This window comes from Rutidosis leptorrhynchoides, chromosome 1 (genome assembly GCF_046630445.1).
Source record: "Rutidosis leptorrhynchoides isolate AG116_Rl617_1_P2 chromosome 1, CSIRO_AGI_Rlap_v1, whole genome shotgun sequence".
Taxonomy (NCBI): Eukaryota; Viridiplantae; Streptophyta; class Magnoliopsida; order Asterales; family Asteraceae; genus Rutidosis; species Rutidosis leptorrhynchoides.
The window spans coordinates 76,155,752-76,444,109 of NC_092333.1; the positions used below are offsets into that span (position 1 = coordinate 76,155,752).

Genomic DNA, 288,358 nt, shown 5'->3' on the forward strand with positions numbered 1-288,358 from the left:
CTTATGAAGTGATAAAGATTATGAGTCATATTAGTACATGTTTGTTAAAAATGAGATAAGTACATCCAAGATAGAATTATGTTTGACATGAGAGTTTGTGTAATACGTACGATATAACGTGTTCTACATGGTTTTGGCTTGTGCAATATGAAAGATGTTTTGAATTTCTTTAACGCTAATCAACTTGGTTTATTGTTTTGTTTGTTTAGTTTTGTTGTGTTTTTGTAGACTAGAGCTTCATCATCAAACCCAAAATCAAAGAAGCAAAAAGCCCCGGCAATTATAGATTAGGAAACAAGTGAAGAAGAACATGCTGTTGAAGAGGAAGAAAAGGATATTGACAACCGGCAGTTAAATATCCGTGGATTAACCACTCCGGATCCATGGATCAATGCAGTTTTGAGGCATCCGGAATATCATGAACGGATGAAGGCACTTCTACACAAAGACGTATATCCGGGGAAATATATCGATTGGACACCATTAGAAGAAACCGGCGAATATCAAAATTTTCGCAACCTTTTCCAAGTAACGTATCAAGGCCATCGAATATATGCATGGGAAAACCTGTTCAGAATGCAAGAAAGAGTGTACCCACTTTTAGTCAAAGAATTTGTTGGTTCACTTAGGGTTGATTACATGTCACCAACATCTGGTACCTTTATGAGATTTCGTCTTGAAGGACAAGACCGAACATTAACACGGCTACAATTTGTAAAGGCATTGGATATCTATGAAGGGTTGCCACATCAATTGATGCAAAATTACTTTAATCAATGTATATACTATGTTTCATCTTTTAATCATTCAGAAGCATGGGTAGACATGAGCAATAGCGCATATAGTGCAAGCAAGCAAACTTGTAGAAAGCTACGTACCTACGAGCATCGATGCGTCTAAAGATTCATTTCAAGTACCATAAACTGTCGAAAGGACAGTAGCGAAAAAGTTACCAACTTGGATATCTGGTACATTCACGCGATAATGGATCACTCCCATGTTCATATTCCATGAATGATTCTCACTTTCCTTCTCGAAGAAAGGAAAAAGATTACACCAATCATGGGAGGCCATTTTGTAACCAGGATTGCACAACATTTTCGTATCAATACAAGTGGATTAGAGGAGAAACATATGATTGCCTTTGATAGAGTAAGCTATACAAGGGCAAACATTTTAACTAGGGGGTTGAGCAGCCTTCTAACTAGGTATGTGGATCCCGTGAACAGGCAACCAGAACAACCACAACCGCAGCCAGATCCACAACCGAATGTTGGAAGTAGTTCGGGTCCAGCAAATGATTGGGAGGCTTACATGGCACGACAGTTTTCAGATTTGCGACTCCATAATGATCGAAACACCCAAAAGGTAATTGATCACTACGATACAGGTAACAGGGAGATGCAACATTACATTGATGTAGGGAATGATCGAACGTGGTACACTCAAGCGGGGCAGCAAAATCAGCTTAACTGGATACATGAACAGACTGTGTCATATGCTGCAGATCCCGCTAACTATACCCCCTCTCCTTGGCCTGCATACGAACCATGGGTTCGAATGGGTGATCAATATCTTGCACCTTATCCTCCTCCTCCTAACCCGCCTACTGAAGACACTGCTGTCGTCCCTGCTCAAGCAACTTATCAGGGGTACAACCCCTCAATATTTCAGGACGACGACGCGGGAAACCAAATTGAAAGCGGAGCTGGCCCAAGTAACTCTTTTTGGGGATTCTTCTGAAGTTGACATGATTATTGGTGAAGTGTGTGAACGGTTTGATTGATGTTGGTTTGTCTCAAAAACATTTTATCTTTATGTTTGGTGTGTAATAACTTGATAGTATTTTAGATGATTGTAATTTGAATAATTTAGATAATTATAAGTGGGGTTTTTAGTACATGGAGTACACCCCCATTTATTTGTGTGAATCGTATGTTTGCTTTGTTTGAATTGATACAGGTGAGCATTGTGCTATATGCTGCATTTTTTACAAAGACTGGCAGTAAGTTCAGCACCTACTTGATTGGTGATTGTTTTGTGGTTACATGTGACGATCGCTCCAAATCCATATGGACGAACACGTCATTCATTGATTTCATTGCGAGGTATTTGACCTCTATATGATACGTTTTGTAAACATTGCATTCTTTTGAAAAGGCACACCATAAATGAATATTTAAATCAAAGGTTTTCGACATCTGATGATTTCTATATATAGACAATCACCATAAATAATAGTTTACAATAGTACTTCCGTTGACAATGCAATCAAAATAAGATACATGGTGATGATTTGGTGAATGCAACGTTTCCTTGAAAAAATATGCCATGTAAGACTCCATGCACATAGCTTGTGTAACATATAATCAAACAGCGAAAGACTTCTAGGGAACATGAGAATAAACATGCTAACAAGTGTCAACACAAAGGTTGGTGAGTTCATAGTTTTAATGTTTCGTATAATCTGTATATAAAGGTGGATCACAAGATTTCAGTTGTTTCATCCAGAAACGTTTATCAAAATATTCTACGAAATTGAGCACCCTGGTAACTAAACTTTAACGTATATATAATTTGTACCCTTTGTATAATCATCTTAATAATACACGCAAACCAACGTGTACGCTTCTCAAATAGCATACATCCGTTAAAAGGCTAGTGCTTTAGCTCGGACGGGGATATCAAGCCCTATGGATCCATATACTACTACTCGCGCCCACCAGTTCTTATAACTGGCAGTTAACAGTTACCAAAGCTAAGGGATTTTCGGTTCAAACTCAGTGTAGAATTTAGTATGTACTTGTATCCATTGCGTTTAAAATAAAGTGCATGTATTCTCAGCCCAAAAATATATATTGCAAAAGCAATTAAAAAGGGATCAATGAAACTCACCTTAGCAGCATATAAAGTCGTTCACCAAAATGTGATCGAAACTCGAATTACCAAATAATCGTAGATCTCAACCTAGAGAACATATGTTGGTCAATAAACGTCTATCAAGCTAGGTCAGGTCATAGTGTATCACAATCCTAATGCTCGAGATCGACATACAAAAGTTATCCAATGTTGTTTCAAAAAGTCAATTTTGACAGTTGTTTAACAAAACGAGACTTACCTTATATAAGGATTCATTTACTCGGTTGGTAATATTCAAAAATCCAAATTATCAATCTCGTAAATGAGTTGTTTAAATCTTAATTGTAGATTCAAAAGCAATTTCAATTAACGTCAATCATAATTCAGTTGATCATATCTTTTAATCCGTTCATCAAAATTATTCGATATCTAAATGAAAAGTTATTGATTTTTCGCCAGCTTTCCAAAAACATGTATATCATATACTTTTTACCAGTAATATATGTATTTAATTTGTGATTCATTATAACTATTTAACGACAAAATTTAGCATACAAGCATATATAAATATATATATATATATATACTCGAGCACTAGACATGGATACACAATTAATATATAAAAGATAAAATATGAGTGCTTACGTATAAATTTTGAGATTCAATATTGTAGGAAATTACGTAGACGTAACAGAGATGATAAACACTAGATTTGATTCACAAATATAACCCTGAACATTACCCATAACCTCCTTGGCAATAACCCATAATTTCCTTAGCTCTATCCCGCTCAAAAACCCATTTTGAAGGTGACACGCTCATAACCTCGTCGTAGTATTTTAGGTATATATACTACTAATAATAATATTATAATAAGATTAATAATAATGATATTAATCTTAATAATAATAATAATAATAATAATATAAAAAATAATAATTCGGAGGAATGAACCGAGCTTTTATAGTATGTGGCATGCTACAGTACCTCATGCGATCGCATGAGTTTTCAGTGTTTTTGCCATGCGATCGCATGGCCGCCTTATCCGTTTTTGTTTGCTAGTTCTTCGACATCAAATAGTGGTACTGTAGCAAATAGTGTACTGTAGCAATAGTGTTTACTATAGCAAATCACTGTAGCAAGTCGTTTTTCATTGTAGCACTGTAGCAAAATACGGTTTAACTGTAGCAAATAGTGTTTACTGTAGCAAATAGTGTTTTACTGTAGCAAAGTCATTTTACTGTAGCAAATAGTGTTTTACTGTAGGAAAGTCATTTTTACTTGTACATATATATATATACATACATATAATTGTTCATGAATCGTCGAGAGCAGTCAAATGTAATGAAACAGTTCTAAAATTTTGAGATTCAACTTCATAGACTTTGCTTATCGTGTCAGAAATGTTAAATCATTTAAAGATAAAGTTTAAATTTGGTCAAAAATTTCCGGGTTGTCACAGTACCTACCCGTTAAAGAAATTTCGTCCCGAAATTTGAGTGAGGTCGTCATGGCTGACAATAAAAATGTTTTCATGACAGATATGAGTTGATAAGTAGAATTTTATCACCGTTGAATTATATGGATAAAACAATCCGATTTCTAGAAGCGTATGAGTGAAGTTATCGTAAAAGAGTGAAATAAAAGAATAGAGATTCGTCTTAACTTTTGACGTAGTTACGATTGATTTCCAGAATTTAAGGAATAGAAAATCTTCATAATCTAAATAAAATTTGATTCTTCGGAATTTGCGGAAATTAGGATTTTCTTTGACTAAATGCGTAATCTGCGTCGATTGCTATGTCTGATATTTCGCTATAAATTGACCTCTTCCGTTTCATTTATTTTCACCACTCCTATAATCTTCTTTCTTATTTCATACATCCCAATAGATTGTGAAAATGCTTAATCCAGTTCTGATTCTTGATATTTTCCTGGCTATCGTATCCTTCATTCTTCTTTTTCATCTGCCACCAGAGGAAGTTATTTTCTTCTACTATTACCTTGGGGTTATAGTGTTTTTCATTCTCCCGTGTCTTTATATTGCTATACGCATTGATATACATGGTTTGTAATTTTGGGGTTGTTATCGGGCTTTATATTCTCCATTATATTTCGGAGCTTCATGCTTTCGTTTTCTCTTCCCGACCTTAAGTCAAGCGGATAATGGTCCAGAATTCGTAGGTATGAAGTTTCAGATGAACATAAATAATGTTCTAAGAAAGAAATGGTAATAGTACAATCTGACTTGTCAAATTACCAGAATACCTCGAAAAAGACCGAATCATCAAGAAATATATTTTCTTGTTATATTTAGAGATTATATAGAATGAAAGAGTTATGTAACATGGTTCATGATGAGGGTGGGATCTGTGAACCTTTATCACGTTCCATTAGAAACTCAGCATGACTTACTATAATATAATCACGTTGATCAAGTATCATTATATTATACTAATTCATGCTTCAGTTCCCAACATTACTTCAAAACATCCATTTTTCGAATTTTTCAGATTTTAGAAACTAAAATAGTTTCTTTTATGATGTAACAAAGATAGCGTGAAGAGATAAATGATTTCAGATAAGAATAGTTATGAAAATATCTTCAGAAATATGGAGGATATTTATAATGGAAGATACGATGATATCTTAGAATTTCTAATATCAGAGGATGATGCGGAAAATCTGTCTGTGAAGGTTTAGAATAAGAAGTAAGGTTCTTACTAATGGTTTCAGCAGACACTGAATCATTTGGATTTTTTGAAGGTAGATTTCGTCTTTGTGATTTGTCCACAGCCTCCTTCATGGTCTGCTCAATCCGTTTTCCAGTTCCAAACCTTCTCTTTTTCTCAGCTTTACCACCATACTATTCTTTATCATCAAACTTTTGACTGTTAAGGTCGTTTACAGTTTTTTGCTGCTTCATCAACATTTTTCCAAAATTCGGAGAAATAGTTTCGTAGTTTGGGGTGTTTTTCGGAAACTTCACATTCGAAGTATGTAAGTCCAGGAGGTAGACGTTATATGTACACATATAACTGTTGGCGTAGACGTGCTACAAGATTTCAAAATACTGATTGCTAATTCTCGATAGTTGGTATGCCAATTGCCGTTACAAGATGTGGATGAGTACATGATACGGTTTCAATGAGTATAAGGATTTTTCGGAAGGTGAAAGATCAATGAAGTTGTTGGTAAATTTACTGCTAATGTGGTGGAACATGAAAGGTTCCCCAGTAACAAAAACGTATATATCAAGGTTATAATAAGGCTAATCTGAAAAGTCGAAGTTGACTGGTTGGAAGTGTGGTAAAACTGGATACTTTGAACATGGATTGCAAGATTATTTTAGGTAATAACAATGCTAAAGGATCTTTCACAGTTTTAAAGTTAAAGTATACCTTTGAAAGATGTAGAGATCTAAGAATGATGTCACCGGTTCAGAGTTATGGCTTGGATTCTGATACATCGATATCAGAATATGTGATTGAATTTGTATGAAATGATTGTGTATCATTGTGAAGATAGTGAGTATAGTTAATGATTTTTGAATCAAAATTGAAGAATGTATAATATAACATATTAATTGTGAACTTATATATTTCCCGGGAATTACCTACCCATTAAAGATTTCACAAGTAATATTTTGTACAAAAGAATTTTTATTACAGTCTTTATGAAAATATATGTATGTATATTTCTTCAGATGTAATACGGATTTAATGAGTTAATATCATATTAAGCTCATTTGATTTTCGACTTGACTTAAAAATGATTAATCTCTAAAACATTAAAGATTACATAGTCTTTGAGGAGTATTTCACTAATGAAATCAACACTTCATTATTTATTCTTATTGATATTCCTCAGTGAAGGATGTTGGTGCTCGTGGAATTTTTTGTGAACCTTACAAGACACAGATGATGTTTTCTGAAAAGTTTCGAGTACATCGAAAATAAAAATGTAAAATCAATTATGTAATTGAATAATACACTTGGTTTATTATGAAATGAAATTCATTAAGTTGAAACAGAGATTGTAGTTAACAATGGTTAAGTTGTTAAGGAAGGATGTATATCATTGCATATTAGTAATATGAACTAACCGAGTAGTACCTGCCAGTTAAGATTCACACGTAATATCTTAGTACAAAAAGATTTATTTTGATTTCAAAATTCATATATATTAAATATACATAAAATTTCTTCAGGGGAAATGAGTTAATACTTCATCGGTTATTGTTGCTGGTATTTCTTGGTAACTACGATGCGTATGACGTTGATGTTCAAGGTACATATTGTGATGTTGAGGCTTGCGGTGCGGATGTTGTTGGTGGTGGTAATGGTACTGTTGGTGTTGTTGTCGGTGGTACTGTTGATGCCGGTGATTCTGCTGGTGCTTGTAACCTTTACACCATATTCTCCAAAGCCACTACCCGAGCGCGAAGCTCGTTGACTTCTTCTATTACACTGGGATGATTGGCGGTTCGGACGAGCGGATGAATAAGATCCAGAATTTGAGAGAGTATATGATCATGACGAGGTATTCTGGAGATGAGAGAGAAAACGGTATTACGAACAGGTTCGCCGGTAAGTGCTTCAGGTTCTTCGCCAAGAGGGCAATGTGGTGGATGGAAGGGATCGCCTTCTTCTTGTCTCCAATAATTAAGTAGGCTACGAACCCATCCCCAATTCATCCAGAATAGATGATGGCTGATTGGTTGATCCATTCCGGTTACACAGTCTTCGGAATTCAGGTGAATATCCATATCGGAATAGCTGTCGGAGTTTAAGAAATTTGAACTAGATACGGGATCCATCTTGTATAATTAGAGAGATGATTTTTGATATGAAATAGATTATAGAATTTAGATTGGTACTCTTCAATACATAATTTATATATGTATATATAATACCAAAATTCCATAAATCACGGAGGAATTTTCGGAAGATGTCAGGAAAAGTTTACAGTAACAGATACGCTAAGATATGAATTTTTGTCTATACACTATTTATGCAATAAATGCAGGAAAACGTGTCTAGACTTAAGAATGATAAACATGTAATTTCTGACAAGAAATGATAAGCAAAACTTTTAACATGCAGACACGGTCGAAGTCCAGACTTACTAATGCATCCTAATAACTATCAGTTAGACACACTCATGCAAGACCTGGTTCGCTAGGACCAACGCTCTGATACCAACTGTGACGATCGCTCCAAATCCATATGGACGAACACGTCATCCATCGATTTCCTTGCGAGGTATTTGACCTCTATATGTTACGTTTTGTAAACATTGCATTCTTTTGAAAAGGCACACCATAAATGAATATTTAAATCAAAGGTTTTCGACATCTGATAATTTCTATATATAGACAATCACCATAAATAATAGTTTACAATAGTACTTCTGTTGACAATGCAGTCAAAATAAGATACATGGTGATGATTTGGTGAATGCAACGTTTTCTTGAAAAAATATGCCATTTAAGACTCCATACACATAACTTGTGTAACATATAATCAAACAGCAGAAGACTTCTAGGGAACCTGAGAATAAACATGCTAACAAGTGTCAACACAAAGGTTGGTGAGTTCATAGTTTTAATATTTCGTATAATCTGTATATAAAGGTGGATCACAAGATTTCAGTTGTTTCATCCAGAAACGTTTATCAAAATATTCTACGAAATTGAGCACCCTGATAACTAAACTTTAACGTATATATAATTTGTACCCTTTGTATAATCATCTTAATAATACACGCAAACCAACGTGTAAGCTTCTCAAATAGCATACATCCATTAAAAGGCTAGTGCTCTAGCTCGGACGGGGATATCAAGCCCTATGGATCCATATACTACTACTCGTGCCCACCAGTTCTTATAACTGGCAGTTAACAGTTACCAAAGCTAAGGGATTTTCGGTTCAAACTCAGTGTAGAATTTAGTATGTACTTGTATCCATTGCGTTTAAAATAAAGTGCATGTATTCTCAGCCCAAAAATATATATTGCAAAAGCAATTAAAAAGGGATCAATGAAACTCACCTTAGCAGCATATAAAGTCGTTCACCAAAATGTGATCGAAACTCGGATTACCAAATAATCGTAGATCTAAACCTAGAGAACATATTGATAATGCTAAAAACGAACATATATTTCATAGCATTATTCCTCAAGAAAGACAAGCTTTTAGTTGCAATTGTTCTATTTAAAAGTGATATTCGTTTAAATAATAAAAGGTGAAGACAAAAGACAGATTCGACGAATTGAAGACGCAAACAACCAAAAAGCTCAAAAGTACAAAATGCAATCAAAGAGGTTCCAATTATTGATAAGAAACGTCTCAAAATTGCAAGAGTACAAGATTCAAAGCGCAAAGTACAAGATATTAAATTGTACGCAGGGACGTTCGAAAATCCGGAACCGGGACCAGAGTCAACTCTCAACACTCGACGCAACGGACTAAAAATTACAAGTTAACTATGTATATAAATATAATATAATATATAATTAATTCTTAAAATTAATATATATATTATAATATATTTATAAATCGTCGGCAAACAAAGAGCCAAAGCTGGGTGAGCTGTAATTTCAAACTCCGCGAGTTGCGGAGTTTGAAGGCAAAAAATTACGCGACTCGCGGAGTTCACCTGGACTCAAATTCCTATAAAAGCCAACGCAGTTCGACGAAAAATATATCCAAAAATCTCTCTTTCTCTATATGTAAACGTAATATATATATATATATTTTAATTTTAATTTTAATTTTAATTATAATTCTAATAATAAGGGTATGTTAGCGAATGTTGTAAGGGTGTAAGTCGAAATTCTGTCCGTGTAACGCTACGCTATTTTTAATCATTGTAAGTTATGTTCAACCTTTTTACATTAATGTCTCGTAGCTAAGTTATTATTATGCTTATTTAATCCGAAGTAATCATGATGTTGGGCTAATTACTAAAATTGGGTAATTAGGCTTTGTACCATAATTGGGGTTTGGACAAAAGAACGACACTTGTGGAAATTAGACTATGGGCTATTAATGGGCTTTATATTTGTTTAACTAAATGATAGTTTGTTAATTTTAATATAAAGATTTACAATTGGACGTCCCTATAAATAACCATATACACTCAATCGGACACGATGGGCGGGGTATTTATAAGTACGAGTAATCGTTCATTTAACCGAACGAGGGATGGATTAATAGCCACTAGAATTATTAAAACAGGGGTGAAATTATGTACAAGGACACTTGGCATAATTGTTAACAAAGTATTAAAACCTTGGGTTACACGCAGTCGATAACCTGGTGTAATTATTAAACAAAGTATTAAAATCTTGTTACAGTTTAAGTCCCAAATTAGTTGGAATATTTAACTTCGGGTATAAGGATATTTTGACGAGGACACTCGCACTTTATATTTATGACTGATGGACTGTTATGGACAAAAACCAGACGGACATATTAAATAATCCAGGACAAAGGACAATTAACCCATGGGCATAAAACTAAAATCAACACGTCAAACATCATGATTACGGAAGTTTAAATAAGCATAATTCTTTTATTTCATATTTAATTTCCTTTATTTTATATTTAATTGCACTTCTAATTATAGCACTTTTATTTATTGTTATTGTATTTAATTGCACTTTTAATTATCGTACTTTTTAATTATCGCAAGTTTATTTTATCGCACTTTTATTTATCGCAATTTTATTATCGTTATTTACTTTACGCTTTAAATTAAGTCTTTTATTTATTTAATATTTTACATTTTATTTTAACTGCGACTAAAGTTTTAAAATCGACAAACCGGTCATTAAACGGTAAAAACCCCCCTTTATAATAATAATATTACTTATATATATATTTGTATTTTTATAAAATAAAACTAATATAGCGTTAAGCTTTGTTTAAAAGATTTTCCCTGTGGACCGAACCGGACTTACTAAAAACTACACTACTATACGATTAGGTACACTGCCTATAAGTGTTGTAGCAAGGTTTAAGTATATCCATTCAATAAATAAATAAATATCTTGAGTAAAATTGTATCGTATTTAATAGTATTTCCTTGTAAAATATAAGCTATTTTATATACCCCTAGCGAAAACATCAAGTATTTTTGATAATATTTGATTGATTAAAGTGGGATAAAAGCCAAAAAGATTTTTAATTTTATTTTTACCATGTTTTTAAAATTAATATATAAATCTTAAATTAATATTGTGAACTTTGTAAGATCAATATATTTAAGTTTGTCAATATTTGAAAAATTTTAATATTTTTAATATAAGTTTGTATGTATAACAACAAAATTAAATATAAGTTTGGTGTGAATTTATAATATGAATTTTTAATTAAGTTTGGTGTGAATTTTTAATTTTATGCATTTTAAATTTAAGTTTGGTGTGAATTTAAAAACAAAAATTTACTTTATTTCGTTAAGTTAAAAATATGATTTTTAAAATTCGTCGTAAGTTGAAAACTAGGTCTTTGAACCGAAATTGCTTTACCCGAGGGAGGGATGAGAACTTTTATTATCATTATTTTTAATCTTATTAAACTAAAGAATGCCAAAAACATTAAAAAAAAAAACTCAAAAATCTTTACTTTTAAAACCGCGCTTTGAATTGACAAATTTTAAAATTTTGTCGAGGGACGGACTAGGACATCGATCCGAAACACCCTCGCTCCTAAAGGAAAAACAAATTTTTAAAATTTAATTAATTATAAGTTTTATAAAGTATAAGGTTTTATATAAAATAAAATAAAAAACTAAACTCTGCGAGTTGCGGAGTTTGCAATGGCCAAATGCCGCGACTCGCGGAGGACCAAAAACCCAGAAAAAAAATAAAACGCAAAGAAACAGATCAGTCCACCCACAACCACACTCCAAACTGCGAAAATACACCCGAAAATACCGAAAAACACACACTAAATTCACAATTTTTGACCGTTTTTCATCAAATCTTTTACTAAAATCATGTTGAGAAGGATGCTATCAAGGAATTACTCAAGAAAAACGGTAAATTTCTACACCTAAACACCATTTAATCCGAAAATTGGTGTTCTTGAGAAATTTTTTCCCCAATTCGATTTGCATACTTTTTAGTGTAATTATGCTTAAATTGCTTATGTATTATGCTTGTATAACCTAGATTGATGCTATTTAACATGATTAGAAGCCTTAAACTTCAAATTTTGAGTAATCTAGGGTTTGTGTTCTTGAGCAATTTGGGGCTTTTTGATATAAACAGGTTATGGTCGATTTTTGTCATGAATTATTGCTAAATTAAGTAGTGTAACATGTTTAGGTAGTTAAATGATCCAAACTTTGAGCCTAAACATGATTTTGAGAATTAAAGTGGACTTTTTCAAGTCTAAAATTCATGAACTTGATTTTTAAGAGATAATGCCATTTGAAACTTGTTTAATTGCTAGTAATGATTATTTTGACATGTTATTTGAGTTGAATGCTTATAAACTTGGCGAACATTTTCGTATATGCTTATTTGAAAAAGTGTAGATTTGATAAAAATATGAAAATGAGCTTAAGTTTGATATAAATTGAACATGTCATTGTAATTATTTTGATTGATGATTTTGCTGACACTAATGCATATTTGGATGCACAAAAATTGTGTTTGATGTGTTTTGCAGACTGAAAGGGGTGAATCTTCATCCCAAGCTCGCAATGCTCCTGCTGAGAATGCGGAACAACAGGGGGTTGATAACTACTACAAACAAGATATACCTCATCCAGTCATGACATTTTCAGATATGCACTTGGAAGAGTTGCACCCGAACTTGAGATTTGACAGACGTTGGATAGATTATCCAAAATACCAAAGGGGCTTGCATACTCTTCATTCTAAAGCTGTTGAAGTACTTAGGGTAATAGAATGGGCACCGTTAGAAGCGGTAGAATTAGTCGGGCCAATTAGGGAATTACTTACACAGAGGTATGGTAATTCTACTTTTAACGATTGGGTACGTTTATTCAACATGCGTAGACCTGTATATAAAGTATGGTGTGAAGAATTATTGTGTAGTATAGAAATAAATGATCGGGTAGCTAGTTTAACCGATCGATCTTTTATTAGATTTTTGTTAGGAGGTTCGATGCGCCACATGTCTCTACTAGACATGGCTCAGGCCTTACGTATATATACGCCTGAGGAGTTAGCATCTGCCGATTGTAGAGGGTCGATATTGAACGGTAGGAAAATTGATGAAAATTTTGATACGCATGGTGTATGGAGTCAAATGACTAGCCATCACCGATTTAAAGGGGGAAATTACTCTTATTTGGATATAGATAGAGCAGAGTTAAGAGTAATTCATAGGTTTTTAGCCAATTCGATTACACAACGAGGTAAGAATAAGGAAAAGGTAAATGAACAGGATTTTTTTTACCACATGTGTATTCGAGACCCACAAAGTGCTGTAAGTATACCTTATTGTGTGGGTTATTATTTATCAGCTATGGTTAGGGGGATGAGACCGCATAGCATAATAGGAGGTGGTATATTTATTACTTTGATTGCTGAATATCTCGGTGTGGATATAAGTCGGGGGGATTATTAGTCGAAGAACCAGAACCCCGCGATACAATAGGTTTAAATGTATACCATGGTGCGAAGGTTTTGAAGAGGCGAAATAACGCCGCAGTACAATACCATGGTAGACATCCACAGGTTGAGAGAAACCAACAGCCAGGTAATGTGGGAGGAGGAAATGAAATGACAGAAATGCAAAGGTTTATAGCTTCACAAGAGTATGAAAATGCTAGACATCGAGCATTTGAAGATTGGCAAGTTCATCAAAACCAAATCATAGCTCATTGCCAACATGTAGGTAGAAACTATATTCCTACTCCATCGCCCGTATTTCCTCCCTGGTCTATAGAGATCCAACCACCGTATCCTACGTATAACCCAGTCGAAGCATTTTATAACACATATGGTTATGAATGGAATCCCTACTGGTATCAGTATCATCCCTAGTCTATTTAGTTTTATTTATTTTATAATTTGTAATGTTGATACATTTAATACTTATGTTGGAATTGTATTAGTTTTTATAATTTACAAATTTTTATTTTTAGATTTTAATAATGTTTGAATGTGGGGTAATATACCAAACTTCAAAAATATGTATATATGTTTGCAGTTTATCTTATGTACACAACAGGGTAAAACAACGCATTTTCAAAGACTGGCATTAAGTTCAGCAAAAGCCACTAATTTTGACGACAAGATGCAAAATAAATGTGATATAACAACAAGACGGAATGAACAAATGATATGCACCATTTATCATTCAGCAAACAAACGCCAATATGTTTGGAAACTTTGGTAAAATTTAATCATTTTCACACTAATCACCCTCAATAATTTAAATTGTTACTGATTTCTTGCAAATGAGGGCATTGCAAGATCTTAAGTGTGGGAAGGGGTTAAATTTTTTCGGATTTTAAAATTTTTACTTTATACACTTGGTTACCATTAGAAATACTAGTAAAGTAGTAGTTGTATTAGAATCTAGTGCTCTCTGATAATAAAGAACAGCCCTAGTCTTATATACTGACTACCCAATTCTAGTAAAAATTTTCAAAATTTTCAATTAAATGAACTCAAAATCATGTTTATACATATTTATGAACGATAAAACTAGGTTTTAACACCGAAATTATTGTTACCTCGGAAAGGACATAAATTGAGAAACAAACCAAAATGTTAAAATTCATTTAAAATGGAATAGAGGACAATAAAAAGGAAAATAAAAGCCAAGTGTGGGAAAATTTACCAAGATATTTTAAACATATGTCACATATTTCTGTAACAAATAACTGAAAATACTTTTGCTTTGGACTAAACTAAACTGTTTTACCCGATGAAAGAAAAGAAGAGATGGATCTACACGATGAATCAATTTCATCATTAAAAGGAAGTAAAGTCTTCCGAAAAAGAAACGCGCTTCTTGATTTAGGTCAGGAAGTTGTCGTCCAGACCAGCTGTAGGTTGACGAAAAATCTAGAAAAGTCATCACTAAAATCAGCAGAAAATCCACGGACCTCAGCATAAAACAGGGTCGCCAAGTGGTCAGATTTATCCTAACCATGAGAAGGATTTATCTCGTACAATGGGGGGGGCACCGTGAAAATTAGCTTGATAAGACTAATGAATCAGATCCCCAGAAAGGATAATCTCCTTAAAAATTAAAAATCAACTTTTAAGACTGATATTACTCAATCCTTGAGATTGACCTTAAAGATTGAGAATTTAAACTCATGGAATTCAATGATATCTAAACTCGAGCTTGAACGAGAAAATATTTTGATAAAATTACAAACCGATTTGTTTTCTGAAAACCCTATTTTCAATGCGTTCATTACCATTGAACGTAAAATCCTAGGAATTCACCTGGAATTCATTAGGCCATCTGAACCAAATCGGGTGTCAACCGTAAGAACGGTGGTTGCATAGCATGGTCAAACACAAGACCTTGTGCCAGACCAAAAAAATTATAAGGGTGAGCTTTACTATTACTCCTACCAAGGATAGTAATTGCATCCGACACGTTATAGACCATAATTAAAAGCATGTCAGGGGACATTGCCTTAACAGTTGCTTGTTCAACGCTTTCCTTTACAACCGGACGGTAGTTTATCGAAAGGTAATATACGGGACAAGTGAACTGGACGTGTTGCTTTCCTAATACAAGGTTAGCAAGTGGATAACACAAAACCACAAGTGTTGAGCTAAAATTTTCAAATCTGAAACCCACACAACCCATAAAAATATTTTACAAACACCGGTGAAGGGTTATTCCGGAAAACTTATCTAGGGTAAAAAACTAGATTTAATTTTCAAAAGATCAAATATTTTCATAAAGATCCAATTTCCTTAATGGATCTAAATTTTATAGTCATGTGGGACTGTAAACCATATCGCTACTACCATTGTTTATACCGCCGTATAGAAATCACTGATGTACAAAGTGTGAAGAATAAAGAAGTGATTCTAGTATTTCAAGACTATATTGCTTGAGGACAAGCAACGCTCAAGTGTGGGAATATTTGATAATGCTAAAAACGAACATATATTTCATAGCATTATTCCTCAAGAAAGACAAGCTTTTAGTTGCAATTGTTCTATTTAAAAGTGATATTCGTTTAAATAATAAAAGGTGAAGACAAAAGACAGATTCGACGAATTGAAGACGCAAACGACCAAAAAGCTCAAAAGTACAAAATACAATCAAAGAGGTTCCAATTATTGATAAGAAACGTCTCAAAATTGCAAGAGTACAAGATTCAAAACGCAAAGTACAAGATATTAAATTGTACGCAAGGACGTTCGAAAATCCGGAACCGGGACCAGAGTCAACTCTCAACACTCGACGCAACGGACTAAAAATTACAAGTTAACTATGTATATAAATATAATATAATATATAATTAATTCTTAAAATTAATATATATATTATAATATCTTTATAAATCGTCGGCAAACAAAGAGCCAAAGCTGGGTGAGCTGTAATTTCAAACTCCGCGAGTTGCGGAGTTTGAAGGCAAAAAATTACGCGACTCGCGGAGTTCACCTGGACTCAAATTCCTATAAAAGCCAACGCAGTTCGACGAAAAATATATCCAAAAATCTCTCTTTCTCTATATGTAAACGCAATATATATATATATATATATATATATTTTAATTTTAATTATAATTCTGATAATAAGGGTATGTTAGCGAATGTTGTAAGGGTGTAAGTCGAAATTCTGTCCGTGTAACGCTACGCTATTTTTAATCATTGTAAGTTATGTTCAACCTTTTTACATTAATGTCTCGTAGCTAAGTTATTATTATGCTTATTTAATCCGAAGTAATCATGATGTTGGGCTAATTACTAAAATTGGGTAATTAGGCTTTGTACCATAATTGGGGTTTGGACAAAAGAACGACACTTGTGGAAATTAGACTATGGGCTATTAATGGGCTTTATATTTGTTTAACTAAATGATAGTTTGTTAATTTTAATATAAAGATTTACAATTGGACGTCCCTATAAATAACCATATACACTCAATCGGACACGATGGGCGGGGTATTTATAAGTATGAGTAATCGTTCATTTAACTGGACACGGGAATGGATTAATAGCCACTAGAATTATTAAAACAGGGGTGAAATTATGTACAAGGACACTTGGCATAATTGTTAACAAAGTATTAAAACCTTGGGTTACACGCAGTCGATAACCTGGTGTAATTATTAAACAAAGTATTAAAATCTTGTTACAGTTTAAGTCCCCAATTAGTTGGAATATTTAACTTCGGGTATAAGGATAATTTGACGAGGACACTCGCACTTTATATTTATGACTGATGGACTGTTATGGACAAAAACTAGACGGACATATTAAATAATTCAGGACAAAGGACAATTAACCCATGGGCATAAAACTAAAATCAACACGTCAAACATCATGATTACGGAAGTTTAAATAAGCATAATTCTTTTATTTCATATTTAATTTCCTTTATTTTATATTTAATTGCACTTCTAATTATAGCACTTTTATTTATTGTTATTGTATTTAATTGCACTTTTAATTATCGTACTTTTTAATTATCGCAAGTTTATTTTATCGCACTTTTATTTATCGCAATTTCATTATCGTTATTTACTTTACGCTTTAAATTAAGTCTTTTATTTATTTAATATTTTACATTTTGTTTTAACTGCGACTAAAGTTTTAAAATCGACAAACCGGTCATTGAACGGTAAAAACCCCCCTTTATAATAATAATATTACTTATATATATATTTGTATTTTTATAAAATAAAACTAATATAGCGTTAAGCTTTGTTTAAAAGATTTTCCCTGTGGACCGAACCGGACTTACTAAAAACTACACTACTGTACGATTAGGTACACTGCCTATAAGTGTTGTAGCAAGGTTTAAGTATATCCATTCAATAAATAAATTAATATCTTGAGTAAAATTGTATCGTATTTAATAGCATTTCCTTGTAAAATATAAGCTATTTTATATACCCCTAGCGAAAACATCACATATGTTGGTCAATAAACGTCTATCAAGCTAGGTCAGGTCATAGTGTATCACAATCCTAATGCTTGAGATCGACATACAAAAGTTATCCAATGTCGTTTCAAAAAGTCAATTTTGACAGTTGTTTAACAAAACGAGACGTATCTTATATAAGGATTCATTTACTCGGTTGGTAATATTCAAAAATCCAAATTATCAATCTCGTAAACGAGTTATTTAAATCTTGATTGTAGATTCAAAAGCAATTTCAATTAACGTCAATCATAATTCAGTTGATCATATCTTTTAATCCGTTCATCGAAATTATTCGATATCTAAATGAAAAGTTATTGATTTTTCGCCAGCTTTCCAAAAACATGTGTATCATATACTTTTTACCAGTAATATATGTATTTAATTCGTGATTCATTATAACTGTTTAACGATGAAATTTAGCATACAAGCATATATAAATATATATATACTCGAGCACTAGACATGGATACACAATTAATATATAAAAGATAAAATATGAGTGCTTACGTATAAATATTGAGATTCAATATTGTAGAAAAGTACGTAGACGTAACGGAGATGATAAACACTAGATTTGATTCACAAATATACCCCTGAACATTACCCATAACCTCCTTGGCAATAACCCATAATTTCCTTAGCTCTATCCCGCTCAAAACCCATTTTGAAGGTGACACGCTCATAACCTCGTCGTAGTATTTTAGGTATATATACTACTAATAATAATATTATAATAAGATTAATAATAATAATATTAATCTTAATAATAATAATAATAATAATAATAATAATAATAATAATATAAAAAATAATAATTCGGAGGAATGAACCGAGCTTTTATAGTATGTGGCCTGCTACAGTACCTCATGCGATCGCATGAGTTTTCAGTGTTTTTTCCATGCGATCGCATGGCCGCCTTACCCGTTTTTGTTTGCTAGTTCGTCGACATCAAATAGTGGTACTGTAGCAAATAGTGTACTATAGCAAATAGTGTTTACTGTAGCAAATAGTGTTTACTGTAGCAAATAGTGTTACTGTAGCAGATCACTGTAGCAAGTCATTTTCACTGTAGCACTGTAGCAAATACGGTTTCACTGTAGCAAATAGTGTTTTACTGTAGCAAAGTCATTTTACTGTAGCAAATAGTGTTTTACTGTAGGAAAGTCGTTTTTACTTGTACATATATATATACATACATATAATTGTTCATAAATCGTCGAGAGCAGTCAAATGTAATGAAACAGTTCTAAAATTTTGAGATTCAACTTCATAGACTTTTCTTATCGTGTCGGAAACATTAAATCATTTAAAGATAAAGTTTAAATTTGGTCAAAAATTTCCGGGTTGTCACATTACAAGAAGCGGATGACGTTCTTATGCTGGCATTCAGTTCAACGCCATCATCCCGTGAACTTCGGTTTTAGACCTTGAACGTAATAAACTCTCTTACACTCTTTAACCCTCTTGAATTTAAATTTTTTCTGATTTCATGTAACGAGGGCGATACATGAACTCAAGTGTGGGGAGGAAGTTATAAATTCTTTCGGGTTTTTGATTTTATTTTTGATTTTAGTTAAAAAGGCTTAAAATGGTGAAAATTTTTAAACTTTTATCTTCATAAATTCAAATTTTGTTTAAAATTTGTAGATTTTAAAACTAGGTGTATACACCAAAATTATTATCACAAAACAAATTAAGAAACAAACAAATGATTGAGTTTATTTTGTTAAAAAATCATAAAAACTAGTAGTCATATAAAAGATATAATCATCAGGCTATACCACATTCTGAATGAAAAAGAATCATCAAGTAATTTGTTGTTCTAACAATCTAATCCAATGATCATCTATGTAATGATTGTGAAGGAAGTCAAGTCTTTCAATATGACACACTTGCTAACTTATGTTAGAAGATGTAGTCCAGAACAGCTGTAGATTGATGAAAAATCTTGAAAAGTCATCTCTATCATCGGCTGGAAATCCACCTCACCTCACCATCAAACAGGGTTTTTGGTGGTCAGACTTATCCTAACCATGAGATGGATCTGTCTCGTACAATGGGGGGCACATTGCAAATTAGCTTTTAAGGCTAATGAAGCTAATCCCCAGATGGATGATCTCCGTAAAGATCAACCGCATCTATGTTGACTGCGGCCAACATACATATGCCATAACAAATTGAGGTGTGCAAACTCATGGTTCACCGATGATATTTGGACATGATATAGTTTCTTCTAAAAACTTATGCTATTTTATGAACTATATTGTGTAAAACCATTTTTAGGACATCCGGTTTCAAGTTCCATGATACTTCAATCATGGGGGCGAGTTGAAATGTCCCGTTCTTATTGATTAAAAACGTTCCATATTAATTGATTTCGTTGCGAGGTTTTGACCTCTATATGAGACGTTTTTCAAAGACTGCATTCATTTTTAAAACAAACCATAACCTTTATTTCATAAATAAAGGTTTAAAAAGCTTTACGTAGATTATCATATAATGATAATCTAAAATATCCTGTTTACACACGACCATTACATAATGGTTTACAATACAAATATGTTACAACAAAATAAGTTTCTTGAATGCAGTTTTTACACAATATCATACAAGCATGGACTCCAAATCTCGTCCTTATTTAAGTATGCGACAGCGGAAGCTCTTAATAATCACCTGAGAATAAACATGCTTAAAACGTCAACAAAAATGTTGGTGAGTTATAGGTTTAACCTATATATATATCAAATCATAATAATAGACCACAAGATTTCATATTTCAATACACATCCCATACATAGAGATAAAAATCATTCATATGGTGAACACCTGGTAACCGACATTAACAAGATGCATATATAAGAATATCCCCATCATTTCGGGACACCCTTCGGATATGATATAAATTTCAGAGTACTAAAACATCTGGTACTTTGGATGGGGTTTGTTAGGCCCAATAGATCTATCTTTAGGATTCGCGTCAATTAGGGTGTCTGTTCCCTAATTCTTAGATTACCAGACTTTATAAAAAGGGGCATATTCGATTTCGATAATTCAATCATAGAATGTAGTTTCACGTACTTGTGTCTATTTTGTAAATCATTTATAAAACCTGCATGTATTCTCATCCCAAAAATATTAGATTTTAAAAGTGGGACTATAACTCACTTTCACAGATTTTTACTTCGTCGGGAAGTAAGACTTGGCCACTGGTTGATTCACGAACCTATAACAATATATACATATATATCAAAGTATGTTCAAAATATATTTACAACACTTTTAATATATTTTGATGTTTTAAGTTTATTAAGTCAGCTGTCCTCGTTAGTAACCTACAACTAGTTGTCCACAGTTAGATATACAGAAATAAATCGATAAATATTATCTTGAATCAATCCACGACCCAGTGTATACGTATCTCAGTATTGATCACAACTCAAACTATACATATTTTGGAATCAACCTCAACCCTGTATAGCTAACTCCAACATTCACATATAGAGTGTCTATGGTTGTTCCGAAATATATATAGATGTGTCGACATGATAGGTCGAAACATTGTATACGTGTCTATGGTATCTCAAGATTACATAATATACAATACAAGTTGATTAAGTTATGGTTGGAATATATTTGTTACCAATTTTCACGTAGCTAAAATGAGAAAAATTATCCAATCTTGTTTTACCCATAACTTCTTCATTTTAAATCCGTTTTGGGTGAATCAAATTGCTATGGTTTCATATTGAACTCTATTTTATGAATCTAAACAGAAAAAGTATAGGTTTATAGTCGGAACAATAAGTTACAAGTCGTTTTTGTAAAGGTAGTCATTTCAGTCGAAAGAACGACGTCTAGATGACCATTTTAGAAAACATACTTCCACTTTGAGTTTAACCATAATTTTTGGATATAGTTTCATGTTCATAATAAAAATAATTTTCTCAGAATAACAACTTTTAAATCAAAGTTTATCGTAGTTTTTAATTAACTAACCCAAAACAGCCCGCGGTGTTACTACGACGGCGTAAATCCGGTTTTATGGTGTTTTTCGTGTTTTCAGGTTTTAAATCATTAAGTTAGCATATCATATAGATATAGAACATGTATTTAGTTGATTTTAAAAGTCAAGTTAGAAGGATTAACTTTTGTTTGCGAACAAGTTTAGAATTAACTAAACTATGTTCTAGTGATTACAAGTTTAAACCTTCGAATAAGATAGCTTTATATGTATGAATCGAATGATGTTATGAACATCATTACTACCTTAAGTTCCTTGGATAAACCTACTGGAAAAGAGAAAAATGGATCTAGCTTCAACGGATCCTTGGATGGCTCGAAGTTCTTGAAGCAGAATCATGACACGAAAACAAGTTCAAGTAAGATCATCACTTGAAATAAGATTGTTATAGTTATAGAAATTGAACCAAAGTTTGAATATGATTATTACCTTGTATTAGAATGATAACCTACTGTAAGAAACAAATATTTCTTGAGGTTGTATGATCACCTTACAAGATTGGAAGTGAGCTAGCAAACTTGAAAGTATTCTTGATTTTATGAAACTAGAACTTTTGGAATTTATGAAGAACACTTAGAACTTGAAGATAGAACTTGAGAGATATCAATTAGATGAAGAAAATTGAAGAATTAAAGTGTTTGTAGGTTTTTTGGTCGTTGGTGTATGGATTAGATATAAAGGATATGTAATTTTGTTTTCATGTAAATAAGTCATGAATGATTACTCATATTTTTGTAATTTTATGAGATATTTCATGCTAGTTGCCAAATGATGGTTCCCACATGTGTTAGGTGACTCACATGGGCTGCTAAGAGCTGATCATTGGAGTGTATATACCAATAGTACATACATCTAAAAGCTGTGTATTGTACGAGTACGAATACGGGTGCATACGAGTAGAATTGTTGATGAAACTGAACGAGGATGTAATTGTAAGCATTTTTGTTAAGTAGAAGTATTTTGATAAGTGTATTGAAGTCTTTCAAAAGTGTATAAATACATATTAAAACACTACATGTATATACATTTTAACTGAGTCGTTAAGTCATCGTTAGTCGTTACATGTAAGTGTTGTTTTGAAACCTTTAGGTTAACGATCTTGTTAAATGTTGTTAATCCAATGTTTATAATATCAAATGAGATTTTAAATTATTATATTATCATGATATTATCATGTATGAATATCTCTTAATATGATATATATACATTAAATGTCTTTACAACGATAATCGTTACATATATGTCTCGTTTAAATATCATTAAGTTAGTAGTCTTGTTTTTACATATGTAGTTCATTGTTAATATACTTAATGATATGTTTACTTATAATAGTATCATGTTAACTATATATATATCCATATATATGTCATCATATAGTTTTTACAAGTTTTAACGTTCGTGAATCACCGGTCAACTTGGGTGGTCAATTGTCTATATGAAACATATTTCAATTAATCAAGTCTTAACAAGTTTGATTGCTTAACATGTTGGAAACATTTAATCATGTAAATATCAATCTCAATTAATATATATAAACATGGAAAAGTTCGGGTCACTACAGTACCTACCCGTTAAATAAATTTCGTCCCGAAATTTTAAGCTGTTGAAGGTGTTGACGAATCATCTGGAAATAGATGCGGGTATTTCTTCTTCATCTGATCTTCATGCTCCCAGGTAAACTCGGGTCCTCTACGAGCATTCCATCGAACCTTAACAATTGGTATCTTATTTTGCTTAAGTCTTTTAACCTTACGATCCATTATTTCGACGGGTTCTTCGATGAATTGAAGTTTTTCGTTGATTTGGATTTCATCTAACGGAATAGTGAGATCTTCTTTAGCAAAACATTTCTTCAAATTCGAGACGTGGAAAGTGTTATGTACAGCCGCGAGTTGTTGAGGTAACTCAAGTCGGTAAGCTACTGGTCCGACACGATCAATAATCTTGAATGGTCCAATATACCTTGTATTTAATTTGCCTCGTTTACCAAATCGAACAACGCCTTTCCAAGGTGCAACTTTAAGCATGACCATCTCTCCAATTTCAAATTCTATCTCTTTTCTTTTAATGTCAGCGTAACTCTTTTGTCGACTTTGGGCGGTTTTCAACCGTTGTTGAATTTGGATGATCTTCTCGGTAGTTTCTTGTATAATCTCCGGACCCGTAATCTGTCTATCCCCCACTTCACTCCAACAAATCGGAGACCTGCACTTTCTACCATAAAGTGCTTCAAACGGCGCCATCTCAATGCTTGAATGGTAGCTGTTGTTGTAGGAAAATTCTGCTAACGGTAGATGTCGATCCCAACTGTTTCTGAAATCAATAACACATGCTCGTAGCATGTCTTCAAGTGTTTGTATTGTCCTTTCACTCTGCCCATCAGTTTGTGGATGATAGGCAGTACTCATGTCTAGACGAGTTCCTAATGCTTGCTGTAATGTCTGCCAGAATCTTGAAATAAATCTGCCATCCCTATCAGAGATAATAGAGATTGGTATTCCATGTCTGGAGACGACTTCCTTCAAATACAGTCGTGCTAACTTCTCCATCTTGTCATCTTCTCTTATTGGTAGGAAGTGTGCGGATTTGGTGAGACTATCAACTATTACCCAAATAGTATCAAAACCACTTGCAGTCCTTGGCAATTTAGTGATGAAATCCATGGTAATGTTTTCCCATTTCCATTCCAGTATTTCGGGTTGTTGAAGTAGACCTGATGGTTTCTGATGCTCAGCTTTGACCTTAGAACACGTCAAACATTCTCCTACGTATTTAGCAACATCGGCTTTCATACCCGGCCACCAAAAATGTTTCTTGAGATCCTTGTACATCTTCCCCGTTCCAGAATGTATTGAGTATCTGGTTTTATGAGCTTCTCTAAGTACCATTTCTCTCATATCTCCAAATTTTGGTACCCAAATCCTTTCAGCCCTATACCGGGTTCCGTCTTCCCGAATATTAAGATGCTTCTCCGATCCTTTGGGTATTTCATCCTTTAAATTTTCCTCTTTTAAAACTCCTTGTTGTGCCTCCTTTATTTGAGTAGTAATGTTTTTATGAATCATTATATTCATAGATTTTACTCGAATGGGTTCTCTGTCCTTCCTGCTCAAGGCATCGGCTACCACATTTGTCTTCCCCGGGTGGTAACGAATCTCAAAGTCGTAATCATTCAATAATTCAATCCACCTACGCTACCTCATATTCAGTTGTTTCTGATTAAATATGTGTTGAAGACTTTTGTGGTCGGTATATATAATACTTTTGACCTCATATAAGTAGTGCCTCCAAGTCTTTAATGCAAAAACAACCGCGCCTAATTCCAAATCATGCGTCGTATAATTTTGTTCGTGAATCTTCAATTGTCTAGACGCATAAGCAATCACCTTCGTTCGTTGCATTAATACACAACCGAGACCTTGCTTTGATGCATCACAATAAATCACAAAATCATCATTCCCTTCAGGCAATGACAATATAGGTGCCGTAGTTAGCTTTTTCTTCAATAACTGAAACGCTTTCTCTTGTTCATCATTCCATTCAAATTTCTTCCCTTTATGCGTTAATGCAGTCAAGGGTTTTACTATTCTGGAAAAGTCTTGGATGAACCTTCTGTAGTAACCAGCTAGTCCTAAAAACTGGCGTATGTGTTTCGGAGTTTTCGGGGTTTCCCACTTTTCAACAGTTTCTATCTTTGCCGGATCCACCTTAATACCTTTTTTGTTCACTATGTGACCGAGGAATTGAACTTCTTCCAACCAAAATGCACACTTTGAAAACTTAGCGTACAATTCTTCCTTCCTCAATACTTCTAACACCTTTCTCAAATGTTCACCGTGTTCTTGGTCATTCTTTGAGTAAATAAGTATGTCATCAATGAAAACAATGACAAACTTGTCAAGGTATGGTCCATACACTCGGTTCATAAGGTCCATGAACACAGCTGGTGCATTAGTTAAACCAAACGGCATGACCATAAACTCGTAATGACCGTAACGTGTTCTGAAAGCAGTCTTTGGAATATCATCTTCTTTCACCCGCATTTGATGATACCCGGAACGTAAGTCAATCTTTGAATAAACAGACGAGCCTTGTAGTTGATCAAATAAGTCATCGATTCTCGGTAGTGGGTAGCGGTTCTTGATGGTAAGTTTGTTCAACTCTCGGTAGTCGATACACAACCTGAATGTACCATCTTTCTTCTTGATAAACAAAACAGGAGCTCCCCACGGTGATGTGCTTGGTCGAATGAAACCACGCTCTAAAAGTTCTTGTAATTGGCTTTGCAGTTCTTTCATCTCGCTGGGTGCGAGTCTGTAAGGAGCACGAGCTATTGGTGCAGCTCCTGGTACAAGATCTATTTGAAATTCAACGGATCGATGTGGGGGTAATCCCGGTAATTCTTTCGGAAATACCTCGGGAAATTCTTTTGCGACGGGAACATCATTGATGCTCTTTTCTTCAGTTTGTACTTTCTCGACGTGTGCTAGAACAGCATAGCAACCTTTTCTTATTAGTTTTTGTGCCTTCAAATTACTAATAAGATGTAGCTTCGTGTTGCCCTTTTCTCCGTACACCATTAAGGGTTTTCCTTTTTCTCGTATAATGCGAATTGCATTTTTGTAACAAACGATCTCTGCTTTCACTTCTTTCAACCAGTCCATACCGATTATCACATCAAAAACTCCCTAACTCTACTGGTATCAAATCAATCTTAAATGTTTCGCTAACCAGTTTAATTTCTCGATTCCGACATATATTATCTGCTGAAATTAATTTACCATTTGCTAATTCGAGTAAAAATTTACTATCCAAAGGCGTCAATGGGCAACTTAATTTAGCACAAAAATCTCTACTCATATAGCTTTTATCCGCACCCGAATCAAATAAAACGTAAGCAGATTTATTATCAATAAGAAACGTACCCGTAACAAGCTCCGGGTCTTCCTGTGCCTCTGCCGCATTAATATTGAAAACTCTTCCACGGCCTTGTCCATTCGTGTTCTCCTGGTTCGGGCAATTTCTAATAATGTGGCACAGTTTTCCACATTTATAACAAACTACATTGGCATAGCTTGCTCCGACACTACTTGCTCCGCCATTACTCGTTCCGACACCATTTGTTCCTTTCGTTCTATTAACCCCTAGTCCGTAGACCTCACACTTCGCCGCGCTATGACCATTTCTTTTACACTTGTTGCAAAATTTGGTGCAGAATCCCGAGTGATACTTTTCACACCTTTGGCATAGCTGCTTCTGATTGTTGTTGTTGTTGCGGTTATTATTGTTGTTGGGATGATTGTTGTAGTTGCTGTTGTTGTTGTTGTTATTGTTGTTGTTGTTGTTGTTGTTGGGCCGTTTGTTGTAGTTGCGATTGATGTTGCGATTGTTGGGATAATTGTTGCGATTGCTGTTGTTGTTGTATTGGTGATTCTTATCACCATTTTCCTCCCACTTTCTTTTAACTTGCTTCACATTGGCCTCTTCAGCAGTCTGTTCTTTAATTCTTTCTTCAATCTGGTTCACTAGTTTGTGAGCCATTCTACATGCCTGTTGTATGGAGGCGGGCTCGTGTGAACTTATATCTTCTTGGATTCTTTCCGGTAATCCTTTCACAAACGCGTCGATCTTCTCTTCCTCATCTTCGAATGCTCCCGGACACAATAAGCACAATTCTGTGAATCGTCTTTCGTACGTGGTAATATCAAATCCTTGGGTTCGTAACCCTCTAAGTTCTGTCTTGAGCTTATTGACCTCGGTTCTGGGACGGTACTTCTCGTTCATCAAGTGCTTGAATGCTGACCACGGTAGTGCGTACGCATCGTCTTGTCCCACTTGCTCTAGATAGGTATTCCACCATGTTAACGCAGAACCTGTGAAGGTATGCGTAGCGTACTTCACTTTGTCCTCTTCAGTACAATTAATTATGGCAAACACCGATTCGACCTTCTCGGTCCACCGTTTCAATCCGATCGGTCCTTCGGTTCCATCAAATTCCAAAGGTTTGCAGGCAGTGAATTCTTTGTAGGTGCATCCTACACGATTTCCTGTACTGCTAGATCCAAGGTTATTGTTGGTATGTAGCGCAGCCTGTACTGCGGCTATGTTTGAAGCTAGAAAAGTACGGAATTCCTCTTCATTCATATTCACTGTGTGTCGAGTAGTCGGTGTCATTTCCTTCAAAATAGTCAAATGGAACAAGTTAATCATACAGAATATTAAGAGTAGTTAATAGTATTTCGTAGCATAATATGAACTCATTTATAAAAGCTTTTTCTTCATATTAGCGTTTTATAAGTTTAAATTCGGGTAGTACCTACCCGTTAAGTTCATACTTAGTAGCTAATATACAATTCAACTACTACAATTCTATATGAAAAACTGATTATAATAATATTTCGCGTTCAAACTTTTACACAATATTTTACAAACTTACAATACCGCTTATTTTACATATAGCATGAAATATAGCACACAATAAATTTGATACAAGATGGTTGTGAAGATAATTCTAGCTAGTACACAAGTCGTTCAGCAAAGGCAATAAAGACACGTAATTCATACGTCCAGAAACAAGTCATGCATTCTGGTTTTACTAGGATTACTTCCCATCCTTGGTCTTGTGGAACATAACCGTTATGGCCGTTGATACGACAGCGTGTTGTAACGTCGTCAAAGGGACGAGGGTTACGTAATGTCCAACAGTCCCGTAACAATCTAAAAACTTCATTTCTTACCCCAATTACCGACTCCGTCACTTGTGGGAACATTTTGTTTAATAGTTGTAGCCCGATGTTCTTGTTCTCACTTTGGTGAGAAGCGAACATTACTAATCCGTAAGCATAACATACTTCTTTATGTTGCATGTTAGCCGCTTTTTCTAAATCACGAAGTCCAATATTCGGATATATTGAGTCAAAATAATTTCTTAACCCATTGCGTAAAATAGCATTTGGGTTCCCCGCAATATATGCATCAAAGTAAACACATCGTAACTTATGGATTTCCCAATGTGATATCCCCCATCTTTCGAACGAAAGCCTTTTATAAACCAAGGCATTCTTGGAACGTTCTTCGAATGTCTTACAAACTGATCTCGCCTTAAATAGTTGTGCCGAAGAATTCTGACCGACTCTAGACAAGATTTCATCAATCATGTCTCCGGGTAGGTCTCTTAAAATATTGGGTTGTCTATCCATTTTGTGTTTTTATACTGTAAAATAGACAAGAGTTAGATTCATAAAAAAAAATACTTATTAATACAAGCAATTTTTACATATATCATAAAGCATAAGCACACTATATTACATATATTACACCACACGAATACAACTATCTTATTCTGACTCGCTTGTTTCTTCTTCTTCGATTTTGGTTCGTTTTGCCAAGTTTCTAGGGATATATGATGTTCCCCTAATACTAGCCGTCGTTTTCCACATTGGTTTAGAAAAACCTGGTGGTTTAGAGGTTCCCGGGTCATTGTTACAACTTAAGGACTTCGGGGGTTGACGATACATATAAAGTTCATCGGGGTTGGAATTAGATTTCTCTATTTTTATGCCCTTTCCCTTATTATTTTCTTTTGCCTTTTTAAATTCAGTTGGGGTAATTTCTATAACATCATCGGAATTCTCATCGGAATCCGATTCATCGGAGAATTGGTAATCCTCCCAATATTTTGCTTCCTTGGCGGAAATACCATTGACCATAATTAACCTTGGCCGATTGGTTGAGGATTTTCTTTTACTTAACCGTTTTATTATTTCCCCCACCGGTTCTATTTCTTCATCCGGTTCCGATTCTTCTTCCGGTTCCGATTCTTCTTCCGGTTCCGACTCTTCTTCCGGTTCCTCTTCGGGAACTTGTGAATCAGTCCACGAATCATTCCAATTTACATTTGACTCTTCATTATTATTAGGTGAGTCAATGGGACTTGTTCTAGAGGTAGACATCTATCACATAATATCAAACGCGTTAAGAGATTAATATATCACATAATATTCACATGTTAAAAATATATAGTTTCCAACAAAATTTGTTAAGCAATCATTTTCAAGTAATCACGGTCGAAGTCCAGACTCACTAATGCATCCTAACAAACTCGATAAGACACACTAATGCAAAATTCTGGTTCTCTAAGACCAACGCTCGGATACCAACTGAAATGTCCCGTTCTTATTGATTAAAAACGTTCCATATTAATTGATTTCGTTGCGAGGTTTTGACCTCTATATGAGACATTTTTCAAAGACTGCATTCATTTTTAAAACAAACCATAACCTTTATTTCATAAATAAAGGTTTAAAAAGCTTTACGTAGATTATCATATAATGATAATCTAAAATATCCTGTTTACACACGACCATTACATAATGGTTTACAATACAAATATGTTACAACAAAATAAGTTTCTTGAATGCAGTTTTTACACAATATCATACAAGCATGGACTCCAAATCTCGTCCTTATTTAAGTATGCGACAGCGGAAGCTCTTAATAATCACCTGAGAATAAACATGCTTAAAACGTCAACAAAAATGTTGGTGAGTTATAGGTTTAACCTATATATATATCAAATCATAATAATAGACCACAAGATTTCATATTTCAATACACATCCCATACATAGAGATAAAAATCATTCATATGGTGAACACCTGGTAACCGACATTAACAAGATGCATATATAAGAATATCCCCATCATTCCGGGACACCCTTCGGATATGATATAAATTTCGAAGTACTAAAACATCCGGTACTTTGGATGGGGTTTGTTAGGCCCAATAGATCTATCTTTAGGATTCGCGTCAATTAGGGTGTCTGTTCCCTAATTCTTAGATTACCAGACTTTATAAAAAGGGGCATATTCGATTTCGATAATTCAACCATAGAATGTAGTTTCACGTACTTGTGTCTATTTTGTAAATCATTTATAAAACCTGCATGTATTCTCATCCCAAAAATATTAGATTTTAAAAGTGGGACTATAACTCACTTTCACAGATTTTTACTTCGTCGGGAAGTAAGACTTGACCACTGGTTGATTCACGAACCTATAACAATATATACATATATATCAAAGTATGTTCAAAATATATTTACAACACTTTTAATATATTTTGATGTTTTAAGTTTATTAAGTCAGCTGTCCTCGTTAGTAACCTACAACTAGTTGTCCACAGTTAGATATACAGAAATAAATCGATAAATATTATCTTGAATCAATCCACGACCCAGTGTATACGTATCTCAGTATTGATCACAACTCAAACTATACATATTTTGGAATCAACCTCAACCCTGTATAGCTAACTCCAACATTCACATATAGAGTGTCTATGGTTGTTCCGAAATATATATAGATGTGTCGACATGATAGGTCGAAACATTGTATACGTGTCTATGGTATCTCAAGATTACATAATATACAATACAAGTTGATTAAGTTATGGTTGGAATATATTTGTTACCAATTTTCACGTAGCTAAAATGAGAAAAATTATCCAATCTTGTTTTACCCATAACTTCTTCATTTTAAATCCGTTTTGGGTGAATCAAATTGCTATGGTTTCATATTGAACTCTATTTTATGAATCTAAACATAAAAAGTATAGGTTTATAGTCGGAACAATAAGTTACAAGTCATTTTTGTAAAGGTAATCATTTCAGTCGAAAGAACGACGTCTAGATGACCATTTTAGAAAACATACTTCCACTTTGAGTTTAATCATAATTTTTGGATATAGTTTCATGTTCATAATAAAAATCATTTTCTCAGAATAACAACTTTTAAATCAAAGTTTATCATAGTTTTTAATTAACTAACCCAAAACAGCCCGCGGTGTTACTACGACGGCGTAAATCCGGTTTTACGGTGTTTTTCGTGTTTCCAGGTTTTAAATCATTAAGTTAGCATATCATATAGATATAGAACATGTGTTTAGTTGATTTTAAAAGTCAAGTTAGAAGGATTAACTTTTGTTTGCGAACAAGTTTAGAATTAACTAAACTATGTTCTAGTGATTACAAGTTTAAACCTTCGAATAAGATAGCTTTATATGTATGAATCGACTGATGTTATGAACATCATTACTACCTTAAGTTCCTTGGATAAACCTACTGGAAAAGAGAAAAATGGATCTAGCTTCAACGGATCCTTGGATGGCTCGAAGTTCTTGAAGCAGAATCATGACACGAAAACAAGTTCAAGTAAGATCATCACTTGAAATAAGATTGTTATAGTTATAGAAATTGAACCAAAGTTTGAATATGATTATTACCTTGTATTAGAATGATAACCTACTATAAGAAACAAATATTTCTTGAGGTTGGATGATCACCTTACAAGATTGAAAGTGAGCTAGCAAACTTGAAAGTATTCTTGATTTTATGAAACTAGAACTTTTAGAATTTATGAAGAACACTTAGAACTTGAAGATAGAACTTGAGAGAGATCAATTAGATGAAGAAAATTGAAGAATGAAAGTGTTTGTAGGTGTTTTTGGTCGTTGGTGTATGGATTAGATATAAAGGATATGTAATTTTGTTTTCATGTAAATAAGTCATGAATGATTACTCATATTTTTGTAATTTTATGAGATATTTCATGCTAGTTGCCAAATGATGGTTCCCACATGTGTTAGGTGACTCACATGGGCTGCTAAGAGCTGATCATTGGAGTGTATATACCAATAGTACATACATCTAAAAGCTGTGTATTGTACGAGTACGAATACGGGTGCATACGAGTAGAATTGTTGATGAAACTGAACGAGGATGTAATTGTAAGCATTTTTGTTAAGTAGAAGTATTTTGATAAGTGTATTGAAGTCTTTCAAAAGTGTATAAATACATATTAAAACACTACATGTATATACATTTTAACTGAGTCGTTAAGTCATCGTTAGTCGTTACATGTAAGTGTTGTTTTGAAACCTTTAGGTTAACGATCTTGTTAAATGTTGTTAACCCAATGTTTATAATATCAAATGAGATTTTAAATTATTATATTATCATGATATTATCATGTATGAATATCTCTTAATATGATATATATATACATTAAATGTCTTTACAACGATAATCGTTACATATATGTCTCGTTTAAAAATCATTAAGTTAGTAGTCTTGTTTTTGCATATGTAGTTCATTGTTAATATACTTAATGATATGTTTAATTATAATAGTATCATGTTAACTATATATATATCCATATATATGTCATCATATAGTTTTTACAAGTTTTAACGTTCGTGAATCACCGGTCAACTTGGGTGGTCAATTGTCTATATGAAACATATTTCAATTAATCAAGTCTTAACAAGTTTGATTGCTTAACATGTTGGAAACATTTAATCATGTAAATATCAATCTCAATTAATATATATAAACATGGAAAAGTTCGGGTCACTACACGAGTAGCTTGCTAAGCGCCGACTGAGGCTTCGGTTTTCAGTTACCCTCAACCGGACTTTGAGGTTAAAACCGAAAAACTTGTTAGTGTAAAAACTAACATGTCTAATTTTCAAAATATAAAAGGTTTTTCGAAAAGGTCCCAATTTCCCTAAGGATCTAAATTTTTAAGAAATGTAGACTTTAAAACCCGCCTTTCGACTTTGGTATGATTTCATTTTGTATGTGTACTAAAATTGTGTGTATTACATTGTGAAATAAATAAAAGCGTGTGTGCTCCAAAGGTGTGTGTATACTCAAAACGCATGAGTTTGATTCGTGTGTGAAATAAAAAGTGTGAGTGTATATATTGTGACCCGAGTGTGTGTTCCATATAGCGTGAGTTATTGTGTTACTAAATAACTTGTGTATCTTGTGTACTATATCAAGTGAGTGTGATTCCCATTTTTGTGTTCTCAATTAAATAAGTGTGTTCACTATAGTAAATTTCGATTTCTTGTGAGTCTTGCTTGAGGACAAGCAAGGTTTAAGTGTGGGGATTTTGATAACGCCAAAATTATACATGTTTATTGCCGTTATTTCGATCCAAAGTTGTTCCATTTGTATGTAATTGTTGTACGTATGTATTGTAATTCGTGTATATTTGTAAAAGTCCATTGTGAATGAATAAATGAAGACCAATAGCGAAAACAGAGTTAAAACGAAGATTGAACGCGTAAAACAGCCCGAAACCACTGAAACAGGTCTAAATGCGGCGCATCTCTCTTAGATGCGGCGCATCTATGCACCAAATAACTCCCGACAGTTTCAGATGCGGAGCATAAAGACTTCTGGACCAAAACAGCCTCAGATGCGGCGCATCTGAGATGGATGCAGCGCATCCAAGCCAGATGCGGCCCATCTGTCCCATATGAGGTGCATCTGGTCCCCTGCCGATAGTTCTGAGTGCAGAATCGAGCTGGAATCTACTGAGCGTAAAGAGATGCGGCGCATCCCAAAGAGATGCGGCGCATCTGGTCAATTTCTGGCCATTTTACCTAACTTTTTAGCCTATTTAAGAGAGCCTTTGGTTACATACTTCAGATACCTTCACTACTACGTTCTCCCTCAGTTCTAATATGATTTTCAAGGTTCAAGGAAGGCTGCAAGACAATCTCCACTCTTTCAACATCAAGATTAAGCTATGATCATTTATCGCAATTGGTACTATTGTTCTATATCTTTTTAAACATGAATTCAACTTGCATTTACTGTTTCATTAGTTCTACTATGATTATGTTAGGCTAAAAGCCTTGTGTGTTTGCTTCAATGTAAGATTTATGGCTTGGGATTGTTCTATACTTTGATGTTATGCTAGTTATACATATGTTTGATTGATTAAATTATCTAGTTCAACCGTAAGAACCATTGTTATGCTTGTTTAGTTCATTACTTCAATTATATAGATTGCAAACCTATTAATGTGAGTTAACTAGGAAAACAATCTATACTTCAATACACATAGTAATCTAGACGATTAGATGCATAAATTTAAGTGATTTTGTTATGTGTTTAATTCGGTAATTGAATAAGTTCCAAAGCAACATAGTTATGAAATTACCTCAAGTGATTGTTGTAATTTAGGTTTCACGTGAGTTTAACCGGGTTGAATCTAGTTAGTTAATCAATCTAAATCACCATGTTCTTTCAAAAGATCCATAGTTGTAATCATCCTTGTATCCTAGTTCAATTATGTAAGTTATGACTTGATTTATGTGAATTTATCAAAGACCATAGCTTATACTTCAACACCTAGTGATCTAGCCACCTATATGTGAGTATAGGATGTTAATTGAACGATATTTAGGATATACAATCATGTAGTTTACTTAGAGTGATCTTAGTAAACTAGATTTTATGTGAATTCAACCACGAAAGAATCTTGTTGATTAAACATAACTCTTAAGTTTATAGAAATTGTGAAATTGATATAAACTACTCTATTGTAACTATTACATAACGGTTTTAATTATAGAAGAACAATCCCTGTCATTTATCAAGCATAGAAGTAAACATCGCATTCTCATTCTTGTTAATTACTATATTTATTTACTGTTTCGTTAAACGAAAATACAACTTCAAACACAAAACCCCCCTTTTAGAATAATTAATCGTGGTAAAATCTTAAAAACAAACTTCTCCCTGTGGATCGAACTGGTCAATTTACTTGCTAGTTACTGCATGATCGGGTTTTAGTTGCCTGTATTATGTGTTAATTATTAAGCATATTATCTTCATTTTAAAGGTTACGTTTTGACACATCAGTCACCAATACAACAACAACTATCCCAACAATCGCAACATCAATAGCAACTACAACAAATGGCACAACAACAACAACAACAACAACAACAACAACAACAACAACAACAACAACAACAACAACAACAACAACAACAACAACAACAACAACAACAACAACAACAACAACAACAACAACAACAACAACAACAACAACAACAACAACAACAACAACAACAACAACAACAACAACAACAACAACAACAACAACAACAACAACAACAACAACAACAACAACAACAACAACAACAACAACAACAACAACAACAACAACAACAACAACAACAACAACAACAACAACAACAACAACAACAACAACAACAACAACAACAACAACAACAACAACAACAACAACAACAACAACAACAACAACAACAACAACAACAACAACAACAACAACAACAACAACAACAACAACAACAACAACAACAACAACAACAATCATCTCAACAACAATAACAACCGCAATAACAACAACAATCAGAAGCAGCTATGCCAAAGGTGTGAAAAGTATCACTCAGGGTTCTGCACCAAATTTTGCAACAAGTGTAAAAGAAATGGTCATAGCGCGGTGAAGTGTGAGGTCTACAGACCAGGGGTTAACAGAACGAAAGGAACAAATGGTGTCGGAACGAGTAATGGCGGAGCAAGTAGTGTCGGAGCAAGTTATGCCAATGTAGTTTGTTATAAATGTGAAAAACCGGGCCACATTATTAGAAATTGCCCGAACCAGGAGAACACGAATGGACAAGGCCGCGGAAGAGTTTTCAATATTAATACGGCAGAGGCACAGGAAGACCCGGAACTTGTTACGGGTACGTTTCTTATTGACAATAAATCAGCTTACGTTTTATTTGATTCGGGTACGGATAGAAGCTATATGAGTAGAGATTTTTGTGCTAAATTAAATTGTCCGTTGACGCCGTTGGATAGTAAATTTTTACTCGAATTAGCAAACGGTAAATTAATTGCAGCAGATAATATATGTCGGAATCGAGAAATTAAACTGGGTAGCGAAACGTTTAAGTTTGATTTGATACCAGTAGAGTTAGGGAGTTTTGATGTAATAGTTGGCATGGACTGGCTGAAGGAGATGAAAGCAGAGATCGTATGTTACAAAAATGCAATTCGCATTGTACGAGAAGAAGGAGAACCCTTAATGGTGTACGGAGAAAAGGGCAACACGAAGCTACATCTTATTAGTAATTTGAAGGCACAAAAACTAATAAGAAAAGGTTGCTATGCTGTTCTAGCACACGTCGAGAAAGTACAAACTGAAGAAAAGAGCATCAATGATGTTCCCGTCGCAAAAGAATTTCCCGATGTATTTCTGAAAGAATTACCGGGACTACCTCCACATCGATCTGTTGAATTTCAAATAGATCTTGTACCAGGAGCTGCACCAATAGCTCGTGCTCCTTACATACTCGCACCCAGCGAGATGAAAGAACTGCAAAGCCAACTGCAAGAACTATTAGAACGTGGTTTCATTCAACCAAGCACATCACCATGGGGAGCTCCTGTTTTGTTTGTCAAGAAGAAGGATGGTACATTTAGGTTGTGTATTGACTACAGAGAGTTGAATAAACTTACCATCAAAAATCGTTATCCACTGCCGAGAATTGATGACTTATTTGATCAACTACAAGGCTCATCGGTTTATTCGAAAATCGATTTACGTTCTGGATATCATCAAATGCGAGTAAAGGAGGATGATATTCCAAAAACTGCTTTTAGGACGCGTTATGGTCATTACGAGTTTATGGTTATGCCGTTTGGATTGACTAACGCACCAGCTGTGTTCATGGACCTTATGAACCGAGTGTGGGCCATATCTTGACAAGTTTGTCATTGTTTTCATCGATGACATACTTATTTACTCAAAGAATGATTAAAAGCACGAAGAACATTTGAGAAAAGTGCTAGAAGTATTGAGGAAAGAAAAACTGTACGCTAAGTTTTCAAAGTGTGCATTTTAGTTGGAAGAAGTTCAATTCCTCAGTCACATAGTGAACAAAGAAGGTATCCAAGTGGACCCGGCAAAGATCAAAACCGTTAAAAAGTGGGAAACCCCAAAAACTCCGAAGCATATACGAAAATTTTTAGGATTGGCTGGTTACTACAGAAGATTCATCCAAGATTTCTCCAAAATAGCAAAACCCTTGACTGCATTAATGCATAAAGGGAAGAAATTTGAATGGAAGGATGAACAAGAGAAGGCGTTTCAGTTATTGAAGAAAAAGCTAACTAGGACACCTATATTGTCATTGCCTGAAGGGAATGATGATTTTGTGATTTATTGTGACGAATCAAAGCAAGGTCTCGGTTGTGTATTAATGCAACGAACGAAGGTGATTGCTTATGCGTCTAGACAATTGAAGATTTACGAGCAAAATTATACGACTCACGATTTGGAATTGGGTGCTGTTGTTTTTGCATTAAAGACTTGGAGGCATTATTTATATGGGGTCAAAAGTATTATATATACCGACCACAAAAGTCTCCTACATATATTTAATCAGAAGCAACTGAATATGAGACAACGCAGGTGGATTGAACTGTTGAATGATTATGATTTTGAGATTCGATACCACCCGGGGAAGGCGAATGTGGTAGCTGATGCTTTGAGTAGAAAGGACAGAGAACCTATACGAGTAAAAACTATGAATATAATTATTCGTACTAACCTTACTACTCAAATAAAGGAGGCGCAACATGGGGTTGTAAAAGAAGGAAAGTTGAAGAATGAGATACCCAAAGGATCAGAGAAACATCTTAATATTCGGGAAGACGGAACCCGATATAGGGCTGATAGAATTTGGGTACCAAGGTTTGGAGATGTGAGAAAAATGGTACTTAAGGAAGCACATAAAACCAGATATTCAATACATCCCGGAGCGGGGAAGATGTATAAAGATCTCAAGAAACACTTTTGGTGGCCGGATATGAAAGCCGATATTGCTAAATATGTAGGAGAATGTTTGACGTGTTCTAAGGTCAAAGCTGAACATCAGAAACCATCAGGTCTACTACAACAACCTGAAATCCCGGAATGGAAATGGGAAAACATTATCATGGATTTCATTACTAAATTGCCAAGGACTACAAGTGGTTATGATACTATTTGGGTAATAGTTGATCGTCTGACCAAGTCAGCACACTTCCTGCCAATGAGAGAAGTTGACAAAATGGAGAAGTTGGCGCGATTGTATTTAAAGGAGGTTGTCTCCAGACATAGAATACCCGTCTCTATTATCTCTGATAGGGATGGTAGATTTGTTTCAAGGTTCTGGCAGACGTTGCAACAAGCATTGGGGACTCGTCTAGACATGAGTACTGCCTATCATCCATAAACTGATGGGCTGAGCGAAAGGACAATACAAACGCTTGAAGACATGCTACGAGCATGTGTTATTGATTTTGGAAATAGTTGGGATCGACACCTACCGTTAGCAGAATTTTCCTACAACAACAGTTATCATTCTAGTATTGAGATGGCGCCATTTGAGGCACTTTATGGTAGAAAGTGCAGGTCTCTGATTTGTTAGAATGAAGTGGGGGATAGACAGATTACGGGTCCGGAGATAATACAAGAAACTACCGAGAAAATCATCCAAATTCAACAACGATTGAAAACCGCCCAGAGTCGACAAAAGAGCTACGCGGACAGTAAAAGAAAAGATATAGAGTTTGAAATTGGAGAAATGGTCATGCTTAAGGTTTCACCTTGGAAAGGCGTTGTTTGATTTGGTAAACGGGGGAAACTAAATCCAAGGTACATTGGACCATTCAAGATTATAGATCGTGTCGGACCAGTAGCTTACCAACTGGAGCTACCTCAACAACTCGCGGCTGTACATAACACTTTCCACGTCTCGAATTTGAAGAAATATTTTGCTAAAGAAGATCTCACTATTCCGTTGGACGAAATCCAAATCAATGAAAAACTTCAATTCATTGAAGAACCCGTCGAAATAATGGATCGTGAGGTTAAGAGACTTAAGCAAAACAAGATACCGATTGTTAAGGTTCGATGGAATGATCGTAGAGGACCCGAGTTTACCTGGGAGCGTGAAGATCAGATGAAGAAGAAATACCCGCATCTATTTCCAGAAGATTCGTCAACACCTTCAACAGCTTAAAATTTCGGGACGAAATTTATTTAACGGGCAGGTACTGTAGTGACCCAAACTTTTCCATGTTTATATATATTAAATGAAATTGATATTTACATGACTAAATGTTTCCAACATGTTAAGCAATCAAACTTGTTAAGACTTGATTAAATGAAATAAGTTTCATATAGACAATTGATCACCCAAGTTGACCGGCGATTCACGAACGTTACAAATTTGTAAAAACTATATGTTGTGGTATATATAGACATATATATATGGTTGACATGAGATTATGATGAGTAAGTATCTCACTAAGTATATTAACAATGTGTGATATACATAAGAAATGAGATTACTAAGTTAAGAAACTCGAAATGATATATATAACGATTATCGTTATGATAACGTCTATTAAATACATATGTAACATATTAAGATATTGATACACTATATCTAACATGATAAAATGATATTTAAATATATCATTAAGTGTGTTAACAATGAACTACATATGTAAAAACAAGACTACTAACTCAAGAATTACGAAACGAGACTTATATGTAACGATTATCGTTGTAATGATATTTTAATGTATATATCATATTAAGAGATATTCATACATCATAATATCATAATAACATAATAATTTAACATCTCATTTGATATAATAAACATTTGGTTAACAACATTAATTGAGATCGTTAACTTAAAGGTTTCAAAACAACACTTACATGTAACGACTAACGAAGACTTAACGACTCCATTAGAATGTATATACATGTTGTGTTTTGATATGTATTCTTACACTTTTGAAAGACTTCAAGACACATATCAAAGTACTTCTACTTAACAAAAATGCTTACAATTACATCCTCGTTCAGTTTCATCAACAATTCTACTCGTATGCACCCGTATTCGTACTCTTACAATACACAGCTTTTAGATGTATGTACTATTGGTATATACACTCCAATGATCAGCTCTTAGCAGCCCATGTGAGTCACCTAACACATGTGGGAACCATAATTTGGCAACTAGCATGAAATATCTCATAAAATTACAAAAATATTAGTAATCATTCATGACTTATTTACATGAAAACAAAATTACATATCCTTTATATCTAATCCATATACAACAACCAAAAACACCTACAAACACTTTCATTCTTCAATATTCTTCATCTAATTGATCTCTCTCAAGTTCCATCTTCAAGTTCTAAGTGTTCTTCATAAATTCCATAAGTATAGTTTCATAAAAATCAAGAATACTTCCAAGTTTGCAAGTCTACTTCCAAGCTTTCTAATCCATTCCAAGTAATCATCTAAGATCAAGGAACCTTTGTTATTTACAGTAGGTTATCTTTCTAATTCAAGGTAATATTCATATTCAAACTTTGATTCAATTTCTACAACTATAACAATCTTATTTCGAGTGAAAATCTTACTTGAACTGTTTTCGTGTCATGATTCTGCTTCAAGAACTTTCAAGCCATCCAAGGATCCTTTGAAGCTAGATCCATTTTTCTCATTTCTAGTAGTTTTATCCATAAAACTTGAGGTAGTAATGATGTTCATAACATCATTCGATTCATACATATAAAGCTATCTTATTAGAAGGTTTAAACTTGTAATCACTAGAACATAGTCTAGTTAATTCTAAACTTGTTCGCAAACAAAAGTTAATCCTTCTAACTTGACTTTTAAAATCAACTAAACACATGTTCTATATCTATATGATATGCTAACTTAATGATTTAAAACCTGGAAACACGATGAACACCATAAAATCGGATATACGCCGTCGTAGTGAAACCGAGGGATGTTTTGGTTTAGATAATTAAAAACTATGATAAACTTTGATTTAAAAGTTGTTCTTCTGGGAAAATGATTTTTCATATGAACATGAAACTATATCCAAAAATCTTGGTTAAACTCAAAGTGAAAGTATGTTTTTCAAAATGGTCATCAAGATGTAGTTCTTTCGGCGGAAATGACTACCTCTTTAGTAATTGACATGTAACTTAAATTTCTGACTATAAACCTATACTTTTTCTGTTTGAATTCTTAAATTAGAGTTCAATATGAAACCATAACAGTTTGACTCACTCAAAACGGATTTAAAATGAAGAAGTTATGGGTAAAACAAGATTGGATATTTTTGATCTTTTTAGCTACGGGAAATGTTTAAAAAATCTATTCAAATCATATCCTAGCTAACTTATATTGTATTATACATGTATTCTAATATATTATGTAATCTTGGGATACCATAGACACGTATGCAAATGTTTTGACATATCATATCGACCCATGTATATATATTATTTGGAACAACCATATACACTCTATATGCAGTAATGTTGGAGTTAGCTATACATGGTTGAGGTTGATTCCAAAAATATATATACTTTGAGTTGTGATCTAGCCTGAGACGTGTATACACTGGGTCGTGGATTGATTCAAGATAATATATATCGATTTATTTCTGTACATCTAACTGTGGACAACTAGTTGTAGGTTATTAACGAGGACAGCTGACTTAATACACTCAAATCTTTAAAACATATAAAAATGGTTGTAATTATATTTTGATCATACTTTGATATATATGTACATATTTGTATAGGTTCGTGAATCGATCCGTGGCCAAGTCTTATTTCCGAGGAAGGAAATATCTGTGAAAGTGAGTTATAGTCCCACTTTTAAAATCTAATATTTTTGGGATGAGAATACATGCAGGTTTTATAAATGATTTACAAAATAGACACAAGTACGTGAAACTACATTCTATGGTTGAATTATCGAAATCGAATATGCCCCTTTTTATTAAGTCTGGTAATCTAAGAATTAGGGAACAGACACCCTAATTGACGTGAATCCTAAAGATAGATCTATTGGGCCTAACAAATCCCATCCAAAGTACCGGATGTTTTAGTACTTCGAAATTTATATCATATCCGAAGGGTGTCCCGGAATGATGGGGATATTCTTATATATGCATCTTGTTAATGTCGGTTACCAGGTGTTCACCATATGAATGATTTTTATATCTATGTATGGGATGTGTATTGAAATATGAAATCTTGTGGTCTATTCTTACGATTTGATATATATAGGCTAAACCTATAACTCACCAACATTTTTGTTGACGTTTAAAACATGTTTATTCTCAGGTGAATACTAAGAGCTTCCACTGTTGCATACTAAAATAAGGACAAGATTTGGAGTCCATGTTTGTATGATATTGTGTAAAAACTGCATTCAAGAAACATATGTCGATGTAATATATTTCTATTGTAAACCATTATGTAATGGTCATGTGTAAACAGTATATTTTAGATTATCATTATTTGATAATCTACGTAATGCTTTTAAAACCTTTATTGATAAAATAAAGGTTATGGTTGTTTTAAAAATGAATCAAGTCTTTGAAAAACGTCTCATATAGAGGTCAAAACCTCGCAACGAAATCAATTAATATGGAACGTTTATAATCAATATGAACGGGACATTTCACTAAACTATAAATCGGGCTAAATTTTACTTCACAAAACATGGAAAAAAAAAACGTTAACATTCTTCGCGAACAATATTATCTTGAATGTTATTTTTGTAGATCGTTTTCCCTCCAAAATAATAACATTCATCACGAAGTGTCTTTTCTAAATGTTCTTATTTTCATCCAATCTATAATGTTCGTGAACAAAGTTTTTTCAAAAAACGAAAAAAAAAATTGTTTCCCCCCGATTGATTACTTCCCCATTGATCCTGCCCATATATATATATTAATTTAAAAATAATAATAAATGTAGCCTTAAGAGCTCGATTAAGCATACTAAATATAGTATAATTTTATATTTATAACTCAAACTGAAATGAATAATGTTAATATCAAAATTATATAAAAAAAAGTCGATATTAAAAAAAGAATTTCTTTAATTAATTAAAAAAGTTTTGAAATTTAAATATGGTAATCATTGTCCTTATTTTAATTTTAATAATAACATAAATGACTCGTCATAATAGGCCTATCAAACTTTTTATGTAATTATTTAATTAAAATTAATTTCTTTAGTCTTTGTCAAAGGTGTTTAGTCCAATCAATTGGATCTATTTTTAATCATATCTATCTATTTACTATCTATAGCTAGACTAGATGTTTCTGCCAATCAAATGTTGTTTATAAGTTTGGTCGGTGTTCTTAATTAACCTTAATCTTGTACGGAGTAAATAATATTGGACCATATATAATTAAGATATATTCATCATCTCACTTATTTGATCATCTTATCTTATGTACCATAATAATTAAACTAATGTCATGTTGGAATATATTATGTTCATACTAACTAACTAACATGCAAATCAGCTAAAGAATAATGGTTTCTGCAAATCAAAATCATCCATCAAACACTATTTAATTGTCAATGGTTCATCATCTAAGCAATCTGAAGTTGTCTATGAAAGCGAAATCTTGGACCTTCGAGTTGCTTTTTTGTCGTTATTCCAAGATTTTATAATTTCTTTGTAATTACGTAAAGACTAAGTGTTAGTAGTGAGGTCCAAATTTGATTCTTTCTTTGCAAATTGAGTTTTGTGAGCTTCTATTTGTTGCATTATGGTCATGGACCACTCTTGATGTATATATAAATTGTTAAATAAACTTGAAGTTTAAGAGTCTCTTCACAAAGTTTGCATTTTTATTTATTTATATATATTCTTTTGGGCACTAGTATATTCATTGGAACAATGAAAGTTCGAAGAGGGAAACGATCCGAGGTACATTTTGATTCAAGATTTAAGATCTTTCATGATAGCTTTTTGTTTTTTTATTGTTGTAAAATGCAACGTGTTTGTGTTTTCGTAGGCGTTTTGGCCTTCCATTGTGATGAAAAAGTGGTTGAATATTCAGCCGAAGAATAATGATTTTAGTGAAGATGAAATCGATACAGAAACTGAAAGCGAGGATGATGGTATGCATTATGTATCACGAAAAAGCTTCAGTTTAGATTGATATAAACTCTTTGTTTCATGGTTTCATGTTTCTTGAATATAAAAACATTATCCGTTTATCATTCATGTTTGTTTTAAACTTTTGCGCGCAGTTTGTTCTCTTAAAGATGAACGAATGGATTTTAACGAGGTTTGTGGTCGTAGAACACAGAGAGACATGTCTACATGCTCTAGTCAAACCTCAAATAGTAAGTACCGTTTTTTGTTTAGTGGTGTACGACTAAAAACTATGGTGTACGGACTCATCTTTCAATGATTGTATATTCAAATTTGTAGGGAAACCTACAAAAGCATTGATAAAACACAAGAGAGGAAAATCAGAGACGATGCGTGTTCATTATATTAAATCGAAAGATGTGAGGTTTGGCTTAAAAAATTAGTTAACACGTTATTACATGCTCCCTGCCTAGTGAATACAAAAAATGTTAACTGATCAATTTTGATCTGTATATTATGATCGTGATTGGGTCATTTAGGGTAACGGTTGGGACTTGGAACGTTGCTGGCAGGCTTCCGGATGAAGACCTAGATATCGACGAATGGCTTTGTATGAACGAACCGTCTGATGTTTATATACTCGGGTAAAGATTCTTAATTCTTGCATGTTTCTTAATTTGCCCTTGTTGTTTAATAATGACTTTTTAGACATCTTCAAAAAGGTTGCAACTAGCTAGTTTTCCAGTTTATCTTAAACAAAATTGTAGAATATTTTGATTTTGATGGGTTTGAAATGTTTTTATCCCCACTTTCATTTATAGTTTTCATTTTCATTTGAAATTTGGAAGTTCTTTTTTGTATATAATCTAATCTAATACCTTTTGTCATTTTAATTTTTAACATGGTATTTCAAGCTTTTCACTTTAGTAAAATGATTTGTTATATAATTTTTGAACAATTTTCTGAACTACAACAACAATAAACAATTCCACTAACATGAATTGTTGGTTATAGGGTTTGAATGTCTGGATAAACCGTTAAATCGTGTAATCATTTTCGTGATAAAGTATTTCGACTCTATACATGTATTGACCTAGGGTTACACGAAATCTTTATTCAGGATAAGATAAAGGCACAACTCCAATATAGACAATTAAAATTGAAAGTCAAGAACATAGATAATTTGTATATATTGTGAATGTTCATCTTTTCATCATCTTGAAAATGAGACAAATAATCTCTATTTATAGAGCATGAAAAGTTACCATGAAACGATGCATCTTTTGGTATAAAAGTATCCATGGAAAGTCCTACCTTTTGATTAAAAGGTAGGACACCAACTAATAAACATAATCTTTCAATTAAATGACTCTAGTTAGCTTAAATAAGTTTGCACTACACACTCTCCTAACTTGTTATAAAGCTTAACTAGAAATTCATTTGTCTCAAGTAATTAACTTATCACAAAAATGACCGATGACACTAAAATCATCAACATGAATTAACTTTCCAAAATATATTAATTGAACTTATTTGAATTCTATAACGTACGTTTTTTTTTTTTTTTTTTTTTTTTTGTTTTGTTATGGTGAATATTTGGTTTGATCATCAGTTTCCAGGAAGTCGTCCCGTTGAATGCTGGAAATGTCCTCGGAGCTGAGACTCGAACGCCAATACAAAAATGGGAAACCATTATTCGAAAATCGTTAAACAAGTCGTTAGAACCCGAACCCATACCTAAAAGCCACAGTGCCCCAACCTCCCCCGTTTCCGAAATCGTTAGCAAAACAGAATTAGCATCATCAACAACACTCAACCCCGAAAAAAGATTCTACAGCCTAGATTGGCCCGAATATGCATTAGATATAAATCAAGATACTTGCAACATTTCTGGAAAAACGTTACGTAGAGTTTTAAGTAGTTCGGATCGCGTACGTAATGAATGGTTTACAAATTCCACTGATTTTGGTCCTAAAGGCAATGTGGTTAATCTTGGAAGTTTTAGAAGATTGCGTCGTAGCTCGGGAGACTTAACATTGTTATGGAGTGATCAACAAAAGAAGGCTGATTTCGTTGACTCGCTTTATGATGTTTGCGAACGAGTGTCAGAAGGAGAAGATGATGATGACAAAAATGATGAAGATGATTCTTTTGTTGACCAAATAGAAAACGAGAATGCATTTATTCGAAGTGGTGCAAAATTCGGCAGGTATGAAATTTGCAACACTATAGCCAATTTTCGATTATGGTTACGTTTGGATGCAGGTTTTTTAGAACTTTTAGGAACTTCTAGCTTTTATGAAAAAACGCGTATTTAATAAAAATCTTTGATTGATTAAAAGAGCTTAAAGCTTTAAGACAGAGTGAAAAAACTAAAAGCCACTAGAACTAGTAGTTGAGAAAAAACTCCTAGCTTTTTGTCATTTTAATCTTTATTTTAACAGTTTCAGCTACAGTGCTAAACACTTTAAAAACATTAAAAATACTAACAGCTACCGGCTATAAGCTACCAGCTAGCATCTACAAGCTATCAGCTACAAACTATCAGCTAGTTTCGCCAAATATACTCTATGTTGCAATGATCATTTTGAATTTTGAAAACTCAAAACTTAATGGAAATGGTTTATAATGTATTAGGTACGTGCGAATAATGAGCAAGCAGATGGTGGGTATCTACATTTCGATTTGGGTTCGTAAAAGGTTGAGACGACATATAAACAATGTTAAAGTATCACCAATTGGAGTCGGGCTTATGGGCTACATGGGTAATAAGGTACAGTTGTTTTCTTACATCAATCTATAATTACGAATTTACAAGTGTAAATCTGGACAAAACAGTGAACACATTTTGTTTCAGGGATCGATCTCGGTTAGCATGTCTCTTTATCAAACTCGATTATGTTTCGTTTGTTCCCATCTGACCTCGGGACATAAAGATGGTGATGATGAAAGGCGTAACTCTGATGTTGTTGAGATCTTGAGACGTACTCGATATTCGTCGGTTTTAGACCCAGATCAACCTCAAACCATTCCTTCTCATGAGTAAGTTATCTATTTACCTCATTTGTGGGTAAAATAGAGGTGGTAATCTCTACCCATTTACTTAAAGACTATTTATCAAAGTGGTCAAACATGCTGAAAGTTGACCAAAATGTATTATTCCTGCTCTGTAATAATACCAAAAGAGCGTTTCAGGTCAACCAAACCTGATATACTACAAGAAATACCCAAACTTAGTTTTGACCCATTGACCCACCCAGTGATATTCCAACCTGTAGTGTATATTCATGTTGTCATGTGCATAATTCATATTTTGTTTTTTTTTTTTTTTTTTGGGCAAACAGTAGGATATTCTGGTTTGGCGATTTAAATTATCGTATTAATATGGGAGATGCAGATGTTAGAAAACTCATTGCAATGAAACAATGGGACAAACTGCTCCATAATGATCAGGTACATAAGATCCATAACTATTAAGTTCAACTTATGACATCTTTTGAGATAAATTAAGAATCACCAGCAATAGTAAAGTCATCAACGCAATATCCTGACAAAATAGTGATACATTGCACATACACGACCTTATAACATTGTTTTTCTTCAAACTGCAGTTATGCAAAGAAATTGGAAACGGGGGTGTCTTTCAGGGTTGGAAGGAAGGCGTTATCGACTTCCCACCTACTTACAAGTATGAACTTAATTCGGATCGACACTACGGTGAAAATCTAAAGGAGGGGGAGAAAAGAAGAACGCCAGCATGGTAAGTGTTTCTTTTGACTTTTAAAGTCAAACAAACAAGTATTTACACAAAATTGGCTCATCTATGGGATAACTAAAAGCTTTAAACCAACACTTTCAAACTTTCTCAAAGATTTTAGAATGATATTTTTGTTTTAGTTTATATAAAGATAAAGATAAGGATACTTCAAGATATTTGAAGTTTAAAGTCATTGGTTTGACCATGAAAGTACAATAGTAACATTGTATGCTGATTTATGTGAAAACATGATGAATTTTCTCTGGTAAAAATGCAGGTGTGATCGCATATTATGGCTGGGAAAAGGCATAAAACAACTTTGTTACAACAGAGTGGACTCGAGAATGTCTGATCATAGGCCAGTGAGTTCTGTTTTTATGGTCAAAGTAGAAGTTTTTGACCCTAGAAAGCTTCGTCGAGCTCTCAATTTGCCAAGTGCTGCGGTGCATCCAGAGTTAATCATGGATGATGAACAAGATTTGGATATATAGCAAATAATTTCAAAGTCCAAACCGTTAATCTGTTTTTTTTGTTTTTTTTCTTTCTAGGATTCGTGTATAGTAGAAGTGAAAACATGCAATGTTGAGTTCGAGTTTACTAATGACGATGTTCATGTTGAAGATACGTGGTTGCCTAAAAGTTTCTCCTTTTGTGTATTTGTTTGCGTGGTTGACAAATAACTAATTTCTTAAATAAAGAACTCACAGTTTTAATTGCCTTTGCCGTCCCTTGTGACTTTTTGCACTTTGCTTTTACTTTCAATTCTGACTTTTGTATTTGAGCTATCCTGTGGAATAACAGATAAATAAATAAAACTTCACTAAATATCAAATGAAGTTACAACTCAGTTTCATTAAAATTGTAGAGTTAAAGAACTCACCAAACGTGTTATTTGAGTATTGAATATTTGAATGTAACGGAGAAAAAGGTGAACAAAGCCCCCAGCCATTGGCATCGACCTAAGAACAGCATATACATGTGACACTCATTGAAGCTGTGATCAAATTAAAATCATACCCTCCCATGCCCTTACCCTTCTTCCCCTTGGGCCCGGCCCAATACCTCACCACAGGGTCTGCTCAGAAATTATCATGACTTCTTGGAGCTAAACTAGCCCAACAGGCCAGCAAAGCCTATGCTATCTTGTAGGGCAAGTATTTCTACCAAATAAGGAACACAAGTTTGAAGCCATTTATGCTTGTATCAAATCAGGACAAAACCTATACCAAAAAATTGAAAAAAGATACAAATATCCAAATAATAATATCAATATCAATGATAATGATGATAAACCGTGAAATACAAATGTTCATCCTTACATAAATTTAAAGGAAAAAGTCATTAGGCCTAAATCAATAGATGTATGTATCTGATAACTCACATAAAAGAACTCACAAACACTATATTTTTGAAAGATAGAGATTTTTCTGTTTAAGTTAGAATATTATTAACAAATTAAAATTAATAATACTAAAATTTTAAAATGGAAAATGTTCAAGTTGTCCATGAAAGGTGAATACTTTAACTATGATGTAGGGTTAGATCATAGTTAGATCAGGAAGTGTCCGTGTCCATTTTTCGTTGTCAATCGAAAATGAACCTTGAAACTGAATAAAGTGGAGTGTCGTTCGGTATCTATTTCAAGGTCGAATATAACGTAAAGTCGTAAACCATAAAATAGAATAATTTAAAAAGAAAAAACAATCAACCATCCGGGCATAGCTTGGATTGCCACTGAGTTGCCCTAGCTGGCAGCCCACCCAGGTTCGAATCTGAGTTCCGCCTCGTTCGTTCAAAAAGGGAGGTTGACCATGAGGGCTGCCTTAACAGGCAATTCACCCGGTAGCGGGTCTGGCGCTCAGCGGGCTCGTTCCCCCAGGTTTACCCTCTGCGGGGGAGTCCAAAGGATTCGTTCGTAGGGGGGTTCCTGAGGGGTTCCTGAGTCACCAAAAAAAAAAAAAAAAGAAAAAAAAAAAAAAAACCAATCAAACCCACCGTCGGTTAACCGAGGGGGACGTTGAAATCGAAGCTCGGGCAGGCGGTGTTTTTGCCTGTCAATTTGATCGACGGTGAAAGGGACTAGGGACACCCAATGCTCTTATCCCCTGTTTGTTTTCAGCCAAAACTATTGCAAATAATATAACGAATAATATGAAGTATGTGTACGTATTATACATATACATACATACATATATACATATATAGTATTATAAAATTAAATGTTTAACCAATATGATCAGTTTAAACAAGTAGAAGTTACCAACTAATTTCATAGAAGTTTTCATGACTTTACTATTCAGAAAACAGTAGCTTCTAAATACACAAGAGAGGAAATATATGGCTAAGAATTGAAAGAGTCCCAGTAATGTACAGTACTTCATTCATATCATGGACGACTTTTCGGTCGTTTACTTATTGACTATTGCATTAATTATGTTTCAGTTTATATAAGATCAAATCAATATTCATCTATCTATTTGAGTATTCAATCTATTTGCATTTCCTTTTTAAAATCAACCTTCATCTTTCTATTGGAGTTTTGAAACGTAATGGAGAGACTTGGTGAAGAAGCCCCTGCCATCGGCATCGACCTAGGGACAACATATTCATGTGCTGCTGTCTGGAACCATGATCGAGTCGAAATCATAACAAATGATCAAGGCAACAGAATCACACCTTCTGCTGTTGCTTTACGTGATGGAGAGCGGTTCCTCGGTGAAGCTGCAACGAACCAAGGAGCTACAAACCTTGCAAACACCATATTTGGTCAGTCTTCTAATATTTCATGATTTACATTTCACTCTTTATTTAGGCAACTCAGCTATCATTCTGCAAGTCCTTTGATCTACAAAATGATAACAACTAAAGCCCCGCCACTCAAACAAGTCAAGTTAGAATCACTACATTAACAGGCTAAGATTGAAAACTATTCAAATCTTTTTAATCACACCCCACAATCTTAGCTTGTGGACACATCCATCAAATTTAATTGTATGCAAATCTCAAGTTATATAGTTATATCTGTTGAGAAAAGTGACACCGAATTATAGCAAACCGCTAGTAATACTTGAAAAAATGACAAAAAGGGAACACCGAGATTTAACGTGGAAAACCCCAATAGGGTAAAAACCACGGGCAAGGAAAGAAACGCTTCACTAATAAGAATAATAGGAATTACACTTCTCTCTAATTACAAGGATAAGTACTAATCTTTATATCTCTTGTAGTTAAGAGACTAAACACTCAAACTCTCTATTAACTCTTTTAGTACATAAGATGAAGAAGTATTTTGGGATGGATTGAATGTGCTTCATGGTGTGTGTATTTATAGTGTTAGAATTGTGGTTGGTGAGAGTTAGGTACGTACATATCTTCATAATAATGTGGCCTCAATATTTGACCACACCTACCATCATTCACCAACCATTCACCAACCTCCACTTATTATTTTAACAACAATCTCCCACTTGAAGATTCGATTGAAGCTCAATCAATCTTCACATGATAATCCTTCCTTGCCAATGATGTTGCTTACGTCCCTGCTAGGCCGCATGAGGAACGACACCAAATAAACTTGTCACGGTTGATTGACTTTGTTAGAAAATCAGCTACATTGTCGTCAGTATGAATTTTCTGCATATCCACGGTTCCTTCTTCCACTTTCTCACGAACGAAGTGATACTGAACTCGCATATGCTTTGTCTTTGAATGAAATGCCGGATTCCTTGCCAGATGCAAGGCACTCTGGTTGTCACAAAATAGAGTGATATTCTTTTATTTGTGCCCGAGTTCCTCCAACAACATCTTCAACCATACTGCCTCTTTAGTAGCTTGAGTAGCTGCTACATATTCTGCTTCTGTTGTTGACGTCGCCACAACTGACTGCAGTTTTGAAATCCAGCTTACTATTCCACCACAAAGTGCGAAAACATATGCAGTGGTAGATTTACTTTTATCGATATCACCTGCATAATCTGAATCAACATACCCTTTGACAATAAATTTCGGTTCCCCATAACATAATGCAACATCTAAGGTTCCTTTGATGTATTTAAGGATCCTCTTTACCGCATTCCAATGCTCTTTACCAGGATTCGCCATGTACCGACTAACTACTCCCACTGCTTGTGCAATGTCTGGTCTTGTACATATCATTGCGAACATTAAACTTCCCACTGCTGATGCATACGGTACTCGAGACATCTCCTTCCTCTCGTCTTCACTGCTACGACACATAACGGAGGATAACTTGAGATTAATAGGAAGCGGGGTTGAGATTGGCTTACTATCTTGCATATTGAAACGCTCCAAGATTTTCCTCAAATAATTCTTTTGAGAAAGCCAAATCTTCCTATTATCTCTGTCTCGGTGAATTTGCATCCCTAGAATCTTGTTTGTGGCACCCAAGTCTTTCATTTCAAACTCCATAGCCAATTGAGCCTTCAGCTTATTAATACGATCTTTGTTGGGGCCTGCAACCAACATGTCGTCTACATAACAGCAAAATGACAAAATCATTGTCCCCAAACCTCTTGAAATATGCACAAGGTTCTGCATAAAGTCTGTTATATTCAAGGCTCATTATGAAAGAATCAAATCTCTTGTACCAACATCTCGGCGCCTGTTTGAGACCATACAGAGATTTCTTTAACCTGCAAACCAAGTTCTTTTTTTCTTGTAGTTCAAAACCTTCTGGTTGAAGCATATAAATTTCTTCTTCAAGATTTCCATGAAGAAATGCAGTTTTCACATCTAGCTGCTCTAGATGCAAATTAAATGTAGCACACATCGCTAGAACTACTCGAATTATTGTAAGTCGAACCACAGGAGAAAATATTTCATTAAAGTCTTTACCTTCTTTCTGAGCATATCCTTTAACCACCAGTCTTGCACGATACCGCTCCACTTGATCATCGTCATTTCGCTTGATCTTATACACCCATTTATTTCCAATAGGTTTTCTACCTTTCGGCAATGGCACAAGTTCCCATGTTTGATTTTTATGAAGAGCTTCAATTTCTTCCTGCACAGCTGTCATCCACTGAGATGCATCTGAATGATTTAGTGCCTCGCGAAGAGTTGTTGGCTCTCCTTCCTCTGTTAGAAGACAATATGCAACATTGCTTTCCATAATATAATCTGAGTGCCACCCTGGACGTTTCCTTTCCCGATTAGAAATACGAGTCGCTGGAGCTTCATCAACTATTACTTGATTTTCATCGTGCTCTGGTACTGCTTCAGAAGAATCTTTATGAAATTCATTACCCACCTGTATCGGTATAGTTTCTTTTGAAGTGCTAACATCTTCAAGATCTTTGTCTTCTGTAAATACAACATCTCTGCTGATGACTACTTTGTGGGCAGTGGGGTCTCACAAGCGATACCCCTTAACTCCATCAGCATACCCCAAGAACAAACACTTTCTGGACTTCGGATCCAACTTTGTCGTTTCTTGAGAATTGTACATTACGTACACAGGACTTCCAAATACACGAAGGTCAGAATAATCAATTGGTTTTCCAGTCCACATTTCCATCGGCGATTTCAACTCAATTGCAGTTGATGGTGACCGATTTATCACGTAACAGGCAGTACTTACTGCTTCTGCCCAGAATGATTTTCTCAAGCTTGTAGTTGCCAACATCGCCCTTGTTCTATCTAACAAGGTTCTGTTCATCCGCTCTGCCACTCCGTTTTGTTAAGGAGTGTATGCTGTTGTGAACTGCCTTTTGATACCTTCTTGTTTGCAAAACTTATCAAATTCATCACCAGTGTATTCTCCTCCATTATCTGTCCTCAAACACTTGATCTTTTTACCAGATTCAAGTTCAACCCGCGCTTTGTAAACTTTGAAAACTTCAAACACATCTGCTTTCCTCTTGATTGGGTACACCCAACATCTCCTAGTGTAATCATCAATAAATGATACAAAATACTTTGCTCCTCCTAGGGATTGAACTGGTGTGAAATGTCCCGTTCTTATTGATTAAAAACGTTCCATATTAATTGATTTCGTTGCGAGGTTTTGACCTCTATATGGGATGTTTTTAAAGACTGCATTCATTTTAAAACAAACCATAACCTTTATTTCATCAATAAAGGTTTAAAAAGCTTTACGTAGATTATCAAATAATGATAATCTAAAATATCCTGTTTACACACGACCATTACATAATGGTTTACAATACAAATATGTTACAACAAAATAAGTTTCTTGAATGCAGTTTTTACACAATATCATACAAGCATGGACTCCAAATCTCGTCCTTATTTAAGTATGCGATAGCGGAAGCTCTTAATAATCACCTGAGAATAAACATGCTTAAAACTTCAACAAAAATGTTAGTGGGTTATAGGTTTAACCTATATATATCAAATCATAATAATAGACCACAAGATTTCATATTTCAATACACATCCCATACATAGAGATAAAAATCATTCATATGGTGAACACCTGGTAACCGACATTAACAAGATACATATATAAGAATATCCCCATCATTCCGGGACACCCTTCGGATATGATATAAATTTCGAAGTACTAAAGCATCCGATACTTTGGATGGGGTTTGTTAGGCCCAATAGATTTATCTTTAGGATTCGCGTCAATTAGGGTGTCTGTTCCCTAATTCTTAGATTACCAGACTTAATAAAAAGGGGCATATTCGATTTCGATAATTCAACCATAGAATGTAGTTTCACGTACTTGTGTCTATTTTGTAAATCATTTATAAAACCTACATGTATTCTCATCCCAAAAATATTAGATTTTAAAAGTGGGACTATAACTCACTTTCACAGATTTTTACTTCGTCGGGAAGTAAGACTTGGCCACTAGTTGATTCACGAACCTATAACAATATATACATATATATCAAAGTATGTTCAAAATATATTTACAACACTTTTAATATATTTTGATGTTTTAAGTTTATTAAGTCAGCTGTCCTCGTTAGTAACCTACAACTAGTTGTCCACAGTTAGATGTACAGAAATAAATCGAGAAATATTATCTTGAATCAATCCACGACCCAGTTTATACGTATCTCAGTATTGATCACAACTCAAACTATATATATTTTGGAATCAACCTCAACCCTGTATAGCTAACTCCAACATTCACATATAGAGTGTGTATGGTTGTTCCGAAATATATATAGATGTGTCGACATGATAGGTCGAAACATTGTATACGTGTCTATAGTATCTCAATATTACATAATATACAATACAAGTTGATTAAGTTATGGTTGGAATAGATTTGTTACCAATTTTCACGTAGCTAATATGAGAAAAATTATCCAATCTTGTTTTACCCATAACTTCTTCATTTTAAATCCGTTTTGAGTGAATCAAATTGCTATGGTTTCATATTGAACTCTATTTTATGAATCTAAACAGAAAAAGTATAGGTTTATAGTCATAAAAATAAGTTACAAGTCGTTTTTGTAAAGGTAGTCATTTCAGTCGAAAGAACGACGTCTAGATGACCATTTTAGAAAACATACTTTCACTTTGATTTTTGGATATAGTTTCATGTTCATAATAAAAATCATTTTCTCAGAATAACAACTTTTAAATCAAAGTTTATCATAGTTTTTAATTAACTAACCCAAAACAGCCAGCGGTGTTACTACGACGGCGTAAATCCGGTTTTACGTTATTTTTCGTGTTTCCAGGTTTTAAATCATTAAGTTAGCATATCATATAGATATAGAAAATGTGTTTAGTTGAAGTTAGAAGGATTAACTTTTGTTTGCGAACAAGTTTAGAATTAACTAAACTATGTTCTAGTGATTACAAGTTTAAACCTTCGAATAAGATAGCTTTATATGTATGAATCGAATGATGTTATGAACATCATTACTACCTTAAGTTCCTTGGATAAACCTACTAGAAAAGAGAAAAATGGATCTAGTTTCAACGAATCCTTGGATGGCTCGAAGTTCTTGAAGCAGAATCATGACACGAAAACAAGTTCAAGTAAGATCATCACTTGAAATAAGATTGTTATAGTTATAGAAATTGAACTAAAGTTTGAATATGATTATTACCTTGTATTAGAATGATAACCTACTGTAAGAAACAAAGATTTCTTGAGGTTGGATGATCACCTTACAAGATTGGAAGTGAGCTAGCAAACTTGAAAGTATTCTTGATTTTATGTAACTAGAACTTGTAGAATATATGAAGAACACTTAGAACTTGAAGATAGAACTTGAGAGAGATCAATTAGATGAAGAAAATTGAAGAATGAAAGTGTTTGTAGGTGTTTTTGGTCGTTGGTGTATGGATTAGATATAAAGGATATGTAATTTTGTTTTCATGTAAATAAGTCATGAATGATTACTCATATTTTTGTAATTTTATGAGATATTTCATGCTAGTTGCCAAATGATGGTTCCCACATGTGTTAGGTGACTCACATGGGCTGCTAAGAGCTGATCATTGGAGTGTATATACCAATAATACATACATCTAAAAGCTGTGTATTGTACGAGTACGAATACGGGTGCATACGAGTAGAATTGTTGATGAAACTGAACGAGGATGTAATTGTAAGCATTTTTATTAAGTAGAAGTATTTTGATAAGTGTATTGAAGTCTTTCAAAAGTGTATAAATACATATTAAAACACTACATGTATATACATTTTAACTGAGTCGTTAAGTCATCGTTAGTCGTTACATGTAAGTGTTGTTTTGAAACCTTTAGGTTAACGATCTTGTTAAATGTTGTTAACCCAATGTTTATAATATCAAATGAGATTTTAAATTATTATATTATCATGATATTATCATGTATGAATATCTCTTAATATGATATATATACATTAAATGTCTTTACAACGATAATCGTTACATATATGTCTCGTTTAAAAATCATTAAGTTAGTAGTCTTGTTTTTACATATGTAGTTCATTGTTAATATACTTAATGATATGTTTACTTATCATAGTATCATGTTAACTATATATATATATATCCATATATATGTCATCATATAGTTTTTACAAGTTTTAACGTTCGTGAATCACCGGTCAACTTGGGTGGTCAATTGTCTATATGAAACATATTTCAATTAATCAAGTCTTAACAAGTTTGATTGCTTAACATGTTGGAAACATTTAATCATGTAAATATCAATCTCAATTAATATATATAAACATGGAAAAGTTCGGGTCACTACAGTACCTACCCGTTAAATAAATTTCGTCTCGAAATTTTAAGCTGTTGAAGGTGTTGACGAATCTTCTGGAAATAGATGCGGGTATTTCTTCTTCATCTGATCTTCACGCTCCCAGGTGAACTCGGGTCCTCTACGAGCATTCCATCGAACCTTAACAATTGGTATCTTGTTTTGCTTAAGTCTTTTAACCTCACGATCCATTATTTCGACGGGTTCTTCGATGAATTGAAGTTTTTCGTTGATTTGGATTTCATCTAACGGAATAGTGAGATCTTCTTTAGCAAAACATTTCTTCAAATTCGAGACGTGGAAAGTGTTATGTACAGCCGCGAGTTGTTGAGGTAACTCAAGTCGGTAAGCTACTGGTCCGACACGATCAATAATCTTGAATGGTCCAATATACCTTGGATTTAATTTCCCTCGTTTACCAAATCGAACAACGCCTTTCCAAGGTGCAACTTTAAGCATGACCATCTCTCCAATTTTAAATTCTATATCTTTTCTTTTAATGTCAGCGTAGCTCTTTTGTCGACTTTGGGCGGTTTTCAACCGTTGTTGAATTTGGATGATCTTCTCGGTAGTTTCTTGTATAATCTCCGAACCCGTAATCTGTCTATCCCCCACTTCACTCCAACAAATCGGAGACCTGCACTTTCTACCATAAAGTGCTTCAAACGGCGCCATCTCAATGCTTGAATGGTAGCTGTTGTTGTAGGAAAATTCTGCTAATGGTAGATGTCGATCCCAACTGTTTCCGAAATCAATAACACATGCTCGTAGCATGTCTTCAAGCGTTTGTATCGTCCTTTCGCTCTACCTATCAGTTTGTAGATGATAGGCAGCACTCATGTCTAGATTAGTTCCTAATGCTTGCTGTAATGTCTGCCAGAATCTTGAAATAAATCTGCCATCCCTATCAGAGATAATAGAGATTGGTATTCCATGTCTGGAGACGACTTCCTTCAAATACAGTCGTGCTAACTTCTCCATCTTGTCATCTTCTCTTATTGACAGGAAGTGTGCTGATTTGGTGAGACGATCAACTATTACCCAAATAGTATCAAAACCACTTGCAGTCCTTGGCAATTTAGTGATGAAATCCATGGTAATGTTTTCTCATTTCCATTCCGGGATTTCAGGTTGTTGAAGTAGACCTGATGGTTTCTGATGCTCATCTTTGACCTTAGAACACGTCAAACATTCTCCTACGTATTTAGCAACATCGACTTTCATACCCGGCCACCAAAAATGTTTCTTGAGATCCTTGTACATCTTCCCCGTTCCAGGATGTATTGAGTATCTGGTTTTATGAGCTTCTCTAAGTACCATTTCTCTCATATCTCCAAATTTTGGTACCCAAATCCTTTCAGCCCTATACCGGGTTCCGTCTTCCCGAATATTAAGATGCTTCTCCGATCCTTTGGGTATTTCATCCTTTAAATTTCCCTCTTTTAAAACTCCTTGTTGCGCCTCCTTTATTTGAGTAGTAAGGTTATTATGAATTATTATATTCATAGATTTTACTCGAATGGGTTCTCTGTCCTTCCTGCTCAAGGTATCGGGTACCACATTTGCCTTCCCCGGGTGGTAACGAATCTCAAAGTCATAATCATTCAATAATTCAATCCACCTACGCTGCCTCATATTCAGTTGTTTCTGATTAAATATGTGTTGAAGACTTTTGTGGTCGGTATATATAATACTTTTGACCCCATATAAGTAGTGCCTCCAAGTCTTTAATGCAAAAACAACCGCATCTAATTCAAAATCATGCGTCGTATAATTTTGTTCGTGAATCTTCAATTGTCTAGACGCATAAGCAATCACCTTCGTTCGTTGCATTAATACACAACCGAGACCTTGCTTTGATGCGTCACAATAAATCATAAAATCATCATTCCCTTCAGGCAATGACAATATAGGTGCCATAGTTAGCTTTTTCTTCAATAACTGAAACGCTTTCTCTTGTTCATCATTCCATTCAAATTTCTTCCCTTTATGCGTTAATGCAGTCAAGGGTTTTGCTATTCTGGAAAAGTCTTGGATGAACCTTCTGTAGTAACCAGCTAGTCCTAAAAACTGGCGTATGTGTTTCGGAGTTTTCGGGGTTTCCCACTTTTCAACAGTTTCTATCTTTGCCTGATCCACCTTAATACCTTCTTTGTTCACTATGTGACCGAGGAATTGAACTTCTTCCAACCAAAATGCACACTTTAAAAACTTAGCGTACAATTCTTCCTTCCTCAATACTTCTAACACCTTTCTCAAATGTTCACCGTGTTCTTAGTCATTCTTTGAGTAAATAAGTATGTCATCAATGAAAACAATGACAAACTTGTCAAGGTATGGTCCACACACTCGGTTCATAAGGTCCATGAACACAGCTGGTGCATTAGTTAAACCAAACGGCATGACCATAAACTCGTAATGACCGTAACGTGTTCTGAAAGCAGTCTTTGGAATATCATCTTCTTTCACCCGCATTTGATGATACCCGGAACGTAAGTCAATCTTTGAATAAACAGACGAGCCTTGTAGTTGATCAAATAAGTCGTCGATTCTCGGTAGTGGGTAGCGGTTCTTGATGGTAAGTTTGTTCAACTCTCGGTAGTCGATACACAACCTGAATGTACCATCTTTCTTCTTGACAAACAAAACAGGAGCTCCCCACGGTGATGTGCCTGGTCGAATGAAACCACGCTCTAAAAGTTCTTGTAATTGGCTTTGCAGTTCTTTCGTCTCACTGGGTGCGAGTCTGTAAGGAGCACGAGCTATTGGTGCAGCTCCTGGTACAAGATCTATTTGAAATTCAACGGATCGATGTGGGGGTAATCCCGTTAATTCTTTCAGAAATACATCGGGAAATTCTTTTGCGACGGGAACATCATTGATGCTCTTTTCTTCAGTTTGTACTTTCTCGACGTGTGCTAGAACAGCATAGCAACCTTTTCTTATTAGTTTTTGTGCCTTCAAATTACTAATAAGATGTAGCTTCGTGTTGCCCTTTTCTCCGTACACCATTAAGGGTTCTCCTTCTTCTCGTACAATGAGAATTGCATTTTTGTAACATACGATCTCTGCTTTCATCTCCTTCAGCCAGTCCATGCCAACTATTACATCAAAACTCCCTAACTCTACTGGTATCAAATCAATCTTAAACGTTTCGCTACCCAGTTTAATTTCTCGATTCCGACATATATTATCTGCTGAAATTAATTTACCATTTGCTAATTCGAGTAAAAATTTATTATCCAAAGGCGTCAATGGACAACTTAATTTAGCACAAAAATCTCTACTCATATAGCTTCTATCCTCACCCGAATCAAATAAAACGTAAGCAGATTTATTGTCAATAAGTAACGTACCCGTAACAAGCTCCGGGTCTTCCCGTGCCTCTGCCGAATTAATATTGAAAACTCTTCCGCGGCCTTGTCCATCCGTGTTCTCCTGGTTCGGGCAATTTCTAATAATGTGGCCCGGTTTTCCACATTTATAACAAACTACATTGGCATAACTTGCTCCGACACTACTTGCTCCGCCATTACTCGTTCCGACACCATTTGTTCCTTTCGTTCTATTAACCCCTGGTCCGTAGACCTCACACTTCGCCGCGCTATGACCATTTCTTTTACACTTGTTGCAAAATTTGGTGCTGAACCCCGAGTGATACTTTTCACACCTTTGGCATAGCTGCTTCTGATTGTTATTGTTGTTGCGGTTATTATTGTTGTTGGGATGATTGTTGTAGTTGCTGTTGTTGTTGTTGTTGTTGTTGTTGTTGTTGTTGTTGTTGTTGTTGTTGTTGTTGTTGTTGGGCCGTTTGTTGTAGTTGCGATTGATGTTGCGATTGTTGGAATAATTGTTGCGATTATTGTTGTCATTTCTGTTGTTGTTGTATTGGTGATTCTTATCACCGTTTTCCTCCCACTTTCTTTTGACTTGCTTCACATTGGCCTCTTCAGCAGTCTGTTCTTTAATTCTTTCTTCAATCTGGTTCACTAGTTTGTGAGCCATTCTACATGCCTGTTGTATGGAGGCGGGCTCGTGTGAACTTATATCTTCTTGGATTCTTTCCGGTAATCCTTTCACAAACGCGTCGATCTTCTCTTCCTCATCTTCGAATGCTCCCGGACACAATAGGCACAATTCTGTGAATCGTATTTCGTACGTGGTAATATCAAATCCTTGGGTTCGTAACCCTCTAAGTTCTGTCTTGAGCTTATTGACCTCGGTTCTGGGACGGTACTTCTCGTTCATCAAGTGCTTGAATGCTGACCATGGTAGTATGTACGCATCGTCTTGTCCCACTTGCTCTAGATAGGTATTCCACCATGTTAACGCAGAACCTGTGAAGGTATACGTAGCGTACTTCACTTTGTCCTCTTCGGTACACTTACTTATGGCAAACACCGATTCGACCTTCTCGGTCCACCGTTTCAATCCGATCGGTCCTTCGGTTCCATCAAATTCCAAAGGTTTGCAGGCAGTGAATTCTTTGTAGGTGCATCCTACACGATTTTCTGTATTGCTAGATCCAAGGTTATTGTTGGTATGTAGCGCAGCCTGTACTGCGGCTATGTTTGAAGCTAGAAAAGTACGGAATTCCTCTTCATTCATATTCACGGTGTGTCAAGTAGTCGGTGCCATTTCCTTTAAAATAGTCAAATGGAACAAGTTAATCATACAGAATATTATGAGTAGTTAATAGTATTTCGTAGCATAATATGAACTCATTTATAAAAGCTTTTTCTTCATATTAGCGTTTTATAAGTTTAAATTCGGGTAGTACCTACCCGTTAAGTTCATACTTAGTAGCTAATATACAATTCAACTACTACAATTCTATATGAAAAACTGATTATAATAATATTTCGCGTTCAAACTTTTACAAAATATTTTACAAACTTACAATACCGCTTATTTTACATATAGCATGAAATATAGCACACAATAAATTTGATATAAGATGGTTGTGAAGATAATTCTAGCTAGTACACAAGTCGTTCAGCAAAGGCAATAAAGACACGTAATTCATACGTCCAGAAACAAGTCATGCATTCTGGTTTTACTAGGATTACTTCTCATCCTTGGTCTTGTGGAACATAACCGTTATGGCCGTTGATAAGACAGCGTGTTGTAACGTCGTCAAAGGGACGAGGGTTACGTAATGTCCAACAGTCCCGTAACAATCTAAAAACCTCATTTCTTACCCCAATTACCGACTCCATCACTTGTGGGAACGTTTTGTTTAATAGTTGTAGCCCGATGTTCTTGTTCTCACTTTGGTGAGAATCGAACATTACTAATCCGTAAGCATAACATGCTTCTTTATGTTGCATGTTAGCCGCTTTTTCTAAATCACGAAGTCCAATATTCGGATATATTGAGTCAAAATAATTTCTTAACCCATTGCGTAAAATAGCATTTGGGTTCCCCGCAATATATGCGTCAAAGTAAACACATCGTAACTTATGGATTTCCCAATGTGATATCCCCCATCTTTCGAACGAAAGCCTTTTATAAACCAAGGCATTCTTGGAACGTTCTTCGAATGTCTTACAAACTGATCTAGCCTTAAATAGTTGTGCCGAAGAATTATGACCGACTCTAGACAAGATTTCATCAATCATGTCTTCGGGTAGGTCTCTTAAAATATTGGGTTGTCTATCCATTTTGTGTTTTTATACTGTAAAATAGACAAGAGTTAGATTCATAAAAAAAAATACTTATTAATACAAGCAATTTTTACATATATCATAAAGCATAAGCACACTATATTACATATATTACACCACACGAATACAACTATCTTACTTCGACTCGCTTGTTTCTTCTTCTTCGGTTTTGGTTCGTTTTGCCAAGTTTCTAGGGATATATGATGTTCCCCTAATACGAGCCGTCGTTTTCCACATTGGTTTAGAAAAACCTGGTGGTTTAGAGGTTCCCGGGTCATTGTTACAACTTAAGGACTTCGGGGGTTGACGATACATATAAAGTTCATCGGGGTTAGAATTAGATTTCTCTATTTTTATGCCCTTTCCCTTATTATTTTCTTTTGCCTTTTTAAATTCAGTTGGGGTAATTTCTATAACATCATCGGAATTCTCGTCGGAATCCGATTCATCGTAGAATTGGTAATCCTCCCAATATTTTGCTTCCTTGGCGGAAACACTATTGACCATAATTAACCTTGGTCGGTTGGTTGAGGATTTTCTTTTACTTAACCGTTTTATTATTTCCCCCACCGGTTCTATTTCTTCGTCCGGTTCCGATTCTTCTTCCGGTTCCGATTCTTCTTCCGGTTCCGACTCTTCTTCCGGTTCCTCTTCGGGAACTTGTGAATCAGTCCACGACTCATTCCAATTTACATTTGACTCTTCATTATTATTAGGTGAGTCAATGGGACTTGTTCTAGAGGTAGACATCTATCACATAATATTAAACGCGTTAAGAGATTAATATATCACATAATATTCACATGTTAAAAATATATAGTTTCAAACAAAATTTGCTAAGCAATCATTTTTCAAGTAAACACGGTCGAAGTCCAGACTCACTAATGCATCCTAACAAACTCGATAAGACACACTAATGCAAAATTCTGGTTCTCTAAGACCAACGCTCTGATACCAACTGAAATGTCCCGTTCTTATTGATTAAAAACGTTCCATATTAATTGATTTCGTTGCGAGGGTTTGACCTTTATATGGGACGTTTTTCAAAGACTGCATTCATTTTAAAACAAACCATAACCTTTATTTCATCAATAAAGGTTTAAAAAGCTTTATGTAGATTATCAAATAATGATAATCTAAAATATCCTGTTTACACACGACCATTACATAATGGTTTACAATACAAATATGTTACATCGAAATCAGTTTCTTGAATGCAGTTTTTACACAATATCATACAAGCATGGACTCCAAATCTCGTCCTTATTTAAGTATGCGACATCGGAAGCTCTTAATAATCACCTGAGAATAAACATGCTTAAAACGTCAACAAAAATGTTAGTGAGTTATAGGTTTAACATATATATATCAAATCATAATAATAGACCACAAGATTTCATATTTCAATACACATCCCATACATAGAGATAAAAATCATTCATATGGTGAACACCTGGTAACCGACATTAACAAGATGCATATATAAGAATATCCCCATCATTCCGGGACACCCTTCGAATATGATATAAATTTCGAAGTACTAAAGCATCCGATACTTTGGATGGGGTTTGTTAGGCCCAATAGATCTATCTTTAGGATTCGCGTCAATTAGGGTGTCTGTTCCCTAATTCTTAGATTACCAGACTTAATAAAAAGGGGCATATTCGATTTCGATAATTCAACCATAGAATGTAGTTTCACGTACTTGTGTCTATTTTGTAAATCATTTATAAAACCTGCATGTATTCTCATCCCAAAAATATTAGATTTTAAAAGTGGGACTATAACTCACTTTCACAGATTTTTACTTCGTCGGGAAGTAAGACTTGGCCACTGGTTGATTCACGAACCTATAACAATATATACATATATATCAAAGTATGTTCAAAATATATTTACAACACTTTTAATATATTTTGATGTTTTAAGTTTATTAAGTCAGCTGTCCTCGTTAGTAACCTACAACTAGTTGTCCACAGTTAGATGTACAGAAATAAATCGATAAATATTATCTTGAATCAATCCACGACCCAGTTTATATGTATCTCAGTATTGATCACAACTCAAACTATATATATTTTGGAATCAACCTCAACCCTGTATAGCTAACTCCAACATTCACATATAGAGTGTCTATGGTTGTTCCGAAATATATATAGATGTGTCGACATGATAGGTCGAAACATTGTATACGTGTCTATGGTATCTCAAGATTACATAATATACAATACAAGTTGATTAAGTTATGGTTGGAATAGATTTGTTACCAATTTTCACGTAGCTAAAATGAGAAAAATTATCCAATCTTGTTTTACCCATAACTTCTTCATTTTAAATCCGTTTTGAGTGAATCAAATTGCTATGGTTTCATATTGAACTCTATTTTATGAATCTAAACAGAAAAAGTATAGGTTTATAGTCATAAAAATAAGTTACAAGTCGTTTTTGTAAAGGTAGTCATTTCAGTCGAAAGAACGACGTCTAGATGACCATTTTAGAAAACATACTTCCACTTTGAGTTTAACCATAATTTTTGGATATAGTTTCATGTTCATAATAAAAATCATTTTCTCAAAATAACAACTTTTAAATCAAAGTTTATCATAGTTTTTAATTAACTAACCCAAAACAGCCCGCGGTGTTACTACGACGGCGTAAATCCGGTTTTACGGTGTTTTTCGGGTTTCTAGGTTTTAAATCATTAAGTTAGCATATCATATAGATATAGAACATGTGTTTAGTTGATTTTAAAACTCAAGTTAGAAGGATTAACTTTTTTTTGCGAACAAGTTTAGAATTAACTAAACTGTGTTCTAGTGATTACAAGTTTAAACCTTCGAATAAGATAGCTTTATATGTATGAATCGAATGATGTTATGAACATCATTACTACCTTAAGTTCCTTGGATAAACCTACTGGAAAAGAGAAAAATGGATCTAGCTTCAATGAATCCTTGGATGGCTCGAAGTTCTTGAAGCAGAATCATGACACGAAAACAAGTTCAAGTAAGATCATCACTTGAAATAAGATTGTTATAGTTATAGAAATTGAACCGAAGTTTGAATATGATTATTACCTTGTATTAGAATAATAACCTACTGTAAGAAACAAAGATTTCTTGAGGTTGGATGATCACCTTACAAGATTGGAAGTGAGCTAGCAAACTTGAAAGTATTCTTGATTTTATGTAACTAGAACTTGTAGAATATATGAAGAACACTTAGAACTTGAAGATAGAACTTGAGAGAGATCAATTAGATGAAGAAAATTGAAGAATGAAAGTGTTTGTAGGTGTTTTTGGTCGTTGGTGTATGGATTAGATATAAAGGATATGTAATTTTATTTTCATGTAAATAAGTCATGAATGATTACTCATATTTTTGTAATTTTATGAGATATTTCATGCTAGTTACCAAATGATGGTTTCCACATGTGTTAGGTGACTCTCATGGGCTGCTAAGAGCTGACCATTGGAGTGTATATACCAATAGTACATACATCTAAAAGCTGTGTATTGTACGAGTACGAATACGGGTGCATACGAGTAGAATTGTTGATGAAACTGAACGAGGATGTAATTGTAAGCATTTTTGTTAAGTAGAAGTATTTTGATAAGTGTATTGAAGTCTTTCAAAAGTGTATAAATAGATATTAAAACACTACATGTATATACATTTTAACTGAGTCGTTAAGTCATCGTTAGTCGTTACATGTAAGTGTTGTTTTGAAACCTTTAGGTTAACGATCTTGTTAAATGTTGTTAACCCAATGTTTATAATATCAAATGAGATTTTAAATTATTATATTATCATGATATTATCATGTATGAATATCTCTTAATATGATATATATACATTAAATGTCTTTACAACGATAATCGTTACATATATGTCTCGTTTAAAAATCATTAAGTTAGTAGTCTTGTTTTTACATATGTAGTTCATTGTTAATATACTTAATGATATGTTTACTTATCATAGTATCATGTTAACTATATATATATATCCATATATATGTCATCATATAGTTTTTACAAGTTTTAACGTTCGTGAATCACCGGTCAACTTGGGTGGTCAATTGTCTATATGAAACATATTTCAATTAATCAAGTCTTAACAAGTTTGATTGCTTAACATGTTGGAAACATTTAATCATGTAAATATCAATCTCAATTAATATATATAAACATGAAAAAGTTCGGGTCACTACATGGTGCTTGCCACACATCAGAGTGAACTAATTCTAGAATCAATTTACTTCTAGAATTTGATGTGTTAAACTTCAGGCGATGCTGCTTACAGATTACACAATGATCACAGAAAGGTAGCGATACCTTTGTAAGACCAGGAATGAGATTTCTTTCAACAATAATCTTCATACCTTGTTCAGACATGTGTCCAAGCTTTTGATGCCATGTCATAGGAACTTTATCACTTGAACTATTTGAAGCAACAGATGCTTCTGATTCCTGTACCGTCTCGCCTTTCAGAATGTATAAATTAGCACCCACCTTTTCTCCTTTCATAAGTACAACCGCGCCTTTCCTGATTATCATGATCTTCTCATGTATCACCATCTTACAACCAAGATCATCCAATTGTCCTAAAGACAATAAGTTCTTCTTCAAACCCTCCACGTGTCGCACACCTTGAATAGTATGAACTGTACCATCATGCATCTTCAAAACGATATCTCCAATTCCAATGATCTTTAGTTCATGATCATTGCAACTGTATACAGATCCTCCTGAGATACATTTATATTGTTTGAACCATTCTCTTCTAGGGGTCATGTGAAAAGTAGCTCCCGAGTCAAATAACCAGACATCAATAAATGTCTTTCTGCCTTCATTTGCTACCACTGCCTCACTAATCAAAGCAGTCCCATCATCTGAAGTGCTTGCAATATTTCCTTGAGGATTTGATTTATTTAAACTCTGACAATCCTTTTTCAGGTGACCTTTCTTGCCACAATTGTAGCATGTATAGGTCTTCTTCTTTTTAGACTTCGGTTTACCATGATTGTGACTCCCACCTGGGCCACCACCAAGGCCTCTACTTGTCGTGAACCGGCCTGTTTGTCCTCCTTGTTATTGCGCCGATTTTCTTCTTCTAGAATAGCAGCCGCTACTTCTGTAGTGACCCGAACTTTTCCATGTTTATATATATATTAAATGAAATTGTTATTTACATGATTAAGTGTTTCCAACATGTTAAGCGATCAAACTTGTTAAGACTTGATTAATTGAAATATGTTTCATATAGACAATTGACCACCCAAGTTGACCGGTGATTCACGAACGTTAAAACTTGTAAAAACTATACGATGACATATATATGGTTATATATATAGTTAACATGATTTTATTATAAGTATGTATCTCATTAGGTATTTTAACAATGAGTTATATACATAAAAATGAGAATATTAATTTAAGAAACTCGAAAACGATATATATAACGATTATCGTTATAACAACGTCTTACTAGGTACATATGAATCATATTAAGATATTGATACACTTGGTTAATTATGTTAAATGATAAGTAAATATATTATTAAGTGTATTAACAATGAAATACATATGTAAAAATAAGACTACTAACTTAATGATTTCGAAACGAGACATATATGTAACGATTATCGTTGTAACGACATTTAACTGTATATATATCATACTAAGATATATTATATATCATAATATCATGATAATATAACAATTTAACATCTCATTTGTTATAATAAACAATGGGTTAACAACATTCACCAAGATCGTTAACCTAAAGGTTTCAAAACAACATTTACATGTAACGACTAACGATGACTTAACGACTCAGTTAAAATGTATATACATGTAGTGTTTTAATATGTATTCATACACTTTTGAAAGACTTCAAGACACTTATCAAAATACTTCTACTTAACAAAAATGCTTACAATTACATCCTCGTTCAGTTTCATCAACAATTCTACTCGTATGCACCCGTATTCGTACTCGTACAATACACGGCTTTTAGATGTATGTACTATTGGTATATACACTCCAATGATAAGCTCTTAGCAGCCCATGTGAGTCACCTAACACATGTGGGAACCATCATTTGGAAACTAGCATGAAATATCTCATAAAATTACAAAAATATGAGTAATCATTCATGACTTATTTACATGAAAATAAAATTACATATCCTTTATATCTAATCCATACACCAACGACCAAAAACACCTACAAACACTTTCATTCTTCAATTTTTTTCATCTAATTGATCTCTCTCAAGTTCTATCTTCAAGTTCTAAGTGTTCTTCATAAATTCCAAAAGTTCTAGTTTCATAAAATCAAGAATACTTCCAAGATTGCAAGTTTACTTCCAAGTTTTCTAAATCCATTCCAAGTAATCATCCAAGATCAAGAAACCTTTGTTACTTACAGTAGGTTATCTTTCTAATACAAGGTAATAATCATATTCAAACTGTAACATCCCGCGTTTTTCCGTTAAATTTATTTTTAACACCGTCTTTTTTTTTAATAATAATCTTTCGTATTTAAATTCGTAGTTTCCGTTGACTAACGTTCATAATAATTCCGTCATTTAATTATAACATCTCTCGTTAACTTGCGTTTTAAAAATATTCGTTTGGTTAATTCCCGCACCCGCTCTGAAACTTGAGGGACTAGTTCCGCCACTTGACCAAAGAGGTGGCTAGTAGTTGACTAGTCAACCACTCACCACCTCCACCCCTCATTCATCCATTTCTTCTTCTTTCTTTCTTTCTTTTTTTCTCTCAAGAACACAAACATAAATCATCATCTAAATTCGGATCGGGAAGCAAACTTCAAAACAAATTACATATTTGGAATCCTCTCTTCATCCTCTACAATTTGATACCAACTTCATCTCGTTTGGGTAACATTTCTAAAACTCTAGATTTCTCTAAATTCGTGTTTTTGATTTGAAATGGTGTTAGTTAGTGTCTATGGCTCGTGTCTAGCATGAATATATGATTTACTTGCTCGATTTGTTGTTTTGAGTAACTAGTTTGAACATTTGAAATGGGTTTGCTTAATCCTTGATTTTGGATGAGTTAATGTTGTTAGATTGTTAAAGTGCGTGTTTTAATTGTGTTACTAGTATCATTAGCCACATTTGGATGTGTAGGTTGATTAAGAAAACTTCAAAACCCGATTAATGATTTTGTGATGTTTGACTAGGGTTTGATAGTTCTTGACATGAACTTTTGATGCTTGAATGCCATGGAATGTTAATTGTTAGTGATTAGTTGTAATGTATGCTTAATTACCTTCGAAACGGCATATCATATGTGTGAATTGGATTCCCGAAACTTAAAATGCAATTGATGAACTTGAAACTTTGAAAATGGACTTTTAAATGATCACTTGACGAGAAATCGGTTATGGAAAATGATGTTTTTGTTTGATGAAACATGTTTAGTTGTGTTCCTTGTCAAAAGAGCTTTCCAACGGTATAAGATACGTCTTCTAATTGTTTGCGGTTTGCGTTTTGCGTTTGTTTGAAAATTTCCAAGTCTTGAACAAGTGAAACAGGCCAGGGACCAGGCCACGGCTTTTGTCGCGGCGCGACAGGCCTGGCCGCGGCGCGGCGTATAACGTGTCCAGCTTCTGTCCCATTTGTCCCTTTTTACCAAAAATGTTTGCTATGCTACGCACCTCCGATTAACATGTAACTTGGCCAACATGCTCATATATGACTTCTAAGCTTAGAAAAATAGTTTGGGACCCGACCCGAACGTGTTGACTTTTTCGTTGACTTTGACCAAGTTTGACTTTTAGTCAAACTTAACCAAACTTTTATACAAACATTCTAACATGCTTTTATACTTGTTTCTTGTATGAAACTTGACAACGTGATTCACATGCTATACTTAATAGAGTCGTAACGAGCCATAGGACTAATTGAACACATTTCACCCGACCTTGTGTCGTAACCGGTTAATTGATACAACTTACTTGTTTAGGTCAAGGCTAAGCAACTTTCATGCACACGTTACTTTGTGAAGTACTTTTATACTCGTGCACTCGAGGTGAGATCATAGTCCCACCTTTTCAACAACTTTTATACTTTTAAATTGTGGGCTGAGAAACATATACTTTGTTACATTTTGTACTACTTACTTTTATACTTTGAACACAAGTACAAGGAAAACAAACATTCTACAGCGAGTTTAGAACAAAAATCCTCAATTCGATTATCATTAGTTACACTTGCCGGGTGTAAGCGAGAACTTATGTTATATGGCCATATGGGTTGACAACCCTCATCTTTGACGGTTCGCTACCGTCTACGGATGAAATATATTTTCGAGAATCAGTGTTTGTTCTAGCACTAAGTGATGGGGTATACAATGGAAGGAATGTTAAGCTTTGATAATTGGGTGCTCGCGAACCAACTTTTGGAATGCAACTTTTGGATGATCAATTTATGGAAATACTAAATCTTGTGGTTCAAAATATAACATTTACTAATACACCTATGATTTCACCAACGTTTTTCGTTGACAGTTTTCTATATGTTTCTCAGGTTCATACATGGCTATTTGATACATGCTTCCGCGTACATTCATACTTGCTTGGGGTCAAGCATACATGCATACACTCTGATTTCTTGCTTGGAGTCAAGCATACATACATGCATACGCTAGTGATAGCACCTTTGGATTCAAACATATTGTTTACATACTTACGCTATTTATAGCAACTGTGATTTTAAACTAATTATGTCGCAAGATATTTCATTTGTACTTTACTACTTTTGTAAACTTAAACTTGTTGTCGATCCGTTTGGTGAACTAAACTTTGCAAGTCATGCACGTTTCAAATGAATGCGACATAATTTTGGTCAAACGCGTCTCATATAGGGACTATGAACACGCAACGGGACCTAAGTAGCGGCGCCGTCAATGACGATTTGGTCGGGTCGTTACAGATGGTATCAGAGCGTTGGTTGTAGGGAACTAGGACGTGCATTAGTGTGTCTAACAGAGTCGTTAGGACGCATTAGTGAGTCTAGACTACAACCGGATAGTTAGCATTTGCATTCTGACATACATTTGCTATAGATAGCACTTACTTGACTACTTGTGCATTATACTTGAATCATTCTTAGGAAAACTTTTTTTAATGGTACCCAACCTTCGTCATACGAACTCGTATTCCGCCACTTTTTGGTAACACACGTAAATTCATGATTCATACACGTATGGATGACGACGACTTCGTTAGTCACACTCGTTCGGGAACTCTGTCTCCCGGATTGTTATTTGCCACCGTTTCAACTTACTATCGGTTTCCCACTGGTGTTTCTTACTATCTACTTTTTAGTGTTACTACCATCACTACTCTAGATGAGTATCGTCATCACTATTTATCGCTACGGTTGCGTACTACTTGTTATCATGACTCGTTACTCTTTTCATACCTAAATACATTATTGTTTGAATCGAACCGATTTGACGTTAACAATCATTTATACTCTTCCCGCGGGGAAACGCTTCTTTAGAGTTGTAGAAACTATTTCGATTTAATACGAGTCACGTTTGAGACGTCGTTACATTTTGTTCATTTTAGATTTTCACGATGACACGAACTTGAATCTATGGAGTGATGTGGGAATGGAGGTATGAGTTAGCATAATATAACTACACTCGATCAACGTAGTTATATTACGGTAAGACATACCAAAGTTCTAGTGACGCGTGATGGTGGTTAGACTCGATCAACCTAAACACCACCATGTGCCATGTACATGACTTCATCCTTTCATGTTTGGACATCCGAAAACTCCGAGAATATTGATAACAACCATACCGGGGACACCCCTTCGACTTTTGTCGAACTATACTTATGCTTCCGAATGAATTACCGATTCCTCTCGACTTCAACCGTATGTTACACGTGTATACTATCTCGTCCTCGCACAGTCTTATTGACTAATTACGATTTACTCGTTATGCTCGCACCGAGGCGGAAACTTCTTTTGCATCACCCTCGTACTTCCGGTTCAGGAGGTCCTTATTCTAAATTCCCAATGGAGAGAGACTCTCCACGTTATACTAGTATTCACCTCGAGGGTGAATAGTTCCGACGAACGTTTTTCTTTCAGAAACCGATGAGGACTTGCCCCGACGAACGTTTTTGGAAACTGATAAATCTTTCGCGACGCGAATTTTCTTGAGAAACTTGTCCTAACAAACTTGTCTAAATATACCTTACGGAATGTACTCCGTTTTGGACCGAGATCCTCGTTTCATTTCTAGACTTCGGAGTGCCTCACAAAAAGCCTCGGGACCACGTTTAGACATGAGTACCGCGTACCATCCGCAACCCGACGGACCGAACAAACATACGATTTAAACCTTGGAATCCATAATATGAGTTGTATTACTAACTTCAAATTTACTTGAGAAAAGTATTTTCCCTTAACCGAATCCTCGTACTACAATGATTTTCACTCGAGTTTTAACGTCACTCCTTTTGAAACCACATGTGACCGGAAACGTCATTCTCTTTTGTCGAACAAAGTAAACAATGATCAATTCACCGGGGCCGAGGTTATTCATGAACAACCGAGAAAATTTATTCATATTCAGGTAAAACCCTACGCGACTCGTAATCACCAAGAGTTACGCCGATGTTAGACGTAAACATTTCAAATTCCACGTGGGAAACCGCGTCACGTTAAGAGTCGCACCTTGGAAAGGTGCAATCCGTTTCGGGAAACGTAGGAAGCTAAATCCGCGATATTTTGATCCTTTAAATTCTTGGGGTGTTTTGGACCCGTCGCTAGCCGTTTAGACTTTTCCGACTCATTTTGGGTCTCCGTTTATCCTACATTCGATGTATCAACTCAAAGACGTGTTTTGCGAAACAAGAACTTGTTATCTCCTTTGATGAACTCACTATCGACGATAACCCTCACTTCCTAGGAGGACCGGTTGAAACCATGAATCATTGAAGCCAAACCTTAAAACAACATATGATCCCGACCGTCAAAATTCGTGGAAATACTCAAGGACGTACCTTCACTTATTCGTAGAATTTACAACGCAAGATCTCGAGTAAGATTCAACAACTACTACTTCCAACTAAATTTCGGGACGAAATTTCTTTTGAGGTGTGGATAATGTAACATCCCGCGTTTTTCCGTTAAATTTATTTTTAACACCGTCTTTTTTTTTAATAATAATCTTTCGTATTTAAATTCGTAGTTTCCGTTGACTAACGTTCATAATAATTCCGTCATTTAATTATAACATCTCTCGTTAACTTGCGTTTTAAAAATATTCGTTTGGTTAATTCCCGCACCCGCTCTGAAACTTGAGGGACTAGTTCCGCCACTTGACCAAAGAGGTGGCTAGTAGTTGACTAGTCAACCACTCACCACCTCCACCCCTCATTCATCCATTTCTTCTTTCTTTCTTTCTTTCTTTTTTTCTCTCAAGAACACAAACATAAATCATCATCTAAATTCGGATCGGGAAGCAAACTTCAAAACAAATTACATATTTGGAATCCTCTCTTCATCCTCTACAATTTGATACCAACTTCATCTCGTTTGGGTAACATTTCTAAAACTCTAGATTTCTCTAAATTCGTGTTTTTGATTTGAAATGGTGTTAGTTAGTGTCTATGGCTCGTGTCTAGCATGAATATATGATTTACTTGCTCGATTTGTTGTTTTGAGTAACTAGTTTGAACATTTGAAATGGGTTTGCTTAATCCTTGATTTTGGATGAGTTAATGTTGTTAGATTGTTAAAGTGCGTGTTTTAATTGTGTTACTAGTATCATTAGCCACATTTGGATGTGTAGGTTGATTAAGAAAACTTCAAAACCCGATTAATGATTTTGTGATGTTTGACTAGGGTTTGATAGTTCTTGACATGAACTTTTGATGCTTGAATGCCATGGAATGTTAATTGTTAGTGATTAGTTGTAATGTATGCTTAATTACCTTCGAAACGGCATATCATATGTGTGAATTGGATTCCCGAAACTTAAAATGCAATTGATGAACTTGAAACTTTGAAAATGGACTTTTAAATGATCACTTGACGAGAAATCGGTTATGGAAAATGATGTTTTTGTTTGATGAAACATGTTTAGTTGTGTTCCTTGTCAAAAGAGCTTTCCAACGGTATAAGATACGTCTTCTAATTGTTTGCGGTTTGCGTTTTGCGTTTGTTTGAAAATTTCCAAGTCTTGAACAAGTGAAACAGGCCAGGGACCAGGCCACGGCTTTTGTCGCGGCGCGACAGGCCTGGCCGCGGCGCGGCGTATAACGTGTCCAGCTTCTGTCCCATTTGTCCCTTTTTACCAAAAATGTTTGCTATGCTACGCACCTCCGATTAACATGTAACTTGGCCAACATGCTCATATATGACTTCTAAGCTTAGAAAAATAGTTTGGGACCCGACCCGAACGTGTTGACTTTTTCGTTGACTTTGACCAAGTTTGACTTTTAGTCAAACTTAACCAAACTTTTATACAAACATTCTAACATGCTTTTATACTTGTTTCTTGTATGAAACTTGACAACGTGATTCACATGCTATACTTAATAGAGTCGTAACGAGCCATAGGACTAATTGAACACATTTCACCCGACCTTGTGTCGTAACCGGTTAATTGATACAACTTACTTGTTTAGGTCAAGGCTAAGCAACTTTCATGCACACGTTACTTTGTGAAGTACTTTTATACTCGTGCACTCGAGGTGAGATCATAGTCCCACCTTTTCAACAACTTTTATACTTTTAAATTGTGGGCTGAGAAACATATACTTTGTTACATTTTGTACTACTTACTTTTATACTTTGAACACAAGTACAAGGAAAACAAACATTCTACAGCGAGTTTAGAACAAAAATCCTCAATTCGATTATCATTAGTTACACTTGCCGGGTGTAAGCGAGAACTTATGTTATATGGCCATATGGGTTGACAACCCTCATCTTTGACGGTTCGCTACCGTCTACGGATGAAATATATTTTCGAGAATCAGTGTTTGTTCTAGCACTAAGTGATGGGGTATACAATGGAAGGAATGTTAAGCTTTGATAATTGGGTGCTCGCGAACCAACTTTTGGAATGCAACTTTTGGATGATCAATTTATGGAAATACTAAATCTTGTGGTTCAAAATATAACATTTACTAATACACCTATGATTTCACCAACGTTTTTCGTTGACAGTTTTCTATATGTTTCTCAGGTTCATACATGGCTATTTGATACATGCTTCCGCGTACATTCATACTTGCTTGGGGTCAAGCATACATGCATACACTCTGATTTCTTGCTTGGAGTCAAGCATACATACATGCATACGCTAGTGATAGCACCTTTGGATTCAAACATATTGTTTACATACTTACGCTATTTATAGCAACTGTGATTTTAAACTAATTATGTCGCAAGATATTTCATTTGTACTTTACTACTTTTGTAAACTTAAACTTGTTGTCGATCCGTTTGGTGAACTAAACTTTGCAAGTCATGCACGTTTCAAATGAATGCGACATAATTTTGGTCAAACGCGTCTCATATAGGGACTATGAACACGCAACGGGACCTAAGTAGCGGCGCCGTCAATGACGATTTGGTCGGGTCGTTACACAAACTTTAATTCAATTTCTATAACTATAATAATCTTATTTCGAGTGGAAATCTTACTTGAAATTGTTTTCGTGTCATGATTCTGCTTCAAGAACTTTCAAGCCATCCAAGGATCCTTTGAAGCTAGATCTATTTTTCTCATTTCCAGTAGATTTATCCAAGGAACTTGAGGTAGTAATGATGTTCATAACATCATTCGATTCATACATATAAAGCTATCTTATTCGAAGGTTTAAACTTGTAATTACTAGAACATAGTTTAGTTAATTCTAAACTTGTTCGCAAATAAAAGTTAATCCTTCTAACTTAACTTTTAAAATCAACTAAATACATGTTCTATATCTATATGATAGGCTAACTTAATGATTTAAAACCTGGAAACACGAAAAACACCGTAAAACCGGATTTACGCCGTCGTAGTAACACCGCGGGCTGTTTTGGGTTAGTTAATTAAAAACTATGATAAACTTTGATTTAAAAGTTTTTATTCTGGGAAAATGATTTTTATTATGAACATGAAACTATATCCAAAAATTATGGTTAAACTCAAAGTGGAAGTATGTTTTCTAAAATGGTCATCTAGACGTCGTTCTTTCGACTGAAATGACTACCTTTACAAAAATGACTTGTAACTTATTTTTCCGACTATATACCTATACTTTTTCTATTTAGATTCATAAAATAGAGTTCAATATGAAACCATAGCAATTTGATTCACTCAAAACGGATTTAAAATGAAGAAGTTATGAGTAAAACAAGATTGGATAATTTTTCTCATTTTAGCTACGTGAAAATTGGTAACAAATCTATTCCAACCATAACTTAATCAACTTGTATTGTATATTATGTAATCTTGAGATACCAAAGACACGTATACAATGTTTCGACCTATCATGTCGACACATCTATATATATTTCGGAACAACCATAGACACTCTATATGTGAATGTTGGAGTTAGCTATACAGGGTTGAGGTTGATTCCAAAATATATATAGTATGAGTTGTGATCAATACTGAGATACGTATACACTGGGTCGTGGATTGATTCAAGATAATATTTATCAATTTATTTCTGTACATCTAACTGTTGACAACTAGTTGTAGGTTACTAACGAGGACAGCTGACTTAATAAACTTAAAACATCAAAAAATATTAAAAGTGTTGTAAATATATTTTGAACATACTTTGATATATATGTATATATTGTTATAGGTTCGTGAATCAACCAGTGGCCAAGTCTTACTTCCCGACGAAGTAAAAATCTGTAAAAGTGAGTTATAGTCCCACTTTTAAAATCTAATATTTTTGGGATGAGAATACATGCAGGTTTTATAAATGATTTACAAAATAGACACAAGTACGTGAAACTACATTCTATGGTTGAATTATCGAAATCGAATATGCCCCTTTTTATTAAGTCTTGTAATCTAAGAATTAGGGAACAGACACCCTAATTGACGCGAATCCTAAAGATAGATCTATTGGGCCTAACAAACCCCATCCAAAGTACCGGATGCTTTAGTACTTTGAAATTTATATCATATCCGAAGGGTGTCCCGAAATAATGGGGATATTCTTATATATATGCATCTTGTTAATGTCGGTTACCAGGTGTTCACCATATGAATGATTTTTATCTCTATGTATGGGATGTGTATTGAAATATGAAATCTTGTGGTCTATTGTTACGATTTGATATATATAGGTTAAACCTATAACTCACCAACATTTTTGTTGACGTTTAAAGCATGTTTATTCTCAGGTGAATACTAAGAGCTTCCGCTGTTGCATACTAAAATAAGGACAAGATTTGGAGTCCATGTTTGTATGATATTGTGTAAAAACTGCATTCAAGAAACTGATTTCGATGTAACATATTTGTATTGTAAACCATTATGTAATGGTCATGTGTAAACAGGATATTTTAGATTATCATTATTTGATAATCTAAGTAAAGCTTTTTAAACCTTTATTTATGAAATAAAGGTTATGGTTTGTTTTAAAAATGAATGCAGTCTTTGAAAAACGTCTCATATAGAGGTCAAAACCTCGCAACGAAATCAATTAATATGGAACGTTTTTAATCAATAAGAACGGGACATTTCAGTTGGTATCCGAGCGTTGGTCTTAGAGAACCAGAATTTTGCATTAGTGTATCTTATCGAGTTTGTTAGGATGCATTAGTGAGTCTGGACTTCGACCGTGTTTACTTGAAAAATGATTGCTTAACAAATTTTGTTGGAAACTATATATTTTTAACATGTGAATATTATGTGATATATTAATCTCTTAACGCGTTTAATATTATGTGATAGATGTCTACCTCTAAAACAAGTCCCATTGACTCACCTAATAATAATGAAGAGTCAAATGTAAATTGGAATAATTCATAGACTGATTCACAAGTTCCCGAAGAGGAACCGGAAGAAGAGTCGGAACCGGAAGAAGAATCAGAACCGGAAGAGGAGGAACCGGAGGAGGAAATAGAACCGGTGGGGGAAATAATAAAACGGTTAAGTAAAAGAAAATCCTCAACCAACCGACCAAGGTTAATTATGGTCAATGATGTTTCCGCCAAGGAAGCAAAATATTGGGAGGATTACCAATTCTCCGATGAATCGGATTCCGACGAGAATTCCGATGATGTTATAGAAATTACCCCAACTGAATTTAAAAAGGCAAAAGAAAATAATAAGGGAAAGGGCATAAAAATAGAGAAATCTAATTCCAACCCCGATGAACTTTATATGTATCGTCAACCCCCGAAGCCCTTAAGTTGTAACAATGACCCGGGAACCTCTAAACCACCAGGTTTTTCTAAACCAATGTGGAAAACGACGGATCGTATTAGGGGAACATCATATATCCCTAGAAACTTGGCAAAATGAACCAAAACCGAAGAAGAAGAAACGAGCAAGTCGGAATAAGATAGTTGTATTCGTGTGGTGTAATATATGTAATATAGTGTGCTTATGCTTTATGATATATGTAAAAATTGCTTGTATTAATAAGTAATTTTTTTTTTATGAATCTAACTCTTGTCTATTTTACAGTTTAAAAACACAAAATGGATAGACAACCCAATATTTTAAGAGACCTACCCGGAGACATGATTGATGAAATCTTGTCTAGAGTCGGTCAGAATTCCTCGGCACAACTATTTAAGGCGAAATCAGTTTGTAAGACATTCGAAGAACGTTCCAAGAATGTCTTGGTTTATAAGAGACTTTCGTTTGAAAGATGGGGGATATCACATTGGGAAACCCATAAGTTACGATGTGTTTACTTTGACGCATATATTGCGGGGAACCCAAATGCTATTTTACGCAACGGGTTAAGAAATTATTTTGACTCAATGTATCCGAATATAGGACTTCATGATTTAGAAAAAGCGGCTAACATGCAACATAAATAAGCATGCTATGCTTACGGGTTAGTAATGTTCGCTTCTCACCAAAGTGAGAACAAGAACATCGGGCTACAACTATTAAACAAAACGTTCCCACAAGTAACGGAGTCGGTAATTGGGGTAAGAAATGAGGTTTTTAGATTGTTACGGGACTGTTGGACATTACGTAACCCTCGTCCCTTTGACGACGTTACAACACGCTGTCTTATCAACGGCCATAACGGTTATGTTCCACAAGACCAAGGATGGGAAGTAGTCCTAGTAAAACCAGAATGCATGACTTGTTTCTGGACGTATGAATTACGTGTCTTTATTGCCTTTGCTGAACGACTTGTGTACTAGCTAGAATTATCTTCACAACTATCTTGTATCAAAGTTATTGTGTGCTATATTTCATGCTTTATGTAAAATAAGCTGTATTGTAAGTTTGTAAAATATTGTATAAAAGTTTGAACGCGAAATATTATTATAATCAGTTTTTCATATAGAATTGTAGTAGTTGAATTGTATATTAGCTACTAAGTATGAACTTAACGGGTAGGTACTACCCGAATTTAAACTTATAAAACGCTAATATGAAGAAAAAAATTTTATAAATGAGTTCATATTATGCTAAGAAATACTATTAACTACTCTTAATATTCTGTATGATTAACTTGTTCCATTTGACTATTTTGAAGGAAATGGCACCGACTACTCGACACACCGTGAATATGAATGAAGAGGAATTCCGTACTTTTCTAGCTTCAAATATAGCCGCAGTACAGGCTGCGCTACATACCAACAATAACCTTGGATCTAGCAGTACAGGAAATCGTGTAGGATGCACTTACAAAGAATTCACTGCCTGCAAACCTTTGGAATTTGATGGAACCGAAGGACCGATCGGATTGAAATGGTGGACCGAGAAGGTCGAATCGGTGTTTGCCATAAGTAAGTGTACTGAAGAGGACAAAGTGAAGTACGCTACGCATACCTTCATAGGTTCTGCGTTAACATGGTGGAATACCTATCTAGAGCAAGTGGGATAAGATGATGCGTACGCACTACCGTGGTCAGCATTCAAGCACTTGAGGAACGAGAAGTACCGTCCCAGAACCGAGGTCAATAAGCTCAAGACAGAACTTAGAGGGTTACGAACCCAAGGATTTGATATTACCACGTACGAAAGATGATTCACAGAATTGTGCCTATTGTGTCCGGGAGCGTTCGAAGATGAAGAAGAGAAGATCGACGCGTTTGTGAAAGGATTACCGGAAAGAATCCAAGAAGATATAAGTTCACACGAGCCCGCCTCCATACAACAGGCATGTAGAATGGCTCACAAACTAGTGAACCAAATTGAGGAAAGAATTAAAGAACATACGGCTGAAGAGGCCAATGTGAAGCAAGTCAAAAGAAAGTGGGAGGAAAACGGTGATAAGAATCACCAATACAACAACAACAGCAATTACAATAATAATCGCAACAATTATCCCAACAATCGCAACATCAATCGCAACTACAACAAACGGCCCAACAACAACAACAACAACAACAACAACAACAACAACAACAACAACAACAACAACAACAGCAACTACAACAATCATCCCAACAACAATAACAACCGCAACAACAACAACAATCAGAAGCAGCTATGCCAAAGGTGTGAAAAGTATCACTCGGGGTTCTGCACCAAATTTTGCAACAAGTGTAAAATAAATGGTCATAGCGCGGCGAAGTGTGAGGTCTACGGACCAGGGGTTAACCGAACGAAAGGAACAAATGGTGTCGGAACGAGTAATGGCGGAGCAAGTAGTGTCGGAGCAAGTTATGCCAATGTAGTTTGTTATAAATGTGGAAAACCGGGCCACATTATTAGAAATTTCCTGAACCAGGAGAACACAAATGGACAAGGCCGCGGAAGAGTTTTCAATATTAATGCGGCAGAGGCACAGGAAGACCCGGAGCTTGTTACGGGTACGTTTCTTATTGACAATAAATCTGCTTATGTTTTATTTGATTCGGGTGCGGATAGAAGCTATATGAGTAGAGATTTTTGTGATAAATTAAGTTGTCCATTGACGCCGTTGGATAGTAAATTTTTACTCGAATTAGCAAACGGTAAATTAATTTCAGCAGATAATATATGCCGGAATCGAGAAATTAAACTGGGTAGCAAAATATTTAAGATTGATTTGATACCAGTAGAGTTAGGGAGTTTTGATGTAATAGTTGGCATGGACTGGCTGAAGAAGGTGAAAGCAGAGATCGTATGTTATAAAAATGCAATTCGCATTGTACGAGAAGAAGGAGAACACTTAATGGTGTACGGAGAAAAGGGTAACATGAAGCTACATCTTATTAGTAATTTGAAGGCACAAAAACTAATAAGAAAAGGTTGCTATGCTGTTCTAGCACACGTCGAGAAAGTACAAACTGAAGAAAAGAGCATCAATGATGTTCCCGTTACAAAAGAATTTCCCGATGTATTTCCGAAAGAATTACCGGGACTACCTCCACATCGATCTGTTGAATTTCAAATAGATCTTGTACCAAGAGCTGCACCAATAGCTCGTGCTCCTTATAGACTCGCACCCAGTGAGATGAACGAACTGCAAAGCTAACTGTAAGAACTATTAGAACGTGGTTTCATTCGACCAAGTACATCACCATGGGGAGCTCCTGTTTTGTTTGTCAAGAAGAAGGATGGTACATTTAGGTTGTGTATTGACTACAGAGAGTTGAACAAACTTACCATCAAAAACCGTTATCCACTGCCAAGAATTGACGACTTATTTGATCAACTACAAGGCTCGTCGGTTTATTCGAAGATCGATTTACGTTCTGGATATCATCAAATGCGAGTAAAGGAGGATGATATTCCAAAAACTGCTTTTAGGACGCGTTATGGTCATTACGAGTTTATGGTTATGCCGTTTGGATTGACTAACGCACCAGCTGTGTTCATGGACCTTATGAACCGAGTGTGTGGGCCATATCTTGACAAGTTTGTCATTGTTTTCATCGATGACATACTTATTTACTCAAAGAATGATCAAGAGCACGAAGAACATTTGAGAAAAGTGCTAGAAGTATTGAGGAAAGAAAAACTGTACGCTAAGTTTTCAAAGTGTGCATTTTGGTTGGAAGAAGTTCAATTCCTCGGTCACATAGTGAACAAAGAAGGTATCCAGGTGGACCCGGCAAAGATCGAAACCGTTGAAAAGTGGGAAACCCCAAAAACTCCGAAGCATATACGTCAATTTTTAGGATTGGCTGGTTACTATAGAAGATTCTTCCAAGATTTCTCCAAAATAGCAAAACCCTTTACTGCATTAACGCATAAAGGGAAGAAATTTGAATGGAAGGATGAACAAGAAAAGGCGTTTCAATTATTGAAGAAAAAGCTAACTACGGCACCTATATTGTCATTGCCTGAAGGGAATGATGATTTTGTGATTTATTGTGACGCATCAAAGTAAGGTCTCGGTTGTGTATTAATGCAACGGACGAAGGTGATTGCTTATGCGTCTAGACAATTGAAGATTCACGAGCAAAATTATACGACGCATGATTTGGAATTAGGCGCGGTTGTTTTTGCATTAAAGACTTGGAGGCACTACTTATATGGGGTCAAAAGTATTATATATACCGACCACAAAAGTCTTCAACACATATTTAATCAGAAACAACTGAATATGAGGCAGCGTAGGTGGATTGAATTGTTGAATGATTACGACTTTGAGATTCGTTACCACCCGGGGAAGGCAAATGTGGTAGCCGACGCCTTGAGCAGAAAGGACAGAGAACCCATTCGAGTAAAATCTATGAATATAATGATTCACTAACCTTACTACTCAAATAAAGGAGGCGCAACAAGGAGTTTTAAAAGAGGGAAATTTAAAGGATGAAATACCCAAAGGATAGGAGAAGCATCTTAATATTTGGGAAGACGGAACCCGGTATAGGGCTGAAAGAATTTGGGTACCAAAATTTGGAGATATGAGAGAAATGGTACTTAGAGAAACTCATAAAACCAGATACTCAATACATCCTGGAACGGGGAAGATGTACAAGGATCTCAAGAAACATTTTTGGTGGCCGGGTATGAAAGCCGATGTTGCTAAATACGTAGGAGAATGTTTGACGTGTTCTAAGGTCAAAGCTGAGCATCAGAAACCATCAGGTCTACTTCAACAACCCGAAATCCCGGAATGGAAATGGGAAAATATTACCATGGATTTCATCACTAAATTGCCAAGGACTGCAAGTGGTTTTGATACTATTTGGGTAATAGTTGATCGTCTCACCAAATCAGCACACTTCCTGCCAATAAGAGAAGATGACAAGATGGAGAAGTTAGCACGACTGTATTTGAAGGAAGTCGTCTCCAGACATGGAATACCAATCTCTATTATCTCTGATAGGGATGGCAGATTTATTTCAAGATTCTGGCAGACATTACAGCAAGCGTTAGGAACTCGTCTAGACATGAGTACTGCCTATCATCCACAAACTGATGGACAGAGCGAAAGGACGATACAAACGCTTGAAGACATGCTACGAGCATGTGTTATTGATTTCGAAAACAGTTGGGATCGACATCTACCGTTAGCAGAATTTTCCTACAACAACAGCTACCATTCAAGCATTGAGATGACGCCGTTTGAAGCACTTTATGGTAGAAAGTGCAGGTCTCTGATTTGTTGGAGTGAAGTGGGGGATAGACAGATTACGGGTCCAGAGATAATACAAGAAACTACCGAGAAAATCATCCAAATTCAACAAAGATTGAAAACCGCCCAGAGTCGACAAAAGAGCTACGCGGACAGTAAAAGAAAAGATATAGAGTTTGAAATTGGAGAAATGGTCATGCTTAAGGTTTCACCTTGGAAAGGCGTTGTTCGATTTGGTAAACGGGGGAAACTAAATCCAAGGTACATTGGACCATTCAAGATTATAGATCGTGTCGGACCAGTAGCTTACCAACTGGAGCTACCTCAACAACTCGCGGCTGTACATAACACTTTCCACGTCTCAAATTTGAAGAAATGTTTTGCTAAAGAAGATCTCACTATTCCGTTGTACGAAATCCAAATCAACGAAAAACTTCAATTCATTGAAGAACCCGTCGAAATAATGGATCGTGAGGTTAAGAGACTTAAACAAAACAAGATACCGATTGTTAAGGTTCGATTGAATGCTCGTAGAGGACCCGAGTTCACCTGGGAGCATGAAGATCAGATGAAGAAGAAATACCCGCATTTATTTCCAGAAGATACGTCAACACCTCCAACTGCTTAAAATTTCGGGACGAAATTTATTTAACGGGTAGGTACTGTAGTGACCTGAACTTTTCCATGTTTATATATATATTAAATGAAATTGTTATTTACATGATTAAGTATTTCCAACATGTTAAGCAATCAAACTTGTTAAGACTTGATTAATTGAAATAGGTTTCATATAGACAATTGACCACCCAAGTTGACCGGTGATTCACGAACGTTAAAACTTGTAAAAACTATACGATGACATATATATGGTTATATATATAGTTAACATGATTTTATTATAAGTATGTATCTCATTAGGTATTTTAACAATGAGTTATATACATAAAAATGAGAATATTAATTTAAGAAACTCGAAAACGATATATATAACGATTATCGTTATAACAACGTCTTACTAGGTACATATGAATCATATTAAGATATTGATACACTTGGTTAATTATGTTAAATGATAAGTAAATATATTATTAAGTGTATTAACAATGAAATACATATGTAAAAATAAGACTACTAACTTAATGATTTCGAAACGAGACATATATGTAACGATTATCGTTGTAACGACATTTAACTGTATATATATCATACTAAGATATATTATATATCATAATATCATGATAATATAACAATTTAACATCTCATTTGTTATAATAAACAATGGGTTAACAACATTCAACAAGATCGTTAACCTAAAGGTTTCAAAACAACATTTACATGTAATGACTAACGATGACTTAACGACTCAGTTAAAATGTATATACATGTAGTGTTTTAATATGTATTCATACACTTTTGAAAGACTTCAAGACACTTATCAAAATACTTCTACTTAACAAAAATGCTTACAATTACATCCTCGTTCAGTTTCATCAACAATTCTACTCGTATGCACCCGTATTCGTACTCGTACAATACACAGCTTTTAGATGTATGTACTATTGGTATATACACTCCAATGATCAGCTCTTAGCAGCCCATGTGAGTCACCTAACACATATGGGAACCATCATTTGGCAACTAGCATGAAATATCTCATAAAATTACAAAAATATGAGTAATCATTCATGACTTATTAACATGAAAACAAAATTACATATCCTTTATATCTAATCCATACACCAACGACCAAAAACACCTACAAACACTTTCATTCTTCAATTTTTTTCATCTAATTGATCTCTCTCAAGTTCTATCTTCAAGTTCTAAGTGTTCTTCATAAATTCCAAAAGTTCTAGTTTCATAAAATCAAGAATACTTCCAAGATTGCAAGTTTACTTCCAAGTTTTCTAAATCCATTCCAAGTAATCATCCAAGATCAAGAAACCTTTGTTACTTACAGTAGGTTATCTTTCTAATACAAGGTAATAATCATATTCAAACTTTAATTCAATTTCTATAACTATAATAATCTTATTTCGAGTGGAAATCTTACTTGAAATTGTTTTCGTGTCATGATTCTGCTTCAAGAACTTTCAAGCCATCCAAGGATCCTTTGAAGCTAGATCTATTTTTCTCATTTCCAGGTTTATACAAGGAACTTGAGGTAGTAATGATGTTCATAACATCATTCGATTCATACATATAAAGCTATCTTATTCGAAGGTTTAAACTTGTAATCACTAGAACATAGTTTAGTTAATTCTAAACTTGTTCGCAAATAAAAGTTAATCCTTCTAAATTAACTTTTAAAATCAACTAAATACATGTTCTATATCTATATGATATTCTAAATTAATGATTTAAAACCTGGAAACACGAAAAACACCGTAAAACCGGATTTACGCCGTCGTAGTAACACCGCGGGCTGTTTTGGGTTAGTTAATTAAAAACTATGATAAACTTTGATTTAAAAGTTGTTATTCTAGGAAAATGATTTTTATTATGAACATGAAACTATATCCAAAAATTATGGTTAAACTCAAAGTGGAAGTATGTTTTCTAAAATGGTCATCTAGACGTCGTTTTTTCGACTGAAATGACTACCTTTATAAAAACGACTTGTAACTTATTTTTCCGACTATAAACCTATACTTTTTCTGTTTAGATTCATAAAATAGAGTTCAATATGAAACCACAGCAATTTGATTCACTCAAAACGGATTTAAAATGAAGAAGTTATGGGTAAAAAAAGATTGGATAATTTTTCTCATTTTAGCTACGTGAAAATTGGTAACAAATCTATTCCAACCATAACTTAATCAACTTGTATTGTATATTATGTAATCTTGAGATACCATAGACACGTATACAATGTTTCGACTTATCATGTCGACACATCTATATATATTTCGGAACAACCATAGACACTCTATATGTGAATGTTGGAGTTAGCTATACAGGGTTGAGGTTGATTCCAAAATATATATAGTTTGAGTTGTGATCAATACTGAGATACGTATACACTGGGTCGTGGATTGATTCAAGATAATATTTATCGATTTATTTCTGTACATCTAACTGTGGACAACTAGTTGTAGGTTACTAACGAGGACAGCTGACTTAATAAACTTAAAACATCAAAATATATTAAAAGTGTTGTAAATATATTTTGAACATACTTTGATATATATGTATATATTGTTATAGGTTCGTGAATCAACCAGTGGTCAAGTCTTACTTCCCGACGAAGTAAAAATCTGTGAAAGTGAGTTATAGTCCCACTTTTAAAATCTAATATTTTTGGGATGAGAATACATGCAGGTTTTATAAATGATTTACAAAATAGACACAAGTACGTGAAACTACATTCTATGGTTGAATTATCGAAATCGAATATGCTCATTTTTATTAAGTCTGGTAATCTAAGAATTAGGGAACAGACACCCTAATTGACGCGAATCCTAAAGATAGATCTATTGGGCCTAACAAACCCCATCCAAAGTACCGGATGCTTTAGTACTTCAAAATTTATATCATATCCGAAGGGTGTCCCGGAATGATGGGGATATTCTTATATATATGCATCTTGTTAATGTCGGTTACCAGGTGTTCACCATATGAATGATTTTTATCTCTATGTATGGGATGTGTATTGAAATATGAAATCTTGTGGTCTATTGTTACGATTTGATATATATAGGTTAAACCTATAACTCACCAACATTTTTGTTGACGTTTAAAGCATGTTTATTCTCAGGTGAATACTAAGAGCTTCCGCTGTTGCATACTAAAATAAGGACAAGATTTGGAGTCCATGTTTGTATGATATTGTGTAAAAACTGCATTCAAGAAACTGATTTCGATGTAACATATTTGTATTGTAAACCATTATGTAATGGTCGTGTGTAAACAGGATATTTTAGATTATCATTATTTGATAATCTACATAAAGCTTTTTAAACCTTTATTTATGAAATAAAAGTTATGGTTTGTTTTAAAAATGAATGCAGTCTTTGAAAAACGTCTCATATAGAGGTCAAAACCTCGCAACGAAATCAATTAATATGGAACGTTTTTAATCAATAAGAACGGGACATTTCAACTTCATCATAGACTAGATACTCCGAGAGAACATTATTGGTTAAGTTAATAATGAGTTGATCATACGAGTCAGGTAGACTCTGAAGTAAAAGTTCAGCACGTTCTTTTGGCTCTATATTGCAACTTAATGAAGCGAGTTGAGAAAATAGAGTATTCAAAGAATTAATGTGCTCATTAACTGAAGTAGATTCATTCATGCGTAGCGCATAAAGTTTTCTCTTAAGGAATATCTTGTTGTGGAGTGATTTAGTCTCGTACAATTTTACGATGTGATCCCAAATCTCTTTCGTCGTCTTCTTTTCTTCTATGCTAGACAAAACGCCATCTGCTAGTGCCAGATGAAGATTTGCGATAGCCTGGCCGTCCATCTCTTCCCATTTTTCATCAGTGACTTTGGCGGAACGTCCACTGATGGCCGCCAAACACTTATCCTTTCTCATGATAGCTTTCATCTTTAGTTTCCATGACGAGAAGTTACTCCCGTTGAACTTTTCAATTTCAAATTTCGTAGACATTGCTATAATCACAATCTTCTTTTCGACAATACTATTTTTCTGAGAAATAGTACCCGGGAACTTTTATCGAGTGAAATTAATCTTACTTATTTTCTGATGTGGACGATCCACTCCCGTGGCAACCACAGAGCATACGATAAGTAGATTAATACACACTAGATATAAGACCTTAGCTCTGATACCACTTGTTGAGAAAAGTGACACCGAATTATAGCAAACCGCTAGTAATACTTGAAATAATGACAAAAAGGGAACACCGAGATTTAACGTGGAAAACCCCAATAGGGTAAAAACGATAGGCAAGGAAAGAAACGCTTCACTAATAAGAATAATAGGAATTACACTTCTCTCTAATTACAAGGATAAGTACTAATCTTTATATATCTTGTAGTTAGGAGACTAAACACTCAAACTCTCTATTAACTCTTTTAGTACATAAGATTGAAGAAGTATTTTGGGATGGATTGAATGTGCTTCATGGTGTGTGATGTTATGCGAGGCGTATATGAAATAGTGTATATTTTACTAGGAAAAACTATTAAATACGATACAATTTTACACAAGATATTTATTTATTTATAGAATGGATATACTTAAACCTTGCTACAACACTTATAGGAAGTGTACCTAATCGTACAGTAGTGTAGTTTTTAGTAAGTCCGGTTCGTTCCACAGGGAAATCTTTTAAACAAAGCTTAACGCTATATTAGTTTTAATTTATAAAAATACAAATATATATAAGTAATATTATTATTATAAAAAGGGGGTTTTTACCGTTTAATGACCGGTTTGTCGATTTTTAAAACTTTTAGTCGCAGTTAAAACCTAATGTAAAATATTAAATAAATAAAAAACTTAATTTAAAGCGTAAAGTAAATAACGATAATGAAATTGCGATAAATAAAAGTGCGATAAAATAAACTTGCGATAATTAAAAAGTATGATAATTAAAAGTGCAATTAAATACAATGACAATAAATAAAAGTGCGATAATTAGAAGTGCAATTAAATATGAAAATAAAGGAATTATGCTTATTTAAACTTCCGTAATCATGATGTTTAACGTGTTGATTTTAGTTTATTCCCATGAGTTAATTATCCTTTGTCCTGGATTATTTAATATGTCCGTCTAGTTTTTGTCCATAACAGTCCATCAGTCATAAATATAAAGTGCGAGTGTCCTCGTCAAATTATCCTTATACCCGAAGTCAAATATTCCAACTAATTGGGGACTTAAACTGTAACAAGGTCTTAATACTTTGTTTAATAATTACACCAGGATATCGACTGCGTGTAACCCAAGGTTTTAATACTTTGTTATCAATTATGCCAAGTGTCCTTGTACATAATTTCACCCCTGTTTTAATAATTCCATAGACTATTAATCCATTCCCGTGTCCGCTTAAATGAACGATTATTCGTACATATAAATATCCCGCCCATCGTGTCCGATCGAGTGTATATGGTTATTTATAGGGACGTCCAATTGTAAATCTTTATATTAAAATTAACAAACTATCATTTAGTTAAACAAATATAAAGCCCATTAATAGCCCATAGTCTAATTTCCACAAGTGTCTTTCTTTTGTCCAAACCCCAATTATGGTACAAAGCCCAATTACCCAATTTTAATATTTAGCCCAACATCATGATTACTTCAGTATTAAATAAGCATAATAATAACTTAGCTACGAGACATTAAATTAAAAAGGTTGAACATAACTTACAATGATTAAAAATAGCGTAGCGTTACACGGACAGAATTTCGACTTATACCCTTACAATATTCGCTAACATACCCTTATTATTGGAAATTAAAATTAAAAATAAAATTATAATATATATATATATATATATATATATATATATATATATATATATATATATATATATATATATATATATATATATATATATATATACGTTGAGAGAGTTGGATGGATGGATATGTTTTTGAGTCCAAAACTCGCGAACTTTATAGGACAGGCCTGGAAAAAGGGCTCATGCGATCGCATGAATTTTTCTCCTTTAGCTTATGCGATCGCATGGCCAGCTGGGGAGGCTCACATGTCTTTGTTTTTTAGTTTGCCGACGGTTTATAAATAATAATATAATATATAAATAATTATAAGAATTATTTAAATATTATATTTTATTTATGTGCATAGTTGACTTGTAATTTTTAGTCCGTTGCGTCGAACGTTGAGAGTTGACTCTGGTCCCGGTTCCGGATTTTCGAACGTCCTTACGTATAATTTAATATCTTGTACTTTGTGTTTTGCGTCTTGTACTCTTGTAATTTTGAGACGTTTCTTATCAATAATTGGAACCTCTTTGATTGTATTTTGTACTTTTGAGCTTTTTGGTCGTTTGCGTCTTCAATTCGTCGAATCTGTCTTTTGTCTTCACCTTTTATTATTTAAACGAATATCACTTGTAAATAGAACAGTTGCAACTAAAAGATTGTCTTTCTTGAGGGATAATGCTATGAAATATATGTTCGTTTTTAGCATTATCAAATATTCCCACACTTGAGCGTTGCTTGTCCTCAAGCAATATAGTCTTGAAATATACTAGAATCACTTCTTTATTCTTCACACTTTGTACATCAGTGATTTCATTACGGCGGTATGAACAATGGTAGTAACGTTATGGTTTACAGTCCCACATAACTATAAAAATTTAGATCCTTTAAAGAAATTGGATCTTTATGAAAACATTTGATCTTTTTGAAAATTCAATCTAGTTTTTACCCTAGATAAGTTTTCCGGAATAACCCTTCACCGGTGTTTGCAAATTCTTTTTGTGGGTTTGGTGGGTTTCAGATATGAAAATTTTAGCTCAAAACTTGTGGTTTTGTGTCACCCACTTGCTAACCTTGTATTGAGAAAGCAACACGTCCAGTATACTTGCTCCGTATATTACCTTTCGATAAACTACCGTCCGGTTGTAAAGGAAAGCGTTGAACAAGCAACTGTTAAGGCAACGTCCCCTGACATGCTTTTAATTATGGTCTATAACGTATCGGATGCAATTACTATCCTTTGTAGGAGCAATAGTAAAGCTCACCCTTATAATTTTCCGGTCTGGCACAAGGTCTTGTCTTTGACCATGCTATGCAACCACCGTTCTTACGGTTGACACCCGATTTGGTTCAGGTGACCTAATGAATTCCAGGTGAATTCCTAGGATTTTACGTTCAATGGTAATGAACGCATTGAAAATGGGTTTTCAGAAAATAAATCGGTTTGTAATTTTGATCAAAATATTTTCTCGTTCAAGCTCGAGTTTAGATATCATTGAATTCCATGAGTTTGTAATTCTCAATCTTTAAGGTCAATCTCTAGGATTGAGTAATATCAGTCTTAAAAGCTAATTTTTGATCTTTAAGGAGATTATCCTTTCTAGGGATCTGAGTCATTAGTTTTATCCAGCTAATTTGCACGGTGTCCTCCCCATTTTACAAGACAGATCCTCTCATGGTTAGGATAAGTCTGACCACTTGGCGACCCTGTTTGATGCCGAGGTCCATGGATTTCCTGCTGATTTTAGAGATGACTTTTCTAGATTTTTCGTCAACCTACAGCTGGTCTGGACGACAACTTCATGACCTAAATCAAGAAGCGCGTTTCTTTTTCGGAAGACTTTACTTCCTTTTAATGATGGAATTGATTCATCGTGTAGATCCATCTTTCTTTCAAATATATTACAGTAAATCGGGTAAAACTGATTAAATCGTCCAAAACAAAAGTATCTTCAGTTATTTGTTACAAAAATATGTGACTTATGTTTTAAATAACTTGGTAAATTTTTCCACACTTGGCTTTTATTTTCTTTTATTTACCTTTTTATTGTCCTCTATTCCATTTTAAATGAATTCTAACATTTTGGTTTGTTTCTCAATTTATGTCCTTTCCGAGGTAACAATAATTTCGGTGTTAACACCTAGTTTTATCGTTCATAAATATGTATAAACATGATTTTGAGTTCATTTAATTGAAAATTTTGAAAAATTTTACTAGAATTGGGTAGTCAGTATATAAGACTAGGGCTGTTCTTTATTATCAGAGAGCACTAGATTCTAATACAACTACTGCGTTACTAGTATTTTTAATGGTAACCAAGTGTTTAAGTTAAAAATTTTAAAATTCGAAAGAATTTAACCCCTTCCCACACTTGAGATCTTGCAATGCCCTCATTTGCAAGAAATCAGTAACAATTTAAATTATTGAGGGTGATTAGCGTAGAAAAATGATTAAATTTTACCAAAGTTTCCAAACATATTGGCGTTTGTTTGCTGAATGATAAATGATGCACATCATTTGTTCATTCCGTCTTGTTGTTACATCACATTTATTTTTCATCTTGTCGTCAAAATTACTAGCTTTTGCTGAACTTAATGCCAGTCTTTGAAAATTGTGCTGTTTTATCCTGTTTTGTACAATTGACAATATACATACAATACAAATATAAACATGTATGATAATTTGAAATGGGACTTAATATCCCACTTTCAAATCCTAAATGTGAAATATTAGTACACAATAATAATAAAAATGATAAAAATTACATAAATATATCCAATAACATAAGTTTAAACATGAATAAGTAAAAAGATAAAAACATAAAAATCATAAAAATAACCAATGGAACCAAATCAGTCTGGATAGGGGTTCCAGTTCATCTCGTCGGGTGGGTTCCATTGTTGGTTATAGGTGTTCTGATAGGCTTGGTTATAGTCATACCGGTTAAAGGGTGGTCGGATGTCGGGGTTGTGTGGCGGAAAATGAGCAGGTCGAGTAGGCACGTAATTATTTGGTACTTGATATGATAGCTGGCTCATGATTTGGTGCTGATGAACTAACCAGCTATCGTGTTGGCGTCACCTATAATCCTCGTATACTCGCTCGGAGTTCCACTGCTCGTACATACTATGTCTGGCCGCGCTCATCATTGTTTCCTCATCTATACGAACGTGGACGTCAAGAATAGCATCTCGAAAGACATCCCTAATGTCTTCCGCTTCCTCCATTTCCTCGTCTGAGCCTCTCTCTAACTGAGGATGATTACCTTCATAGGGAATTGCCTGGTTGCTTCTACTCTTCAATACCTTAGCACCCGTATAAACCCGCAATCCTATGGTCTCATCCTGTTCTCTACAAACCTGTAATGGACCTCCTTGGTTCCTATCAATACCTAAATACTCTCCAATGTGAGTAACAAAAATACCTCCTCCTATTATACTCCCGTCCTGCACTCCTTCTACCATTTTAGATAAATAAAAACCAACTTAGTAAGGGATATTAACAAAGCTTCTCGGGTCTCGAATACACTTTAGGTAAAATAAATCATGTAAGGTCATTTTCTCCTTATTGTGACCTCTCTGTGTAATTGAGTTAGCCAAAAATCTATGAATTACACGAAGCTCGGCTTTGTTAATATGTAAGTAGGAGTGTTTTCCTCCCAGTGTAAAAACATTATAGTTTGACATACGCCTCCAAACGACGTTCGTGTCAAAGTTCCTATCTACCCTTTCACCACGATAAATCAAACTCATACAATCGGGTAGTAGTAATTCACTAGGAGTGTAAATCTGTAATGCCCTGGCCATGTCCATCATGGACATTCTGTACATCCTACCGCGAAGGATAAATCTAAGAAAACTTCTATCATCTAACCTATCTACATCTACATTTAACGCTATAGTACTCATCAACTCAACACACCATTCCTTATAAACAGGTCTACGAATGGTGAAAAGACGTTCCCAATCTGTAAAAGAAGAACTGCCATAACTTTGAATCAAATGCTGTCTAACACGGTCAGCTAGATGGACCGTTTCCAAAGGATTCCAATCAATTACTCTCGGCACCTCTACCTCTTTTGTTACCAATTTAAATTTATTACTTTGATATGCCGGGTAATCTCTCCATCGTCTATCGAATCTCAGATTAGGATGCAACGTGTGTTCCGGAATTGTTGGGTATTCTACAGGTGGATGTGGCGGAAATACTATGAATTCATTAGGTAACTGTAGCGGGTCATAATAAGGTACGTGCTGATCAGGCTGTTGTTGTGGTTCCTGTTGTGGTACTTGTTCAGGTTCATATTGCATTTCTGGTTCTGGTTCTGGAGCTGGAGCATGTAGTGACCCGAACTTTTCCATGTTTATATATATTAATTGAGATTGATATTTACATGATTAAATGTTTCCAACATGTTAAGCAATCAAACTTGTTAAGACTTGATTAATTGAAATATGTTTCATATAGACAATTGACCACCCAAGTTGACCGGTTATTCACGAACGTTAAAACTTGTAAAAACTATATGATGACATATATATATATGGATATATATATAGTTAACATGATACTATGATAAGTAAACATATCATTAAGTATATTAACAATGAACTACATATGTAAAAACAAGACTACTAACTTAATGATTTTTAAACGAGACATATATGTAACGATTATCGTTGTAAAGACATTTAATGTATATATATATCATATTAAGAGATATTCATACATGATAATATCATGATAATATAATAATTTAAAATATCATTTGATATTATAAACATTGGGTTAACAACATTTAACAAGATCGTTAACCTAAAGGTTTCAAAACAACACTTACATGTAACGACTAACGATGACTTAACGACTCAGTTAAAATGTATATACATGTAGTGTTTTAATATGTATTTATACACTTTTGAAAGACTTCAATACACTTATCAAAATACTTCTACTTAACAAAAATGCTTACAATTACATCCTCGTTCAGTTTCATCAACAATTCTACTCGTATGCACCCGTATTCGTACTCGTACAATACACAGCTTTTAGATGTATGTACTATTGGTATATACACTCCAATGATCAGCTCTTAGCAGCCCATGTGAGTCACCTAACACATGTGGGAACCATCATTTGGCAACTAGCATGAAATATCTCATAAAATTACAAAAATATGAGTAATCATTCATGACTTATTTACATGAAAACAAAATTACATATCCTTTATATCTAATCCATACACCAACGACCAAAAACACCTACAAATACTTTCATTCTTCAATTTTCTTCATCTAATTGATCTCTCTCAAGTTCTATCTTCAAGTTCTAAGTGTTCTTCATATATTCTGCAAGTTCTAGTTACATAAAATCAAGAATACTTTCAAGTTTGCTAGCTCACTTCCAATCTTGTAAGGTGATCATCCAACCTCAAGAAATCTTTGTTTCTTACAGTAGGTTATCATTCTAATACAAGGTAATAATCATATTCAAACTTTGGTTCAATTTCTATAACTATAACAATCTTATTTCAAGTGATGATCTTACTTGAACTTGTTTTCGTGTCATGATTCTGCTTCAAGAACTTCGAGCCATCCAAGGATCCGTTGAAGCTAGATCCATTTTTCTCTTTTCTAGTAGGTTTATCCAAGGAACTTAAGGTAGTAATGATGTTCATAACATCATTCGATTCATACATATAAAGCTATCTTATTCGAAGGTTTAAACTTGTAATCACTAGAACAAAGTTTAGTTAATTCTAAACTTGTTCGCAAACAAAAGTTAATCCTTCTAACTTGACTTTTAAAATCAACTAAACACATTTTATATATCTATATGATATGCTAACTTAATGATTTAAAACCTGGAAACACGAAAAATACCGTAAAACCGGATTTACGCCGTCGTAGTAACACCGCGGGCTGTTTTGGGTTAGTTAATTAAAAACTATGATAAACTTTGATTTAAAAGTTGTTATTCTGAGAAAATGATTTTTATTATGAACATGAAACTATATCCAAAAATTATGGTTAAACTCAAAGTGGAAGTATGTTTTCTAAAATGGTCATCTAGACGTCGTTCTTTCGACTGAAATGACTACCTTTACAAAAACGACTTGTAACTTATTTTTCCGACAATAAACCTATACTTTTTCTGTTTAGATTCATAAAATAGAGTTCAATATGAAACCATAGCAATTTGATTCACTCAAAACGGATTTAAAATGAAGAAGTTATGGGTAAAACAAGATTGGATAATTTTTCTCATTTTAGCTACGTGAAAATTGGTAACAAATCTATTCCAACCATAACTTAATCAACTTGTATTGTATATTATGTAATCTTGAGATACCATAGACACGTATACAATGTTTCGACCTATCATGTCGACACATCTATATATATTTCGGAACAACCATAGACACTCTATATGTGAATGTTGGAGTTAGCTATACAGGGTTGAGGTTGATTCCAAAATATATATAGTTTGAGTTGTGATCAATACTGAGATACGTATACACTGGGTCGTGGATTGATTCAAGATAATATTTATCGATTTATTTCTGTACATCTAACTGTGGACAACTAGTTGTAGGTTACTAACGAGGACAGCTGACTTAATAAACTTAAAACATCAAAATATATTAAAAGTGTTGTAAATATATTTTGAACATACTTTGATATATATGTATATATTGTTATAGGTTCGTGAATCAACCAGTGGCCAAGTCTTACTTCCCGACGAAGTAAAAAATCTGTGAAAGTGAGTTATAGTCCCACTTTTAAAATCTAATATTTTTGGGATGAGAATACATGCAGGTTTTATAAATGATTTACAAAATAGACACAAGTACGTGAAACTACATTCTATGGTTGAATTATCGAAATCGAATATGGCCCTTTTTATTAAGTCTGGTAATCTAAGAATTAGGGAACAGACACCCTAATTGACGCGAATCCTAAAGATAGATCTATTGGGCTTAACAAACCCCATCCAAAGTACCGGATGCTTTAGTACTTCGAAATTTATATCATATCCGAAGGGTGTCCCGGAATGATGGGGATATTCTTATATATGCATCTTGTTAATATCGGTTACCAGGTGTTCACCATATGAATGATTTTTATCTCTATGTATGGGATGTGTATTGAAATATGAAATCTTGTGGTCTATTATTATGATTTGATATATATAGGTTAAACTATAACTCACCAACATTTTTGTTGACGTTTTAAGCATGTTTATTCTCAGGTGATTATTAAGAGCTTCCGCTGTTGCATACTTAAATAAGGACGAGATTTGGAGTCCATGCTTGTATTGTAAACCATTATGTAATGGTTGTGTGTAAACAGGATATTTTAGATTATCATTATTTGATAATCTACGTAAAGCTTTTTAAACCTTTATTGATGAAATAAAGGTTATGGTTTGTTTTAAAATGAATGCAGTCTTTGAAAAATGTCTCATATAGAGGTCAAAACCTCGCAACGAAATCAATTAATATGGAACGTTTTTAATCAATAAGAACGGGACATTTCAGTTGGTATCAGAGCGTTGGTCTTAGAGAACCAGAATTTTGCATTAGTGTATCTTATCGAGTTTGTTAGGATGCATTAGTGAGTCTGGACTTCGACCGTGTTTACTTGAAAAATGATTGCTTAACAAATTTTGTTGGAAACTATATATTTTTAACATGTGAATATTATGTGATATATTAATCTCTTAACGCGTTTGATATTATGTGATAGATGTCTACCTCTAGAACAAGTCCCATTGACTCACCTAATAATAATGAAGAGTCAAATGTAAATTGGAATGATTCGTGGACTGATTCACAAGTTCCCGAAGAGGAACCGGAAGAAGAGTCGGAACCGGAAGAAGAATCGGAACCGGAAGAAGAATCGGAACCGGAAGAAGAATCGGAACCGGATGAAGAAATAGAACCGGTGGGGAAAATAATAAAACGGTTAAGTAAAAGAAAATCCTCAACCAACCGGCCAAGGTTAATTATGGTCAATGGTGTTTCCGCCAAGGAAGCAAAATATTGGGAGGATTACCAATTCTCCGATGAATCAGATTCTGACGAGAATTCCGATGATGTTATAGAAATTACCCTAACTGAATTTAAAAAGGCAAAAGAAAATAATAAGGGAAAGGGCATAAAAATAGAGAAATCTAATTCCAACCCCGATGAACTTTATATGTATCGTCAACCCCCGAAGTCCTTAAGTTGTAACAATGACCCGGGAACCTCTAAACCACCAGGTTTTTCTAAACCAATGTGAAAAATTACGGCTCGTATTAGGGGAACATCATATATCCCTAGAAACTTGGCAAAACGAACCAAAACCGAAGAAGAAGAAACAAGCGAGTCGGAATAAGATAGTTGTATTCGTGTGGTGTAATATATGTAATATAGTGTGCTTATGCTTTATGATATATGTAAAAATTGCTTGTATTAATAAGTATTTTTTTTTTATGAATCTAACTCTTGTCTATTTTACAGTATAAAAACACAAAATGGATAGACAACCCAATATTTTAAGAGACCTACCCGGAGACATGATTGATGAAATCTTGTCTAGAGTCGGTCAAAATTCTTCGGCACAACTATTTAAGGCGAGATCAGTTTGTAAGACATTCGAAGAACGTTCCAAGAATGCCTTGGTTTATAAAAGGCTTTCGTTCGAAATATGGGAGATATCACATTGGGAAATCCATAAGTTACGATGTGTTTACTTTGACGCATATATTGCGGGGAACCCAAATGCTATTTTACGCAATGGGTTAAGAAATTATTTTGACTCAATATATCCGAATATTGGACTTCGTGATTTAGAAAAAGCGACTAACATGCAACATAAAGAAGCATGTTATGCTTACGGATTAGTAATGTTCGCTTCTCACCAAAGTGAGAACAAGAACATCGGGCTACAACTATTAAACAAAACGTTCCCACAAGTGACGAAGTCGGTAATTGGGGTAAGAAATGAGGTTTTTAGATTGTTACGGGACTGTTGGACATTACGTAACCCTCGTCCCTTTGACGACGTTACAACACGCTGTCTTATCAACGGCCATAACGGTTATGTTCCACAAGACCAAGGATGGGAAGTAATCCTAGTAAAACCAGAATGCATGACTTGTTTCTGGACGTATGAATTACGTGTCTTTATTGCCTTTGCTGAACGACTTGTGTACTAGCTAGAATTATCTTCACAACCATCTTGTATCAAATTTATTGTGTGCTATATTTCATGCTATATGTAAAATAAGCGGTATTGTAAATTTGTAAAATATTGTGTAAAAGTTTGAACGCGAAATATTATTATAATCAGTTTTTCATATAGAATTGTAGTAGTTGAATTGTATATTAGCTACTAAGTATGAACTTAACGGGTAGGTACTACCCGAATTTAAACTTATAAAACGCTAATATGAAGAAAAAGCTTTTATAAATGAGTTCATATTATGCTACGAAATACTATTAACTACTCTTAATATTCTGTATGATTAACTTGTTCCATTTGACTATTTTGAAGGAAATGGCACCGACTACTCGACACACCGTGAATATGAATGAAGAGGAATTCCGTACTTTTCTAGCTTCAAACATAGCCGCAGTACAGGTTGCGCTACATACCAACAATAACCTTGGATCTAGCAATACAGGAAATCGTGTAGGATGCACCTACAAAGAATTCACTGCCTGCAAACCTTTGGAATTTGATGGAACCGAAGGACCGATCGGATTGAAACGGTGGACCGAGAAGGTCGAATCGGTGTTTGCCATAAGTAAGTGTACTGAAGAGGACAAAGTGAAGTACGCTACGCATACCTTCACAGGTTCTGCGTTAACATGGTGGAATACCTATCTAGAGCAAGTGGGACAAGACGATGCGTACGCACTACCGTGGTCAGCATTCAAGCACTTGATGAACGAGAAGTACCGTCCCAGAACCGAGGTCAATAAACTCAAGAAAGAACTTAGAGGGTTACGAACCCAAGGATTTGATATTACCACGTACGAAAGACGATTCACAGAATTGTGCCTATTGTGTCCGGGAGCATTCGAAGATGAGGAAGAGAAGATCGACGCGTTTGTGAAAGGATTACCGGAAAGAATCCAAGAAGATATAAGTTCACACGAGCCCGCCTCCATACAACAGGCATGTAGAATGGCTCACAAACTAGTGAACCAGATTGAAGAAAGAATTAAAGAACAGACTGTTGAAGAGACCAATGTGAAGCAAGTCAAAAGAAAGTGGGAGGAAAACGGTGATAAGAATCACCAATACAACAACAACAGCAATTACAACAATAATCGCAACAATTATCCCAGCAATCGCAACATCAATCGTAACTACAACAAATGGCCCAACAACAACAACAACAACAACAACAACAGTAACTACAACAATCATCCCAACAGCAATAATAACCGCAACAACAACAACAATCAGAAGCAGCTATGCCAAAGGTGTGAAAAGTATCACTCGGGGTTCTGCACCAAATTTTGCAACAAGTGTAAAAGAAATGGTCATAGCGCGGCGAAGTGTGAGGTCTACGGACCAGGGGTTAATAGAACGAAAGGAACAAATGGTGTCGGAACGAGTAATGGCGGAGCAAGTAGTATCTGAGCAAGTTATGCCAATGTAGTTTGTTATAAATGTGGAAAACCGGGCCACATCATTAGAAATTGCCCGAACCAGGAGAACACGAATGGACAAGGCCGCGGAAGAGTTTTCAATATTAATGCGGCAGAGGCACAGGAAGACCCGGAGCTTGTTACGGGTACGTTTCTTATTGACAATAAATCTGCTTACGTTTTATTTGATTCGGGTGCGGATAAAAGCTATATGAGTAGAGATTTTTGTGCTAAATTAAGTTGTCCATTGACACCTTTGGATAGTAAATTTTTACTCGAATTAGCAAATGGTAAATTAATTTCAGCAGATAATATATGTCGGAATCGAGAAATTAAACTGGTTAGCGAAACATTTAAGATTGATTTGATACTAGTAGAGTTAGGGAGTTTTGATGTGATAATCGGTATGGACTGGTTGAAAGAAGTAAAAGCAGAGATCGTTTGTTACAAAAATGCAATTCGCATTATACGAGAAAAAGGAAAACCCTTAATGGTGTACGGAGAAAAGGGCAACACGAAGCTACATCTTATTAGTAATTTGAAGGCACAAAAACTAATAAGAAAAGGTTGCTATGCTGTTCTAGCACACGTCGAGAAAGTACAAACTGAAGAAAAGAGCATCAATGATGTTCCCATTGCAAAAGAATTTCCCGATGTATTTCCGAAAGAATTACCGGGATTACCCCCACATCGATCCGTTGAATTTCAAATAGATCTTGTACCAGGAGCTGCACCAATAGCTTCTGCTCCTTACAGACTCGCACCCAGTGAGATGAAAGAACTGCAAAGCCAATTACAAGAACTTTTAGAGCGTGGTTTCATTCAACCAAGCACATCACCGTGGGGAGCTCCTGTTTTGTTTGTCAAGAAGAAAGATGGTACATTCAGGTTGTGTATCGACTACCAAGAGTTGAACAAACTTACCATCAAGAACCGCTACCTACTACCGAGAATCGATGACTTATTTGATCAACTACAAGGCTCGTCTGTTTATTCAAAGATTGACTTACGTTCCGGGTATCATCAAATGCGGGTGAAAGAAGATGATATTCCAAAGACTGCTTTCAGAACACGTTACGGTCATTACGAGTTTATGGTCATGCCGTTTGGTTTAACTAATGCACCAGCTGTGTTCATGGACCTTATGAACCGAGTGTGTGGACCATACCTTGACAAGTTTGTCATTGTTTTCATTGATGACATACTTATTTACTCAAAGAATGACCAAGAACACGGTGAACATTTGAGAAAGGTGTTAGAAGTATTGAGGAAGGAAGAATTGTATGCTAAGTTTTCAAAGTGTGCATTTTGGTTGGAAGAAGTTCAATTCCTCGGTCACATAGTGAACAAAGAAGGTATTAAGGTGGATCCGGCAAAGATAGAAACTGTTGAAAAGTGGGAAACCCCGAAAACTCCAAAACACATACGCCAGTTTTTAGGACTAGCCGGTTACTACAGAAGGTTCATCCAAGACTTTTCCAGAATAGCAAAACCCTTGACTGCATTAACGCATAAAGGGAAGAAATTTGAATGGAATGATGAACAAGAGAAAGCGTTTCAGTTATTGAAGAAACAGCTAACTACAGCACCTATATTATCATTGCCTGAAGGGAATGATGATTTTGTGATTTATTGTGACGCATCAAAGCAAGGTCTCGGTTGTGTATTAATGCAACGAACGAAGGTGATTGCTTATGCGTCTAGACAATTGAAGATTCACGAACAAAATTATACGACGCATGATTTGGAATTAGGTGCGGTTGTTTTTGCATTAAAGACTTGGAGGCACTACTTATATGGGGTCAAAAGTATTATATATACCGACCACAAAAGTCTTCAACACATATTTAATCAGAAACAACTGAATATGAGGCAGCGTAGGTGGATTGAATTGTTGAATGATTACGACTTTGAGATTCGTTACCACCCGAGGAAGGCAAATGTGGTAGCCGATGCCTTGAGCAGGAAGGACAGAGAACCCATTCGAGTAAAATCTATGAATATAATGATTCATAATAACCTTACTACTCAAATAAAGGAGGCTCAACAAGGAGTTTTAAAAGAGGGAAATTTAAAGCATGAAATACCCAAAGGATCGGAGAAGCATCTTAATATTCATGAAGACGGAACCCGGTATAGGGCTGAAAGGATTTGGGTACCAAAATTTGGAGATATGAGAGAAATGGTACTTAGAGAAGCTCATAAAACCAGATACTCAATACATCCTGGAACGGGGAAGATGTACAAGGATCTCAAGAAACATTTTTGGTGGCCAGGTATGAAAGCCGATGTTGCTAAATACGTAGGAGAATGTTTGACGTGTTCTAAGGTCAAAGCTGAGCATCAGAAACCATCAGGTCTACTTCAACAACCCGAAATCCGGGAATGGAAATGGGAAAACATTACCATGGATTTCATCACTAAATTGCCAAGGACTACAAGTGGTTTTGATACTATTTGGGTAATAGTTGATCGTCTCACCAAATCAGCACACTTCCTGCCAATAAGAGAAGATGACAAGATGGAGAAGTTAGCACGACTGTATTTGAAGGAAGTCGTCTCCAGACATGGAATACCAATCTCTATTATCTCTAATAGGGATGGCAGATTTATTTCAAGATTCTGGCAGACATTACAACAAGCATTAGGAACTCGACTAGACATGAGTACCACCTATCATCCACAAACTGATGGGCAGAGCGAAAGGACGATACAAACGCTTGAAGACATGCTACGAGCATGTGTTATTGATTTCGGAAACAGTTGGGATCGACATCTACCGTTAGCAGAATTTTCCTACAACAACAGCTACCATTCAAGCATTGAGATGGCGCCGTTTGAAGCACTTTATGGTAGAAAGTGCAGGTCTCCAATTTGTTGGAGTGAAGTGGGGGATAGACAGATTACGGGTCCGGAGATTATACAAGAAACTACCGAGAAGATCATCCAAATTCAACAACGGTTGAAAACCGCCCAAAGTCGACAAAAGAGCTACGCTGACATTAAAAGAAAAGATATAGAATTTGAAATTGGAGAGATGGTCATGCTTAAAGTTACACCTTGGAAAGGCGTCGTTCGATTTGGTAAACGAGGGAAATTATATCCAAGGTATATTGGACCATTCAAGATTATTGATCGTGTCGGACCAGTAGCTTACCGACTTGAGTTACCTCAACAACTCGCGGCTGTACATAACACTTTCCACGTCTCGAATTTGAAGAAATGTTTTGCTAAAGAAGATCTCACTATTCCATTAGATGAAATCCAAATCAACGAAAACTCCAATTCATCGAAGAACCCGTCGAAATAATGGATCGTGAGGTTAAAAGACTTAAGCAAAACAAGATACCAATTGTTAAGGTTCGATGGAATGCTTGTAGAGGACCCGAGTTCACCTGGGAGTGTGAAGATCAGATGAAGAAGAAATACCCACATCTATTTCCAGAAGATTCGTCAACACCTTCAACAGCTTAAAATTTCGGGACGAAATTTATTTAACGGGTAGGTACTGTAGTGACCCGAAATTTTCCATGTTTATATATATTAATTGAGATTGATATTTACATGATTAAATGTTTCCAACATGTTAAGCAATCAAACTTGTTAAGACTTGATTAATTGAAATATGTTTCATATAGACAATTGACCACCCAAGTTGACCGGTTATTCACGAACGTTAAAACTTGTAAAAACTATATGATGACATATATATATGGATATATATATAGTTAACATGATACTATGATAAGTAAACATATCATTAAGTATATTAACAATGAACTACATATGTAAAAACAAGACTACTAACTTAATGATTTTTAAACGAGACATATATGTAACGATTATCGTTGTAAAGACATTTAATGTATATATATATCATATTAAGAGATATTCATACATGATAATATCATGATAATATAATAATTTAAAATATCATTTGATATTATAAACATTGGGTTAACAACATTTAACAAGATCGTTAACCTAAAGGTTTCAAAACAACACTTACATGTAACGACTAACGATGACTTAACGACTCAGTTAAAATGTATATACATGTAGTGTTTTAATATGTATTTATACACTTTTGAAAGACTTCAATACACTTATCAAAATACTTCTACTTAACAAAAATGCTTACAATTACATCCTCGTTCAGTTTCATCAACAATTCTACTCGTATGCACCCGTATTCGTACTCGTACAATACACAGCTTTTAGATGTATGTACTATTGGTATATACACTCCAATGATCAGCTCTTAGCAGCCCATGTGAGTCACCTAACACATGTGGGAACCATCATTTGGCAACTAGCATGAAATATCTCATAAAATTACAAAAATATGAGTAATCATTCATGACTTATTTACATGAAAACAAAATTACATATCCTTTATATCTAATCCATACACCAACGACCAAAAACACCTACAAACACTTTCATTCTTCAATTTTCTTCATCTAATTGATCTCTCTCAAGTTCTATCTTCAAGTTCTAAGTGTTCTTCATATATTCTGCAAGTTCTAGTTACATAAAATCAAGAATACTTTCAAGTTTGCTAGCTCACTTCCAATCTTGTAAGGTGATCATCCAACCTCAAGAAATCTTTGTTTCTTACAGTAGGTTATCATTCTAATACAAGGTAATAATCATATTCAAACTTTGGTTCAATTTCTATAACTATAACAATCTTATTTCAAGTGATGATCTTACTTGAACTTGTTTTCGTGTCATGATTCTGCTTCAAGAACTTCGAGCCATCCAAGGATCCGTTGAAGCTAGATCCATTTTTCTCTTTTCCAGTAGGTTTATCCAAGGAACTTAAGGTAGTAATGATGTTCATAACATCATTCGATTCATACATATAAAGCTATCTTATTCGAAGGTTTAAACTTGTAATCACTAGAACAAAGTTTAGTTAATTCTAAACTTGTTCGCAAACAAAAGTTAATCCTTCTAAATTGACTTTTAAAATCAACTAAACACATGTTCTATATCTATATGATATGCTAACTTAATGATTTAAAACCTGGAAACACGAAAAACACCGTAAAATCGGATTTACGCCGTCGTAGTAACACCGCGGGCTGTTTTGGGTTAGTTAATTAAAAACTATGATAAACTTTGATTTAAAAGTTGTTATTCTGAGAAAATGATTTTTATTATGAACATGAAACTATATCCAAAAATTATGGTTAAACTCAAAGTGGAAGTATGTTTTCTAAAATGGTCATCTAGACGTCGTTCTTTCAACTGAAATGACTACCTTTACAAAAACGACTTGTAACTTATTTTTTCGACTATAAACCTACACTTTTTCTGTTTAGATTCATAAAATAGAGTTCAATATGAAACCATAGCAATTTGATTCACTCAAAACGGATTTAAAATGAAGAAGTTATGGGTAAAACAAGATTGGATAATTTTTCTCATTTTAGCTACGTGAAAATTGGTAACAAATCTATTCCAACCATAACTTAATCAACTTGTATTGTATATTATGTAATCTTGAGATACCATAGACACGTATACAATGTTTCGACCTATCATGTCGACACATCTATATATATTTCGGAACAACCATAGACACTCTATATGTGAATGTTGGAGTTAGCTATACAGGGTTGAGGTTGATTCCAAAATATATATAGTTTGAGTTGTGATCAATACTGAGATACGTATACACTGGGTCGTGGATTGATTCAAGATAATATTTATCGATTTATTTCTGTACATCTAACTGTGGACAACTAGTTGTAGGTTACTAACGAGGACAGCTGACTTAATAAACTTAAAACATCAAAATATATTAAAAGTGTTGTAAATATATTTTGAACATACTTTGATATATATATGTATATATTGTTATAGGTTCGTGAATCAACCAGTGGCCAAGTCTTACTTCCCGACGAAGTAAAAAATCTGTGAAAGTGAGTTATAGTCCCACTTTTAAAATCTAATATTTTTGGGATGAGAATACATGCAGGTTTTATAAATGATTTACAAAATAGACACAAGTACGTGAAACTGCATTCTATGGTTGAATTATCGAAATCGAATATGCCCCTTTTTATTAAGTCTGGTAATCTAAGAATTAGGGAACAGACACCCTAATTGACGCGAATCCTAAAGATAGATCTATTGGGCTTAACAAACCCCATCCAAAGTACCGGATGCTTTAGTACTTCGAAATTTATATCATATCCGAAGGGTGTCCCAGAATGATGGGGGATATTCTTATATATGCATCTTGTTAATGTCGGTTACCAGGTGTTCACCATATGAATGATTTTTATCTCTATGTATGGGATGTGTATTGAAATATGAAATCTTGTGGTCTATTATTATGATTTGATATATATAGGTTAAACCTATAACTCACCAACATTTTTGTTGACGTTTTAAGCATGTTTATTCTCAGGTGATTATTAAGAGCTTCCGATGTCGCATACTTAAATAAGGACGAGATTTGGAGTCCATGCTTGTATGATATTGTATAAAAACTGCATTCAAGAAACTTATTTTGATGTAACATATTTGTATTGTAAACCATTATGTAATGGTTGTGTGTAAACAGGATATTTTAGATTATCATTATTTGATAATCTACGTAAAGCTTTTTAAACCTTTATTGATGAAATAAAGGTTATGGTTTGTTTTAAAATGAATGCAGTCTTTGAAAAATGTCTCATATAGAGGTCAAAACCTCGCAACGAAATCAATTAATATGGAACGTTTTTAATCAATAAGAACGGGACATTTCAGAGCAGGTCGTCTAGATGATGATGATCCTGAACCTCCAGTATCGGCTTTCTACAAAACACATTAAATACAAAGTTTGTGCATCCAAATATGCATTAGTGTTAGCAAAATAACAACTTAAAACAATCACAATAACATGTTAAATCAAAATTAAACTTATACACATTTTCACAATTTTTACAATTCTACACTTTTTCAAATAAGCACATATGAAAATGTAGACAAAGTTCATAAGCATTTAACTCAGATATCATGTCAAAATAGTCATTACTAGCAATTAAACAAGTCTCAAATGGCAAATATATCAAATTAATCAAGTTCATGAATTTTCGCCTAAAAAGTCCACTTTAATCTTTAAAAATCATGTTTAGGATCAATGTTTGGATCATTTAACTACCTAAACATGTTACACTACTCAATTAAGCAATAATTCATGACAAAAATCGGCCATAACCTGTTTATATCAAAAAGCCCCAAATTGCTCAAGAACACAAACCCTATATTTCTAAAAATTTTGAAGTTTTTGGCTTCAAATCATGTTAAATAGCATCAATCTAGGTTATACATGCATAAAATACTAACAATTTATCACTAATTACACTAGAAATTAACAAAATTGTATTAGGTAAAATATTGGTAATTATCACAAAAACTAGGAATTTATAGAGTTTAGGGGTGTAATTTTTACCTTTTTGCTGAAGAATGCGAATCTAGGCATGATTAGAGCAAGAAATTTGACTAATTACGGTGAAAATTTTCGAATTTTATAGAGTATTTTGAGGTATTTTCGTATGTATGTGTGAGTTTTGTGTGAAGAACAGCTCGCTGAGCTATTTATTTCTGGCCTGGAATTTCTCCCCATGCGATCGCATGGCACCAAAGGCCAAACTCCATGCGATCGCATGGAGTCCCGGGTACAGTGTTTTTGGCTTTTTTTTTTTTTTAAAACCTTATAACTTTTTTAAAACATTTAATTAATTAAATTCTAAAAATTTTGTTTTCCTTTAGGAGCGAGGGTGTTTCGGATCGTTGTCCTAGTCCGTCCCTCGACAAAATTTTAAAATTTGTCAATTCAAAGCGCGGTTTTAAAAGTAAAGATTTTTGGGTTTTTTTTTTAATATTTTTGGCATACTTTAATTCAATAAGATTAAAAATAATGATAATAAAAGTTCTCGTCCCTCCCTCGGGTAAAGCAATTTCGGTTCAACGACCTAGTCTTCCACTCACGACGAATTTTAAAAATCATATTTTTAACTTAACGAAATAAAGTAAATTTTTGTTTTTATAATCACACCAAACTTAAATTTAAGATGCATAAAATTAAAAATTCATATTAAAAATTCACACCAACTTAAATTATATTTTTGTTTTTATACATACAAACTTATATTAAAAATATTAATTTTTCAAATATTTACAATTTTAAATATATTGATTTAAAAAGTTTACAATATTATTTTAATATTAATTTTAAAAACAAAGTAAAAATAGAATTAAAAATCGTTTTGGTCTTTCATCCCACTTTAACCAATCAAATATTATCAAAATTATACACCCCTCTTTTCGGTAAAGTAATTTTGGTTCAACGACCTAATTTAACTCATGACGAATTTTTGAAATATTTTGGTTGAATGATTAAAGATATTTATACCTTAAGAATAAACGGTAAATTTTGCATTGATGTAATAAATTTTTGTATGATATCAATAATTTCGGTCGCAAGACCTAATTTTATTGAATACCAATTTAATACTTTATAGCGAACAATTTAGCGTTTATTATCAAAAGGTTAAAAATAAAAATAAAAATAAAAATTGTACATACTTACCTGTGAAATAGATTTCTTAGTGATATGCTCTAGCCCACTCATAAGATAGTCGGACTAATTGATTTTCCATGGCTACATAGGCGTAATCTTACTCCGTCCAATTTACCTCAGATTAATGATACTATTTCACTTGGAAGGGTGTCATTATTACGTTTAGTGATCAAAGCGTGTAGCATTAGATCATGGTTTAATTCACAGGAAGTCTTCATTTCGTAAAACCTAAAAAAATAAAAATTCAGAATGGGGGAAGAAGACTAGTTCTTTAAGGTCTGCTAGGGAAAGACCATTCGGGTTCCATTTTCGAGAACTACACGAAAACAGAAAATCTAACTCTAACAGAAATACATATTATCCTTTAAAGACTTGATTCTCCCCACACTTAGTTAGCTGTGGTGTCGAAATTGTGATTAACTTCATTGTCAACTTCCATCGAACTATCTATGTAATGTTTAACTCTGTGACCATTAACCTTAAATTCAATCCCATTTGAATTTATCAATTCTACTGTTCCGTATGGAAAAACTCTTTTGACTATGAATGGTCCAGACCATCTTGATTTCAATTTTCCAGGAAATAGCTTGAATCGTGAATTGAAAAGAAGAACTCTGTCTCCTTCTTTAAATTCTTTTGAACTTCTGATTCTTTTATCATGCTATTTCTGCGTTCGTTCTTTATAGATTAACGAATTTTCGTATGCTTCATGTCTCAATTCTTCTAATTCATTTAATTGACTTAACCGTAGACGTCCAGCTTCATGTAAATCAAGATTACATGTCTTCAAAGCCCAAAATGCTTTGTGTTCAATTTCTACTGGAAGATGACATGCTTTTTCGTAAACAAGTTTAAAAGGTGTGGTTCCAATTGGAGTTTTGTAGGCTGTTCTAAAAGCCCAGAGTGCATCCTCCAATTTCATGGACCATTCCTTCGGATTTGATCCTACGGTTTTCTCTAGAATACGTTTTAAAGCTCGGTTGGTATTTTCAACTTGTCCACTTGTCTGTGGATGATATGCGGTTGAGATTTTATGAGTTACTCCATATCTTTTAAGAACTTTCTCAAGTTGATTATTACAAAAATGAGTTCCCCGATCACTTATTAAAGCTGTCGATGTTCCAAACCTTGCTAAAAGATGTTTTAAAAAGTTGACTACAACTCGTGCATCGTTAGTTGGGAGAGCTTGTGCTTCCACCCATTTAGATACATAATCAATGTCAACGAGAATGTAGAGATTATTATGAGATTTTGGAAATGGACCCATAAAGTCAATACCCCAAATGTCAAATACTTCACATACTTGAATTGTAGCGACCCGACAAAATCGTCATTGACGGCGCCGACTACTTAGGTCCCGTTGCGTGGTCATAGTCCCTATATGAGACTCGTTTGACCAAAATTATGTCGCATTCATTTGAAACGTACAAGACTTGCAAAGTTTAGTTTACAAAACGGTTCGACAACAAGTTTAAGATTACAAAAAATTGTAAAGTATAAATGAAATAACTTGCGACATAATATAAGTTGAAAATCACAGTTGCTATAAATAGCGTAAGTATGTATGCTTTAAGGTTTAATCCAAAAGTGCTATCACTAGCGTATGCATGTATGCTTGACCTCAAGCAAGTAATCAAAGTGTGCGGAAGCATGTATCAAGTAGCCGAGTATGAACCTGAGAAACATATAGAAAACTGTCAACGAAAAACGTTGGTGAAATCATAGGTGTATTTGTAAACGTTGTTTTTGAACCACAAGATTTAGTATTCCCATAGTTGATTATCAAAATCGCTTGCATTCCAAAAGTATTGTTCGCGAGCACCCAATTATCAAGACTTAACGTTTCCTTCCATAGAACCCCATCACAATAGTGTTAGAACATACACTGTTTCTCGAAAATATATTTCATCCGTAGACGGTAGCGAACCGTCCGTAATGAGGGTTTGTCAATCCCGTATGGCCACACAATATAAGTTCTCGCTTACACCCTGCAAGTGTAACTAATGATAATCGAATTGAGGATTTTTGTTCTAACTCGCTGTGGAATGTTTGTTTTCCTTGTACTTGTGTTCAAAGTATAAAAGTAAGTAGTATAAAATGTAACAAAGTATATGTTTCTCAGCCCACAATTTAAAAGTATAAAAAGTTGTTGAAAAGGTGAGACTATGATCTCACCTCGAGTGCACGAGTATAAATGTACTTAATAAAGTAAACGTGTGCATGAAAGTTGCTTAGCCTTGACCTAAACAAGTAAGTTATATCAATTGACCGGTTACGACACAAGGTCGGGCGAAATGTGTTCAATTAGTCCTATGGCTCGTTACGACTCGATTAAATATAGCATGTGAATCAATTTGTCAAGTTTCATGCAAGAATCAAGTATAAAATAAGATTAGAACGATTGCATAAGTGTTTTGTTAAGTTTGACTAAAAGTCAAACTTGGTCAAAGTCAACGAAAAAGTCAACGGGGTCGGGTCGGGTTCCGAACTATTTTCCTGAGCTTAGAAATCATATATGAGCATGTTGGTAAAGTTTCATGTTAATCGGAGGTGCGTAGCATAGTTAGAATTAAACGAAAAATGACAATTTTGGACAGCCCCTGATAGTTCATCTGGACGGCGTCCAAAATGGCTGGACGGCATCCAGTATTGAAGGCCTGGAAGGCGTCCAAAAGGCTGGACGGCGTCTAAGAATCTGGACGGCGTCCAGATCTGTATCCAGACCCTGTTTTGCTGCAACAAAGAAATGCACGAACCAAAACTCAAACAATCCCAATTTATGACCCGCAAATAATCAAAACATGTATCCTATATCATCGGGAAGGTATTTTGACAAAGGATACAACTAACCACATATCATCAATCGAGTTTATCATTTACAACAACAAAACCTCGTCAAGAGATCGTTAAATGTTCATAATCAAAGTCTCAAGTTCGCAAAATGCATTTCATGATTCGGGAATCCAATTTATACATATGATATGCTGTTTTGAAGGTAACGAAACATACAATACAACTAAACACTTACTAACAATGTTTCATGGCATTCAAATCATCAAAAGTCCATTTTAAGAGCTATCAAACCCTAGCCAAGAATCACAAAATCAATAATCATGTTAGTGATGTTTTTCCAAATCCACCTACACACCAAATTGAAGCTAGTGATACTAGTAACACAATTTAAAACATGAACTTTAACAATTTAACAACATTAACTCATCCAAAATCAAAGATTAAGTACACCCATTTCAATTGTTCATACTAGTTACTCAAAACAACAAATCGAGCAAGTAAATCATATATTCTTGCTAGACACGAGCCATAGACACTAACTAACACCATTTCAAATCAAAAATACGAATTTAGAGAAACTAGAGTTTTAGAAATGTTACCCAAATGAGATGAAGTTGGTATCAAATTGTAGAGGATGAAGAGAGGATTCCAAATACGTAATTTGTTTTGACGTTGGCCTCCTAGATCGAATTTAGATGATGAATGATTGAATTGGGTAAATGTGTGTGTGTTCTTGCTAGAGAGAAAGAGAGAGAGATGGAGATGATTGAATGGTGGTGATTGGGGTGGACTAGTTGACCTAGTCAACTAGTTTGCCCCGTGTCAATTTTAGTCCCTCGAGTTTAGAAGCGGGTGCGGGATTTTACCGAACGAACATTTTGAAAACGCTCGAGTAAACGAGTGATGATATAATTAAGTAACGGAAATATTATGAACGTTAGTCAACGGAAACTACGAATTTAGATAACGGAAGATATTATCTATAAAAAAAAAGACGGTCGTTAAAATAATTTAACGAAAAAATGCGGGATGTTACATTACCTACACCTTAAATGAAATTTCGTCCCGAAATTTAGTTGAAAGTAGTAGTCGTTGTTCCTTCATCGAGATCGTGCGTTGCCCATTCTACGGATAAGTGAAAATACTTCATCGGGCATTTCAACGAACTTTGACAGTCGGGGTTTTACGTTGTTTCAGAGTTTGGTTTCATGATTCAAAATTTCAACCGGTTCTCCTAGGAAGGAAAGTTTGTCATCGATAGTAGGTTCGTCGAAGAGGGTAACAAGTCCTGGTTTCGCAAGGCACATCTTTAAGTTTGATACGTAGAATGTGGGATGTACGGAGACTCGAATGAGTTGAAAAGTCTAAACGGCTGGTAACGAGTCTGAAACGCGCCAGGATTTTAAAAGGTTTTGTGTATCGCGGATTTAGCTTCCTACGTTTCCCGAAACGGATTGCACCTTCCTAAGGTGCGACTTTTAATGTTACGCGGTTACCCACTTGGAATTCGAGAGGTCCACGTCTAACATCGGCATAGCTCTTTTGGCGACTACGGTCCGCCTTGAGCCTTTCTTGGATTTGAACGATCATAACGGTTATCTCATGAATGAGTCCGGGTCCGGTGGTTTGCACGTCAACTACTTCGGTTCAACAATTTAGAAAATGACAATTGTGGCTATACGAGTTCTCGAAAGGTGTGGCGTTAATACTCGAATGAAAATTATTATAGTACTAGAATTCGGCTAAAGGCAATTACTTTTCTCAAGTGAATTTGAAGTTGATAACGCAAATTCGTATTACGGTTTTCAAGGTTGAATTGTACATGTGCTTTGTTCGTCGGTTTGTGGATGATACGCGGTACTCATGTCTAAACGTGGTCCCGAGACTTTTGTAAGGCACTCCTAAATCTAGAAGTGAAACGAGGATCTCGATCCAAAACAAGGTACATTTCCTTAAGATAAATTTGAATAAGTTTGTTAGGACTTGAAAACTTTAGTTAGAACAAGTTTCTGTTTCTCAAGAATTTCACGCCGCGAAAGATTTATCGGTTTCCGAAAACGTTTGTCGGAGCAAGTTCTCATCGGTCTCTGAAAACGTTCGTCGGGGCTATTCACGCTCGAGGCGAGTACTAGTATAACATGAAGAGTCTATCTCTCCATTGAAAATTTAGAATCAAAGATTTCCTTATACGGAAGTACGAGTGTAATACGAGAGAAGTTTCTGCCTCGATGTGAGCATAACAAACATATTGAAGTTCGCCAATAAAACTGTGCGAAAATGAGATAGTATACACGTGTAACATATGTTTGATGTTGAAAGAATTTGTCATTCATTCGGAAGCATAAATATGGTTCGACAATATTCGAAGGTGTGTCCCCGGTATGGTTGTTGTCAGTACTTTCGGAGTTTTCAGATGTCCAAACATGAATAGATGAAGTCATGTACATGGCACATGGTGGTGATTAGGTTGATCGAGTCTAACCACCATCACGTGTCATTAGAACTTTGGTATGTCTTACCGTAATATAACCACGTTGATCGAGTGTCGTTATATTACGCTAACTCATACCTCCATTCCCACATCACTCCATAACATCAAGTTCGTGTAACTGTGAAGATCTAATATGAACAAAATGTAACGATGTCTCAAACGTGACTCGTATTAAATCGAAAGAATTTCTGCAACTCTAAGGAAGCATTCCCCGAGGGAAGTGTATAAATGATTGTTCACGTCAATGCGGTTCGAGTCAGACAATAATGTATTTAGGTATGAAAAGAGTAACGAGTCATGATAACGAGTAGTACGCAACCGTAGTGATAAATAGTGATGACGATACTTATCTAGAGTGGTGGTGGAAACTTTACAACACTTGTGGATAGTAAGCTGAGACGGGGTGGATAACAACCAAGGAGTCAGAATTCCCGAACTGGAGTGACTAACGAAGTCGTGGTCATCCGTACGCGTATAAACCTTGAATTCATGTGTGTTACCAAAAAGTGGCGGAATACGAGTTCGTATGATGAAGGTTGGGTACCATTAAAAAGTTTGCCTAAGAATGATTCAAGTATAATGCACAAGTAGTCAAGTAAGTGCTATCTATAGCAAATGTATGTCAGAATGCAATGGCTAACTATCCGGTTGTAGTCTAGATTCACTAATGCGTCCCAACGACTCTGTCAGACACACTAATGCACATCCTAGTTCCTTACAACCAACGCTCTGATACCATTTGTAGCGACCCGACAAAATTGTCATTGACGGCGCCGACTACTTAGGTCCCGTTGCGTGGTCATAGTCCCTATATGAGACTCGTTTGACCAAAATTATGTCGCATTCATTTGAAACGTACAAGACTTGCAAAGTTTAGTTTACAAAACGGTTCGACAACAAGTTTAAGATTACAAAAAATTGTAAAGTATAAATGAAATAACTTGCGACATAATATAAGTTGAAAATCAAAGTTGCTATAAATAGCGTAAGTATGTATGCTTTAAGGTTTAATCTAAAAGTGCTATCACTAGCGTATGCATGTATGCTTGACCTCAAGCAAGTAATCAAAGTGTGCGGAAGCATGTATCAAGTAGCCGAGTATGAACCTGAGAAACATATAGAAAACTGTCAACGAAAAACGTTGGTGAAATCATAGGTGTATTTGTAAACGTTGTTTTTGAACCACAAGATTTAGTATTCCCATAGTTGATTATCAAAATCGTTTGCATTCCAAAAGTATTGTTCGCGAGCACCCAATTATCAAGACTTAATGTTTCCTTCCATAGAACCCCATCACAATAGTGTTAGAACATACACTGTTTCTCGAAAATATATTTCATCCGTAGACGGTAGCGAACCGTCCGTAATGAGGGTTTGTCAAACCCGTATGGCCACACAATATAAGTTCTCGCTTACACCCTGCAAGTGTAACTAATGATAATCGAATTGAGGATTTTTGTTCTAACTCGCTGTGGAATGTTTGTTTTCCTTGTACTTGTGTTCAAAGTATAAAAGTAAGTAGTACAAAATGTAACAAAGTATATGTTTCTCAGCCCACAATTTAAAAGTATAAAAAGTTGTTGAAAAGGTGGGACTATGATCTCACCTCGAGTGCACGAGTATAAATGTACTTCACAAAGTAAACGTGTGCATGAAAGTTGCTTAGCCTTGACCTAAACAACTAAGTTATATCAATTGACCGGTTATGACACAAGGTCGGGCGAAATGTGTTCAATTAGTCCTATGGCTCGTTACGACTCGATTAAATATAGCATGTGAATCAATTTGTCAAGTTTCATGCAAGAATCAAGTATAAAATAAGATTAGAACGATTGCATAAGTGTTTTGTTAAGTTTGACTAAAAGTCAAACTTGGTCAAAGTCAACGAAAAAGTCAACGGGGTCGGGTCGGGTTCCGAACTATTTTCCTGAGCTTAGAAATCATATATGAGCATGTTGGTCAAGTTTCATGTTAATCGGAGGTGCGTAGAATAGTTAGAATTAAACGAAAAATGACAATTTTGGACAGCCCCTGATAGTTCATCTGGACGGCGTCCAAAATGGCTGGACGGCGTCCAGTATTGAAGGCCTGGACGGCGTCCAAAAGGCTGGACGGTGTCCAAATCTGAAGGGCTGGACGGCGTCCAAGAATCTGGACGACGTCCAGATCTGTATCCAGGCCCTGTTTTGCTGCAACAAAGAAATGCACGAACCAAAACTCAAACAATCCCAATTTATGACCCGCAAATAATCAAAACATGTATCCTATATCATCGGGAAGGTATTTTGACAAAGGATACAACTAACCACATATCATCAATCGATTTTATCATTTACAACAACAAAACCTCGTCAAGAGATCGTTAAATGTTCATAATCAAAGTCTCAAGTTCGCAAAATGCATTTCATGATTCGGGAATCCAATTTATACATATGATATGCCGTTTTGAAGGTAACGAAACATACAATACAACTAAACACTTACTAACAATGTTTCATGGCATTCAAATCATCAAAAGTTCATTTTAAGAGCTATCAAACCCTAGCCAAGAATCACAAAATCAATAATCATGTTAGTGATGTTTTTCCAAATCAACCTACACACCAAATTGAAGCTAGTGATACTAGTAATACAATTTAAAACATGAACTTTAACAATTTAACAACATTAACTCATCCAAAATCAAAGATTAAGCACACCCATTTCAATTGTTCATACTAGTTACTCAAAACAACAAATAGAGCAAGTAAATCATATATTCATGCTAGACACGAGCCATAGACACTAACTAACACCATTTCAAATCAAAAACACGAATTTAGAGAAACTAGAGTTTTAGAAATGTTACCCAAATGAGATGAAGTTGGTATCAAATTGTAGAGGATGAAGAGAGGATTCCAAATACGTAATTTGTTTTGATGTTGGCCTCCTAGATCGAATTTAGATGATGAATGATTGAATTGGGTAAATGTGTGTGTGTTCTTGCTAGAGAGAAAGAGAGAGAGATGGAGATGATTGAATGGTGGTGATTGGGGTGGAGTAGTTGACCTAGTCAACTAGTTTGCCCCGTGTCAATTTTAGTCCCTCGAGTTTAGAAGCGGGTGCGGGATTTTACCGAACGAACATTTTGAAAACGCTCGAGTAAACGAGTGATGTTATAATTAAGTAACGGAAATATTATGAACGTTAGTCAACGGAAACTACGAATTTAGATAACGGAAGATATTATCTATAAAAAAAAGACGGTCGTTAAAATAATTTAACGGAAAAATGCGGGATGTTACATGAATGACATTTTGTGGCATTTCATCACGTTGACTTATTTTTCTGGCCCTTTGACATGCATCACAGGATTTGCAAAGAAGGTATGCATCTTTGTAAATTGTAGGTCAATAGAATCCAGCATCATAAACTTTTCTTGCTGTGTGCTGAGGCCCATAATGCCCTCCTGTTGGTCCTGTGTGACAATGGTTTAAGATTTTACTAGCTTCATCTCCGAATACACATCGGCGTATTATTCTATCGGGACAACTTTTAAACAAATGTGGATCTTCCCAGAAATAGTGTTTTATATCACTAAAGAATTTCTTTCGTTTTTGGTACGACAATCCTTTTTCAAGGAATCCACATACTAAGTAGTTTGCATAGTCTGCAAACCATGGAGTTTCATTATAATCTATCTTCAATAGATATTCATCAGGAAAGTTGTCTTGTATGGCTGATTCATTTAGAACTTCTAATTCAGAATTTTCAAGACGAGAAAGATGATCAGCGGCGAGATTTTCTGCTCCCTTTTTGTCTCGGATTTCAATATCGAACTCTTGTAAGAGTAAGATCCAATGGATTAATCTTGGTTTGGCATCTTGTTTTGAAAATAGGTATCTAAGAGCAGAATGGTCGGTATAGATCACCGTTTTAGCTAGAACGAGATATGAACGAAATTTGTCAAAAGCAAAAACAATAGCAAGGAGTTCTTTTTCAGTAGTTGTGTAATTTATTTGTGCTCCTTGTAACATCTTACTAGCATAATAAATAGGTTGAAATTATTTTTCAATCCTTTATCCTAAAACGGCTCCCATTGCAAAATCACTTGCATCGCACATAAGTTCAAACGGTAAATACCAATTTGGTGTTATCATGATCGGCGCATTAGTGAGTTTTTCTTTAAGAATATTAAAAGATTTGATACATTCATCTGAAAAGATGAATGGAGCATCCTTTTCTAGGAGTTTATTCATAGGAGTGGCAATTTTAGAAAAATCTTTTATGAAACGTCGGTAAAAACCGGCATGCCCTAGAAAACTCCCAACTCCTCTAACATTGGTGGGATGTGGAAGTTTAGCAATTACATCTACTTTAGCTCTATCTACTTCAATTCCTTCCTTTGAAATTTTATGTCCAAGAACGATGCCTTCTTTAACCATGAAATGGCATTTCTCCCAATTAAGTACTAGATTTGATTGTTCGCATCTAATAAGCATTCGTTCAAGATTAACTAGACATGATTCAAATGTATCACCGAAGACTGAAAAGTCATCCATGAAAACTTCCATGCATTCTTCTATCATGTCGTGAAAAATCGCCATCATGCACCTTTGAAAGGTTGCAGGGGCGTTGCAAAGTCCAAATGGCATGCGTTTGTAAGCAAAAGTACCATAAGGGCACGTGAATGTGGTTTTCTCTTGATCCTCGGGTGCTATTGGAATTTGAAAATATTCGAAAAAACCATCAAGAAAACAATAGTAACTGTTTTCGGCTAATCTTTCCAACATTTGATCAATAAAAGGTAAGGGAAAGTGATCTTTTCTGGTGGCGTCATTTAATTTTCTATAATCAATACAAACACGCCATCCTGTTACATTCCTAGTAGGAATAAGCTCATTTTTCTCATTTGTGATGACAGTCATGCCACCCTTCTTAGGTACGCATTGAACTGGGCTTACCCATGGACTATCAGAAATTGGATAAATTAAACCTGCATCTAGCAGTTTAATAATTTCTTTCTTAACAACATCTTGCATATTAGGATTTAGTCTTCGTTGGCGTTGCACATACGTTTTATGACCTTCTTCCATAAGGATTTTATGTGTGCAATACGAAGGACTTATTCCTTTAATATCATGAATCTTCCATGCAATAGCTGGTTTATGAGCTTTTAACACAGAAATGAGTTGAGATTTTTCATTTTCAGTAAGAGAAGACGATATTATTACAGGTAATTCAGATTTACCATGTAAATAAGCATATTCCAAATGGTTTGGAAGTGGCTTTAACTCTAATGTCGGTGGTTCTTCTATCGATGATTTATATCGATATCTGTCTTCTTCTTTTAGCATTTGAATTTCTTCTGTTATTGGTTCATATCCATTAGCCATAAGTGTAGCTAACATTTTAGTTTCATCAATTGGTTCAGTTCCTTTTCCTAAAGAACATTCTTCTGTTCCTTGTAATTCTGGAAATTCTTCTAAAAATTCTGCATGTGATTCTATAGTTTGAATATAATAACATGTATCATCTGCAGATTGCGGTTGTTGCATGGCTCTATCAACTGAAAAGGTAACACTCTCGTCCTCTATACTTAGGGTTAGTTTCTTACCAAACACGTCTATCATTGCTTTAGCCGTGTTTAAGAATGGTCTTCCTAATATGAGAGGAACTTGAGAATCTTCTTCCATGTCCAGAACAACAAAATCTACTGGAAATACTAAAGTACCAACTTTAACTAGCATGTTCTCCATTATCCCTCTAGGATATTTTATTGATCTATCGGCTAGTTGTATACTTATTCTTGTTAGTTTCAATTCTCCAAGGTCTAGTTTAGCGTATAGTGAATACGGCATTAAATTTATACTAGCACCTAAGTCTGCCAATGCTTCTATTGAACTAAGACTACCCAGAAAACATGGAATTGTGAAACATCCTGGATCAGATAGTTTTTCTGGTATCTTATTCAACAGCACTGCTGAACAATTAGCATTCATAGTAACAACCGAGAGTTCTTCCATTTTCTTTCTATTCAAGATTAGATCTTTCAGAAATTTAGCATATTTAGGCATTCCTGAAATCACATCAATGAAAGGAAGATTTACATTTATCTGTTTAAACATATCCAAGAATTTGGATTGCTCGGCTTCAAGTCTCTCTTTTCTCATTTTACTCGGGTAAGGAAGTGGTGGTTGGTATGGTTTAACATAAGGTTTATCCTTAACTGTGTTATCTTCATTAACCTTTTCAACTACCGGTTCTTTTTCCTTATCTTGTTCAGGTTGTGGTTCTTGTGTAGTAGGAATAGCTTCATCAGAAATTACAGGTATTTCAGGTGGTTTAAGTGTAATACCACTTCTTGTGGTAATGGCTTTAGCTGTTTCATTCCGGGGGTTAGCATTTGTATCACTAGGTAAACTTCCCGGTTTTCTTTCACCTATTAACCTTGCTAGGTTGCTCACTTCTTGTTCCAAATTTTGAATAGAAGCTTGTTGATTTCTAAATGCTTGAGCATTTTGTTCATTGGTTTGTTTCTGAGATGTGAAAAACTGCGTTTGAGATTCAACTAGCTTCGTCATCATATCTTCTAAATTTGGCTTTTTATCATCGGTTTGTGGTGGTTTATTTTGAAAATTAGGTCTTTGCTGATTGTAAGTATTATTGGATACTTGTTGATTACTAGGACCTTGTTGATTGTTGTATGGAACATTTCGGTTATAATTCTGATTTTGATTGTAAATTGGTCTTGGCGGTTGATAATTATTCTGATAATTATTTCCAGGCCTTTGGTTTATGTATGAAACATTCTCTCTTTGTTTCATTGTTAGTTCAATACTGAGACAATCTTTTGTCAAATGTGGTCCTCCACACTGCTCACAACTAATTCGTATTGAGTGAATATCTTTAGTCATCTTTTCCATTCGTCTCTCGACAGCATCTATCTTTGCGGAAATGGAATCTAAGTCATGGCTAGAATCGGCTCTAGCTGCTTTAGATGATCTAACAATATCTTTTTCTTGGTGCCACTCATGTGAGTGGGAAGCAGTGTTATCAATAATTTTGTAAGCATCAGTTTCTATTTTCTTCATAATAGAACCACCAGCTGCTATATCTATGTCTTTCCTTGTAGTGATGTCGCATCCTTGGTAGAATATTTGTACTATTTGACAGGTGTCTAAACCATGTTGCGGACATCCTCTCAATAACTTTCCAAATCTTGTCCAAGCCTCATATAGAGTTTCATTTGGCTTTTGTGTGAACGTAATAATTTCTCCTTGAAGTCTCACGGCTTTGGATGCCGGAAAGAATTGTTTGAGAAATTTTTCAACTAAAACGTCTCATGTATCAATTGTAGTGACCCGAACTTTTCCATGTTTATATATATTAATTGAGATTGATATTTACATGATTAAATGTTTCCAACATGTTAAGCAATCAAACTTGTTAAGACTTGATTAATTGAAATATGTTTCATATAGACAATTGACCACCCAAGTTGATCGGTGATTCAGTAACGTTAAAACTTGTAAAAACTATATGATGACATATATATGGATATATATATATAGTTAACATGATACTATGATAAGAAAACATATCATAAAGTATATTAACAATGAACTACATATGTAAAAACAAGACTACTAACTTAATGATTTTTAAACGAGACATATATGTAACGATTATCGTTGTAAAGACATTTAATGTATATATATCATATTAAGAGATATTCATACATGATAATATCATGATAATATAATAATTTAAAATCTCATTTGATATTATAAACATTGGGTTAACAACATTTAACAAGATCGTTAACCTAAAGGTTTCAAAACAACACTTACATGTAACGACTAACGATGACTTAACGACTCAGTTAAAATGTATATACATGTAGTGTTTTAATATGTATTTATACACTTTTGAAAGACTTCAATACACTTATCAAAATACTTCTACTTAACAAAAATGCTTACAATTACATCCTCGTTCAGTTTCATCAACAATTCTACTCGTATGCACCCGTATTCGTACTCGTACAATACACAGCTTTTAGATGTATGTACTATTAGTATATACACTCCAATGATCAGCTCTTAGCAGCCCATGTGAGTCACCTAACACATGTGGGAACCATCATTTGGCAACTAGCATGAAATATCTCATAAAATTACAAAAATATGAGTAATCATTCATGACATATTTACATGAAAACAAAATTACATATCCTTTATATCTAATCCATACACGAACGACCAAAAACACCTACAAACACTTTAATTCTTCAATTTTCTTCATCTAATTGATCTCTCTCAAGTTCTATCTTCAAGTTCTAAGTGTTCTTCATAAATTCCAAAAGTTCTAGTTTCATAAAATCAAGAATACTTTCAAGTTTGCTAGCTCACTTCCAATCTTGTAAGGTGATCATCCAACCTCAAGAAATCTTTGTTTCTTACAGTAGGTTATCATTCTAATACAAGGTAATAATCATATTCAAACTTTGGTTCAATTTCTATAACTATAACAATCTTATTTCAAGTGATGATCTTACTTGAACTTGTTTTCGTGTCATGATTCTGCTTCAAGAACTTCGAGCCATCCAAGGATCCATTGAAGCTAGATCCATTTTTCTCTTTTCCAGTAGGTTTATCCAAGGAAATTAAGGTAGTAATGATGTTCATAACATCATTCGATTCATACATATAAAGCTATCTTATTCGAAGGTTTAAACTTGTAATCACTAGAACATAGTTTAGTTAATTCTAAACTTGTTCGCAAACAAAAGTTAATCCTTCTAACTTAACTTTTAAAATCAACTAAACACATGTTCTATATCTATATGATATGCTAACTTAATGATTTAAAACCTGGAAACACGAAAAACACCGTAAAACCGGATTTACGCCGTCGTAGTAACACCGCGGGCTGTTTTGGGTTAGTTAATTAAACACTATGATAAACTTTGATTTAAAAGTTGTTATTCTGAGAAAATGATTTTTATTATGAACATGAAACTATATCCAAAAATTATGGTTAAACTCAAAGTGGAAGTATGTTTTCTAAAATGGTCATCTAGACGTCGTTCTTTCGACTGAAATGACTACCTTTACAAAAACGACTTGTAACTTATTTTTCCGACTATAAACCTATACTTTTTCTGTTTAGATTCATAAAATAGAGTTCAATATGAAACCATAGCAATTTGATTCACTCAAAACGGATTTAAAATGAAGAAGTTATGGGTAAAACAAGATTGGATAATTTTTCTCATTTTAGCTACGTGAAAATTGGTAACAAATCTATTCCAATCATAACTTAATCAACTTGTATTGTACATTATGTAATCTTGAGATACCATAGACACGTATACAATGTTTCGACCTATCATGTCGACACATCTATATATATTTCGGAACAACCATAGACACTCTATATGTGAATGTTGGAGTTAGCTATACAGGGTTGAGGTTGATTCCAAAATATATATAGTTTGAGTTGTGATCAATACTGAGATACGTATACACTGGGTCGTGGATTGATTCAAGATAATATTTATCGATTTATTTCTGTACATCTAACTGTGGACAACTAGTTATAGGTTACTAACGAGGACAGCTGACTTAATAAACTTAAAACATCAAAATATATTAAAAGTGTTGTAAATGTATTTTGAACATACTTTAATATATATGTATATATTGTTATAGGTTCGTGAATCAACAGTGGCCAAGTCTTACTTCCCGACGAAGTAAAAATCTGTGAAAGTGAGTTATAGTCCCACTTTTAAAATCTAATATTTTTGGGATGAGAATACATGCAGGTTTTATAAATGATTTACAAAATAGACACAAGTACGTGAAACTACATTCTATGGTTGAATTATCGAAATCGAATATGCCCCTTTTTATTAAGTCTGGTAATCTAAGAATTAGGGAACAGACACCCTAATTGACGCGAATCCTAAAGATAGATCTATTGGGCCTAACAAACCCCATCCAAAGTACCGGATGCTTTAGTACTTCGAAATTTATATCATATCCGAAGGGTGTCCCGGAATGATGGGGATATTCTTATATATGCATCTTGTTATTGTCGATTACCAGGTGTTCACCATATGAATGATTTTTTTATCTCTATGTATGGGATGTGTATTGAAATATGAAATCTTGTGGTCTATTGTTACGATTTGATATATATAGGTTAAACCTATAACTCACCAACATTTTTGTTGACGTTTTAAGCATGTTTATTCTCAGGTGATTATTAAGAGCTTCCGCTGTCGCATACTTAAATAAGGACGAGATTTGGAGTCCATGCTTGTATGATATTGTATAAAAACTGCATTCAAGAAACTTATTTTGTTGTAACATATTTGTATTGTAAACCATTATGTAATGGTCGTGTGTAAACATGATATTTTAGATTATCATTATTTGATAATCTACGTAAAGCTTTTTAAACGTTTATTGATGAAATAAAGGTTATGGGTTTTTTTAAATGAATGCAGTCTTTGAAAAACGTCTCATATAGAGGTCAAAACCTCGCAATGAAATCAATTAATATGGAACGTTTTTAATCATTAAGAACGGGACATTTCAGTTGGTATCCGAGCGTTGGTCTTAGAGAACCAGAAAATTTGCATTAGTGTGTCTTATCGAGTTTGTTAGGATGCATTAGTGAGTCTGGACTTCGACCGTGTTTTCTTTAAAAATGATTGCTAAACATTTTTGTTGGAAACTATATATTTTTAACATATGAATATTATGTGATATATTAATCTCTTAACGCGTTTGATATTATGTGATAGATGTCTACCTCTAGAACAAGTCCCATTGACTCACCTAATAATAATGAAGAGTCAAATGTAAATTGGAATGATTCGTGGACTGATTCACAAGTTCCCGAAGAGGAACCGGAAGAAGAGTCGGAACCGGAAGAAGAATCAGAACCGGAAGAAGAATCGGAACCGGATGAAGAAATAGAACCGGTGGGGGAAATAATAAAACGGTTAAGTAAAAGAAAATCCTCAACCAACCGACCAAGGTTAATTATGGTCAATGGTGTTTCCGCCAAGGAAGCAAAATATTGGGCGGATTACCAATTCTCCGATGAATCGGATTCCGACGAGAATTCCGATGATGTTATAGAAATTACCCCAACTGAATTTAAAAAGGCAAAAGAAAATAATAAGGGAAAGGGCATAAAAATAGAGAAATCTAATTCCAACCCCGATGAACTTTATATGTATCGTCAACGCCCGAAGTCCTTAAGTTGTAACAATGACCCGGGAACCTCTAAACCACCAGGTTTTTCTAAACCAATGTGGAAAATTACGGCTCGTATTAGGGGAACATCATATATCCCTAGAAACTTGGCAAAAGGAACCAAAACCAAAGAAGAAGAAACGAGCGAGTCGGAATAAGATAGTTGTATTCGTGTGGTGTAATATATGTAATATAGTGTTCTTATGCTTTATGATATATGTAAAAATTGCTTGTATTAATAAGTGTTTTTTTTATGAATCTAACTCTTGTCTATTTTACAGTTTAAAAACACAAAATGGATAGACAACCCAATATTTTAAGAGACCTACCCGGAGACATGATTGATGAAATCTTGTCTAGAGTCGGCCAGAATTCTTCGGCACAACTATTTAAGGCGAGATCAGTTTGTAAGACATTCGAAGAACGTTCCAAGAATGTCTTGGTTTATAAGAGACTTTCGTTTGAAAGATGGGGGATATCACATTGGGAAACCCATAAGTTACGATGTGTTTACTTTGACGCATATATTGCGGGGAACCCAAATGCTATTTTACGCAACGGGTTAAGAAATTATTTTGACTCAATATATCCGAATATTGGACTTCGTGATTTAGAAAAAGCGGCTAACATGCAATATAAAGAAGCATGTTATGCTTACGGATTAGTAATGTTCGCTTCTCACCAAAGTGAGAACAAGAACATCGGGCTACAACTATTAAACAAAACGTTTCCACAAGTGACGGAGTCGGTAATTGGGGTAAGAAATGAGGTTTTTAGATTATTACGGGACTGTTGGACATTACGTAACCCTCGTCCCTTTGATGACGTTACAACACGCTGTCTTATCAACGGCCATAACGGTTATGTTGCACAAGACCAAGGATGGGAAGTAGTCCTAGTAAAACCAGAATGCATGACTTGTTTCTGGACGTATGAATTACGTGTCTTTATTGCCTTTGCTGAACGACTTGTGTACTAGCTAGAATTGTCTTCACAACTATCTTGTATCAAAGTTATTGTGTGCTATATTTCATGCTTTATGTAAAATAAGCGGTATTGTAAGTTTGTAAAATATTGTATAAAAGTTTGAACGCGAAATATTATTATAATCAGTTTTTCATATAGAATTGTAGTAGTTGAATTGTATATTAGCTACTAAGTATGAACTTAACGGGTAGGTACTACCCGAATTTAAACTTATAAAACGCTAATATGAAGAAAAAGCTTTTATAAATGAGTTCATATTATGCTACGAAATACTATTAACTACTCTTAATATTCTGTATGATTAACTTGTTCCATTTAACTATTTTGAAGGAAATGGCACCGACTACTCGACACACCGTAAATATGAATGAAGAGGAATTCCGTACTTTTCTAGCTTCAAACATAGCCGCAGTACAGGCTGCGCTACATACCAACAATAACCTTGGATCTAGCAGTACAGGAAATCGTGTAGGATGCACCTACAAAGAATTCACTGCCTGCAAACCTTTGGAATTTGATGGAACCGAAGGACCGATCGGATTGAAACGGTGGACCGAGAAGGTCGAATCGGTGTTTGCCATAAGTAAGTGTACTGAAGAGGACAAAGTGAAGTACGCTACGCATACCTTCACAGGTTCTGCGTTAACATGGTGGAATACCTATCTAGAGCAAGTGGGACAAGACGATACGTACGCACTACCGTAGTCAGCATTCAAGCACTTGATGAACGAGAAGTACCGTCCCAGAACCGAGGTCAATAAGCTCAAGACAGAACTTAGAGGGTTACGAACCCAAGGATTTGATATTACCACGTACAAAAGACGATTCACAGAATTGTGCCTATTGTGTCCGGGAGCATTCGAAGATGAGGAAAAGAAGATCGACGCGTTTGTGAAAGGATTACCGGAAAGAATCCAAGAAGATATAAGTTCACACGAGCACGCCTCCATACAACAGGCATGTAGAATGGCTCACAAACTAGTGAACCAGATTGAAGAAAGAATTAAAGAACAGACTGCTGAAGAGGCCAATGTGAAGCAAGTCAAAAGAAAGTGGGAGGAAAACGGTGATAAGAATCACCAATACAACAACAACAACAGCAATTACAACAATAATCGCAACAATTATCCCAACAGTCGCAACATCAATCGCAACTACAACAAACGGCCCAACAACAACAACAACAACAGCAATTACAACAATCATCTCAACAACAATAATAACCGCAACAACAACAACAATCAGAAGCAGCTATGCCAAAGGTGTGAAAAGAATCACTCAGGGTTCTGCACCAAATTTTGCAACAAGTGTAAAAGAAATGGACATAGCGCGGCGAAGTGTGAGGTCTACGGACCAGGGGTTAATAGAACGAAAGGAACAAATGGTGTCGGAACGAGTAATGGCGGAGCAAGTAGTGTCGGAGCAAGTTATGCCAATGTAGTTTGTTATAAATGTGGAAAACCAGGCCACATTATTAGAAATTGCCCGAACCAGGAGAACACGAATGGACAAGGCTGTGGAAGAGTTTTCAATATTAATACGGTAGAGGCACAAGAAGACCCGGAGCTTGTTACGGGTACGTTTCTTATTGACAATAAATCTGCTTACGTTTTATTTGATTCGGGTGCGGATAGAAGCTATATGAGTAGAGATTTTTGTGCTAAATTAAGTTGTCCATTGACGCCTTTGGATAGTAAATTTTTACTCGAATTAGCAAATGGTAAATTAATTTCAGCAGATAATATATGTCGGAATCGAGAAATTAAACTGGTTAGCGAAACATTTAAGATTGATTTGATACCAGTAGAGTTAGGGAGTTTTGATGTGATAATCGGTATGGACTGGTTGAAAGAAGTGAAAGCGGAGATCGTTTGTTACAAAAATGCAATTCGCATTATACGAGAAAAAGGAAAACCCTTAATGGTGTACGGAGAAAAGGGCAACACGAAGCTACATCTTATTAGTAATTTGAAGGCACAAAAACTAATAAGAAAAGGTTGCTATGCTGTTCTAGCACACGTCGAGAAAGTACAAACTGAAGAAAAGAGCATCAATGATGTTCCCATTGCAAAAGAATTTCTCGATGTATTTCCGAAAGAATTACCGGGATTACCCCCACATTGATCCGTTGAATTTCAAATAGATCTTGTACCAGGAGCTGCACCAATAGCTCGTGCTCCTTAGAGACTCGCACCCAGCGAGATGAAAGAACTGCAAAGCCAATTACAAGAACTTTTAGAGCGTGGTTTCATTCGACCAAGCACATCACCTTGGGGAGCTCCTGTTTTGTTTATCAAGAAGAAAGATGGTACATTCAGGTTGTGTATCGACTACCGAGAGTTGAACAAACTTACCATCAAGAACCGCTACCCACTACCGAGAATCGACGACTTATTTGATCAACTACAAGGCTCGTCTGTTTATTCAAAGATTGACTTACGTTCCGGGTATCATCAAATGCGGGTGAAAGAAGATGATATTCCAAAGACTGCTTTCAGAACACGTTACGGTCATTACGAGTTTATGGTCATGCCGTTTGGTTTAACTAATGCACCAGATGTGTTCATGGACCTTATGAACCGAGTGTGTGGACCATACCTTGACAAGTTTGTCATTGTTTTCATTCATGACATACTTATTTACTCAAAGAATGACCAAGAACACGGTGAACATTTGAGAAAGGTGTTAGAAGTATTGAGGAAGGAAGAATTGTACGCTAAGTTTTCAAAGTGTGCATTTTGGTTGGAAGAAGTTCAATTCCTCGGTCACATAGTGAACAAAGAAGGTATTAAGGTGGATCCGGCAAAGATAGAAACTGTTGAAAAGTGGGAAACCCCGAAAACTCCGAAACACATACGCCAGTTTTTAGGACTAGCTGGTTACTACAGAAGGTTCATCCAAGACTTTTCCAGAATAGCAAAACCCTTGACTGCATTAACGCATAAAGGGAAGAAATTTGAATGGAATGATGAACAAGAGAAAGCGTTTCAGTTATTGAAGAAAAAGCTAACTACGGCACCTATATTGTCATTGCCTGAAGGGAATGATGATTTTGTGATTTATTGTGATGCATCAAAGCAAGGTCTCGGTTGTGTATTAATGCAACGAACGAAGGTGATTGCTTATGCGTCTAGACAATTGAAGATTCACGAACAAAATTATACGACGCATGATTTGGAATTAGGCGCGGTTGTTTTTGCATTAAAGACTTGGAGGCACTACTTATATGGGGTCAAAAGTATTATATATACTGACCACAAAAGTCTTCAACACATATTTAATCAGAAACAACTGAATATGAGGCAGCGTAGGTGGATTGAATTATTGAATGATTACGACTTTGAGATTCGTTACCACCCGGGGAAGGAAAATGTGGTAGCCGATGCCTTGAGCAGGAAGGACAGAGAACCCATTCGAGTAAAATCTATGAATATAATGATTCATAATAACATTACTACTCAAATAAAGGAGGCGCAACAAGGAGTTTTAAAAGAGGGAAATTTAAAGGATGAAATACCCAAAGGATCGGAGAAGCATCTTAATATTCAGGAAGACGGAACCCGGTATAGGGCTGAAAGGATTTGGGTACCAAAATTTAGAGATATGAGAGAAATGGTACTTAGAGAAGCTCATAAAACCAGATACTCAATACATCCTGGAACGGGGAAGATGTACAAGGATCTCAAGAAACATTTTTGGTGGCCGGGTATGAAAACCGATGTTGCTAAATACGTAGGAGAATGTTTGACGTGTTCTAAGGTCAAAGCTGAGCATCAGAAACCATCAGGTCTACTTCAACAACCCGAAATCCCGGAATAGAAATGGGAAAACATTACCATGGATTTCATCACTAAATTGCCAAGGACTACAAGTGGTTTTGATACTATTTGGGTAATAGTTGATCGTCTCACCAAATCAGCACACTTACTACCAATAAGAGAAGATGACAAGATGGAGAAGTTAGCACGACTGTATTTGAAGGAAGTCGTCTCCAGACATGGAATACCAATCTCTATTATCTCTGATAGGGATGGCAGATTTATTTCAAGATTCTGGCAGACATTACAGCAAGCATTAGGAACTCGTCTAGACATGAGTACTGCCTATCATCCACAAACTGATGGGCAGAGTGAAAGGACGATACAAACGCTTGAAGACATGCTACGAGCATGTGTTATTGATTTCGGAAACAGTTGGGATCGACATCTACCGTTAGCAGAATTTTCCTACAACAACAGCTACCATTCAAGCATTGAGATGGCGCCGTTTGAAGCACTTTATGGTAGAAAGTGCAGGTCTCCGATTTGTTGGAGTGAAGTGGGGGATAGACAGATTACGGGTCCGGAGATTATACAAGAAACTACCGAGAAGATCATCCAAATTCAACAACGGTTGAAAACCGCCCAAAGTCGACAAAAGAGCTACGCTGACATTAAAAGAAAAGATATAGAATTTGAAATTGGAGAGATGGTCATGCTTAAAGTTGCACCTTGGAAAGGCGTTGTTCGATTTGGTAAACGAGGGAAATTAAATCCAAGGTATATTGGACCATTCAAGATTATTGATCGTGTCGGACCAGTAGCTTACCGACTAGAGTTACCTCAACAACTCGCGGCTGTACATAACACTTTCCACGTCTCGAATTTAAAGAAATGTTTTGCTAAAGAAGATCTCACTATTCCGTTAGATGAAATCCAAATCAACGAGAAACTTCAATTCATCGAAGAACCCGTCGAAATAATGGATCGTGAGGTTAAAATACTTAAGCAAAACAAGATACCAATTGTTAAGGTTCGATGGAATGCTCGTAGAGGACCCGAGTTCACCTGAGAGCCTGAAGATCAGATGAAGAAGAAATACCCGCATCTATTTCCAGAAGATTCGTCAACACCTTCAACAGCTTAAAATTTCGGGACGAAATTTATTTAACGGGTAGGTACTGTAGTGACCCGAACTTTTCCATGTTTATATATATTAATTGAGATTGATATTTACATGATTAAATGTTTCCAACATGTTAAGCAATCAAACTTGTTAAGACTTGATTAATTGAAATATGTTTCATATAGACAATTGACCACCCAAGTTGATCGGTGATTCACGAACGTTAAAACTTGTAAAAACTATATGATGACATATATATGGATATATATATATAGTTAACATGATACTATGATAAGAAAACATATCATAAAGTATATTAACAATGAACTACATATGTAAAAACAAGACTACTAACTTAATGATTTTTAAACGAGACATATATGTAACGATTATCGTTGTAAAGACATTTAATGTATATATATCATATTAAGAGATATTCATACATGATAATATCATGATAATATAATAATTTAAAATCTCATTTGATATTATAAACATTGGGTTAACAACATTTAACAAGATCGTTAACCTAAAGGTTTCAAAACAACACTTACATGTAACGACTAACGATGACTTAACGACTCAGTTAAAATGTATATACATGTAGTGTTTTAATATGTATTTATACACTTTTGAAAGACTTCAATACACTTATCAAAATACTTCTACTTAACAAAAATGCTTACAATTACATCCTCGTTCAATTTCATCAACAATTCTACTCGTATGCACCCGTATTCGTACTCGTACAATACACAGCTTTTAGATGTATGTACTATTAGTATATACACTCCAATGATCAGCTCTTAGCAGCCCATGTGAGTCACCTAACACATGTGGGAACCATCATTTGGCAACTAGCATGAAATATCTCATAAAATTACAAAAATATGAGTAATCATTCATGACTTATTTACATGAAAACAAAATTACATATCCTTTATATCTAATCCATACACCAACGACCAAAAACACCTACAAACACTTTAATTCTTCAATTTTCTTCATCTAATTGATCTCTCTCAAGTTCTATCTTCAAGTTCTAAGTGTTCTTCATAAATTCCAAAAGTTCTAGTTTCATAAAATCAAGAATACTTTCAAGTTTGCTAGCTCACTTCCAATCTTGTAAGGTGATCATCCAACCTCAAGAAATCTTTGTTTCTTACAGTAGGTTATCATTCTAATACAAGGTAATAATCATATTCAAACTTTGGTTCAATTTCTATAACTATAACAATCTTATTTCAAGTGATGATCTTACTTGAACTTGTTTTCGTGTCATGATTCTGCTTCAAGAACTTCGAGCCATCCAAGGATCCATTGAAGCTAGATCCATTTTTCTCTTTTCCAGTAGGTTTATCCAAGGAAATTAAGGTAGTAATGATGTTCATAACATCATTCGATTCATACATATAAAGCTATCTTATTCGAAGGTTTAAACTTGTAATCACTAGAACATAGTTTAGTTAATTCTAAACTTGTTCGCAAACAAAAGTTAATCCTTCTAACTTGACTTTTAAAATCAACTAAACACATGTTCTATATCTATATGATATGCTAACTTAATGATTTAAAACCTGGAAACACGAAAAACACCGTAAAACCGGATTTACGCCGTCGTAGTAACACCGCGGGCTGTTTTGGGTTAGTTAATTAAAAACTATGATAAACTTTGATTTAAAAGTTGTTATTCTGAGAAAATGATTTTTATTATGAACATGAAACTATATCCAAAAATTATGGTTAAACTCAAAGTGGAAGTATGTTTTCTAAAATGGTCATCTAGACGTCGTTCTTTCGACTGAAATGACTACCTTTACAAAAACGACTTGTAACTTATTTTTCCGACTATAAACCTATACTTTTTCTGTTTAGATTCATAAAATAGAGTTCAATATGAAACCATAGCAATTTGATTCACTCAAAACGGATTTAAAATGAAGAAGTTATGGGTAAAACAAGATTGGATAATTTTTCTCATTTTAGCTACGTGAAAATTGGTAACAAATCTATTCCAACCATAACTTAATCAACTTGTATTGTACATTATGTAATCTTGAGATACCATAGACACGTATACAATGTTTCGACCTATCATGTCGACACATCTATATATATTTCGGAACAACCATAGACACTCTATATGTGAATGTTGGAGTTAGCTATACAGGGTTGAGGTTGATTCCAAAATATATATAGTTTGAGTTGTGATCAATACTGAGATACGTATACACTGGGTCGTGGATTGATTCAAGATAATATTTATCGATTTATTTCTGTACATCTAACTGTGGACAACTAGTTATAGGTTACTAACGAGGACAGCTGACTTAATAAACTTAAAACATCAAAATATATTAAAAGTGTTGTAAATATATTTTGAACATACTTTAATATATATGTATATATTGTTATAGGTTCGTGAATCAACAGTGGCCAAGTCTTACTTCCCGACGAAGTAAAAATCTGTGAAAGTGAGTTATAGTCCCACTTTTAAAATCTAATATTTTTGGGATGAGAATACATGCAGGTTTTATAAATGATTTACAAAATAGACACAAGTACGTGAAACTACATTCTATGGTTGAATTATCGAAATCGAATATGCCCCTTTTTATTAAGTCTGGTAATCTAAGAATTAGGGAACAGACACCCTAATTGACGCGAATCCTAAAGATAGATCTATTGGGCCTAACAAACCCCATCCAAAGTACCGGATGCTTTAGTACTTCGAAATTTATATCATATCCGAAGGGTGTCCCGGAATGATGGGGATATTCTTATATATGCATCTTGTTATTGTCGGTTACCAGGTGTTCACCATATGAATGATTTTTTTATCTCTATGTATGGGATGTGTATTGAAATATGAAATCTTGTGGTCTATTGTTACGATTTGATATATATAGGTTAAACCTATAACTCACCAACATTTTTGTTGACGTTTTAAGCATGTTTATTCTCAGGTGATTATTAAGAGCTTCCGCTGTCGCATACTTAAATAAGGACGAGATTTGGAGTCCATGCTTGTATGATATTGTATAAAAACTGCATTCAAGAAACTTATTTTGTTGTAACATATTTGTATTGTAAACCATTATGTAATGGTCGTGTGTAAACATGATATTTTAGATTATCATTATTTGATAATCTACGTAAAGCTTTTTAAACGTTTATTGATGAAATAAAGGTTATGGGTTTTTTTAAATGAATGCAGTCTTTGAAAAACGTCTCATATAGAGGTCAAAACCTCGCAATGAAATCAATTAATATGGAACGTTTTTAATCAATAAGAACGGGACATTTCATCAATCGCCCCTTCAGGTAACGATTCCAACCAATCTTTGGCTTCTCCCTTTAAAGTCCAGGGAAATAACATGAGATATATCTGTTCATCCTCCACTTCTCTTATTTTAAATAGAGTGCAGATCCTATTAAAGGTACGAAGATGTTCGTTTGGATCTTCCTTCGGCGCACCACTAAATTGGCATTGATTAGTCACCATGTGTAGAATTTGTCCTTTGATTTCATAATCTGGCACATTTATGTCAGGTTGAGTAATTGCGTGACCTTGGCCAGTGCGTTTAGCTCTCATTCGGTCTTTCATACTTAGAGGTTCCAGATTCTCCATGATTGAATTTGTTGAATCTGAATCACTATAGGATTCTGATTTAATGGTAGGTTCCTCAACAATCTCTGTTTGAATGATTGGTGGTTTCGGAGGAAAGATTAGTGGTTCTGGATCTATGAATTGTCCCTGAATATTCTCCGGATTCTCAATTGTGAGGTCGGGTTCAAAAAATGGATTATCGGAAATTTGACTTGGAGTACTTGGTCGACTGGATGACGATTCTAAAGAAAAATCAATGGTGACAATATTTGCTAGATGTCTTGATCGAGTTACAGGTGGTGAACGTACAAAAAGTGGTGAACGTTTTGCTCGGTGCATTCACTGAATATCCTATTAGTTTTTAAAAAGAAAGAAAAATTATATAAGTTATCCAATTAATAGACTTTTATGATTTTGCCCACATTTCGAATAGCCAAAAGATGCAGCAGAGGGGCAGGATTCGTTTGGTCTCAATATAATTGAGTACTGTTTGGCTCCAATAACCCGGTCCACGTACAAATCCAACTATTACTACGAACCAGAAAATTTTGATGTCTATCAATTTAACCGCTTAAAATAATTTTTCGTAATTTTAAGAAATTTTAGAGAAGAAATAGAATAAAAATCTATGTCTTAAAAACTAGAATGACGAGAAATAAGAAAAAAAAAGAGCGCGTCGAAAAACGTCAAAAAAATAAAAGATTGAAAAATAATAGGCGTCAAAAAATAAAAATAAGAAAGTAGTGCGTCGAAACTTAAAAAGGCACTAAAAACTAAAAATTAAAAGTTGCGTCTTAAAATATTATAGCTTAAAAGGAATTCTATATCTCAAAATGACAATAACTTAAAAAGGTACTAAAATATAAAAACAGCGTCGCAAAATTCTAAAGCACCTAAATCTTAGTTTAAAGAAAAAGCACTTAAGAGATTTTACGGCAAAGCCTAAAAATCTAGAAATAAAAATAACTATGGCAAAAACTATGTCTTAAAACTAAATACGAACGAAAAATAAAAAAAATTACTCTAAAACAAATAAAAAGGAACAAAATATAAAAATAAACTAAAAGTTGTAAAAATTACAATTTTTATAAAAATATTATTTTTATATTATTTATTTAATAAAACTATTAATTTTATAAATTATTTAAACTAATTAAACTAAATATACAAAATAATAATAAAAACTAAATTATATAATAATAATACCCTAATTAGGGTTTAAATTAAATAATAATAATAATTACTCCGTAATGATTGCAGAGTTCAGTCAAATGTGGCGTGTCAGCAGGGCTCATGCGATCGCATGAGTCCTAAGTTACCCAGCCATGCGATCGCATGGGCTAGGGTTTCGGGCCAGAAAGTGGGCTGCTACAGTACGGGCCGAATGTTTTTTTTTTTTTTTTTCTGTTTTGCTATTTTGATTTATATTAAAACAAAATATTTAAATAAAATTTATATTTTTACAAACTAAAATAAAAATAAAGAAACTTTATAAAACTTATATATTTAACAAACTCTTAAAAATATTTATATTTTTGTTTTTTTTTTATATTTTTGAATTTTTAAAATGTATTTTTACAAAAGCGTATTTTTTTATAAAAGTAAACTAAAAATAATTTTTTTTTATATATAGCGTTGCCCTTCCGGCGTTTAAGCAGATATGTTCCCCGACAGCGGAATACTTGATGTTATGCGAGGCGTATATGAAATAGTGTATATTATACTAGGAAAAACTATTAAATACGATACAATTTTACACAAGATATTTATTTATTTATAGAATGGATATACTTAAACCTTGCTACAACACTTATAGGCAGTGTACCTAATCGTACAGTAGTGTAGTTTTTAGTAAGTCCGGTTCGTTCCACGAGGAAATCTTTTAAACAAAGCTTAACGCTATATTAGTTTTAATTTATAAAAATACAAATATATATAAGTAATATTATTATTATAAAAAGGGGGGTTTTACAGTTTAATGACCGGTTTGTCGATTTTTAAAACTTTTAGTCGCAGTTAAAACCTAATGTAAAATATTAAATAAATAAAAAACTTAATTTAAAGCGTAAAGTAAATAACGATAATGAAATTGCGATAAAAAAAATTGCGATAAAATAAACTTGCGATAATTAAAAAGTACGATAATTAAAAGTGCAATTAAATACAATGACAATAAATAAAAGTGCGATAATTAGAAGTGCAATTAAATATGAAAATAAAGGAATTATGCTTATTTAAACTTCCGTAATTAGAAGTGCAAACCATAACCTTTATTTCATCAATAAAGGTTTAAAAAGCTTTACGTAGATTATCAAATAATGATAATCTAAAATATCCTGTTTACACACGACCATTACATAATGGTTTACAATACAAATATGTTACAACAAAATAAGTTTCTTGAATGCAGTTTTTACACAATATCATACAAGCATGGACTCCAAATCTCGTCCTTATTTAAGTATGCGACAGCGGAAGCTCTTAATAAACACCTGAGAATAAACATACTTAAAACGTCAACAAAAATGTTGGTGAGTTATAGGTTTAACCTATATATATCAAATCATAATAATAGACCACAAGATTTCATATTTCAATACACATCCCATACATAGAGATAAAAATCATTCATATGGTGAACACTTGGTAACCGACATTAACAAGATGCATATATAAGAATATCCCCATCATTCTAGGACACCCTTCGGATATGATATAAATTTCGAAGTACTAAAGCATCCGGTACTTTGGATGGGGTTTGTTAGGCCCAATAGATCTATCTTTAGGATTCGCGTCAATTAGGGTGTCTGTTCCCTAATTCTTAGATTACCAGACTTAATAAATAGGGGCATATTCGATTTCGATAATTCAACCATAGAATGTAGTTTCACGTACTTGTGTCTATTTTGTAAATCATTTATAAAACCTGCAGGTATTTGAAATGTCCCGTTCTTATTGATTAAAAACGTTCCATATTAATTGATTTCGTTGCGAGGTTTTGACCTCTATATGAGACGTTTTTCAAAGACTGCATTCATTTTAAAACAAACCATAACCTTTATTTCATCAATAAAGGTTTAAAAAGCTTTACGTAGATTATCAAATAATGATAATCTAAAATATCCTATTTACACACGACCATTACATAATGGTTTACAATACAAATATGTTACAACAAAATAAGTTTCTTGAATGCAGTTTTTACATGATATCATACAAGCATGGACTCCAAATCTCGTCCTTATTTAAGTATGCGACAGCGGAAGCTCTTAATAATCACCTGAGAATAAACATGCTTAAAATGTCAACAAAAATGTTGGTGAGTTATAGGTTTAACCTGTATATATCAAATCATAATAATAGACCACAAGATTTCATATTTCAATACACATCCCATACATAGAGATAAAAATCATTCATATGATGAACACCTGGTAACCGACATTAACAAGATGCATATATAAGAATATCCCCATCATTCCGGGACACCCTTCGGATATGATATAAATTTCGAAGTACTAAAGCATCCGGTACTTTGGATGGGGCTTGTTGGGCCCGATAGATTTATCTTTAGGATTCGCGTCAATTAGGGTGTATGTTCCCTAATTCTTAGATTACCAGACTTAATAAAAAGGGGCATATTCGATTTCGATAATTCAACCATAGAATGTAGTTTCACGTACTTGTGTCTATTTTGTAAATCATTTTTAAAACCTGCATGTATTCTCATCCCAAAAATATTAGATTTTAAAAGTGGGACTATAACTCACTTTCACAGATTTTTACTTCGTCGGGAAGTAAGACTTGGCCACTGGTTGATTCACGAACCTATAACAATATATACATATATATCAAAGTATGTTCAAAATATATTTACAACACTTTTAATATATTTTGATGTTTTAAGTTTATTAAGTCAGCTGTCCTCGTTAGTAACCTACAACTAGTTGTCCACAGTTAGATGTATAGAAATAAATCGATAAATATTATCTTGAATCAATCCACGACCCAGTGTATACGTATCTCAGTATTGATCACAACTCAAACTATATATATTTTGGAATCAACCTCAACCCTGTATAGCTAACTCCAACATTCACATATAGAGTGTCTATGGTTGTTCCGAAATATATATAGATGTGTCGACATGATAGGTCGAAACATTGTATACGTGTCTATGGTATCTCAAGATTACATAATATACAATATAAGTTGATTAAGTTATGGTAGGAATAGATTTGTTACCAATTTTCACGTAGCTAAAATGAGAAAAATTATCCAATCTTGTTTTACCCATAACTTCTTTATTTTAAATCCGTTTTGAGTGAATCAAATTGCTATGATTTCATATTGAACTCTATTTTATGAATCTAAATAGAAAAAGTATAGGTTTATAGTCGAAAAAATAAGTTACAAGTCATTTTTGTAAAGGTAGTCATTTCAGTCGAAAGAACGACGTCTAGATGACCATTTTAGAAAACATACTTCCACTTTGAGTTTAACCATAATTTTTGGATATAGTTTTATGTTAATAATAAAAATCATTTTCTCAGAATAACAACTTTTAAATCAAAGTTTATCATAGTTTTTAATTAACTAACCCAAAACAGCCCGCGGTGTTACTACGACGGCGTAAATCCGGTTTTACGGTGTTTTTCGTGTTTCCAGGTTTTAAATCATTAAGTTAGCATATCATATAGATATAGAACATATGTTTAGTTGATTTTAAAAGTCAAGTTAGAAGGATTAACTTTTGTTTGCGAACAAGTTTAGAATTAACTAAACTATGTTCTAGTGATTACAAGTTTAAACCTTCGAATAAGATAGCTTTATATGTATGAATCGAATGATGTTATGAACATCATTACTACCTTAAGTTCCTTGGATAAACCTAATGGAAAAGAGAAAAATGGATCTAGCTTCAACGGATCCTTGGATGGCTCGAAGTTCTTGAAGCAGAATCATGACACGAAAACAAGTTCAAGTAAGATCATCACTTGAAATAAGATTGTTATAGTTATAGAAATTGAACCAAAGTTTGAATATGATTATTACCTTGTATTAGAATGATAACCTACTGTAAGAAACAAAGATTTCTTGAGGTTGGATGATCACCTTACAAGATTGGAAGTGAGCTAGCAAACTTGAAAGTATTCTTGATTTTATGAAACTAGAACTTTTGGAATTTATGAAGAACACTTAGAACTTGAAGATAGAACTTGAGAGAGATCAATTATATGAAGAAAATTGAAGAATGAAAGTGTTTGTAGGTGTTTTTGGTCGTTGGTGTATGGATTAGATATAAAGGATATGTAATTTTGTTTTCATGTAAATAAGTCATGAATGATTACTCATATTTTTGTAATTTTATGAGATATTTCATGCTAGTTGCCAAATGATGGTTCCCACATGTGTTAGATGACTCACATGGGCTGCTAAGAGCTGATAATTAGAGTGTATATACCAATAGTACATACATCTAAAAGCTGTGTATTGTACGAGCACGAATACGGGTGCATACGAGTAGAATTGTTGATGAAACTGAACGAGGATGTAATTGTAAGCATTTTTGTTAAGTAGAAGTATTTTGATAAGTGTATTGAAGTCTTTCAAAAGTGTATAAATACATATTAAAACACTACATGTATATACATTTTAACTGAGTCGTTAAGTCATCGTTAGTCGTTACATATAAGTGTTGTTTTGAAACCTTTAGGTTAACGATCTTGTTAAATGTTGTTAACCCAATGTTTATAATATCAAATGAGATTTTAAATTATTATATTATCATGATATTATCATGTATGAATATCTCTTAATATGATATATATACATTAAATGTCTTTACAACGATAATCGTTACATATATGTCTCGTTTAAAAATCATTAAGTTAGTAGTCTTGTTTTTACATATGTAGTTCATTGTTAATATACTTAATGATATGTTTACTTATCATAGTATCATGTTAACTATATATATATCCATATATATGTCATCATATAGTTTTACAAGTTTTAACGTTCGTGAATCACCGGTCAACTTGGGTGGTCAATTGTCTATATGAAACATATTTCAATTAATCAAGTCTTAACAAGTTTGATTGCTTAACATGTTGGAAACATTTAATCATGTAAATATCAATCTCAATTAATATATATAAACATGCAAAAGTTCGGGTCACTACAGTACCTACCCGTTAAATAAATTTCGTCCCGAAATTTTAAGCTGTTGAAGGTGTTGACGAATCTTCTGGAAATAGATGCGGGTATTTCTTCTTCATCTGATCTTCACGCTCCCAGGTGAACTCGGGTCCTCTACAAGCATTCCATCGAACCTTAACAATTGGTATCTTGTTTTGCTTAAGTCTTTTAACCTCACGATCCATTATTTCGACGGGTTCTTCGATGAATTGAAGTTTTTCGTTGATTTGGATTTCATCTAACGGAATAGTGAGATCTTCTTTAGCAAAACATTTCTTCAAATTCGAGACGTGGAAAGTGTTATGTACAGCCGCGAGTTGTTGAGGTAACTCTAGTCGGTAAGCTACTGGTCCGACACGATCAATAATCTTGAATGGTCCAATATACCTTGGATTTAATTTCCCTCGTTTACCAAATCGAACAACACCGTTCCAAGGTGCAACTTTAAGCATGACCATCTCTCCAATTTCAAATTCTATATCTTTTCTTTTAATGTCAGCGTAGCTCTTTTGTCGACTTTGGGCAGTTTTCAACCGTTGTTGAATTTGGATGATCTTCTCGATAGTTTCTTGTATAATCTCTGGACCCGTAATCTGTCTATCCCCCACTTCACTCCAACAAATCGGAGACCTGCACTTTCTACCATAAAGTGCTTCAAACGGCGCCATCTCAATGCTTGAATGGTAGCTGTTGTTGTAGGAAAATTCTGCTAATGGTAGATGTCGATCCCAACTGTTTCCGAAATCAATAACACATGCTCGTAGCATGTCTTCAAGTGTTTGTATCATCCTTTCGCTCTGCCCATCAGTTTGTGGATGATAGGCAGTACTCATGTCTAGACGAGTTCCTAATGCTTGCTGTAATGTCTGCCAGAATCTTGAAATAAATCTGCCATCCCTATCAGAGATAATAGAGATTGGTATTCCATGTCTGGAGATGACTTCCTTCAAATACAGTCGTGCTAACTTCTCCATCTTGTCATCTTCTCTTATTGGCAGGAAGTGTGCTGATTTGGTGAGACGATCAACTATTACCCAAATAGTATCAAAACCACTTGTAGTCCTTGGCAATTTAGTGATGAAATCCATGGTAATGTTTTCCCATTTCCATTCCGGGATTTCGGGTTGTTGAAGTAGACCTGATGGTTTCTGATGCTCAGCTTTGACCTTAGAACACGTCAAACATTCTCCTACGTATTTAGCAACATCGGCTTTCATACTCGGCCACCAAAAATGTTTCTTGAGATCCTTGTACATCTTCCCCGTTCCAGGATGTATTGAGTATCTGGTTTTATGAGCTTCTCTAAGTACCATTTCTCTCATATCTCCAAATTTTGGTACCCAAATCCTTTCAGCCCTATACCGGGTTCCGTCTTCCCGAATATTAAGATGCTTCTCCGATCCTTTGGGTATTTCATCCTTTAAATTTCCCTCTTTTAAAACTCCTTGTTGCGCCTCCTTTATTTGAGTAGTAAGGTTATTATGAATCATTATATTCATAGATTTTACTCGAATGGGTTCTCTGTCCTTCCTGCTCAAGGCATCGGCTACCACATTTGCCTTCCCCGGGTGGTAACGAATCTCAAAGTCGTAATCATTCAACAATTCAATCCACCTACGCTGCCTCATATTCAGTTGTTTCTGATTAAATATGTGTTGAAGACTTTTGTGGTCGGTATATATAATACTTTTGACCCCATATAAGTAGTGCCTCCAAGTCTTTAATGCAAAAACAACCGCGCCTAATTCCAAATCATGCGTCGTATAATTTTGTTCGTGAATCTTCAATTGTCTAGACGCATAAGCAATCACCTTCGTTCGTTGCATTAATACACAACCGAGACCTTGCTTTGATGCATCACAATAAATCACAAAATCATCATTCCCTTCAGGCAATGACAATATAGGTGCCGTAGTTAGCTTTTTCTTCAATAACTGAAACGCTTTCTCTTGTTCATCATTCCATTCAAATTTCTTCCCTTTATGCGTTAATGCAGTCAAGGGTTTTGCTATTCTGGAAAAGTCTTGGATGAACCTTCTGTAGTAACCAGCTAGTCCTAAAAACTGGCGTATGTGTTTCGGAGTTTTTGGGGTTTCCCACTTTTCAACAGTTTCTATCTTTGCCGGATCCACCTTAATACCTTCTTTGTTCACTATGTGACCGAGGAATTGAACTTCTTCCAACCAAAATGCACACTTTGAAAACTTAGCGTACAATTCTTCCTTCCTCAATACTTCTAACACCTTTCTCAAATGTTCACCGTGTTCTTGGTCATTCTTTGAGTAAATAAGTATGTCATCAATGAAAACAATGACAAACTTGTCAAGGTATGGTCCACACACTCGGTTCATAAGGTCCATGAACACAGCTGGTGCATTAGTTAAACCAAACGGCATGACCATAAACTCGTAATGACCGTAACGTGTTCTGAAAGCAGTCTTTGGAATATCATCTTCTTTCACCCGCATTTGATGATACCCGGAACGTAAGTCAATCTTTGAATAAACAGACGAGCCTTGTAGTTGATCAAATAAGTCGTCGATTCTCGGTAGTGGGTAGCGGTTCTTGATGGTAAGTTTGTTCAACTCTCGGTAGTCGATACACAACCTGAATGTACCATCTTTCTTCTTGACAAACAAAACAGGAGCTCCCCATGGTGATGTGCTTGGTCGAATGAAACCACGCTCTAAAAGTTCTTGTAATTGGCTTTGCAGTTCTTTCATCTCGCTGGGTGCGAGTCTGTAAGGAGCACGAGCTATTGGTGCAGCTCCTGGTACAAGATCTATTTGAAATTCAACGGATCGATGTGGGGGTAATCCCGGTAATTCTTTCGGAAATACATCGGGAAATTCTTTTGCGACGGGAACATCATTGATGCTCTTTTCTTCAGTTTGTACTTTCTCGACGTGTGCTAGAACAGCATAGCAACCTTTTCTTATTAGTTTTTGTGCCTTCAAATTACTAATAAGATGTAGCTTCGTGTTGCCCTTTTCTCCGTACACCATTAAGGGTTTTCCTTTTTCTCGTATAATGCGAATTGCATTTTTGTAACAAACAATCTCTGCTTTCACTTCTTTCAACCAGTCCATACCGATTATCACATCAAAACTCCCTAACTCTACTGGTATCAAGTCAATCTTAAATGTTTCGCTAACCAGTTTAATTTCTCGATTCCGACATATATTATCTGCTGAAATTAATTTACCATTTGCTAATTCGAGTAAAAATTTACTATCCAAAGGCGTCAATGGACAACTTAATTTAGCACAAAAATCTCTACTCATATAGCTTCTATCCGCACCCGAATCAAATAAAACGTAAGCAGATTTATTGTCAATAAGAAATGTACCCGTAACAAGCTCCGGGTCTTCCTGTGCCTCTGCCGCATTAATATTGAAAACTCTTCCACGGGCTTGTCCATTCGTGTTCTCCTGGTTCAGGCAATTTCTAATAATGTGGCCCGGTTTTCCACATTTATAACAAACTACATTGGCATAACTTGCTCCGACACTACTTGCTCCACCATTACTCGTTCCGACACCATTTGTTCCTTTCGTTCTATTAACCCCTGGTCCGTAGACCTCACACTTCGCCGCGCTATGACCATTTCTTTTACACTTGTTGCAAAATTTGGTGCAGAACCCTGAGTGATTCTTTTCACACCTTTGGCATAGCTGCTTCTGATTGTTGTTGTTGTTGCGGTTATTATTGTTGTTGGGATGATTGTTGTAGTTGCTGTTGTTGTTGTTGTTGTTGTTGTTGGGCCGTTTGTTGTAGTTGCGATTGATGTTGCGATTGTTGGGATAATTGTTGCGATTATTGTTGTAATTGCTGTTGTTGTTGTATTGGTGATTCTTATCACCGTTTTCCTCCCACTTTCTTTTGACTTGCTTCACATTGGCCTCTTTCGCAGTCTGTTCTTTAATTCTTTCTTCAATCTGGTTCACTAGTTTGTGAGCCATTCTACATGCCTGTTGTATGGAGGCGGGCTCGTGTGAACTTATATCTTCTTGGATTCTTTCCGGTAATCCTTTCACAAACGCGTCGATCTTCTCTTCCTCATCTTCGAATGCTCCCGGACACAATAGGCACAATTCTGTGAATCGTCTTTCGTACGTGGTAATATCAAATCCTTGGGTTTGTAACCCTCTAAGTTCTGTCTTGAGCTTATTGACCTCGGTTCTGGGACGGTACTTCTCGTTCATCAAGTGCTTGAATGCTGACCACGGTAGTGCGTACGCATCGTCTTGTCCCACTTGCTCTAGATAGGTATTCCACCATGTTAACGCAGAACCTGTGAAGGTATGCGTAGCGTACTTCACTTTGTCCTCTTCAGTACACTTACTTATGGCAAACACCGATTCGACCTTCTCGGTCCACCGTTTCAATCCGATCGGTCCTTCGGTTCCATCAAATTCCAAAGGTTTGCAGGCAGTGAATTCTTTGTAGGTGCATCCTACACGATTTCCTGTACTGCTAGATCCAAGGTTATTGTTGGTATGTAGCGCAGCCTGTACTGCGGCTATGTTTGAAGCAAGAAAGGCACGAAATTCCTCTTGGCTCATATTCAAGGTGTGTCGAGTAGTCGGTGCCATTTCCTTCAAAATAGTCAAATGAACAAGTTAATCATACAGAATATTAAGAGTAGTCAATAGTATTTCGTAGCATAATATGAACTCATTTATAAAAGCTTTTTCTTCATATTAGCGTTTTATAAGTTTAAATTCGGGTAGTACCTACCCGTTAAGTTCATACTTAGTAGCTAATATACAATTCAACTACTACAATTCTATATGAAAAACTGATTATAATAATATTTCGCGTTCAAACTTTTACACAAAATTTTACAAACTTACAATACCGCTTATTTTACATATAGCATGAAATATAGCACACAATAAATTTGATACAAGATGATTGTGAAGATAATTCTAGCTAGTACACAAGTCGTTCAGCAAAGGCAATAAAGACACGTAATTCATACGTCCAGAAACAAGTCATGCATTCTGGTTTTACTAGGATTACTTCCCATCCTTGGTCTTGTGGAACATAACCGTTATGGCCGTTGATAAGACAGCGTGTTGTAACGTCGTCAAAGGGACGAGGGTTACGTAATGTCCAACAGTCCCGTAACAATCTAAAAACCTCATTTCTTACCCCAATTACCGACTCCGTCACTTTTGGAAACGTTTTGTTTAATAGTTGTAGCCCGATGTTCTTGTTCTCACTTTGGTGAGAAGCGAACATTACTAATCCGTAAGCATAACATGCTTCTTTATGTTGCATGTTAGCCGCTTTTTCTAAATCACGAAGTCCAATATTCGGATATATTGAGTCAAAATAATTTCTTAACCCGTTGCGTAAAATAGCATTTGGGTTCCCCGCAATATATGCGTCAAAGTAAACACATCGTAACTTATGGGTTTCCCAATGTGATATCCCCCATCTTTCAAACGAAAGTCTCTTATAAACCAAGACATTCTTGGAACGTTCTTCGAATGTCTTACAAACTGATCTCGCCTTAAATAGTTTTGCCGAGGAATTCTTGCCGACTCTAGACAAGATTTCATCAATCATGTCTCCGGGTAGGTCTCTTAAAATATTGGGTTGTCTATCCATTTTGTGTTTTTAAACTGTAAAATAGACAAGAGTTAGATTCATAAAAAAAAAATACTTATTAATACAAGCAATTTTTACATATATCATAAAGCATAAGAACACTATATTACATATATTACACCACACGAATACAACTATCTTATTCCGACTCGCTCGTTTCTTCTTCTTTGGTTTTGGTTCGTTTTGCCAAGTTTCTAGGGATATATGATGTTCCCCTAATACGAGCCGTCGTTGTCCACATTGGTTTAGAAAAACCTGGTGGTTTAGAGGTTCCCGGGTCATTGTTACAACTTAAGGACTTCGGGGGTTGACGATACATATAAAGTTCATCGGGGTTAGAATTAGATTTCTCTATTTTTATGCCCTTTCCCTTATTATTTTCTTTTGCCTTTTTAAATTCAGTTGGGGTAATTTCTATAACATCATTGGAATTCTCGTCGGAATCCGATTCATCGGAGAATTGGTAATCCTCCCAATATTTTGTTTCCTTGGCGGAAACACCATTGACCATAATTAACCTTGGTCGGTTGGTTAAGGATTCTCTTTTACTTAACCGTTTTATTATTTCCCCCACCGGTTCCGATTCTTCTTCCGGTTCCGATTCTTCTTCCGGTTCCGACTCTTCTTCCGGTTCCTCTTCGGGAACTTGTGAATCAGTCCACGAATCATTCCAATTTACATTTGACTCTTCATTATTATTAGGTGAGTCAATGGGACTTGTTCTAGTGGTAGACATCTATCACATAATATCAAACACATTAAGAGATTAATATATCACATAATATTCATATGTTAAAAATATATAGTTTCCAACAAAAATGTTAAGCAATTATTTTTAAAGAAAACACGGTCGAAGTCCAGAATCACTAATGCATCCTAACAAACTCGATAAGACACACTAATGCAAATTTTCTGGTTCTCTAAGACCAACGCTCGGATACCAACTGAAATGTCCCGTTCTTATTGATTAAAAACGTTCCATATTAATTGATTTCGTTGCGAGGTTTTGACCTCTATATGAGACGTTTTTCAAAGACTGCATTCATTTTAAAACAAACCATAACCTTTATTTCATCAATAAAGGTTTAAAAAGCTTTACGTAGATTATCAAATAATGATAATCTAAAATATCCTGTTTACACACGACCATTACATAATGGTTTACAATACAAATATGTTGCAACAAAATAAGTTTCTTGAATGCAGTTTTTACATAATATCATACAAGCATGGACTCCAAATCTCGTCCTTATTTAAGTATGCGACAGCGGAAGCTCTTAATAATCACCTGAGAATAAACATGCTTAAAATGTCAACAAAAATGTTTGTGAGTTATAGGTTTAACCTATATATATCAAATCATAATAATAGACCACAAGATTTCATATTTCAATACACATCCCATACATAGAGATAAAAATCATTCATATGGTGAACACCTGGTAACCGACATTAACAAGATGCATATATAAGAATATCCCCATCATTCCGGGACACCCTTCGGATATGATATAAATTTCGAAGTACTAAAGCATCCGGTACTTTGGATGGGGCTTGTTGGGCCCGATAGATCTATCTTTAGGATTCGCGTCAATTAGGGTGTCTGTTCCCTAATTCTTAGATTACCAGACTTAATAAAAAGGGGCATATTCGATTTCGATAATTCAACCATAGAATGTAGTTTCACGTACTTGTGTCTATTTTGTAAATCATTTTTAAAACCTGCATGTATTCTCATCCCAAAAATATTAGATTTTAAAAGTGGGACTATAACTCACTTTCACAGATTTTTACTTCGTCGGGAAGTAAGACTTGGCCACTGGTTGATTCACGAACCTATAACAATATATACATATATATCAAAGTATGTTCAAAATATATTTACAACACTTTTAATATATTTTGATGTTTTAAGTTTATTAAGTCAGCTGTCCTCGTTAGTAACCTACAACTAGTTGTCCACAGTTAGATGTATAGAAATAAATCGATAAATATTATCTTGAATCAATCCACGACCCAGTGTATACGTATCTCAGTATTGATCACAACTCAAACTATATATATTTTGGAATCAACCTCAACCCTGTATAGCTAACTCCAACATTCACATATAGAGTGTCTACGGTTGTTCCGAAATATATATAGATGTGTCGACATGATAGGTCGAAACATTGTATACGTGTCTATGGTATCTCAAGATTACATAATATACAATACAAGTTGATTAAGTTATGGTAGGAATAGATTTGTTACCAATTTTCACGTAGCTAAAATGAGAAAAATTATCCAATCTTGTTTTACCCATAACTTCTTCATTTTAAATCCGTTTTGAGTGAATCAAATTGCTATGATTTCATATTGAACTCTATTTTATGAATCTAAATAGAAAAAGTATAGGTTTATAGTCGAAAAAATAAGTTACAAGTCATTTTTGTAAAGGTAGTCATTTCAGTCGAAAGAACGACGTCTAGATGACCATTTTAGAAAACATACTTCCACTTTGAGTTTAACCATAATTTTTGGATATAGTTTTATGTTAATAATAAAAATCATTTTCTCAGAATAACAACTTTTAAATCAAAGTTTATCATAGTTTTTAATTAACTAACCCAAAACAGCCCGCGGTGTTACTACGACGGCGTAAATCCGGTTTTACGGTGTTTTTCGTGTTTCCAGGTTTTAAATCATTAAGTTAGCATATCATATAGATATAGAATATGTGTTTAGTTGATTTTAAAAGTCAAGTTAGAAGGATTAACTTTTGTTTGCGAACAAGTTTAGAATTAACTAAACTATGTTCTAGTGATTACAAGTTTAAACCTTCGAATAAGATAGCTTTATATGTATGAATCGAATGATGTTATGAACATCATTACTACCTTAAGTTCCTTGGATAAACCTACTGGAAAAGAGAAAAATGGATCTAGCTTCAATGGATCCTTGGATGGCTCAAAGTTCTTGAAGCAGAATCATGACACAAAAACAAGTTCAAGTAAGATCATCACTTGAAATAAGATTGTTATAGTTATAGAAATTGAACCAAAGTTTGAATATGATTATTACCTTGTATTAGAATGATAACCTACTGTAAGAAACAAAGATTTCTTGAGGTTGGATGATCACCTTACAAGATTGGAAGTGAGCTAGCAAACTTGAAAGTATTCTTGATTTTATGAAACTAGAACTTTTGGAATTTATGAAGAACACTTAGAACTTGAAGATAGAACTTGAGAGAGATCAATTATATGAAGAAAATTGAAGAATGAAAGTGTTTGTAGGTGTTTTTGGTCGTTGGTGTATGGATTAGATATAAAGGATATGTAATTTTGTTTTCATGTAAATAAGTCATGAATGATTACTCATATTTTTGTAATTTTATGAGATATTTCATGCTAGTTGCCAAATGATGGTTCCCACATGTGTTAGGTGACTCACATGGGCTGCTAAGAGCTGATAATTGAAGTGTATATACCAATAGTACATACATCTAAAAGCTGTGTATTGTACGAGCACGAATACGGGTGCATACGAGTAGAATTGTTGATGAAACTGAACGAGGATGTAATTGTAAGCATTTTTGTTAAGTAGAAGTATTTTGATAAGTGTATTGAAGTCTTTCAAAAGTGTATAAATACATATTAAAACACTACATGTATATACATTTTAACTGAGTCGTTAAGTCATCGTTAGTCGTTACATGTAAGTGTTGTTTTGAAACCTTTAGGTTAACGATCTTGTTAAATGTTGTTAACCCAATGTTTATAATATCAAATGAGATTTTAAATTATTATATTATCATGATATTATCATGTATGAATATCTCTTAATATGATATATATACATTAAATGTCTTTACAACGATAATCGTTACATATATGTCTCGTTTAAAAATCATTAAGTTAGTAGTCTTGTTTTTACATATGTAGTTCATTGTTAATATACTTAATGATATGTTTACTTATCATAGTATCATGTTAACTATATATATATCCATATATATGTCATCATATAGTTTTACAAGTTTTAACGTTCGTGAATCACCGGTCAACTTGGGTGGTCAATTGTCTATATGAAACATATTTCAATTAATCAAGTCTTAACAAGTTTGATTGCTTAACATGTTGGAAACATTTAATCATGTAAATATCAATCTCAATTAATATATATAAACATGCAAAAGTTCGGGTCACTACAGTATTCTCATCCCAAAAATATTAGATTTTAAAAGTGGGACTATAACTCACTTTCACAGATTTTTACTTCATCGGGAAGTAAGACTTGGCCACTGGTTGATTCACGAACCTATAACAATATATACATATATATCAAAGTATGTTCAAAATATATTTACAACACTTTTAATATATTTTGATGTTTTAAGTTTATTAAGTCATCTGTCCTCGTTAGTAACCTACAACTAGTTGTCCACAGTTAGATGTACAGAAATAAATCGATAAATATTATCTTGAATCAATCCACGACCCAGTGTATACGTATCTCAGTATTGATCACAACTCAAACTATATATATTTTAGAATCAACCTCAACCCTGTATAGCTAACTCCAACATTCACATATAGAGTGTCTATGGTTGTTCCGAAATATATATATATATATATGTGTCGACATGATAGGTCGAAACATTGTATACATGTCTATGGTATCTCAAGATTACATAATATACAATACAAGTTGATTAAGTTATGGTTGGAATAGATTTGTTACCAATTTTCACGTAGCTAAAATGAGAAAAATTATCCAATCTTGTTTTACCCATAACTTCTTCATTTTAAATCCATTTTGAGTGAATCAAATTGCTATGGTTTCATATTGAACTCTATTTTATTAATCTAAACAGAAAAAGTATAGGTTTATAGTCGGAAAAATAAGTTACAAGTCATTTTTGTAAAGGTAGTCATTTCAGTCGAAAGAACGACGTCTAGATGACCATTTTAGAAAACATACTTCCACTTTGAGTTTAACCATAATTTTTGTATATAGTTTCATGTTCATAATAAAAATCATTTTCTCAGAATAATAACTTTTAAATCAAAGTTTATCATAGTTATTAATTAACTAACCCAAAACAGCCCGCGGTGTTACTACGACGGCGTAAATCCGGGTTTACGGTGTTTTTCATGTTTCCAGGTTTTAAATCATTAAGTTAGCATATCATATAGATATAGAACATGTGTTTAGTTGATTTTAAATGTCAAGTTAGAAGGATTAACTTTTGTTTGCGAACAAGTTTAGAATTAACTAAACTATGTTCTAGTGATTACAAGTTTAAACCTTCGAATAAGATAGCTTTATATGTATGAATCGAATGATGTTATGAACATCATTACTACCTTAAGTTCCTTGGATAAACCTAATGGAAAAGAGAAAAATGGATCTAGCTTCAACGGATCCTTGGATGGCTCGAAGTTCTTGAAGCAGAATCATGACACGAAAACAAGTTCAAGTAAGATCATCACTTGAAATAAGATTGTTATAGTTATAGAAATTGAACCAAAGTTTGAATACGATTATTACCTTGTATTAGAATGATAACCTACTGTAAGAAACAAAGATTTCTTGAGGTTGGATGATCACCTTACAAGATTGGAAGTGAGCTAGCAAACTTGAAAGTATTCTTGATTTTATGTAACTAGAACTTGTAGAATTTATGAAGAACACTTAGAACTTGAAGATAGAACTTGAGAGAGATCAATTAGATGAAAAAAATTGAAGAATGAAAGTGTTTGTAGGTGTTTTTGGTCGTTGGTGTATGGATTAGATATAAAGGATATGTAATTTTGTTTTCATGTAAATAAGTCATGAATGATTACTCATATTTTTGTAATTTTATGAGATATTTCATGCTAGTTGCCAAATGATGGTTCCCACATATGTTAGGTGAATCACATGGGCTGCTAAGAGCTGATCATTGGAGTGTATATACCAATAGTACATACATCTAAAAGCTGTGTATTGTACGAGTACGAATACGGGTGCATACGAGTAGAATTGTTGATGAAACTGAACGAGGATATAATTGTAAGCATTTTTGTTAAGTAGAAGTATTTTGATAAGTGTCTTGAAGTCTTTAAAAAGTGTATGAATACATATTAAAACACTACGTGTATATACATTTTAACTGAGTCGTTAAGTCATCGTTAGTCGTTACATGTAAATGTTGTTTTGAAACCTTTAGGTTAACGATCTTGTTGAATGTTGTTAACCCATTGTTTATTATAACAAATGAGATGTTAAATTGTTATATTATCATGATATTATGATATATAATATATCTTAGTATGATATATATACAGTTAAATGTCGTTACAACGATAATCGTTACATATATGTCTAGTTTCGAAATCATTAAGTTAGTAGTCTTATTTTTACATATGTATTTCATTGTTAATACACTTAATAATATATTTACTTATCATTTAACATAATTAACCAAGTGTATCAATATCTTAATATGATTCATATGTACCTAGTAAGACGTTGTTATAACGATAATCGTTATATATATCGTTTTCGAGTTTCTTAAATTAATAGTCTCATTTTTATGTATATAACTCATTGTTAAAATACCTAATGAGATACATACTTATAATAAAATCATGTTAACTATATATATAACCATATATATGTCATCATATAGTTTTTACAAGTTTTAACGTTCGTGAATCACCGGTCAACTTGGGTGGTCAATTGTCTATATGAAACCTATTTCAATTAATCAAGTCTTAACAAGTTTGATTGCTTAACATGTTGGAAACATTTAATCATGTAAATATCAATCTCAATTAATTTATATAAACATGGAAAAGTTCGGGTCACTACAGTACCTACCCGTTAAATAAATTTCGTCCCAAAATTTTAAGCTGTTGAAGGTGTTGACGAATCTTCTGGAAATAGATGCGGGTATTTCTTCTTCATCTGATCTTCACACTCCCAGGTGAACTCGAGTCCTCTACGAGCATTCCATCGAACCTTAACAATTGGTATCTTGTTTTGCTTAAGTCTTTTAACCTCACGATCCATTATTTCGACGGGTTCTTCGATGAATTGAAGTTTTTCGTTGATTTGGATTTCATCTAACGGAATAGTGAGATCTTCTTTATCAAAACATTTCTTCAAATTCGAGATGTGGAAAGTGTTATGTACAGCCGCGAGTTGTTGAGGTAACTCAAGTCGGTAAGCTACTGGTCCGACACGATCAATAATCTTGAATGGTCCAATATACCTTGGATTTAATTTCCCTCGTTTACCAAATCGAACAACGCCTTTCCAAGGTGCAACTTTAAGCATGACCATCTCTCCAATTTCAAATTCTATATCTTTTCTTTTAATGTCAGCGTAGCTCTTTTGTCGACTTTGGGCAGTTTTCAACCGTTGTTGAATTTGGATGATCTTCTCGGTATTTTCTTGTATAATCTCCGGACCCGTAATCTGTCTATCCCCCACTTCACTCCAACAAATCGGAGACCTGCACTTTCTACCATAAAGTGCTTCAAACAGCGCCATCTCAATGCTTGAATGGTAGCTGTTGTTGTAGGAAAATTCTGCTAACGGTAGATGTCGATCCCAACTGTTTCCGAAATCAATAACACATGCTCGTAGCATGTCTTCAAGCGTTTGTATCATCCTTTTGCTCTGCCCATCAGTTTGTGGATGATAGGCAGTACTCATGTCTAGACGAGTTCCTAATGCTTGCTGTAATGTCTGCCAGAATCTTGAAATAAATCTGCCATCCCTATCAGAGATAATAGAGATTGGTATTCCATGTCTGGAGATGACTTCCTTCAAATACAGTCGTGCTAACTTCTCCATCTTGTCATCTTCTCTTATTGGTAGGAAGTGTGCTGATTTGGTGAGACGATCAACTATTACCCAAATAGTATCAAAACCACTTGCAGTCCTTGGCAATTTAGTGATGAAATCTATGGTAATGTTTTCCCATTTCCATTCCGGGATTTCGGGTTGTTGAAGTAGACCTGATGGTTTCTGATGCTCAGCTTTGACCTTAGAACACGTCAAACATTCTCCTAGGTATTTAGCAACATCGGCTTTCATACCCGGCCACCAAAAATGTTTCTTGAGATCCTTGTACATCTTTCCCGTTCCAGGATGTATTGAGTATCTGGTTTTATGAGCTTCTCTAAGTACCATTTCTCTCATATCCCCAAATTTTGGTACCCAAATCCTTTCAGCCCTATACCGGGTTCCGTCTTCCCGAATATTAAGATGCTTCTCCGATCCTTTGGGTATTTCATCCTTTAAATTTCCCTTTTTTAAAACTCCTTGTTGCGCCTCCTTTATTTGAGTAGTAAGGTTATTATGAATCATTATATTCATAGATTTTACTCGAATGGGTTCTCTGTCCTTCCTGCTCAAGGCATCGGCTACCACATTTGCCTTCCCTGGGTGGTAACGAATCTCAAAGTCGTAATCATTCAATAATTCAATCCACCTACGCTGCCTCATATTCAGTTGTTTCTGATTAAATATGTGTTGAAGACTTTTGTGGTCGGTATATATAATACTTTTGACCCCATTTAAGTAGTGCCTCCAAGTCTTTAATTCAAAAACAACCGCGCCTAATTCCAAATCATGCGTTTTATAATTTTGTTCGTGAATCTTCAATTGTCTAGACGCATAAGCAATCACCTTCGTTTGTTGCATTAATACACAACCGAGACCTTGCTTTGATGCGTCACAATAAATCACAAAATCATCATTCCCTTCAGGCAATGACAATATAGGTGCCGTAGTTAGCTTTTTCTTCAATAATTGAAACGCTTTCTCTTGTTCATCCTTCCATTCAAATTTCTTCCCTTTATGCGTTAATGCAGTCAAGGGTTTTGCTATTCTGGAAAAGTCTTGGATGAACCTTCTGTAGTAACCAGCTAGTCCTAAAAACTGGCGTATGTGTTTTGGAGTTTTCGGGGTTTCCCACTTTTCAACAGTTTCTATCTTTGCCGGATCCACCTTAATACCTTCTTTGTTCACTATGTGACCGAGGAATTGAACTTCTTCCAACCAAAATGCACACTTTGAAAACTTAGCGTACAATTCTTCCTTCCTCAATACTTCTAACACCTTTCTCAAATGTTCACCGTGTTCTTGGTCATTCTTTGAGTAAATAAGTATGTCATCAATGAAAACAATGACAAACTTGTCAAGGTATGGTCCACACACTCGGTTCATAAGGTCCATGAACACAGCTGGTGCATTAGTTAAACCAAATGGCATGACCATAAACTCGTAATGACCGTAACGTGTTCTGAAAGCAGTCTTTAGAATATCATCTTCTTTCACCCGCATTTGATGATACCTGGAACGTAAGTCAATCTTTGAATAAACAGACGAGCCTTGTAGTTGATCAAATAAGTCGTCGATTCTCGGTAGTGGGTAGCGGTTCTTGATGGTAAGTTTTTTCAACTCTCGGTAGTCGATACACAACCTGGATGTACCATCTTTCTTCTTGACAAACAAAACAGGAGCTCCCCACGGTGATGTGCTTGGTCGAATGAAACCATGCTCTAAAAGTTCTTGTAATTGGCTTTGTAGTTCTTTCATCTCGCTGGGTGCGAGTCTGTAAGGAGCACGAGCTATTGGTGCAGCTCCTGGTACAAGATCTATTTAAAATTCAACGGATCGATGTGGGGGTAATCCCGGTAATTCTTTCGGAAATACATCGGGAAATTCTTTTGCGACGGGAACATCATTGATGCTCTTTTCTTCAGTTTGTACTTTCTCGACGTGTGCTAGAACAGCATAGCAACCTTTTCTTATTAGTTTTTGTGCCTTCAAATTACTAATAAGATGTAGCTTCGTGTTGCCATTTTCTCCGTACACCATTAAGGGTTTTCCTTTTTCTCGTATAATGCGAATTGCATTTTTGTAACAAACGATCTCTGCTTTCACTTCTTTCAACCAGTCCATACTGATTATCACATCAAAACTCCCTAACTCTACTGGTATCAAGTCAATCTTAAATGTTTCGCTAACCAGTTTAATTTCTCGATTCCGACATATATTATCTGCTGAAATTAATTTACCATTTTCTAATTTGAGTAAAAATTTACTATCCAAAGGCGTCAATGGACAACTTAATTTAGCACAAAAATCTCTACTCATATAGCTTCTATCCGCACCCGAATCAAATAAAACGTAAGCAGATTTATTGTCAATAAGAAACGTACCCGTAACAAGCTCCGGGTCTTCCTGTGCCTCTGCCGCATTAATATTGAAAACTCTTCCGCGGCCTTGTCCATTCGTGTTCTCCTGGTTCGGGCAATTTCTAATAATGTGGCCCGGTTTTCCACATTTATAACAAACTACATTGGCATAACTTGCCCCGACACTACTTGCTCCGCCATTACTTGTTCCGACACCATTTGTTCCTTTCGTTCTATTAACCCCTGGTCCGTAGACCTCACACTTCGCCACGCTATGACCGTTTCTTTTACACTTGTTGCAAAATTTGGTGCAGAACCCCGAGTGATACTTTTCACACCTTTGGCATAGCTGCTTCTGATTGTTGTTGTTGTTGCGTTTATTATTGTTGTTGGGATGATTGTTGTAGTTGCTGTTGTTGTTGTTGTTGTTGTTGTTGGGCCGTTTGTTGTAGTTGCGATTGATGTTGCGATTGTTGGGATAATTGTTGCGATTATTGTTGTAATTGCTGTTGTTGTTGTATTGGTGATTCTTATCACCGTTTTCCTCCCACTTTCTTTTGACTTGCTTCACATTGGCCTCTTCAGCAGTCTGTTCTTTAATTCTTTCTTCAATCTAGTTCACTAGTTTGTGAGCCATTCTACATACCTGTTGTATGGAGGCGGGCTCGTGTGAACTTATATCTTCTTGGATTCTTTCCGGTAATCCTTTCACAAACGCGTCGATCTTCTCTTCCTCATCTTCGAATGCTCCCGGACACAATAGGCACAATTCTGTGAATCGTCTTTCGTACGTGGTAATATCAAATCCTTAGGTTCGTAACCCTCTAAGTTCTGTCTTGAGCTTATTGACCTCGGTTCTGGGACGGTACTTCTCGTTCATCAAGTGCTTGAATACTGACCACGGTAGTGCGTACGCATCATCTTGTCCCACTTGCTCTAGATAGGTATTCCACCATGTTAATGCAGAACCTGTGAAGGTATGCGTAGCGTACTTCACTTTGTACTCTTCAGTACACTTACTTATGGCGAACACCGATTCGACCTTCTCGGTCCACCGTTTCAATCCGATCGGTCCTTCAGTTCCATCAAATTCCAAAGGTTTGCAGGCAGTGAATTCTTTGTAGGTGCATCCTACACGATTTCCTGTACTGCTAGATCCAAGGTTATTGTGGGTATGTAGCGCAGCCTGTACTGCGTCTATGTTTGAAGCTAGAAAAGTACGGAATTCCTCTTCATTCATATTCACGGTGTGTCGAGTAGTCGGTGCCATTTCCTTCAAAATAGTCAAATGGAACAAGTTAATCATACAGAATATTAAGAGTAGTTAATAGTATTTCGTAGCATAATATGAACTCATTTATAAAAGATTTTTCTTCATATTAGCGTTTTATAAGTTTAAATTCGGGTAGTACCTACCCGTTAAGTTCATACTTAGTAGCTAATATATAATTCAACTACTACAATTCTATATGAAAAACTGATTATAATAATATTTCGCGTTCAAACTTTTACACAGTATTTTACAAACTTACAATACCGCTTATTTTATATATAGCATGAAATATAGCACACAATAAATTTGATACAAGATGGTTGTGAAGATAATTCTAGCTAGTACACAAGTCGTTCAGCAAAGGCAATAAAGACACGTAATTCATATGTCCAGAAACAAGTCATGCATTCTGGTTTTACTAGGATTACTTCCCATCCTTGGTCTTGTGGAACATAACCGTTATGGCCATTGATAAGACAGCGTGTTGTAGCGTCGTCAAAGGGACGAGGGTTACGTAATGTCCAACAGTCCCGTAACAATCTAAAAACCTCATTTCTTACCCCAATTACCGACTCCGTCACTTGTGGGAACGTTTTGTTTAATAGTTGTAGCCCGATGTTCTTGTTCTCACTTTGGTGAGAAGCGAACATTACTAATCCGTAAGCATAACATGCTTCTTTATGTTGCATGTTAGCCGCTTTTTCTAAATCACGAAGTCCAATATTTGGATATATTGAGTCAAAATAATTTCTTAACCCATTGCGTAAAATAGCATTTGGGTTCCCCGCAATATATGCGTCAAAGTAAACACATCGTAACTTATGGATTTCCCAATGTGATATCCCCCATCTTTCGAACGAAAGCCTTTTATAAACCAAGGCATTCTTGGAACGTTCTTCGAATGTCTTACAAACTGATCTCGCCTTAAATAGTTGTGCCGAAGAATTCTGACCGACTCTAGACAAGATTTCATCAATCATGTCTCCGGGTAGGTCTCTTAAAATATTGGGTTGTCTATCCATTTTTTGTTTTTATACTGTAAAATAGACAAGAGTTAGATTCATAAAAAAAATACTTATTAATACAAGCAATTTTTACATATATCATAAAGCATAAGCACACTATATTACATATATTACACCACACGAATACAACTATCTTAATCCGACTCGCTTGTTTCTTCTTCTTCGGTTTTGGTTCGTTTTGCCAAGTTTCTAGGGATATATGATGTTCCCCTAATACTGAAAGGACCCGTCCTAATCCATCCGGACAAAGTCCACATCGATTACAAACGATTCACAATAGTTGATTACATCGCGAGGTTCTTGACCTCTATATGTTGCATTTTACATACATTGCATTCGTTTTGAAAAGACAAACTTCCTTACATTGAAAAATCGACGATATGCATACCATTTCATAATATATCTAATTATAATTATCTTAATAATAATCTTGATGAACTCGACGACTCGAATGCAACGTCTTTTGAAATATGTCATGAATGACTCCAAGTAATATCTTTAAAGTGAGAAAATGCACAGCGGAAGATTTCTTTCGTACCTGAGAATAAACATGCTTTAAAGTGTCAACCAAAAGGTTGGTGAGTTCATTAGTTTATCATAACAATCATTTCCATTATTTTAATAGACCACAAGATTTCATATTTCAATACACATCCTATACATAGAGATAAAAATCATTCATATGGATTGAACACCTGGTAACCGACATTCACAATATGCATATAAGAATATCCCCATCATTCCGGGATCCTCCTTCGGACATGATATAAATTTCGAAGTACTAAAGCATCCGGTACTTTGGATGGGGCTTGTTGGGCCCGATAGATCTATCTTTAGAGTTCGCGTCAATTAGGGTGTCTGTTCCCTAATTCTTAGATTACCAGACTTAATAAAAAGGGGCATATTCGATTTCGATAATTCAACCATATAATGTAGTTTCGATTACTTGTGTCTATTTCGTAAAACATTTATAAAAATTGCGCATGTATTCTCAGCCCAAAAATATAAAGGGTAAAAAGGCAAATGAAACTCACGCATATAAATATTATAAAATAGTTAATAAAGCATTTGCATGTTTTCGCAGTTCAAAATATATTTCAAAAGCATTTAATAAAGCAGTTGTAAAAACAACGCATGTATTCTCAGTCCCAAAAATGTAAAGAGTAAAAGGGAATCAAATGAAACTCACGCATATAAATATTGTAAAACAGTTAATAAAGCATTTGCATGTATTCTCAGCCTAAAAAATGTAATGAGTAAAAAGGGAGCAAATGAAACTCACGCATATAAATATTGTAAAACAGTTAATAAAGCATTTGCATGTATTCTCAGCCCAAAAAATGTAATGAGTAAAAAGGGAGCAAATGAAACTCACGCATATAAATATTGTAAAACAGTTAATAAAGCATTTGCATGTATTCTCAGTCCAAAAAATGTAATGAGTAAAAAGGGAGCAAATGAAACTCACATACTGTATTTTGTAGTAAAATACATATGACGATATTGAACAAATGTAGGGTTGACCTCGGATTCACGAACCTATATCAAGTATGTATATTAACACATATGATTAACATGTAATATTAATTAAACTAGTTTATTTATTACTTATTTAATTTAGTAATATATTTGTTATTTCAAAGTTTATATATAGTTATTTTGTCTATTAATATTTATACATATAATCATACTAGTACATATATATATCTGTATAATTAGTATTATATGGTTAAATCAAAATTTGTTATATGAAAAATATTTATGTATACGATTTTATTACATTTGTAGTAATAATATTATCAATAAGAATGTTATTAATGGTAGTAATAATGATAATACTTATGATAGTAATAAAAATGATAATTTTACAAAAATACTTTTGTTAATAATAAAAATTTTAAAATGATAATTTTAATGATAATAGTAATAATAATAATAGTAACAATAATAATAATAATAAATAATAATAATAATAATAATAATAGTACTAATAATAATAATAATAATAATAATAATAATAATAATAATAATAATAATAATAAAAATATGAAAACTACCTCTAAAGGTTTTAAAAGAAATAATCCACCAAGGAGGAGACTCGAACCCGCGACCTCTAGCTCACCCACATCAACTTAACCATTCCACCAACCCTTCTTTTCTAATTAAACCCCGGTTTATATTTACATAAACCATTTCTCTGTTTCCAATTCGAATAGGCCAAGCCCAACAGAAAATTTAACTTCGGCCCAAATTAAATTAAGTGGATCTCATAAGCCCTATAACTAATTCGATCCATGGATTCTTGATCTGGTACGCTAGCCAGGAGATTAAACAGAAAAGAGATGTATTTATCAACACAGTTTCATTATCACGTAGCCAATCATCATCATCATATGTATTGTCTATATCATCAATTTTATTCGTTTCGTTCATCATACATATCTAGTGCTTTAAGAACTTTTTGGGTCCCGGTTATATAAAGAAGATGAGCATATTCCTGATTATGGGTCGAACTAGTAAAGGTTATGAGCCTCACTGCTAACTTTATCTAAACCTTTTTAATTCAACACAAACCCTACTTCATGATTTTCATAATCATAATCGTCCCCCACAAGGATATAAATTAAGATCCCACTTTCCTAGCATGTTTCCCACTCATGTTTTTCGATCACCATTCCTAATCAATATGTTATCCTAATCATGATTACCTTTTCTATTTTTCCTAGTCTCATCAACATAATATATCATTTCATGTATCATCGTTTTCTCTTTTTTTTTTTTCATCAATATTCTATTTAGCCTAACAGAAAACCTTAACAGGCTCTCGATTATGACCCAAAATGGAAACGGCCCATAGCACCACTTAGGATACATATCATATTTATAAATAAAGTGCATGTAGGGATCTACCTTCTTGTCAACCGAATGGAACAATATAATAAGTAGGGTCTTTGGCTAATTGATTGTCTGCCACCAAGATATAATACTAATGGTGACGACTTCCCTCAACTTTTCAGCAAAAGAAAACCATTGTCTAATACTTCGAGATATCATGAATTTATACATGAACCGGATCATGGTAGCGTTATGGTTGTTTCACGATTGAACAAGTATAAATAGCAGTAGGCTGTAGCGGCTGTAGCTTGTTCGAAACAGATTGGTTACGGTATAAGACAGGTTACAGGAATATATGGGTGCCGATGGTTACAACCTCAAGGAATAGAAGCAGGAGACATGGAAGGTGGTTGTTATGTTTCTTGGTTACAAGAATTAGGAGAGGAAGAGATGTGGTGATGAGTAGAAGACAGTAGCAGCAATGATTCAGTCACCACCATTGATGTGGTGGTTCTTTGGTCGAAAAATACATCTCACAAAAGCAAGGTGTTCAGTTAAGATTATAAAACGAGCAGGGATGAATAGTCAAGTGGATTGTGGGTTAACTGTGAATCAAAATAGAATTTGAATAAGATCATAGCAGTAGGTTAATAGGAAGTAATTGGGTTTGTGATAGTCTCCGTTGAGTCTTGGTGGTTGAACGAAAATAGAAAATAGAAGTAGAAGCAACAAATTGTGTGGTGTCTTGGTGACTCTCGGTTGTGGTTCAACTTAATATAAAAGTAGGAGATGAGTAATAGAGAAGAAGGAAACTAGTGCTCGTGAGTTCCTCTATGTATCATTCATACATATCTATCTAAGTAAAGGCATATCATATAATATAGATAATAGATAATAGATTAGTTTAAGTGAAAACAAAAGATGTCCACAATAATATCTCCTAAAGTCAAATGAATGTCAAAAGTGATACAGTAATATCATAGATATAACTAGTTCTGGAGCCATCGCTTCGCGCCGGGGCTTCGTTTTGAATGCGAGTTAAAAAAAAAGTCTTTGATCTATTTTGTAAAAAAGAAATTTTTTTCGACATCTAACATTGAAGGGTTGTTCATTTTGTGAAAGTTGATTCTTTTAGCGTTCGAGTTTTATTTAAAAAAAAAAGTTAGTAAAGTGGGGGTTCGATTTGTATTTTAATAAAAGTTAGGGGGTTAAGTTTGTGAAATTTGAAAAAAATATACGTATAAAGTGGGAGTTCGATTTCTATTTTAATAAAAGTTAGGGGGTTAAGTTTGTGAAAATTGAATCTTAGTAAAAAAAAAAAAAGTTAGTAAAGTGGGGGTTCGATTTGTATTTTAATAAAAGTTAGGGGGTTAAGTTTGTGAAATTTGGGGAAAAATATACGTATAAAGTGGTGGTGCGATTTGTATTTTAATAAGAGTATAAAGTGGGGGTGCGATTTGTATTTTAATGAGAGTTGGGAGGTTAAGTTTGCGAAAAGGAGAAAAAGAAATAGTACTATTCATTTGGCCTTTGTCTTTTAGATATAGGTATATAATATAGTTAACTTACATATTTGTTAAACGTGTAGGAATCAAACAAGAATCAAACAAGCACAGTAAACTAATTTATCAATTAAGCACAGTAGTAAATAGTATTCTCAATAGTTAAGCAGCCTGTAATCTAAATTTTTATGCCGACAGTTTTCACGGACTATGTATCGTGCTCCGTTGTCAATCAATGGCGGATAAAAAAAAAGTCTTTCAGAAAAATCCCATATTTTTAAATTAACTATATTTATTTATCTGGGTCATTATGGTATAAAATTCAGTCATTAATTTAATAAATAAAAATTACATCGACTGTCCCTCTCATTTATGGGTAAAATATAAAAAGTGTTAAAATTAAATATCTAGTTCCTAAATACATTTGTAGTAAGCCTAAAATTTATAGAATTCATTTCCGGATCACCGTTTATTTTAAAATTATATATGTTTGAATTTAACTTGCTTAATATTAATCGGAACATTAAACGAGTACTACAATATTTATTTTTAATATACCTTATTTATATATTAGAGATATAAATATATTTTAAATAATAATTATTATAATACTTCAAAATTATATTTCAAATTATTATTATATATACATACACATCTCTATTAATTGTTCGTGAATCGTTGAGAGCAGTCGAAGGTCAATTGAATGTATGAACACAGTTTTCAAAACATTCGAGACTTAACACTACAGATTTTGCTTATCGTGTCGGAAACATATAAAGATTAAAGTTTAAATTTGTTTGGAAATTTCCGGGTCACTACAGTACCTACCCGTTAAAGAAATTTCGTCCCAAAATTTGAGTGAGGTGGTCATGGTTAACAATAAAAATGTTTTCATGACGAATATAAGTTGATAAATAGAGTTTTTATCATCATTGAGTAATATGGATTAAATGATTCGATTAATCGAAGCGTATGAATGAAGTTATCACAAAAGATCGAGATGAAGAAATGGAGATTTTCCATAACTTTTGACGTAGTCGCGATTGAATTCCGGAATTCAAGGGATTTAAAGAAAATCTTCGAAATCTAAGAGATTTGATTCTTCGGCGAATAAGGAAATTAAGATCGCTATAATTAATGCGGAAATCTGCCTTGATTTCTTTGTCTGGTATTTTCACTATAAATGTACTTCTTCCGTGCTATTACTTTCACCATTTCTATACTTTCTTTCTTAGTTCATACATCCAAAAGTTTGTGAAAATGCTTAATCCAGTTCTGATCCTTGTTCTTATTCTAACTATCACAATGATCATTCTCCTTTTCCAATTTCCACCAGAGGAATCTGCTTTCTTCTACTTCGCCCTTGGGTTTATAATGTTTTTAATTCTCCCGTGTTTTTATGTTGCGATAAACATTGATATACACGGTTTGTAATTTATGTGTTGTTATCGGGCTTTATATTCTCCCTTATATTTCAAAGCTTTATGCTTTTGTTTCCTCTTCCCGACTTCAAGTCAAGTGAATAATGGCCCAGAATTTGTAGATATAGAGTCTCGAATGATTATAATGTTCGAAGCAGGAAGGAATGTGATAGCACGGTTTGATTTGTCAAATTACCAGAATCACTGAGAATAGAACTATCAAGAATATATTTTCTTGATATGTTCGGAGGTGAAGTAGAATGAACGAGTCGTGTAACATGGCACATGATGACGTTATGATCTGTGAATCATCACATTTCATTAGAAACTCAGCATGACTTACTGTAATATAATCACGGTGATCAAGTGTCATTATATTATACTCACTCATGCATCAGTTCCCAACACTACTTCAAAAACATTCATATTTTAAATTCGAAAGTTTACAGAATATAGAAACTAACAGTTTCTATATGATGTAACACTGATATCTCAAAGAGATAAATGATTTCAGATAAGATTAGTTATGAAAATATATTCAAAAATATCGAGGATATTTATAATGAAAGATACGATAATATCTTTGAATATTTAAGATCAGAGGATGATAGAAACTATTATCTGCAAGGGTTTAGAGTAAGGAGCAAGATATTCACTAAAGACTTTAGCAGACATTGAATCATTTGGATTCTTTGTAGTCAAACTTATTCTTTGTGATTTGTCCACGGCTTTCTTCATAGTTTCACATAATCAGCTTTTCGGTACTAAATTTTCTATTGAATGTTTCCAATATAATGATACACAGGAAGCACGAGGAGGTATATAATTTCGGACGAGAATATTTATGAAAATATCCTCAGAAATATCGAAGATATTGATGATGATATTTTGGAATTTCTAAGTTCGATGGTTGATGAGGAAAAATTTTTCCGCAAGATCTTAACATGACTTTGGAGCAGGATATTCTCTAAAGATTTCATCGGATCCAGATTTACCTGGATTCTTTGAATATAGAGTTTGGTCCTTGTATTTGTCCTTGGTCTTCTTCATGGTTAGCTCAATCCGTTTTCCAGTTCCAACTTTTCTGAGCTTTTCCAACATACTATTCTTTATCATCAAACTTTCGATGATTATGGTCGTTTACGGTTATATACAGTTTCTGCTGCTTCATTCAGATTTTTCAACATTCAGAGTATTGATTTGTGACTGAGTGTTTTTCAGAATTTTAGAATGAGAGATCACAATTCTAAGAGATAAATGTCATACATATAACTGTTGATGTAGATATGCTGTGAGTTTTCAAAGTACTGATTGCCGATTCCTCTACATTTACTGCTACCCTATCTGAATCATTTGTTATCGATCCGAGATGATTTCAAGAAAGTTGTATTTTTAGATGATTAAACGCTGACGGTAATATGGTGGAATATAAAAGGTTCCCGGTAACAATAAATGAACATACATATTAGTCAAGGTGATAATGAGGTTGTTTCGAACGAAAAGTCGAAGTTGATTTGCTGAAGCTGTGACAAAATTTGCTACTTTGGAAAGAGATTACTAAGTTATTTTTGCTAATAAATGTCAAAGGATCTGACGCGGCTAAATGTTAAACTTTCACTCAGTTGCCGAGAGTTTCTCAGGTGCATAACTATATGCATAACTCTTTCCTTCCGTAAATGAAGTGCGGTTGGTTCATCCTCTCGATTGAGGTGTTTTCAAGAATCATGAAAGGTTTGAACGCAGATTGTAATTGGGGTTTAAAATGAAATCAAGTGGCAAACTTGAAGAATTGTTTAGCTTCATATGTTATAATCAATATTTTAATTCATTTTAATTGTCCAGTGTTGGTAGTCCACAGTTGATATTCCACAGTAACAGTCCAGTAATTCATATATAATTTAATATATGATATTCGAATTGATTAATAAATATCGTGACCTGTGTACATGTCTCAGACTCGATCACAACTCAAAGTATATATATTATTTGAGAATCAACCTCAGCCCTGTATAGAGAACTCGATCATTACTGCATATAGAGTGTCTATGGTGATTTCAAATAATATATATAGATGCGTCGATATGATATGTCAAAACCTTGTATACGTGTCCCGATATTTAAAGTGCGTAAAATAAATAACAGAAATTAAATAACGATAAATAAAGTGCGTAAAGTAAATAACAGAAATTAAATGACAAAAAATAAAATTACGAGAATATAAATTACGATAAAATAAATTGCGATAATTAAATTGCGATAAATTAAATGTAATACGGAATTAACAGTTAGCTAGGAACAGTTAGCTAGGATTTTGTTAGCGTGGATTCTTAAATAGAATTTCATATTGTTAATTAATCTGTTTCTAATCATTTTTTATTGTGTCCATTATTTCTTCATTATGCCACTTGTTGGATTCTGATAGGTCAAAATCCAAATAGGTAATTGGATGAATATGGTTATTCTGTGGTGAACGGATTTGTATATCGGTGGATGTAAGTAAGATAGTAAATGATTGTTGAATCAGATTAGAAGAATGTACAGTGTAATTTATTAATGTGAAATCTAAATATTCCTCGGGTATTACCTACCCGTTAAAATATTTTCACCATTAACAATTTGTACAAAAGAATTTTTAATTACAATCTTTATGAAATCATACTTAAATATATATTTTCTTCAGATGTAATTATAGATTTAATGAGTCAATATAGTATTAATCTCATTTGATTTACCGTTAGAACTAAGATACATAATCTATAAAACATTAGAGATTACATAATTGCCATGTCGAACGAAGATAAAATAGATAGAACGATACGTAGAATGATGATTATGCTCGTGGTACAGAATGTGATATTGAGGCAAAGATTGTTGATGATACAGAAGATGTTACTGATGGTACTGTTGGTGTCGGTGATGTTGCTGGAGCTGGTAAGTTTTGCACCATGTTCTCCAAATTGATTACGCGTGCGCGAAGTTCGTTGACTTCTTATATTATTCCGGGATGATTGTCGGTCGAAACGAGCGGATGAATAGGGTTTAGAATCTGAGTTATGATATAGTCGTGGCGAGATATTCGGGAAATGAGGGTGAAAATGGTGTTACGAACAAGTTCGCCGGTAAGTGCTTCAGGTTCTTCGCCAAAAGGTGATTTCAGTTAGTGGAAGGGATCGCCTTCTGCGTCTCCATTGATTAAGTCGAGTACGAATCCATCAGATGAATTGGGGATGGATGATTGGTTGATTCATTCTGATGACGTTGCTTCCGGAGTTTAGATGACTATCCATTCGGAATAACTGTCGGGATAACTATCGGAATAGTTTTCGGAATCCGAGGGACTCGAATTAGTTGAGGGATTCATCTCGTACGATCAGATGAAGGATTTTCGATAAGAAATAGATTATAGGATATAGATTAGTATCCTGCAATACATGATTTACATATGCATATATAATACTAAAATCCCATAAGTTACGGAGGAATCTACGGAAGCTGTCAGGCAAAGGTAACTATAACAGATACGCTATGATATGAATTTTGTCTATACACTATTCATGCAGTCAATGCAATAAGATGTGTCTAGACTAAGAATAATGAGCAGGTAATTTCCTAAGGATGATAAGCAGATGATTTCCGATAAAAATGATAAGCAAAACTTTTGACATGCAGACACGGTCGAAGTCCAGACTCACTAATGCATCCTAACGACTATCAGTTAGACATACTAATGCAAGACCTGGTTCGCTAAGACCACCGCTCTGATACCAACTGAAAGGACCCGTCCTAATCCATCCGGACAAAGTCCACATCGATTACAAACGATTCACAATAGTTGATTACATCGCGAGGTTCTTGACCTCTATATGTTGCATTTTACATACATTGCATTCGTTTTGAAAAGACAAACTTCCTTACATCAAAAAATCGACGATATGCATACCATTTCATAATATATCTAATTATAATTATCTTAATAATAATCTTGATGAACTCGACGACTCGAATGCAACGTCTTTTGAAATATGTCATGAATGACTCCAAGTAATATCTTTAAAGTGAGAAAATGCACAGCGGAAGATTTCTTTCATACCTGAGAATAAACATGCTTTAAAGTGTCAACCAAAAGGTTGGTGAGTTCATTAGTTTATCATAACAATCATTTCCATTATTTTAATAGACCACAAGATTTCATATTTCAATACACATCCTATACATAGAGATAAAAATCATTCATATGGATTGAACACCTGGTAACCGACATTCACAATATGCATATAAGAATATCCCCATCATTCCGGGATCCTCCTTCGGACATGATATAAATTTTGAAGTACTAAAGCATCCGGTACTTTGGATGGGGCTTGTTGGGCCCGATAGATCTATCTTTAGAGTTCGCGTCAATTAGGGTGTCTGTTCCCTAATTCTTAGATTACCAGACTTAATAAAAAGGGGCATATTCGATTTCGATAATTCAACCATATAATGTAGTTTCGATTACTTGTGTCTATTTCGTAAAATATTTATAAAAATTGCGCATGTATTCTCAGCCCAAAAATATAAAGGGTAAAAAGGCAAATGAAACTCACGCATATAAATATTATAAAATAGTTAATAAAGCATTTGCATGTTTTCGCAGTTCAAAATATATTTCAAAAGCATTTAATAAAGCAGTTGTAAAAACAACGCATGTATTCTCAGTCCCAAAAATGTAAAGAGTAAAAGGGAATCAAATGAAACTCACGCATATAAATATTGTAAAACAGTTAATAAAGCATTTGCATGTATTCTCAGCCCAAAAAATGTAATGAGTAAAAAGGGAGCAAATGAAACTCACGCATATAAATATTGTAAAACAGTTAATAAAGCATTTGCATGTATTCTCAGCCCAAAAAATGTAATGAGTAAAAAGGGAGCAAATGAAACTCACGCATATAAATATTGTAAAACAGTTAATAAAGCATTTGCATGTATTCTCAGCCCAAAAAATGTAATGAGTAAAAAGGGAGCAAATGAAACTCACATACTGTATTTTGTAGTAAAATACATATGACGATATTGAACAAATGTAGGGTTGACCTCGGATTCACGAACCTATATCAAGTTTGTATATTAACACATATGATTAACATGTAATATTAATTAAACTAGTTTATTTATTACTTATTTAATTTAGTAATATATTTGTTATTTCAAAGTTTATATATAGTTATTTTGTCTATTAATATTTATACATATAATCATACTAGTACATACATATATCTGTATAATTAGTATTATATGGTTAAATCAAAATTTGTTATATGAAAAATATTTATGTATACGATTTTATTACATTTGTAGTAATAATATTATCAATAAGAATGTTATTAATGGTAGTAATAATGATAATACTTATGATAGTAATAAAAATGATAATTTTACAAAAATACTTTTGTTAATAATAAAAATTTTAAAATGATAATTTTAATGATAATAGTAATAATAATAATAGTAACAATAATAATAATAATAAATAATAATAATAATAATAATAATAGTACTAATAATAATAATAATAATAATAATAATAATAATAATAATAATAATAATAATAATAATAATAATAATAATAATAATAAAAATATGAAAACTACCTCTAAAGGTTTTAAAAGAAATAATCCACCAAGGAAGAGACTCGAACCCGCGACCTCTAGCTCACCCACATCAACTTAACCATTCCACCAACCCTTCTTTTCTAATTAAACCCCGGTTTATATTTACATAAACCATTTCTCTGTTTCCAATTCGAATAGGCCAAGCCCAACAGAAAATTTAACTTCGGCCCAAATTAAATTAAGTGGATCTCATAAGCCCTATAACTAATTCGATCCATGGATTCTTGATCTGGTACGCTAGCCAGGAGATTAAACAGAAAAGAGATGTATTTATCAACACAGTTTCATTATCACGTAGCCAATCATCATCATCATATGTATTGTCTATATCATCAATTTTATTCGTTTCGTTCATCATACATATCTAGTGCTTTAAGAACTTTTTGGATCCCGGTTATATAAAGAAAATGAGCATATTCCTGATTATGGGTCGAACTAGTAAAGGTTATGAGCCTCACTGCTAACTTTATCTAAACCTTTTTAATTCAACACAAACCCTACTTCATGATTTTCATAATCATAATCGTCCCCCACAAGGATATAAATTAAGATCCCACTTTCCTAGCATGTTTCCCACTCATGTTTTTCGATCACCATTCCTAATCAATATGTTATCCTAATCATGATTACCTTTTCTGTTTTTCCTAGTCTCATCAACATAATATATCATTTCATGTATCATCGTTTTCTCTTTTTTTTTTTTTTCATCAATATTCTATTTAGCCTAACAGAAAACCTTAACAGGCTCTCGATTATGACCCAAAATGGAAACGGCCCATAGCACCACTTAGGATACATATCATATTTATAAATAAAGTGCATGTAGGGATCTACCTTCTTGTCAACCGAATGGAACAATATAATAAGTAGGGTCTTTGGCTAATTGATTGTCTGCCACCAAGATATAATACTAATGGTGACGTCTTCCCTCAACTTTTCAGCAAAAAAAAACCATTGTCTAATACTTCGAGATATCATGAATTTATACATGAACCGGATCATGGTAGCGTTATGGTTGTTTCACGATTGAACAAGTATAAATAACAGTAGGCTGTAGCGGCTGTAGCTTGTTTGAAACAGATTGGTTGCGGTATAAGACAGGTTACAGGAATATATGGGTGCCGATGGTTACAACCTCAAGGAATAGAAGCAGGAGACATGGAAGGTGGTTGTTATGTTTCTTGGTTACAAGAATTAGGAGAGGAAGAGATGTGGTGATGAGTAGAAGACAGTAGCAGCAATGATTCAGTCACCACCATTGATGTGGTGGTTCTTTGGTCGAAAAATACATCTCACAAAAGCAAGGTGTTCAGTTAAGATTATAAAACGAGCAGGGATGAATAGTCAAGTGGATTGTGGGTTAACTGTGAATCAAAATAGAATTTGAATAAGATCATAGCAGTAGGTTAATAGGTTATAATTGGGTTTGTGATAGTCTCCGTTGAGTCTTGGTGGTTGAACGAAAATAGAAAATAGAAGTAGAAGCAACAAATTGTGTGGTGTCTTGGTGACTCTCGGTTGTGGTTCAACTTAATATAAAAGTAGGAGATGAGTAATAGAGAAGAAGGAAACTAGTGCTCGTGAGTTCCTCTATCTATCATTCATACATATCTATCTAAGTAAAGGCATATCATATAATATAGATAATAGATAATAGATTAGTTTAAGTGGAAACAAAAGATGTCCACAATAATATCTCCTAAAGTCAAATGAATGTCAAAAGTGATACAGTAATATCATAGATATAATATAGTTAACTTACATATTTGTTAAACGTGTAGGAATCAAACAAGAATCAAACAAGCACAGTAAACTAATTTATCAATTAAGCACAGTAGTAAATAGTATTCTCAATAGTTAAGCAGCCTGTAATCTAAATTTTTATGCCGACAGTTTTCACGGACTATGTATCATGCTCCGTTGTCAATCAATGGCGGATAAAAAAAAAGTCTTTCAGAAAAATCCCATATTTTTAAATTAACTATATTTATTTATCTGGGTCATTATGGTATAAAATTCAGTCATTAATTTAATAAATAAAAATTACATCGACTGTCCCTCTCATTTATGGGTAAAATATAAAAAGTGTTAAAATTAAATATCTAGTTCCTAAATACATTTGTAGTAAGCCTAAAATTTATAGAATTCATTTCCGGATCACCGTTTATTTTAAAATTATATATGTTTGAATTTAACTTGCTTAATATTAATCGGAACATTAAACGAGTACTACAATATTTATTTTTAATATACCTTATTTATATATTAGAGATATAAATATATTTTAAATAATAATTATTATAATACTTCAAAATTATATTTCAAATTATTATTATATATACATACACATCTCTATTAATTGTTCGTGAATCGTTGAGAGCAGTCGAAGGTCAATTGAATGTATGAACACAGTTTTCAAAACATTCGAGACTTAACACTACAGATTTTGCTTATCGTGTCGGAAACATATAAAGATTAAAGTTTAAATTTGTTTGGAAATTTCCGGGTCACTACAAATACGAGCCGTCGTTTTCCACATTGGTTTAGAAAAATCTGGTGGTTTAGAGGTTCCCGGGTCATTGTTACAACTTAAGGACTTCGGGGGTTGACGATACATATAAAGTTCATCGGGGTTGGAATTAGATTTCTCTATTTTTATGCCCTTTCCCTTATTATTTTCTTTTGCCTTTTTAAATTCAGTTGGGGTAATTTCTATAACATCATCGGAATTCTCGTCGGAATCCGATTCATCGGAGAATTGGTAATCCTCCCAATATTTTGCTTCCTTAGCGGAAACACCATTGACCATAATTAACCTTGGTTGGTTGGTTGAGGATTTTCTTTTACTTATCCGTTTTATTATTTCTCCCACCGGTTCTATTTCTTCATCCGGTTCCGATTCTTCTTCCGGTTCCGATTCTTCTTCTGGTTCCGACTCTTCTTCCGGTTCCTCTTCGGAAACTTGTGAATCAGTCCACGAATCATTCCAATTTACATTTGACTCTTCATTATTATTAGGTGAGTCAATGGGACTTGTTCTAGAGATAGACATCTATCACATAATATCAAACGCGTTAAGAGATTAATATATCACATAATATTCACATGTTAAAAATATATAGTTTCCAACAAAATTTGTTAAGCAATCATTTTTCAAGTAAACACGGTCGAAGTCCAGACTCACTAATGCATCCTAACAAACTCGATAAGACACACTAATGCAAAATTCTGGTTCTCTAAGACCAACGCTCTGATACCAACTGAAATGTCCCGTTCTTATTGATTAAAAACGTTCCATATTAATTGATTTCGTTGCGAGGTTTTAACCTCTATATGAGACGTTTTTCAAAGATTGCATTCATTTTAAAACAAACCATAACCTTTGTTTCATCAATAAAGGTTTAAAAAGCTTTACGTAGATTATCAAATAATGATAATCTAAAATATCCTGTTTACACACGACCATTACATAATGGTTTACAATACAAATATGTTACAATAAAATAAGTTTCTTGAATGCAGTTTTTACACAATATCATACAAGCATGGACTCCAAATCTCGTCCTTATTTAAGTATGCGACAGCGGAAGCTCTTAATAATCACCTAAGAATAAACATGCTTAAAACATCAACAAAAATGTTGGTGAGTTATAGGTTTAACCTATATATATCAAATCATAATAATAGACCACAAGATTTCATATTTCAATACACATCCCATACATAGAGATAAAAATCATTCATATGGTGAACACCTGGTAACCGACATTAACAAGATGCATATATAAGAATATCCCCATCATTCCGGGACACCCTTCGGATATGATATAAATTTCAAAGTACTAAAGCATCCGGTACTTTGGATGGGGTTTGTTAGGCCCAATAGATCTATCTTTAGGATTCGCGTCAATTAGGGTGTCTGTTCCCTAATTCTTAGATTACCAGACTTAATAAATAGGGGCATATTCGATTTCGATAATTCAACCATAGAATGTAGTTTCACGTACTTGTGTCTATTTTGTAAATCATTTATAAAACCTGTATGTATTCTCATCCTAAAAATATTAGATTTTAAAAGTGGGACTATAACTCACTTTCACAGATTTTTACTTCATCGGGAAGTAAGACTTGACCACTGGTTGATTCATGAACCTATAACAATATATACATATATATCAAAGTATGTTCAAAATATATTTACAACACTTTTAATATATTTTGATGTTTTAAGTTTATTAAGTCAGCTGTCCTCGTTAGTAACCTACAACTAGTTGTCCACAGTTAGATGTACAGAAATAAATCGATAAATATTATCTTGAATCAATCCACGACCCAGTGTATACGTATCTCAGTATTGATCACAACTCAAACTATATATATTTTGGAATCAACCTCAACCCTGTATAGCTAACTCCAACATTCACATATAGAGTGTCTATGGTTGTTCCGAAATATATATAGATGTGTCGACATGATAGGTCGAAACATTGTATACGTGTCTATGGTATCTCAAGATTACATAATATACAATACAAGTTGATTAAGTTATAGTTTCATGTTCATAATAAAAATCATTTTCTCAGAATAACAACTTTTAAATCAAAGTTTATCATAGTTTTTAATTAACTAACCCAAAACAGCCCGCGGTGTTACTACGACGGCGTAAATCCGGTTTTACGGTGTTTTTCGTGTTTCCAGGTTTTAAATCATTAAGTTAGCATATCATATAGATATAGAACATGTGTTTAGTTGATTTTAAAAGTCAAGTTAGAAGGATTAACTTTTGTTTGCGAACAAGTTTAGAATTAACTAAACTATGTTCTAGTGATTACAAGTTTAAACCTTCGAATAAGATAGCTTTATATGTATGAATCGAATGATGTTATGAACATAATTACTACCTTAAGTTCCTTGGATAAACCTACTGGAAAAGAGAAAAATGGATCTAGCTTCAACGGATCCTTGGATGGCTCGAAGTTCTTGAAGCAGAATCATGACACGAAAACAAGTTCAAGTAAGATCATCACTTGAAATAAGATTGTTATAGTTATAGAAATTGAACCAAAGTTTGAATATGATTATTACCTTGTATTAGAATGATAACATACTATAAGAAACAAAGATTTCTTGAGGTTGGATGATCACCTTACAAGATTGGAAGTGAGCTAGCAAACTTGAAAGTATTCTTGATTTTATGTAACTAGAACTTGTAGAATTTATGAAGAACACTTAGAACTTAAAGATAGAACTTGAGAGAGATCAATTAGATGAAGAAAATTGAAGAATGAAAGTGTTTGTAGGTGTTTTTGGTCGTTGGTGTATGGATTAGATATAAAGGATATGTAATTTTTTTTTCATGTAAATAAGTCATGAATGATTACTCATATTTTTGTAATTTTATGAGATATTTCATGCTAGTTGCCAAATGATGGTTCCCACATATGTTAGGTAACTCACATGAGCTGCTAAGAGCTGATCATTGGAGTGTATATACCAATAGTACATACATCTAAAAGCTGTGTATTGTACGAGTACGAATACGGGTGCATACGAGTAGAATTGTTGATGAAACTGAACGAGGATATAATTGTAAGCATTTTTGTTAATTAGAAGTATTTTGATAAGTGTCTTGAAGTCTTTCAAAAGTGTATGAATACATATTAAAACACTACATGTATATACATTTTAACTGAGTCGTTAAGTCATCGTTAGTCGTTACATGTAAATGTTGTTTTGAAACCTTTAGGTTAACGATCTTGTTGAATGTTGTTAACCCATTGTTTATTATAACAAATGAGATGTTAAATTGTTATATTATCATGATATTATTATATATAATATATCTTAGTATGATATATATACAGTTAAATGTCGTTACAACGATAATCGTTACATATATGTCTCGTTTCGAAATCATTAAGTTAGTAGTCTTATTTTTACATATGTATTTCATTGTTAATACACTTAATAATATATTTACTTATCATTTAACATAATTAACCAAGTGTATCAATATCTTAATATGATTCATATGTACCTAGTAAGACGTTGTTATAATGATAATCGTTATATATATAGTTTTCGAGTTTCTTAAATTAATAGTCTCATTTTTATGTATTGTTAAAATACCTAATGAGATACATACTTATAATAAAATCATGTTAACTATATATATAACCATATATATGTCATCGTATAGTTTTTACAAGTTTTAACGTTCGTGAATCACCGGTCAACTTGGGTGGTCAATTGTCTATATGAAACCTATTTCAATTAATCAAGTCTTAACAAGTTTGATTGCTTAACATGTTGGAAACATTTAATCATGTAAATATCAATCTCAATTAATATATATAAACATGGAAAAGTTCGGGTCACTACAATTATGCTTATTTAAACTTCCGTAATCATGATGTTTGACGTGTTGATTTTAGTTTATTCCCATGGGTTAATTGTCCTTTGTCCTGGATTATTTAATATGTCCGTCTGGTTTTTGTCCATAACAGTCCATCAGTCATAAATATAAAGTGCGAGTGTCCTCATCAAATTATCCTTATACCCGAAGTCAAATATTCCAACTAATTGGGGACTTAAACTGTAACAAGGTCTTAATACTTTGTTTAATAATTACACCAGGATATCGACTGCGTGTAACTCAAGGTTTTAATACTTTGTTATCAATTATGCCAAGTGTCCTTGTACATAATTTCACCCCTGTTTTAATAATTCCATAGACTATTAATCCATTCCCGTGTCCGGATAAATGAACGATTATTCGTACATATAAATATCCCGCCCATCGTGTCCGATCGAGTGTATATGGTTATTTATAGGGACGTCCAATTGTAAATCTTTATATTAAAATTAACAAACTATCATTTAGTTAAACAAATATAAAGCCCATTAATAGCCCATAGTCTAATTTCCACAAGTGTCGTTCTTTTGTCCAAACCCCAATTATGGTACAAAGCCCAATTACCCAATTTTAATATTTAGCCCAACATCATGATTACTTCTGTATTAAATAAGCATAATAATAACTTAGCTATGAGACATTAAATTAAAAAGGTTGAACATAACTTACAATGATTAAAAATAGCATAGCGTTACACGGACAGAATTTCGACTTACACCCTTACAACATTCGCTAACATACCCTTATTATTGGAAATTAAAATTAAAATTAAAATTATAATATATATATATATATATATATATATATATATATATATATATATATATATATATATATATATATATATATATATATATATATACGTTGAGAGAGTTGGATGGATGGATGTGTTTTTGAGTCCAAAACTAGCGAACTTTATAGGACAGGCCTGGAAAAAGGGCTCATGCGATTGCATGAGTTTTGCTCCTTCAGCTCATGCGATCGCATGGCCAGCTGGGGAGGCTCACATGTCTTTGTTTTTTAGTTTGCCGACGGTTTATAAATAATAATATAATATATAAATAATTATAAGAATTATTTAAATATTATATTTTATTTATGTGCATAGTTGACTTGTAATTTTTAGTTCGTTGCGTCGAGCGTTGAGAGTTGACTCTGGTCCCGGTTCCGGATTTTCGAACGTCCTTGCGTACAATTTAATATCTTGTACTTTGTGTTTCGCGTCTTGTACTCTTGTAATTTTGAGACGTTTCTTATCAATAATTGGAACATCTTTGATTGTATTTTGTATTTTTGAGCTTTTTGGTTGTTTGCGTCTTCAATTCGTCGAATCTGTCTTTTGTCTTCACCTTTTATTATTTAAACGAATATCACTTGTAAATAGAACAGTTGCAACTAAAAACTTGTCTTTCTTGAGGGATAATGCTATGAAATATATGTTCGTTTTTAGCATTATCAGTGTGTGTATTTATAGTGTTAGAATTGTGGTTGGTGAGAGTTAGGTACGTACATATCTTCATAATAATGTGGCCTCAATATTTGACCACACCTACCATCATTCACCAACCATTCACCAACCTCCACTTATTATTTTAACAACAATATCATTTCGGCCCTTCGGCTTCAAAACTTGATACAATTAGTCCCTGAACTCTGCATTCTTCAACATGCTACCCAGAAAACATTCTGCAAGTCCTTTGATCCACAAAATTATAACAATTAAAGTCCTACACTCAAACAAGTCAAGTTAAAACCAATACATGAAGAATCTAAGATTGAAAACTGTGACACCGCTATTTTTTTTTATAATAAATACGTGGCGGAAACATAATATTAATTAAATACGATATCGACATTTGTACAAACCGATGTCACGTGTCATTAAAACAATTTACATATTAACAGGAAGAAACGTAAATACATTCTGTTTTCAAAAGTACACGGTTCATATTCTAAAAGACCACATCAGAGTTAACCATGTCAAACATAACATCATCATGCCCGTCTTCTCCCAAAAGCACTATCCCAAAAGCACGAAGCTAAGTGAGTACGACTAACTACAGGCCATAGCATACAGAAGTATTATACTAATCATGTCACTTAGTCTAACACACAAACATTACCCAAGTGCCATCTACAGAGACTATGGCGGCTCAGCCAAATCATTAACCACCAGCTGAACGGACTGGGCTTACCAGAAGTTCCTCCACCACCGTATGTATATATATAATCCACACGCGACGGACGCGTCATTCACGTATATATACACCACGATTGTCTAGGCCACCACATGAGGAACCCAACCCGCAGGTTGATCTCTTCTACCGAGGCCACCACACAATAGGGACGCACTGGGCTCCAGCAGACAAGCATCAACCAACATGCAGTCATCACAATGTACTAACTATCTACAACAATAAGTATATCTAACAAGCATGGCAGTCATAATATAACATGCTACTATATACTATATTCTCCAGTTAGTCCCACTCACCGATTACCAGCAAACGAGAAGGTGTTCAGCTATCTAATCACTGAACCTTCTCTTTCTCCTTTTCTCCTGAGAAATACATATACACGAGTTAGTTTATGTCCATAAACGCCAAATAACACAATACAGAAAATTTTGTCAGAAAACTGTCCGCTAAAAATTTTCTCCTTAACACTTGTGCACTTCCAAAATTTACATCATAAACATCAGAATACAAACGGGCAGCATAACGGCTAAAAATTAACACTTAGGTAAAATATTCTGCTCTGGACACTCAGTCGGTCGACTGACTCTTACAGTCGGTCGACTGTCTACACAACCGGTCGACTGACCTTCCCAGTCGGTCGATTCATTTGGTATTGCATCAATCGGCCGAAGGTAAATCTTAGTCGGTCGGTTCACTCAACAGTCGGTCGGTTGTCTTCGTCAATCGGTCGGTCCACTACCTCAGTCGGTCGACTGTCGACCGACAGTCGGCCGAGTGTGTTCATCTTCATCAGAAACTGAACAAAAGCTACGGACTTCACGATGAAATCCTCAAATCTCGATCTAGAGCTCGTTTTAAACACCAAAATCGACCACAACTTGTTCACTACTTGATATAGACTCAAAACCCACAACAATTTGACCATAACAACACTTAAATCACTTGTTTTGACACAAATTTACACTTTTATGAAAACTAACACAAAAACTCCATTTTCTTGAAGATTAAAGCATGAAAAGCTATGAATCTTACCTTGTTAGAATCAGTAAGTCACAAGGAACACAAAGATATGAACAATTTGAGCTCTAGCTAAAGATTAAGGATTAGGGTTTGATTGTAGGTGGAAGGGAAGGTACGGGAGTGTTTGGTGAATTTTCTAGAAATGGCAAGAACACAGCCCACTAGTCACTTAATTTAGGTTAATTTCCCACACTATGCAACACACTGGTATTTATCAATTATCTGATATCTTTCGCACATCATTTGGTAGCCCAAACGAAGTCCAAACTAAATAAACAAACCTGTTCTGTGACCCTTGTCACAAACTGGTCCTAACCACATCATTAAATAATAACAAATATTAAATAAAAATAAAAGCATATAGTAACACAATACTAACTTAAGGGCAATCTAGTAATCTTACTTCTAGGCCCGCTTGAGGATGTTACAAAAACCATACCAATCTTTTTCTCAGTTTATAATAAACTTTGTCGGCCCTCGAGGTTAAGTAACCATATCTATTTACTCTACATAACTTATGAAACAAACTTATAAATCGTGAGTAATATATCTTGTTATGGAATACCTGAACCAATTCATCTTGTGGACACACATCAATAACATGTCTGGAGGCCACCCGAATATAATATATCGTCTTTAAGTTCTGCACAAGTATAAAAACATTTTCTTAAGCCATACAAGTATGGGAAGACCAGCTTTTATAGTAAACACAAATTTTGTAAAAAGATACATATATCAAAATAATAATATAAACGATAAATGATGATTAATCGTGATATACCAATGTTATTAGGCTTATATCAACAAGTTGTATGTACCTGATAGCAAAAAAAAGAACTCACGAATAGTGGAATTTTGTAAGATAAGGTATTTGTGTTAGAATACGAAACCAAAGGAGTATATACATAATCCACACGCGACGGACGCGTCATTCACATATATATACACCACAATTTTCTAGGCCACCACATGAGGAACCCAACCCGCAGGTTGATCTCTCCTACCGAGGCCACCACACAATAGGGACGCACTGGGCTCCAGCAGACAAGCATCAACCAACATGCAGTCATCACAATGTACTAACTATCCACAACAATAAGTATATCTAACAAGCATGGTCGTCATAATATAACATGCTACTATATACTATATTCTCCAGTTAGTCCCACTCACCGATTACCAGCAAACGAGAAGGTGTTCAGCTATCTAATCACTGAACCTTCTCTTTCTCCTTTTCTCCTGAGAAATACATATACACGAGTTAGTTTATGTCCATAAACGCCAAATAACATAATACAGAAAACTTTGTCAGAAAACTGTCCGCTAAAAATTTTCTCCTTAACACTTGTGCACTTCCAAAATTTACATCATAAACATCAAAATACAAACGGGCAGCATAACGGCTAAAAATTAACACTTAGGTAAAATATTCTGCTCTGGACACTCAGTCGGTCGACTGACTCTTACAGTCGGTCGACTGTCTACACAACCGGTCGACTGACCTTCCCAGTCGGTTGATTCATTTGGTATTACATCAATCGGCCGAAGGTAAATCTTAGTCGGTCGGTTCACTCAACAGTCGGTCGGTTGTCTTCGTCAATCAGTCGGTCCACTACCTCAGTCGGTCGACTGTCGACCGACAGTCGGCCGAGTGTGTTCATCTTCATCAGAAACTGAACAAAAGCTACGGACTTCACGATGAAATCCTCAAATCTCGATCTAGAGCTCGTTTTAAACACCAAAATTGACCACAACTTGTTCACTACTTGATATAGACTCAAAACCCACAACAATTTGACCATAACAACACTTAAATCACTTGTTTTGACACAAATTTACACTTTTATGGAAACTAACACAAAAACTCCATTTTCTTGAAGATTAAAGCATGAAAAGCTATGAATCTTACCTTGTTAGAATCAGTAAGTCACAAGGAACACAAAGATATGAACAATTTGAGCTCTAGCTAAAGATTAAGGATTAGGGTTTGATTGTAGGTGGAAGGGAAGGTACAGGAGTATTTGGTGAATTTTCTAGAAATGGCAAGAACACAGCCCACTAGTCACTTAATTTAGGTTAATTTCCCACACTGTGCAACACACGGGTATTTATCAGTTATCTGATATCTTTCGCACATCATTTGGTAGCCCAAACGAAGTCCAAACTAAATAAACAAACCTGTTCTGTGACCCTTGTCACAAACTGGTCCTAACCACATCATTAAATAATAACAAATATTAAATAAAAATAAAAGCATATAATAACACAATACTAACTTAAGGGCAATCTAGTAATCTTACTTCTAGGCCCGCTTGAGGATGTTACAAATCTACCCCCCTTAAGAAGATTCCGTCCTAGGAATCTGGTCAAGGTCAAACAAATGGGGATAGCGCGCTCTCATTAACTCCTCAGTTTCCCACGTCAAGTTAGAACCTAAACTGTGCCGCCATTCCACTAACACCATTGGAATCTGTTTCTTTCTTAACTTTGTGACTTTCTTGTCCACTATTCTAACCGGTTCTTCTACTAGTTTCTTAGTTAAATCAACTTTCAAGTCTTTCAATGGAAGAATCTGACTTTCATCGTCTACTTTGCACTTTCTCAGATAGCACACGTTGAACGTGTTGTGAATTTCTGCTAACTCTGATGGAAGATCTAAAACAACAGTCTGATCATTCAAAATTTCTTTAATCGGAAATGGCCCAATAAACCTCGGTGCTAGTTTACCACGTTTACCAAATCTGATCACCCCTTTCCACGGCGAAACTTTCAGATAAACACGATCACCTACATTAAATGTCACTGGACGTCTGCGCGGATCAGCATACGTCTTTTGTCTGTCTCTGGCTGCTTTTAACTTCTCACGTGCAATTTCAACTTTTTCTGCGGTTATCTGAACAATTTAGGGACCTGCAAATTGTTTTTCACCTGCTTCTAAACAACACGCAGGAGTTCTGCATTTTCGACCATACAACATCTCATAGGCGGCATTCCGATACTTGAATGATACGAATTGTTGTAAGCAAACTCTATCAATAGAAGATGCGAATCCCAAGAACCACCATATTCTAAGACACATGCTCTCAGCATGTCTTCTAGTGTCTGAATCGTACGTTCACTCTGACCGTCTGTTTGTGGATGATAAGTTGTACTTAGATTCACACGCGTACCCAAATTCTGCTGCAAATTGTTCCAGAAGTTCGATACTGTAATGACCCGGACTTTTACGATTGATCTATACTTATAAGATTAATATTTACATAAATTAAACCTTACCAACATGATAAGCAATCCAAATTGTTGAGATTTATGTTTTTGAAAAGAGTTTTACACAACGTTTGACCGTCCAATTTGACCGATGATATCACGAACTATATAACAAATGATAATTATACGTTTGTGTATATATATGTATTTATATATATTTAACATGATCTAAGAATGGTTTAACATCTTATTGTGTACTAATAACAATAAGTTATAAGTATACTTTGAGACTACTAACTTAAGTTTTCAAAATGATAACTATACGTAACGTTATTTGACATATATACCTTTAACCTATAATACTTATACAAGTATCGTATAAATATGTATTTAATCACTTTTAAAGGGCTTACATACATAAAACAATATAAGTATATTTACAAAAGATAACTATATTTGAATCCTCGTTCCATTTTCACAAGATTTCTATACGTATATTTAGAGTATATGTACTCGTAACATACCTAGCTTCTATACGTATTTACTATTAGTATATACACATCAAATCACCACCAACCAGCCCTTGTTCATGCCTTAAGTATAGGGTAATTAGAGATTGGAAGTTAGTATGACAAATTGCACAAAACAACAACATGAAATTTTGTTCTTGTCTTCCCATTTGCACGCCACCACCACCATAAAAGTACCCTCCATCTTCAAACTTTTCTACATCATTTTTCTAGCTAGGAACACACACTTTCAAGTCTCATGTATCCCTAAGTAATCCAGCAAAAATCCTCTCAAGAATCACCCTAAAAACCACCATATCAAGATCAAACAAAACACTACAAAATACTACTTTCATTTCAAGTTTATGTCTTAAGTTGCTTCCAATCTTCCATTCAACTCCATCACTCTTTTGGTTCTAGGTTTTTACTCCTCTTTTACAGCAACCTTGTCCAAGTAACTTGAGGTAGTAACTTTGTTCATAACCTTATTCGATTTATATATATATAGTTATCTTATTTTATGGTATACAATTTTAACAACAAGAACATAGTTTGAATGATTTCAAACTTGTTTGCAAACTAAATAGATCCTTCTAACTTAACTTTTAAAATACTTCAAGACCTGTAATATATCATAAATATATGCTAATTTAACAAGGTATAACTTAGTTTTTCAAAGAACACCTTAAAAACTGTTTTTACGACGTCGGAGTGCAACCGGGGGCTGTTTTGGGTTGGATAATTAAAAACTATCTTGAACCTTGAATTGGAGGTTTATATTCTGGAAAAATGATATTTCTTATGAATATTTTAACACATAAAAATTTCATGATTTAACTCAAAGTATAAGTATTTTTAGAAAAATAATCATTTAAGGTTGTTTACATGATGGAAAATGATCAACTTCATAAGTTTCACCAAAGTTTGACCTATGACCTGTGATTTCGAATACAAACTAAGGTATTTACAGTTCATATTCTTAAAGAAAGACTCGATCCAAGGAAGTGGCAAGTTGAACCAACGAAAACGGAGTTGTAACGAAGAAACTATGACCAAAACAAAATCGGATATCCAAGACTAGTTTAGCCACGAAAATAATTGGAGAAAAATTAAATAAATCACATCTTTTTAAAATAACATGATATTTTATATATATGTACTCATAATTTAATTTTATATATTTCAGGATCACCCGTAAACAATACGAGAAGATTAATCATAAGATCTCATGATTGTACGCAACACGTCATTTGACAACACCGGTACTTTATGTACGCAACACGTCATTTGACAACACCGGTACCGTGGGTCAAGATTAATCCCTACCAATACGAATAAGTTGGGGTTTTATTTATTTCGATGGGGGTTTTATTTATTTATTAAACACCTAAATATGAACCATTAAAATTGAATTGCTAACTACGGACTAAGAAGACATTAAAAGTATTATAAGTATATATATGTGACGATTGTTTAAAATGAAAATATATTGATATATTATATATGGATAGGTTCGTGATATCAATCAGAGACCAAGTAAAAATATATATATCTTCAAGGCAAAAGTGAGTATATAGTCCCACTTTTAAACTCTAAGTATTTCGGGATGAGAATACATGTATTTTATGTTTTACGTTATGGACACAAGTAACTGAAAAATATATTCTACGTTGAGTTGTACCACTGGCATACTTCCCTGTAGCTTGGTAACTATTATTTACAGCGGTATTGTAAACGCGAATCCTGTTGATAGATCTATCGGGCCTGACAACCCCAACCGGACTGGACGACCAGTATTCAACGGTTGCACAGTACTTCGTTTCGTGACTACACTTGGTACGGTGTAGTAAGATTTCATAATAAAGGGAATATGCGACGTGATTAAATGTTAAGTATGGTTACCAAGTGCTCAACCACTTAGAATATTTTTATTAAAATGTTTACATATGAAATCTTGTGGTCTATATTTATATCGCTGCCGGCATTAAACCTATATCTCACCAACTTTATGTTGACGTTTTAAACATGTCTATTCTCAGGTGATAACTAAAAGCTTCCGCTGCAACATGTTGAATTTAAGCAAGATCTTGAGTATGCATATTTGTGTCAAAAATAAAACTGCATATCCGAGGAATTGTAATGTAAAATATGCTAGAAATCGTATTGTTATCATCACATGTAAAGTTTGTAAGTCTAAGATTATCGCTAAACGATAATCATCTTTATATTGTCTAAAGCTTGTATTAACATAAGAGTTATGGTTTGTAATGTAAAATAAATGCAGTTGTTCTTTTAAAAATGTCGCATATAGAGGTCAATACCTCGCAATGAAATCATACGTTATCTAACTCGTTCTTATGGTTAAGGACGGGTTATGACAGATACAAACCTAGTATCTCTATCGGAAACTATTGACAACGGTATACCATGTCGACTAACGATCTCTTTCAGTACAATTCTGCCAAATCACTTAACGAAGCTGTTTCACGAGTAGCTAAAAATGAGCACTCTTTGTTAAACGATCCACAATCACCCAGATCATGTCATGTCCTTTCGGGGTTCGGGGTAACTTGGTTACAAAATCCATCATTATATGATCCCATTTCCACTGAGGAATTTCTAACTGTCGTAGAGATCCATACGGTTTCTGATGTTCTGCCTTAACTTGCGCACAAATATGACATTTCTCAACGAAACCTGCAACATCTGTCTTCATTGTCGGCCACCAATACAATGTTTTCAAGTCTCTATACATCTTTGTACTACCTGGATGTACTGATAATCTCGATTTATGTGCTTCAGTAAGGATTAAACCCCTCCAATCTCCAAGCATAGGCACCCAAATTCGATCTTTATAGGTCTTTAATCCTCTAGAATCATTGCATAGGTCAAATTTTCTTTTAGCCATTTGTTCAGTCTTTAGGTTTTCGTCATTCAAAGCTACTAACTGAACGGTTTTCAATCGATCAATCAAGTCTGAAACTATTTCAATTCTCATAAATCTAACATTTTCAATGGTTTTCTTGCGACTCAGAGCATCTGCGACCACATTTGCTTTACTCGGATGGTATTTAATCTCACAATCGTAGTCTTTAATCAATTCTAAACATCGACGTTGACGCATATTTAATTCTTTCTGCGAAAAGATATATTGAAGACTCTTATGATCTGTATAGATTTCACAATGTGTACCATACAAATAATGTCTCCAAAGCTTCAAAGCAAACACAACTGTAGTTAACTCTAAATTGTGAGTAGGGTAGTTTCGTTCATGATTCTTCAACTGTCGTGAAGCATACGCTATAACTTTATTTCTCTGCATCAAAACACAACCCAGACCTGCACATGACGCATCACAGTAGACCACAAAATCTTCTGTTCCCTCTGGTAAAGCTAAAACCGGCGCTTGACATAACAACTGTTTGAGAGTCTGAAAAGGCTACATCTTTTCTAGTTAACTTATTCAACGGACCTACTATTTTAGAGAAGTCTTTGATAAATCGGCGGTAATAACCTGCTAAACCCAGAAAACTCTTGATTTCTGTCGGCGTTTTCGGTGAGTTCCAATTCATTACGGCCTCTATCTTAGACTGATCTACTTTGATACCCTGTTCACATATCACATGACCCAGAAACTGTACTTTTCGCAACCAAAATTCACACTTGGAGAACTTAGCGTACAATTGTTCCTGTTTCAGAAGTTCTAACACCAACCTTAGTTGCGTAGCATGATCTTTCTATGTTTTTTAATATATTAAAATATCATCTATGAAAACAATTACAAACTTGTCGAGATACTGACGACACACCCTGTTCATTAAATCCATAAACACCGCTGGCGCGTTTGTTAACCCAAATGGCATAACTAGAAACTCATAGTGGCCATATCTTGTTCTGAATGTTGTTTTCGGTATGTCGGTCTCTGCAACACGTACCTGATGTACCCTGAACATAAATCAATCTTTGAAAAGTAGGAAGCACCCTGTAACTGATCAAATAAGTCATCTATTCTTGGTAACGGATACTTATTCTTGATTGTTCTCTTATTCAAATCACGGTAATCTATACACATACGAAGCGACCCATCTTTCTTTTTCACAAACAAGACAGGAGCACCCCATGGTGAAGAACTTGGTCGAATAAACCCCTTATCTAACAATTCCTGAATCTGAGACATCATTTCTCGGATTTCTGATGGAGCTAATCTGTAAAGAGCTTTTGCAACTGGTGTAGCACCCGGAACCAAATCAATTTTATACTCTACTTCACGTACTGGAGGTAACCCTGGTAGATCATCTGGAAACACTTCAGGAAATTCTAACACAACGGGAATATTGGTCACCTGCTTCTTTTCTTTCTTAACATCAATCACATAAGCTAAGAACGAATCACAACCTTTCGAGACCACCTTTTGAGCTTTCATTAGGGAAACCATAGGGAAGTTAAATCCACTGCGCTCTCCCCTAGCTATCACTCGTGATCCGTCGGCCAAACGGAAAGAAATCATCTTCTTATCACACTTAATATTAGCCCTATTAGCTCTTAACCAATTCATGCATATGACTACATCAAAGCTAGGTATAGGCATCAACAAACAGGTTAAAGGGAATGAATGGCCGTCAATTTCAATGGTAATTCCAGTCACAGATGATTTGCATGGAACCATTTTACCATCAGCTACTTCTACTTCCAAAGGCTCATCTAACTTCCTAACAGGCAACTTCAACTTATCACAGAAGCCTAAGGACATAAAGGAACAATTCGCTCCTGAATCAAACAACACACGAGCTGGCAAGGAATTAACCAAGAACATACCGGTAATGACATCATCGGTAGCGGTTGCAGCGTCTACCGTCATCTGGAACGCCCTTGCCTCTGCTGTTGAAGGATTCTTTCTCTTCTGCCCGGCGATAGAAGCAGAAGATCCCCCAGAAGTTGCTGACCTCGCCCCTGACCCTGCCCCAGAACCAGCTCTTGACGCAGATGGACAATTCGCTGATCTATGACCTACCTGATGACAAGTCCAACACACATCGGACTTAAAGGAACAAGTTGTTGTTTCATGACCTAGTACTCCACATCTCAAACATCTTCGGGTCATTGGAGAACATGGACCGGCATGAGTCGACTTACAAACATTACACCAACCAGACTGACTAGAACCCGATCCACTCATACCAGATTTACTTTTCTGTTTAAACCCACCTGACTTCTTACCACGAAATCCTGATTGCTTACTTGATTGCTGAGTAGACTGACCACCAGTTTGACTTTCTGATTTTCCCCCAAAAGGTCCACCTTTTGAACTTTCTCTTTTCGCTGCCATTATATCACCTTCTGTCACTTTAGCCATCTCATGAGCCTGTGCCAATGTGGTTGCAAATCTCGCAACTGTTCTATATTCTGGCTTAATCACCCGCATAAAATGCTGAATCTTATCCTTTTTAGTCGGTACCCACTGTTGAACAAACCTTAGCTTAGATGTGAAATCTCTGAAAACCTCATCAATCGTCATACTTTCTGTCATCTTCATACTCAGAAACTCGGTTTTCAATCTTTCCATCTCATACTCAGAACAATACTGCTCACGAACTTTAGCAGCAAATTGTTCCCAGGTAATTTGACTGATCTGTTCTTTAGGTAAATATGCAGTGATAGAGTCCCACCATTCCATTGCTTCACCTTTGAGAAGTCTACTTGCAAACAGTACCATAGATTCAGGCTCACAGAATCATGCTTCTAATGCTCGTTCCACTTCTCTTAACATTCTAATGCTCGTTCCACTTCTCTTAACCAATTGAGCGTCGCTGTAGGGTTTGTGTGACCACTGTACTCAGGGGGTTTGCAGTCCATAAACTGTTTATAGGTACACTTCCTTCTTGTCTCAGGGACTTGAAATGGATACATCATTTAATTAGGAAAAGTCTGGTTAAACGGAAATGGCATTTGATAGTTTTGATAGGTATTTTGTGGAAATTGTGACTGAGAACTGCCACCGGATTGATTATAAAAGTTAGGAGGAAAGGTTGTATTTAACGCAGTGGTATTAGGGTTCCATTGCGCCCGTTCTTGTTCCAATTCCTTAATTTTCTCCTGAGCTTCTAGTAACCGACTTTGAAGTTCTATTACTTCCTGAGAAGTTTCTTCTTCTGAAGACACATGTCCATCTTCGTCAGGGCTTTGAATATACCAGTTCCAGGGGCAGCAGGGGCAGTAGCGGCAGCTTCGTTATCTGTCATTGCTGCACTACCACAACACTCACACCAAAGCTTAGTATAAATTCTGTTAATACTAACAACTAACACATATCCTGTCCTAATACTCACTTAACCCATCCCCAGCATGTTATGTTTGACATGACTCTTCTAAGTTTGGGAACATGACATGTAGATCACAATGCACATGCTGCCAAACTCAGCTCTAATACCAACTTGTGACATCGCTATTTTTTTTTATAATAAATACGTGGAGGAAGCATAATATTAATTAAATACGATATCGACATTTGTACAAACCGATGTCATGTGTCATTAAAACAATTTACATATTAACAGGAAGAGACGTAAATACATTCTGTTTTCAAAAGTACACGGTTCATATTCTAAAAGACCACATCAGAGTTAACCCTGTCAAATATAACATCATCATGCCCGTCTTCTCCCAAAAGCACTATCTACAAAAGTTAACAACCTGCAGGGAGGAGATTGTGACGACCGGTCCTAATCCTCCCGGACGGAATCATCAACAGTTGGTCCCATTGCGATGATCGACTCCAAGTAATGTCCTTAATATGAGCAAATGCACAGCGGAAGACTTAATTCGTACCTGAGAATAACATGCTTTAAAAAGTCAACATAATGTTGGTGAGATATATAGGTTTGATGCTAGCAGCGTTATAACAATGGACCACAAGATTTTAAGTTTATAAACATAATACACTCGCAAGTGTATGAAAAGCATTCCAAGCAGTGGGCACCCGGTAACTAGCCTTAACAAGAGTGTGTACCCCTGAGTTATAATAATATGTGCACCGAATCAAGTGCGTTTCGTTAACCTCGAAGTACTAAACACCCGTTCTTCTAGTTTACTAGAACAACATCTGGGTGGGGGTGTAAAACCCGATAGATCTATCTTTAGGATTCGCGCCTACCAGTTCATAAACCAATAGTTAAAGTTACCAAGCTAGGGGATTTTTGATTCAAACCCATGTAGAACGTAATTTTAGTCACTTGTATCCATAACGTAAATCATTTATAAAAACAATGCATGTATTCTCAGCCCAAAATATTTAAAGTTTAAAAGGGACTATATACTCACCATACTGTATTTTGTAGTAAAAATACATATAACATCATTGAACACGTATAAGGTTGGCCTCGATTCACGAACCTATATCGTTTGTATAGTCATTAATATACATAGTTGTAATTGAACATATATATATATAAATTTATTAGTTATATTCTATATACATTAATAATAATTATATGTTTCATTTATTCATTTAGTTATATAAAAATATTAATTTTTCATTATGTTCTATGTATTGAATATATATATGTATATATATAGTTTGTTAAAATATAGTAACTAATATGGTAAAAAAATAATAACTACAATACTTAATATTACTAATAATGATATTAAAGTTATTAATTTTATTAATAATAATAGTTTTTAATTATAAATTTCACAATGACAATAACTATAATATTTATCTTTTAAAAAAAAAAATTAAAGATTACAATACTAAGTATAATAATAATAATGATAACTAACAATAATAATTAATAATCAATATTATAAAAGTTATAAAATTGAAACTACCTCAATAACATGAGTCTCAAAAAAAATATCCGTGCAAGTTGGGATTCGAACCCAGAACCAATCGTTAACCAGAATCATCACCCTACCACTCATCTGTTTCTGTTTATCTATTTAATATATAACAGATATCTATTTATACATATTTTGTTTTCTGTCTCTCCTTTCCCTTCGTCTGATTAACTCATCATCATCAATTCACACATTTCGGCCCAATCATGTATACATGTTCTCGGCCCAACAACTAACTTCTTTGCAAACCCATGAATTAAAACGGCCCAACCAAAATATAATTATACCCATAACAACTAGCCCGTTCGATTATGTCAGGAAGGAAATAAAGGCGTCGGTGTTTAGGTTTGAAATCAGCAAATATGAGCCGCCAGTTTACAGCTCAATCTCCACTTACAATTTATAATTATATAGAATCACTAAACGACACTTTTGATCATTTGTAAATATGTTTCATCATATAATCCTATTGTTTATTTTATCCTCATCATCACCTTTTCATCTTTTTCGATTTATAATAAAAGAAACAGGAGCGATTGCGTGTATGGTGGTGGTTTGTGAGGGTTCACTATTTAAACAGAAAGGAGACAGAATCTCGAGCAGGTTGCATGATTTGGTGGTGTGTTTGGAAATTTTGAGGTTCAACGGGAATCAGAAAAGAAGAAAAGAAAACGCGGATGTGGTGAAGGGTGGATAGTGGTGAAGTGGTTTTTGTTGGTGGGTGATTAAGGTGATGAATTGGTTTTAAACTTGGAGTCCATGATTGTTTTGTGTCAATGGAAAAAAAAAGAGAAGAGAGATGATGCTTGGCAATTGAGGGGCGTGTTTTGGATAAGAGAAAGAAAACAATAATCAGCGGTGGTGTTGTCGGATTCTCAAGAAAGAAAACGAGATAGAGGGTAAAAGATCATAGTAGTAGTAGTAGGTCTCGTTCAGTAGAAAGTTGCAGGTTAATGACGAGGGTGGGTTTAGCAATGGTGGTGAGGTCCATCGAAGATGGAAGGGTTGAATGAAGGTTGTGGCAATTGGTGGTGATACGCATAGTGGTGATCAAAGAACAAATGAATTGGTGTATCTTCTCACTTATTCTACAAATTGTACATATATATATAAAAAGTATCGACTGGTACAAACATGTTGAAATAAAAAAATAAGACTAGTTGCAAGAGTAATTAAAAAGAGTATTTTCTTTGGCTCGAGTAAAAGAATAGAGTGATGGTTACTTGCTTGAACAGAAAGTATGAGCTGGAAAACAGAATTAATTATAGATGATTGGTAATCTACTTAATAGCTAGCACTCTATAGTGGTATAAAAACAAGGGTTTCGGTACCTTATAAAGTTATTTTAATTATTTAGACTAAATGGAAGATGAGTAGTGATGATGTATGTGAATTTATATGTGCGCATGTGTGTGTCTATAATAACTAAGTGAAAGAGAACCGAATTATAAATTTTAATAAATCCATCACTATCTAGTTTGTCCCACTTCAAATTAAAAAGAAAAGAAATGCAAAGTGTGGTTAAAAGATACATAACTTGCCATTTTGTGAGTAATTCTACAACCGTGACACTTTCGTTGTTCTATGCTACCGACACCATGGAAAGAAAAGAAAAAAAAAAAAAAAAAAAATAATAATAAATAAGTAATGATCAAGTAATACTCAATATATTTTTGTATTTATTTATAAATTCAGTTTAGTAATAAATTTATTATGACTTATAAAAATTAATTCTAAATACTAGATAATATAATATTTAAAATTATATTTCAAATTGATATATATATATTTATATTTTTAAATATATATGTATCCATTAACAAATAATTGTTCGTGAATCGTCAGGCTTGGGCAAAGGGTAACTGATTATCCGAAAATAGATTTCAAACTTTCTAGACTCAACAATACATATTTTGCTTATCGTGTCGGAGACATATAAAGTTTTAGGTTTAAATTTGGTCGGAAATTTCCGGGTCGTTACAGTACCCACCTGTTAAAGAAATTTCGTCCCCGAAATTTGATAGAGGTCATTATGGATAACAATAAGAATGTTTCCATGACGAATATGAGGTAATAATAGAGTTTTATCATTATTGGAAGATATGGATAAAACGATTCGATCATGTGAAGCGCACGAGTGAAACTATCACAAAAGAGCGAAATGAATAGATAGATATGTTAGTTTCAACCAATGACGTGGTTAGAATTGATTTCCGGATTTTAAGGGATTTAAAGAAAATCTTATGCAATAAGATTTGGTTCTTCGACGATTTAGGAAACAGAATCTCCTTTGATTTAATGCGGTAATCTGTTTCGATTTCTTTGTCAAATATTTCACTATAAATCTACCCCTTATACTTCGATGTTATTGTTTCTGTTTTCTATAATCATTGTCATCCATAGTTAATACTCTCTCCTTTTTACTGCGATCTATATTCCAATTTCTATTTTTGAGAATTTGTCCCTTCGTTTCTTCTTCCCGTCTTTAAATCAAGCAATCAATGGTCCGGAGTTCATAGGTAGGAGGTTTGAATTGAACATAATTAATGTTCTTAGAAAGAAAGGGTAATGACACGATTTTGATTTGTCAAATTACCAGATTATCTTGGAAAAGACCGAATCATCAAGAGAATGTTTTCTTGTTAGATTTAAAGATTGGATAGAATGTAAGAGCCGTGTAACATGGCATATGATGATGGTACTGTGAATCATCACATTTCATTAGAAACTTAACATGACTTACTGTAATATAATGAAGTTGATCAAGTTTCATTATATTATACTAATTCATGTATCAGTTTCCAACACTACTTCAATGCATTCATATTTTAAACTCGAAGGGTTCCGAATTTAGAAACTGACACAGTTTTTTTTTTTATGTTGTAACGCAGATGTTACGGAGTGGTAATTATTTTCAGATAAAGATTGTTGTGAAAATATCTCCAGAAATATAGAGAATATGCATAACGGAAGATATGAAGATATCTTATAATATCTAAGATAAGATGATGATGAAGAATATCATCCGGGAAAGGTTTAGAATAAAGTGTAGGGTTCTTACTAACGGTTTCAGTGGGCACTGAATCATTTTGATTCTTTGAAAGCAGATTCGGTTCTTGTGATTTATACACACCTTCCTTCATACTTTGCTCAATCCGTCTTCCAGTTCCAAACCTCCTCTTTTCTGAGCTTTATCAATACATTGTACTTTATCGTCAACTTTTGACTGCTAAATTCATCTACGGTTTTTGCTGCTTCATTAGCATTTCAAGAACTACTTCATAGTTCAAGGTGTTTTTCAGAAACTTCACATTCGGAATATGAAATTCTTAGGGATAGATGTTATAAGTATAACTAGAGAGGTTCTGCGAATTTTCAAAATACTTATTACGGGTTCCGCCAAAGAGATAACGAGCTGTTGGTACATCTGTTGATGATGTCGCGGAATATGAAAGGTTCCCTGGTAACGATGGCGAAAGGATAACGTATATGTCGAGGTTATAATAAGACTAGTCTTGCTGAGAAATCGAGGTTAACTTGCTGGAGCTGTGACAAAATTGGCGACTTTGAAAAGGAATCATAAGGTTGTTTTTGCTAATGAATGGTAAAGGATTCAACACGGGTACGTGTTGAACTAAGAATTTAGGTTCGAGAGTTTTTCAGTTGTATAACTGTATGCATAAATCTTTCTTCCGTAGATGAGGTGCGGCGAGTTCAACTTCTCGATCGAGGTGTTTTCAAGAATCATGAAAAAAAATTGAACGAGGATTATAATTGTCGAGGTACAAATGAGGTTTAAGATGAAATCAAGTGGCAACTTGAAGAATTGTTTAGTTTCATATGTTATTATCAATATTTTAATTCATTTACTTGTCCAAAGCTAGCAGTCTAATAGTCTGATTGTCCAATGGTTCAATAGATTCATATATAATTTAATATATAATATTCGAATTAAATAATACGTATCGTGACCCGTGTACCGGTCTCGGTGTCGATCACAACTCAAAGTATATATATATTTTGGAATTAACTCCGACCCTGTATAGCCAACTCCCAACTTCACATATAGAGTGTCTACGGTTGTTCCAAAATATATATATAGATGGGTCGATATGATAAGTCGAAACCTTGCATACGTGTCCCGTTATTTAAAGTGCGTAAAAGTAAATAACAGAAATTAAATGACGATAAATAAAATTGCGAGAATGTAAATTGCGATAAATTAAATGTTAATCAGTTAGCTGGGAACAGTTAGCCGGATCAGTTAGCGTGTAATCCTATCACAATTTCAATTAATTAATTCGTTTGTTTCTAACAAATTTTATTCTGTCCAATGTTTTCTTCATTATGCCACTTGTTGGATTCGGATAGGTAAAAATCCAAATATGAAATTTGAATGGAAATGGTTATTCTGAAATGAACGGATACGTATATCGGTGATTGTAAGTAGGAAAGTAAATGACCGTTGAATCGGATTGGGAAGAATGTACAGTGTAACTTGTTAATGTGAATTTTAAATATTCCTTGGGTACTACCCACCCGTTAAAATATTTTTATCATTAACAGTTTGTACGAAAGAATTTTTAATTACGATCTTTATGAAAATATACTTGCATATATATTTTCTTCAGATGTAATTATGGATTTAATGAGTCAATAAGATTTTATACTCATTTGATTTATTGTTAGCACTTGATTACATGATCTCTAAAACTTTAGAGATTACATAATTGCCATGTCGGACGAAGGTAAATGAGGTAGAACAATACGTAGAACGAGATTAATCGATGTAGAACGATATGTAAAACAAGGATTATACTTGAAGTACCGATGATGATAGTGAGGCGTATGATGTTGATATCCGAGGTACAGATAGTGACGTTGAGATTTATGACGTGATTGTGGTTGGGGTGATAAGAGTATTGTCGGCGTTGATGATGGTGGTACGGTTTATGCTGCTGGTGCTGTTGCTGGTGTTTGTAACCTCCACACCAGATTTTTACAAAGTCATTACTCGAGCACGTAGTTCGTTAACTTCTTATATTATGTCGGGATGATTGACGATTGAAACGAGCGGGTGAGTAAGATTCGACATATAGGATAATATATAATCGTAACGGGATATTTTTAGAAATGAGAGGTTAAATGGTTTCTCGAACAGGTTCGCCGGTAAGTGCTTTCAGGTTCATCGTCAAACGAGCAGTTTGGTGGATGGAAGGGATCGTCTATGTGAAATGATTTTCGGATATCGGATGATATTCTAGCTATATAGAATATCTATAATACCAAAGATTTCGTAGACTACAGAAGAACCTACGGCATACATCAGGCAAGTCTACAGATGCGCTAAGATATGAATTCTAGTCTATACACTATCAATGCACTAAATGCAATAAGACGTGTCTAGACTTAAGATTGATGAGCAGTCAATTCCCTAAGGATGATAAGCAGATGGTTTCCGACTAAAAATGATAAGCAAAACTTTTTGACAAGTAGACACGGTCAAAGTCCAGACTCACTAATGTATCCTAACAACTACTAGTCAGACACACTAATGCAAGACCTGGTTCACTAAGACCAACGCTCTGATACCACCTGTGACGACCGGTCCTAATCCTCCCGGACGGAATCATCAACAGTTGGTCCCATTGCGATGATCGACTCCAAGTAATGTCCTTAATATGAGCAAATGCACAGCGGAAGACTTAATTCGTACCTGAGAATAACATGCTTTAAAAAGTCAACATAATGTTGGTGAGATATATAGGTTTGATGCTAGCAGCGTTATAACAATGGACCACAAGATTTTAAGTTTATAAACATAATACACTCGCAAGTGTATGAAAAGCATTCCAAGCAGTGGGCACCCGGTAACTAGCCTTAACAAGAGTGTGTACCCCTGAGTTATAATAATATGTGCACCGAATCAAGTGCGTTTCGTTAACCTCGAAGTACTAAACACCCGTTCTTCTAGTTTACTAGAACAACATCTGGGTGGGGGTGTAAAACCCGATAGATCTATCTTTAGGATTCGCGCCTACCAGTTCATAAACCAATAGTTAAAGTTACCAAGCTAGGGGATTTTTGATTCAAACCCATGTAGAACGTAATTTTAGTCACTTGTATCCATAACGTAAATCATTTATAAAAACAATGCATGTATTCTCAGCCCAAAATATTTAAAGTTTAAAAGGGACTATATACTCACCATACTGTATTTTGTAGTAAAAATACATATAACATCATTGAACACGTATAAGGTTGGCCTCGATTCACGAACCTATATCGTTTGTATAGTCATTAATATACATAGTTGTAATTGAACATATATATATATAAATTTATTAGTTATATTCTATATACATTAATAATAATTATATGTTTCATTTATTCATTTAGTTATATAAAAATATTAATTTTTCATTATGTTCTATGTATTGAATATATATATGTATATATATAGTTTGTTAAAATATAGTAACTAATATGGTAAAAAAATAATAACTACAATACTTAATATTACTAATAATGATATTAAAGTTATTAATTTTATTAATAATAATAGTTTTTAATTATAAATTTCACAATGACAATAACTATAATATTTATCTTTTAAAAAAAAAATTAAAGATTACAATACTAAGTATAATAATAATAATGATAACTAACAATAATAATTAATAATCAATATTATAAAAGTTATAAAATTGAAACTACCTCAATAACATGAGTCTCAAAAAAAATATCCGTGCAAGTTGGGATTCGAACCCAGAACCAATCGTTAACCAGAATCATCACCCTACCACTCATCTATTTCTGTTTATCTATTTAATATATAACAGATATCTATTTATACATATTTTGTTTTCTGTCTCTCCTTTCCCTTCGTCTGATTAACTCATCATCATCAATTCACACATTTCGGCCCAATCATGTATACATGTTCTCGGCCCAACAACTAACTTCTTTGCAAACCCATGAATTAAAACGGCCCAACCAAAATATAATTATACCCATAACAACTAGCCCGTTCGATTATGTCAGGAAGGAAATAAAGGCGTCGGTGTTTAGGTTTGAAATCAGCAAATATGAGCCGCCAGTTTACAGCTCAATCTCCACTTACAATTTATAATTATATAGAATCACTAAACGACACTTTTGATCATTTGTAAATATGTTTCATCATATAATCCTATTGTTTATTTTATCCTCATCATCACCTTTTCATCTTTTTCGATTTATAATAAAAGAAACAGGAGCGATTGCGTGTATGGTGGTGGTTTGTGAGGGTTCACTATTTAAACAGAAAGGAGACAGAATCTCGAGCAGGTTGCATGATTTGGTGGTGTGTTTGGAAATTTTGAGGTTCAACGGGAATCAGAAAAGAAGAAAAGAAAACGCGGATGTGGTGAAGGGTGGATAGTGGTGAAGTGGTTTTTGTTGGTGGGTGATTAAGGTGATGAATTGGTTTTAAACTTGGAGTCCATGATTGTTTTGTGTCAATGGAAAAAAAAAGAGAAGAGAGATGATGCTTGGCAATTGAGGGGCGTGTTTTGGATAAGAGAAAGAAAACAATAATCAGCGGTGGTGTTGTCGGATTCTCAAGAAAGAAAACGAGATAGAGGGTAAAAGATCATAGTAGTAGTAGTAGGTCTCGTTCAGTAGAAAGTTGCAGGTTAATGACGAGGGTGGGTTTAGCAATGGTGGTGAGGTCCATCGAAGATGGAAGGGTTGAATGAAGGTTGTGGCAATTGGTGGTGATACGCATAGTGGTGATCAAAGAACAAATGAATTGGTGTATCTTCTCACTTATTCTACAAATTGTACATATATATATAAAAAGTATCGACTGGTACAAACATGTTGAAATAAAAAAATAAGACTAGTTGCAAGAGTAATTAAAAAGAGTATTTTCTTTGGCTCGAGTAAAAGAATAGAGTGATGGTTACTTGCTTGAACAGAAAGTATGAGCTGGAAAACAGAATTAATTATAGATGATTGGTAATCTACTTAATAGCTAGCACTCTATAGTGGTATAAAAACAAGGGTTTCGGTACCTTATAAAGTTATTTTAATTATTTAGACTAAATGGAAGATGAGTAGTGATGATGTATGTGAATTTATATGTGCGCATGTGTGTGTCTATAATAACTAAGTGAAAGAGAACCGAATTATAAATTTTAATAAATCCATCACTATCTAGTTTGTCCCACTTCAAATTAAAAAGAAAAGAAATGCAAAGTGTGGTTAAAAGATACATAACTTGCCATTTTGTGAGTAATTCTACAACCGTGACACTTTCGTTGTTCTATGCTACCGACACCATGGAAAAAAAAAAAAAAAAAAAAAAATAATAATAAATAAGTAATGATCAAGTAATACTCAATATATTTTTGTATTTATTTATAAATTCAATTTAGTAATAAATTTATTATGACTTATAAAAATTAATTCTAAATACTAGATAATATAATATTTAAAATTATATTTCAAATTGATATATATATATTTATATTTTTAAATATATATGTATCCATTAACAAATAATTGTTCGTGAATCGTCAGGCTTGGGCAAAGGGTAACTGATTATCCGAAAATAGATTTCAAACTTTCTAGACTCAACAATACATATTTTGCTTATCGTGTCGGAGACATATAAAGTTTTAGGTTTAAATTTGGTCGGAAATTTCCGGGTCGTTACAGTACCCACCTGTTAAAGAAATTTCGTCCCCGAAATTTGATAGAGGTCGTTATGGATAACAATAAGAATGTTTCCATGACGAATATGAGGTAATAATAGAGTTTTATCATTATTGGAAGATATGGATAAAACGATTCGATCATGTGAAGCGCACGAGTGAAACTATCACAAAAGAGCGAAATGAATAGATAGATATGTTAGTTTCAACCAATGACGTGGTTAGAATTGATTTCCGGATTTTAAGGGATTTAAAGAAAATCTTATGCAATAAGATTTGGTTCTTCGACGATTTAGGAAACAGAATCTCCTTTGATTTAATGCGGTAATCTGTTTCGATTTCTTTGTCAAATATTTCACTATAAATCTACCCCTTATACTTCGATGTTATTGTTTCTGTTTTCTATAATCATTGTCATCCATAGTTAATACTCTCTCCTTTTTACTGCGATCTATATTCCAATTTCTATTTTTGAGAATTTGTCCCTTCGTTTCTTCTTCCCGTCTTTAAATCAAGCAATCAATGGTCCGGAGTTCATAGGTAGGAGGTTTGAATTGAACATAATTAATGTTCTTAGAAAGAAAGGGTAATGACACGATTTTGATTTGTCAAATTACCAGATTATCTTGGAAAAGACCGAATCATCAAGAGAATGTTTTCTTGTTAGATTTAAAGATTGGATAGAATGTAAGAGCCGTGTAACATGGCATATGATGATGGTACTGTGAATCATCACATTTCATTAGAAACTTAACATGACTTACTGTAATATAATGAAGTTGATCAAGTTTCATTATATTATACTAATTCATGTATCAGTTTCCAACACTACTTCAATGCATTCATATTTTAAACTCGAAGGGTTCCGAATTTAGAAACTGACACAGTTTTTTTTTTTATGTTGTAACGCAGATGTTACGGAGTGGTAATTATTTTCAGATAAAGATTGTTGTGAAAATATCTCCAGAAATATAGAGAATATGCATAACGGAAGATATGAAGATATCTTATAATATCTAAGATAAGATGATGATGAAGAATATCATCCGGGAAAGGTTTAGAATAAAGTGTAGGGTTCTTACTAACGGTTTCAGTGGGCACTGAATCATTTTGATTCTTTGAAAGCAGATTCAGTTCTTGTGATTTATACACACCTTCCTTCATACTTTGCTCAATCCGTCTTCCAGTTCCAAACCTCCTCTTTTCTGAGCTTTATCAATACATTGTACTTTATCGTCAACTTTTGACTGCTAAATTCATCTACGGTTTTTGCTGCTTCATTAGCATTTCAAGAACTACTTCATAGTTCAAGGTGTTTTTCAGAAACTTCACATTCGGAATATGAAATTCTTAGGGATAGATGTTATAAGTATAACTAGAGAGGTTCTGCGAATTTTCAAAATACTTATTGCGGGTTCCGCCAAAGAGATAACGAGCTGTTGGTACATCTGTTGATGATGTCGCGGAATATGAAAGGTTCCCTGGTAACGATGGCGAAAGGATAACGTATATGTCGAGGTTATAATAAGACTAGTCTTGCTGAGAAATCGAGGTTAACTTGCTGGAGCTGTGACAAAATTGGCGACTTTGAAAAGGAATCATAAGGTTGTTTTTGCTAATGAATGGTAAAGGATTCAACACGGGTACGTGTTGAACTAAGAATTTAGGTTCGAGAGTTTTTCAGTTGTATAACTGTATGCATAAATCTTTCTTCCGTAGACGAGGTGCGGCGAGTTCAACTTCTCGATCGAGGTGTTTTCAAGAATCATGAAAAAAAATTGAACGAGGATTATAATTGTCGAGGTACAAATGAGGTTTAAGATGAAATCAAGTGGCAACTTGAAGAATTGTTTAGTTTCATATGTTATTATCAATATTTTAATTCATTTACTTGTCCAAAGCTAGCAGTCTAATAGTCTGATTGTCCAATGGTTCAATAGATTCATATATAATTTAATATATAATATTCGAATTAAATAATACGTATCGTGACCCGTGTACCGGTCTCGGTGTCGATCACAACTCAAAGTATATATATATTTTGGAATTAACTCCGACCCTGTATAGCCAACTCCCAACTTCACATATAGAGTGTCTACGGTTGTTCCAAAATATATATATAGATGGGTCGATATGATAAGTCGAAACCTTGCATACGTGTCCCGTTATTTAAAGTGCGTAAAAGTAAATAACAGAAATTAAATGACGATAAATAAAATTGCGAGAATGTAAATTGCGATAAATTAAATGTTAATCAGTTAGCTGGGAACAGTTAGCCGGATCAGTTAGCGTGTAATCCTATCACAATTTCAATTAATTAATTCGTTTGTTTCTAACAAATTTTATTCTGTCCAATGTTTTCTTCATTATGCCACTTGTTGGATTCGGATAGGTAAAAATCCAAATATGAAATTTGAATGGAAATGGTTATTCTGAAATGAACGGATACGTATATCGGTGATTGTAAGTAGGAAAGTAAATGACCGTTGAATCGGATTGGGAAGAATGTACAGTGTAACTTGTTAATGTGAATTTTAAATATTCCTTGGGTACTACCCACCCGTTAAAATATTTTTATCATTAACAGTTTGTACGAAAGAATTTTTAATTACGATCTTTATGAAAATATACTTGCATATATATTTTCTTCAGATGTAATTATGGATTTAATGAGTCAATAAGATTTTATACTCATTTGATTTATTGTTAGCACTTGATTACATGATCTCTAAAACTTTAGAGATTACATAATTGCCATGTCGGACGAAGGTAAATGAGGTAGAACAATACGTAGAACGAGATTAATCGATGTAGAACGATATGTAAAACAAGGATTATACTTGAAGTACCGATGATGATAGTGAGGCGTATGATGTTGATATCCGAGGTACAGATAGTGACGTTGAGATTTATGACGTGATTGTGGTTGGGGTGATAAGAGTATTGTCGGCGTTGATGATGGTGGTACGGTTTATGCTGCTGGTGCTGTTGCTGGTGTTTGTAACCTCCACACCAGATTTTTACAAAGTCATTACTCGAGCACGTAGTTCGTTAACTTCTTATATTATGTCGGGATGATTGACGATTGAAACGAGCGGGTGAGTAAGATTCGACATATAGGATAATATATAATCGTAACGGGATATTTTTAGAAATGAGAGGTTAAATGGTTTCTCGAACAGGTTCGCCGGTAAGTGCTTTCAGGTTCATCGTCAAACGAGCAGTTTGGTGGATGGAAGGGATCGTCTATGTGAAATGATTTTCGGATATCGGATGATATTCTAGCTATATAGAATATCTATAATACCAAAGATTTCGTAGACTACAGAAGAACCTACGGCATACATCAGGCAAGTCTACAGATGCGCTAAGATATGAATTCTAGTCTATACACTATCAATGCACTAAATGCAATAAGACGTGTCTAGACTTAAGATTGATGAGCAGTCAATTCCCTAAGGATGATAAGCAGATGGTTTCCGACTAAAAATGATAAGCAAAACTTTTTGACAAGTAGACACGGTCAAAGTCCAGACTCACTAATGTATCCTAACAACTACTAGTCAGACACACTAATGCAAGACCTGGTTCACTAAGACCAACGCTCTGATACCACCTGTGACGACCGGTCCTAATCCTCCCGGACAGAATCATCAACAGTTGGTCCCATTGCGATGATCGACTCCAAGTAATGTCCTTAATATGAGCAAATGCACAGCGGAAGACTTAATTCGTACCTGAGAATAACATGCTTTAAAAAGTCAACATAATGTTGGTGAGATATATAGGTTTGATGCTAGCAGCGTTATAACAATGGACCACAAGATTTTAAGTTTATAAACATAATACACTCGCAAGTGTATGAAAAGCATTCCAAGCAGTGGGCACCCGGTAACTAGCCTTAACAAGAGTGTGTACCCCTGAGTTATAATAATATGTGCACCGAATCAAGTGCGTTTCGTTAACCTCGAAGTACTAAACACCCGTTCTTCTAGTTTACTAGAACAACATCTGGGTGGGGGTGTAAAACCCGATAGATCTATCTTTAGGATTCGCGCCTACCAGTTCATAAACCAATAGTTAAAGTTACCAAGCTAGGGGATTTTTGATTCAAACCCATGTAGAACGTAATTTTAGTCACTTGTATCCATAACGTAAATCATTTATAAAAACAATGCATGTATTCTCAGCCCAAAATATTTAAAGTTTAAAAGGGACTATATACTCACCATACTGTATTTTGTAGTAAAAATACATATAACATCATTGAACACGTATAAGGTTGGCCTCGATTCACGAACCTATATCGTTTGTATAGTCATTAATATACATAGTTGTAATTGAACATATATATATATATAAATTTATTAGTTATATTCTATATACATTAATAATAATTATATGTTTCATTTATTCATTTAGTTATATAAAAATATTAATTTTTCATTATGTTCTATGTATTGAATATATATATGTATATATATAGTTTGTTAAAATATAGTAACTAATATGGTAAAAAAATAATAACTACAATACTTAATATTACTAATAATGATATTAAAGTTATTAATTTTATTAATAATAATAGTTTTTAATTATAAATTTCACAATGACAATAACTATAATATTTATCTTTTAAAAAAAAAAATTAAAGATTACAATACTAAGTATAATAATAATAATGATAACTAACAATAATAATTAATAATCAATATTATAAAAGTTATAAAATTGAAACTACCTCAATAACATGAGTCTCAAAAAAAATATCCGTGCAAGTTGGGATTCGAACCCAGAACCAATCGTTAACCAGAATCATCACCCTACCACTCATCTGTTTCTGTTTATCTATTTAATATATAACAGATATCTATTTATACATATTTTGTTTTCTGTCTCTCCTTTCCCTTCGTCTGATTAACTCATCATCATCAATTCACACATTTCGGCCCAATCATGTATACATGTTCTCGGCCCAACAACTAACTTCTTTGCAAACCCATGAATTAAAACGGCCCAACCAAAATATAATTATACCCATAACAACTAGCCCGTTCGATTATGTCAGGAAGGAAATAAAGGCGTCGGTGTTTAGGTTTGAAATCAGCAAATATGAGCCGCCAGTTTACAGCTCAATCTCCACTTACAATTTATAATTATATAGAATCACTAAACGACACTTTTGATCATTTGTAAATATGTTTCATCATATAATCCTATTGTTTATTTTATCCTCATCATCACCTTTTCATCTTTTTCGATTTATAATAAAAGAAACAGGAGCGATTGCGTGTATGGTGGTGGTTTGTGAGGGTTCACTATTTAAACAGAAAGGAGACAGAATCTCGAGCAGGTTGCATGATTTGGTGGTGTGTTTGGAAATTTTGAGGTTCAACGGGAATCAGAAAAGAAGAAAAGAAAACGCGGATGTGGTGAAGGGTGGATAGTGGTGAAGTGGTTTTTGTTGGTGGGTGATTAAGGTGATGAATTGGTTTTAAACTTGGAGTCCATGATTGTTTTGTGTCAATGGAAAAAAAAAGAGAAGAGAGATGATGCTTGGCAATTGAGGGGCGTGTTTTGGATAAGAGAAAGAAAACAATAATCAGCGGTGGTGTTGTCGGATTCTCAAGAAAGAAAACGAGATAGAGGGTAAAAGATCATAGTAGTAGTAGTAGGTCTCGTTCAGTAGAAAGTTGCAGGTTAATGACGAGGGTGGGTTTAGCAATGGTGGTGAGGTCCATCGAAGATGGAAGGGTTGAATGAAGGTTGTGGCAATTGGTGGTGATACGCATAGTGGTGATCAAAGAACAAATGAATTGGTGTATCTTCTCACTTATTCTACAAATTGTACATATATATATAAAAAGTATCGACTGGTACAAACATGTTGAAATAAAAAAATAAGACTAGTTGCAAGAGTAATTAAAAAGAGTATTTTCTTTGGCTCGAGTAAAAGAATAGAGTGATGGTTACTTGCTTGAACAGAAAGTATGAGCTGGAAAACAGAATTAATTATAGATGATTGGTAATCTACTTAATAGCTAGCACTCTATAGTGGTATAAAAACAAGGGTTTCGGTACCTTATAAAGTTATTTTAATTATTTAGACTAAATGGAAGATGAGTAGTGATGATGTATGTGAATTTATATGTGCGCATGTGTGTGTCTATAATAACTAAGTGAAAGAGAACCGAATTATAAATTTTAATAAATCCATCACTATCTAGTTTGTCCCACTTCAAATTAAAAAGAAAAGAAATGCAAAGTGTGGTTAAAAGATACATAACTTGCCATTTTGTGAGTAATTCTACAACCGTGACACTTTCGTTGTTCTATGCTACCGACACCATGGAAAGAAAAGAAAAAAAAAAAAAAAAATAATAATAATAAATAAGTAATGATCAAGTAATACTCAATATATTTTTGTATTTATTTATAAATTCAATTTAGTAATAAATTTATTATGACTTATAAAAATTAATTCTAAATACTAGATAATATAATATTTAAAATTATATTTCAAATTGATATATATATATTTATATTTTTAAATATATATGTATCCATTAACAAATAATTGTTCGTGAATCGTCAGGCTTGGGCAAAGGGTAACTGATTATCCGAAAATAGATTTCAAACTTTCTAGACTCAACAATACATATTTTGCTTATCGTGTCGGAGACATATAAAGTTTTAGGTTTAAATTTGGTCGGAAATTTCCGGGTCGTTACAGAGATGGAGGGGAATTAGCACGAAGCTAAGTGAGTACGACTAACTACAGGCCATAGCATACAGAAGTGTTATACAAATCATGTCACTTAGACAAACACACAAACATCACCCAAGTGCCGTCTACAGAGACTCTGGCGGCTCGGCCAAACCATTAACCACCAGCTGATCGGACTGGGGCTTACCAGAAGTTCCTCCACCACCGTATGTATATACATAATCCACACGCGACGGACGCGTCATTCACATATATATACACCACAATTTTCTAGGCCACCACATGAGGAACCCAACCCGCAGGTTGATCTCTCCTACCGAGGCCACCACACAATAGGGACGCACTGGGCTCCAGCAGACAAGCATCAACCAACATGCAGTCATCACAATGTACTAACTATCCACAACAATAAGTATATCTAACAAGCATGGCAGTCATAATATAACATGCTACTATATACTATATTCTCCAGTTAGTCCCACTCACCGATTACCAGCAAACGAGAAGGTGTTCAACTATCTAATCACTGAACCTTCTCTTTCTCCTTTTCTTCTGAGAAATACATATACACGAGTTAGTTTATGTCCATAAACGCCAAATAACACAATACAGAAAACTTTGTCAGAAAACTGTCCGCTAAAAATTTTCTCCTTAACACTTGTGCACTTCCAAAATTTACATCATAAACATCAAAATACAAACGGGCAGCATAACGGCTAAAAATTAACACTTAGGTAAAATATTCTGCTCTGGACACTCAGTCGGTCGACTGACTCTTACAGTCGGTCGACTGTCTACACAACCGGTCGACTGACCTTCCCAGTCGGTCGATTCATTTGGTATTACATCAATCGGCCAAAGGTAAATCTTAGTCGGTCGGTTCACTCAACAGTCGGTCGGTTGTCTTCGTCAATCGGTCGGTCCACTACCTCAGTCGGTCGACTGTCGACCGACAGTCGGCCGAGTGTGTTCATCTTCATCAGAAACTGAACAAAAGCTACGGACTTCATGATGAAATCCTCAAATCTCGATCTAGAGCTCGTTTTAAACACCAAAATCGACCACAACTTGTTCACTACTTGATATAGACTCAAAACCCATAACAATTTGACCATAACAACACTTAAATCACTTGTTTTGACACAAATTTACACTTTTATGAAAACTAACACAAAAACTCCATTTTCTTGAAGATTAAAGCATGAAAAGCTATGAATCTTACCTTGTTAGAATCAGTAAGTCACAAGGAACACAAATATATGAACAATTTGAGCTCTAGCTAAAGATTAAGGATTAGGGTTTGATTGTAGGTGGAAGGGAAGGTACGAGAGTGTTTGGTGAATTTTCTAGAAATGGCAAGAACACAGCCCACTAGTCACTTAATTTAGGTTAATTTCCCACACTATGCAACACACTGGTATTTATCAGTTATCTGATATCTTTCGCACATCATTTGGTAGCCCAAACGAAGTCCAAACTAAATAAACAAACCTGTTCTGTGACCCTTGTCACAAACTGGTCCTAACCACATCATTAAATAATAACAAATATTAAATAAAAATAAAAGCATATAGTAACACAATACTAACTTAAGGGCAATCTAGTAATCTTACTTCTAGGCCCGCTTGAGGATGTTACAAAAACCATACCAATCTTTTTCTCAGTTTATAATAAACTTTGTCGGCCCTCGAGGTTAAGTAACCATATCTATTTACTCTACATAACTTATGAAACAAACTTATAAATCGTGAGTAATATATCTTGTTATGGAATACCTGAACCAATTCATCTTGTGGACACATATCAATAACATGTCTGGAGGCCACCCGAATATAATATATCGTCTTTAAGTTCTGCACAAGTATACAAACATTTTCTTAAGCCATCCAAGTATGGGAAGACCAGCTTTTATAGTAAACACAAATTTTGTAAAAAGATACATATATCAAAATAATAATATAAACGATAAATGATGATTAATCGTGATATACCAATGTTATTAGGCCTATATCAACAAGTTGTATGTACCTGATAGCAAAAAAAAGAACTCACGAACAGTGGAATTTTGTAAGATAAGGTATTTGTGTTAGAATACGAAACCAAAGGAGTACATTTCCTGATATAGTAAAAGTTGACTTGGATCAGAAGGGTTGACCTTCATCATTTCCAGTTTTAGCTAGACAAGGCAACGGTAACAACAGAAGGCACAAATGGCAAATCTCAACAGCTATTTCCTTATTTGTAAAAGGGGTTCCAAAAGTATAATTGGATCCATCCTTCAAGTAGAATTAGCTGTTTTAGTTCTTAGTGTATATAAAACCCATAGCAGCTTGTAATAGAAAAAAAAATACAATTGTATCAATTCAAGTTTATGAATACAAAAAAAAAAAAAAAAAACAGATCAATACAATCGTTTAATTCTCAATCTTTACATGGTATCAGAGCTAACGGTGTCGATCTTGGATCAAGACACTCGTTTTTAAGCTTCAATCATATTCCAAAATTAAGCTTCCATGTCAAATCGATGGTAGCTTAAATGCCAGAGCAGAAAAATAAATTGTTATACCAAGCTACCATGTCACAAATTGACGGCAACTTGGTTAACAATCAAAACCAATTTCAAATCAAAACTGATCAGAGTTACCTAAGTGTATTGTGTAAACCGTCAAAGGTTGTCACCATGAACCACCACCGACCACCCAAACCGATAAGTTGTGTTTATTGTGGAATTCCAGGACACACCATAATCAATTGTTACAAGCTTCTTGGATATCCCAATTGGTGGCACAAATCGAAAATTGGTAGATCTGTGATGGCAGAGGGAGCCGGCAGCAGTTGTATAATCACCGGCAGCAGCCAAAGGTCACCTGCAACGGCATCTACAAGAGGTAATCCACCCTTCAATCTATCTCACAAATCAAACAAGTGGGTGAAGGTAAAACCTTCAAACCCTAATTATGCATCCAAACAATCGATCAAGGTGATTAGGGTAAACCCTAATCACTATAAATCAATAAGAGCAACGAATCACAATCGATTCAGTTGTCTTCAAGAGCTAATGAGAGATGAAATTGATAAGATCGATGGGATAGAGAGGGAAGATGAACACGCGTGTTCCAAAATAAATACAGTAAAGGCTATTTCCAAGAAATCAATTTGTATTTCCAAGAATCACGTGAATTCTTTAAACAAAGGAAAAAGGGGAAACGGGTTTAAAACGGGTAAACTGGACTCTTTTAATCAAATTAAAATTGATGGGCTTGGAAATGTTGGGCCAGACATGGTCAATGAAGATAGAAATGGGAGTGGGCCAAAACAAGTTAAAGGAACAGGCCCAAAACAGCATAAGGATAACCAGACCCAAGACTTTTTAAAACCACCCCAAAACACTGTTTTTAAACATTTAACTAATAGTTCGGGTTCTACCAGAAGAGCGAATATGATTTCAAACAACGTGAAAAATAACGAATAGATTTTTGATTATGGTGCTACTCACACCATGACTTTTGAAAAAATCAGATTTTTGTTCTAAATCAAAACCCCGGGTTGATAAAATTCAAACGGCTAATGGAGATATTGTACAAGTTGAAGGGGGTGGGAAAATTGAAATCACTCCGACTATGAAATTATCAAATTGTTTATATATTCCCACCTTGTCTCATAAACTTTTATCTATTAGTCACGTTACAAAAGAGTTAAACTCTTCCGTTTTATTGCATCCCACCTTTTGTATCCTTCAAGATATAAGGACTGGGATGATTATTGGACGTGGCACCGAATGGGGTGGGTTGTACTATGTGGACGAAGTAACCCAACAAGGTACCGTGATGCTTGCTCACGGAACACCTTCGAGGGAAGCTTGGTTGTGGCATAGGAGGTTGGGTCACCCATCTGCCGGATACTTACATGCGTTATTTCCTAGCCTCTTTCCATCCAATGTTACTTTAAGCTGTGAAACTTGTATCTTGGCCAAAAGCCACCTAAGTACATTTAAACCTAGTAACACTAGAAAAGATGTACCTTTTGCATTAATTCATTCTGACGTATGGGGTCCTGTACCGGTTATTAGGGGGAGAAATTTTCGGTACTTTGTCTTATTTATTGATGACCATTCACGAATGACTTGGATTTATTTTTTAAACCACAAATCAGAAGTTTTTGATAAATTTTCTCACTTTTATAAAATGGTACAAACTCAATTTAACAAAAATATACAAATGTTAAGATCCGATAATGGAGGTGAGTTTGTAAACTCATCAATGAACTCTTTTGCGAAAATAATGGGATTATTCATCAAACCTCATGTGCTCATACTCCCGAGCAAAATGGTGTAGCCGAACGTAAAAATCGACTACTTTTAGAAATGACAAGAGCTTTATTAATTGAATCCAAGGCTCCGAAAAGTTTTTGGCCCGAAGCTCTTGCTTCCGCTACCTATCTTATCAACCGATTACCTACCAAAGTTTTGGGCACGAAAACTTGATGTCGAACGAGGTGTATATAAAATAGCTTATATTTTACTAGGAAAAACTATTAAATACGATACAATTTTACACAAGATATTTATTTATTTATAGAATGGATATACTTAAACCTTGCTACAACACTTATAGGCAGTGTACCTAATCGTACAGTAGTGTAGTTTTTAGTAAGTCCGGTTCGTTCCACAGGGAAATCTTTAAACAAAGCTCAACGCTATATTAGTTTACTTTTATAAAAATACAAATATATATATAAGTGATATTATTATTATAAAGGGGGGTTTTTACCGTTTAATGACCGGCTTGTCGATTTTAAAACTTTAGTCGCAGTTAAAACCTAATGTAAAATATAAAATAAATACAAGACTTTAAATTAAAGCGTAAAGTAAATAACGATAATGAAATTGCGAATAATAAAAATGCGATAAAATTAAATTGCGATAATTAAAAGTACGATAATTAAAAGTGCGATTAAATAAAATAACAATAAATAAAAGTGCGATAATTAGAAGTGCAATTAAATATAAAATAAAGGAAATTAAATATGAAATAAAAGAATTATGCTTATTTAAACTTCCGTAATCATGATGTTTGACGTGTTGATTTTAGTTTTATGCCCATGGGTTAATTGTCCTTTGTCCTGGATTATTCAATATGTCCGTCTGGTTTTTGTCCATAACAGTCCATCAGTCATAAATATAAATTGCAAGTGTCCTTGACAAATTATTATTATACCCGAAGTTAAATATTCCAACTAATTGGGGATTCGAATTGTAACAAGGTTTTAATACTTTGTTTAATGAATACACCAGGTTATCGACTGCGTGTAAACCAAGGTTTTACTACTTTGTTAACAATTACACCAATTACCCTTGAATGTAATTTCACCCCTGTTTTAATTATTATAGTGGCTATTAATCCATTCCCGTGTCCGGTTAAATGAACGATTATTCGTACATATAAATACCCCGCCCATCGTGTCCGATCGAGTGTATATGGTAATTTATAGGGACGCCCAATTGTAAATCTTTATATTAACATTAACAAACTTTCATTTAGTTAAACAAATATAAAGCCCATTAATAGCCCATAGTCTAATTTCCACAAGTGTCGTTCTTTTGTCCAAACCCTAATTATGGTACAAAGCCCAATTACCCAATTTTAGTAATTAGCCCAACATCATGATTACTTCGTTTTAAATAAGCATAATAATAACTTAGCTACGAGACATTAATATAAAAAGGTTGAACATAACTTACAATGATTAAAAATAGCGTAGCGTTACACGGACAGAATTTCGACTTACACCCTTACAACATTCGCTAACATACCCTTATTATTAGAATTATAATTAAAATTAAAATATAAATTATAAATATAAATATATTTACGTATGAAGAGGAAGAAAAAAAAGATATAAAAACTCGGCAGAAAACTGGCTTTATATAGGACCTGACCAGCAATCTCACTCCATGCGACTCGCATGGATTTGTGCTTCTGGCCATGCGAGTCGCATGGCCACCCTGGATCCAGCCAAATGGATTTGTTTTCTTCTTGCCGACGTAATATAATAATAATAATATATATAATATATAATTATATATAATTATATATATATTATATTATATTCTTGTGCATAGTAGACTAGATATTTTTGGTCCGTTGCGTCGGGCGTTTCTTCTTGGCTCAGGTCCCTGTTCCGGATTTTCGGACGTCTTCGCGTATTATTTTATATCGTGTACTTTGCGTCTTGTAACTTGTACTCTTGTCATTTTGAGACGTTCCTCATCAATATTTTGAACCTTTTTAGTTGTATCTTGTACTTTTTAGCTCTTTGGACCTTTTTGTCTTCAATTTGTCGATTCTGCCTTTTGTCTTCACTTTTTAATATTTAAACGAATATTGCTTGTAAATCGAACAATACCAACTAAAATCTTGTCTTTCTTGAGGAATAATGCTATGAAATATATGTTCGTTTTTAGCATTATCAAATATTCCCACACTTGAGCGTTGCTTGTCCTCAAGCAATATTGTCTTGAAATACTAGAATCACTTCTTTATTCTTCATACTTTGTACATCAGTGATTTCAATACGGCGGTATGAACAATGGTAGTAACGATATGGTTTACAGTCCCACATGACTATAAAAATTTAGATCCATTAAGGAAATTGGATCTTTATGAAAACATTTGATCTTTCGAAATCTAGTTTTTACCCTAGATAAGTTTTCCGGAATAACCCTTTACCGGTGTTTGCAAAATATTTTTGTGGGTGGGTTTCAGATTTGAAAATTTTAGCTCAAAACTTGCGGTTTTGTGTCACCCACTTGCTAACCTTGTATTTGGAAAGCAACACGTCCAGTTTACTTGTTCCGTATATTATCTTTCGGTAAACTACCGTCCGGTTGTAAAGGAAAGCGTTGAACAAGCAACTGTTAAGGCAATGTCCCGTGACATGCTTTTGATTATGGTCTATAACGTGTCGGACGCAATTACTATCCTTGGTAGGAGCAATAGTAAAGCTCACCCTTATAATTTTTCGGTCTGGCACAAGGTCCTGTCTTTTACCATGCTATGCAACCACCGTTCTTACGGTTGACACCCGATTTAGTTCAGGTGACCTAGTGAATTCCAGGTGAATTCCTAGGATTTTACGTTCAATGGTAATGAACGCATTGAAAATAGGGTTTTTAGAAAACAAATCGGTTTGTAATTTTGATCAAAATATTTTCTCGTTCAAGCTCGAGTTTAGATATCATTGAATTCCATGAGTTTGTAATTCTCAATCTTTAAGGTCAATCTCTAGGATTGAGTAATATCAGTCTTAAAAGCTGATTTTTAATCTTTAAGGAGATTATCCTTTCTGGGGATCTGATTCATTAGTCTTATCCAGCTAATTTGCATGGTGCCCCCCCATTATACGAGATAAATCCTTCTCATGGTTAGGATAAATCTGACCATTTAGCGACCCTGTTTGATGCTGAGGTCCGTGGATTTCCTGCTGATTTTAGAAATGACTTTTCTAGATTTTTCGTCAACCTACAGCTGGTCTGGACGACAACTTCATGACCTAAATCAAGAAGCGCGTGTCTTTTTCGGAAGACTTTACTTCCTTTTAGTGATGGAATTGATTCATCGTGTAGATCCATCTCTTCTTTTCTTTCATTGGGTAAAACAGTTTAGTTTAGTCCAAGCAAAAGTATTTTCAGTTATTTGTTATAGATATATGTGACATATGTTTAAAATAACTTGGTAAATTTTTCCACACTTGGCTTTTATTTTCCTTTTTATCGTCCTCTATTCCATTTTAAATGAATTTTAACATTTTAGTTTGTTTCTCAATTTATGTCCTTTCCGAGGTAACAATAATTTCGGTGTTAAAACCTAGTTTTATCGTTCATAAATATGTATAAACATGATTTTGAATTCATTTAATTGAAAAATTTTGAAAAATTTACTAGAATTGGGTAGTTAGTATATAAGACTAGGGCTGTTCTTTTTTTATCAGAGAGCACTAGATTCTAATACAACTACTGCTTTACTAGTATTTTTAATGGTAACCAAGTGTTTAAAGTAAAAAATTTTAAAATCCGAAAGAATTTAACCCCTTCCCACACTTAAGATCTTGCAATGCCCTCATTTGCAAGAAATCAGTAACAATTTAAATTATTGAGGGTGATTTGTGTGAAAATGATTAAATTTTTACCAAAGTTTCCAAATATATTGGCGTTTGTTTGCTGAATGATAAATGGTGCATATCATTTGTTCATCCCGTCTTGTTGTTATTTCACATATATTTTGCATCTTGTCGTCAAAATTAGTTGCTTTTGCTGAACTTAATGCCAGTCTTTGAAAATGCGTTGTTTTACCCTGTTGTGTTCATAAGATAAACTGCAAACATATATACATATTTTTGAAGTTTGGTTTATTACCCCACATTCAAAAATTATTAAAATCTAAGAATAAAAGTTAGATAATTATAAAAATGATTACAATATTAACAAAAGTATTAAACATATCAATAATTACAAATTACAAAATAATAAAAAATAATAAGTAAACTAAGGATGATATTGGTACCAATAGGGGTTCCACGCATAACCATAAGTGCTATAGAATGCTTCGGCAGGGTCATACGTAGGATATGGTGGCTGCATCTCTATCGACCAAGGAGGGAAGACGGGTTTCGGTGTAGGAATATAGTTTCTACCTATATGTTGGCAATGCGCTATGATCTGGTTCTGATGAACTTGCCAATCTTCAAATGCTCTCTGTCTAGCATTTTCGTATTCCTGAGAAGCTATAAACCTATGCATTTCTTGCATCTCATTCCCCCCTCCTACATTACCTTGTTCCTGGTTTCTCTCTACCTGTGGATGTCTACCATTGTATCGTACTGCGGCGTTATTTCGCCGCTTCAAAACTTTCGCACCATGGTATACATTTAAACCTATAGTGTCGCGGGGTTCCGGCTCTTTTACTAATAATCCCCCCCGACTTATATCCACACCGAGATATTCACCAATCAAAGTAATAAAAATACCACCTCCTATTATGCTATGTGGACGCATCCCCCGAACCATAGCTGATAAATAATAACCCACACAATATGGTATACTTACAGCGCTGTGTGGGTCTCGAATACACATATGGTAAAACAAATCTTGTTCATTTACCTTTTCTTTGTTTTTACCCCTTTGTGTAATCGAATTAGCTAAAAACCTATGTATTACTCTTAATTCGGCTCTATCTATATCCAAATAAGAGTAGTTTCCCCCTTTGAAACGGTGATGGCTTGTCATTTGACTCCACACACCGTGTGTATCAAAATTCTCATCTATCTTTCTACCGTTTAGTATCAATCCTCTACAATCGGCAGACGCTAACTCCTCAGGCGTATATATACGTAAAGCCTGAGCCATGTCCAGTAAAGACATGTGGCGCATCGAACCGCCTAACAAAAATCTAATAAAAGAACGATCGGTTAAACTAGCTACCCGATCATTCAACTCTATACTACATAACAGCTCTTCACACCATACTTTATATACAGGTCTGCGTATGGTGAATAAACATATCCAGTCATTAAAAGAAGAATTACCATACCTCTGTACAAGTAATTCCCTAATTGGCCCAGCCAATTCTACAGCTTCTAAGGGTCCCCATTCTATGACCCTCGGTACCTCAACAACCTTGGAATGAAGAGTATGCAAACCCCGTTGATATTTTGGATAATCTATCCAGAGTCTGTCAAATCTCAGGTTCGGGTGCAACTGTTCCAAGTGCATATCTGAAAAGGTCATGACTGGATGAGGTACATCCTGCTTGTAGTAGTTATCTACCTCCTGTTGTTCCAAGTTCTCAGCAGGAGCATGGCGGGCTTGGGATGAAGATTCACCCCTTTCATTCTGCAAAACACATCAAACACAAATTTTGTGCATCCAAATATGCATTAGTGTCAGCAAAATCATCAATCAAAATAATTACAATGACATTATTAATTTATATCAAACTTAAGCTTATTTTCACATTTTTATCAAATCTACACTTTTTCAAATAAGCATATACGAAAATTTTCGCCAAGTTCATAAGCATTCAACTCAAATAACATGTCAAAATAATCATTACTAGCAAATAAACAAGTCTCAAATGGCATTATCTTTCAAAAATCAAGTTCATGAATTTTGGACTTGAAAAAGTCCACTTTAATTCTCAAAATCATGTTTAGGCTCAAAGTTTGGATCATTTAACTACCTAGACATGTTATACTACTTAATTTAGCAACAATTCATGACAAAAATCGGCCATAACCTGTTTATATCAAAAAGCCCCAAATTGCTCAAGAACACAAACCCTAGATTATTCAAAATTTGAAGTTTAAGGCTTCTAATCATGTTAAACAGCATCAATCTAGGTTATACAAGCATAATACATAAACAATTTAAGTCTAATTACACTAAAAAGCATCAAAATCAAATTGGGGAAAAATAGCTCAAGAACACTAAAATTCGAATTAAATGGTGTTTAGGTGTAGAAATTTACCATTTTTCTTGAGTAGTTCTTAGATATCATCCTTCTCAACATGATTTTAGCAAAAAATTTAGTGATTAACGGTTAAAAATTGAGATTTTTGGGGGTGATTTTCGGGTTTTTTCGGGTTCTTTTTCGCAGTATTTTTCTGTGTTTTTGTTTGTGGGAGTGAATTGATCGTTTCAGCTGTTTTATTTTTTTTCTGTAATTTGGTCCCTCCGCGACTCGCGGAGGTTTTGCCCTGCAAACTCCGCGAGTCGCGGAGTTTACCCTTTTTTTTTTTTTTTTTTTTTTTTTTTTTTTATAATCTTTAACTTATAAAACAATTAAGAAATTAATTTTAAAATTTTGTTTCCCTTGTTATTTAGGACGAGGTCGTTTCGGATCGATGTCCTAGTCCGTCCCTTGACAAAATTTTAAAATTTGTCTTTTTGTAGCGATTGTTTTAAAAGCTAAGATTTTTGGGTTTTTTAATGTTTTTGGCATACTTTAAATCAATAAGATTAAAAATAATGATAATAAAAGTTCTCGTCCCTCCCTCGGGTAAAGCAATTTCGGTTCAAAGACCTAGTCTTCAACTTACGACGAATTTTAAAAATCATATTCTTAACTTAATGAGATAAAGTAAATTTTTGTTTTTAAATTCACACAACTTAAATATAAAATTCAAAATTAATAAAAAAAAAAATAATCACACCAAACTTAAAATTTGAAATGCATAAAGTTAAAATTTCATATTTTAAAAATTAAAAATTCACACCAAACTTAATTTAAAAATTCATAAATTCATATCAAACTTATATTAATTTTTCAAATATTTATAATTTTAAATATATTTTTTTTTACAAAGTTTACAATATTAATTTAAGATTTAAATATTAATTTTAAAAACATGGTAAAAAAAAAAATTAAAAATCTTTTTGTCTTTTTATCCCACTTTAATCAATTAAATATTATCAAAAATATGCGCCCCTCTTTTCGGTAAAGTAATTTCGGTTCCAAGACCTAATTTAACTCATGACGAATTTTTGAAATATTTTGGGTTGATTGATTAAAGATATTTATACCTTAAGAATAAACGTTAAATTTCGCAGTGATGTAATAAATTTTTGAATGATATCAATAATTTCGGTCGCCAAACCTAATTTTATTCAATACCAATTTAATACTTTTTAGCGAACAAATTAGCGTTTATTATCAAAAGGTTAAAAATAAAAATAAAAATAAAAACTGTATAGACATACCTGTGAAATAGATTTCTTAGTTATATGATCTATTATATTCATAAGATAGTCGGTTTAATTGGTTTTCCATGGCTGCATAGGCGTAACCTCGAGCATTCATTGTCTTTTCTTCTAAACATATGAATGGTCCGTCTCTGCATAAAGTAACAAATTCGGTATTTGAATAGGTTTGATTATTTGAACATTTACCTCCATGTGACCATTTTCCGCATTTGTGACATCGTTCTAGGTGTCGTGCTCTTCTTTTCGCTGCGGATTTTGATTTTCCTTTACCAAATTGTAACTTATTATCTTCGCATCTGGATCCTTTTCTAACTACGTCCATTCTTTCTCTGATTACTGATACTAATTCACTCGGTAGTATATCATTATTTCTTTTAGTGATCAAAGCGTGTAGCATTAGACCATGGTTTAATTCACAGGCAGTCTTCATTTCGTAAAAACCTAAAAAAAATAAAAATTCAGAATGGGGGGAGAAGACTAGTTCTTTAGGGTCTGCTAGGGAAAGACCATACGTGTTCCATTTTCGAGAACTATACGAAAACAGACAATCTAACTCTAACAGAAATACATATTATCCTTTAAAGACTTGATTCTCCCCACACTTAGTTAGCTGTGGTGTCGAAATTGTGAGTAACTTCGTTGTCGACTTCCATCGGACCATGTATGTAATGTTTAACTCTGTGACCATTAACTTTAAATTCAATCCCATTTGAATTTATTAATTCTATCGTTCCGTATGGGAAAACTCTTTTGACTATGAATGGTCCAGACCATCTTGATTTCAATTTTCCAGGAAATAGCTTGAATCGTGAATTGAAAAGAAGAACTCTGTCTCCTTCTTTAAATTCTTTTGAACTTCTGATTCTTTTATCATGCCATTTCTTTGTTCTTTCTTTATAGATTAACGAATTTTCGTATGCTTCATGTCTTAATTCTTCTAATTCGTTTAGTTGACTTAATCGTAGACGTCCGGCTTCATGTAAATCAAGATTACATGTTTTCAAAGCCCAAAATGCTTTGTGTTCAATTTCTACTGGAAGATGACATGCTTTTCCATAAACAAGTCTAAAAGGTGTGGTTCCAATTGGAGTTTTGTAGGCTGTTCTAAAAGCCCAGAGTGCATCCTCCAATTTAATGGACCATTCCTTCGGATTTGATCCTACGGTTTTCTCTAGAATACGTTTTAAAGCTCGGTTGGTATTTTCAACTTGTCCACTTGTTTGTGGATGATATGCGGTGGAGATTTTATGAGTTACTCCATATCTTTTAAGAACTTTCTCAAGTTGATTATTACAGAAATGAGTACCCCGATCACTTATTAAAGCTTTCGGTGTTCCAAACCTTGCAAAAAGACGTTTTAAAAAGTTGACTACAACTCGTGCATCGTTAGTTGGGAGAGCTTGTGCTTCCGCCCATTTAGATACATAATCAATGGCTACGAGTATATATAGATTATTATGAGATTTTGGAAATGGACCCATAAAGTCAATACCCCAAATGTCAAATACTTCACATACTTGGATGACATTTTGTGGCATTTCATCACGTTGACTTATTTTTCCGGCCCTTTGACATGCATCACAGGATTTGCAAAGAAGGTGTGCGTCTTTGTAAATTGTAGGCCAATAGAATCCAGCTTCATAAACTTTTCTTGCTGTTAGTTGAGGCCCATAATGCCCTCCTGTTGGTCCTGTGTGACAATGGTTTAAAATTTTACTAGCTTCATCTCCAAATACGCATCGGCGTATTATTCCATCGGGACAACTTTTAAACAGATGTGGATCTTCCCAGAAATAGTGTTTTATATCACTGAAGAATTTCTTTCGTCTTTGGTACGATAATCCTTTTTCAAGGAATCCACAAACTAAGTAGTTTGCATAGTCTGCAAACCATGGGATTTCTTTATAATCTATCTTCAATAGATATTCATCAGGAAAGTTGTCTTGTATGGCCGATTCATTCAGAACTTCTAATTCTGGATTTTCAAGACGAGAAAGATGATCAGCGGCGAGATTTTCTGCTCCTCTTTTATCTCGGATTTCAATATCAAACTCTTGTAAGAGTAAGATCCAACGGATTAATCTTGGTTTAGCATCTTGTTTTGAAAATAGGTATCTAAGAGCAGAATGGTCGGTATAGACCACCGTTTTTGCTAGAACGAGATATGATCGAAATTTGTCAAAAGCAAAGACAATAGCAAGGAGTTCTTTTTCAGTAGTTGTATAGTTCGTTTGTGCTCCTTGTAACGTCTTACTAGCATAATATATAGGTTGAAATTGTTTTTCAATCCTTTGTCCTAAAACGGCTCCCATTGCAAAATCACTTGCATCGCACATTAGTTCAAATGGTAGATTCCAATTTGGTGTTATCATGATCGGCGCATTAGTGAGTTTTTCTTTAAGAATATTAAAAGATTTGATACACTCATCTGAAAAGATGAATGGCGCATCCTTTTCTAGGAGTTTATTCATAGGAGTGGCAATTTTTGAAAAATCTTTTATGAAACGTCGGTAAAAACCGGCATGCCCTAGAAAACTCCTAACTCCTCTAACATTTGTGGGATGTGGAAGTTTAGCAATTACATCTACTTTAGCTCTATCCACTTCAATTCCTTCTTTTGAAATTTTATGTCCAAGAACGATGCCTTCTTTAACCATGAAATGGCATTTCTCCCAATTAAGTACTAGATTTGATTTTTCGCATCTAATTAGCATTCGTTCCAGATTAACTAGACATGATTTAAATGTATCACCGAAGACTGAAAATTCATCCATGAATACTTCCATGCATTCTTCTATCATGTCGTGAAAAATCGCCATCATACACCTTTGAAAGGTTGCAGGGGCGTTACAAAGTCCAAATGGCATGCGTTTGTAAGCAAAAGTACCATAAGGGCACGTGAATGTGGTTTTCTCTTGGTCTTCGGGTGCTATTGGAATTTGAAAATATCCGGAAAATCCATCTAGAAAACAATAGTAACTATTTCCGGCTAATCTTTCCAACATTTGATCTATGAAAGGTAAGGGAAAGTGATCTTTTCTGGTGGTGTCATTTAATTTTCTATAATCAATACATACACGCCATCCTGTTACAGTCCTAGTAGGAATAAGCTCATTTTTCTCATTTGTGATGACAGTCATGCCACCCTTCTTAGGTACGCATTGAACTGGGCTTACCCATGGACTATCAGAAATTGGATATATCAAACCTGCATCTAGCAGTTTAATAATCTCTTTCTTAACTACATCTTGCATATTAGGATTTAGTCTTCGTTGGCGTTGCACATACGTTTTATGACCTTCTTCCATAAGGATTTTATGTGTGCAATACGAAGGACTTATTCCTTTAATATCATGAATCTTCCATGCAATGGCTGGTTTATGAGCTTTCAACACAGAAATGAGTTGTGATTTCTCATTTTCAGTAAGAGAAGACGATATTATTACAGGTAATTCAGATTCACCATGTAAATAAGCGTATTCCAAATGGTTTGGAAGTGGCTTTAACTCTAATTTCGGAGGTTCTTCTATCGATGATTTATATCGATATCTGTCTTCTTCTTTTAGCATTTGAATTTCTTCTGTTGTTGGTTCATATCCATTAGCTATAAGTGTAGCTAACATTTCAGCTTCATCAATTGGTTCATTACCTTCTCCTAAAGAACATTCTCCTGTTCCTTGTAATTCTGGAAATTCTTCTAATAATTCTGCATGTGCATCTATAGTTTGAATATAATAACATGTATCATCTGCAGATTGTGGTTGTTGCATTGCTCTATCAACTGAAAAGGTAACACTCTCATCCTCTATACTTAGGGTCAGTTTCTTACCGAACACGTCTATCATTGCTTTAGCCGTGTTTAAGAATGGTCTTCCTAATATGAGAGGAAATTGAGAATCTTCTTCCATGTCCAAAACAACAAAATCTACTGGAAATACTAAAGTACCAACTTTAACTAGCATGTTCTCCATTATCCCTCTAGGATATTTTATTGATCTATCGGCTAGTTGTATGCTTATTCTTGTTGGTTTTAATTCTCCAAGGTCTAGTTTAGCGTATAGTGAATACGGCATTAGATTTATACTAGCACCTAAGTCTGCCAATGCTTCTATTGAACTAAGACTACCCAGAAAACATGGAATTGTGAAACTTCCTGGATCAGATAGTTTTTCTGGTATCTTATTTAACAGCACTGCTGAACAATTAGCATTCATAGTAACAGCCGAGAGTTCTTCCATTTTCTTTCTATTCGTGATTAGATCTTTCAAGAATTTAGCATATCTTGGCATTCCTGAAATCACATCAATGAAAGGAAGATTTACATTTATCTGTTTAAACATATCCAAGAATTTGGATTGCTCGGCTTCAAGTTTTTCCTTCTTCATTTTACTCGGGTAAGGAAGTGGTGGTTGGTATGGTTTAACATAAGGTTTATCCTTAACTGTGTTATCTTCATTAACCTTTTCAACTACCGGTTCTTTTTCCTTATCTTGATCAGGTTGTGGTTCTTGTGGAGTAGGAATAGTTTCATCAGAAGTTACAGGTATTTCAGGTGGTTTAAGTGTTGTACCACTTCTTGTGGTAATAGCTTTAGCTGTTTCATTCCGGGGGTTAGCATTTGTATCACTAGGTAAACTTCCCGGTTTTCTTTCACCTATTAACCTTGCTAGGTTACTTACTTCTTGTTCCAGATTTTGAATAGAAGCTTGTTGATTTCTAAATGCTTGAGCATTTTGTTCATTGGTTTGTTTTTGAGATGTGAAAAACTGCGTTTGAGTTTCAACTAGCTTCGTCATCATATCTTCTAAATTCGGCTTTTTATCATCGGTTTGTTGTGGTGGTTTGTTTTGAAAATTCGGTCTTTGCTGATTATAAGTATTATTGGATACTTGTTGATTGCTAGGACCTTGTTGGTTGTTGTATGGAATATTTCGGTTATAATTCTGGTTTTGATTGTAAATCGGTCTTGGCGGTTGATAATTATTCTGATAATTATTTCCAGGCCTTTGGTTTATGTATGAAATATTCTCTCTTTGTTCCATTGTTAATTCAATACTGAGACAATCTTTTGTCAAATGTGGTCCTCCACACTGTTCACAACTAATTCGTATTGAGTGAATATCCTTAGTCATCTTTTCCATTCGTCTCTCGAAAGCATCTATCTTTGCGGAAATGGAATCTAAGTCATGGCTAGAATCGGCTCTAGCTGCTTTAGATGATCTAATGATGTCTTTTTCTTGGTGCCACTCATGCGAGTGGGAAGCAGTGTTATCAATAATTTTGTAAGCATCAGTTTCGGTTTTCTTCATAATAGAACCACCAGCTGCTATATCTATGTCTTTTCTTGTAGTGATGTCGCATCCTCGGTAAAATATTTGTACTATTTGACAGGTGTCTAAACCATGTTGCGGACATCCTCTTAACAACTTTCCATATCTTGTCCACGCCTCATATAGAGTTTCATTTGGCTTCTGTGTGAACGTAACAATTTCTGCTTGAAGTCTTACGGCTTTAGATGCAGGAAAAAATTGTTTAAGAAATTTATCAATTAAAACATCCCATGTATCAATCGCCCCTTCAGGTAACGATTCCAACCAATCTTTGGCTTCTCCCTTTAAAGTCCAGGGAAATAACATGAGATATATCTGTTCATCCTCCACTTCTCGTATTTTAAATAGTGTGCAGATCCTATTAAAGGTACGTAGATGTTCATTTGGATCTTCCTTCGGCGCACCACTAAATTGGCATTGATTAGTCACCATGTGTAGAATTTGTCCTTTGATTTCATAATCTGGCGCATTAATGTCTGGATGAGTAATTGCGTGACCTTGGCCAGTGCGTTTAGCTCTCATTCGGTCTTCCATACTTAAAGGTTCCAGATTCTCCATAATTGAATTTGTTGACTCGGTATCACTAGATGGTTCTGATTTAATAGTTCGTTCCTCAACAATCTCTGTTTGAATGATTGGTGGTTCCGGAGGAAAGTTTAATGGTTCAGGATCTATGAACCGTTCCTGAATATTTTCTGGATTCTCAATTGTGAGGTTTGTTTCAAAAACTGGATTATCGGAAATTTGAACTGAAGTACTTGGTCGACTGGATGACGATTCTAAAGAAAAATCAACGGCGGTTATATTTGTTAAACGATGTCTTGATCGAGTTACAGGTGGTGAACGTACAAAAGGTGATGAACGTCTTGCTCGGTGCATTCACAGAATATCCTATTAGTTTTTAAAAGGAAAGAAAAATTATAATAAGTTATCCAATCAATAGACTTTTCTGATTTTGCCCACGTTTCGAATAGCCAAAAGATGCAGCAGAGGGGCAGGATTCGTTTGGTCTCAATATAATTGAGGACTGTTTGGCTCCAATAACCCGGTCCACGTACAAATCCAACTATTACTACGAACCAGAAAATTTTGATGTCTATTAATTTAACCACTCAAAATAAATTTTCGTAATTTTAAGAAATTTAGATAAGAAGTAGAATAAAAATCTATGTCCTAAAAACTAGAATGGCGAGAAATAAGAAAGACAAAGAGTTCGTCGCAAAAGGTCGAAAAAGAAAAATGGTTGAAAAATAAAAGGTGACGGAAAAATAAAAGAAACTTATAAAAACTTAAAAATACTTAACTAATTTAACCTTATTACTACAACTAACTTAAAATTATAATCACAAATTGATATTACTAATTGGAATGATAATTGGTACATAGTAAAAGGTCTAAAAATATTAAAGCTTACAGGAAAAACTAAATCCCAAATGGAAATAACTTAAAAAGAAACTAAAACTTAAAAAGGCGTCGCAAAATTTTAAAGCACCTAAATCTTAGTCTAAAGAAAAAGCACTTAAGGAATTCTACGGCAAAGCCTAAAAATCTAGGAGTAAAAATAACTATAGCAAAAACTAAGTTTAAAATTAAATATGAGCGAAAAATATAAATATTACGCTACAACGATTAAAAAGGGACAAAATATAAAAGTTATAAAAAGTTATAAAAATATTAGATTTTATAAAAATATTATTTTTATATTTTATAATAAAAGTATTAAGTAAATAAATAATAAAACTAAACAAAAAGTAAAAATAACTAAATAAATTAAAAACTTAATTATAATAATAATAATAATAGTATTAGGGTTTAATTAATAATAATTAAATAATAATCGTAATAAATGCGGAATTAGGGTTTGGATGTGGCCCTGTCAGACCCCTCATGCGACTCGCATGGTTTAAGGGGGTGGGTCATGCGACTCGCATGGTGTTCGGATCCAGGCCAAAAGTTGGGCTGCTACAGTACCTTGGCCCGATTACTTATTTTTTTTTTTTTGTTTTTCTATTTTTAGTTTTTCTGTTTTAAAATTTAATATAAAATATTTATATAGTTTAAATAAAAACTTATATTTTTATAAAACTAAAAATAGAAATATTTGATAATTTTGTAAATAAAAATCTTAAAAATATATATAAGTATATTTTTTTTTTCGGTTTTTAAAAGCTCTTTTTTTTATATATATTTTTTTTATTTTTTTAAAAAATATAAATTTTACCAAAACTAATTATAACTTAAAAATTAAAAATATGGCGTTTCGCTTCGGCGAGTTCCCCGGCAGCGGCGCCAAAAATACTTGATGTCGAACGAGGTGTATATAAAATAGCTTATATTTTACTAGGAAAAACTATTAAATACGATACAATTTTACACAAGATATTTATTTATTTATAGAATGGATATACTTAAACCTTGCTACAACACTTATAGGCAGTGTACCTAATCGTACAGTAGTGTAGTTTTTAGTAAGTCCGGTTCGTTCCACAGGGAAATCTTTAAACAAAGCTCAACGCTATATTAGTTTACTTTTATAAAAATACAAATATATATATAAGTGATATTATTATTATAAAGGGGGGTTTTTACCGTTTAATGACCGGCTTGTCGATTTTAAAACTTTAGTCGCAGTTAAAACCTAATGTAAAATATAAAATAAATACAAGACTTTAAATTAAAGCGTAAAGTAAATAACGATAATGAAATTGCGAATAATAAAAATGCGATAAAATTAAATTGCGATAATTAAAAGTACGATAATTAAAAGTGCGATTAAATAAAATAACAATAAATAAAAGTGCGATAATTAGAAGTGCAATTAAATATAAAATAAAGGAAATTAAATATGAAATAAAAGAATTATGCTTATTTAAACTTCCGTAATCATGATGTTTGACGTGTTGATTTTAGTTTTATGCCCATGGGTTAATTGTCCTTTGTCCTGGATTATTCAATATGTCCGTCTGGTTTTTGTCCATAACAGTCCATCAGTCATAAATATAAATTGCAAGTGTCCTTGACAAATTATTATTATACCCGAAGTTAAATATTCCAACTAATTGGGGATTCGAATTGTAACAAGGTTTTAATACTTTGTTTAATGAATACACCAGGTTATCGACTGCGTGTAAACCAAGGTTTTACTACTTTGTTAACAATTACACCAATTACCCTTGAATGTAATTTCACCCCTGTTTTAATTATTCTAGTGGCTATTAATCCATTCCCGTGTCCGGTTAAATGAACGATTATTCGTACATATAAATACCCCGCCCATCGTGTCCGATCGAGTGTATATGGTAATTTATAGGGACGCCCAATTGTAAATCTTTATATTAACATTAACAAACTTTCATTTAGTTAAACAAATATAAAGCCCATTAATAGTCCATAGTCTAATTTCCACAAGTGTCGTTCTTTTGTCCAAACCCTAATTATGGTACAAAGCCCAATTACCCAATTTTAGTAATTAGCCCAACATCATGATTACTTCGTTTTAAATAAGCATAATAATAACTTAGCTACGAGACATTAATATAAAAAGGTTGAACATAACTTACAATGATTAAAAATAGCGTAGCGTTACACGGACAGAATTTCGACTTACACCCTTACAACATTCGCTAACATACCCTTATTATTAGAATTATAATTAAAATTAAAATATAAATTATAAATATAAATATATTTACGTATGAAGAGGAAGAAAAAAAAGATATAAAAACTCGGCAGAAAACTGGCTTTATATAGGACCTGACCAGCAATCTCACTCCATGCGACTCGCATGGATTTGTGCTTCTGGCCATGCGAGTCGCATGGCCACCCTGGATCCAGCCAAATGGATTTGTTTTCTTCTTGCCGACGTAATATAATAATAATAATATATATAATATATAATTATATATAATTATATATATATTATATTATATTCTTGTGCATAGTAGACTAGATATTTTTGGTCCGTTGCGTCGGGCGTTTCTTCTTGGCTCAGGTCCCTGTTCCGGATTTTCGGACGTCTTCGCGTATTATTTTATATCGTGTACTTTGCGTCTTGTAACTTGTACTCTTGTCATTTTGAGACGTTCCTCATCAATATTTTGAACCTTTTTAGTTGTATCTTGTACTTTTTAGCTCTTTGGACCTTTTTGTCTTCAATTTGTCGATTCTGCCTTTTGTCTTCACTTTTTAATATTTAAACGAATATTGCTTGTAAATCGAACAATACCAACTAAAATATTGTCTTTCTTGAGGAATAATGCTATGAAATATATGTTCGTTTTTAGCATTATCAAAACTCCTAAAGATACTCTTTCCCAATTTCATACCCTTCCGACCTCGTTTAGCATTGAACCTCGCATATTTGGGTGTTATGTCTTTGTTCACATCCCAAAAAGTGAGCACACCAAACTAGATCCATGTGCGGAAAAGTGTGTGATGGTTGGTTATGGGATCAACCAAAAAGGGTATCGGTGCTATAGTTCAAAGAAACGTCATGTCTACACTACCATGAATTGTGACTTTCTCGAAACTGAATATTTCTATCATACCCAACTCACGAGTGAGGGGGAGAAAGAGGATAATGACACTCTAAGTTGGATACAATGGATACCTAGATCCGACAATATCCAAACATCAACACCAAACCCAAGTCCCAATTCACCAAACTCAAGTCCCGAAGAGTCACCAAACCCAAGTCCTGATTCACCAAACCCAAGTCCTGATTCACCAAACTCAAGTCCCGAGTCACCAAACCCAAGTCCCGATTCACCAAATGTTATGCCACAAGATTCTGAATCTACCGAAACCTCCTCAAACAATGAACATCCAGTTCAAGAGGAGCAAAACAACACAACTTTCGATACCGCAAATGAAAATGAAACTACAGAAAGATATGTCTTACCTCAGAGAGTCAACAGAGGTGTACCACCAAAAAGGTACTCTCCAGAAAAAGAAGCTCAAAGATCAAGATACCCAGTTGCTAATATTACACAGGGGAAACTATCAAGTGAAGCACAGAAATTCAATTGTGCTTTATATTCTGAAGACATTCCAGCTACAGTTGATCAAGCAATGAAATCTGACAAATGGAGAAAGGCTATGGAAGAAGAGATAGAAGCACTTAAGAAAAATGACACATGGGAAAAGTGTGTTATTCCTCAAGAAAAGAAACCTGTAGGAAGCCGATGGGTGTTTACAATCAAACGAAAACCTGATGGCACCATTGAAAGATATAAAGCACGCCTTGTTGTCAAAGGATATACTCAAACATATGGAATAGATTATTTCGAGACTTTCTCACCTGTTGCGAAAATTGATACCATCAGAGTTCTGTTCTCAGTTGCTGCAAATGAAGAATGGCCACTTCACCAATTTGATGTGAAGAATGCTTTTCTACATGGCGAATTAAAGGAAGAAGTCTATATAGAAGCACCACCGGGATTCAGTGACAACTTCAAAAACAGGGAAGTTTGTCGACTTAAAAAGGCTTTATATGGGTTAAAACAATCCCCACAGGCTTGGTTTGGGAGATTTACTTTATTTATGAAAAAATACGAAAAGGAAATTTAATTACGTGTTTAATAATTTATGTTGATGATATGATAATAAAAGGAAATGATAAAGAGGAAATTTCTAACTTAAAAGTAAATTTAATTAAAGAATTTGAAATGAAAGACTTTGGCAGACTTAAATATTTTTTGAGGATTGAGGTGTTACGATCCCAACAGGGAATATTTATCTGTCAAAAGAAGTATGTTCTTGATTTTCTTGCAGAAACAAGTATGATTGATTGCAAACCAGCTGATACTCCAATGATTCCAAACCAGAAGCTATATATGGAAGATGAAGCTGATCTTACTGATAAAGGGCAATACCAAAGGATGGTGGGAAAACTTATCTATCTTGCTCATATTCGACCTGATATAGCTCATGCAGTTGGAGTCGTGAGTCAATTCATGCATCAACCATAGGTTCACCATATGGAAGCCGTAATGAGAATCATCAGATATTTGAAGAAAACAGCGGATCATGGAGTTGTTTTCAAAAGAAATGGGCATCTAAGAACTCAAATATATAAAGATGCAAGTTGGGTTGGAGAAAAAGGGGATAGAAGATCTACATCCGGATTCTTTACAATAGTCGGAGGTAATTTAGTTGCATGAAAAAACAAGAAACAAAAGGTTGTTTCTCTATCAAGTGCAGAATCAGAGTTTAGAGGGATAGCCAAAGGAGTTGTAGAAGCATTGTGGACCCGAAAACTTCTAACAGAGATCGGATTTCCACGAGAAGATAGCATTAAGATATTATGTGATAACGAAGCAGCCATTGCCATATCAGAAAATCCAGTTCAACATGACCGAACCAAACATGTGGAAGTTGATCGACATTTTATTCGACAAAAATTAGATGATGAAATCATTTCCCTTCCATCAATCAGATCCGAAGATCAACTAGCTGACATCCTCACCAAATCAGTCAACGGGAGACTCTTCAGCGAAGTTCTCAACAAGTTGAATTTTGGAAATCCCACTATTCAACTTGAGAGGGAGTGTTAGAATACGAAACCAAAGGAGTACATTTCCTGATATAGTAAAAGTTGACTTGGATCAGAAGGGTTGACCTTCATCATTTCCGGTTTTAGCTAGACAAGGCAACGGTAACAACAAAAGGCACAAATGGCAAATCTCAACAGCTATTTCCTTATTTGTAAAAGGGGTTCCAAAAGTATAATTGGATCCATCCTTCAAGTAGAATTAGCTGTTTTAGTTCTTAGTGTATGTATATAAAACCCATAGGAGCTTGTAATAGAAAAAAAAAAATACAATTGTATCAATTCAAGTTTATGAATACAAAAAAAAACAGATCAATACAATCGTTTAATTCTCAATCTTTACAATTTGGGTCTTTTTACAACTTCGTGACCATGCTTTTTGCCGAGATTATATTTCTACCGATACAGGCCCAAATTTAGGTGAAATATAAAACCATATTTATATAACGATGGCCTTAAAAGGATTAAACATAATATTTGGGTGACCGTCCAGACATATTATCCCTTACAACAAATTCCATTAGTGTAAACTAGTTTTCGAACCCTCGCTTCGCGCCGGGGTTCGATTTTTAATGTATTTTATTGTGTTTAATTACGGAGCGTGCGAGTGAAAAATCAACATATATGAAAAGTACCCTAAATATTTAGCGTTTTTTTAAAAGTGTCCGTTTTGCGTATAGTTAGTGACATTGTGTTCATAAAATTATTTCGAGTTTAAGGATGGTGTCGGAAAAATTTAACTCGTTGCGAGCGATAAGATATGACATGTTGAATATGTAAGTGGAGTTTATTTAAGATATTTTATGAAAATTTTGACTTGACGCTTTAACCCCCTGTGTTGGGGGCCGATTTTAATTTTTGAACAAAGTGTGGGGGGCTTTTGTGGTGTTACTTGAAAGAAAGAAAGGGGGAAAAAAGTGAAAAGACGAAAATACCCCTGATACTATTCATAAGTTTTGTCTAATTGTTGAATATGTAAGTGGAGTTTATTTAAGATATTTTATGAAAATTTTGACTTGACGCTTTAACCCCCTGTGTTGGGGGCCGATTTTAATTTTTGAACAAAGTGTGGGGGGCTTTTGTGGTGTTACTTGAAAGAAAGAAAGAGGGGGAAAAGTGAAAAGACGAAAAAACCCCTGATACTATTCATAAGTGTTGTCTAATAGTTAATATGGTAATTAATCTAAATCTTGCTAGCACCAACTATACTAATTTAATTTGGGTAACAACTAATTTTATTTGATTGCTAATTCGGCCTTGATCTCTACATGATAATATACATATCTGCATTATTAATCGTTGACTTTGACTTTCAGATGCTAAGAGATTAATTGGAAGAAAATTCAGTGATCCCAAAGTGCAGGAAGACATAAAGTTGTGGCCTTTTAAGGTCATAGAAAGGCATGAGGACACACCCAAGATTGTTATCATGCACAACGGTCAAGAAAAAGAATTTTTGGCTGAAGAAATTTCATCAATGATTCTTGGAAAAATGAAAGAAATCGCTGAGACATACCTTCGAAAAGACGTGAAAAATGCAGTTGTAACCGTCCCAGCTTATTTCAGTGATTCACAACGTCAAGCAACAAAGGATCAATGAGCCTACGGCAGCTGCTATAGCATATGGACTAGACAATAAGTCTATAATCAATGGTACAATAAATACTCTTATCTTCGATTTGGGCGGGGGGGTACGTTTGATGTCTCTCTGATGACCATTGAAGAAGGAAAAATATTTGAAGTGATGTCTGTATCGGGTGACACGCATCTCGGAGGTAAAGATTTTGATAACACCATGGTGGATTATTGTGTTCGAGAGTTTAATAAGAAATACAATAAGGATTTAACGGGGAACCAAAAAGCATTGGGGAGGTTAAGAATTGCTTGTGAGAAAGCAAAAAGAATTCTCTCGTCAAGTACTCTAACGTCAATTGAATTAGATTACTTACACGAGGGAATTGATTTTTCGATGAGATTTACTCGAGCCAAATTTGAAGAGCTGAACATGAGCTTTTTGATATACATGTCAAAGGTATCCTAACCATAACAGCTGAGATACTATCAACGGGTAGTACAAAGCAGCTTACAATTACCAACGAAAATGGAAGATTAAATGCGGAACAAATTGAGAAAATGATAAAAGATGCAGAAAAGTACAAATTGGAGGACCAGAACTTTAAGAAGAAAGCTGATGCATTCAACGCGCTAGAGAATTGCATATGCGACATGAAAAAAAGATGCAAGAATACTATGCAAATAAGATGATGAGCCCTACTACCTTAAAGAAAATGGAAAATGCTGTTACAGAGACGGGGGAGTGGCTTTCGGACAACCCATCTGCACCTGCTGATGAGCTTCATCGCATGAAGGTAATTCTCAAATATGTATAGTTTCTAAAAAACAATGTTGGTTAACTTTATGATATTCTAATCTTACATTTGTTGTTGTTAGATGATGTTAAAGAGAAACATGCAGCGATATGAAACAGAAAACTGAAGCAGGACTACAAATGATTATGATTAAATCCGGTTTCGACGGTTATTTCGTGTTAAACCGTGCCATTGTTTTAAACTTTTTCCACAGTTGAATATTTGCAATTGCAGAACTTTTAATACCTAGGTGTGGTTATGTGATGTCTGTACGTAAGAGCTATTGTAAAGTCACAATTGCAGGTTCCAAGTCTTAAATGTTTTTGCCATCTCAACCAAAGCAGTTACATTATCATATGTGCTTCTAAAGAGATATGAAAGCTAAAATACATACTCATTTTTTTTTCTTATCCAAGTACCAATTAATGATTCAAACCTTTCAATATAACTTCAAAATTTTCAAAACAAAAATAGCATCAAATACCAAAATAATAGTTTTCGTTAACCTTTTATCTCGTGATCTATTATTGGGATCAAGTACTAGTCCTAACCTTCTTATACCCAAAAAGATATAGCAAATAGAAACATACCAACCAACACATCGAATACAAAACTTTACAAAAAAGCATACACTTGAATACCCTAAAAGAGAAAGAAAACACTGCCTATAACCTGCAAGTTCGGTTTTGCTATTATTAACAGGCACAAAAATTGATATTAGTCTTACACTAAAAATTAAAATGGTGAACATACCTCAAAATATACTATTGACCCGACTGCAGGTGAGCCAATCATAGAAAAAGTCAAGTAATGCAACATAATTAAGCCATCAAATCATATCTTGGAATGGGAACCAATGCACTTACAGAACACTGATAGATGCTAGCAATGGGAATAAATTAGAAAAATATGATAAATCTTCATCGTGGATTGAAATATCGGGTATTCCAGTTACCTGCGTGTCTAAAATAACGAACGATTGTGTAGCTTCTGCTACAGGTCCTAATAATGGGCCAATTGTTTGTAAAGTGGATGTTAATGGGCTTGTTAACGAATCTGTCTTTTTTCAAGTTTTTTTTATCATGTAGTTGAAGTGGTAGATCCAAATGCAGATTTGGTGCTGGACATTCAAATGAATTCGAGTTTTGGGCCTTCTAGCGTTAATGGGCCCGACTTGTGAGGTTATCGATGTTGATGGGCTTAATGGTGGTTTTGTTGACGCTCATGAAAAGTTTATGGACCCCACTGTTGAGGTCGATAATGAGCCAAGTGTTGAGGGGATTAAGGTGCCCATCACCAAGTTTGATGATATCAAGGGAAAGTTGTCGGTTAAGAAGAGGGATAAGCAAAAGGTTGTTTTGGTTGATAAAAAGCAGAATAAGCTTGAAGATGCTAATGTTTACATCCCGATCGAGTTTGGTTGGAAAGGTAAGAGATATTGTGACTCCTTAGACCCGATATGCAAGGGGTTTTGCACGGAGTGGTATATTCTAAATGGTCGTTTGAAGAAACCACAAGAAGAAGTTTTGGCTAAATCAACACTTAGAAATAAGAGGAATGAAGAGAATATTTCATGCACATCACAAATAGTTATTACAAAGTTTAACATGACCGAATTAGAAGTTTAGAATATCGAACTAGAGATTTACAAATATGCACTAACATAAATAACTCACAGTTTTGATTGCCTTTATTGTCCTTGTGACTTTTTTGCACTTTGCTTTTACTTTCAACAATGACTTTTGTATATGAGCTATCCTAGAATAATATAATAGATAAGTAAATAAAACTTTACTAATTATGTAATGATGGTACAACTCAGTTTCATTAGAATTGTAGAGTAAAAGAAATCACAGTTGTGTTATTTGAGTATTGAATGTAACGGAGAAAAATGTGAACGAAGCCCCAGCCATTGGCATTGACCTAAGAATAGCATATTCATGTGACACTGTTTAAATTGTAATCAAATTAAAACCATACCCTCCATTCCCTTACCCTTCTTCCCCTTGGCCCAACCCAACACCTCATCTCAGGGTCTGCTCAGAAATTATCATGGACTTCTTGGAGCTAAATCGGCCCAACAGGCCAGCAAGGTTCTCCAAACCTTGAGCAAGTGATGAACACTACGTTGATTGACTATCCTGATCAGGGCCGGCTAAGGCTATGGGCGAAGCGGGCGACGGCCCGGGGCATCACACGGTTAGGGGCATCATTTCAAAAAAAATTATTAATACCCATAGTTTAAACCTTATAAAGATATATGTTTACGTAAATGTTGAGGGCATTTTATAATTATTTCGCCCGGGGCATGCAAAAACTTTGACCAATGTTTGACCGGCCCTGATCCTGATGACACATGGTACATGGATGCAAGTGTTTAGAGTGGGAGACACATGATCCATGTGGATGTTTTGACGCCCCAACTCTTCAAATATATGTCTTTTATAGTGTATTAAAAATTATAAATTAATTGTCAACATCCCCTAATTATAAATTCTAACATCCCCTCATTTTTATATTAATACTAGGTTTTGAGCTCGTGCGTTGCACGACTACTCTAAACCGTTACAAAATAGATCTATGTATATATAAATAGTTGGGTAATACAAAACACAGAAACATTCCCAACTTTGTAGTACTTGAACAATTGTATATAGCAGCAAAGATGTTGAATACAATCTGATGTACAAATAACCATGAAACATGAATTTGTATATAGATAAGTAAAAACCAAAACATACGAAAGGTTCAATTCTTTAAGCTCGTCCTCCAAGTAGCAAAATGGCCATCTCGAATGGGTCATATAACTCACGTGATTGGATGACTTTTGTTTTCGTCCCGCTAAATTGTCAACAATTATTGTAAAGTGCTTGTATATGACCGGTACATCAAATTTGAGAACATGATTATACATAGACATAGACATCTACTTTATATGTAAACAATTTGTAAGGGTATTCTTTAAATACACACTACGCACTTCAAAACAGAAAGTATACACGCAATGGAATTTTAGGGGCATCAGTCCAAAGTCAGTGAATACTTACCCTGGAACCTACATCAAGTAGCCCGTGTCAACTAAGAACTAACACGTCTATATATGTATAATCAATCATAAGAACAATGGAGTACTTACTAAAATATAAAGTAAATGAGGAAAAAAAACCAACCTTTGAGTATTAAAGCTTGACGAAGGTAAGCGTATGTACAAGTTGAAGAGCATTATCATAATCCTTAATCACATGTTAAAGCTCTAATTGACAATTGCAGTACACACGATCCGAACTAATCCTAGCCTATTTGAATAACTAAAATCAATTACAAACAATTGAAGATAACTAAAACAACTTAGTTTAAAGCATTATGCAAAAATTGAAATTTTAAACAGTTGAATACATACCATATGTCCCCAATATTGAACGATGAAGATATAATTAGATTAAGAATTCGCCTCTGATCCAGTCACGTGAAGGACAAAACGTCGATGAGGTCGCTCAATTGAATCAATAAACAATTAACTTAGAAACTAAATTTGAAAATAACCTAGAATTTATTAACCTAATTAACAATTGATATATTCAATGGTTAGATGGGGTTACAGCTGTTTGTGAGAAGAGATAGGAGTAATTTTTGACTTTTCAAGCTTTAAGAGGGATATGGTTACAGCCGTTTAGTTAATCAATTTCATTAATGAGTAATATTAAATTAATCAACGCTAATTATATTACCATTACCATTACCAATATAACTAATAGACAAAATTTGTCTAGTTATGAATAGGACTATTTATTTTTCTATTTTTCACAAACCTAACCTCCTAACTTTCATTAAAATACAAATCGAACCCCTCACTTTATACCTATATTTTAAATTATTACTTATCCCATCACTAACACCAAAAATATTGAATAATAACACCACCATGCTTTACCGACTTGTACACTGCGCTGAAACAGTAGAACCCACATAGGCCACTATTGTGCTAATTTTTTTTTTTTTCAACGATAAAAGAAGCAACTTTCGTAAGAGGAACAACCCTTCAATGCTACCAAAAGATGTCGAAAAACATTCTTTTTTACAAAATAGATCAACTAACTTTTTTTTTTTAAAAACACCCGAACGCTAAAAGAAGCAAATTTCACAAAAGGAACAAACCTTCAATGTTAGATGTGAAAAAAAATTCTTTTTTACAAAATAAATCAAGACTTTTTTTTTTAACTCGCATTCAAAACGGAACCCCCGGCGCCTAAACTTGGCGACTGAAATTATTAGTGTAGTTAATTTTAAGACATATTAATAATAAAAGAAGAAATAACAAAAATACTTCAACAAGAAGTCATGAAGAGAATGAAAATTTAAAAAAATGGGAAGAAACCAGGAAGAAGTGTTGATTTTAGGATATGGGTCGGGTAAATAAATATGAAGGACAATGTTGGTAATGTTGACAATACATTCATTTAGGAAATGAGATAGAATTATCTCCAAAAAGAGAGACTGCATTTTGCTTTTTGTACAGTACTTTTTTTTTACCTCATTACCAATAAAAACATGGTACTAGCCAAAAAATCTAGGGTGGTCATGGCCCTCTTTGGTCTTCAAAGAGCTGCGCCCCTGTTATTGGCGCTTTGCAAATTTACCTATGATGTGTGGGATAAAGTCTTTCGTTGGTGGGGTCTCGGGTCTTTCTCGAACGTTAGTGTCAATGAATTATTTAATGGGGAAGGTGCTAATTGTCGAGGTGCTGATAGGAAATTATTGTGGCAAGCCGTGGAATGGGTGTGTGATTACTTAATATGAAAAACCCAAATGGAAAAGACTTCCACAACTCGTTTTGTTCGTGCTCTCACTTCTCAATGACATTCAAGTGAAATCCTTTGAGTGAATATCTAAAAGATCAAAATAGACGTCCATTGAGTGGCACCAATGGTTAATAAACCATTCTTTCTATATTGACGGTTGCCAGTCTTGTGTCGACATTGGATGTAAAATTGAGCTACTTGGGGTACTGTCAACCTTTGATGGTACTGCCAACATCAATGCGATTTAGAAAGGTCTTTGGGGGGTTTTCCCAACATTCAATGGTAATGCTAACATCGTCGCGAATTGAATTTCCTTCTAACCCGTGTGTGGTGATAAATGAGAGGATTCGATGTCGATATCGCCGTTAAAAAAAACATTTGAGCTACTCTCGTGTTACGTTCTTATAATAAATAAGTAGTATAGAGATTGATTTGGATCGAGTTTCCTTGTACAATTAGATATTGCGATGATGGCATGATGCTGCATGTATATACATGCTTGTTTTAACTTCTGTTCATATTGTTAATAATACATATTGTAAGAAAACGGGTATGAAAACAGATAATCGGATTGGTATCTGAATTGTGAAACACTTTTTTAATTAAGTATTTCGCCTCTCACAAACCTCAGGTCAGCACGAAATCCTAATTGGGATAAGACAAAAACGATTTTATTGCTAGACAAAAAGAAATTCAAAATCATGTATTGAGAGAATCTGTGTGTTTCTGTTGTTGTTGATATGAATGCAGAGAATGCCAAAAAAAAACGTTTTTATTAAAACAGTTTTATTGGCAGTTGTTGTTTGAAAGGTTGTAACCTTTCATTTGAGCAGGAAAACTGTTATACGAAAAGGTATAACATTCACCTGGTAACGGGACCCCAGCCAGGGGCGCTGCCCCTTGAACCCCGCAAGGGGGCGCAGACCCCTTGACCCTCGCAATTTGCGCGTCAGTTAGTAGCCAACTTTTACGGCTGTGTGCTCCATACTCTCCGAACCCGTTGTTGAGTATATCTAGCTAACCCTTTGCATTCGAGTAAATCTCAATTCACTAAAATTAATTTTGAATACCACTAAAATGAATGTTGTTTCTGTAACACCGGCCATTTTTTTTTAAGCACAGCGAAAGACTTATATATTAAAATCACAACATTAAATACATCACAGTAGAAATTCACATAATTAAGTTTAAGTTTACACGACGGTGTTACTTATTACAAAATACATGTTACAAAAGTCCACATCAGAGTTCACACGTGAAACATGTCTTCAACACTAGAACCCGTCTAAAATAGCAGTAACTAAACCTGCAAGGGTGTAAATGTGGGGGATTAGCATAACGCTAAGTGAATGGAATCTATCTAACAAATATCGCACAAGCACCACACATGCAAACAACATCACTAACATGATAACAACCAACTAGCATACAACATAAGACAATATGAGGATCGGCGGCTTGTACGGGCACACGACACTTAGCTGATCGGGCTAGTGTCTACCGATAGTCCTTTCCTGTTGAATCAATACACAATCAATAGAATGGAACCCAACCTCCTCGGGCCTGGTTGACCTCATACGGACTCTAACCTCCTCGGGCTTGGTTATGAGTCCCCAGCCTCCTCTATACCAAACACAGTGCGCACATAATATTACATAATCACAGTAAGCATGCAATCATCTAACTAGCATGGCAACCCTTATTTAAAAATGGCAATATCACTAATGTAAAGCATGATAAAAGAGTAAATCATAGTAGCATGGCATGCTACTTAAACGCTATCCGAAGATAAACCCAGTCACCAAATACCAGCAACTAGCTCAGATAATCTATCACTGAGCCGCTTCCTTATCCTTATCACTTGAACATACGGTAAATCAAGTTAGTTATGTCCGTTAGTAAAAAACAGCACAATACAGCAAATCATTATCAAAAGCGCCACTAAAAAGTCTACTCAACACTTATGCATTTTCAGAATTTACATTTTGATTATCATAAGTCACGCGGGCAGCATAACAGCTAGACATCAACACTTAGTAAAATATTCTGCCCACAAAGACACTCAGTCGACTGACTCACACAGTCGGTCGACTGTGTCCACACACACGGTCGTGTGTCCTCTCACTCGGTCGACTGACTAATATAAAACATCAGTCAGAAACCAGACACACTTAGTCGAGTCTCTCACTCAACCGGTCGATCGTCTAGATAGTCGGTCGAGTGTCAAGAGACACTCGGCCGACTGTGTTCATCTGTAGATGAAGATGAACACATCTACGGGTTTAACCCAAAATTCGTCATTAATTGCTCTAGAGCTCGTTTCTTACCTCAAAACTGACCAAATCAAGTACACTAAACATCAATAAACACAAACCCACAAGATTTTGACACAAACAACATCAAAATCAACCATTTTGACCCAATTTGCACTTTTAATAAACTTAACACAAAAAATCCATTTTCTCAAAGATTGGAGCTTGAAACACTATGATTCTTACCTTAAAAGACTCAGTAAATCGTAAGGAACAAGATGATATAAAAGATTTGAGCTCTAGAACACCAATTAAAAATCTAGGGTTAGAGATTGAAGATGAAGAAGGTACGAGTGTGTGTGGGAATTTTCTAGAGAGTGAAGGAAATGAGAGTAATAATGCAGCCCTATACACTTAATTGTGGTTAAAATCCCATACCCCATCACACACGGGTATTTACCAGTTATTTGATAACTTTCGTACTTAATATAACAGCCCTAACGGAGTCCAAATTAAATAAATGAACCTGTTCTGTGACCCTTATCACAAACTGGTCTTAACCAAATAAAATAGCACTGTTCACATAATTAAAATAAAAGCACATAAAACACATAATATAACCTTAAGGGCAAAATAGTCCAGTTACAACTAGCCCGGGTTTCAGTCTGTTACAGTTTCATTCTTGCTACGGAAAATAATCCGTCAAGCACGTTAAGTAACAACTTGGTACCAAAAAAGATCGAGATTTTCGTATAGCGGTTAATAAGGAAAAGGCTACCGGTAAGGATAGAATTGGACAAAAGGGGTATCGACCTTCATAGTGTTAGATGCCCCCTTTGTGACAACGATTTAGAAACAACCGATCATACTATGATTTTTTGCTCATTTGCACATGACATTTGGAACCAGGTTTCTCTATGGTGGGGCTTGGGTGCTTTTTCGAACCTAAGCTTCTCTGAGATTCTTAGGGGCAACTTCGGGGTCTCGATGTCGACTTTTGGGAAGAAAATTTGGCAAGCCATCGAGTGGATTAGTGCATACTACATTTGGAAGAATCGCAACAACAAAACATTTCGTGGAACATCGTGGTGTGCTTCCGTTACTCTCAACGAAATCCAAGTCAAGTCTTTCGGATGGATTTCACTTAAATCTTAGGGGAAAAGGTTGAGTCACGCATTCTCATCTCTTGTGTTAGTTTAGTTCATTTTGGTTGCATACTTTGCAACCTTATACATCACGGTGTAACTCTAATGTATATTGTACTCTAATTCTTGTACATTGTAAGTTTTGGTGATCAATAAAATTACTTGCTTTTAAAAAAAACAAACAAACACATATTTGGCTTTTTATAAAAAAGATCATCATTCTATTACTCGATAATTATTATTTTATTACTATATCTAAAAGACATAGGAAAAATGAATAGTACCTATGGGTACTTTCGACTTTTCACGTTTTTTTTTTCTTTTTCAAATTGCACAACAAAACCTAAACACTTTATCCAAAAAATCAAACCTACCCCCCAAACAGGGGGATAAATTGTCAAATACTCATTCTCATAAAAAAATCTTAAACAAACTCCACCCAAATATTCAACGGGCCATATCTTCGCGCTCGCAACGAATTAAATTTTTTCGCCACCATCGTTAAACTCAAAATAATTTTAGGAACACAATGTCACTAGCTACACGCAAAACGGACGCTTTTTAAAAAGCGATATTTGGAGTACTTTTCATACACGTTAATTCTCCGTTAAATTTTTAAAAGTCGACAATTCCATAGCTGTAGTGACCCGAACTTTTCCATGTTTATATATATTAGATGAAATTGATATTTACATGATTAAGTGTTTCCAACATGTTAAGCAATCAAACTTGTTAAGACTTGATTAACTGAAATAGGTTTCATGTAGACAATTGACCACCCAATTTGACCGGACTTGTAAAAACGACATGACGATATATATATAGATATACATATAGTTAACATGAGATTATGATAAGTAAGTATCTCTATAAGTATATTAACAATGAGTTATATACATAAAAATGAGACTACTAAGTTAAGAAAGTCAAAACGATATATATAACGATTATCGTTATTACAACGTCTTACTAAATACATATGTATCATATTAAGATAGTGTTATACTATATTTAACATGATAAAATGATAATTATATATATTAACAATGAACTACATATGTAAAAACAAGACTACTAACTTAAGGATTTCGAAACGAGACTTATATGTAACGATTATCGTTGTAACGACATTTAAATGTATATATATCATATTAAGATATAATAATATATCATAATATCATGATAATATAATAATTTAACATCTCATTAGATATAATAAATAATGGGTTAACAACATTAAATGAGATCGTTAACTTAAAGGTTTCAAAACAACACTTACATGTAACGACTAACGATGAATTAACGACTCAGTTAAAATGTATATACATGTAGTGTATTTAGATGTATTAATATACTTTTGGAAGACTTCAAGACATATATCAAAACACTCATACTTAACGAAAATGGTTACAGTTACATTCCCATTCTTTTTTTTTTCATCAAGAATTCTAGTCGTATTCATACTCGTATTATACACAGCTTCTAGACGTACTTACTGTGGGTATATACCAATAGGAACTAGCATGAGATTCCATTCTTGATTATGTCATGCATGACTAATCAATTTTAACTTCTACCATGAACTAGTCAACTAACTAGAACTCCTTTTAACCCCACTCACCACTCACCACTTACCACTCATCATTCACTCCATTTCACTTCCAATTCTCTTTCTAATTCTCTCTCAACACACACACATACTTATGAATGAATTTTGCCAGTATCTAATCATCATCTTCATCAAAAAATACTTCAAGAATCAAGCTATAATCATCTTAGGAAGAACACTTCAAGAACACTTCAAAAATCCTTTCAAGTTTACTAGTTTACATCCAAGTTTTCTAATCCATTTCAAGTAATCATCTAAGATCAAGAAACCTTTGTTATTTACAGTCGGTTATCTTTCTTATTCAAGGTAATATTCATATTCAAACTTTGATTCAATTTCTATAACTATAAACTATCTTAATTCGAGTAAAAAACTTACTTGAACTTGTTTTTGTGTCATGATCCTACTTCAAGAACTTTCAAGCCATCCAAGATCCTTTGAAGCTAGATCATTTCTTGTCACTTCCAGTAGGTTTACCTACTAAACTTGAGGTAGTAATGATGTTCATAACATCATTCAATTCATATATATATAACTATCTTATTCGAAGGTTTAAACTCGTAATCACTAGAACATAGTTTAGTTAATTCTAAACTTGTTCGCAAACAAAAGTTAATCCTTCTAACTTGACTTTTAAAATCAACTAAACACATGTTCTATATCTATATGATATGCTAACTTAATGATTTAAAACCTGGAAACACGAAAAACACCATAAAACCGGATATACGCCGTCGTAGTAACACCGCGGGCTGTTTTGGGTTTGATAATTAAAAACTATGATAAACTTTGATTTAAAAGTTGTTCTTCTGGGAAAATTATTTTTCTTATGAACATGAAACTATATCCAAAAATCATGGTTAAACTCAAAGTGGAAGTATGTTTTTCAAAATGGTCATCAAGACGTCGTTCTTTCGACTGAAATGACTACCTCTTACAAAAACGACTTGTAACTTTTATTTCCGACTATAAACCTATACTTTTTCTATTTAGATTCATAAAATAGAGTTCAATATGAAACCATAGCAATTTGATTCACTCAAAACGGATTTAAAACGAAGAAGTTATGGGTAAAACAAGATTGGATTTTTTTTTTAATTGTTGTAGCTACGGGAAATATTGTAACAATTCTATACAAATCGTAACCTAACAAACTTATATTGTATTATTCATGTATTCTAATATATATTATGTAATCTTGGGATACCATAGACACGTATACAATGTTTTGACATATCATATCGACCCATCTATATAATATATTTTGGAACAACCATAGACACTCTATATGCAGTAATGTTGGAGTTAGCTATACAGGGTTGAGGTTGATTCCAAAATAATATATATAGTTTGAGTTGTGATCTAGCCTGAGGCTTGTATACACTGGGTCATGGATTGAACCAAGATAATTTATATTGATTTATTTCTGTACATCTAATTGTGAACAACTAGTTGTAAGTTACTAACAAGGACAGCTGACTTAATAAATTTAAATCATTAAAACGTAATAAAAAAATGTTGTAAATATATTTTGAACATACTTTGATATATATGTACATATTTGTTATAGGTTCGTGAATCGACCAGTGGTCAATTCTTACTTCCCGACGAAGTAAAAATCTGTGAAAGTGAGTTATAGTCCCACTTTTAAAATCTAATATTTTGGGATGAGAATACATGCAATTTTATAAATGTTTTACAATTTAGACACAAGTAAATGAAACTACATTATATGGGTGAATGATCGAAGCCGAATATGCCCCTTTTTAGCTTGATAGCCTAAGAATTTGGGAAAAGACCCCCAAATTGAAGCGAATCCTAAAGATTGATCTATCGGGCCCAACAAGCCCCATTCTGGAATTTGGAATGCTTTAGTACTTCGAAATTATCATGTCCGATGGGTGTCCCGGAATGATGGGGATATTCTATATGCATCTTGTTAATGTCGGTTACCAGGTGTTCGCCATATGAATGAATTTTATCTTTATGTATGGAATGTATATTGAAATATGAAATCTTGTGGTCTATTATTATGATTTGATAATATATAGGTTAAACCTATAACTCACCAATATTTTTGTTGACATTTTAAGCATGTTTATTCTCAGGTGATTATTAAGAGCTTCCGCTATTGCATACTAAAATAAGGACAAGATTTGAAGTCCATGCTTGTATGATACTATGTAAAAACTGCATTCAATAAACTTATTTTTGATGTAATATATTCTATTGTAAACCATTATGTAATGGTCGTGTGTAAACGCTATATTTTAGATTATCATTATTTGATAATCTACGTAATGCTTTTTAAACCTTTATAGATAAAATAAAGGTTATGGTTGTTTTAAAAATGAATGCAGTCTTTGAAAAACGTCTCATATAAAGGTCAAAACCTCGCGACGAAATCAATTAATATGGAACGTTTATAATCAATATGAACGGGACATTTCAGTTGGTATCAGAACGTTGGTCTTAGAGAACCAGAAAATTGCATTAGTGTGTCTTATCGAATTTGTTAGGATACATTAGCGAGTCTGGACTTCGACCGTGTTTTCTTTAAAAAAGATTGCTTAACACTTTTGTTGGAAACTATATATTATTAACATGTAAATATTATGTGATATATTAACCTCTTAATGTGTTTGATATTGTGTGATAGATGTCTACCACTAGTACAAATTCCATCGATTCACCTAATAATAATGAAGAGTCAAATATATTTTGGGAAGATTCACAAATTCCCGAAGAAGAACCGGAAGAGGAGGAATCGGAAGAGGAGGAACCGAAAGAAGAAGAACCGGAAAAGGAGGAACCGGAAGAAGAAGAGGTTCCAGAGGAAGAAATATCGATACCTACAGTAATTCGTTTAAATAAAAGAAAATCCTCAACCAACGGACCAAAGTTAAAAATGGTCAATGGTGTTTCCGCCGAGGAAGCAAAATATTGGGAAGATTACCAATTTTTCGATGAATCGGATCCCGATGAGGATTCCGATGATGTTATAGAAATTACCTCGACCCAATTTAATATAGCAAAAGAATATAATAAGGGAAAAGGTATAAAAATAGAGAAACCTGATTCCAACCCCGATGAGCTTTATATGTATCGACAACATCCGTATTTCCTAAAATGTAACAATGACCCGGGAACCTCTAAACCACCAGTTTTTCTGAACCATTATGAAAAATGACGGCTCGTATTAGAGGAACACCATATATTCCTAGAAAATTAGGAAAACGAACCAAGTCCGAAGAAGAAGAAACTAGTGATTCAGATTAGAGGGTTGTAATCATGTTGTGTATTATATGTATTGTAGTGTGCTTGTACTTTTATGTTCTATGTAAAAATTACTTGTATTGTTTGTTAATTATCTTTTACGAATCTAATCCTTGTCTATTTTACAGTATAAAAACAAAATGGACGTTAAGGGTAGACATCCGAATATTTTAGAAGACCTACCAGAGGATATGATTGAGGAAATCTTGTCTAGAGTCGGTCAGAATTCATCAGCACATTTAGTTATGGCGAAATTAACTTGTCAAACATTTTAAAGACTTTCCAGAAATGCCTTAGTTTATAAAAGGCTTTCCTTTGATAGGTGGGGTATATCACATTGGGGAGACCGTAAGCTACGCCGTGTTTTCTTTAAAGCGTTAAATGCGGGGAACCCAAATGCAATTTTACGCTACGGGTCACGAACCTATTTTGACTCAACATATCCCAAATAGGATTTCGTAAGTTAGAAAGAGCTTCTAACATGCAACATAAAGAAGCATGTTATACTTACGGGTTAGTGATGTTCGCTTCTTATCAAAGTGAGAAAAAGAATATCGGGTTACAACTTTTAAATAAAACCTTCCCACAAGTGACGGACTCAGTAGTTGGGGTAAGAAACAAGGTTTTTAGATTGCTACAAGGCTGTTGGGCATTACGAAACCCTCGTCCTTTTGACGACATTACAACATGCTGCCTAGCCAATGGTCATAACGGTTACTTTCCACAAGACCAAGGATGGGAAGTCGTCTTAGTAAAACCTGAATGCATGACTTGTTTCTGGACTTATGAATTACGTGTCTTTATTTTCTTTGTTGAACAACTTGCGTATTAACTAGTTTTATCTTCAAAACTGTTCTGTATCAAAGTCTACTATATTTCATGTTATATGTAATATAGCGAAGTTGTAAGTTTGAAGAATATCTGTATGTGATATATTTTTATAATCCGTTTTTCATATGGAATTGTAGTAGTTGAATTGTATATTAGCTATTAAGTATGAACTTAACGGGTAGGTAGTACCCGAATTTAAACTTATAAAACGCTAATATGAAGAAAAAGCTTTTATAAATGAGTTCATATTATGCTACGAAATACTATTGACTACTCTTAATATTCTGTATGATTAACTCGATTCAGTTGGCTATTTGGAAGGAAATGTCACCGACTACTCGACACACCATGAAATTGAGCGAAGAGGAATTTCGTACCTTTCTTGCTGCAAATATAGCCGCAGTACAGGCTGCGCTACATACCAACAATAACTCTGAATCCAGCAATGCAGCTAACGGTGCAAGAAATCGTGTAGGATGCTCCTACAAAGAATTCACTGCCTGCAAACCTTTGGAATTTGATGGAACCGAAGGACCAATTGGATTGAAACGGTGGACCGAGAAAGTCGAATCGGTGTTTGCCATAAGTAAGTGTACTGAAGAGGACAAAGTTAAGTACGCTACGCATACCTTCACAGGTACTGCGTTAACGTGGTGGAACACCTATCTTGAACAGGTAGGACAAAATGCTTCTTACGCACAACCGTGGTCGGCATTCAAGCAATTGATGAACGAGCAATACCGTCCTAGAAACGAAGTCAATAAACTCAAGGCAGAACTTAGTGAGTTACGAACACAAGGGTTCGACGTTACCACATATGAACGACGATTCACAGAGTTGTGCCTATTGTGTCCGGGAGCATTCGAAGATGAAGAAGAGAAGATCGACGCATTTGTAAAAGGGTTACCAATAAGGATTCAAGAAGATGTGAGTTCACATGTGCCCGCTTCCATACAAAAGTCAAGTAGAATGGCTCATAAACTCATAAATCAGATTGAAGGAAGAATTAAAGAGCAGGCGGCCGAAGAAGCCAACACGAAACAACTCAAGAGAAAGTGGGAAGAAACTAGTGACAAGGGTCACCAATACAACAACAACAACAACAACAACAATTACAACCACAACCACAACAACAATTGAAACAATAACCATAATCCTAACAATAACTACAACAAACGTCCCAATAACAACAACAACTACAACAACCGTTCTAACAACAATAACAATCCCAACAACAACCTCAATAACAACAACGGCAACAAAAGCCAAAAATGCCAAAGGTGTGAAGAGTACCACCAGAATGGGTTCTGCACGACATTTTGCACCAAGTGTAAAAGAACTGGCCATGGTACGAAAAAGTGTGAGGTCTATAGACCAAAGTTTAACAGAACTAAAGGAACAAATAGTGGCGAAACAAGTAATGCCGCCTTTGTTTGTTATGGATGTGGAAAACCGGGCCACATTAGAAGTAATTGCCCGAATCAGGGGAATACTAATGGGCAGGGCCGCGGAAGAGTTTTCAATATTAATACGGCAGAAGCGCAGGAAGACTCGGAGCTTGTTACGGGTACGTTTCTTATTGATAATAAATCTGCTTATGTTTTATTTGATTCGGGTGCGGATAGAAGCTATATGAGTAGAGATTTTTGTGCTAAGTTAAGTTGCCCATTGACGCCTTTGGATAGTAAATTTTTACTCGAATTAGCAAACGGTAAATTAATTTCAGCAGATAATATATGTCGGGATAGAGAAATTAAACTGGGTGATGAAACGTTTAAGATTGATTTAATATCAGTTGAGTTAGGGAGTTTTGATGTAATAATTGGCATGGACTGGTTGAAGAAGGTGAGAGCAGAGGTCGCTTGTTACAAAAATGCGATTCGTATTATGCGTGAAAAAGGAAAACCTTTAATGGTGTACGGAGAAAAGAACAATGCGAAATTAAATCTTATTAGTAGTTTGAAGGCGCAAAAACTAATAAAAAAAGGTTGTTACGTCATTCTATCACACGTCGAGGAAGTTAAACCTAAAGAAAAGAACATCAATGATGTTCCCGTCGCAAAAGAATTTTCTGATGTATTTTCGAAAGAATTACTGGGATTACCCCCACGTCGATCCGTTGAATTTCAAATAGACCTTGTACCAGGAGCTGCACCAATAGCTCGTGCTCCATACAGACTCGCACCCAGTGAAATGAAAGAATTACAAAGTCAGTTACAGGAACTTTTAGAGCGTGGTTTCATTCGACCAAGCACATCACCATGGGGAGCTCCTATTTTGTTTGTCAAGAAGAAGGATGGTACATTTAGGTTATGTATCAACTACCGAGAGTTGAACAAACTTACCATCAATAACCGCTACCCACTACCGAGAATCGACGACTTATTTGATCAACTACAAGGCTCGTCGGTTTATTCGAAGATTGATTTACGTTCTGGGTGTCATCAAATGCGGGTGAAGGAGGATGATATTCCAAAGACTGCTTTTAGGACGCGTTACGGTCATTACGAGTTTATGGTTATGCCATTTGGGTTGACTAACGCACCAGCTGTGTTCATGGACCTCATGAACCGAGTGTGTGGACCATACCTTGACATACTTATTTACTCAAAGAATGACCAAGAGCACAAAGAACATTTGAGAAAAGTGCTAGAGTTGTTGAGGAAAGAAAAACTGTACGCTAAGTTTTCAAAGTGTGCATTTTGGTTGGAAGAAGTTCAATTCCTCGGTCACATAGTGAACGAAGAAGGTATTCAGGTGGATCCAGCAAAGATTGAAACCGTTGAAAAGTGGGAAACCCCGAAAACTCCGAAGCACATGCGCCAATTTTTAGGGCTGGCTGGTTATTACAGGAGATTCATCCAAAATTTTTCCAAAATAGCAAAACCCTTGACTGCATTAACGCATAAAGGGAAGAAATTTGAATGGAAGGATGAACAAGAGAAAGCGTTTCAATTATTGAAGAAAAAGTTAACTACGGCACCTATATTGTCATTACCTGAAGGGAATGATGATTTTGTGATATATTGTGACGCCTCAAAGCAAGGTCTCGGTTATGTATTAATGCAATGAACGAAGGTAATTGCTTATGCATCTAGACAATTGAAGATTCACGGGCAGGATTATACGACGCATGATTTGGAATTAGGCGCGGTTGTTTTTTCATTAAAAACTTGGAGGCACTACTTATATGGGGTCAAAAGTATTATATATACCGACCACAAAAGTCTTCAACAAATATTTAATCAGAAACAACTGAATATGAGGCAGCGTAGGTGGATTGAATTGTTATATGATTACGACTTTGAGATTCGTTACCACCCAGGGAAGGCAAATGTGGTAGCCGACGCCTTGAGCAGAAAGGACAGAGAACCCATTCGAGTAAAAGCTATGAATATAATGATTCACACTAACCTTACTACTCAAATAAAGGAGGCGCAACAAGGAGTTTTAAAAGAGGGAAATTTAAAGGATGAAATACCCAAAGGATCGGAGAAGCATCTTAATATTCGGGAAGACGGAACCCCGTATAGGGCTGAAAGAATTTGGGTACCAAAATTTGGAGATATGAGAGAAATGGTACTTAGAGAAGCTCATAAAACCAGATACTCAATACATCCTGGAACGGGGAAGATGTACAAGGATCTCAAGAAACATTTTTGGTGGCCAGGTATGAAAGCCGATGTTGCTAAATACATAGGGGAATGTTTGACATGTTCTAAGGTCAAAGCGGAGCATCAGAAACCATCAGGTCTACTTCAACAACCCGAAATCCCGGAATGGAAATGGGAAAACATTACCATGAATTTCATCACTAAATTGCCAAGGACTGCAAGTGGTTTTGATACTATTTGGGTAATAGTTGATCGTCTCACCAAATCAGCACACTTCCTGCCAATAAGAGAGGATGACAAGATGGAGAAGTTAGCACGACTGTATTTGAAGGAAGTCGTCTCCAGACATGGAATACCAATTGATAGTGCTCTAAATGAACATATATTTAGTATCAATATCCTTCAAATATGTAAAACTTTTAGTTACTATTGTTCTATTTTTATGTAATAATCGTTTAAATAAATAAGTGCGAAGACAAAAGAAGAAAACAACGATTTGAAGACGCAAATGACCAAAAAGCTTAAATGTACAAGTTACAATCTAAGTGGTTCCATTTATTGATGAGAAAGGTCTAAAAATTACAAGAGTACAAGTTGCGGAACGCAAAGTACAAGATATCTAAGCGTACGAAAAGGCGTTCGAAAATCCGGAACCGGGACATGAGCCAACTATCAACGCGCGATGCAACGGAGCTAAAATTACAAGTCAACTATGCACAAGAATATAATATAATATTTAAATAATTATATAAATTATTTATATATTATATATTATATTAAATAACATCGACAAATTAGCAAACAAAAAATACGTGAGCTGGATCTGACGGCCATGCGATCGCATGTGAAATAGGCATAAAACCCATGCGAGTGCATGAGATTTGCACTAAAATCTCATGCGATCGCATGAGTTACTGTAGCAGGCCAAGTTCTATAAAAAGTCAGTTTTTCGGACGAGTTATATACAATATATATCCTTCACAACTCTCTGTCTCTCTCAAATATATATATAATTATATTTTTAATTATAATTTTAATTTTAAATTAAGTTTAATAATAATTGGGTTATTGTAAGGAATGTTTTACGGGTTTTAAGTCGGAACTCTGTCCGGGTAACGCTACGCGATAAATAATCACTGTAAGCTATGTTCTTCCTTTTTAAATTAATGTCTCGTAACTAAGTTATTATTATGCTTATTTAAGCCAAAGTAATCGTGATGTTGGACTAAAAATTAAGATTGGGTTATTAGATTTTGTACCATAATTAAGGTTTGGACAAAAGACCGATACTTGTGGACATTGGACTATGACTATTAATAGATAGGGGGTATTGTCTAATTGAGCGACAACTCATTGGAACCTGTCGAACCTATCTTCAAATTACTTAATCTAATAATTATTAAAATGATTATGTATGTCCTATTTAGTGACGTTTATACGACATCTTTTACGATCATTTAATTAATTATTCGGGTTGGGTAATTGATTATTCATTCTGATCAAGTGAGTAAATTAATATTCATATCTCATTAAAACAGGGGTGGATTACATACAAGGACAATTGGTGTAATTGTTAACAAAGTATTAAAACCTTGGATTACGCGCAGTCGATAACCTGGTGTAATTATTAACAAAGTATTAATACCTTGTTACAGTTCGAATCCCTAATTAGTTGGAATATTTGACTTCGGAAATAAGGTTAATTTGACGAGCATTTTATAATTATGACCGATGGACTATTATGGACAAAAACTAAATAGGTATCAAATAATCCAGGACAAAGGACAATTAACCCGGGTAATAAATTAAAATCAACACGTCGAACATCATGATTACGGAAGTTTAAATAAGCATAATACTTTTATTTCATATTTCATCGTACTTTTATTTTCTGTCATTTCATTTAACGCACTTTTAATTATCGCAACTTTAATTATTGTCATTTATCTTTGCGCTTTATTTAAAATCGACAAACCGGTCATTAAACGGTAAAAACCCCCTTTTATAATAATATTACTATATATAATTATATATATTTTATATAAATATAGTTGTTAAAAATATAGCATTAAACTCAGCTATCTCCATGTGAAACGAACCGGACTTACTAAAAACTACACTACTCTACGATTAGGTACACTGCCTATAAGTGTTGTAGCAAGGTTTAAGTATATCCCATCTATATAAATAAATAAAACTTGTGCAAATTGTATCGTATTTCGTAATAAAAATATAAGTATTTCGTATACACCTCTGCACACATCAAGTTTTTGGCGCCGCTGCCGGGGAACAAAAAGCGAAACGCTATATAAAAAAATAAGTTTTTAAGCTATTTTTGTAAAAATATATAAGTTTTTAAAAAATATAAAAACATAAAAAAGAAAAATATATATCTATATTTCTAAGTACGAAATTAAAAAGTGTAATTTTTTTTTAGTTATAAAACTAATAAGTAATTTTTAAAATATAAGTTTTATTTAAATTATATTTAAAATATATTAAAATCAGAAATAGAGTTTAAAATAAAAATAAAAATAAAAAAATTTCGCTGAACCTGCATATTTTGGCCTGCATCAATGTGAGACTGCGTAACTCCGCACTCGCGGAGCTTTTCTGACACGTGGCACCGTACTCGCGGAGCCGTATGACAGGTCAAACACTCTGCATTTATTACGAAATTAGGGTTATAATTTAATTATTATTAATTATAATTAGGGCTTAATTAAATATTAATTAGTTTTAGTTTTAATTAATTTTGTATTTTAAGTTTTGTATTTTAAGTTTTAATTAGTCTTATTACTTTATAAATTAGTACTTTTATAAAATAATAATATAAAAATAATATTTTTATAAAAATAAGTAATTTTATCATTTTTCGTATCTTTTTATAAATTGTATCTTTTTAATCGTTTAATTCGTAATTTGTATTTTTATCGTTCATAATTAGTTTTATCTCAGTATTTGCCGTAGTTATTTTATATTTCTAGATTTTTAAGATTTGTCATAAAATCCCTTAAGTGCTTTTTCTTTAGATTATGATTTAGATGCTTTAGAATTTTACGACATCGCTTATCGCTTTAGTTTTAATAGATTTTAGTACTTTTTAAGTTATTGCCGTTTTGGATATAGAATTCCTTTTAAGTTTTAATACCTTTAGACGCAACTTTTAATATTTAGTTTTTAGACTTTTAAGTTTCGACGTTTTTCTTTCTTATTTTTATTTTTCGACCTTTTATTTTTCGACGTTTTTCGACGCACTCTTTTTCTTTCTTATTTCTCGACGCTCTAGTTTTTAGGACATAGAATTTTCTTTATTTTCTTTAAACTTCGACGAAAAATTATTTTAAGTAGTTAAATTGATAGACATCCAAAATTTTCTGGTTCGTAGTAATAGTTGGATTTGTTAGTGGCGAGTTGTGGGCTTCCGATTTAAAGGGTCCTGGCTACCTGCTGCATCTATTGGCTATTCGAAACGTGGACAAAATCAGAAAAGTCTATTAATTTGATAACTTAATTAATTTTTCTCTTTTATAACTAATAGGATATTCTGTGAATGCACCGAGCAAAACGTTCACCACCTGTAACTCGATCAAGACATCTAGCCAACATTGTCGCCGTTGATTTTTTCTTAGAATCATCATCTAGTCGAACAAGTACTCCAACTCAAATTTCCGATAATCCATTTTTTGAACCCGACTTCACAAGTGAGAACCCGGAGAATATTCAAGGACAATTCCAAGATCCTGAACCACTAATCATTTCTCCTAAACCACAAACCGTTAAATCAGAATTCTCTAGTGATTCGTATTCAACAAATTCAATTATGGAAGTAACGGAACCTCTAAGTATGGAAGACCGAATGAGAGCCACACGCACAGGCCAAGGTCACGCCATTATTAAGCCAGATATTAATGCACCAGATTATGAAATCAAAGGACAAATCCTACACATGGTAATAATCAATGCCAATATAGTGGTACGCCAAAAGAAGATCCAAATGAACATCTTCGAACCTTTAATATGATCTGTACTCTATTCAAAATCAGAGAAGTTGAGGATGAACAGATCTATCTCATGTTATTTCCCTGGACTTTAAAGGAAGAAGCTAAAGATTGGTTAGAATCGTTACCTGAAGGGGCGATTGATACATGGGATGTCTTAGTTGAAAAATTTCTAAAACAATTCTTTCCGGCATCTAAAGCCGTGAGACTTCAAGGAGAAATAGTTACGTTCACGCAAAAGCCAAATGAAACTCTATACGAGGCATGGACAAGATTCGGAAAGTTGTTGAGAGGATGTCCTCAGCACGGTTTAGATACTTATCAAAAAGTACAAATATTCTACCAAGGTGTCGACGTTGCTACACGAAAAGACATCGACACAGCAGCTGGTGGTTCCATTATGAAGAAAACCGCAACTGAAGCTCACAAGATCATTGATAACACAGCCTCCCACTCACATGAGTGGCATCAAGAAAAAGATATTTTTCGTTCTAAAGTGGCTAGAGCCGATTCTAGCCATGACTTTGATTCCGTTTCCGCAAAAATAGATGCTTTCGAGAGACGAATGGAAAAGATGACTAAATATATTCACGCAATACGAATTAGTTGTGAGCAGTGTGAAGGACCACACTTAACGAAAGATTGTCACATTGAGCAAATGATGGAATAACGTGAGAATGTTTCCTACATGAACCAAAGGCCGGGAAATAATTATCAAAATAATTATCAACCGCTAAGGCCAAACTTCAATCGAAATCAAAATATTATTTACAATCCAAATGGACCTAACAATAACTCGTACAACCAACAAGGTCTGAATAACCAACCAACTCAAAACAACACTTTCAATCAACAAAGACCTAGCTTGTATAAACCACCACAACAAACCAAAGAGAAAAAGTCAAATCTAGAAGAAATGATGGCAAAACTAATGGAATCTCAAACAGAATTTATTACATCTCAAACCCAAACAAATGAGAGGTTTGATCAGTCATTAAGAACTCAACAAGCTTCCATTTTGAATCTAGAAAAACACGTAGGTACTCTTGCTAGCACGATGAGTGAGAGGGAACAAGGAAAGCTACCAAGTGATACTGAAGTAAATCCTCGGAATGAGAATGTTAATATGGTATCAACAAATTCTGAAAAATCAACACCAAAAGATGGGAAGGTTTTAGATGTGAGTAACAATGAAGAAGTTACACCACTACCACCACCCGAGTATGTAAAGCCAGTGGTGGCACCATACAGACCACCCATCCCGTTTCCAAGAAAAGGAGTTGAGTATGAGCAAATAATAGGTAATAAAGTTTGTGATACCTCTGGAAAGAAGAAGAAGAAGAAGAATAAGAAAGTACAAGAAACAAAAATCGTAAAAATAAACCCGGTGAAGATAGTTCCACCAAAAGTTCCACCCAGGTTGAGTGATCCGGGTGAATTTATTGTTCCTTGTCTACTTAGTGATTATGTCATGTATGATGCACTAGCAGATTTAGGTGCAAGTGTGAGTGTTATGCCTCTTTCATTATATAAGAGATTAGGAATAGGTGAGTTAAGTCCAACGAAAATGAGTGTTCGACTCTTTGATCAAACCATTAGGCACCCAGTTGGAATTGCTGACAACCTACCCATTCAAGTGGGTAATTTAACCTTTCTAGTCGAATTCATTGTCATTGACATAGAAGAGGACTCAAACATTCCTCTAATTTTAGGTCGACCATTCTTAGCGTCCACCGGGGCGTTATTTGATGTAAGAGAGGGTAGAATGACACTTAGTAATGATGAAAAATCGATCACCTTTGTGAGTCGAAAGTCTAAATCTCCACCAACCAAAACCGTTGAACCAACAAAAATGATTGGTGAGAACCATGTTATTTTACCAACTCCAACGGTAGTGCTTAACAATAATAAAATGCCTAAGTGTGGGGAAGATGAAGTAAAACCTAATGATGACCTGATAACAAAGAACCCCGTTGTTGATGCGAAATTAAATGACCCCGTTATTAACAGTTCAATGAAGAAACTTATTAAACGGATTTGCGATGCTAGAACCAAGGGGAAATTTAAGTTATGTAACCGGTTAGTATCCAATCTATCGCCTAAAGAAAAGGCGAAACTAGTTGAATTTGTGGATGTTACACAGGAATCCGACCAATGGCTTAAAGCAAAAGTCAAAAATATGCAAGTTGATTATGGTCCAAAAGAAATTGACAATGAAGTTAATCACAATTTCGACACCACAGCTACCTAAGTGTGGGGACATTCAAATGTTCTAAAAAGAAAATACTGTCTAGAATTAGTTGTTCTGTTCTCGTGTAGTTCCGAGAATGGAATCCGATTGGTCTTTTCCACTAGCAGACACTAAAGAACTAGTTTTCTCACCCCATTCTGAATTTTTGTTCTGTAGGTTTTGTATTAAATTAATACGCATTTTTAAATTTAAGTTTTGTGTGAATTTAAAAACAAAAATTACTTTATTTCATTAAGTTTAAAAAAATGATTTCTAAAATTCATCGTAAGTTGAAGACTAGGTCATAGAACCGAAATTGCTTTACCCGAGGGCGGGGCGAAAATTTTTGTTATCATTATTTTTAATTTTATTGATCTAAAGTATACCAAAAAAATTAAAAAAACTCAAAAATCTTTGCTTTTAAAACAATCACTTTAACGACAAATTTTAAATTTTGTCGAGGGACGGACTAGGTAAACATACAGAAACTACCTAAAGTAAAAGAAACAAAATTTTAAAAAATTATTCATTTAAATTGTTTTAATAAATAAAGGTTATATATATATATATATATATATATATATATATATATATATATATATATATATATATATATAATATATGTTTGTAGTTTATCTTATGTACAAAACAGGGTAAAACAGCGCACTTTCAAATACTGACATTAAGTTCAGCAAAAACTACTAATTTTAACGACAAGACGTAAAATATCAAATGTGATATAAAATAATATGTTTGCAAACTCGGTATTTTTAATCATTTTTCTACACTAATCACCCTCTTGAATTTAAATTTTTTCTGATTTCTTGCAAATGAGGGCATTGCATGATCTCAAGTGTGGGGAAGGGTTATAAATTCTCTCGGGTTTACAATTAGTTTAATTGCCAAATTTTGTGAAAATTTGAAAAAAAAATTCAACTAAATGAATTCAAAATCATGTTTAGACATATTTATGAACGATAAAACTAGATTTTAATGCCGAAATTATTGTTACCTCGGAGAGAACATAAATGGAGAAACAACCCAAAATGTTAGAATTCATTTAAAATGGAATAGAGGAGAATAAAAAGGCAAATAAAAGAATAAATAAAAGCTAAGTGTGGGAAGAATTTACTAATTTCTTTAAAACACATACCACATATTTGGTACAGATTATTGCAGGTACTTTTGCTTTGGACTAAACTAATCAGTTTTACCCGATTTATTGTAATATATTTGAATGAAAAGATGGATCTACACGATGAATCAATTCCATCATTAAAAGGAAGTAAAGTCTTCCGAAAAAGACACGCGCTTCTTGATTTAGGTCAGGAAGTTGTCGTCCAGACCAGCTGTAGGTTGACGAAAAATCTAGAAAAGTCATCTCTAAAATCAGCAGGAAATCCATGGACCTCAGCATCAAACAAGGTCGCCAAGTGGTCAGACTTATCCTAGCCATGAGAGGATCTGTCTCGTAAAATGGGAAGGGCGCCGTGCAAATTAGCTTGATAAGACTAATGAATCAGACCCCTAAAAAGGATAATCTCCTTGAAAGATTAAAAATCATCTTTTAAGCCTGATATTACTCAATCCTTGAGATTGACTTTAAAGATTGAGAATTACAAACTCATGGAATTCAATGATATCTAAACTCGAGCTTGAACGAGAAAATATTTTGATCAAAATTAAAACCGATTTGTTTTCTGAAAACCCATTTTCAATGCGTTCATTACCATTGAACGTAAAATCCTAGGAATTCACCCATAATTCATTAGGTCCCCTGAACCAAATCGGGTGTCAACCGTAAGAACGGTGGTTGCATAGCATGGTCGAAGACAGGACCTTGTGCCAGACCGAAAAATAATAGGGTGATCTTTACTATTGCTCCTACAAAAGATAGTAATTGCATCCGACACGATATAGACCATAATCAAAAGCATGTCACGGGACATTGCCTTAACAGTTGCTTGTTCAACACTTTCCTTTACAACCGGACGGTAGTTTACCGAAAGGTAATATACGGAGCAAGTATACTAGACGTGTTGCTTTCCTAATACAAGGTTAGCAAGTGGGTGACACAAAACCATAAGTTTTGAGCTAAAATTTTTAAATCTGAAACCCACCAAACCCACAAAAACAATTTGCAAACACCGGTGAAGGGTTATTCCGGAAAACTTATCTAGGATAAAAGCTAGATTGAATTTTCAAAAGATCAAATGTTTTCATAAAGATCCAATTTCCTAAAGGATCTAAATTTTTATAGTCATATAGGACTGTAAACCACATCGTTACTATCATTGTTCATACCGCCGTATCAAAATCACTGATGTATAAAGTGTGAGAATAAAAAAGTGATTTGAGTGAAGTGTGATTTTAATTTCAAATTCTGTATTGCTTGAGGAAAAGCAACGCTCAAGTGTGGGGATATTTGATAGTGCTCTAAATGAACATATATTTAGTATCAATATCCTTCCAATATGTAAAGCTTTTAGTTACTATTGTTCTATATTTATGTAATAATTGTTTAAATAAATAAGTGCGAAGACAAAAGAAGAAAACAACGATTTGAAGACGCAAATGACCAAAAAGCTCAAATGTACAAGTTATAATCCAAGTGGTTCCATTTATTGATGAGAAACGTCTAAAAATTACAAGAGTACAAGTCGCGGAACGCAAATTACAAGATATCTAAGCGTACGAAAAGGCGTTCGAAAATCCGGAACCGGGACATGAGCCAACTATCAACGCGCGACGCAACAGAGCTAAAATTACAAGTCAACTATGCACAAGAATATAATATAATATTTAAATAATTATATAAATTATTTACATATTATATATTATATTAAATAACGTCGACAAACTAGCAAACAAAAAATATGTGAGCTGGATCTGACGGCCATGCGATCGCATGGGAAATAGGCATAAAACCCATGCGAGTGCATGAGCCCATGCGAGTGCATGAGATTTGCACTAAAATCTCATGCGATCGCATGAGTTACTGTAGCAGGCCAAGTTCTATAAAAAGTCAGTTTTTCGGACGAGTTATATACAATATATATCCTTCACAACTCTCTGTCTCTCTCAAATATATATATAATTATATTTTTAATTATAATTTTAATTTTAAATTATGTTTAATAATAATTGGGTTATTGTAAGGAATGTTTTAAGGGTTTTAAGTCGGAACTTTATCCGGGATACCATAGACACGTATACAATGTTTTGACATATCATATCGAACCATCTATATAATATATTTTGGAACAACCATAGACACTCTATATGCAGTAATGTTGGAGTTAGCTATACAGGGTTGAGGTTGATTCCAAAATAATATATATAGTTTGAGTTGTGATCTAGCCTGAGGCTTGTATACACTGGGTCGTGGATTGATCCAAGATAATTTATATTAATTTATTTCTGTACATCTAATTGTGAACAACTAGTTGTAGGTTACTAACGAGGACAGCTGACTTAATAAACTTAAATCATTAAAACGTAATAAAAAATGTTGTAAATATATTTTGAACATACTTTGATATATATATATATACATATTTGTTATAGGTTCGTGAATCGACCAGTGGTCAAGTCTTACTTCCCGACGAAGTAAAAATCTATGAAAGTGAGTTATAGTCCCACTTTTAAAATCTAATATTTTGGGATGAGAATACATGCAATTTTATAAATGTTTTATGAAATAGACACAAGTAAATGAAATTACATTATATGGGTGAATGATCGAAGCCGAATATGCCCCTTTTTAGCTTGGTAGCCTAAGAATTTGGGAACACCCCCCCAAATTGACGCGAATCCTAAAGATAGATCTATCGACCCAACACGCCCCATTCTGGAATTTGGAATGCTTTAGCACTTCGAAATTATCATGTCCGATGGGTGTCCCGAAATGATGGGGATATTTTATATGCATCTTGTTAATGTCGTTTACCAGGTGTTCACCAAATGAATGAATTATATCTCTATGTATGGGATGTATATTGAAATATGAAATCTTGTGGTCTATTATTATGATTTGATAATATATAGGTTAAACCTATAACTCACCAACATTTTTGTTGACATTTTAAGCATGTTTATTCTCAGGTGATTATTAAGAGCTTCCGCTATTGCATACTAAAATAAGGACAAGATTTGGAGTCCATGCTTGTATGATATTATGTAAAAACTGCATTCAAGATTTCAATAGCGAAATGCGGAGATGCACATATATTGTTAATTTAAAATAACATTTAAATCTTTCACGGGTTATACCTTTTAGTTCGACTCGAGTTGCGCTTCAACGACATCATCGTTAACCACAAAATGATTTTACAAACTAAACGCAATAAAATACATTGAAAACCAAATCCCCGCCGCGAAGCGAGGGCTCGAACACTAGTTACTCCTATATACTAAAAAGACTCCCAAAAATTGGTCGTTTAACCCCTCCTGCATTTATCAAACGACAACACAAAATATTTACATAACACCCCCTCAAACAATGTTAGAATGACAACTTTTCAAGGGTTAAAAATGTAAAACCATTATTTTTATAAAAAAAACTAAAACAAACTCCACCTAAATTTTTAACGGGCAATATCTTTTCACTCGCCGCGAGTTAAATTTTTCCGACTTCACCGTACAACTCGAAATAATTTTACGAACGCAGTTCAACTAACTATGCGCGAAAAGGACGTTTTTTAAAAAACGCTAAACATTTCGGACTATTCTTCATACATATATACACACACATAATAAACTACCCAAACTAATTACATCATATCGATGTTTCCGTCCCCTTTTTTACGCATTTTTCCGGAGCTAAAAACGCGCAGACCATTAGGTATATTATGTACTAACCACGTGTATCCAAACACAGCCGCAACAACGCGTTTTCAGTTCTGTAAATACATAACACTACGTTAAATATGAATATACACCTCGAATGACCCCGCCGCATTGCGCGGGCCGATTATACTCGAGTTGGGAACAATTGTAGAAGGGATACGTGTATTTTCCACATGGCAGTTTTTGCTGTAATTAAGCCACTAATGACATATCATCTTTTTAAATCTCTTTTTTATATGTCATCTTTTTAAATCTCTTTTTTATATAGATAGATAGATAGATAGATAGATATATTTTTTGAGACATAACATCCATATCCGTAAATCCTGACTTCGGAATCTGAAAGTGTCACATTATTGTACATGACTAATACGTAAGGTAACATCTCATCTTATTCTAATTCGAGCATTACTAAAATATTGTTGTTGGAAGTGATTATGAAATTCCAATTCTTGGGACATGACATTAACATCTACCTTTTCCTTATTCTACTCTACATTTATTAGATAATGTACTACATGTCCCTCTACTTTTTTTTTTTTTGAAAAGCAATAATTGAATTAAAAGCCAACCAAGAAATACAACAGGAGCTATAGTGCCACATTTTATAAGCACTTATAAGCTCAACAAAAAAACGAAAAAAGGTTGCAAAGTAGGCAACCCAGCTAAATTACACACTAGGGATGCACACAAAATATAGATTACGTGGAAAGATAAGCTGACGGAGTAGAAATCTAAGTGACCCAATCTAGTCTTCTACCTTTTAGCCTTCCCGAAATCCACTCAAAGGATAGGTTTTGTATCTCGTTTAGAGCCACCGGGGTGTTCCAAGATTTCTTTTGGAATACCGAATTGTTCCGGTTTTTCCAAATAAGATACGCGCCCACCCATTTCATGGCTTGCCAAATCGTTTTCCTGAAACTCGACATATGAATGCTTCCATTATCTTGAAGCAGGTCCGCAGTATTAGAGCACGAAAAATTACCCACATCCCACCATTTATATATTCGGACCCAAACATCAAGAGCACACTTACACAAGAGAATCGAATGATCAACCGATACAAATCCTCATCGTAAACTGGGCATCGAACACTATGGAGATCCACACCTCTTTTGTCCAATTCAACCCTTACCGGAATTCTATTCTTTTTAAAACGCCATATAAATATTTCTACCTTCTTGGGAACCAACTTATTCCTACATGTTGGGTGTTGAGAAGAGAAGGCATTTAACATTTGATCATCAATAGTTTCCGCAAGTTTCTTAACCGAAAAAATGCCATTTGAATTATAACTCCATCTCCATGATTCGATACTGTTGGGAACCACAGAAGCCGAGGATAATAAGCATGTCAGTTCGGTTAGTTCACTTGCAGTTCTACCTGATGGAGTCCGCATCCAGTCCCATTCCCAAATCAGATTCCCACCATCAAGATTCGTTCGATCTTTGATTGTAGCTTCTTTTAAATTCTCGAGCCTGAATAGTCTAGGAAACATGTTGCATAACATGTCACTGCCTATCCAATGATCCTTCCAGAAAAGAGTGTTGCTGCCATCTCCTATCGACTTGGAAAATGAAGCTTTGAAGGGTACTTGGAGGTCTTCAATGAGTGTATCTGCATTAATAATATTTTGCCATGTACTCAATGTAGAAGGTTGCAATGGGCTGCCCTCCAACATTAAGCCACCGCATTGTCCATAAATACTTCGGATTATATTTGCCCATAGGGAGTTGGTTTCGGTTTTAAACCTCCACCACCATTTCCCTAACAAGGTAAAGTTTTTACTTTTTAAAGAACCGATATTTAGCCCCCCATTTTCGGATTTATTTATTGCATTATCCCATTTTACCCAAGCCATATAAGAACCCGCCCCGCCCCAAAAGAATGATCTCCTCATACTTTCAAGAGTTTTTAACACACTAGGCGGTGCATGAAAGATCGAAAAGTAATAAAACGGTAGGCTACTAAGGACCGATTTAATTAGCACTAGTATTCCTCCATATGACAACGAACGCATTTTCCAACTCGATAGTCTATCTTTGAATTTCTCAATCACCGGGTTCCATTCCTTTGTTTTGGTCATTTTGATTCCAATCGGTAGACCGAGATAAGTGAACGTAAATTTTCCCGCTTTACACCCCATTACTCTAGCCATTTGGTTAATCTCATCACAATCTACACCCACACCGAATAGACAACTTTTATGGAAATTTACTTTGAGCCCCGAGGATAGTTCAACACATTTTAGGAGATTTCGAAAACTTAGAGTATTCAATCTACTCTACTCACCGAAGAATATTGTGTCATCCGCGTATTGAAAATGTGACACCTTCACCTTATCATTACCGACATCAATCCCTTTGAAAATACTTTTCTCCACGGCTACCTTAGTTAGGATATTCAAACCTTCTGCGGCTATTAAGAAAAGAAAAGGAGATAGTGGGTCTCCTTGTCGAACTCCCCTTCCAAGTGAAAATTCCTTAGTGGGGGAGCCATTTATTAATATAGATACGGATGCCGACATAAGACAAGATGTCATCCACTTGATCCATTTTTCCCCAAACCCCATACATTTCATAACATCAAAAAGGTAGCTCCAATTAAGACTATCAAAAGCCTTTTCGAAGTCAGCTTTAAAAATTAATCCTTTCATTTTCTTTGCTTTGAGGAAGTCGGTGGATTCATTGTTAATTAGGGCCCCATCAAGTATAAACCGCTCTTTTAAAAACGCACTTTGTTCCACACCGACAAGGGAAGGTAGCACTTTGCAGAGATGAATCGATAAAATTTTGGCAACTATCTTATAATAGCTACCAATCAGACTAATCGGGTGTCGTGACCCGTCCTAATCCATCTGGACGAATACATTATATTTGGTTACATCGCGAGGTACTTGACCTCTATATGATACATTTTACAAACATTGCATTTGTTTTTAAAAGACAAACTTTCATTTCATCGAATGTTGACGGCATGCATACCATTTCATAATATATCCAATTATAATTGACTTAATAATAATCTTGATGAACTCAATGACTCGAATGCAACGTCTTTCGAAATATGTCATGAATGACTCCAAGTAATATCTCTAAAATGAGCAAATGCACTGATGTGGCAGCGGAGTGGTATAAAATACTATTAAATTTTAGCAGGAAATACTATTAAATACGATACAATTTTACACAAGATATTTATTTATTTATAGAATGGATATACTTAAACCTTGCTACAACACTTATAGGCAGTGTACCTAATCGTACAGTAGTGTAGTTTTTAGTAAGTCCGGTTCGTTCCACAGGGAATCTTTTTTAAACAAAGTTCAACGCTATATTGGTTTACTTTTATAAAAATACAAATATATATATATATATAAATAATATTATTATTATAAAGGGGGGTTTTTACCGTTTAATGACCGGTTTGTCGATTTTAAAACTTTAGTCGCAGTTAAAAAAAACAAATAAATACAAGACTTTAAATTAAAGCATAAAGTAAATAACGATAATGAAATTGCGAATAATAAAAGTGCGATAAAATAAACTTGCGATAATTAAAAAGTACGATAATTAAAAGTGCAATTAAATAACAATAAATAAAAGTGCGATAATTAGAAGTGCAATTAAATATAAAATAAAGGAAATTAAATATGAAATAAAAGAATTATGCTTATTTAAACTTCCGTAATCATGATGTTTGACGTGTTCATTTTAAGCCCATGGGTTAATTGTCCTTTGTCCTGGATTATTTAATATGTCCATACGGATTTGTCCATAATAGTCCATCAGTCATAAATACAAAGAGCGAAAGCCTTCGTCAAATTATTCTTATTCCCGAAGTCAAATATTCCAACTAATTGGGGATTCGAATTGTAACAAGGTTTTAATACTTTGTTTAATGAATACACCAGGTTATCGACTGCGTGTAAACCAAGGTTTTACTACTTTGTTAACAATTACACCAATTACCCTTGAATGTAATTCACCCCTGTTTCAACAAGTTTATTAACTATTAATCCAGTTCCGTATCCGGTAAAATGAATAATTATTGGTATTTATAGATATCCCGCCCACCGTACCCAGTCAAGCGTATGTGGTTATATATAAATACGTCAAATTATAAGTTTGTATATTAAATTAACAAGGTATTGTTTAGTTAATATAAAACCCATTAATAGCCCATAGTCTAATTTTCACAAGTGTCGTTCTTTTGTCCAAACCCCAATTATGGTACAAAGCCCAATTACCCAATTTTAGTAATTAGCCCAACATCATGATTACTTCGGATTAAATAAGCATAATAATAACTTAGCTACGAGACATTAATGTAAAAAGGTTGAACATAACTTACAATGATTATAAATAGCGTAGCGTTACACGGACAGAATTTCGACTTACACCCTTACAACATTCGCTAACATACCCTTATTATTAGGATTAAAATTAAAATTAAAATTAAAATTAAAATATAAATATAAATATATACGATATAGATAGAGAGATGGATATATATTTTGTGATTTTTGCGATCAGAATTCGTTTGCTTTTATAGGGATTTCTGACTTTTGGGGCTCCGCGACTCGCGGCCAATTTTGCCTTCAAACTCCGCGAGTCGCGGAGTTTACTTTTACAGCTCACCCATGTTTGGAGTCTTTCTTGCCGACGATTTATTTTATATATATAATATATATATAATTAATATAATTAATTATATATTATATTATATTTATATACATAGTTAACTTGTAATTTTTAGTCCGTTGCGTCGAGCGTTAAGAGTTGACTCTGGTCCCGGTTCCGGATTTTTGAACGTCCTTGCGTACAATTTTATATTTTGTACTTTGCGTTTTGAATCTTGTACTCTTGTAATTTCGAGACGTTTCTTATCAATAATTGGAACCTCTTTGATTGTCTTTTGTACTTTTGAGCTTTTTGGTCGTTTGCGTCTTCAATTCGTCGAATCTGTCTTTTGTCTTCACCTTTTATTATTTAAACGAATATCACTTTTAAATAGAACAATTGCAACTAAAAGCTTGTCTTTCTTGAGGAATAATGCTATGAAATATATGTTCGTTTTTAGCATTATCAAATATTCCCACACTTGAGCGTTGCTTGTCCTCAAGCAATATTGTCTTGAAATACTAGAATCACTTCTTTATTCTTCACACTTTGTACATCAGTGATTTCTATACGGTGGTATAAACAATGGTAGTAACGATATGGTTTACAGTCCCACATGACTATAAAAATTTAGATCCATTAAGGAAATTGGATCTTTATGAAAACATTTGATCTTTTGAAAATTAAATCTAGTTTTTACCCTAGATAAGTTTTCCGGAATAACCCTTTACCGGTGTTTGCAAAATATTTTTGTGGGTTTGGTGGGTTTCAGATTTGAAAATTTTAGCTCAAAACTTATGGTTTTGTGTCACCCACTTGCTAACCTTGTATTTGGAAAGCAACACGTCCAGTTTACTTGTCCCGTATATTACCTGTAACGACCCGTCAAAATCGCTATTGACGCGGCACGTTAATCATTGATTCCACAGTGAGGTTTTGACCTCTATATGATACGTTTTGATAAAATATTGCATTCATTAAAATAAGTGACTTTCTAAACATAGAAAGTTATAAACATGTGAGTGAGTGCTTAGGTATAAGCAAAACCCCGAAATACATAAGTCTTTAATTTACAGGTTGACATCACAGTCCAGTTATTTATTACACAACGCAGTTTTATTTTGAATGCAATAAACTTTGTACAAAGCATGAGAGACTCCATGCAGGCAACAAGCACATCACAGCGGAAGCATTCTAAGGACCTGAGAATAAAACATGCTAAAAAGTCAACACGAATGTTGGTGAGTTATAGGTTTAATTGCTCGAGTCATAAACATATATAAAGATAGACCACAAGATTTCATCAAAAGTTTATCAATAGATTCTACGTAACAGAGCACCCTGGTAACTAAACTTAACTCTATAGTGATAATTACCCCATTCGTTTTAATACACGCAAACCAACGTGTCTTAAACTCAAATAACATACGTCCGTTAAAAGGCTAGCGCTCTAGCTCGGACGGGGATGTCAAGCCCTATGGATCCATATACAATTATTCGCGCCCACCAGTCCATATCCTATGTACTGGCAGCTACTAGTTACCAAAGCTAAGGGATTTTCGGTTTAACTCAGTGTAGAATTTTGTATGTACTTGTGTCTTATTGCGTTTAAAATAAATTGCATGTATTCTCAGCCCAAAAATATTTAAAGCATTTAAAAAGGGAGACTATAACTCACAGTTCAATATTGAGACTCAATATTGTAGGCAAATTGCGTAGACGTAATGACGGTAGACGACTGTATGGTTGGCCTTGGATTCAAGAACAATACCCCAAACAATACCCAATATTTCCTTAGCTTAAAGCGGTTTGAAACCCGAATAAAAACACCCTCGAATATACTTTATTATTATTAACTTAAATTAAAATTATAATTATAATTATAAATTAAAATTCGATTTACATAAGAAAATATGTTGTGAAGTATATCGTCGAACAAACTGGCCTTTTTATAGTACTTTTCGATTTACTGTAGCTCATGCGATCGCATGAGTTTTCAGTGTTTTTGCCATGCGATCGCATGGCCGCCTTTCCCGTTTTGTTTGCTAGTTCATCGACATCAAATAGTGTACTGTAGCAAATAGTGTGTTACTGTAGCAAATAGTGTTTAGTGTAGCAAATAGTGTTACTGTAGCAAATAGTGTTTACTGTAGCAAATAGCGTTTTACTGTAACAAATAGTGTTTACTGTAGCAATAGTGTTTTACTGTAGAAAATAGTGTTTTACTGTAGAACTGTAGCAAAATACGGTTTCACTATAGCACTGTAAACACTGTAGCAAAATACGGTTTCACTTGTACATATATATATACATACATATAATTGTTCATGAATCGTCGAGAGTAGTCAAAGGTAATTGTATATATGAAACAGTTCTAAAATTTTTGAGACTCAATCTAACAGACTTTGTTTAACGTGTCAAAATAATAAATCGTATAGAGAATTGGTTTAAATAAGTCGAAATTTTCCGGGTCATCACATAACCTCCCCGTTAAAGAAAATTTCGTCCCGAAATTTTGAGTAGTACCTGTTTTATGAGCGATATCAGTGAACAAATGTGGATACTTTTGCTTCATTTGATCCTCACGTTCCCAAGTAAACTCGGGTCCTCGTCTAGCGTTCCAACGAACTCTAACTATCGGTATTTTGCTTTGTTTTAATTGTTTGACCTCACGGTCCATGATTTCAACAGGTTCTTCGACAAAATGGAGTTTATCATTGATTCGTATTTCGTCAAGAGGAATTACGACATCCTCTTCAGCTAAACATTTCTTCAAATTTGACACGTGAAATGTGTCATGAACACTACTAAGTTCTTGCGGTAGCTTTAATCGATAAGCAACTGCTCCAATTCTTTCGGTGATTTCAAAGGGTCCTACGTACCTAGGACTTAGCTTTCCTCGTTTACCGAATCGCACAACACCTTTCCAGGGTGACACTTTCAACATGACTTTGTCGCCCACTTGAAATTCTAGCGGTTTTCTTCTTACATCAGCATAACTCTTTTGGCGACTCATGGCCGTTTTCAATCGCTGTTGTATTTGAATGATCTTTTCGGTGGTTTCGTGAATAATTTCTGGTCCAGTAAGTTGTCTTTCTCCTACTTCACTCTAACATATAGGAGATCTGCACTTTCTACCGTAAAGTGCTTCAAATGGCGCTGCGTTGATGCTCGTATGATAGCTGTTATTGTATGAAAATTCTGCCAACGGCAAGTGTCGATCCCAACTGGTTCCAAAGTCAATTACGCATGCCCGTAACATGTCTTCCAATGTTTGTATTGTTCTTTCACTTTGACCATCTGTCTGTGGGTGATAAGCGGTGCTCATATCTAATCGAGTTCCCAATGCTTTTTGTAATGACTGCCAGAAACGTGATGTGAATCGGGTGTCGCGATCAGATATGATAGAGATGGGTACACCATGCCTGGAAACTACTTCCTTCAAATATAGGCGTGCTAATTTCTCCATACTGTCTGTCTCCTTTATTGGTAGAAAGTGAGCTGATTTAGTTAGACGATCAACTATCACCCAAATAGTATCATGACTACTTGCAGTCCTTGGCAATTTCGTAATGAAATCCATGGTTATTCTTTCCCATTTCCACTGCGGAATTTCTGGTTATTGCAGTAATCCTGACGGCTTTTGGTGCTCAGCTTTGACCTTTGCACACGTTAAACATTTGCTTACATAAGTAGCAATTTCTGTTTTCATATTAGGCCACCAATAAAACTTCTTGAGATCGTGGTACATTTTCCCGTTTCCTGGGTGAATTGAGTACCTCGTTTTGTGTGCTTCATCCAGTACTAGTTGCCTTAGGTTACCATGTTTTGGTACCCATATCCTACCAGCAAAATACAGGGTTCCATCGGCTTTTACTTCAAGTTGTTTTTCTAACCCTTTGCTCATTTCGCCTTTTTCGTTTTCTTCTTTTAAAGCTTCTAACTGTGCTGCTTGAATTTGCTTTGTGAGATCAGTACGAATTGTAATATTCAAAGCTCGGACCCTAAGAGGTTTTACTCTTTCTTTTCGACTTAAGGCATCAGCTACAACATTAGCCTTTCCGGGGTGGTAACGGATTTCACAATCGTAATCGTTTAACAACTCTACCCAGCGACGTTGCCTCATATTGAGTTGTTTTTGATCAAAAATATACTGAAGACTCTTATGGTCAGTGTACACTGTACACTTGGTGCCATATAGATAGTGTCTCCATATTTTGAGTGCAAAAACTACTGCTCCAAGTTCTAAATCATGCGTCGTATAGTTCTTTTCATGAATTTTTAGTTGTCGTGAGGCATATGCGATAACTTTTGTGCGTTGCATTAATACACATCCTAAACCTTGGCGCGAAGCGTCACAATAGATCACGAAATCATCATTTCCTTCCGGTAATGACAAAATGGGTGCAGACGTTAACTTCTTCTTTAATAACTGGAATGAGGATTCCTGTTCCGTGGACCAATCATACTTCTTTCCCTTTTGAGTCAATGCAGTTAAGGGTTTGGCGATTCTAGAGAAATCTTGAATGAATCTTCGGTAGTAACCAGCAAGACCTAAGAATTGGCGAATTTGTGTTGGAGTCTTCGGGGTTTCCCATTTACTAATGGCTTCGATCTTGGCGGGGTCAACTTTAATTCCATGTTTACTGACAACATGGCCCAAAAATTATACTTCTTGTAACCAGAAATCACACTTCGAAAATTTTGCGTACAATTCTTCTTTCTTGAGTATCTCCAGTACCAGTCTTAAGTGTTGCTCATGTTCTTCCTTGTTCTTCGAGTAAATCAATATGTCGTCGATAAAAACAATGACAAATTTGTCTAAATACGGTCTACAGATGCGATTCATTAGATCCATGAATACTGCTGGAGCATTAGTTAATCCAAAAGGCATGACTAGAAACTCATAGTGACCGTAACGGGTTCTGAACGCGGTTTTAGGAACATCATCTTCCTTCACTCTCAGTTGATGATATCCGGAGCATAGATCAATCTTAGAATAAACACTTGATCCTTGCAATTGATCAAACAAATCATCAATCCTCGGTAATGGGTACCGATTCTTGATCGTTAATTTGTTTAATTCTCGGTAATCTATGCACATTCTCATAGATCCATCCTTCTTCTTGACGAACAGAATAGGAGCACCCCAAGGTGAAAAACTAGGACGAATAAATCCACGGTCCGATAATTCTTGCAACTGGTCTTGTAATTCTTGCATTTCTGAAGGTGCAAGTCTATATGGAGATCGGGCTACAGGTGCAGCTCCTGGTATGAGATCAATCTGGAATTCTACACATCTGTGTGGAGGTAGCCCCGGTAATTCTTCTGGAAATACTCCGGGATATTCTCTTACAACCGGCATGTCATTAATGCTTCTTTCTTCAGTATCGATCTTCTTTACATATGCCAGAATAGCATAACAACCTTTTCTTATAAGTTTCTGGGCCTTCATACAGCTGATAAAGTTCAGCTTTGAGTTGCTCTTCTCCCCATAAATCATTAATGACGTTTCATCCTTACGAGGGATGCGGATTGCTTTCTCAGTGCAAACAACTTCCGCTCTTGTTTTGGACATCCAGTCCATGCCAACGATTACGTCAAAACTTCCTAATTCTACGGGTATCAAATCGATTTTGAAGGTTTCACCTGCGAGATTCATTTCGCAACCATGGCAAATTTTATCGGCTTTTATCAGTTTACCATTAGCTAATTCAATAGTATATTTATCGTCTAGAGGTAATGATGCACATTTTAGTTTAAAACTAAAGTCTTTACACATATAACTTCTATCAGCACCCGTATCAAACATAATAGAAGCTAGTTGATTATTAACGGTAAACGTACCCGTGACAAGATTAGGATCCTCACGTGCTTTACTGGCACTAACATTAAATGCCCTCCCACGTGTGGGTTCTTTGTTCTTCTCCTTATCAGGGCATTGATTTATAAAGTGACCAGACTTCCCGCATCCAAAACATTTCTTGACATCGGTCAGTTTTGTCTTTACTTCAGAAACGGTGGCATAACAATCTTTCGCCACATGTCTTTTCTTGTTGCACTTATCACAGACCACTTGACAATAACCTGCATGATGTGTGTAACATCTTTTGCAGAATGGATGGGGTCCTTTATAGTTTGGACTTGCAGTTGCCCCATCTTGTTTACCTTTAAAAGTTTCTTGTTTCTTCAGGTGAGTACTTTTGCCCTTATAGTCTTCCCATTTCCTCTTTCCTTCAGTTGTCTTGACTTCGGTAATTGGTGCCTTAATCGAACTCTCTGTGATCTGGTCCATGAGTTGGTGTGCCATTGTCATGGCTTCCTGCATCGTATTCGGTTTGGACGATGTAACATTTCCTTTGATATTGATCGATAAACCGTCATTATACATTTCTATCTTTCGTTTCTCATTTGGCACCAATTCGGGACACAACAAGGCCAGTTCCATGAAACGCTTTTCATAGTTATTGAGATTCGCGCCGATAACCTTCAGATTACGTAACTCATATTCCATTTTTCTGATCTCGTTTTGAGGACAGTACTCTTCGATTAGCATCTTTTTCAGTTCTTCCCAAGAGATATCATATGACGTATCTATTCCTTCTGCTTTAGCATAATTGTTCCACCAAGTAAGTGCACCATCTTGCAACGTGCACGAAGCATACTTTGACTTGTCTCCGTTCGCACAATTACTGATTTTGAAAACGGACTCCATCTTTTCAAACCATCGGGTTAGACCGACTGGTCCCTCAGTTCCACTAAACGTCTGTGGTTTGCATCCTTGAAAAGTTTTGTATGAGCATCCGTTTCGTGAATTTGTGTTTACGGCTGCTGCTTTAGCTGCTGCTTCGGCTGTTGCTTTTGCTGCTTCGGTTGCAGCAATTCTTTCATTCACACGTTTCTCGACTAGTTGCTCAAACTCAGCATCCGACATTTGAGACATGTTTCTTCAATAAACACAACAGATATAATTTAATCATATAGAATTTTATAGGTAAAATGAGTTGTCAATAGTTAATCGTAGCATATTAATAATATGAACCGATTATTATAAAAGCCTTTTCTTCTTATTAGCATTTTATAATTATTTCTAGGGTATTACCTACCCGTTAAGTTCATACATAATAGCTAGTACAAGGAATTAACTACTAAAATCCTAATAATATTCCACTATGAAAAATTATAGCGAGTTACTACATTATTATGTAATAATAATAATAAGAAGTAGTAATAATACAAATAATCATTCCATGCATTTATTATTAATAAACCAAAATAATACAATACCATACAATACTGATATTTTACATATGCTTATTTTACATAACAAGATAGAGTAGCACACATAAGCAATAAAATAGCGCATGGAAGATTTATGGTTGCGAGGTCGTTCATTCAGAACTATCAGAAACTTCTTCCCATTTGGTTCTCTCTGCCAATTGTTTGTGTGCACATGGTCCGACAAACATTCTGGCAGTGTATTTTATTTTTAGTTGGGGTTTTGAGGTACCCGTTGCCTCAGTGGGTTTAATACAATAAGGGTGGTTACGGATCGAATGGTCCTGTTCTTTTTTAATAATTAAGGACATTTTATTATTGTGGTTGTTTTTATTATCTATAGCAAGTTGGAATATCTCCTTAGTGATCTCTTTTATTTCCTTAGCGAAATCCTCCTCCTTACTGATCTCGTCTGATGACGAACTGTCTGAGTCATGTGTAGGAGAATATGATGATGAACTGCAAGAATATGTACCGGTGGTCATGAACCGAAATCTGCCAGGCGTAATGGCACAACCCGCCCGTCGGCGGTATATCTGGACCAATGTCCATATTTGTTTAGAAATGGACGATCCTCGTTTACTCCAGGGATCATGGGTCCATGCCAACGATACTGTGGCTCCGGAAAACTAAAGCTGGGTGGAGCTGGAACCTCCTCTGGGTTTACCGGGAGTTGAGATTCCCCGGCTAACACAATTTCTTCTTTAATAGGTATTGGAACGCCCTTTTCAGTTGTGGATAGAATAGATTCAGTGTCCGATTCCGAGTCGTACAAAATGATAGGATTAGAGGAAGTCATCTATCACATAATTGAAACAACAATTACGTTAGCATATAAATATATCACATATAATGTTTTTGACCAAATAATAAGCAAAAATCAGTAAAAACAGATATGGTCATAGTCCAGACTTACTAATGCATCCTAACAATTACCAGTTAAACACACTAATATAATTTCTGGTTCCCTATGACCTCAAGCTCGGATACCAACTGTAACGACCCGTCAAAATCGCTATTGACGCGACACGTTAATCATTGATTCCACAGTGAGGTTTTGACCTCTATATGATACGTTTTGATAAAATATTGCATTCATTAAAATAAGTGACTTTCTAAACATAGAAAGTTATAAACATGTGAGTGAGTGCTTAGGTATAAGCAAAACCCCGAAATACATAAGTCTTTAATTTACAGGTTGACATCACAGTCCAGTTATTTATTACACAACGTAGTTTTATTTTAAATGCAATAAACTTTGTACAAAGCATGAGAGACTCCATGCAGGCAACAATCACATCACAGCGGAAGCATTCTAAGGACCTGAGAATAAAACATGCTAAAAAGTCAACACGAATGTTGGTGAGTGTAATGACCCGCACTTTTTCGATCAATTTATACTTATAAGATTAATATTTACATAAATTAAACCTTACCAACATGATAAGCAATCCAAATTGTTGAGACTTATGTTTTTGAAATGAGTTTTACACAACGTTTGACCGTCTAGTTTGACCGATGATATCACGAACTATACAATATATGATAATTATACGTTTGTGTATATATATGTATATATACATATTTAACATGATCTAAGGATGTTTTAATACCTCATTTTGTATTAATAACAATAAGTTATAAGTATATTTTGAAACTACTAACTTAAGTTTTCAAAACGATAACCATACGTAACGTTATTTGACATAAATACTTATGACCTATAATGTTTATACATATATCGTATAAGTAATGTATTTAATCACTTTTTAAGGACTTAAATACATAAAACAATATAAGTGTATTCACAAAAGATAGCTATATTTGAATTCTCATTCCATTTTTCACAAAATTTCTATACGTATATCTAGAGTACATGTACTCGTATCATACCTAGCTTCTATACGTATTTACTATTGGTATATACACATCAAATCACCACCAACCAGCCCTTGTTCAATGCCTTATGTATAAGGTAACTACTTTTGTTATCTAGTATGACAATTTCACATGATTAAAAGATTTTTTCACAAAATTACAAACTTATACACCTTTTACATCACCATTTATACTCCATCCATTTTCAATTTTTGATTCATTTTTACCTCAAACCTCTAGCTAAAAACACACACACTTTTAAGAGTCTTAAACTCCATAACCATTCAGCTAATATCCATGAAGATCTAGCCATAAAAACATCACTTAATCACCATAAGAAAACTCTTACAAAAACACTTCAAGAATCCTTCCAAGAACACAAACTTACTTCCAATCTTTCATCCAATTCCATCACCCTTTTGGTTCTAGGTTCTTACTCCTCTTTTACAGCAATCTTGTCCAAGTAACTTGAGGTAGTAACTTTGTTCATAACCTTATTCGATTCATATATATATAGCTATCTTATTTTGTGGTATAAAATTTTAACAACAAGAACATAGTTTGAATGTTTTCAAACTTGTTTGCAAACTAAATAGATCCTTCTAACTTAACTTTTAAAATACTTCAAGACCTGTAATATATCTTAAATATATGCTAATTTAACAAGGTTTAACTTGGTTTTTCAAAGAACACCTTAAAAACTGTTTTTACGACGTCGGAGTGTAACCGGGGGCTGTTTTGGGTTGGATAATTAAAAACCATCTTAAACTTTGAATTGGAGGTTTATTTTCTGGAAAAATGATTTTTACTATGAATATGTTAACACATAAAAATTTTATGATTTAACTCAAAGTATAAGTATTTTTAGAAAAATAATCATTTAAGGTTGTTTACATGATGGAAAATGATTAACTTCATAAGTTTCACCAAAGTTTGACCTATGACCTGTGATTTCGAATACAAACTAAGGTATTCACAGTTCATATTCTTAAAGAGGGACTCGATCCAAGGAAGTGGCAAGTTGAACCAACGAAAACGGAGTTGTAACGAAGAAACTATGACCAAAACGAAATCGGATATCCAAGACTAATTTAGCTACGTGATTAATTGGAAAAAAATTAAATAAATCACATCTTTCTAAAATAACATGATATTTTATATATATGTACTCATAATTTAATTTTATATGGTTCAGGATCACCCGTAAACAATACGAGAAGATTAATCATAAGATCTCATGATTGTACGCAACACGTCATTTGACAACACCGGTACTTTATGTACGCAACACGTCATTTGACAACACCGGTACCATGGGTCAAGATTAATCTCGACCAATACATATACGATGGGGTTTTTATTTATTTCATTGGGGGTTTATTAATCACCTAAAAATGAACCATTAAAATTGAATTACTAACATCAGACTGCTAACTACGGACTAAGGAATTATTAAAAGTATTAAAAGTATAATATGTATATATATGTGACGGTTGTTTAAAAAGAAAAAGGTATTGATATATTATATATGGATAGGTTCGTGATATCAATCGGAGACCAAGTCAAAATTACATATCTTCAAGACGAAAGTGAGTATATAGTCCCACTTTTAAACTCTAAATATTTCGGGATGAGAATACATATATTTTATGTTTTACGTTATGGACTCAAGTAACTGAAAAATATATTCTACGTTGAGTTGTACCACTGGCATACTTCCCTGTAGCTTGGTAACTGTTATTTACAGCGGTATTGTAAACGCGAATCCTGTTGATAGATCTATCGGGCCTGACAACCCCAACCGGACTGGACGACCAGTATTCAACGGTTGCACAGTACTTCGTTTTGTGACTACACTTGGTACGGTGTAGTAAGATTTCATAATAAAGGGAATATGCGACGTGATTAAATGTTAAGTATGGTTACCAAGTGCTCAACCACTTAGAATATTTTTATGAAAACGTTTATATATGAAATCTTGTGGTCTATATTTATATCGCTGCCGGCATTAAACCTATATCTCACCAACTTTATGTTGACCTTTTTAAAACATGTCTATTCTCAGGTGATTACTAAAAGATTCCGCTGCAGTATGTTGAATTTAAGCAGGATCTTGCGTACGCATATTTGTGTCAAAAATAAAACTGCATATCCGAGGATTTGTGTTGTAAAATATGCTAGAAATCGTGTTGTTATCATCATTTGTAAAGTTTGTAAGTCTAAGATTATCGCTAAACGATAATCATCTTTTCATTGTCTTAAGCTTGTATCAAAAATAAGAATCATGGTTTGTAATGTATAATATATGCAGTTGATCTTTTAAAAATGTCGCATATAGAGGTCAATACCTCGCAAAGAAATCATACGTTATCTAACACGTTCTTATGGTTAAGGACGGGTTATGACATGTGGTATCAGAGCGGTGGTCTTAGCGAACCAGGTTTGCATTAGTGTGTCTAACTGATAAGTCGTTAGGATACATTAGTAAGTCTGGACTTTGACCGGGTCTGATTTAAAAACCATTGCTTATCATTGTTGGTTAAAATTTATATGTAAATATTATGTAGTACTAATGGGTTAGTTGTTGTGTGATAGATGTCGGGCTCAAAACTTGTTATCACATTCAGCGACTCCGAACCAGAATCTTCAGATGGTGTTCCAGTCATTAACCTATCCGATGACGAAAATAATATCTTTGGGGAAGACTCACAAATTCCGGATGAACCGACTATAGAGAACCCGGAAAGTGAACCCGAGGAGGAAAGTAAACCCGAGGAGGAAAGTGAACCCGAGGAAGAAATACAGGAAATTACAAAAGACAAGTTCGAACTAGGAAAGAAACGAAAGGCTAATGAATTAGAAAATTCAAATCCCGATTTTAGTAAGGATGATGTGGCACCAACTTCACTAGACACTACCACCCCTATTCCCGCTATTCCTATTCGTTCTATCCCGGCATCCAGTTCTTCAGTCCCACAGCCAAAATATAGGCAGACAGCTAGGATAAGCGTTAGGCCATTCCTTGAACCTAAACGTCCTAGAAAATAGACCAAACGATGCGCTGCCGTATTAAACCATAGGATCATATAATGTTTTGTATAATATTATTAGTGTGCTTTGCTTAATGTTCGATGTAAGATAAGCATATGTAAAATAGTGAAGTGTGAAATGCAATAATTTTCCATGGTTAAGTATTATTTAGATGGTAGTAATTGATTCTGTACTAAGCTATTAAGTATGGACATTAACGGGTAGGTACTACCCTAGATATAATTATAAAACGCTAATAAGAAGAAAAGGCTTTTATAATAATACCTGGTTCATATTATTAATAAGCTATAATGTACTGTAAATATACACTACATCTATAATATTCCATGTGAATAATTATTTTCTTTTCATTCTTATAGAAGAATATGGCGCGATTGAACCGAATGACGGAACAAGAAATCCAGGAACTCATCAATCAGCGAGTGAACGACAGAATGTTATGGGTCGAGGCTGCAAGAACTGCTGCAGTTAACCCAAATCCTCGTGTAGGATGCACCTACAAAACTTTTCAAGCTTGCAAGCCCTCATCATTCAGTGGAACAGAAGGACCGATCGGTTTAACCCGATGGATAGAAAAGATGGAGACTGTGTTTAAAATCAGAGGTTGTGTTGAAAAGGACATGACCAAGTATGCATCATGCACTTTACAAGATAGTGCACTCACGTGGTGGAAAAATTATGTGAAGGCTGTAGGAGGAGATGTAGCTTATGATACTTCATGGGAAGAATTCAAAATAATGTTAATCAACGAGTATTGTCCAAGGAACGAGGTTAGGAAGTTGGAAGATGAATTACGAAGCCTGAAGGTTGTTGGTACTGAAATCACCAACTACAATCAGCGATTCATGGAATTAGTTTTGCTATGTCCTGAATTGGTTCCAACCGAAGAACGGAAGATTGAAATGTACAAAGATGGTTTGCCCAAAAAGGTCAAGGCAAATGTTACAGCATCGAAACCTAAGACAATTCATGAAGCTATAACCATGGCAAATGAGCTAATGGATCAGGTCATCATGGATAAGAAAGTATCCAATACTGATGTGAAGGTATCAGGTAACAAAAGAAAGTGGAATGGAAATTATGATCGAGGTAACCAACAACAATCTTTTAAGAAACAAGAAATCACGCAAGGTGCGGGTAGTGGTTTAAGCTTTGGTTATAAAGGACAAAATCCTTTATGCAACCGATGCCACAAACATCACTCTGGTTACTGTAATGTGGTATGCAACAAATGTAATCGAAAGGGTCATCTTGCTGAAGATTGTAGGGCTCTCGTTACAAATACAAATGGTACCAAGACTCCTGCCACCAATGCAAATAGAACTGCTTTGGCTACCATTACTTGTTATGGGTGTGGAAAACAAGGTCACTATAAGAGCCAGTGTCCGAATCCAGAGAAGAATAATGGATCTGCACGTGGAAGAGCATTTGTTATTAATGCTAGAGAGGCGTGTGAAGACCCGGAGCTTGTTACGGGTACGTTTACCATTAATAACTTATCCGCATCTATTATATTTGATACTGGTGCCGATAGAAGTTACGTGAGTAGAGGCTTTTACGCTAAATTGAATTGTTCATCATTACCTCTAGATGCTAAGTACATGATTGAGTTAGCTAATGGTAAACTAATTAAAGCCGATAAAATTTGCCGTGATTGTAAAATAAATTTAGCCGGAGAAACATTTAAAATTGACTTAATACCCGTAGAATTAGGAAGTTTTGATGTAATAGTCGGCATGGACTGGATGTCCAAAGTAGGAGCTGAAGTTGTGTGTGCCAAGAAGGCAATTCGCATTCCTTGTAAGGATAAAATGTCGGTGATGATTTATGGAGAAAAGGGTAACTCAAAGTTAAAACTCATTAGCTGTTTGAAAGCCAAGAAGTGTTTAGAAAAGGGATGTTATACTATTCTAGCACATGTTAATAAAGTCGAAAAGAAATAAAAAGAGAAGTGCATCAACGACGTGCCTGTGGCAAGAGATTATCCTGAAGTTTTTCCGGAAGAGTTGCCAGGATTACCTCCATTTAGATCTGTAGAATTTCAAATAGATTTAGTACCAGGAGCTGCACCAGTGGCTCGTGCGCCATATAGACTTGCACCGTCCGAATTAAAAGAACTTCAAAGTCAGTTAAAAGAATTACTGGATCGTGAATTCATACGACCAAGTACTTCACCGTGGGGAGCTCCGATTCTATTTGTTAAAAAGAAAGATGGATCTTTTAGGATGTGTATAGATTATCGTGAATTAAATAAGTTAACTATCAAGAATCGGTATCCACTACCGAGAATTGATGACTTATTTGATCAACTGCAAGGATCATGTGTTTATTCGAAAATCGACCTAAGATCGGGTTATCATCAATTACGTGTCAAAGAAGAGGACATTCCGAAAACTGCTTTTCGGACACGTTACGGTCATTACGAATTTTTGGTCATGCCGTTTGGATTGACGAATGCGCCAGCTGTATTCATGGACCTCATGAATCGAGTTTGTAGTCCATATTTAGATAAGTTTGTTATTGTTTTCATTGATGACATTCTTATCTATTCCAAGAGTGAGCAAGAGCATGAGCAGCATTTAAGGTTAATATTAGAGTTGTTGAGAAAAGAACAGCTATATGCTAAATTTTCTAAGTGTGCTTTCTGGTTGAAAGAAGTGCAATTTCTTGGTCACGTTATTAGTAGCAAAGGAATTCAGGTTGATCCAGCTAAAATTGAGGCCATTGAAAAATGGGAGACTCCTAAAACACCAATGCAGATACGCCAATTTTTGGGTTTAGCCGGTTATTATAGAAGGTTTATTCAAGATTTTTCTCGAATAGCTAAGCCGTTGACAGCATTAATGCAAAAAGGGAAGAAATACGAATGGACCTCGGAGCAGGAGAACGCATTTCAATTACTAAAGAAGAAGTTAACTACGGCGCCTATTTTATCGTTACCAGAAGGGAACGATGATTTTGAAATATATTGTGACACTTCGCGACAAGGTTTTGGTTGCGTTCTTATGCAATGGAAGAAAGTTATTGCATACGCATCCCGACAATTGAAGATTCACGAGCGGAATTATACGACGCATGATCTAGAACTGGGAGCAGTCGTGTTTGCATTAAAGATATGGAGACACTACTTGTATGGGGTTAAATGCACTGTGTTTACTGATCATAAAAGCCTTCAACATATTTTTGATCAGAAACAGCTGAACATGAGGCAACGTAGGTGGGTCGAGTTAATAAACGACTATGATTGTGAAATTCGTTATCATCCCGGGAAGGTGAACGTGGTGGCCGATGCTTTAAGTAGAAAGGAACGAGAACCAATTCGAGTTCGAGCGATGAACATAAAAATTCGCATGAATCTCAACTCACAAATCAAAGAAGTTCAACGAGAAGCACTTACTAAAGAAAATATAGGAAATGAAACAATGAAGAAGTATGAGAAGCAACTCGTTATACGGGAAGACGGAATTTGATATTTTGCAAACCGTATTTGGGTACCAAAGTTGGGTGGATTAAGGAAGTTGATATTGAATGAGGCACATAAGACAAGATACTCGATACATCCTGGAGTTGGAAAGATGTACCAAGATCTTAAGACACATTATTGGTGGCCTAATTTAAAGACAGACGTTGCAACATATGTTGGGGAGTGTTTAACTTGTTCCAAAGTCAAAGCAGAACACCAGAAGCCGTCAGGGTTACTTCAACAACCAGAAATCCCAGAATGGAAATGGGATGGTATTACCATGGATTTCATCACGAAGTTACCAAAGACTGCCTGGGGATACGACACCATTTGGGTAATTGTTGATCGTCTCACCAAGTCTGCACATTTCTTGCCTATAAAGGAAACGGATAGAATGGAGAAACTATTACGATTGTATATAAAGGAAATTGTTTCAAGGCATGGAATACCTATTTCCATTATATCTGATCGTGATAGTAGATTTACCTCAAAGTTCTGGCAATCACTACAGGAGGCACTAGGAACTCGTTTGGATATGAGTACCGCATATCATCCGCAAACTGACGGGCAGAGTGAAAGAACAATTCAGACTCTTGAAGACATGCTCAGGGCATGTGTGATCGATTTTGGAAACGGATGGGATAAGTATTTACCGTTAGCATAATTCTCGTATAATAATAGTTATCATGCGAGCATTAAAGCTGCACCATTCGAAGCACTGTATGGAAGGAAGTGTAGATCTCCTATCTGTTGGAATGAAGTAGGAGATCGACAATTAACTGGTCCCGAGATCATACATGAAACTACTGAAAAGATAGTACAAATCAAGGAGAGATTGAAAACAGTCCGTAGTCGCCAAAAGAGCTACGCCGATGTCCGAAGGAAACCATTAGAGTTTCAGATCGGGGACATGGTTATGTTAAAGGTGTCACCGTGGAAAGGTGTAATACGCTTTGGAAAAAGGGGTAAACTGAACCCAAGATATGTAGGCCCGTTCAAGATTATCGAACGCATCGGACCGGTAGCTTATCGACTCGAGTTACCGCAACAACTCGCCGGAGTACATAATACATTTCACGTCTCGAACCTTAAAAAGTGTCTTGCAAAGGAAGACCTCACCATTCCTCTTGAAGAAATTCAAGTTGACGAGAAACTACAATTCATAGAAGAACCAATCGAGATCATGGACCGTGAAGTTAAACGGCTCAAGCAGAGCAACATACCGATCGTTAAAGTTCGTTGGAATGCACGAAGAGGTCCCGAGTTTACTTGGGAGCGAGAGGATCAAATGAAACAAAAATACCCGCACTTGTTTCTCGATGACGCAAAATAGGTACAATTTTAAAATTTCGGGACGAAATTTATTTAACGGGTAGGTACTGTAATGACCCGCACTTTTTCGATCAATTTATACTTATAAGATTAATATTTACATAAATTAAACCTTACCAACATGATAAGCAATCCAAATTGTTGAGACTTATGTTTTTGAAATGAGTTTTACACAACGTTTGACCGTCTAGTTTGACCGATGATATCACGAACTATACAATATATGATAATTATACGTTTGTGTATATATATATGTATATATACATATTTAACATGATCTAAGGATGTTTTAATACCTCATTTTGTATTAATAACAATAAGTTATAAGTATATTTTGAAACTACTAACTTAAGTTTTCAAAACGATAACCATACGTAACGTTATTTGACATAAATACTTATGACCTATAATGTTTATACATATATCGTATAAGTAATGTATTTAATCACTTTTTAAGGACTTAAATACATAAAACAATATAAGTGTATTCACAAAATATAGCTATATTTGAATTCTCATTCCATTTTTCACAAAATTTCTATACGTATATCTAGAGTACATGTACTCGTATCATACCTAGCTTCTATACGTATTTACTATTGGTATATACACATCAAATCACCACCAACCAGCCCTTGTTCAATGCCTTATGTATAAGGTAACTACTTTTGTTATCTAGTATGACAATTTCACATGATTAAAAGATTTTTTCACAAAATTACAAACTTATACACCTTTTACATCACCATTTATACTCCATCCATTTTCAATTTTTGATTCATTTTTACCTCAAACCTCTAGCTAAAAACACACACACTTTTAAGAGTCTTAAACTCCATAACCATTCAGCTAATATCCATGAAGATCTAGCCATAAAAACATCACTTAATCACCATAAGAAAACTCTTACAAAAACACTTCAAGAATCCTTCCAAGAACACAAACTTACTTCCAATCTTTCATCCAATTCCATCACCCTTTTGGTTCTAGGTTCTTACTCCTCTTTTACAGCAATCTTGTCCAAGTAACTTGAGGTAGTAACTTTGTTCATAACCTTATTCGATTCATATATATATAGCTATCTTATTTTGTGGTATAAAATTTTAACAACAAGAACATAGTTTGAATGTTTTCAAACTTGTTTGCAAACTAAATAGATCCTTCTAACTTAACTTTTAAAATACTTCAAGACCTGTAATATATCTTAAATATATGCTAATTTAACAAGGTTTAACTTGGTTTTTCAAAGAACGCCTTAAAAACTGTTTTTACGACGTCGGAGTGTAACCGGGGGCTGTTTTGGGTTAGATAATTAAAAACCATCTTAAACTTTGAATTGGAGGTTTATTTTCTGGAAAAATGATTTTTACTATGAATATGTTAACACATAAAAATTTTATGATTTAACTCAAAGTATAAGTATTTTTAGAAAAATAATCATTTAAGGTTGTTTACATGATGGAAAATGATTAACTTCATAAGTTTCACCAAAGTTTGACCTATGACCTGTGATTTAGAATACAAACTAAGGTATTCACAGTTCATATTCTTAAAGAGGGACTCGATCCAAGGAAGTGGCAAGTTGAACCAACGAAAACGGAGTTGTAACGAAGAAACTATGACCAAAACGAAATCGGATATCCAAGACTAATTTAGCTACGTGATTAATTGGAAAAAAATTAAATAAATCACATCTTTCTAAAATAACATGATATTTTATATATATGTACTCATAATTTAATTTTATATGGTTCAGGATCACCCGTAAACAATACGAGAAGATTAATCATAAGATCCCATGATTGTACGCAACACGTCATTTGACAACACCGGTACTTTATGTACGCAACACGTCATTTGACAACACCGGTACCATGGGTCAAGATTAATCTCGACCAATACATATACGATGGGGTTTTTATTTATTTCATTGGGGGTTTATTAATCACCTAAAAATGAACCATTAAAATTGAATTACTAACATCAGACTGCTAACTACGGACTAAGGAATTATTAAAAGTATTAAAAGTATAATATGTATATATATGTGACGGTTGTTTAAAAAGAAAAAGGTATTGATATATTATATATGGATAGGTTTGTGATATCAATTGGAGACCAAGTCAAAATTACATATCTTCAAGACGAAAGTGAGTATATAGTCCCACTTTTAAACTCTAAATATTTCGGGATGAGAATACATGTATTTTATGTTTTACGTTATGGACACAAGTAACTGAAAAATATATTCTACGTTGAGTTGTACCACTGGCATACTTCCCTGTAGCTTGGTAACTGTTATTTACAGCGGTATTGTAAACGCGAATCCTGTTGATAGATCTATCGGGCCTGACAACCCCAACCGGACTGGACGACCAGTATTCAACGGTTGCACAGTACTTCGTTTTGTGACTACACTTGGTACGGTGTAGTAAGATTTCATAATAAAGGGAATATGCGACGTGATTAAATGTTAAGTATGGTTACCAAGTGCTCAACCACTTAGAATATTTTTATGAAAACGTTTATATATGAAATCTTGTGGTCTATATTTATATCGCTTCCGGCATTAAACCTATATCTCACCAACTTTATGTTGACCTTTTTAAAACATGTCTATTCTCAGGTGATTACTAAAAGCTTCCGCTGCAGTATGTTGAATTTAAGCAGGATCTTGCGTACGCATATTTGGGTCAAAAATAAAACTGCATATCCGAGGATTTGTGTTGTAAAATACGCTAGAAATCGTGTTGTTATCATCATTTGTAAAGTTTGTAAGTCTAAGATTATCGCTAAACGATAATCATCTTTTCATTGTCTTAAGCTTGTATCAAAAATAAGAATCATGGTTTGTAATGTATAATATATGCAGTTGATCTTTTAAAAATGTCGCATATAGAGGTCAATACCTCGCAATGAAATCATACGTTATCTAACACGTTCTTATGGTTAAGGACGGGTTATGA

The 288,358-nt window shown here is 34.4% G+C and overlaps 1 protein-coding gene and 1 long non-coding RNA gene across 3 annotated transcripts; one reads left to right on the forward strand and one right to left on the reverse strand.

Moving 5' to 3' along the window:
* Window positions 1-44,489: 44,489 nt before the first annotated feature.
* On the forward strand, window positions 44,490-49,290 carry LOC139861795 (type I inositol polyphosphate 5-phosphatase 2-like). 2 transcript variants are annotated; one of them, XM_071850302.1, is made up of 11 exons: window positions 44,490-44,644; window positions 44,733-44,838; window positions 44,971-45,066; window positions 45,155-45,239; window positions 45,355-45,459; window positions 46,428-47,024; window positions 47,453-47,588; window positions 47,673-47,857; window positions 48,160-48,268; window positions 48,427-48,575; window positions 48,850-49,290. In XM_071850302.1, the coding sequence occupies exons 1-11, from the start codon at window positions 44,615-44,617 to the stop codon at window positions 49,061-49,063; spliced, it is 1,812 nt and encodes a 603-aa protein (XP_071706403.1). In that variant the 5' UTR covers window positions 44,490-44,614; the 3' UTR covers window positions 49,064-49,290. The 2 variants fall into 2 exon arrangements, with proteins under 2 accessions (XP_071706403.1, XP_071706412.1); XM_071850311.1 differs by lacking the exons at window positions 44,490-44,644; window positions 44,733-44,838 and having other exon boundaries at window positions 45,011-45,066; window positions 45,155-45,234.
* A 188,546-nt stretch (window positions 49,291-237,836) lies between these two features.
* On the reverse strand, window positions 237,837-238,744 carry LOC139861803 (uncharacterized). The gene is made up of 3 exons (XR_011763965.1): window positions 238,564-238,744; window positions 238,334-238,459; window positions 237,837-238,218 (listed from the first exon to the last, which is right to left on the reverse strand). It is a non-coding gene; the product is annotated as an uncharacterized lncRNA (long non-coding RNA).
* Between the last annotated feature and the right edge of the window lie 49,614 nt (window positions 238,745-288,358).

Excerpts from the sequence above, each read along its gene's own strand:
- LOC139861795 (XM_071850302.1), top strand. The coding sequence starts at position 44,615 with ATGAAAGTTCGAAGAGGGAAACGATCCGAG. Across the intron at positions 44,839-44,970 it reads AACTGAAAGCGAGGATGATG|TTTGTTCTCTTAAAGATGAA; the intron begins GTATGCATTATG and ends TTTTGCGCGCAG. Across the intron at positions 48,576-48,849 it reads AAAAGAAGAACGCCAGCATG|GTGTGATCGCATATTATGGC; the intron begins GTAAGTGTTTCT and ends GTAAAAATGCAG.